This window comes from Ictidomys tridecemlineatus, chromosome 4 (genome assembly GCF_052094955.1).
Source record: "Ictidomys tridecemlineatus isolate mIctTri1 chromosome 4, mIctTri1.hap1, whole genome shotgun sequence".
NCBI classification, from domain to species: Eukaryota; Metazoa; Chordata; class Mammalia; order Rodentia; family Sciuridae; genus Ictidomys; species Ictidomys tridecemlineatus.
The window spans coordinates 188,598,522-188,879,589 of NC_135480.1; the positions used below are offsets into that span (position 1 = coordinate 188,598,522).

General features: G+C 37.1%; 4 protein-coding genes and 1 pseudogene across 11 annotated transcripts; 2 read left to right on the forward strand and 3 right to left on the reverse strand.

The window, feature by feature from the left end:
• Window positions 1-29,743: 29,743 nt before the first annotated feature.
• On the forward strand, window positions 29,744-30,793 carry LOC101969212 (replication factor C subunit 5 pseudogene; annotated as a pseudogene).
• Window positions 30,794-53,453: 22,660 nt separating this feature from the next.
• On the reverse strand, window positions 53,454-67,172 carry Or2k2 (olfactory receptor family 2 subfamily K member 2). The gene has a single exon (XM_078047949.1). The coding sequence runs from the start codon at window positions 55,761-55,763 to the stop codon at window positions 54,825-54,827; it is 939 nt and encodes a 312-aa protein (XP_077904075.1). The 5' UTR covers window positions 55,764-67,172; the 3' UTR covers window positions 53,454-54,824.
• A 2,924-nt stretch (window positions 67,173-70,096) lies between these two features.
• On the reverse strand, window positions 70,097-182,204 carry Ecpas (Ecm29 proteasome adaptor and scaffold). 7 transcript variants are annotated; one of them, XM_078047944.1, is made up of 50 exons: window positions 181,828-182,204; window positions 173,874-173,977; window positions 148,074-148,204; window positions 140,634-140,750; window positions 138,985-139,103; window positions 137,791-137,940; window positions 134,469-134,637; window positions 131,336-131,475; window positions 129,670-129,751; window positions 127,037-127,156; window positions 120,637-120,722; window positions 120,079-120,157; window positions 117,945-117,994; window positions 116,757-116,823; window positions 116,542-116,664; window positions 114,218-114,321; window positions 111,980-112,103; window positions 110,361-110,441; window positions 109,048-109,273; window positions 108,548-108,639; window positions 106,569-106,703; window positions 105,607-105,769; window positions 104,921-105,093; window positions 103,581-103,682; window positions 100,683-100,806; window positions 98,043-98,188; window positions 97,610-97,664; window positions 95,588-95,702; window positions 94,945-95,013; window positions 93,341-93,458; window positions 92,905-93,072; window positions 90,791-90,870; window positions 89,906-90,011; window positions 88,697-88,744; window positions 87,774-87,895; window positions 86,115-86,265; window positions 83,885-83,950; window positions 82,362-82,451; window positions 81,039-81,105; window positions 80,389-80,480; window positions 80,244-80,310; window positions 79,826-80,017; window positions 78,808-79,016; window positions 77,940-77,983; window positions 77,655-77,847; window positions 76,557-76,695; window positions 74,296-74,401; window positions 74,020-74,108; window positions 71,687-71,758; window positions 70,097-70,378 (listed from the first exon to the last, which is right to left on the reverse strand). In XM_078047944.1, the coding sequence occupies exons 2-50, from the start codon at window positions 173,893-173,895 to the stop codon at window positions 70,239-70,241; spliced, it is 5,523 nt and encodes a 1,840-aa protein (XP_077904070.1). In that variant the 5' UTR covers window positions 173,896-173,977; window positions 181,828-182,204; the 3' UTR covers window positions 70,097-70,238. The 7 variants fall into 7 exon arrangements, with proteins under 7 accessions (XP_077904070.1, XP_077904069.1, XP_077904071.1 ...); XM_078047943.1 differs by lacking the exon at window positions 181,828-182,204 and adding an exon at window positions 181,212-181,590; XM_078047945.1 differs by lacking the exon at window positions 181,828-182,204 and adding an exon at window positions 180,742-180,758.
• A 23,200-nt stretch (window positions 182,205-205,404) lies between these two features.
• On the forward strand, window positions 205,405-222,550 carry Znf483 (zinc finger protein 483). 2 transcript variants are annotated; one of them, XM_021729371.3, is made up of 6 exons: window positions 205,405-205,510; window positions 207,487-208,051; window positions 210,168-210,253; window positions 212,499-212,625; window positions 213,012-213,122; window positions 216,156-222,550. In XM_021729371.3, exons 2-6 carry the CDS (start codon window positions 207,640-207,642, stop codon window positions 217,697-217,699), a joined length of 2,280 nt encoding a protein of 759 aa, XP_021585046.3. In that variant the 5' UTR covers window positions 205,405-205,510; window positions 207,487-207,639; the 3' UTR covers window positions 217,700-222,550. The 2 variants fall into 2 exon arrangements, with proteins under 2 accessions (XP_021585046.3, XP_077904077.1); XM_078047951.1 differs by having other exon boundaries at window positions 213,012-213,107.
• Window positions 222,551-225,772: 3,222 nt separating this feature from the next.
• Ptgr1 (prostaglandin reductase 1) lies at window positions 225,773-257,017 on the reverse strand. Its single transcript, XM_078047952.1, has 10 exons — window positions 256,836-257,017; window positions 254,675-254,790; window positions 253,138-253,183; window positions 251,804-251,860; window positions 247,349-247,516; window positions 243,020-243,137; window positions 238,226-238,381; window positions 235,697-235,805; window positions 231,710-231,828; window positions 225,773-227,120 (listed from the first exon to the last, which is right to left on the reverse strand). The coding sequence occupies exons 2-10, from the start codon at window positions 254,778-254,780 to the stop codon at window positions 227,010-227,012; spliced, it is 990 nt and encodes a 329-aa protein (XP_077904078.1). The 5' UTR covers window positions 254,781-254,790; window positions 256,836-257,017; the 3' UTR covers window positions 225,773-227,009.
• Between the last annotated feature and the right edge of the window lie 24,051 nt (window positions 257,018-281,068).

Genomic DNA, 281,068 nt, shown 5'->3' on the forward strand with positions numbered 1-281,068 from the left:
AGATAACCTTGAAAGTAAAGGGACTATGAGAGATTGGGACAGATGCCAGAGGAGGGGGGATTGGCAGTGAGTAAGAGGAAATAGTGGGGCAGAATCAAAGCTTTATAGGCATATATGGAAATGTCACCATGAATACCATTAATTTATGAAATTAATATGTGTTAATAGAATAATTTTAAAAAGGAAATAGAGATCTTTAAATTTATTATAATTCTATCTTTAAAGAGAACATGCATTTAATTCTTATGTCTCTTCTTTCTTTTTAAAGTTTATTATAAAATTGTATTCTATGCATGTATGATTATGTCAAAATGATCCCCATTATTATATATAACCATAATGCACTAATAAAAATATTTTTTAAGTTTACCATTAACAATTTTTCATATGCTTTACAGTCTTCATGATTTTTCACTGGCTTTGTAATATTCCACTAAATGAATATAGTCGCAAGCCATACATGGGCTGTGTGTGGACTATTGTGCATAGGAGCCAAATGAGGGGATAGGTCTGGCATTTCGAACTCCCTGTAGCACCCCCTCCGAGATTGATCGCCTCATGCAGGTGAACCTCCCTCTCTAGCTCTGCCTATATAATCCCACACAGCACTGAGATGGGTGTGACCTGCAAAGATGTCAGTCAATCTGCTGACCACAGGACAAGAAGCAAGACTCCGCCTTTGAAACCTTATCCCTGCCTTTGATGTCCCCATTATAAAATAACCCAAACTCAGGCTCATATTCTCTTTCTGGCTCTCTTTCCAGCATGGAAGCCTGACCCTTAAGGTCAAAGAGTTGTCCTGTTCCCTTTTCTGGATACTACTTTCTGTGTTGTGTGATTTTTCGCCAGTGCCTTCTTAGTTAAATGTTCAGCCAGCCCATTTAAACCCAGTTTGTCTCGTCTGCATGGGTTGCAGTCCAGAGAATATAATGAGGTTGGTTGAACTATCTTTAAAATTTAAACACAAGCTGATTCCAGTATCATAAGGAGCATGTACCATCAATAGCCTTTTTCTGACTCAAGCATTCTAATTGCTAGAAAGGCATGAACATTGAATCAAAGCAAATAAATAATTCTGATTCTTCATAAAGGTATATAATCAAATCAGCTTTTCTAATTTGATTTTTCCATGCAAAACTGTATTCTCACCAAAAACATTATCATCTTTATTACTCCCTCCTAAAATTTTGGAGATTGTTTTTTAAGAATTTCAAATTCCAGTTTATTATTTTTCATCTCTCGTTATTTTATTAAATAGAAAATGGTTTCTTTTTTTTTTTTTTTGTGGTGCTGGGGATTGTACGCAGGGCCTTGTGCACGTGAGGCAAGCACTCTACCAACTGAGCTGTATCCCCAGCCCAAAAATGGTTTCTTATTGTTTCCTTTTTCTTAAATTCGAACACAGATTTTTTTCCACATTGATTTCACTTTACTAACTTTCTAAATTATCTTTTTATTCTCTTTGTGCAGTAAAATTCTGTTTAACTAATATCCTCTCTAATAATTTTTCAGAAGTTTACCTAACTCTGAAAACAATTTCAGACTTTGTGCGTAAGTAGAAAAGGAATCATAGACATGGATCATAAAGGAATATAAAATGATATCTGTATAAACAATGTACAAAACAAATTACTCTTTTTTATAAAGTTAAACTGTTTTATTGTGCAAGGGGTTTTCATCATGTGTAAAATCAATTACTAACTTTTACTAATATCATACATGCTATTTCTGAACAATATGGAAAAGTATGTAAAAAAATCAAAAAAAATATGTAAGAACCTGAATGTATACATATAAAACTACAATTTGTGAATTTAAAACATGCATAATGATAGTAGCCACTAAAGGAACAACTACTAGGTTCCAGAAACTTTATTTAAAATAGTTCTTATCCTTATAACAAAGCAAATTTTATGTATAAGGAAATTAAGACTCAAAGTCACACTATTAGTGTGCAACAGTTCTAATACTGACTGGTATGATTTCAAGGTCATGGTCCTCCTTCACCATTGGGTTATACAACTTAATACAAGAGTTAAAAGGTCATAAAACCCATATTTCCTTTTCAATATTTATATTCAAATTTTATGTTGTCTGATGAATAACTTTTATGGACTTCTTTTCTTTGGGAAGAAAAGGTATGTGCAGTAAAAGGAGATTATGATAAGATAAACATCATGGAAATACTAAGACCTTGGAATTGCAAATTTTATCTCTACCCACTAAAGTGTGTCCTAGATATCTCTGTTTCAACCAAAACAAGTAGAAATTCACTTTTCAGATCAAGAACACTCACCAGAGCTTATTAGGATGAGATTTTCCTCCCAATGGGAAAAGAAAAGATTTGCTTAAAGACTTCAGGATTCACCAGTTACAGCATAACTTATCTTTCCTTTCTCAATATTGACATTTTATCCTTTTGTGAGACATTATGTATTCTAGAGCAAACATACAAAAAACATAAGCATTCTCTACAATTGGAAGATGACTTTTCTAGCTTGAAGAAAAATCCCATGGAATTACTATTGTGCAATGGATGTTTCCCCGAGTCAGGAGCATCTGCCATAAAGTCACATTTCAATACTTCATCTCCCAATAAAACATGTCTTTTACTCTGCCTTCTTTAACACACCTCTATCACCTCCAAGATAGTCCACCAATCCCAGAGTTGTCTGTTCAGTTCAAAGCTCCATTCTGGTTAAAAGTACCTCTTTTTTTTTTTCTTTTAAGATTTTTTAGTTGTCAACGGATCTTTATTTTATTTATTTATATGTGGTGCTGAGACTCCAACCCAGTGCCTCATGCATGACAGGCAAGCACCCACTGAGCCACATCCAAGTCCCACAAGCTTCCCAGATGGCTCCATTCTCTATTGCCACTAGGGCTGATGCTGCCACAGGGAGTCACTGTTGAAACCAAGGTGGTTTGGTCACTTGCACGTGATCGAGCTTGTTTCCTGCCAGATTTGTGGCAAAACTGGCCCACCTCTTCATCAAAGCCTTGCCACCTATCAGCTTTGTAATAACTGTGACCATTGCCAGGAACTAGCCCCTCAGTTGAGGGTTTTCTGCCAAGAGGAACAGGCCTCACCTGAATTTACTTACCCAACTAGTAGAGATGCCAAAATTCAAAGGTAAACAACATATGTCGGTAGATTGTCAGAATCTGGATGTCATTAACCAAATAACTTATCAATGGCTCGGTCACTGACTTCACTAAAATAAAACTCCAGGGGGGAAAGAAAAATGGAAGAAGAAATACAGCTACATGCTGTACTATCTTGGTCTTTACTGCTTGGGCTCACAGGCTCCTGAACCCCCCAACCAATAGCCCAGACACAAGTCTGAGTTATTTTGACCTCATACACAGCCACAAGCAATCTTTTTCTCCACGATACACTCAGTACCGAGATGAGTGGATCCAAGGGTATTTTATATCTCAGCATCTGCTCCCTAAGATTTATACTCTGGCCTTCTTCCCGGACTCCCCCATAGCTGAGAACAGAGTACCACACTTCTCTTTCTCAAGTGTTCTTAAGGTCTGTCCCCTTTTTCCATCTTTTTATGCAAGTAGCAATTTTTTTTGGGGGGGGGGGGGGCAGGAAAAATTCAACCATATTATCATTGAAAAGATCCCTTTCAGAATCATTTTGTTTCAAATGAAATTAATGTGGTGAGTTGGGAATCTAGCGAAGAGTAGATAAATTTATATTGACTGAAGCTCATCCTTGAGAATAGGTTTAAGGGTCTAGGATGTAATGAGAAAAACATTCCATGAGATGTAACAATTTTGAAATTGTACAAGAAGACAATCAAAACTGTGTATTAAATGTGTATTAAAGTTAACACACTTAAACCACCGCATTGTATAAACATTCTGGCCACTGCACACAGTAAGAGCCTGAATGAGTTTATTACTCTCACTTATTAAAGATAAAGAACTCTTCAATGAATTGTCCCTCACACTAAAAACTGAGGTCTCCAAAACAAAAATAAAAAGCATTTGTGCCCCCAAAATGGGGACCTGGAACACATAAACCCTAGAAAGTGACCGTCAAATGACAATGATTATTTTACTCCCTCAGTAAATAATGCATAAAAGTTAGAAATTTTGGTGACATATTAATGAAAGTCAGCCTGGATAACTTTAGTTGGGTACTGGAAATTGTTCCTTGTATTGCCAACAAAACCAGATGGAAAGTATCATTTCAAAGAAAGAGGTAATGAAACTTCCCTTGAAGAAATTGCATAAGAAAAATGTTAATACTCGATAACAGATTAAGCTTTACGAGCACACATCATGTGACATTTAAATGTGAAGGGAAAAAAACCCACAAAGAAAAGACGTAACAGTAAGCAGCTAACTCCATTCCTACTGTGTATCAGTGCTGACATCCCAAGAATGCCAGCTTCTCACCTACCCACCATCTGGTAATCAGGTCTCTCGTGACATCACCTGTTACAAGGAGAGAATGTTCTGGCCACATGCCTTATCTGCAGTTTATTCACCCAAGTAGTATAGTACTCAAGACTAAAAGATAAGCAGTATATGTAGGCAGACTGAGAATCTGGACATCGAGAACTAAATAACTTACCAATTGCATAATCACTGGCTTCATTAAAATAAAACTCCAGTGACAAGAAGATTCTTCTCATGACTCAAGGGTGAGGGAAATTTTCTCATTCCAGTAAATGAATTACTGACAAATATCTACAGCTGTTGTATTGCCATCATTGAGACAAAATTTGGCAGTTCAATTCAAGTGGATAAGCTATCATTAATCATTAAAAATAAATAGTCTAAACAAACCCATCATTGTGTAGCATTTTCAGATACGTAGGATAACATGTTACCAAGGTTCAAAAGTCGTTAAACAGCCAGGTGCAATGGCACACACCTATAATCCCAGTGGCTGGGGAGGCTGAGACAGGAGGATCATGAGGTCAAAGCCAGCCTCAGCAACAGCAATGTGCTAAGCAATTCAGTGAGACCTTGTCTCTAAATAAAATACAAAATAGTGCTGGGGATGTGGCTCAGTGGTTGAGTGCCCCTGGGTTCAACCCCCAGTATCCAAAAAAAAAAAAAAAGCACCTCATCACTTGTCCCCCAGGAACACAGTTTCTTATTATTTTCCTTATTTCCCACTAACAGTAATACCTCTGACTCTGTTCTTCCAGTGCGTTCTTAATCTGCCAACATCATTTCCAGCACTGACAGCCATAGTATATGGTTGTGTGTGGTTTGTTTAAAAACATTGTAACTCTAGACTATAATATTGGGAAAACTAATCTGATTTTACTTCTACATGTTTATATGGCCTTGAGTGAACAACAGCATTTTCTGCATTTTGATTTCTCTATTGTTAAAGTGAATAGATAACTTTAAGATCCCCCAGCTATCATATTTTTATTCTAAAACTCACAGCAGATAGCAGTATCAATGGATTTCCAGCTTTTAAAGTATTTTCACTACATGCAACATTGAATTTGGCCTTTATGTACCCTTAAGGTAGATATAACTAGACCCACTTCAAAACAAGGAAAATGGAATAAGCATTTAATGTTCACACTACCTGTTGGTAGCAGGAGTCTCCTGAGCCCTAATCCAGTACTTTTCCCATTGCATTGTGCTGCTCTATGATAGACTGGCAAGATGAATGGCAGCACCCAATGGGCATGCTAAAAGGACAAGGATAATTAGGGCTGTGGCTAAACAGCACATTTTCAGTCTGCTGACTGCCATTTACTGGCCTTTTTCTTGGTGAACATCTGAATGAGCTATGCTAGGAGAATTCTGAAGATGCATAGGAAAGATGAGAAGTTTAAGAGTGGGAACAAAAAAAGGAAGAGAGATCACCACTGCCCTATGTGGTGAAATTTTAGGGAAAAAAGATTCCTATAGGACTTTTAGGAAGTTTGTTCTAAGTCATTCCTTGAAACCCCTTCCCCCTTCTCCACCAAAAAGCAACAGTTAAAGAAGAAAAAAAATCCATATTGTCTTCTAATTTTTTGTGCTAGACTGGTGTTTGCTTTGATTTTTCAGATGTATGGATTTCTCATATGTGTTCCAACATTTGGTTTACAATACAAAGAAGAACACTTTTCCATTGTCACCATTACCATGGAAACCAAATTAAACAAAACAAGAAGTAGATCTATCTCTCTCTCTCCCCCCCTCCTCTCTCTCTGTCTCTCTCTCTCAGCAAAAGTATTTTTGGTGACCTGAAATATGTAATACTGTACTTACATTTTACTGAAGGAAACAGCAAATTGTAAGCCCACTGACTACCCAATACACCTGGAAGAAATTATTTGACATAGAGGGTGAGAAATAAAAGAGGAGGATGTGAAAATGCCCTTCCATCTGACCCCAAGTAAGCGCTGAGCCTGCAGGGTACTGAAACTGGCGGCCACTATCCAGATGTTCAGGATTCATCTGAAGTGTGAGAAAACTCCGAGTCCTAAAAAATAAGTCAGCGTAAATTCAAGGCAAGGATTTTCATTTTCTGACCTAAATAAGTCTATTTCAACCCCAAAATGTCTTCCAAAAGACAGCGTTTTCCATTCTGAGGAACTTTAAACGATGGAAGGCTGAAAAATCCAATGCAAGATATCTGCAAGTCAGTACAGCTTTTCCTTTCATACTGAGATGAGAAAAAAGACATTACAAACTTACAAAGTTTGTAAAATACTGGCTTAAGAAGAAACACAGCTAACTTATTTTCAGATCAATTTAAAGGAATATATTTGGTATTTCTTGTATTTCACAGTTTTAATCTGTTTTCCAAACCCTCTCAAAGAATTTGCCATGCAGAAAGGAAATATCATTCAGATAATTTGTTTAGCAGATGAATGAATATCTTTTAAAGAGACAAAGAAAGTCACTGTATAATGACAAAGGAATCACTTCAACAGGAGGAAGCAATTATATATATATATATATATATATATATGTGTGTGTGTGTGTGTGTATATGTGTGTGTGTGTGTATGTGTGTATTTCAAAAATGGAGTGCCAATTATATAAAGCAAGCATTATTAGATCTAAATGGAGAGGTAGAATCTAATACAATCATTGGTGACTTCAACACTGTGCTTCTGTTGATGGAAAGCTCAGGGAAAAAAAAAATCACCAAACATCAGAGGTAAACTATAATCTAGTTTACAAATGGACCTAAGAGACAATTACAGGACATTTTATCCAACTGCTAAAGAATACACATTCTTCTCATCAGCACATGAGATATTCCCAATGCTAAACCATATGTCAGTTCACAAAACAAGTCTCCAAAAATTTTTTTAAAAATTGAAATTTCAGCATGTGTTTTCTCCGACCACATGGAATAAAACTAGAAATCAACAAGAGGGAACTTGAGAAATATACAAATACATGGAATTCATATAACATTCTCTTAAGTGACCAATGAGGAAATCAAAAGGGAAATAAAAATTTTTTGAAACAAATACGAGTACAAATACAATGTGTTAAAATCTATGATAGACCATAAAAATGGTACTTAAAAGGTAGTGTATCACAGTAAGTGCCCACATCAAAAGTAGAAATATTTCAAATAAAGGACCTAATAATGCACTGAAGGAATGAGGAAAGGAAGAATATATCAAACCCAGAATTGTAGGAAATAAATAAGAAAAATAAGTAAGAAAAATCAGAGGTAACCTATAAATAAATTAGATTTTTAAAACAAAAATCCCCCCCCAAAAAAAATACCCACAATGAAATTAAGGGTTGCTTTTTGAAAAGATAAACAAAATTGACAATTCTCTAGCTAGACTAGCCACGAAAAAAAAGATATGACACAGATAAATAAAATTGTAGAAGAAAAAGAAGATACTAGAACTGGTACTACAGAAATACAAAGGATCATTAGGGACTACTATGGACAGCTATATGCTAACAAATTGGAAAACCTGGAAGAAATAGATAATTTCTAACATACTTAGCCTGCCAAAATTGATCCATGGATGAGTATACTGAAAATCTGAACAAACCAATAAAAAGTAATAAGATTGAATCTTTAATTTAAAAAAAAATCTCCCATCAAAGAGAAGCCTTGGATCTGATGACTTCACTGCTGAATTTTTCCAAAGCCTCAAAGAAGAATTAATATCAATGTTTCTCAATTCCAGAGTATTGAAAGGGAAGGAATCTTTCTTAACTCATTCTATGAGGCTAGAATCACTCTGATACCAAAACCTGACGAGAAACACAATGACAACAAAAACAATATTCCTAACGAATATTCCTAACGAATATAGATATAAAAATTTCTCAACAAAATGTGGGCAAATCAAATCCAGCAACACATAAATGGATTATATAGCATGATCAAGTGATATTTATTCCAGGTATACAAAGATGGTTCAATATATGCAAATCAACAAATGTAATCCATCATATCAACAGAATAATAAAAATCATATGATCCTTCTCAATAGACACAGAAAAAGCATTTGATAAAATTCAACATTCCTTCCTGATTTTAAAAAAATCCTCAAAAACTTAGGCATGCAGGGAGTGTACGTCAATGCAGTAAGGGCTATGTATCCCAAATCCACATCCTGCGTCATACTGAATGTAGAAAGTCTGAAATAATTTCCTCGAGGTTCAGGAACAAGAAAAGAATATCCACTGTTGAGAGCCATCCGTGGACTATGAGTAAACCAAATCAGCATGGAAGCCAATTGAATTGAAAAATCTGGTAATGGGGAACTTCCAGAGGTAATCCTATTGGTAAGAGTGCCCAGATACATGTGAGTCCTATTCAACTCCACCGTATCCCATACATCACCAGAAATGAGATGACCTGCTGTAGCCACACAACCTGATATGGGTGTAGCCCACCAAGATGCCAATCAACATTTTGTCTGCAAGACACCATGAAGCAAGACTCTTATCCTGGAAAACTTATCCCTGCCTTTGATGTTAAATAAAACCACTGGAGCCATTTTTTAGTTGTTCATCTCCAGCATCCATGTGGGCTGAATCTATCAGGTACCCTGCTTTTAAAACCTATTCCTTGACTCTATCTTTTATTTCTTCACTAATTATTTCAGACTCTGTTTTCTTGGGTGGCTTATTCTCTCCTGAGCAGGAAGAATTACCCTGGTGAGGCGCTCACCACCTCATGACAGTCCACTTTCTCCACTCTTGTTCAATAGCATATTAGAAGTCTTAGCCATAACAATAAGGCCAGAGAGAAAAATAAAGGGCAATCCAAAAGGAAATGAGGAATTCAAATTATCCCTGTTTGCAGATGACATCGTTTTATATATACAAAAACCTAAGATTCCACCACAAACTATTAGAATTAATAAATGAGTTCAGTAAGGTTGAGGATTTAAAAAAAAATCAACATACAAAAACAAGTATCATTTTTTATGTGAAAACAACAAAATTTTTGAGAAAGAAATCAAGAAAGCAATCCCAGATATTCAAGATGGCAGATTAGAGAGGAAGACTGCATTTTCCAGTTGCTCTGTGGCTCAGGATTCAAGCACCAGGAATACTGCTTTCCAGCAAGGTGGGTGACATAGGGAACTCACTGAATTCAATATTAGTAAGAGACTCTTGGAGACTCAAAAACCCAGCTGATCTGAACAAAGGACAAGAAAGTATACATTGAAGCCAAACCAATGGCACCAGTGGCACCGGTTCACCACAGAAGGGAGAGGTAATCCAAACAGAAATTCAATGGACAAATTTGGCATGGAAAAACCTGTAGAAAAGCAGCCTGAACTTAGCTGAATCAGAAATTGCATTTCAAGCTGATTTTGAAGGGTGCTATGTTTCTTAGCTGGCAAGTGGAGAGCTGAGGTGGGAGCCATCTAGTAGAAGGCACCCTGCAGTTTACTGGGAGATCATAACAAATATTTCCACACTGTACCAGCAAGTGTCTATCATGTGATCTAGTGTGTACCCAGCAGAACATGATTTAAATGGGTACAGACAAAATTGTACCCAAGGGGATTCAAGTCAGAGATATAAAGAGGAATACAACTCCTTCTGAGTCTGGTGGATCCCATGACCAGGTGAAGAGGGTGAGGGAACTCAACAGGTGGGCATGATTACACTTGGGGACTGAGCCTGGGAAGGTGATATTCATGAGTGGTGGAGTGTACAAGGCTTATGGAGGGTTAGCTGGCCCATCCTGTGAATAGAATTTTTCTGGGACCCTGAGATCTAGATACCCAGCATCTGCCTAAACCTAGAGTTATATTGACCTAATATCCAACAAAATCCCAAGGGTCTTTTTTTTTACCACCTTGATACTGGGGATTGAACCCAGGGGTGTTTTACCACCAAGTTACATCCATCCCTTTTTAAATGACTTTGTTTTAAGACAGGCTCTCACTAAGTTGCTGAGGCTGGCCTCAAACTTGCAATACAGCTGCCTCATCCTCCCAAGTCACTGTGATTATAGGCATGTGCCACCATGCCCAACTCAAAGGTCTGATCAGAGGTACACGCTGCAGCTGGAACTTCCCATTTAGAACACTGCGTCAGTCCTGTCCTGGGAGTTCACTGGTTGAGTGTGTCCAGACAAATCTCCAAATCAATACTACTTCCATTATGTCTACCTAGTATCCTGAGAAGGGAAGCTGAAAGCTATTTTAACCAGGTTCATTTTCATGCCACTCCAGCTGGCAGCATGGTGAGAGCAATACTCAAAAAAGAAGGGTTTAATGACCCCCAACCCTTGCTCTATGGGGTACATAGTCCAAGAAGAAATGGAGAGAAATGGTATGTGGAATAGACAGTGAACATCCATCCTTGTTGACAATTTTGACTACCTCAGCAGAGATGATTCTTTGACTTTTCAATAAGAATATTTTTCCTTTGTGTGTGTGAGTGTGTGTGTGTGTGTGTGTGTGTGAGAGAGAGAGAGAGAGAGAGAGAGAGAGAGAGAGAGAGAGACAGAGAGAGAGAGACAGAGAGACAGAGAGAGACAGAGAGATTTAAATATACATTTTTAATTTTATCTTTTATATCTGTTATTTTTTCTTGTTTTGTCTTTTGAGGATTAGGGCTTTTGTTTGTTTCTTTTGTTTTTTGTTGTTTTTGTTCATGTTTCTCTTATTACTGTTTCATTCCTCCCTCTAAAACCTAAACTCTCTTACTCTCTCTTTATTCATCTTGTTTCTTTTTTCTCCTCTTTATTTATAACCATCACTTGCTACATCTCTTCTACTTTCTCTCTATTCTCATTTTGAAGATTCAAAACTTTCTTACCTTCCTATTCCACTTTTTTCTCTTAATGAACTATATTTTACTTACATTTATTTTGGTGTAAATATAAGAATATTTAACTACATATTTATGTGTATTTATCTTTTAGAATTATTTAATTTATATGATTTAATTCATGTTGTTGAAGTTATTAGTACTGTGGGTGTCATAACTGACATCTGCTGTTTATTTTAATGTTAAATCTAGTTTATGACTATTCAGTGTTGTTACTGTAGAAAATTGATGGCTCTGCCATTCCTATTTTATGGTAATTAGTATTGTAAATGTCATAGTAGGCACTGGGTATTTATTTTAATGCTGTTTATTGCTTGCTGCTAATGTTTGTGTCCCCTTTTTCTGTGAGGTGAGAGGACTATGCTGGGGTGCCATAAGTTCACAGGGTGAGTCTCTGCTGATGATCTATACCCACAACCCTGCCAAGAGGCAACACACCTTACTCTAATTCAAACTAACCATGTTCAAACTTCAAAATACAAATATAAAGTACAAAATACAAAATACAAAAAGAATAGAAGAGAACGATCCCAAACCAACATCCAGACCCCAAGGAGAAATGTGTAAGAGGGCCCTCAGATCCTACTCAAAGACATCTTCTCCTACAACAAAAACAGAGAAATAACACAAAGGACTGTGTACATTGCATCTATAAAGGGTCTCAATCTAGATTGCTCCCATTCCTTTAAGAATATACAGAACTGTTAAGTCTAGAAGATCAATCACAGAGAGCGAAACCCACATACCCTGCTGTAAACAACACAACTGCCGAACTTATAAGAAAGATCCCAGTTTTGTGAGTCCTTCTCAGTCTTTGACACAATACATACCATATCAAAATACAATAATCATAACTGAACAACTAGCAGGGAAACTATACTAGGAAACCCACTTGGAAATATATTAAGTAACTCACAAAAACCTGGTATCTCAGACACATCTCCAAGAGAAGGCTGTGCCTCAAAAAGACCCAGACATAAAAGCAAAAGAAATTTTCTAACAAATGAACAAAACCCAACAGAAGAATACAAGAAATATGAAAAAACAAGGTTTCATGAACCCCAGTAAAATTCATAATTCACCAGCAACTAACTCTAAACTATTGAAATGGATATCATAAAAAGAATTCAAAAGATAATTATGAAAATGATCAATAAACCTCAAGAGAACACATAAAAACATCTAAATGAATTGAGGAAGTCAATATTGGATTTAAAAGTTAAAATTCAATAAGAAAATAAGATATTAAAAAGAAATCAAACAAATCTTATAAATGAAAGGCATAATAAGTCAAATAAAATAATAATAATAATACAATAGACCATGAAGAAAAGAGAATCTCAGAGCTGGAAGACAATGTGGCCAGTCTTGAACATTCAGACAGTATTAAAGAAAATAAATAATTATGATCAGAATATTTAAGAACTCTGGGACAACATTAAGACCAATTTTTTTTGTACTATGGATTGAACTCAGGGGCACTCAACCACTGAGCCATATCCCTAGCCCTATTTTGTATTTTATCTAAAGACAGGGTCTCACTGAGTTGCTTAGCACCTTGCTTTCTGTTGAGGCTGGCTTTGAACACATGATCCTCATACCTCAGCCCCCCAAGCCACTGGGAATACAGGTTTGCACCACCATACCCAGCTTAAGAGACCAAATTTAAGAATCACTGGAACCAAAGAGCATCATGAGATGCAGGATAATGAAATGGATAGCCTCTTCAGGGAAACAACAACAGAAAACTTTCCAAACCTTGGGAATGAGATGGCCATCCAGATACAGTAGGCATTAAGATCACAAATTGACAAGATCAAAAAAGAATTTCTCCATGACACATAATAGTTTAAATGCCTAACAAACACAACAAGGATAGAACTGTAAAGGCCTCAAGAGAAAAATGTCAGAATACATTTAGGGACAAGTCAATTAGAATCACTTCTGATTTCTCAGTACAAACTATAAAATCCAGGAGGACTTGAAATCAACTTGTATCATATGCAGCAAAACTATCCTTTAGAATTTAAGAAATAAAAACCATTCGAGGTAAATGGAAACTAAAAGAATTCATGGTTGCTAAGCCAGCACTATAGAAAATGTGTACAGAAATACTACACACAAAAGAACTCAAAAACAAACTCCAGAGCTCAGAAATGGATACATTTCATTTAAAGAGTAGCTGAGCAAATAATAAGACCAAATTAATATTAGAAATAAATCAAAATGGCAGCAATTCATAAACATCTCTCTATAATAACATTGTATGTGAATGGTTTCAACTCTCCAATTGAAAGACACAAACCAGCAGGGTGGATTCTAAAACAACACCTAACTTTGTATTGTTTGCAGCAGCTTCATCTTACAGGCCAAGAAAGCCACAGGCTAAAAGTGAAAGGGTAGAAAATAATAATTCATGCTAATGGATCCAGAAAACAAGACTATATAGTCTCATTCTGACAAAGCAGACTTCAAGCCAAAACTAGAAGAGACAAAGAAGGTCACTTCTTTGGAAATGCAACAATCCAGAAAGAATATATAATGTACAATACATTTATGCCCCAAACACTGATGCACCTACTTACATAAAGCAGACACAGCCTGACTTAAAGACTCAGATAGAACTGCAGTACAATATACTGGGGGATTTCAACATATCTTTTTCACTAATAAATAAGTCATCCAGACATAAGCTCAGTAAAAACTCTTTAGGACTAAAAAATTTTAGAGATTACTGAAATTAACAGATATCTATAGAATATTTCCTCCAATAAAAGCCAAATTTGCTTTCTTCTCAGATGCTCATGGGACCTTCTCCAAAATAGACCAAATTACAGTCCACAAAACAACACATAACAAAATTTTTAAAATTTAATATAATTCTTATTAGATCATACATCTTATCAGATCATACTGGGATAAAATTAGAAACCAACAATAAAAACTACAGCAATTATATAATCCCATTGATATTGAATAATACACCTTCAAATTCATTTTATATGATGAATAGCTGATAGAAAAAAAATTAGGGGAGAAATTCAAAAGTTATTAGAAACAAATAAGAATAATGATACAACATACCGGAACCTCTGGGACATTATGAATGTGATTCTAAGAAAAATTCTACAGCTATGAGTGTATAAATAAAAAAATAAGAAATATCCCAAATAAATAGCCTAAGACCCTAGAAAAACAAGAACAATTCCAAAATCAATAGAAGGCAGAAAATAATTAAGATCAGAGCCAAAATCAGTGAAATAAACAATATAAAAAGACAAAAAAAATCAATATAGTAAAGAATTTGTTCTTTGAAAAGATAAACAAAATTGATAAACCCTTATCCAAAGTAACCACAGAAAAAAAGGGAGAAGACCTAAATTAATAAAATTAGAGATGATAAAGAATATATTATCACAGAAATCAGGAAGAGCATTAGGGACTATTTTGAAAATCTATACTCCAACAAATTAGAAAATCTAGGGGGAAAAAAAGATACATTTATAGACACATATGGCCTGTCAAAATTGAACCCAGAGGATATAGAAAACCTAGATAGACCAATAACTAGCAAGGAATTTGAAGCAGTCATAAAAAGCCTTCCAACAAAGAAAAGCCTAGTACCAGATAGATTCTCAGATAAATTCTACCAGATCTTTAAAGAAGAACTAATGCTAATGTTCCTCAAATTATTTCATATAAGAGAAAGGGGTAGAACACTTCCAATTCAGTCTATAAATCCAGTATCAGACTGAAGCCAAAATCAGACACATCAAGAAAAGGAAACTTTCAGAACAACATTCCTGATGAACATGGATGAAAAATCCTTGATAAAATATTAGCAAATCATATTCAACAATATATAAAGATTGTATATCATGACCAAATTAGTTTCATTCCAGGGATGCAAGGGTGATTTAATATATATGAATGATTAAATGTAATTCACCACATAAATATAATTAAAGACAAAAATCACATAGTTATCTCAATGTAAAGCCTTCAAAATTTCAGCACCCATGTATGATAGAAATACTAAAAAAAAAAAAGAATATGAAATTGCCTTAACATTGGAAAGGCTATATAGGACAAATCTAAAACCACCATTGTACTTAATGAGGAAAACCTAAAAGCACCTACTCTAAAATCTAGAATAAGACAAAGACATCCACCTTCACAACTACTATTCTAGCCAGAGCAATTAGGCAAGAGAAATTTTAGCCAGAGCAATTTGGCAAGAGAAGGAAATAAAAAGGATAAAAATAGGAAAGGAAGAAGTCAAATTATCCCTGTTTGCAGAGGATATAATCCTATACTTTGAATATCCAAAAAGTTCCACCAGAAACTGCTAGAGTTAAGAAAAAAATCCATCAAAGTAACAAGATATAAAATCTAGATAAAAATCAATAGTTTGTCTATACATCAATAATGAATCTGCTGAGAAAGAAATCAGGAAAACAATTCCATTCATGATACTCTAAAATAAAATATCTCAAAATAAATCTAACCAAAGAAGTGAAAGATTTCTATAATGAAAACTGCAGAAAACTGAAGAAAGAAATTGAAAAAGACACCAGAAGATGGAAAGACCTCACATGTTCATGGATAGGCAGAATTAATAATGCTAAAATGGATTTGTTTCCAAAAACAACATACAGATTAAATGCAATTCCCATCAAAATACCAATGATGTTCTTCACAGAATTAGGAAAAAAGACCTAAAATATATTCAAAATAATAAAAGATCCAGAATATTCAAAAATATCCAAAGCAATTCTAAAAGGGAAAAAATCCCACTGGAAGCATTGCAATACCCAACTTCAAACAATGCTATGTAGTAACAAAAACTACATAGTATTGGCATAAAAAACAGACATATAAACCAATGGAACAGAATAGAATACATAGAAAAAAAAACATATAGATACAGTAATTTGAACTTGATAAAGGTGCCAAAAACATTGTAGAAAGATAGCCATTTTAACAATGGTACTGGGAAAATGGGTTGTCCATATGTGGAAGAATTATACAAGATCCTTATCTCTCACCAGAACAAAAGTCAACACAAAATGGATCATAGACCTAGGAATTTGAACAGAAACTTTAAAACTCCTAGGAGAAAATGTAGGGTCAATGATCCAATATATAGGAACTGCAATAAGACTTCTTAAGGTCAGAAGCTAACACCAAGAATTAGTGAGTTGGCATCAGAGTTTTTAAAAAAGACTTTTTTCTTAGACAGAAAGGAAACAATGAAGATTGTAAATAGGGAACCCACAGAATGAGAAAAAATGCTTTTTTCTGGCAGAGAATTATTATCCAGAATATATTAATATGCAGGACTCAAAATTAATAACAAAAAACCCCAAATAACCCAATCAAGAACACTTCCCAAAGAAAAAATACAAATGGCCAACAAATATATGAGAAAATATTCAATACCATTAACAATTAGAGAAATTCAAAGCAAAACTACACTGAGATTTTTATCTCACTCCAGTTAGAATGGCAGCCATCAAGAATATAAACAATAATAAATGCTAAAGAGAATGTTGTGGGGAAGGAAAACTTTAACATTGTAGATGGGGTTAGAAATTAGTAGAATAGAAAACAGGAAGAAAATTCTTCAAAAGACTAGGAATGGAGCCACCATATGACCCAGCTATACCACTCCTCTGTGTTTATCCTAAAGAATTAAATTGATCATTTCATAGAGATAAATGCATACCTGTTTATCGCAGCACAATAGTCAAACTATGGAACCAAGCTAGGTGTCTGTCAATGGATAAATGGATAAAGCAAATGTGGTATTTATGCACAATGGACTTTTATTCAGCCATAAATAAAAATGAAACTATGTCATTTGCAGGAAAATACATGAAACTTGAGAGCATTATGTTAAGTGAAATAAGCCAAACTCAGAAAGTCAAGGGTCATATATTTTCTCTCATATGTGAAAGTTAGAGAAGGAAAAAAAAGTAGGGGTCAGGGTCTCATGAAAATGAAGGGAGATCAGAAAAGCAGAGGAAAGGGACAAGGGGGAGTGAGGATGGAAGGGAAAGGGGAAATAGTAGGGAAAGATATTAACCAAATTATAATTGTTACATCATGTGTATGTACAAATATGTAAAAAAGAATCCCACTATATGTATAATTATAATGTACCAATAGTATAGAAAAAAGAAAATAGCAAAAATATTTTTTAAAGAAGAAGAAAGCAAGCAATCTCATTTATAAAAGTCAAAATAATAATAATAATAAAATATCTAGGAATAAATTTAAACAAGAAAGTAAATGATCTCTATAATTAATAAAATCACTAATAAAAGAAGTTGAAGATGACACATACATGCAAAATGAAAAGACATTCCATGTTCATGAACAGGAAGAATTAATATTGTTAAAATGTTCATCCTATACAAAGCAATCAACATATTTAATGTAATTCCTATCAAAATGCCAATGGCGTACTTCACAAAAACAGCAAAACCACTCCTAAAATTCACATGGAGCCACAAAGAACCTCAAACAGTCAAGGCAATCTTAAGAAAAAAAGAACAAAGCTGGAGCCATTGCAATACCTGATTTCAAAACATACTATAAAGTGACAGTAACCATACAGCATGGTACTTGTGTAAAAACAGACAAATAGACCAATGCAACAGAATAGAGAACCCAGACTGGGCATGGTGGTCCATGCCTGTAATCCCAGTGACTCAGGAGGCTGGGGAAAGAGGATCAGAAGTTCAAGATCAGCCTCAGCAAGCTAGCAAGGACCTCAACTTAGTAAGACCCCATCTCAAAATTAAAAAATAAAAATGGCTAATTATGTAGTTCAGTGATAGAGTGCCCTGGAGTTCAATCCACAGGGCCAAAAAAAAAGAGAGAGAGAGAAAGAAAGAAACAGAAATAAATCCATATTTTTACAATGTACTGGTTTTTGACAAAGGCAGCAAGAACTTACACTAGAGAAAGAAAATCCTCTCCTACAAATGGCAATGAGAAGACAGGAAATCCACATGTAGAGGAAAAAAACTAGATTCCTATCTCTCCAAAAAAATCAACTCAAAATAGATCAAAGACTTAAACATCAGAACCTAAACCTAAGAAACTGCCAGAAGAAAATGCAGGTGAAACACTTCAGGACATTGGTCTGGGAAATAACTTTTTTTATATGGCCCAAAAAGCACAAGCTACAAAACAAAAATTAACAAGTAGGTTAGGTCAAACTAAAATGATTCTCCAAAAAAGAAATAACTGTCAGGATGAAGAGACAACCACAGAATAGGTATTTGCAAACAATTTATCTGACAATGGATTAATTTCCAAAATATATAAGGAACTAAAAAAATAGGAAACAAACAAAAAAATAATCCTATTTAAAAAAATAGGTGAATGACCTGAATAGATGTTTCTCCAAAGAGGATATACAAAGACTCTTGTATATCACTAATTGTCAGGGAAATACAAATCAAAACCACCTAGTTAGAATGGCTATTATCAAAAAGACAGAAAATAGCAAATTAAAAAGGGAACGCTCACATCCTGTCAGTGGCAATATAAATCACAGCTATGGGGGATCCAAGATGGCAGAATAGAGAAGGTACTGTTTCTGGCTGCTCTGTGGAGTTAAACCAAGAAAACAGGCAGCGTTTCCACAAGGTCTCACCTAGACGGAATACAACATCTCAGAGCATACGACAGGACCCCTATATTTTCGCAGAAATCATCAGAGCTGCAACCACCTGCACAGAAACCAGAGCCTCTGTGTTCCAGTAAGATTCCGGACTCCAGACACAAAGCCCGCAGTACTAGCGCACAGGGCTCTCAAGGTACACCAGAGTCACCTAATCAGCTGCGTTCCCACACGGGCCACATGGCTCCAATCTAGCCACAGTACAAAGCCATCTGAGCTCCCCCCACCTTACTGGACACCCCAGCACTGGTAGCAGAGTGAGTCCATCTTGGAAAACCTCTCTCACCATTTTTTGGTGGGCATGGCTATCAGCACCAGCACAGACCTCTGTTGGAACAGGCACAAATGTTTTGGGATCTCAAAGAAGACATATACAACAAATACAGGCAGTGAAAGATCATTTTGACAATGAGCTACATAAACAAATCCAAGAAGAAAAGATCAGCTCAACAAGGAGATAGGGGTTATACAAAAAAACCAAATAGAAATTCTTGAAATGAAAGAAATAATAAACCAAATTAAAAACTCAAACGAGAGCATTACCAATAGTGTAGACCACATAGAAGACAGGACATCAGACAGTGAAGATAAAGTATATCATCTTGAAAAGAAGAAAACAGCACAGTGAAAATGATAAGAAACCACAGGCAGATGCACAAAAGTTAACTCAAAATGGATCAAGGAGCTTGATATTAAATCAGAGACACGGCATCTGATAGAAGAAAAAGTTGGTTATGATCTACATACTGTGGGATCGGGCCCCAAATTCCTCAATAGGACACCCATAGCGCAAGAGTTAACAACTAGAATCAACAAATGGGACTTACTCAAACTAAAAAGTTTTTTCTCAGCAAAATAAACAATAAGAGAGATAAACAGGGAGCCTACATCCTGGGAACAAATCTTTAATCCACACACTTCAGATAGAGCCCTAATAACCAGAATATACAAAGAACTCAAAAAATTAGACAATAAGATAACAAATAACCCAATCAATAAATGGGCCAAGGACCTGAACAGACACTTCTCAGAGGAGGACATACAATCAATCAATAAGTACATGAAAAAATGCTCACCATCGCTAGCAGTCAGAGAAATGCAAATCAAAACTACCCTAAGATACCATCTCACTCCAGTAAGATTGGCAGCCATTAGGAAGTCAAACAACAATAAGTGCTGGAGAGGATGCGGGGAAAAGGGCACTCTTGTTCATTGCTGGTGGGACTGCAAATTGGTGCAGCCAATTTGGAAAGCAGTATGGAGATTTCTTGGAAAGCTGGGAATGGAACAACCATTTGACCCAGCTATTCCCCTTCTCGGTCTATTCCCCAAAGACCTAATAAGAGCATGCTACAGGGACACTGCTACATCGATGTTCATAGCAGCACAATTCACGATAGCAAGATTGTGGAACCAACCTAGATGCCCTTCAATAGATGAATGGATAAAAAAAATGTGGCATTTATACACAATGGAGTATTACTCTGCATTTAAAAATGACAAAATCATAGAATTTGGAGGGAAATGGATGGCATTAGAGCAGATTATGCTAAGTGAAGCTAGTCAATCGTTAAAAAACAAATACCAAATGACCCCTTTGATATAAGGGGAGTAAACAAGGACAGGGTAGGGACGAAGAGCTTGAGAAGAAGATTTACATTAAACAGGGATGAGAGGTGGGAGGGAAAGGGAGTGAGAAGGGAAATCGCATGAAAATGGAAGGCGATCCTCAGGGTTATACAAAATGATATATAAGAGGAAAGGAGGGGTAAGACAAGATAATACAAATGGAAGAAATGATTTACAGTGGAAGGGGTAGAGAGAGAAAAGGGGAGGGGAGGGGAGGGGAGGGGAGGGGGGATAGTAGAGAATAGGACTGACAGCAGAATACATCAGACACTAGAAAGGCAATATGTCAATCAATGGAAGGGTAACTGATGTGATACAGCAATCTGTATACGGGGTAAAGTTGGGAGTTCATAACCCGCTTGAATCAAACTGTGAAATATGATGTATTAAGAACTGTGTAATGTTTTGAACAACCAACAATAAAAAAAGACAAAAATTAAAAAAAAAAAAAGAAAAGAAACCACAGGCAGAACATCCAATAAATGTTTTTGGGATAGAGGAAGGAATAGAGGTCCAAACCAAAGAAATGAGCAATCTGTTCAATGAAATAATACCAGAAAACTTTCCAAACTTAAAGAATGAAACAGAAATACATATCCAAGAAGCCTACAGGATTCCAAATGTGCAAAATCACAACAGATCTACACCAAGACACATTATAATGAAAATGCCCAACATACTGAATAAGGAGAGAATTTTTTAAAACCAGAAGAGAAAGGAATTAGATTACATATAGGGGCAAACCAATTAGGATAATAGCAGATTTTTCAACACAGAAGCTGAAAGCTAGAAGATCCTGGAAGAACATATTTAAAGCTCTGAAAGATAATGGGTGTCAACCAAGAATCTTGTATCCAGCAAAATTAAGATTCAAATTTGAAGATGAAATAAAAACCTTCCATGATAAACAAAAGTTAAAAGAATTTATAGCTAAAAAACCAGCACTACAAAACATCCTGGGCAAGATATTTCATGAAGAAGAAATGAAAAACAACAATGGAAACCAGCAGTGGGAGGTAGCACACTAAAGGAAAAACTAATCAAAGAGGAAAACCAAGTCAAGTTAAATAACAAAAATAAACAAATATGGCTGAAAATACAAATCATATCTCAATAGTAACCCTAAATATTAATGGCTTAAACTCACCTATCAAAAGACAAAGGCTAGCAGATTGGATTAAAAAAATATCCAACAATATGCTGCCTACAGGAGTCTCACCTGTTAGGAAAAGACATACACAGACTAAAGGTGAAAGGTTGGGGGAAATCATACCATTCACATGGACTACAGAAGCAAGCAGGGGTGTCCATACTCATATCAAATAAAGTAGATTTCAAGCCAAAGTTAATCAAAAGGGATAAAGATGGACATTACATACTGCTCAAGGGAACAATATATCAACAAGACATAATAATCATAAATATATATGCCCAAAACAATTGTATAGCTATGTTCATCAAACAAACTCTTCTCAAATTCAAGAGTCAAATTGACCACAACACAATAATCATAGGTGACTTTAACAATCCTCTCACCACTGGATAAATCTTCCAAATAAAAGTTGAATAAAAAAACTATAGAGCTCAATAACACAATTAATAACTTAGACTTAACTGACATATATAGAATATTTCAACCAGCATCAAGTGGATATACTTTCTTCTCAGCAGCACATGGATCCTTCTCTAAAATAGACCATATACTATGCCACAAAACAACTCTTAGCAAATACAAAAAAGTAGAGATGCTACCATGTATTTTTTTTTTAAGAGAGAGTGAGAGGAGGGAGAGAGAGAGAGAATTTCCAACATTTTTTATTTCTTAGTTCTCGGCGGACACAACATTTTTGTTGGTATGTGGTGCTGGGGGATCGAACCCGGGCCGCACGCATGCCAGGCGAGCGCGCTACCGCTTGAACCACATCCCCAGCCCCGCTACCATTTATTTTATCAGATCATAATGGAATGAAATTGGAAATCAACAACAAAATAAAAAATAAAAATTTATGCATCACATGGAGACTGAACAATATGCTACTGAATGAACAATGGATTACAGAAGACATCAAGGAGGATATTTAAAAATTCTTAGAGGTAAATGAGAACACAGACACAAGATATCAAATTCTCTGTGATACTATGAAAGCATTACTAAGAGGAAATTCATTGCATAGAGTTCATTCCTTAAAAAAAGAAAAAAGTCAACAAATAAATGACCTCACACTATATCTCAAAGCCCTAGAAAAAAAAGAACAAATCATCAGCAAAAGCAGTAGAAGGCAAGAAGTAATTAAAATTAGAGCAGAAATCAATGAAATTGAAACAAAAGAAACAGTTGAAAAAAATTGACAAAACTAAAAGTTGGTTCTTTGAAAAAATAAATAAAATTGATAGACCCTTAGCCATGCTAATGAAGAGAAGGAGAGAGAGAACTCAAATTACCAGCATATGTTATGAAAAAGGCAATATCACAACAGACACTACAGAAATACAGAAGATAATTAGAAATTATTTTGAAACCTTATACTCCAATAAAATAGAAGACATTGAAGGCATTGACAAATTCCTTAAGTCATATGATCTGCCCAGATTGAGTCAGGAAGATATACACAACTTAACAGACCATTATTCAGTGAGGAAATAGAAGAAGCCATCAAAAGATTACCAACGAAGGAAAGCTCAGGACCGGATGGATCTACAGCTGAGTTCTACAAGACCTTTAAAGAAGAACTAATACAAATAATCTTCAATTTATTTCAGGAAATAGAAAAAGAAGGAGCACTTCCAAACTCATTCTATGAGGCCAATATCACCCTGATTCCAAAACCAGACAAAGACACTTCAAAGAAAGAAAACTTCAGACCAATATTTCTAATTAACATAGATGCAAAAATTCTCAATAAAATTCTGGCAAATCAAATACAAAAACATATCAAAAAAATTGTGCACCATGATCAAGTGGGATTTATCCCAGGGATGCAAGTCTGGTTCAACATATGGAAATCAATAAATGTAATTCATCACATCAATAGACTTAAAGATAAGAATTATATGATCATCTCGATAGATGCAGAAAAAAAGCCTTTGACAAAATACAGCACCCTTTTATGTTCAAAACACTAGAAAAACTAGGGATAACAGAAACATATCTCAACATGTAAAGGCTAAGCCTCAGGCCAACATCATTCAAACAGAAAATAATTGAAGGCATTCCCTCTGAAATCTGGACAAGACGGGGATGACCTCTTTCACCACTTCTATTCAACATTGTTCTTGAAACACTGGCAAGAGCAATTAGACAGGAAAAAGAAATTAAAGGGATATGTATAGGAAAAGAAGAACTTAAATTAGCTCTATTTGCTGACAATATGATTCTATACCTATTAGACCCAAAAAACTCCACCAGAAAACTTCTAGAACTAGTGAATGAATTCAGCAAAGTAGCAGGATATAAAATAAACACCTATAATTCAAAGGCATTTCTGTATATCATTGACAAATCCTCTGAGAAGGAAAAGAGAAAAATTACCCCATTCACAACATCCTCAAAAAAAAAAAATAAGATACTTGGGAATCAACTGAACAAAAGAGGTGAAAGATCTATACAATGAAAACTATAGAACCCTAAAGAGAGAAATCAAAGAAGACCTTAGAAGATGAAAGTATCTACCTTGCTCTTGGATAGGCAGCATTAATATTATCAATAACCATACTACCAAAAGCACTATACAGATTTAATGCAATTCCAATCAAAATACCAATAGCATTCCTCATAGAAATAGAAAAAGCAATCATGAAATTCATCTGGAAAAATAAGATACTCATAATAGCTAAAGCAATCCTAAGCAGGAAGTGTGAAGCAGGTGGTATCACTATTCCAGATCTTAAACGATACTATAGAGCAATAGTAACAAAAACAGCATGGTATTGGCACCAAAACAGGCTGGTAGACCAATGGTACAGAAAAGAGGACACAGAAACTAACCCACAAAATTACAATTATCTTATATTAGACAAAGGTGCCAAAAACATGCACTGGAGAGAAGATAGCATCTTCAACAAATGGTACTGGGAAAACTGGAAATCCATATGCAACAAAATGAAATTAAACCCCTATCTCTCACCATGCACAAAACTTAACTCAAAATGGATCAAGGACCTAGGAATTAAACCAGAGACTCAGCATCTAATAGAAGAAAAAGTAGGCCCTAATCTTCATCATGTGGGATTAGGTCCCAGCTTCCTTAATAAGACTCCCATAGTGCAAGAACCAAAACCAAGAATCAATAAATGGGATGGAATCAAACTAAAAAGTTTCTTTTCAGCAAAAAAAAAAAAATAATCTTTGAGGTGAACAGAGAACCTATATCCTGGGAGCAAATTTTTACCTCTCACATATCAGATAGAACACTAATCTCTAGGGTATATAAAGAACTTAAAAAGCTAAACAACAAAAAAAAAAACAAATAACCCAATCAACAAATGGGCTAAAGACCTGAACAGACTCTTCTCAGAAGAGGATATAAATCAATCAATAAATATATGAAAAAATGCTCCTCATCTCTAGCAATCAGAGAAATGCAAATCAAAACCACTCTAAGACATCATCTCACTCCAGTCAGAATGGCAGCTATTAAGAATACAAACAACAATAAGTGTTGGCAAGGATGTGGGGAAAAAGGTACACTCATACATTTCTGTGCAGCCAATTTGGAAAGCAGTATGGAGATTCCTTGGAAAACTAAGTATGGAACCACCATTTGACCCAGCTATTCCTTTCCTTGGACTATATCCAAAGGACTTAAAAACAGCATACTACAAGGACACAGCCACATCAAAGTTTATAGCAGCATAATTCACAATAATTAAACTGTGGAGCCAAACTAGATGTCCTTCAGTGGATGAATGAATAAAAAAAAATGTTGTATATATACACAATGGAATTTTACTCAGCATTAAAAAAGAACAAAACCATGGCATTTGCAGGTAAATGAATGGTGTTGGAGAAGATAATGCTAAGTGAAGTTAGCCAATCCCAAAAGAACAAATGCTGAATGTTTTCTCTGATATAAGGAGGTTGACTCATAGTGGGAAGGAGGGAGAACATGGGAGGAATAGATGAATTCTAGATAGGGAAGAGGGGTGGGAGGGAAAAGGAGCGGGCAGAGGATTAGCAAGGATGGTGGAATGTGATGGACATCATTATCCAAAGTACATGTATGAAGACTTGAATTGGGTGTCAACTTACTTTATATATAAACAAAGATACAAAAATTGTGGTATATATGTGTATTAAGAATTGTAATGCAAAAAAAAAAAGAATAGCATTACCTTAGATTAGGTAGAGGAAGTGAAAGGAGGGGAAGGCACAGGATGTGGGGATAAGAAAGATAGTAGAATGAACAGACATTATTATTGAATGTATGTATGTGATTCTACAATATGTATACTCAGAAAAATGAGAAATTATATCTCATCTATGTATGATAATTCAAAGTATATAAGTGCAATCTACTGTCATGTATAAGTAACTAAAACAAATTTTTAAAATTTAAAAAATAAATCACAGCCATTATGAAAAACAGTTTGGAGTTTCCTTAAAAAGCTAGAAACAGAACTACCATGTATCATCCAGCAATCCCACTATTAGGTGTATATAGCCAAAGGACCTGAAGTTGGTAAGTCAAAGAGACACCAGCATGTCCACATTTATTGTAGTACCGTTCACAATAGTTAAGATGTAGAACAATCCAGGTACCTGCCAGTAAATAAACGGATGCAGAAAATGTGGTAATATACACAATGGAATTTTACTGTCAAAAAAATAAATTCTGTCATTTGCAGCAATATGGATGGAACTGGAGGACATTATTCTAAGTGAAATAAGTCAGTCACAGGAAGACAAATACTGCATGTTCTTCCTAATATGTAGAAGTCCAAATGTTGAATAGAATAGTGGTCACCAGATCCCAGAAAGCGGGCAATAGAGAGAGGATGGTTAATAGGTACAGGAGTACAATAGGGTAAGAGAAATCACTTCTAATATCCTATAGCATACTGGAATAACTACAGTTGACTAACTAATTAAATATTTCAAAATAGCTAGTAGAACAGATTTTGAATGTTCTCAATACAAGAAATGATAAATGTCTAAGATGATAGTCAGTTAACCTGATATGATCATAATAAATTGAATACAAAATTGAAATGTCACACTGTACTTTGTAAATAAAATTACTACACATCAATCAAAATAAAAATATATTTTAAAAAATGTTTTTCACTTCTTCACCTTGAGAAATTCCTTAAAAAAACAAAAGCACATTCTAGGGAGTAAATTCCATGATGTGGTGACAGTGAAGCAGAATCACATATTTTTTTTCTGGGCGTGAAGGATAGTATTTAGAAAACATTCTGATTCGGTTCAGTGTAGTTACAGAGGAAGTCATGAGATCTGCACAGGAGGGAGACAGAGCAGGTACTTTAAATGTACTACCTAATCACTATAATCTCAAGAGGAAGGTGTCATTATTCTCATTTTAAGGAAAAATAAACTGAATCTCTGAAGGTTAAGTAAAATGTCTAAGGTCACTCAACTCTTAAGTAATGGAGTACTCTTTGCACTCCGACAATTAGTCTCCTGTGTTTTGAACACAATGCTGCCTTTTCACTTTACCATAACATCTCACCAGCAAAATGAGCTTAATGCTCAGCAAGGTACAGATGTACAGATTTCCTCAGAATATGCCTCATATTCCTTTGCATTAGAAAATACTCAGTAGTTATTGGAAGGGAGACGTGGACTTGGTGCTTCAATTACCTGCTGGATTCATATCTCATTTTGAGCTATTAGGAAAAGTGGATGTGATGTATATGTCATAGATTTGGGAAAGATCAAGGAAACAAAAGTGAATGGCACTGCTCTTTTCCCACCTGAATTCTGTAGGCACGGAGAGAGAGACAAAGAAATGAGCAGATTGGAGCCAAAATGCCTCCTTTATTTCTACCAAAAGGTAAGTGGAGGGCCATAGCTTTAGGTTTTGGTTTAGACAGGAGGGTTTGCCTGTATAATATGTACCCCAGAATTAGGGTTGTGTACCACAGGCCAACTGGGCAACCTTGGGCCTATCTCCACTGGGGTTTGTGTCTGTTAATGTACAGCAGAGAGGAGCCAACCAGTATGTGAGCTTCCATCAGGAAGTTTGTTCCTACAAAAAGAGAGTGAATAAAGCACTGAGATTCACAGGCCCAGTTCCTTCTCAAATCTCAAATCAGAGTATTTACTCTACCCCTGACTGTGTGAAAAGGTTCTGAAGAAAGAATCTAAGAGGAGCATGTAGCGGGGGGAATTTCCCTTATGAAAACCAGGAATAAGGAAAATGCATTATCTCCCCATTGTGGTTTAGATATGAGTTGCCCCCCTCAAAAGTTCACATGTGAGACAATGCAAGGATTTTCAGAAATAAAATAATTAGATTATGATGGGTGTAACCTAATTGGTGGATCAATCCACTGATAATGGATTAACTGGTCAGTAACCGTAGGCAGGTAGGACATGGCTAGAGGAGGTAGGTCACTACGGGTGTGGACTTGGGGTTTATATTTTGTCCTTGGAGAGCAGAGCTCTGCTTCTTGGTTGTCATGTCCTGAGCTGCTTTCTTCCACTATACCCTCCCATTACGACGTGCTGCCTCACCTTAGGCCCTATGGTGAGTCGACCATGGAGTCGACTGAACCTCTGGAACGTGAACCAAACAAACTTTTCTTCCTCTAGGTTGTTCTTGTTGGGCATTTTAGTCACAGAGATAAGCACTCCCTAAGAAGTTTCGTTGTCTAATCTCATGACACTTGCTGACAAGGCCTGGGTAAAGGAGACCCTAATGAACCAAACCTGGAAAAGAGTGTCCTTTAACCAAAGCTGCATTCAAGCACCCAGACCTAGAAGGTGAGCAGGGGAGTGGATCAGGAAACCAAAGAGGAGCAGAGAGCTGTTCACCAAAACAGAGGATGACCAGGAATAGTATCTAGTGCTTGGGTGTGAAAGTCAGAGAAATGGGAACAGGAGTCAAGCAATAGCAGTAATAAGAAAACACCTGAAACCAGAGCCATTGCCTGTGCCTGGGTTTTATAAGCCCACAGCAGCATGCTACATTAAAAAAGGTCCCTAAAATCATAAATCCAAAAATGGCTGGATTTCATTAAACCTCTAGGGCTGCTCTTTCCACAGATGTGACAACACAGTTGTTTATGTACCAAATCAGTGACTCTCAAATGACATCTTTTGAAGGAGTTGCTGGCCTGTTACAGAATCAGTCAGAATAATTACTAAAAGTACAAATTCCTAGATCCTACCCCTAGATAACTGACTCAGGAGTAGGTCTACACTGGAGCCCACAAGTCTGTTCTTAACAACCTCCCCAGGCAATTCTTAAGTGCAGCCACAGTTTGGGTACCTTGTTCTAGCTGGTACCATATCAGGAAAGGCCACTAAAAATCATAAAGGAGTGGTTAAGATTTTGTCTGGGCTTTGCAGCAGGGTGTAAACCATTCCAGACCAGGAGGTTCCTCTGGGCACCTGAGCTACCTCTGGAGACGGGACAGGGTTCTCTCCTGATATGGAGGGCTCCTCACCTTGAGGCAGACTCATTTTCATTGTAATGATGCAGCAGGAGACAGAGGGGCTGGCTGGCCTCATAGCCTTCCCAGCACTTCTTCAACAGGGAGCAAATGTTTCACAGAGGAAGCCCATGTCTCCTAGTATTTTGATCGTTTTTTATTCCAGTACCTCACTTGCTTCTGGCTGTGAGCATTGGGATACATCAAGATAGGGGCCAGGGTTCCAGGAACAGCCCCCTCATTCCATGTCCCTCAGTCATTCCCTGCTACCTGACCATGGTGTATCTCAGAGTTTATAAACTATCTACAGATAAGTGGTGTCCCAACACATATGGTATACATGTGTATGCACATATACATAGTCTAAAAATTTTATGTCAAAGTACTCATTCCTTTAAAAAATGCAGTGCTTTGAACAGAAAGGAAAGGCTTTTAAACAAAAATGTGGGAGGGTCTGGGGAGTCCGGTCACAGCTGGAGGCCTGAAAGTGTTGGGGGGATACAACGATGAGGACGACTACGACAACGGCGGCCCCGGTCACCTGAGCCTCCCAGCCATGGAGGTCTCAGCGCTCAGGCAGCAGCAGCAGCAGCAGCAGCAGCTTGTGGCGGCTAAGATCAGGAACCTGTCCTGGGTTGAAAAATACCAGCCACAGACACTGAATGATCTCATTTCTCATCAGGACATTCTGAGTACCATTCAGAAATTCATCGGTGAAGACCGACTGCCACACCTGCTTCTTTACGGCCCTCCAGGGACAGGAAAGACGTCCACCATCCTAGCCTGTGCTAAACAGCTGTGCAAAGACAAAGAATCTGGCTCCATGGTCCTGGAGCTGAATGCTTCAGATAGATAGATAGAGGAATAGATATTGTTCGGGGGGCCAATCCGGGGCTATGCCAGCACAAGGACAATATTTAAAAAAGGGTTTAAGCTAGTGATCTTGGATGAAGCTGAGGCCATGATGCAGGATGCCCAGAATGCCTTGAGAAGAGTGATTGAGAAATTCACTGAAAATACCAGATTTTGCCTCATTGTAACTATCTGTCCAAGATCATCCCCACCTTACAGTCTCGGCGTACAAGGTTCCGGTTTGGTCCCCTGACACCTGAACTCATGGTTCTCCGCCTGGAACATGTCATAGAAGAAGAGAAAGTCAATATAAGTGAAGATGAGATGAAAGCACTTGTGACTCAGCGGAGATATGCAAAGGGCTCTAAATATTTTGCAGAGCACCAATATGGCCTTCGGGAAGGTGACAGAGGAGACTGTATACACCTGCACAGGGCACCCGCTCAAGTCTGATATCGCCAACATTCTGGACTGGATGTTGAATCAGGACTTCACTACAGCCTACAGAAATAACATGGAGTTGAAAACTCTGAAGGGTTTGGTGTTGCATGACATCCTGACCGAGATTCACTTATTTGTTCACAGAGTGGACTTTCCATTGTCAGTTCGAATACATTTATTGACCAAAATGGCAGACATGGAGTACAGGCTTTCTGTTGGCACCAGTGAGAAGATTCAGCTGAGCTCCCTCATTGATGCCTTTCAGGTTACCCAAGACCTGATTGTGGCAGAGGCCTAGGTGCTCCAAACCCATCTCCACATCTCAGGCCCATCACTGACTGGAGAACAGAGGACTCAGTTATAGGTGTGGCTGTGGGATGAAGCCAGTCTGCCCAGGTCTTGGAAAACTCTGGTCCAGGAGTTTACGGGCAGATATTTAAAAAGTACTCTCTGGTTGTTTGAAACACCAACATAGAAAACAATTTTAACATATACCTATCTTATCACACTGATTTTTACTTTTTTAGTATTTTTACCCTTTAGTGCTTGGATAACAGGAAATTGGCCTACCCCATTTGGGTCTGTAACATGAGGTTTTTCAAATCTATTGTGGTCTGAATGTCTTTCAACTCAAGGAAATCACCTCCCAAGTTTATCAACCTAGTATTTGGCATTGTCTACTTCATAAACAGGTGCTAGTGACTTTCTGGCCCCAACTGTTCTATTCTTATAAAACAGTGAATACTTTAAAAACTCATCTTTTTGTTTCCCCTCTTGCAGTAGAATTTGTAGCAGGTCTCAGGAAATAGGAAAAAACTTGAAGTTTTAAATACAGATCTAGTCTCTGAATCATGCCATCCTAGGCCATTGCTTACACTTGCTTCATACTGGGAGGGCCTGTCAGATGAAGCCCAACCCGAAACCTGGACCTGCTCAAAGGTCTGACCCTACAGTACAGTGGTCTCTTTTACGGTTTTGCTTTAAAGCAAGGCTAAAGCAGCTAGCTTGGTGCTCACCACAAGAGATGCTGCTTCTTAGCCAGCATTAGAAATGCTGACTTATCTGTAATATTACTGAATAAACTTTCTTTTAGGCTGTTCCTTAAAAAAAATGTGATTATACAAGTTAATAGCATGTGGTTAGCTATGTAAGAGAATAAGAAGTTATTACCTATAAGATAAAATATAAAGAAAAAAGAAAACAGAGAAGGAAGAGAAGTATCATTTGCTTTTTACTTCAACAAAGTAAACTGATCCTAGCAGAAGTTAGTTACAAGAGCCAAACAGGAAATAAGCTTCCCAAAAGTATGCCTCATCTACCATGTGTTCAAACCCCGGGCCAACATTCATCCTAGTCCCTCACCCAAATTTTAACAATATATTTTTAATCCACTCGATCCCCATCAAATAATGAGCCTGCTGGTATGGAAACTTCCTTTCTCAGTGGAACTGAATGTCAGCTTAAGTCTTCCAACTTGAGGTTTCAGTCCCCTTGCTGTCTGCCGTCCCCTCACTGTGGACATCCTCAAGGGGACAATCTCGAGTCTCCTACTCTCCTCCCAGCCATCAGCCCCCGTGTATCCCCTTAATGAAAATGATCAACATCCTTGTGTGTTCAGTAGAGGAAAGGTCGTGTTTTAGACACTGTCACCAAAGGGAATAGAAACAGAAGGAGCTAAAACGTTACCACCCTCTCACTCTCAGAGCTGAGATACAAGTCATATTTCCTTTTCCTGAAGCGCTTCTTCACAGTAGCTAGCTAATTTTCGTTAAAAGTAATTTACATTTGTTTCCTCTTATTAGTTAAGTTGGCCCTCCTTTAAGTCCTTTTAGGCAATTTTTATCCATTGTTTTTTCTCTTGGGACCTATTTCCTTCAGTTTTCATACCTTTTATTATTCTAATATCCTGAAATAGTGAAGTTTCCAAAAGTGGCTAAATGACTAGCTCCTTCCTCCAAGTGAATGCTAATGCAGAAGCCTGAGTAAGGAGTTTGGGGAGCTCCTCTGTTCTCATAAGTGAGAGAAGCAGAGTTGGGTGTATGCTCAAAAGGACCAATGGAGGCTTCCCAAAAGGACCTTTCCTAAAATCCAGGGATCTGTAAACTACATTTTGAAAACACTTCTGCTAAAAAAAAAAAAATCAAATTGTTTAAATGCCAGATAAAAAGATGATTTCTACTCTGATTTGTAATGACACCATGCCTGAATAGATCTAAATTTTCAAAATTAAATAAACAATGAGTAAAACAATATAGAATTAATGAAAAACTACTGCAACCTAGAAAGGAGCTAAACATAGGGCATGAAAACCGAGAGGAAAAGTGGATTCTAAAAAATAACATAGAAGAATCAGAATAATATTATGGTAACTAGTTACCTTGTAGTCCCAAACATATAAGAAGATATGACCTTTGTAAAACAGAGACAGGAAGCTTCAATGAGGCATATGGTTAAATGAGATTATACAGGAACTAGCTGAAATAAGGAAAAAAGTACAACAGAAGTCAATACACCATAACCAGATTTGAATCTTCATTGGGCTGAGGATGTATCGCAGCAGTAAAGCATACATTTAACACAAACAAGACTCAGTTCAATCCTCAGCACCACAAACATAATAATAAAAATTTTTTAATTTCTGTTGAAAGAAGTAAATAGTAGTAACATTGTATAAAACTAGAATAATGACATTGAAAACAAATTTAAGAAGTCATCTCTGCACTGAGAGGAAATGAGTACATAAATTTTAACAGGAAAAAAAAACATTTTTGAGAACAAGGAATAAATTTTCAACCTAAGTATTATTATAGTTTTTCAAAGAAAAAAGTCAGAAATATTAGGACTCAAAAACAGTGCAAATTGTTTTTCAAATAAAAAAGAAACTGGAGAATGAATTTTTTTGGAACAAAAATGAAATGGGAGTCCTGAACTATAAATAAACAAGGTTCACCATGTTCCAGGAAAACTTACTGAAATAGAGACCATTCCTAGACATGAAAGCGCAAACTATTTTAATTATGTGAATAAAGAAAAATATTCCAAAATGTAAGAAGAAGAAAAATTTACCTAGAAAGGAAAAATTTCAAGCTTGCCTCTATCTTTATCACATGCATAAATTCCAGAAAAAAAAAAGTGGAGTTCTATCTGTAAGAGTTTGAGGGGAAAACAATAAGGAACCAAAATTATAAACTGAATCAATTGTTTTTTCACAAACAAGCAATAGGAAAAATTTCTCTTGAAAGGATACAGCAAGAATGCCTCAGATACACCCTTTGTAGAAATGTCCTGAACTACATTCTACAGCTAACATGGTTGAAAGAGAAGTCAAGAAGGCAGCAAATATGAAAAATCACATTCAATTGTTGCAAATATAATTTTAAATTTTCCCTTAATGCAAGCATAAAGTTTTTATTGGTGGTAAGTTAATGGACGAAAAACCATGACTGACCCTCTTCATGAAAATTACTAAAAATACCAGAAAATGAATTTTTGAAAACTTATCTTAAAAATGGTAAGAAATAGACAATCCTCAGAAAACAAAAACTAAAGAGGAAAAAAAAAAAAAACACCTAAAGAGATAAGTAGAGAACTAAACCCAGCTGTGTCTTGAGGCATTTTCTGAATCTGTGTATCCTTAGGCTTCTGTTTCTGCAGGCTCACAGGTTCCAAAGGACAGATGACACGTCTCGTGAAAGTCTGCCCAGAGAACAAATATATTCCCAAAGTGCTACACGACATGAGAGTAAGATGAACAGAACCAAACTCACCTCCCACACCCAGGGGACAGCAGCGAAAGTTGCCCATATGAAACCTCAGAGATGAGTTAAAGAGGGTAAAGAATCCACTCCACAAACTGGCCTCCACAGGAGTCTGAAATTTTCACTAATGGGATGATACAACAAACCTAAAATTGAGGACTTTAAGTTTTCCCAGTGGTTTTTTGTTGAGGGCCACAGCAAAGTCAGGATGATGCATGGCATTTTTGCCAGAACAGAGTGGTTGAGAGGTGACCCAGCAAGCCATTGAGATGATGATAGTTATGTTAAGCTGTGTATTCAATTATATATTAGACCCCTGCTGTCCACCACAGCCTGCTACTTTGGAGTTCTTGCACCGGGATTCCTGGGGAGTTCGCAGTTGGTTGGGAAAGTGCTGGAGGAGGGATTTCTGGGGGAGGGATTTCTGGTTGGTGTGTGGTGTGTCCTGGGAGAAGGCCAAGTACGTGGCATTTGAGGGAGTGCGGAGAATAAAGGAGTTCCTGTTTTGAACCTACAAGGCTGTGTGGCAGCTAGGTTATTTTGTGCCCAGCCAGACTGTGGCAGGTTTTCAAGACCCTAAGGTCCTGGGAGAAGGAACATGTTAAGTCTTTTTTAGAATGAGCCAAACCTAAGCAGATCTCAAAGAATTCCTACCAGAATTCAATCCAAGAACTATGAGCAGCTTACAGTAAAATCATCATCATCATCATCATCATCATCATCATTATCATCATCATCATAAGGAAATAAATAAATCAATAAATCACAAGGAAAAAAGTTACCATAAGAGAAAGTGCAATAACAAAAAAAAAAAGAACAGCAAAGTCTAGATACTAGAAATATTAAGCACACCATCTGAAAAAGCATGTTAGTTTAAATTTTCCAAAGAAATAAAGCATTTAAATTTGATTAAAAAACAAAAAAAAAAATTTAAATAAGATTTGAAAAAGAGTCAAATAGAGCTCTGAGGAGCAAATTAAAATCACAGCAATGAAGCAAATGCCATGAAGGAGTTGAAAATGACACACAGATGGAGGTCTTAGCAAAATGCTGTGTAGTTACAAAGAATTAACTTGGTGTGCTTCTTAGAGGGACAGAAAGATGGAAAACACGAAAGAGAAGCTAAGGCACAGAAGATAGAGTCTAAAACGTGTAGTTGGAATTTCAGAAGGAGGGGAAAAACAGAATGGGGAGGAGGTGAATTCGAATAAATAACGACAAGTAATTTCTCAGAACTGGATAGAAGGAACCAATGTACAATTCCAGTGAATCCCAATTGGGATACATAATAATAAACCATAACTAGATTCATCATAATTAACCATCAGAACACTAAAAAACCAGGGGAGAGTTTTCAAACAGAAGCCAGAGGGAAAAGACAAATTAGTGTCAACGGAGTGACAATGTTAAATAATGTCTAATTGCAAAAACAGAAGACAGAAACAGTAAGATAATATATTCAATATGGTGAGAGAGAATCATTCATTCTAGCATAATATATGGAGTGAAAAAAGATTTCAATGGGCTGAAAGTGTAACTCTGTGACAGAGTACTTATTTAGCATGTGCAAAGCCCTGGGCTTGAAATCTAGCATTGAAGAAAAAAAAAAAGAAAGAAAGAAAGAAAATTGAGAATTTGCCTCCAGTGGATCTTCAATAAAGAAAATTCTAAAACAGATTTGACTAACAGAAATACATAAGTTGGGGCTAAGGTTGTGGCTCAGTGGTAGAGCGCTTGCCTAGCATATGTGAGGCACTGGGTTTGATTCTCACCACTGTTACATATAAATAAACAAAATAAAGGTCCATAGACACCTAAAAAGTATTTAAAAAAGAAATAATATAAGTGATATGTAAATTTAAATGTTCTAGTAGCCTTATTTTTAAAGCAAAAGAACCCAGATAAAATAATGTTAATAATTTTCTATTTAATCCAGTATATCCAAAATCTGATCATTTCAACATGTAATCAAATAAAAATCATTAATGAGATTTTTTTTGTACACAGTCTTTGAAACCCAGTATGTACTTTACCCTTGCAGTAGACATCAATTCGTGCTCCATATCCATATGACTAGTGGTTACTGTGATGTTCATTATTCTGCTAAAGAATATCAGTGAAAGGATGGCAGGTGGAAGGACTGAGATACAGAAAGGGATAATGCAAAAACAAGTAGCAAATACATGGATAAACCTGAGGAGCTAAAGGAACATTGACTGTACAAAATAATAATGTTTTTGTTAGAAACTGGAAGTTATGGCAAGTTTTAATTGGGTTTTTTTAAAATAAGATTGTAGCAAAAATATTACATAAGGAAATTGTGTGCTTACTACATTAAGAGGCACCCAACATCTATTAAATGATGGCAAGACTGGGTCAAGGTGAAACAAGGAGATGCTTCAATCACAAAGTTCAGTTTTTCCTGCTTTTTGCCAAAAAAAAAAAAAAATCTATGGTTTTTTGTGATACTTTGGCAGAAGAAACAAGTATGAAGTCTCTTAGACTGTGTTTGAGAAATAATAATATTTCCTGAAGTATAGCCCTAAGGAATATCTGATCAGAATTATTTGCATATTAATAATTCTTTTCCAAAGAAACTAAAACCAGGCACTGTGACTCATACCTATAATCCCAGCTATTCCAGAGGCTGAGGCAGGAATTATTGAACCCAGAAGTTTGAGGCCAACCTGGACCAAAAAAAGAAAAGAAAATGCATCAGAATCACTCCATGAAATTTTTTTAATTATTGAAAAGAATTCAGGGCTGGGGATGTGGCTCAAGCAGTAGCGCGCTCGTCTGGCATGTGTGGGGCCAGGGTTCGATCCTCAGCACCACATACAAACAAAGATGTTGTGTGGGCCGAAAACTAAAAAATAAATATTAAAATATTTAAAAAAAGAAAAGAATTCAATCAGAATTAATCAATAATCCCCATAGCAAACAGCTATTGCTACTGAACCCAGATCTCCTTGGAAGTTCTGTCATTTCTTTGCAGCCACCCCACCCCACCCCACCCCAAGCTTTCTGTGCTTCTGCAGCATGTGCCCACACCTATGACTATCTTCGTAAGACCACTGTCAGCCTTAGAAGTACGTCTGCCCACATGTACAGTGAGTTGTAAATATCTGAGACTTTAAAACCCATGGGTAGCTCTCAGTCAATGACTGATTTATGAAAGCCCAACTCCCTTGCCTTAAATTGGGACAAACTCCAAGCTATAATTTAAGATCTACAATTCTGTATGGTACATCTGAGGCTATAAATTTGCCTGAAATTGAACCCTAGCTTGGATGTTTCCCTCACTGATGTGCATCTCTTATTCTCTTACTTCTCTCTCTGGAAAGCAGTTCCCTAATATCATTTGCATATCAAGCTTCAATCTAGTGTCTGCCTCTGGAGAACTAACACAAGAAAATCCCTGACTTTGAATGCCACTCTACTTCCAGAATGAGTATGACACACAATTCTACATGCTCATGTGCAAAACTAAATATGCACAAGAATCTTGCCTATTTTCATTTGAAGTCATTTGGTTTTATTAGTTATAAACAATAAATAATTCATGGTGAATCCACAGTGGATCCACGCATAGCGTATACCAGTGAGAGTACAATACTGTACACAGCCCCGTGTTGATTCACACTATTGAAAACTCAGCTGTGCATCACTTTTCTAGATGTGTAAAACTTCTATGATTCTTGAATACAAGCAAATCCATCCCCCTTTCTGAAGACTGACTGTGGCACTTATTGTTTCAGAGACAATGAGTCTAGTGTTTGGTACTCAGACTGCGTGTTTCAAAGGGAGTCTTTGTCTACTTAACACACACACACACAAAAAAAAAAATTAGACTCTATATTTATTGGAAAAAGAGCAGTCCAGCAGCCTTCTCTGAAAGAAACCAGCCCTGGAAGTCTTAAGTTACAACTGTTAAATCAATCTGTAGGTAGCTGCTTACAGTTCAAGCCAGAGACTGCTGAGAAGGACTTAGGAAAAAAAAACAGAAAAGAGAACCAGCCCTCACCCTTCTTTAAGCATTTTTAATCAGTGGAAAACTCTTTTTACAATTATGTAAATGCTTTTCAAGCACATTTCCGCAATAACTTTTTATAAACCGCTTTCTCCAATGACACTATTTAAATATTTAGGAATACAATACGTGATGATTTGAGGCTCTGGAGACACGTGGTTGGGTTGCACTGTGCTTGTTTTTAAGAAGTATTTTGGAAATTATTTACTGATGTCCCTCATTGTCCTTTAGAGGAGACATATATACACATACAGCCACACATATGTCAATAATGTAAACAAGGTCATTAATAAAACATTTCTCTAACTTTATTTTAAGAGTGTAAATTTGTGCTATTGGGCAGGGCTAGATATGCCTATCATGTATGACAGCTCTATTCAGGAATGCTAAAAATTGACCAAGCAAATGGAATATTCCTATGGCCAATGCCAGAGTACCTCACAGAAGTTCTTCCTGAAGTGAAATTGTCTTAAAAAAAAAAAAAAAAAACAATTTGGAGAAGGAATAGTTGCTTTAGGTGCATCCATTATAGGCATACAATTAATGTGCTAATTAAAGTCACCCATCCAGCAAGGCCCAAAGTATAAATGAGCTGGACTGTGTTCTTTAATATAATCCACTTCTAAATCTATATGTATCTCCCCGAATCATTTTGGAAATATTTTATTATTTCATTAAAGTAAAAGAAAATAATCCCAGAAGGCAAAAAAAAATTTAATTCAGTGTTCTAAAAACTAAATGCATCAAAATACACAGGAATTCAGTATGTAGCAAATTCTGTCTCAAAATAAAATAATAAAATAAGGGACTGGGTACAGCTCAGTGACAAAATGCTTGCCTAGCACATGTGAATCACTGGATTCAATCCCCAGTAAATTTTTTTTTAATTATTTTTAATTAAGTCTTCTCTTTTCACTATTTTGAAATATACATAATTAACTATATTATTGTTAATTGTTAATGCAAGGTAATTGATCACCAGAACTCATTTCTCCTGTCTCATTGAAATTTTGTATCTTTTGGCCAGTATCTTTCCTTTGCCTGTCTACCTTCATGTCTACAGTCTCTGGAAATGATTTCCAAGACATCAGCATTTTTAAATTCTACATATAAGTGAGATCATGCAGTATTGTCTCTCTGTGCTTGGTTTATTTCATTTAGCAAAATATCCTCCAGATTCATCCATGTTGTTGCAAATGACAGAACTCGCTGCTTTTTTAAGACTTAATAGTGTCCCATTGTGTATTTTGTCATATTTTTCAATCCATCCCTCTGATGATGGACACTAAGCTTGATTCCATGTCTTGACCATTGTGAATGTTACAATGAACATGGGAGCACAGATGTCTCAACACACAGATTTCAATTCCTTTAGATGTGTACCCTGATGTGAGATTTGTGGATTATATGGTAATTCTATTTTTTAGTTTTTTTGAGGGAATTCTATACTGTTTTCTAAAATAATTGTGCCTTATATAAATATAGGCTGCACTTCTTTTATTGAATTCATTCCTTTGACCCAAAGTCATTCACAAAACTGATTAAAATACTCAGGTGGTGGCTGGGGGTACAGCTCAGTTGTACAGCACTGCTCAGCATGCATGGAGTCCTACATTCAGTCCCTAGCATTGATGCTGTGGCATGCATAAGGCTCTGGCATGCTCCATGTATTATAAATAACTCAGCTTTATTCTAGCTTTTGGACAGTAGATATGTTTTCCCTTTGATACAATTCTGCAAGAAATGTGCTTCCCTCTTTTTAGTATTTGTATGTGTGATTATTATCCAGGATGATGTGGGGACACAAAACAAGGCAGTCATTTCTATTACTGTTTCTATGACATCATTACTGGTCTTAGCTTGGATGCAAAAGGGAGCACACCAGATTCCATTTAATATTTTGCCACTCTGTTATTGTACTTTAATGCATCACTTAATCTGCAGAAAGCTACAATAGCAAAGGCAATAAAGAATGAGAGCACCAAATACATTGCCCAAGACAGCCCAAGTACCAGCAATCCATGGGGCTGGGATGCAAACTGCAGTGTATTTGCTCCCCAGTGAAGAGTGAATGTCAAGTCAACAAGAATCACAACTAGTTGTGCACACACAACAACTACATGAACAATGTGTGTTTTTAATAAATACTTTTCAATACATCATTCCTAAAATATTTGTAAAATAATATAATTGTACTAAGGGTAGGTGGAGATAAAAACAATCTTAGGTCTGATTCTATTAATACAAAAGATAAAAAACTCAATGTAAGAATCTTTGGAGGTTCAGCTTAAACAAGATTGAAATAAGTTTAAGTGCCACATTAGCTTTACCATGAGAAAACTCAAATTATCCTAATCTGTTTTTTAAACTGCAATGGTATATCAAGATACCACTCAAATATTTGTGGTTTATTCTATCCCAAACTGGCATTGAAATTCTCTGTTGAATGGATTTGGATTTTTACATCTACTTTTTAGTATCTGGTTTAAAAAAGGACTCTCCATCACAGCAGGCACCAAACTTGAGAGAAGTAACAGGAAGGACTTGGAACATGTATTCTTCCTCAGTCCCAAAAGAGTTGCTGTTCTAGCAAGACTCGGGTCAGAGGGTTGGGCACTGCTGGGGCAGGTCACATGGCTGATCTGGGATGAACTTGTTTTGTGAAGAAACAGATTAATTGTAGCTATGAAGCTGTTGTTCCTGTAACTTTTTAGCAGTAGTTAAATCCATTCCAAACTGACAAGCAACAGAAAAGAACATTCTGAATCAACTGCAGATGAATGGAGTTTTCCCCTGCCTCCTTGGGAATATTATGAGCATCTCACAAAAGGGGTCATATCCTGTTTCTTTCTCTTGTTGCTACAACTGTGGTTTGTATATTGGCTGTATCACTAATGTGAATTTATAACCCAAAAATGCAAAAAGAAAAAAACATCAGCACTCCTTCACAAATATGCATTTTTCTTTCCCCAACTTTCAACAAGCACTGTTTTAAGTCATCCTTATGTTTTTCTGCAGTGGAAGCCAATCCACACGTCTTTTTCATATCCTACTGTTAGCACAGAAGGTGAAATACTGACATAAATGAAGGGAGTTGCAAATTCAGCATTAATACAAAAGAGGCAAAAACACTTAGGAAGGTTTTTTCTGACTCAACAGTGCCCCCTAGTGTGACTACAAAAATTAGAATGAGCACAAGATCCAAAATAAATCAGGTAGGAAAAAAGTAAAGTAGAAGACATTAAAACATTTAACTTTTTTTTTTTAGTTGTTGATGGATCTTTATTTTTATTTATATATGATGCTGAGAATTGAACCCAGTGCCTCATATTCAAGGCAAGCACTCTACCACTGAGCCACAACCCCAGCCCACATTTAACTTTTTAAACTATCAAGATTTATCTTTTCAAGTCAACCTATCTAACAAAATATATTTTACATATGTGTGTGTGAATTTGTGTGTGTATATGTGTGTGTATCTTACCAATAATAAAAGGGCGTTCTAAAAGATCAGATGCAAGTGGAAGGAAACGATGTCAAGACATGGACGATAATACAAATATGCTTTTTGAAAGAAAGGAAGAGAGAAAGGGGAGGAAGAAATTTGAATCTTACTGCCTCTAGGTCTGGAGGCAATAACTTGGGTAGTATGGCATTGTTCTCTGAGTCAATACCCAATTCTGTTATTCTCATAAGATCAAGTCTCACCAAAGTTTTCCTTGATCACCTACTAAAATTTATTACCTCTGGCCACCAGTGCAGTTCAGTTTTCTATTCAATAAATGATACTTTTGTTCCTCCAATGCATGAAAGTGGAAATTATTTTCTTTACTTAACTGATCATAGCTCTTTCCAGAAGTTTTTGATCTCTGAGAATTTACAGTATTGGAGAGAAGGAGAAGGAGGAGGAGGAGGAGGAGGAGGAGGAGGAGGAGGAGGAGGAGGAGAAGTAGGAGTAGTAGTAATGCTATGAACCCAAGAAGGTACTCGGCCAACCCAAAGGTATTACCTAATGATCTAGAGTATGTCATTAAAAGAATTTCCTTTGCTGGACCCAATGCACAGGACATCCCCCATGCATTTTTGTTCTCCCATCTTCATTCTACTCTTGTTTCACCAAAAATTTATGTAGACTTCTTATCCCCTCTTTTTTGAATTCTCTTAATCTCAATACCCACTTCACTGTTTTGAAGAACTCTTAGGTTGGTACTCTTCTGCTTTAAGTCGCATTGTGACTCCTATGTGAAAGATCAACAGAACCTAAATTATGTGAGAAGAGAAATCTAGGCCTGATAGAATAAGGGAAACCCTCTTAATTTCATATGTGCTGCAAATTAATATCAAAACCCAACTGAAAGTGACTAAGAGTCCATTGTATACAACTCTACTTAAATTAGTATTTAATAAATTATATATGCATCTCTTCCCATTTGGATATCTTTAAAATTCTTAAGATTCCTTCCATATACTGCTTCAGAAATATATTTAGATTAATTCAACCACATTACTATGTGCAATATTCCATTTTTCAAATGGGTGTGGTAGCAGAACCATTCTGTATTGATAAAACAAATTCCTACATGTGTAAGCACATACTATCACAAAACCACAAGGCAAAAGGCTGAACTTCTGCATGTTTCAAATCAACACAAAAGTCTTATAAAAGTCTGTTTGGGGCTAGGATTGTGCTCAGCAGTAGAGCACTCCCCTAGCATGGAAGGGACCCGGGTTCAAACCAAATAAAAATTAAAACGGCATTGTGTTGTGTCTATCTACACCTAAAATAAAAATAAAATATTGAAAAAAAAATTCTGTATGTTCTAAGTAAATAAGGCTTTTTAAAACTGTTGTGTTTTCGGGACTGTCTTTAGTAAAAGCATCATGACTGAGAATTAACACTTTGTTTTGGTTCCACTTAAGTAAATATATATGCAGCAATTCTGAACAGAAAGAACAAAGTTGATAAAGAATAGCAAATATCATCCAAACAAAATGAAAAGACAAATAGATCAATAGGACAAAATTCATTCCTTGGCTATTGAGCAAAATGAACTTACTTCTAGAAAAGAAACAGTGTGCAGAGTCATACAAAGCCATATTAAAACTGTGACATATTCTCACAATGGAATACCAGCCAGCCATTTAAGATGATGTAGGTCTATACTGATTCAAGTGGGGAGAATTCTATCACGTGAAAAGGCAAAAAATATTTGTACATAAAGCATTTTTATATTGTTTATATGTTTCCTACTCCTGAGTGAGTGTTCTCAGGTGGATAAACTCTCCCTTTCTTGACCTTACATTCTAGAAGTTCTTTTGTCTAATCCCATGTTTTCTCCCAGCTTCTGATGGAATGTGCCAACTAGATGCGCAGATCTTTGAAGACATGTTTTTTTCCAAACTTTTAGGTCCCACACATCTCCAGTGGGGTAATACTGTAATTTAATCCTAATTGTAGTTTTGTGAAGGGAAGTGGGGGCAGACCTTGATGGGGCATAAGTGTCATTAAGAAGGAGAGGACCTTGCAATATCTGAAAGCAAGAAGGGATGTTATCCCTTATTAGGGGGACCACTTCTGCAAGCTCAAAGGGCTTAGGGAAATCCAGAGATGCAAGACTTTGTGGAGGCATCAAATCAGTGTCCCCATCCCAGGTATCAGGGTCCCATTCTTTCTCAACCTTGTCCTTGCAGACCTCCCTTGGTTTAGATCACAATATAATTCTCTACCCTGGACCTTTGCTTTCTCTGCCTTGCAGCTATAGGAGATGAGTATAAGATACAAGTAGACCTTCTGGCTTTCGCAATTAGTTTGTAATTTCTAATTACTCTTTCTTAACTAACACCTGTCAGACTGGATTAATCTCATCTAATGGCCTCAATATAACTGAATAACCTCTTCAAATCCCTATTTTCAAATACAGTCAATCACATTCTAAGATATTAGGAGTTAGGATATTGATATATAAATTTGGGGAGGATAAAATTCAGCCTATACCAGCAGGTGATTCTCAAACACAGTAAAGTTTGAGAATTAGAAAAGTATAACACCAGAAAGGTCTACAGAGATGTGTACCAAACTGATCATTTATTACTAACAAAGATCCAAATAGTAAATGCAGTTACTGCTGGTCCACAGACCACATTTTGAACAGCACTGCTATTGGCATATGGTATAGCAAAGGGATATTTACTATTACCTGGTACGTATAACTTTATGCAAATATATACTGTTGGCATTAACTCAGGGGATGAGGCTGGATGGGGTTTATACAGGACTATTTCTAATGTGCAGTTCAAAGAATAGAAAAGTGAAATCATATTTTTTCAAAAATAGAGTTCTTGGAAAACATTTGTGTAAAACATGTTGGAGCTCTTGTGTATCGGTGCCCTTCTTATGGTAGAATGCTTTCTCCAGATGTAGATTCCATTCAGTGCCAGCTTTTGCTGGTAGCTGAAAGACAACAAATGATAAGGGAAATAGGAAAGGAAATAGAAAAAGATCTTTATTAAATTCTTTTAGAAGTATAGCTAGCAGGCAATCTCATATTGAAAATAGCCTCTTGTGGACCAGGACTGCATAGAATAATTATTAATGTAGGTGGTACATTCCATCTAAACTTAGCAGATATGGTGGACATAGTTCTGACTCATGCAGAGTTACATGAGACCACCCCTGACTTGTCCTGGGCACTGTGCTACTATTGGTATAACGTTGGGGAATCCTTCTTCCCTTGCAATGAGGTAAGGAACAGGACAAAGATACAAGGAAATGCTACCTCAGCTAATCTATGTGCCTATTAGTGGCAAAGAAATGGGAGATGAGGGAAGGAGATGGAGTCACACTGGCAAGTGCTTCTTTGCTCAGGAAGCAGTAAAATGCTTGGAGCCCACACCTAGCTCACCATATCTCACTCCAGGTGCCCCCGTGCCTTCTGAAAAGACCTTCCTATAGCCTTCTGGAGAGGCAACCACTTGGCTTAGCTCTCCAAATAGTGCAAGAGCAGGCCCTTGTTAACTAAATACACTGAATTAAATCAGTCATGATTTTCCTTTTCTGAAGCACTCAGTTCTTCAATATGACACTATTCCCACTACACCAAGTACTAGTCACAGACCAATTATTACTGTCTGGAGGGAACTGGGTTTCTGGCAAGTTTCATTATAGTTTAAGATCCCGAGAAGCACTGCTGCCCTGGAAATGCACAAAGGTTAAATAAGACACCATGGGGCTGTGCCCCATGGGTAGGCAAGATTGCAAGCTTGCAAAGTCACAATTGAGACTTATTAGTAAAAAAAACTTCTCTTCCCAGAAAGTTTTCTAAGGGGAATTTTAAATAGAAGTGCAATTGATTTCTCCTTTTAAGTGGCAGTGAAATATTGAGACATAAATGTGGCTCCAAGTACTAATAAAGGGTTCTAGGAAATTACTCACAGGTTTAAGAAATCCACTTTTGATTTTTTTTTTTTTTGTATCTCAAATACTATGAAGTTTCATAAGACAGAAAAGTGATTTAAAACAATATTTCTATTGAAAACTATACATTTTGCTCCACAATTATGTTCCTCCAAATGTGACCCTTGGAGGACCTGCATGAGATTCACCCAGAGTACTTGTACCAGTACAGCTTTCAGGTCCCAGCCCAAATGGACTGAAACATGATCACTGAGAATGAGGCCCAGGAGTCTTCATGTGTAACAAATTCCACATGTCATTGTTATCTACACTAAGGCAGAAAATAAATGTCTGGACTCCTACAATCCACAAAAAATAGTGTGGATTTTGCAATCCCTTCTACGCAGTGATGATTTCTGCCATTCTCAGAGCAGAACTGTTATGCCTTTGGAATAAACTTACCACTCTTCCCAAATAGGCAGTGCTCTCCTTTTTTTTCCTCCATCACTGCCCCAATCCCTAAATCAGTTCAATATCTTGTGCTCTTACAGCTTCCAATTTCCAATTTTTCCATATCCTCATCAACGCTTATTTCCCACTTGTTAATTATGGCCATCCCAATGGGTATGAAGTGGTACCTTGTTGTGGTTTTGAGTTGTATTTCTCTAATAATGTGAGTAACTTTTCATACACTTATTGGCGGTGTATATAGCTTCTTTGAAAATACCTATTATTTTACCCAACTGTTAAGCTGAATTTTTTTGTTATAGAACTATTTATATATTCTATATATTAGACTTTAATTAGATTTATTTAATTAAAATCTAATATAGAGGATACTATCAAGAAGTGGGGGAAAAAAGAAGTCCACAGAATAGAACTACATAGGATTGGCAAGATTAAGCTGTGGACTTCCATTCTTTGGGCTGTCTTGATAATGTCTTTGATGATCAAATTTTAAATTTTCGATTGCGTCCAATTTAACTATTTTTTTCTCTATTGTTGCTTGGGTTTTTGGTGTCATATCTAACAGCATTGTCATATCCAATATCTTATTTAACCCTCTGTTTCTTCTAAGTTTTCTAATTTTACTCTTACATTTAATTCCTTGATCCATTTTGAGTTTATTTTTACATATGATATGAAGTAAGGATCCAACTTCATTCTTTTGCATGTGGATATTCTGTTGTCCCACCGTTATTTGCTGAAGAGACTATTCTTTACCCTCACTGAATGCTCTTGGCACCTGTGTGTGGGAGGGGAAGCAATTGACAATAGATGTATGGATTTATTTCTGGACTCTCTCAATTTTATCCCTTTGCTTTACATGTCCATCCCTATACTACTACCATAATGATTTGGAGTTTTGTTTTTGTGTTTTGGTGCATTATAACTATGCATAATAGGAGATTTGTTGTTAAATATTCATACTTGTACATAACATAATTTGGTCAATTTCATTTCCCAATACCTCTTCTTTCCTTCTCCTCTACACTACCGGTATCCCTTCTATTTTTCTAAGATTTCCCCCTCCCTCTTTTTTTTTCCTCTTTTTTCTAATTTCCCCATGAGAGAAAACATATGACTAGAGACTTTCTGAAATTGTTTTATTTTGCTTAACATAATACTCTAAGGTCTATCCATTTTTCTACAAATAACATAATATCTTTTTCCTTTATGATTGAATAGAACTCCACTGTACCACAATGTTCTAATTACTGTACCTCTGTAGCAGGTATGGAAATCAGGAAATATGAGTCCTCCAACTTTGCTCTTCTTTAAGATTTTTTTCTTTTTTGTTATTTAGTGTCCCTTAGAATTTGATATAGAAAACAATCCTTTGGGATTTTGATATGAATTACACTGGATCTGTAGATCACTTTGGAAAATATTATTTTAGTAATAATGAGTCTTCCAATACAAAAATGCAGAATATCTTTCCATTTAATTAGGTCTTCTTTGATTTCAACAGTTTAATTTGTAGTGTATAAGTCTTGCAACTTTGCAACTGCTAGGACAAATTTATTCCTAAGTATTTTATTCTTTTTGATGCTATCTTACATGGAATTTTTTTTTTTTAAACTGGGAATTGAATTCAGGAATACTTTACCACTGAACTACATTCCCACCCCTTTTTAGTTTTTATTTTATATAAGATCTTGCTAAACTGCTTAGGTCTCCTTTTCTGAAAATTGTTTACAGTTAGTATATAGAAATATTACTAGCTTTTGTGCATTAAACTTGCATCCCATAACTTCACTGAATTCATTTATTAGCTCTCTTTTCTTTTTCTTGGGTTGTTTTCATTTGTTTGTTTGGTTTGGTTTGGTTTGGTTTAGGATTTTCTTTTTATCTATGAACACAGATAATTTATTTCTTCTTTTCCAATTTGAATCATACAAACTATCAAATATAACTCAAGAAGAAACAGAAAATCTGTACTGACCTGTAACTATAAATATATATATTTATACATATTTAAAAAATCAAAATTTTTTTAAAAAACTAACTTCCCAAAAAGGAAAATCCCAGGGTCCAGTGGCTCCACTAGTGTATTCTACCAAGTATTATAAAAATCAACACCAATCGTCTAAATAGAAGGGGAGAGAACACTCCCCAATTCATTTTTTGAGGTCTTATTTCCCTGATACCAAGACCAAAGAAATCACAAGGAAGCTATAAACTGATATCCCGGTATCTATTCGATAGAACAGAATTAGGAGATAAATTTAAGCCTAGAGTAAGATGGTGAAGGTATACTACTGATCCTGCCAAGTGAAAGCAGGTGGCTTATTTTTCTCATATTATTGAGATAAAAAGAAAAAAGCAGTCACCCACTAGATGTGTCATGCTTGCCTTGAGGAAATGCATATTGTGCAACTGAGTTGAGCTAAATCCATCATTTTTTTCATGAGTTGCCTTTTTTTTTCTTGAAAGAACAACTGGCAGATAAGTTTTAGCTTTTCAGACAAATATTTTTCTTTTAATCTTGTTTCCTCTATTGTTTGAATTGGTTAATTTCTGTTGCTCTATCTTCAAGTTCACTGATTTTTCTTCTGTAATCTACATTCCATGATTGAATCCATCAAGTACATTTTATCATTTTCAGTTATAAATTTTCTATTTCTTTCATAACTTACCTTATATTTTGATATTGATCCTCTATCTTTTTATTCATTTCAAGAATGCTTGTCCCTACTATTTGGAGGATAATTATAATACCTGTGTTAGAGTCTTTAATTATTCCAAAATCTTTGTCACTTTGGGGTTGGTATTTGTTGTCTTTTCCCTTGAAAGGTGTTGAAATTTTCTTATTTCCTCATATGATGAGTGATTTGGGGTTGCATTCTAGACATTTTTGATATTACTCTGGGTCTTATTTATAGCCAATGAAAAATTATGTGTTTGTGTGAGAACAAACAATTGACTTAATAGGTTCTGATCACAAGCTTCTACCCATCTTATATAAGCCATGGTTTCACTGTCTCCTAAGTTTTCAAAAACTTTGCAGTGTTTTTCAAATCTTCCCTGCATACAGGCTTCTAGTGACATATTTGGAACTTAAACATGACCTACTCCATAGAGTCCATATCAGATCCATGCATGTACAGCTTGAGGATATCCCAGAAGTTCATATACAACTTTATAGGATTATTTTCTTGAGCCTCTTCCTCTCCATGGTGTCTCTTCCACTTTCCACCACCCAAAAGCTCCCCTACTTGGATTCCTAGCAAAAAGCTAATACTTTATTCCTTGTTTGGCAGTGCTCATCTCATAATTAATTCCAGGCTAGCGTATCCAACAAACTCCTTGATATTTCCACAGTGTATCTCAAAATCATGAAAAAAAAATTCAATATGTGTACAATACAAATCATGATTTACACTTCATCCCAAATGGGGTCCTCTTTGAGGATTCCCAGTGCCAGTTAATGACACCATCAGCTTTGTCTATAACAAACAGAAACCTAGGAGTCATCTTTACTCTCTCACTATCTATATCCAGTCCTGTAGACCTTGCCTCTTCAACTGTTAATATTAATTTTAAAAAAGCTTTCAAATCTATCTACTACCATTTTTCCCACTGCCACCATGCTAGTCTAGACTTCCAACTCACCTGAACCACTACGGATCTCTCTCATTGGCTCACCATGTGTCAAATCCCACCTTCCATAATCAACTCCTACCTTCATAATCAATTCTTTCAATCAAGGAAAGCCAGTGAACTTTTCTATCAAAACACGTGTTAGAAATCTGCTCAAGCTGTTTCACTAGCTATTCCATGTGCTTACTGTCTTAGAAGATTTATGTGGCTTGGTCTTATCCTACCCCAACAGGCTCATCACCTGCTCCTCTTCCTTCTTTTTCTCATGCCTCTAGCACATTGGCCTTCTTTTGGTTCCACATGCCAAAAGAAGTTCCTCTGCCCCTTTTCCAGGGAGATTCCACCCCTCCCCACATCATCTTCTCTTCCTCTGTATTTCAGTCCAGTGATTACTTTCTAGTTCAATGGTGCCTTATCAAAAGAGAGGGGGGTTTGTGTAACCCAAGTCAGTCCATGGGTTTCTGTACATGTTGAGCTCACTTATCCATGAATAACACATCTCCTTTCTCATATATCCATTGAAATAATTTTTTAAATTTCTTTCCACAATTTTTGCTGGTGTACCATGGTTGTACAAAATGATGGGATTTCTTACATGCACACAATATGACAATTTAGTCAATATCACTCCCCAGCATCTCTCCCCTCCCTCCTCCCCTAGGCCCTTTCCTCCACTGATCTCCCTTTGATTTTCATGAGAACCCTGTACCTCTCTTTTCCTTTTTCTCTCTAGCTCACACATATGAGAGAAAACGTGACCACCTTCTGAGTTTGACTTGCTTCACTTAATGGTCTCTAGTTCCATTCATTTTCCTGCAAATGATATAATTTCATTTTTCTTTATGGGTGATTTATGTATCTATACCACATTTTTTAATCCATTCATCTGTTGATGAGCACCTAGGCTGGTTCTATAATTTGGCCATTGTGAGTTGTACTACTATAAACATGGGTACACATGTATCACTATAGTATAATGACTTTAATTCTTTAGAATGAATACCAAGCCATGGTGTAGCTGGGTTGTATGGTGCCTCCATGCCTAGTCTTTTAAGGAACCTCTATATTGATTTCCATAGTGGTTGTACAAATTTATAATCCCACAAACAGTATAAAATGTTCCTTTTTCTTCACATCCCCTCCAATATTTATTATTGTTTGTATTCTTGATAACTGCCATTCTGACTGGCGTGAGGTGAAATCTCAGTGTAGTTTTCAATTTGCATTTCATGTTGAACATTTTTCATATATTTGATGGCTGGCTGTAATCTTTTGAGAAGTGTCTGTTGAATTCATTTGTCCATTTATTAATTGGGTTATTTGTTTTTGTTTTTCAGTGTTTGGGTTTTTTTTTTTTTTAGTTCTTTATATATTCTAGATATAAATCCTCTATCAGAAGAGTAGCTAACAAAGATTTTCTCCCATTCTGTAGGTTCTCTCCACATTCCTAATTGTTTTTTTTTTAATATTTACTTTTTAGTAAATATTAGGTGGACACAATATCTTTATTTATTTTTATGTGGTGCTGAGGATCGAACCCAATGTCTCACACATGATAGGCGAGCACCACAACTCAGTCCTAGTTGTTTTCTTTGCTGTGCAGAAGCTTTTTAATTTGATGCCATCTCATTTATTAACTCTTGGCATTATTTCCTGAGCTTTAGGGGCCCTATTGAGAAGATCATTGCCTGTATCTAAATGCTGGAGTGCTGATCTACATTTTCTTCCAGGAGTTGCACAGTTTCTGGTCTAATTCCTAAGTCTTTGATCCATTTTGAGTTGACTTTTGTGCAGGGTGAGAAATAGGGTCTAGTTTCATTCTTCTACATATGGATAACCAGTTTTCCCAGCATCATTTGTTTAAAAGACTGTCTTTTCTCCAATGTATGTTTTTAGCACCTTTATCAAGGATCGGATGCCTGTAGAAGTGTGTTTGTCTCTGTGCCTTCTATTCTGTACTGCTGGTCTGTGTGTCTTTGTTTATTCCATGAAGTTTTGGGCACTATACCTCTACAGGTATTGCAATGACTCCACGTTGCTTTTTTGGCTTAGAATTGCTTTGGTTATTTTGGTATTCTGGGTTTTAATTCTTCCAAAGGAATTTTAGGACTGTTATTCCTAGTTCTGTGAAGAATATCATTAGGGTTTTGTTTTGTTTTGTTTTGTTTGAGGTGCTGGGGATTGAACCCAGAGCCTTGTGCATGTGAGGCAAAAAAGCTCACTGAGTAGTGAGCGAAATACCACCAAAAAAGTAAACCCAAAAATTGTTACTGCATTACAAATTGTGATAAATTGTCTTAGTAAAAGAAGCAAGAGAGAAGAGAATGCAGTCATGGAACCAAGAGAATTGAGGTGTGCCTGAAGCAAAGGATATAAATGGTGAGTTATCAATCTATGAAAGTTCTTTCATGTGATCATAAGGACTTTAAGTACCAGGACAATAAAAAACTGCTAAGAGATTTAGGCAGAGAAATGACGTGATCAGATTTTTCTAAAGCATAAAACTGATCATATAATCATATAGGAATCAACTCACTGTCAGAGATAGTCATGCTTTCTCTGTTGAATATATTCCCCTCTCTTAATAATACCTGAAAAGGATCCCTTAGGTGAGCCCCTGTACAAGTGCAACTGTAATTAGTATTGGTTGAGATGGAACCTAATCCAAATGAAGTAATGCAGAGTTTACCAATAATTAGCTTTATGATTATACATAATATATAAATGCTTTTATATTTACATACATTTATTTGTTATTCACAGAAACTTTATGAAACATAGTTGTAACTATTATCTTAGCTAAGAGCTGCTGGGAAAATATCTGCCCAGGTTCCCACCTGGGTCCTCTTCTGACATCAGAGTCATTTCCAATCTGGTTTTTTTGTTTGTTTGTTTTTTGTGCTGTTCTGGTTCATATACCAATCTGAAACACTTGGTTCATGTCAGTTTTCTCAGTTCTTTGTAGCAAAACAGACAGATGATGGCAGAGGTGTCCAGCCCCTGAATCCCCACATTTACTCTCCAGGTAAAGATTTCAGCTGTTTCTACAGCTCTGGCTATCCCCATTTATATCTGGCACCACACATAACAAATTTCAAAGTGAATTCTACTCTAACATAAAATTCAACTCCAATCTAATAAAACCCTAGTACAAAATTCAACTTCATGATACTGAAATTGCTAGGGAATGATTGTGGCAGTTGGATTGGGAAGATCAGGGTATCTAAAGAGAAAATAGTTACTTTAAGGATAAATGCTTCCTTGTCAGCTCTCTTATTATTCCAAAACTATCATTCAGGGCTTATTTCCATCCCCTACTATCAAACATCTGTTGAGAACAACATCTGGCATTAAATTTGTCCCCTTACTCCATCTCCAGAATTTTGTTGTGATGATTTCAACCCTCTTTCCATGTGGGCTATGCCTCTGTGAACACATAACAGAAGTTCTAGAGCTAAGGGAATGGACACAGGGTTAAACAATCCAAAACTCAACATCCAATACTAAGACTTTTTAAGCCTTTCATATTTTGAAATGTATCAAGTTGTACGTTTCTCCATTCAAAACCTTCCTCCCTTCTCTGCTCTACAGTGGGTGGCAGGCAACTGAGAAAGCACAATGGAGGTAGAAAGAATGAAAGGAAGAGTAAAACAAGAAAGAATAAAGAGAGAAATGAGAACAAATTCTATTTATTTATTTGTTTGTTTGTTTGTTTGTTTATTTATTTATTTTTGGAATAAGAGCTTTTTGCCAGAAACAAAGTAGGTCATCTCATAACCATTATCAGAATTTCTTGGGGCTCTATTATAACTGCAGATTATTGGGGAACCATCCTAGAGCTACTAAATCAGAATATCTGGCACTAGGGCTCCAAATCTGCATTTTAAACAAGCAATATTTTTATACAAATGAAAGATTTAAAACAGTTAATTTAAATATTATCTTGGCGATATTTTATATTTATAAAGCAAATATATCTCACTTCCCTGGTTTATTTTTCTCATAATTTTCACAGTAGTTCTTGCTTCTCGTTAAAGTGATTATTTTAAGCTAACAAATGTATTAATTTACCAAACGACTGCTATAAATACAAAAGGTACAAAATTCCAGGAATCCTTATCCTGTGAAGTCAATTATTCTATGAAGAAAAAATACAAACATGAATGAAAAATACCTGATTCATATATGAGAGGAATAGTGTTGTAGAAATACATACAGTTTGCACAAATATGCTTAGAAAAAGATGAACAGCAGCCAGGAGTGGAGGCACACACCTGTAAACCCAGCAGCTCAGGAGACTGAAGCAGGAGGATCATGAGTTCAAAGCCAGCCTCAGCAACTTAATGAGGCACTAAGCAACTCAGTGAGACCCTGTCTCTAAATAAAATACAAAAAAGGGCTGGGGATATGGCTTAGTGGTTGAGTGCTCCTGAGTTCAATCCCCAGAACCAAAAAAAAAAATCAAGAAAAAGGTGAACAGAAGGCATAAATGACTGCCTTGCTCAGGAAGATAGGGAGTTTTAATCAGGAGTTTTGAATAACAAAGGTAGTTAGGGAGCTACTACCATGTAGATCTGATCAAGAAGTCAGAAGGATATTGTCCTCTCAGTTCTGCAGCTGTGTGATGCTAAGCCTTTTAATTTTTCTTTGATGTTTTTCTCACTTCCATAACCAACACCAATCTTTATTGTTCATTCTTTTGAAAGGATTCAAGCAACGTATACAAGTTTCTTCAGCACTAACATTCACTGGCTCCACATTTATCCAAGTTTCTTTCCAGAGCAAACATTTGATAGCTCAAACTTCACAGCCATGAAATGCCAGATAGGAAATATTCATAAATGCAAATTGGAACCTCCTCTAGTCCGTTAGCAATTCCTTTGTGTACATATACTCCGCAGGAAATCATAAAGCTAAGGTTCAAGGCAGAGCTCTAAGTAATCACTTATTCTAGACACATAATCAATTATGTGTCAAGAATTTCTCCAGTGAATTCTGCCAGGGGCATATCCTTGGTAAAACAAAGGCATCCAATCAGAAAAGTTCATGTTTGATGCGATAATATCTTGCCCAGCAATTTTTTCATAGCATTTTTTACTTCCTTGTTTCTTAAGCTATAAATTATGGGGTTTAACATAGGAGTAAGCACTCCATAAAGCAATGAGATGATTTTGTCTATTTCTTGTGAGTTTGATGAAGAAGGTTTTAGGTACATGGATAGGGCAGCCCCATAATATAAGATCACCACAGTCAAATGTGCACCACAAGTAGAAAATGTTTTGTGTCTCCCCTCTGCTGAGTTGATTCTCAGAATAGTAGAGAGGATGAAGACATACGAGATGCAAATTAAGAGCATTGGAATGGGCAGGAGGAGAATGCTGACCACCAGCATGATCATGTCCATGAGCAGTGAACTTGTGCAAGCTAACTTGAGCACTGCCAGGATTTCACAAGTGAAGTGGTCAATGAGATTCCCACAGAGAGGTGTCTGCAGGGCAAAAGTGGTTTCCAGCAGGGCAGTCAGACAGCCCGTCCCCCAGGAAATGGTGGCCAACTGCACACAGACCTGCCTGTTCATGATGATGGGGTATCTCAGTGGGTTGCAAATGGCCACATAACGGTCAAAAGCCATCACAGCCAGAAGCACACACTCTGTGGAGCCCATGGCAAGGGACAGATACATTTGTACAGCACATCCTGAAAAGATAATGGTTTTTCGGGATGACAGCAAGTTCACCAGCAATGTAGGAATAGATGCAGATGTGTAACAAATATCCATGAAAGAGAGATTTCCAAGGAACAAGTACATAGGGGTTTGAAGCTGTGAATCCAGGATAGTGATTAAAATAAGAATGCTATTACCCAGGAGGGTAATCAGATACATTACAAGGCTGAAGATGAAGAGAACAATCTCTAACCTTGGGTATTTGGAAAATCCTTCCAGGAAAAAAAAGCTCCAAAAGGTGAAATTTTCTCCTTGCATTTCCTTTCTTTCACCTGTAGTTATTCTAGTATAATTCTCTTCCTTTCATCTGAGGACATAAATAAATTAATAAAGTATAATGTTTGTTTATTTATGAAAGCACTCTCAAACTTATTTTCACTATTTCAAACACAATGTTCACAAGAAGTCACAGAATAGCATATGTATTAATCAAGGGGGGAAGCAGGTTTGATATACATAAAAGTTGATTTTTCCACAATAAAACTTAGAAAACAATGAATCTGAAAACAAGAATAAATTTAATATTTTAATTTCAGCTCATAATCCTATCCTTAGCACAGTAGGCTTTCAATAAAGACTTAAAAGTGATGAATGAGAAAAAATATAAATGGACATTGAATAAATTATTGAGTACAAGTTAGAAAAGTAAGCCAGATAAGTGAAGGAAAGAAAGCTCATAATGTACAATAAAAACCAATAATGACCTTCTCTGGAATAAGAGAATGAATGTTAAAATAAATAAATTACTGGATTTTAAACCAACACCTACCTAGTTCTGGGTCTAAACGAATTTTGTCCAGCTGAGAACTTGGGATATCTGTATACTGTTTCAGAAAGGATGATGCTGCTTAATACACTGTGATTATGTCTAAGAGACAGTTTATAAATCACATTAAAATAGCCCACCTCGGGCTGGGGTTGTGGTTCAGAGATAGAGCGCTCGCCTACCATGCGTGAGGCACTGGGTTCGATCCTCAGCACCAATAAAAATAAAATAAAGATATTGTATCCACCTATAACTAAAAAATCAATATTAAAAAAATAGCCCACGCATTTAAACACTAATATCCATATATAGTTTATTCATTATTGACCCCATATCCTCATAATTGTGTAAAATCAATAATGCATTTCTTTCAAAATTATTGACTGCCACCATCACTAAAAATATCAAAGAAATTATCTAGAAATTATATCCAGGTAATACCCTTATTATTCACCAAGACCCATGAATATCCAGCAAATGCAGAAAACATATTCCCTTAGAAAAATTAGCATTTCTTGGAAAATAGGATTTAAGCTCCCATAGTTTAATTAAGACACTTCAGGGGTTTGTGGGTTTTTTACATGTCATATTACAAACAAAAAATTATTAAAAACTTACCTTGCTTTGCACATATATTGCTTGTTATCAACATCATACTGTTTCCTTCTCTGCTGATTCTCTCCATTCTATTTTCAAATACATGTTCTTAAAAACAACCTCCATGGTCACAATAGCCAAGCCCACTGCCATCCTCTTTTTGCTCTTTCATAGATGAGTCAGTCCCTCAATCATATGGTTTATGTTACAATATTTCAGTATTCACTTTATCACCACTGGCATTCTTTCCTTATTTCTCAATTTCATTCTTCTCCTAGTTCTCCATGTTTAAAATGTTGGCATAAATACAAACATTGTGACAATCTTATTTTACTACTTCACTTAAAATACTGCTTTGATATATTTTATAAAGTTAGCTGTGTACAAGGAAGAATGAATGCATCCATGTTAAAAAATGTTATTGGGTAAAATCAATAATGCATTTCTTTCAAAATTATTGACTACCACCATCACTAAAAATATCAAAGGGTAGCAACTGAAATACTACGTAAATTTAAATCATTTGTTTTTGGGGAATACACGTTGTCCCTGAACAATTTAAAGTTCAGCAGCTGTAATATACAGAGATTTGAAGCTTCAGATCCTTCAGGGATAATGTCCTAAAGATCCAATTATATAAAAGTTTTAGAGAGTCAGACAAAAAGCAAACCACACTTCTACCTAAATATGTGCAAGAAACTCCTAAAAAGCAGGTTTTCTGGGCTAGGGTTGTGGCTCAGAAATAGAGCACTCGCCTAGCATGCATGAGGCACTGGATTTGATCCTCAGCACCACATAAAGTAAAATAAAAACATTGTATCCACCCATAACTAAAAAATAAATGTTAAAATAGAGCAGGTTTTCTATTCTCCCTTTCCCCCAATCACTAGCTATATCAAGATTTTTTTTTAATGATTACAGTTTAGAATATCTAACTGAAATACAGGGGGAAATGTCCCTGCAATTCTAAGATATAAGATTTTCCATTTATGAAATTACTTCTTAGTTTTCAGAAATTAAAAATGTTTATTCTTTTAAGCTACAAATAAATCACTTAATGTCTCAATAAGTGATCAAAAATTTTATTCAAAAGACCCAACAATGTACTGCCTTCAAGAGACTCATCTTATAGGAAAAGAAGTCCACAGACTGAAGCTGAAAGGTTGGGAAAATACATACCACTCACATGAAATGTGGAAACAAGCAGGGGTTTCCATCCTCATATCAGATAAAGTAGACTTCAAGCCAAAGTTAATCAAAAGGGATAAAGAAAGACATTTCATACTGCTTAAGGGAACCATACATCAACAAGACATAACAATTATAAATATATATGCCCCAAACAATGGAACATCTACATTCATCAAACTCTTCTCAAGTTCAAGAGTCAAATAGATTACGACACAATAATTCTGGGTGACTTTAACACACCTCTTTCACCACTGGATAGATCTTCCAAACAAAAGCTAAACAAAGAAACTATAGAACTCAATAATACAATCAGTAACTTAGACTTAACAGACATCCTTATATCCATCAATGAGTGAATACACTTTCTTCTCAGCAGCACATGGATCCTTCTCTAAAATAGACCATTTATGCCCTTCAATAGATGAATGGATAAAAAAAAATGTGGCATTTATACATAATGGAATACTACTCAGCACTAAAAAATGACAAAATCATGGCATTTGCAGGGAAATGGATGGCACTAGAGCAGATTATGCTAAGTGAAGCTAGCTAATCCCTAAAAAACAAATGCCAAATGTCATCTTTGATATAAGGAGAGCAACTAAGAACAGAGCAGGGAGGAAGAGCAGGAAGAAAAGATTAACATTAAACAGAGACATGAGATGGGAGGGAAAGGGAGAGAGAAGGGAAATTGCATGGTAAAGGAAGGAGACCCTCATTGTTATACAAAATTACATATAAGAGGAAATGAGGGGAAAAGGGAAAAAAAACAAGAGAGAGAAGTGAATTACAGTAGATGGGGTAGGCAGAGAAGGTGGGAGGGGAAGGGAGGGGAGGGGAGGGGAGGGGGGATAGTAGAGGATAGGAAAGGCAGCAGAATACAACAGACACTAGTAAGGCAGTATGTAAAAAAGCGGATGTATAACCGATGTGAATCTGCAATATGTATACGGGGTAAAAATGGAAGTTCATAATCTGTGTGAATCAAATGTATGAAATACATCAAGAGCTTTGTAATGTTTTGAACAGCTAATAATAAAAAAAATTAAAAATAAATAAATAAATAAGTAAAATGGACCATTTATTATTCCACGAAGCAACTCTTAGCAAATACATAAATGTAAATATACCACCCTGCATTCTATCAAATCATAATGGAATGAAATTAGAAATCAATGATGAAATAAAAAATAAAAGCTACTCCAACACCTGGAGACTAAATAGTACGCTATTGAGTGAACAATGGGTTGCAAAAGACATCAAAGAGGAGATTAAAAAATTCTTAGAGGTAAATGAAAACACTGATACAACATCAAAATCTCTGGGACACTATGAAGGCAGTATTAAGAGGAAAGTTCATTGCATGGAGTTCATTCCTCAAAAGAAGAAAAAGTCAACAAATAAATGACCTAACATTACTTCTCAACACCCCAGAAAAAGAAGAACAAATCAACACCAAAAGAAGTAGAACACAGGAAATAATTAAAATCAGAACTGAAACCAATTAAATTGAAATAAAAGGAACAATTTTTTTAAATGACAAAACAAAAAGTTGGTTCTTTGAAAAAATAAGTAAAATTGATAAACCCTTAGCTATGCTAACAAAGAGAGGGAGAACAAAAACTCAAATTACTAACATCCATGATGAAAAAGGAAATATCACGATGGACACTACAGAAATACAGAAGATAATTAAAAATTATTTTGAAAATCTGTACTCCAATAAAATAGAAAATACCAAAGGCATCAACAAATTTCTAGAGACATGATTTGCCCAAACTGAATCAATGATATACACAAGTTAAACAGATCAATTTCAAGCAATGAAATAGAAGATACCATCAGAAGCCTATCAATCAAGAAAAGCCCAGGACTGGATGGACACACAGCTGAGTTCTAAAAGAACTTCAAAGAAGAACTAATACTAATACTCCTCAAATTATTTCATGAAATAGAAAAATGAGGGGACACTCCTAAACTCATTCTATGAAGCCAATATCACCCTGATTCCAAAACCAGACAAAGATACATCAAAGAAAGAAAACTTCAGAGCAATATCTCTAATGACCATAGGTGTAAAAATTATCAATAAAATTCTGGTAAATCAAATTAAAAAACATATCTAAAAGATAGTGCACCACCATCAAGTGGGGTTCATCCCAGGGATGCAAGGTTGGTTCAACATATGGAAATCAATAAATGTAATTTATCACATCAATAGACTTAAAGATAACAACCATATGATCATCTCAATAGATGCAGGAAAAAGCACTGACAGAATACAGAACCATTTCATGTTCAAAACACTAGAAAAATTAAACAGGAACATATCTCAACATTGTAAAAGCTATCTATCTTAAGCCCCAGGCCAATGTCATTTTAAACGGAGAAGAATTGAAAGCATTCCCTCTAAAAACTAGAACAAGACAAGGATGCCCTCTTTCACAACTTCTATTTAACATAGTCCTTGAAACTCCAGCCAGAAGAATTAGACAGATGAAAGAAATTAAAGGGATATAGATAGGAAAAGAAGGACTTAAACAATCACAATTTGCTGATGACATGATTCTCTACCTAGAGGATCCAAAAAATTCCACTAGAAAACTTCTAGAACTAATAAATTAAACCAGCAAAGTAGCAAGATATAAAATCAACACCCATAATTCAAAGGCATTTTGGTACATGAGTGACAAATTCTCTGAAAGATAAACTAGGAAAACTAACCCATTTACAATAGACTCAGGAAAAAATAAATAAATACTTGGGAACCGACCTAACAAAAGAAGTGAAAGACTTCTACAATGAAAACTACAGAACAATCAAGAAAGAAATTAGACCTTAGAAGATGGAAAGATCTCCCTTGTTCTTGGATAGGCAGAATTAATATTGTCAAAATGGCCTTAATACCAAAAGCACTATACAGATTTAATGCAATTCCAACCAAAATCCCAATGACATTCCTCATAGAAATAGAAAAAGCAATCATGAAATTCATTTGGAAAAATAAGAGACCCAGAATAGCCAAAGCAATCCTTAGCAAGAAGACTGAAGCAGATGGCATCACTACACCAGAACTTAAAGTATACTGCAGAGCTATAGTAACAAAAACAGCATGGTACTAACACCAAAACAGACTTATAGATCAATGGTGTAGAATAGAGAACACAGAGACAAACCAACATAAATACAATTATCTCGTATTAGACAAAGGCACCAAAAACATATATTGGAGAAAAGATAGCCTCTTAAACAAATGGTGCTGGGAAAACTGGAAATAGCTATGCAGCAAAATAAAATTAAGCCCCTATCTCTCACCATACACAAAACTCAACTCAAAGTGGATCAAGGATCTGAGAATTAAACCAGAGACCCCGCACCTAATAGAAAAATAAGTAGGCCTTAATCTCCATCATATCGGTTTAGACCCCAACTTTCTTAATAAGATTCCTAAAGTGCAAGAAATAAAATCAGGAATCAATAAATGGGATGGATTCAAACTAAAAAGCTTCTTTTCAGCAATTGAAACAATCAGTGAGGTGAATAGAGAGCCTACTAATTGGGAACAAATTCTTACCACATACATGTCAGAGCACTAATCTCTAGGATATATAAAGCACTCAAAAAACCTTAACACCAAAAAATAAATAAATAAATAAACTAATCAATAAATGGGCCAAGGAACTGAACAAACACTTCTCAGAAGAGGATATACAATCAATTAAAAAACATGAAAAAAATGTTCAACATCTCTAGCAATTAGAGAAATGCAAATCAAAACTACTCTAGGAAGATTCCATCTCATTGCAGTCAGAATGGCAGCTATTAAGAATACAAACAACAAAAAGTGTTGGTGAGGATGTGGGGGGAAAGGCACTCTCATACATTGCTGGTGGGACTGCAAATCGGTTCAGCCAATCTGGAAATCAGTATGAAGATTCCTTGGAAAACTTGAAATGGAACCACCATTTGACCCAGTTATCCCACTCAATTTATACCCACAGGACTTAAAAACAGCATACTACATTGGTGCAGCCACATCAATATTTATAGCAGCTCAATTCAAATAGCTAAATTACAGAACCAACTTAGATGCCCATCAGTAGAATGGATAAAGAAAATGTGGTATATCTACACAATGGAATATTACTCAGCATTAAGAGAGAATAAAATCATGGCATTTGCAGGTAAATGGATGGAGTTGGAGAATATAATGTTAAGTGAAGTAAGCCAATCCCAAAAACCCAAATGTGGAATGTTTTCTCTGATATGAGGATGCTGATCTATAATGGGGATGTGGGGGAGAGCATGGGAGGAATGGAGGAACTTTAGATAGGGCAAAGGGGAGGGAGAGGAAGGGTAGGGACATGGAGGTAGGGAAAACGTTAGAATGAGATGTACATCATTACCCTAAGTAAATGTATGAAGAAATGCATGGTGTGAAAACACTTTGTGTACAATGAGAAATGAAAATTGTGCTCTATATATGTACTATGAAGTGAAATGCATTCTGCTGTCACATATAACAAATTATAATAAATAATTTTTTAAAAAAATTTATTCAATATACAGATATTGAGAGGACTATAAGGCAATGAAACCTCAGAAGCAATGGGTACACGTAAAACCCAGATCTCAGTTTCTCAATACTATTCCCAACTAGAAGGAATTATATTTCCTCAGAAAAATAGCTGATACAAGAACTGGAGCAGGACAAGATTAACTTAGAGCATTTTATCCTACTGGAAAGCAAGAGGTATGCAAAAACTGACAGGAATATATAAAAAAGTCACAGATGCCCCCGCAATAATGCTTCCATTGCCAAATCTGGGGCAGATTATTTTGAGCATCAAAATAAAAATAAAATAATGGCTTATATTTCACAAATATAGAGTTCAATATGATATAAAAATGAATAAGAATGGACAGCTGTTAGCCACAGGATACCAAAAATACACAAGAATGTTAATCAGAAAATAATCACAATTAAAGGTTATTATAGCAATAGACTATCATAGGTAAACAGTTGTAGATATCATAGTCATTTTAAGTCAAAGTTAGATGAAGAACAGAATATTTACAAAAATTATCTAATAATTTCAAAGATAAAATGATGACTTTATAGTGGGGAGAACTGGAAGATAATCACTTCGACATCTCCAGTATTGGTACAAGTTGATTCCATGTGCCTTCTGTCATTTCTGTGGTATTCCTATCAAAAATAAATCACCTGACTACTCATGAGTGAAAACAAGAAAAACCTAAGTTTAGGGATATTCTGTAAAATAATCCAACTATACTTTTCAAAAAATAACAAGATGGGGGGAAAAATTTAAAAGACCAAGGAGAAGTTCCAGAGTAAATGACATTAGAGAGACATGACAACTAAAGCCAATGAATGACCCAGCATCAACCAGATTGGTAGACCAGAGAAAATGAACTAAGGAGAAAATAATTAGCTATTAGTGGGATAATAGACAAAATTTAAATATGGTCATCAGATTACATATTGATACTGTATCAGTGTTGTATTTCCTGATCTTGATAACTGGACAGTGGGTTTGTAAAGGAATATCCTGTGCATGGAAAATATATATTGAAGTATTTAGTATTAGTATTACTTCCCCCATCTTAACTCTCAGATAATTCATTAAAAATGTTTTAAGTTCACTCTAGTTATGGTTAGGGAGGTGTACTTATTACCTACCACATTCTTTTTGCAAGTCATTCAGTTCCCATATTTCCTGTGTCCTTATGACAGTTCATTTACTGGATTACTGAGGGTACATGGATGCTCCATATAGAGGACCACTGGGAAAACATGGTTATAACACATGAAGCAGCATTTTTTTTCCTTCATAAGAGAAAAAGTAACCACCACCAGATTAAATGATACAGGAATTTAAGTTTTAAATTAAGTGATGGAAAGATATTTTAGGGATAATGGGTCACAGTGGCCCACAAGATGACCTTGAAATAGATTTGTCTGATTGTAAAACACAGGAAACCTCAGAGTTAATGGTTCCATATTTTAATAATATCAATCTTTATTTTCCTAAAGCTTTGTGGTTACATCTCATTCACCACTAGGCAACAAGGCTATCAGAATTTAACAAGAACTAACAATAAGACAAAAATTTGAAAGAATCAACAAAAAGCTCCTGGAACTAATAAACAATTATAATTTCAGTATGCAAGGTTAATACACATAGTCAATTGCTCTCCTATATATCAGCAATTGAAATGTAATTTGAAATTAAAAATAATACCATTTACATTAACATCCCCAAAATAAAATATTTAGGCATAAATGTAACAATATATTTACATACATACACATATATACAAATTGTATGAGGAAAAACTACAAAATCTGATGAACAAAATCAAATAAATGAATAAATGGTGACCTATTCCATGTTCTTAGACGATGGGAAAACAGTCTGTCAAGTTATCAGTTCCCAACTTGATCTGTAGATTTGAAACAATCTCAGTTAAAGGCCCAGGAAAAAGGGGCTGGGGTTGTGGCTCAGCGGTAGAACGCTTGCCCAGCACATGTGAGGTGCTGGGTTCAATCCTTAGCACCACCTAAAAAATAAATTGTGTCCAACTACAACTAAAAAAAAAAAAAAAAAAAAAAATCACACTTAAAAAAAAAAGGTCCAGGAAGTTATTTTGTGAATAGCAACAAACATTCTGAAATTCATTTGCAGAACACCATAGCCATTTTGGAAGATAGTTTGGCAGTTTTTTTTTACAAAACTAAATATACTAAAAAATTAAAAAAACAAAAAAAGCTAAATATATTCTTACCATACAATCTTTTCATGGCTCTGTAGCCTGTCTCTTTTCTGAGCACTGAATAATGTTCCATTGTATTGCTATAGTACTCTCTATCATTTACCTACCAAAGAACATCTTGGTTGTTTTTAAGTTTGGGCAATTATTAATAAAGTTGCCATAAACATCTATGTGCAGATTTTATATGTACATTAATTTTCAATTCATTTGGGTAAATACCTATAAGTGCACTCACTCATATGGTAAGGACATGTTAGTTTTACATGTTTTTGTAACCAAATATTCTCAAATTCTACTTCCTATATAGTGGAATAACTTCCCAGGAGACTAATCTATGTATAACAATTATAAACACTCAAAAAAAAAAAAATTCTCTTAAGACTCTGGAGAGTCCACAAAGCCAAACAATTCTGTAGAGTCAACATGGAAGGGGCCAGCATAGGGTGTTTCCTGGTGTTAGTGCTTTCTACACACAGGCAATGCATGGCACAGAACAGCAGAAGTTCCCATGGAGAACCAATATCCTTTGGGCCTGAGGAAGGCAGAGCAAAGGACAAAGTGGGAGGAAAATTCTGGAAAGAAAAGAGGCTGAGAAGTGTTTGTGTGTGGAAAATGTACAAGTCTCTGGCTGAATTCTGAACCACCATGTTCAGATGGCAAACAGCTAAGCTAAGAAAAAGCACCTAAATGGAGATTTGAGCTATCATCCAAAAGTGTGACAGTTTTTAGTTCAAGTTTAACCATATTTATTGTCTGCTAAAAGAAAAGTAACTTGGCCAAGCACAGTGGCCCACACCTGTAATTTCAGGGACTGAAGACTGAGGCAAGAGGTCAAAAGTTCAAGGTCAGCCTCAGCAAGTTAGTGAGGCCCTCAGCAACTTAACAAGAACCTGTCTCAAAAAATGAAAAGGGTTGTGGATGTGGCTCTGTGGCTAATTACCCCTGGGTTCTATCCCCAGCCCCAAAAAGAGAAAAGAAAATTAACTCTTTGGAGGAATAGAGTCCAGAGTCCCCACAACATAACATTCTAAATGTCTAGGATTCAATCCCCAAATATTAGATACCTAAAGGAACAGTGTGGCTGGGGAGAGGCAGAGTCAATCAAAAAAGATCAAGCCAAAGATGACCCAGATAAGTAAATATCAGACAAGAACTTACATTGTTTTTTTAAATATGAATAAGCCTAGAAATAATATATGTATGACTAAATAGAAATTTTAAAACTGAAAAATAACAATATCTGCAATTTTTGTATAATTTTTGACTGAGATTTGCAGAATAACAAGTGATCTAACCATCTTAATTGGAGTTTCATAAAGATAGGAGGGAAGAGAAAGGCACAGAAAAAAATATTTGAGTAGAAATGCACCAAAAAAAAAAAAAAACCAAAACCTGGTAAAATGCATAACTAAAAACAAACAAAAAAACAACAATAACAAAAAGCTAAGCAAAACTTAAATAGAACAAGTACAACTCGGCCCATCATATGACCAAAGTGCTGAAATTCAAAACTAGAAGAAATCATGAAAGCAAACAGGAAAATTACATACTGCATTCAGGGAAACAATCTGAATGGCCACCAATACCACCCTGGAAACCTTGTGCGCTAAAAGGTGGGCTCTTTGCAGTACTGAAATAAAATACAATTTTAAGAAAAATATTGTTTCGATTAATATTCAGAAAATATTTTGTACTTTAAGATTGTTCTGAAATCAAAAGTAGCATAATAAAATTACATACCTAAACATAAATAAGCAAAATTGGCTTTAAATTGCTCTTTTCAGAGAAATATCCAAACAAAAATGGTGATCTTATTGCTTTTTCACTGCCCTTCAGATTTTTTAATAAAGGCTCAATCAATGTGCAAGAGACATGATTTTAAAAGGTAGAAAAACTTTCCATTCTATATTTGTTTGAAAGGCTTGGTAATCTATAAGCTTTGCAAAATGACTTCCCACATTAAAAACTATATTATAAGAAATCAACTTGGAGCCTGCTTAAAAGAAATAAGAAAAGCATGAGGGAACAGTTTTCACTATAGGATGTGCCTGTCCTCCTGACATTTTATGTACATAGTCATGTATATTCACTTTGGTCAAAAGAAGAACTGCCTGTCATTTCTATATGTTCATGAAATTTTTATCCGAAAATCAAATCTTCTAATGACAAATTTCCTTCCAAGTACCTGACAGCAGTTGTTGAGAGCGTCTTGGTTGTTTTTGCTTTGCCTTGGAGCCCCCAGACATGTCAGTCAGCAATTTCTACTTTTTAGAGTTAGCTCAGAATGTGGCAGGCAATAAAGCCTTAAAAAAAAAAAAAAAAAAAAGTATAGCTAGTCAATGCCTTGACAGATAAACTATTTTCCTAGAGAAATGGTAAAAAATTAATGCAGTACTTCAAAAGAACAAGCTATGCAGCTTTTATTTACCATTTAATGTCTTCTTAGCATGGGACAGATTTTCCTTTCAAAGAAGGCTTATTACATGCTTTGCTAGCCAAGTACATATTGCGGAGGATTCTGTGAAGACGTCGCATACAAAATACAAAAATCTGTCACATATACATCCATTTAACAACAGCTTATACATTACAGTGAGTGCCAATATCAAAATAATTCCCTGGACTTAACAAGCAGCATGAATATATTGTGGCACTAGAACCAAGATACATCCCACAAAGGACCCATGTTCAGAAGTGCAACTGTTAGTAGAGCAGACAACTGAGACCGTATCTTTGTTTCTTTTTTCTTTTTCATAATACATAAGTGAAAAAAGGGCAACATAACAGGAATTTGGTGGAAGTCTTGTGAACGGAGATTTGTCACAGGAAGACCCTCTGGGAACTATAAATTGAATATAAACATTCAAATTGCTCTTTATCACCCAAAATACAACTGTATACCACTTTCATGGTTATTTCCAGTTGCCACAGTCCCGGAATCTCCCCTCTCACATATCAATAAATTTGTGAAGCTATAGATAATGCACTAATGTCAGGAATAAGGAATTCAGTAAGAGAGCCTACAAACTGGTTGTTTGTATGACAAGAAGCTCTGAACTTATAGAGAGAAAAATAATCAAAATCCATTCCAGATAGCTTTAAATAATGAAGACTGATGAAAGAGGTGTGCATGGGAACTTTAGCCATTTGTTCATCATCATCAACATTCTGTACTTACAGACTCAGTTATTGACCTGTTTAAATAAATGTGTGTACACCAAACATAAGCTGCACTGTGAGAAAATAATTTATCATGAGTAGATGTGTAAATGGTTTGGCTGGTCAAGATGAAGGCATTAAGTATATAAATTAGAAATGTGCTTAGAAAGCTAAAAGAAATGTAACTCAAAAGCACTAAGTTTTGGCAGACAGAGTGGGGGTTGAGGTGATATCAGCACCATTCTCAGCACCAAGGGAAATTCCCAATATTAAATAACCAAAAAGCTTTAAAAGCACAAAATTTGATGAGGTTTCAACACCTGCTACAGACCATTTGCACAGATCTTGCCCTTCTTTAAATTATTACTTTCTGAACATCCCTGACCTGCACTACCCTCTTGACAAGGAAGCATATCCTCCATACTGTAAGTGAAAGTCAGAGGGCATTTAGTGGAGGGGAAATGCTGATCTGGAAAATACCAAGTCCTATGAATCACAGCTTTCTGAAGAACATCCAAGCAAGTTATTCTCAAATGGAAGTCTACAAAAGGTTCTGTAAAATTCACAACTACATTTCAGTATCAGCAAAGAGTAATAAACACTGAAAATTTTTATTTGTAAATCCTTTTCCTAATCAGAAGTAATCCCAAACATAACACATTCAGATAAATTTAGGTACTATCCATGGCAGTGTTTTTCAAACTATGAGTAGTAACCCAGTTGAGTGGGTCTGAAGAATTTACAACAGAGAGAAATCAAAGTGTGTCACACATAGTGACTATGTATTATTTCACAAAAGATTTATTTCAGTTAAAGATTTTATATTCAGACATAGATACATACACACACACACACACACACACACACACACACACACACACACACACATTCTGTTCTGGATCATGAAGTAGAAGTTATTTTTATTATGAGTCACAACCAAAACAGTATGAAATGCACAGTGGTCAATGGAGACAACCAATACTAATAAATATAGAGTTTCCACCAAAAATAATAAACGTGGAGATTCCTGGTGTTGATGCAATAAGAGAACAGTACTGCATGTAAATCAATCTTGTGCCGTGGAATCCAAGGCAAGCTAAAGAGTCCTTAGCTAACCATAAACATGTAGGTTAAAATTACCCTATACTCTTAAGCAGGGGTGTGAGCAGCAGAAGGAAGGAAAGAAATTCTGTCTACAATTATCTACTTGGAGTGATATGCTATTTTAAGAAAATGCATTAAAAAGAGGTAATTTCATGATGGTTAATTAATAGGCTCTCCTTCTACCCTACAAAGTCAGACTATTAGCATAAAAATGAGTAAAAAATTTTAAGTTGTCATTACAATTTTGAGATTACAAATGGTCTAAATCAAGGCAGTCTGCGATTTTTTGTTTTGGGTTTTGCAAAATATGCAACCACAGATACAGACAGAGGAACAATCTTGTCTTCTACTTTAATCTGTCTGTAAAAGGACTTTGATTAGAATCACATGGAGCCCAAACTTGTGCTCTCAACCTGTAAAGATGCTAAACAATCACTTTCTAAAAATTTAACCGTTGAACACATGAAATGTTGAGCTTTTGACTTTGAAGAACCCAATGATAAAGAGTCAATCAAGGACTATTGTCAGTCACCCTCAATCTACTTCATCTTTGGAATTTCTGGGGTAGGCCATGGTTAGCAATGCTTTTGGCGTCCGGCTGTAAAAGAGTGTAGTGGGCAGGATGTTTAACACCTGATCTGCCCTTGGCACAGGGCTCAGAAAGTAATTTATATCACCTCCAATCCTATTTCCTCAGGTCTAAAAGAAGAGGTTAAAGTGATTTATAGGAAACCATCCTGAAATAACTTTAGCTTGGATAGCTAAGATTTTTGTCCAGCTTGCTCTGCAACTCTCTGTAATAGCTTTAATTTTTTATAATAGCTTTAATTCTTTTAACAACTATTTCTTCCCGTCTCATTTACAATCAACCACCTCGCAAACACCCAAGGTTCCTTTAAGCTCAGCCCACGTTTTAATAAAAAAAAAAAAAAAAAAAAAAAGAGTCAAGTTAAAATAAAGCTAATAAGGAACAAACTTTAAGGCTTTTTTTTTTTTTATTTCAGCCAAGGAATGATGCATGCTACAGATTAATCTTTACTCTTCCCCACTTGGTTTTTTAAAGAATACCACCATTTCAACCCCCAATAAACATGGCACTTGTTTCTTCCCCTTCTCATTTATTCCAGATTTTCAAGTGTTTTCTTAAGTAATGATGCTTTCTCCTGCAGTTCAGGTCTGCTATCTGTCTCCATAGTAGCTAAAGACTCAATCAGGAGCACTCTGCATTCAGATGTCAAACTTTCCCACTGTTTAGATTCTGTATGGAAAAAGAAAAAAAGAGAAAGAAACCAAAGAACTCTTACAGAACAAGCAAGAAAAAAAAAAAACTGAAACTCTTTTCTTCCACATATCCTATACCCAAAATAAATACAAAGCAAGCCCTTGAAGTACATAATAATCATAGGTTCAATGGGTAGCTCAAAACCCAAGTACTGAGAGTAGCCTGACAGCTACTCAGAGTGTCTCACCCCTCTTTCCCAGTAGCATTGAAGCAAAGTGAAAGGAACTGTACCACAACAAAGTGGGAAGAAGGAAGCACTGAGGAAGGCAGAGTGTCAAGATACACTCAGTGGAAAAAAATCCTTAATTGCAAAGTTGGCTTAAGCAGAAACTTTATGACTCATTTCTTTAAAGAAAGTTAACAGAACTATATACATTCTGAAATTGTAGAAAATAAGAAAGTATACCAAGTCTTAAATTGTATTTTTAAGGTTCTGCCACTTTCTAGCAATGTGGCATCAAGCAAGTTATTAATAACCATTTAGCCTCAGTTTCCTCGTCTAGAATATATTAGCACCTCTCTGGCAAACTGAGAATTCAGTAATCTAAGTGCCTAGCTCTTTTATTTCAACAAGGAAAAAAGGGACTTTGTGATGTTTACCATTAACTGCTAAGCAAAGATAGAAAAACAAACAGCAAATCCACAAGGCTGTGGAGAAAACTGTTCCATCTTCTGCATTCTTAACCATGGGGTAAAAACAATAAAAAATAGAGGAAAACCAAAACAGGCTTCCTTTTGAAATCAGCAACAAAAACAAAACTGGAGAAAATGCTGGCCATTTTTTTTTTCCTACCACTGATGCAATAGACCATTAGAAGAAACTTGTTTCTGAATAAAGTTTTTTAAAAAGAAAGAAAATGAGGAAAAAGAAATATGACTTTTAAAAAAGTGCTATTATCAAATCTGATGACTCAAGTGGGTAAGTGTAAAATGTTTTCAATCTTCTTTCCAGTGGTGTCACTCTGCTTATTTATATGTATTCAATTAAGTCTACTATGCCATTGTCAAACACTTCCGTAATTAACCAAGATTAAATCATAATTAATGATGGAAACAGAAACTTTATTACTCTGGGATAAATACAACTTAATAATACATGAGAAGTATATAGAAGTATCAAACCCTTAAATTGAATAATTTTAGCTTTGTATATTCTACTTGATATGCACATATATTAATTTGTATTTTAGAGTATAAGCAAAAACAAAACAAAACATTTCTAAATTATGTGCCATAAAGGGTCTGGGTTTGCTGGTCCTCCAACCAGAACTATCAAAAACTCACCTTCAAGTTTTTTAAGCAGTAATTCTATCACAGATAAAGCTTCTGTTCTCACAGATGAGTAGGTCTTATTTTCTAAGAAGAAAATCACACAGTTCATATGTATGCCTTCAAGACAGAACTTCTAAGATTACAGTCACTGAAAGATGTTCAGAACTTGTAACTTCATAGAAAGCTACAACTTTTGTTGTTCTTGTTTGTTTTTGTTTTTTCTAAGTGAGCTTCCCCTTGCTAATTACTATCAAATACTTGAAATGTGCTACATATCCACATTCCTCACTTTGGGGAACAGAGGGGACTATCAGCCAAATATACCAATCACTACAACATGGTAATAAAGAACTCATTTTAGAAGTGGGAAATCAAAAGACACTATCTCAAATATAGCATCTTCACATCATAGCTAAGAAAGGTCTTCAGGTTTCCACGATCCTCCTCCTTTTACCAAAGAACATTATACAACCCAATGTTTAGACCAACTCAGGGACACCTGAAACCCTACAAAGACAAAGTTGTTAGCTGTCAATTCATTAACCATAATAGCATGCTAACTCCAAGAGGTGCAACTAAATTATGCCTTGTTGGTATCTACTCTTAGATATGGCATCTAGTTCACAGTGAAATTATATACCAAAAAATTAATACAAAACCAAGCCCAAGGTAGGGAAAGAAGTGCTACAAAAAATGATGGTGGGGCTGGGGATGTGGCTCAAGTGGTAGCGTGCTTGCCTATCATGCGTAGGGCAGTGGGTTCGATTCTCAGCACCACATAAAAACAAAATAAAAATGTTGTGTCCACCTGAAACTAAAAAATAAATATTTTTTTTAAAAAAAAGATGGTGACTTGCCAAGAGGATGTAAGAGGTCAGCTTGAAGGGGCTTCCATTGGAGAAATGGGACAATTTAAGTAATAAATTACTTAAGAAAAATAATTAACTCATTGGGAGGTGGGGGGATTGAAGGAATCCATAAATCAATACCAGTCAATAAACAAACAGATAGGGAGAAGAAAAAATTTTCTTACAAAAGAATACTGGCTACCAAATGGCAAATGTGGAAAGTGCTCGAGTTGAAAAATCATAAAAAATTGGTTCAAGGAAGAATTATGAATTCATGCCATATAGAGAAGACATTTTGAAGAGGAGAAATTTGCACAGTCTTAATAGTGTCTTCTCAAAGACTGCTTGCTAGATGCAGTTTTAAAGGAGATTATTTAAATGGTCTTAAAAGTTATGTTCCCACAGGCTGCTAATTAGACAGAACAGAAAAAAATAGAAAGTATACAGTACAGAGAATCACTAATACCTTGGCAAGGTAATCAAAATCAATGTCACAAATGGATGTAAACACACTGTGTGCCTCTTGATGCAAGGAAAAACAGTATGACCTATGTACTATCCCAACTGGAAATTCATAAGCCAGATCTAATCATGAGGAAACATCAAAGAACAAATTACAAACATTCCATTTTTCAAAAACAGGAGTGAGAACCAGGTGTGGTGGGACACAACTACCTTCAGCAGCTTGAGAGGCTGAGGCAGGAGAATCCCTAGTTCAAAGCCAGCCTCAGAAATTTTGCAAGACCCTGTCTCAAAATAAAACATAAAAATGGGCTGGGGGTTGCAGCTTAGTGGTTAAGTGCCCCTTGGTTCAATCCCTGGTAACAGAATGGGGGTGCGTATGTGGTTATTCTTCAAAACTGTCAAAGGCTGAAGAAGTATTCCAGATTAAAAGAGACTAAAAATGTATAACAACTAAAGCAGTAAATTTTCCTTGACTGAATTCTTTAATGAAAACAATTCTGAGGAAATCCTATAAATAAAATTACTGAAAAAAAAGAGAATATGAATGGTAAAAATTTGATAACACTACATCTGTGTCATTATCTAAGTTTAATAACTATACTATTGTTATATAAAAGAATGCACAGTGAAAATGTAAAAATAAAGAGATGTAATATAAGCAATAATATACTTCAAATATTTCAGAAAAAGGACCAAATATGTAGAAAGCCAAAAGATAAAGGCAATAGGACAAAATGAGCAAAAGTGGACACCGTAAGTGAACTACTTGTTGCAATTGTTCTGTAAGTTTAAAATCATTTCCAAGTTAAAAAAAAAAAAAATTAAATACTTGCCACAAAGGTCTAATCTAGGTGCTAAAATTCTACTATAATTCTAGATTAAAATATCCAGTTTAGGTGGAGTATAATAAGTAGGACAGTTCGGCCATTGTTCCAGAAATTTAGTTCCCACAACAAGATAGGGAATATTGAAAGATCAGTTCCTTAGCTTTAAAATCAGCATTTCTTATCAATTTTGGGTTACTACACTCACCTAAAGAATAAGTGATAGATTTACAAGTTTCCTGGAGAATTTCAGCCAAAGCTGCAGGATCTGCATGTTCTTTTTCCAAAAGCATTAACCTACACAAATCAGAAAGCAAAACACAAATGCTACTAAGAAACATTCTCAAACCATCCTGGCACAACAATTTCTACCTGCATGTTATAATTTGTACTATATCACTTCAGCTACTAGTTTGAAAATTTGTAACAATTCTATTGATTATATACAGAATGCTAGTGGGGGGAGGGAGATAAAGCAAATTACCCCTGAAAAAAAGCATTCATTGACTGAAGAACTCCCAGCTGCACTTTCCATGTGCTGAGTTTTAGCCGTTCACACATCATTTTGCACAGCTCCTGACGATAACAACCTGAGAAAAATAAAATGTAGGACAGAGCAGAAGAAAGTGTGAAGGAGTGACAGAACAAATGAGGAACAGATAGAGAAGAGGACAGTGAAAGAGGGTAGAGAGACAAGAAGAATAAAGCAGAGGAGGGAAACAATAAATGCCTTTAATTAAAGTCATGAAATCACCACCACCACCCAAAAAACAAAACCTTCAGCATGACTTTGTGTTTAATTTTCAAACAATTTCCTTAATCAGGACCTCTCTTCTCCCAACAAAATTATATCTATTTCCATAAATGTTTGCTTTCAAGGCATATCATCCTCTACAGAACTAAGGAGCATTTTAACCATATTTCCTTTCCCTTTAAACTCCCTAAATAACACTAATAAAGAAAGCTAAGTTCTGGAGCCTCCCACACTCTTATAAGCTTCTGCAACCCATATGTTTACCAAGAATCAAGTGCTTGGTCACAAACCTGCTGTCCCAATTGCTACTGTTGTTGTAATTACATAATTAATGTTACACTACCTGATGAATCAGGGGTATAACACTCAGCAAAGGAGCCATTTTTTTAAATGCTATAGGATTTAGTAGAAGAAATGTAAAAATAAGGGAGGGTGGTAAAAATCTAGAATTCTGCACTACGTTTGCTTCTTAATTGTAATTTTCTTCTCTTAATTGTAATTTTCTTCTCTATTTTTAAAGAAACAAAAGGTAGGCTGGGGATGTGGCTCAGTGGTAGAGCGCTCGCCCCACACATGCGAAACCCTGGGTGTGATCCTCAGCATCACATACAAAAAAATAAAAATAAACAAGTGAAATAAAGGTGTTGTGACCCACCACAACTAAAAAGTAAATATCTTTTTTAAAAAAAGAATTACAGGCAGAAATTACAGGTGACAACATTCTGAGTAAGATATATGTGAAACTTCAATGTATAACAGTTAAACTCTATAGGAATGGCCTTGGCTCTCTGGTCAAACAAATGTACATTTCTACTTCTAAGTTAAAATGAACTGTTTTGTTTTTATGTCATCTTTTTTATGTAATTCCCTACTTTTTTAGCTTCAGGCAAAAGTTAATAGTCCGAATGGTGAGAAATAAGAGGACTTCCACTAAAATCCATACACTGCACCAAGAGATAATACCACTCACAAATCTGTACAGTGTCTTTTGGAAAATTCTTCTGATACATCACAAGTATATTTTATACAAAATATACAAATAGAAGTCCACACAAAGCACAAAACCCTTAAGTCTGATTTTAGATAAACAAATCATGAATAATCCACAATACATTTCATAATACTCAAGAATATTGAGATATCCAGAGGGACACAGTATGGAACCCAGAACAAGCAAACTTAAAAGAGTGGCATCAGCCCACATTGAAGGACCTGTCAAAGGACTTAAAACTAACTGCACTCTGATTCAACAATCCTTTAAAAGTACCTGTCCAATTATGAAAAATCTCTCAGTCATGAGTTTCTCAGTGAAACATTTGTCACTTGCTTAGTGAAGATATAGCAGCAAGGCCATTAATTTTGAGACAAAGAGATACTAATAAATTTTTCTGGATTCCTCAGAATAGATAATCAAATAACAGAATAATTCCTATAATCAAGCCAACCACATAAAAATTATCATGGTTGTTATGAACTATGTCCACCAAAATTCCTATGTTGATGTCCTAACCACCTCCAGCCTTAGAACACAACTGAATCAGCAAACAGTCTTTAAAAGGGTCATACTGGTGGGCCCTATTCTAATATGGCTTGAGAGAACAAGAGATTAAGATACAGTGTACAGAGGGAAGTCCACATGAAGACCCAGGAAGAAGACATCCTGATACAAGCCAAAAAGAAAGGCCTCAAAAGAAATCAACCCTGCTGACACCTTGATTTTAAATTTTTACCCTCCAGTTTTGTGAGAAAATAAATTTCTACTGTTTCAGCTCTCTAGCTTGTGAAACTTTCTTACAGTAGCTCTAATAAAGCAATATAATCATCATGAGGTTATTTGATGATAATGTAATAAAATTTATATTACATAATTCTCACTATTATCTAATTATTCAATCAGATTCTATAATAATTATTAATTTGCCATACAGAAAATCTATGCTCTTGTAACCTCAGGTTATAGCACTTCTTCAAATGCAGGTTCTGGTGCTTACGTTGGGTCTCCTCATTCCGAGGCCAGGCTTTGCCCAGGCTCTCAAAGGCACCCAGCAAAGACTCCAGCTGCAGTTCTCTTTCCTTCTCATTCTCATCTTCTGTTTTGGTCATCCGGACCCCCATGCTTTCAAGTGAGTTCTAGGATATATCAAAGAACAGAAAAGCAAAATTTATTATTTCATTTTTAAAGTTAGAGAAACACTATCAAAGCAATTAAATAAATTACCAAAGTAGAAGACACTGACCAAGAATTAAATGCTAAATTCTCTACCAATAGTTTACCTATTTATAATGAGAATTTTTAATAGAAATAATATTTCTCTAATCTGGGAAGTACTTTAAATAAAAAGTGGGGAAAACACAATATATGTTATGTTTTGCGTACGACCTTAAAAAGACCTGCATTAGAATTAGAATTAACAATGGAAGAAACTTGGTAATGATATACACCCAAATTCTTTCTTAATAAACCAGGAATAGACCAGAAGTAACTGGTACAGCTAACTGGTGATATAATCAATTTAAATCAAAAGTCTCCAAATCCATATACTACTGTTATATATGTAACGGAAATTATTTAAACAGTCTTATTATGGAAACAAAATGAATACAAATTGGCAAAATAAGAAACAAGAAAAGCTATTTAAAATATTTCATGCTTCAAATAAGTAAACTATATTCCTCTTTCTTTTTAGTGTCCAACCTCTAAAAAAATGTACTTCATTTTCCAAATGAAACCAGTCTTTATTTTATTTATTTATTTTCTTATTTATTTATTTTTATGTGGTGCTGAGGACCGAATCGAGTGCCTCACACGTGCTGGGCAAGTGTTCTACCACTGAGTACCACCCCATCCAAAAATCAGTCTTCTTTTACTAGAATTACCCAGTATATTGCAGAGGCATGACACATGGGCTTATATTTCACTCTAGTGAAATATAAAATATAAAGAACCAGAGTCCCTGAAGACTTCTCGCCTATCATATGAAAGACAAACTTTAATAAAACATGCAATCAGGAAACAGAAATATATTTTTTAGCTTTTTTTTCTTTTAAGTACAGACCAGACCTAATAGAACATAGGTAACTGTCATTACCTTCTTGATGAGAGGTATGACAATGTCAGAAAACTCCTGGAATCTGTCTTCTTTGGTGGCCTTCAAAACATCAGCTGCACAGCTGATTGCTACGATTTTGTATTTAAGATTTTCTCTGCAACACTCCTTCAGAACAGCTTGAAGAATTTCATTTGTGCTGGGTTGATTGGGCACAGACTTTTCCAACTCTGCACTATAGGATCCACAAAAAAGCATCAAAACAGTTAATAAAGGTTACAACTTTCAGGTTCAGTTTAAGAAATGACATCTTAATAGAACATTTACCTGCAAGCTGTCACCACACAGGCAATGGCTTTCAATAGTTCTTCCTAAGGAAATGCAAGATGAGGGAATAACTATTAAGCCCACAAATGTCACACTCTCTATACCATGATGACAATTACCTCAGGAATAGTGGATAATTATGACAACAAAAATTAACAACATTCATCTTATCTTCAATGTGCTTTGTTGTTACAGGCACATACACCAAGTTTTACTCCAAACCATGAATACAGGATAATGATCTTAATCTCCATTTCATAAAGGCCTGAGAACATATTTGCCCAAGATCACACAGCAAAAGTATCAACCACAGAATCACGATTACAACTGATACCCAGTATAATACTATTTCCACAATACTGCCTTGGCCACTACTGACCTTTACAAAATAAAGGAGACCATTACATGTTGCCACAGTCTCATGTTCTCCACTGAATACTCACTGTATGTCCCTTGTGTAAAAAAGAACAGTTTCTAATCACAGACCTCACATGAGCAACTACAGCCCCAGGATTAGAAGCAGCTTGCCTTGGTACTCAACTTTACACAAGCCCAATCCTGACTTGTTTATGGGATCAACAGTTACAAATTGATGACACGTGATTTAAGAGATAACTTGGATAATCAAATATGCAAGATCTATTAATCTCTGCATTCAAGGACATGAGGGTCACATTTTGAGATGAATAGCATATAGTTAAAACCAGGTGAAGTTTACCCAAAGCCTCCTACTGACTAAGAAATCAGCTTCACAAAAACAATACATTTAAAGTCACACAAAACCAGACTCTTATTTTTATAGAAAATGAAATATTAAGTCATAGTTTTTTTAGGATATTTTAAATTTAACTAAGAATGTTTTCTTTACCTTTCCTGCCCATGTTCTTCCAGCCAGGCCTTGCAACAATGCACTCAGTATCATTCCCAGATATGGAGGTACTAGAGAGCTGGTCTGTTTTGCAATTGATGCCATGGCAATGGCACCCTGGGCTTTCATCTTCCAAGACTGAGACTGCAATGCCTTCTGGGTAATGGTAATCAATTCCTGCAGGTACAATCGGATGCCTCCAAAGGACCCTGGGTTTAAAATGCAGTTAAAATACTTCTTAAGTGACAGGAAATATTAACCAATTTCTCTTTTTTTAAGTCTGAAGAAAGTCAGTGGCCATCAGTCTAAAGCAATGATTGTCAAACTGTTAAAGCACACCACTCTCAAAGGGAGGAACAGTGGGTGGTGTGGCTTATTTTTATAAGAGTAAGGACTACATGAACTTGGATATGTTTCCAGGAAGATGTAGTGCAATTGATCCATCATACATTAATGTGTGTCAGAGTGAAAAAACACCTCTGAGAAACACTACTCCAAAATAATACTGAGCGACATAAAAATCACCGTTACACTTTATTTTATTTTATTTTTTTTTAACTTTGGTACCAGGAATTGAATCTAGGGGCATTCGACCACTGAGCCACATCTCCAGCCCTTTTTTGTATTTTATTTAGAGACAGGGGCTCATTGAGTTGTTTAGGGCCTTGCTAAGTTGCTGAGGCTGGCTTTGAACTCACAATCCTCCTTCCTCAGCTTCCTCAGCTGCTGAGATTACAGGCGTGCACCAACCATTATACTCTTGACTAAAATAAGTGGAGCCCTACTTTGCTTGGGCAGTTTGTATTCTCACATGGGCAGCCACAAGTCAAAGAGAAAAGCTCCAAATGCCAACATTGTGTACTTAGAAATTTGGATTGACTAAAAATTAAATGAGATACATATTGTTAAAGTTCTAGGAAAGAAATTATAGAGGAGTTTATGAATAAACAATGTCAGTAAAAAGAATTCCAGTTATAGTTTATAGAAAGCAGGTTTAATTTAAAGGCAGTGTACTAACCAGGTACATTTTCCTGCCACACTTCAGTCCATAAATTACATTCTTCTTTTTCAGATTTCTCTTCATCAGCAATTTCATGCATGCCTAGAAATGCCAAGGGCAAAACTTCTTTGGCATGGTTCTTTAATACATCAGGGCTGTATCGTCCAATCGCATGAATAGTCAAAGCACAAGAAATCTTATAGATGGGTTCTGAAGAGAAGAAGAAACCAAAATTTTATAATAATTATTGGTTTTCAGGATAACTAATCTAAATATACTATTGCTCAATTTGTACCATAGCAAAACAAACAAGTAAAATGAATTAGAAATGTTTCTAACAAAATACATTATGTCAGAGAACAATTCACTGTTACTTTACATGTATTACTTTATTACGTTACCGTCTAAATTAAAATTGACATGAAACAGAAGGTACCTTCTTTCTCCATGTACCAGCCACTGAGCTTTTGCAGCAGTTTTTCAGTGCTGCTATCTCGTGAGGTCTAAAAAAGAAACAATTCTAGTCATTTCTCTATAATTATCAAAGAGTTTTATTTAACTAAATCAGAAATTCAACTCACCCGAACTAAATGGCCCATGGCAAATGCACAAGATTTCTGAATTACACTATTTCGATCTGTCAGGCCACTAAGCAAAGCACTCATAAGTTTACCTACCAGAAATAAAAGAAAAAATCTGATACTTGGTTAATCAAATGGTCTACTCTATTCCAAGACAAAAATAAATAAATAACCTTATAATTAATAGCTGGTTTACTCCATAATAGTTTAGATCTCTTGAATGTTATATTTGTACTGTTTTGCCTTCTGTCTCCTGATAGTAAATTAAAAGTTAACCACTGTCTAGAATATTGTGGGGAAAGTTGCAAAAATGAGAGATGGAGACATAAAAGTTCATGAGATCCACATCTTACCTAGAAGCCAGTATAAGAAGAAAAATGCTGATATAAAATTAGTTCTGTATGATAAACAAGTCCTACTGAATGACAAGATACTCTTACCTCCTTATACCACTAAGAAACAACAATCAAACACTCCTAGGACAGTAAAAACTTGCTAAACACTGCAAACCTCGAGACAAAGAGATTTGGAGAGTAGGAAAAAAGCACACAGCATATTAAACATGTTTAAATATTTTTCCATTTAAAACTTTGTCTCATAAGATATACAACCGTGCAAAAATTTCCACAAACATGGTAAAACAAACTCACCTGAGTAAGGTGTTAGGTCCTGCGGACACTGAGTTGTTAAAGACACGATGACACTGGCACAGCCTCCCTTTAGAGTTACAAAAAAAGCAAAGGTCTAAGTGTGATGATCACATTGTTTAGTCTATCAAACAATATGGTTTTGGTACCAAAGGTTTAAGTATATGAAACACATGAAGCCTAATAGACCCTCCAGAATTCAGTCTAGAAAAAGGAAAACTTATTTTGAACTAGTAATGAAGAGATATTTGTTTTTTGAAGACCTCCAACAAGATCAGTGGCCTTGGGCACTGTGAATTAAAAAAAAAAAAAAAAGATACAATCTTGTAGGAAAACAACACAAGCAATCACTTACTCTTATGCTAGCATTTCCTTTTCTAAAAATTTAACCAAAGGAAATAGTTTTCAATGTATCCAAAGATACTCATCACAGCACTTTAGTATTTTTTTAAAAACCTAAAAATCAATCAATGTTCCTCATTGGATTAAAATAAACAGTTTTATCTCCATACAATAGAGTATTATATGATCATTACTGAAGATACATGCACAGAAAATATACTCAGTTTAAACAATTTTCTCTGTGCATTAAAATTATAAACAATTTTTTAAACTTCTTTCTGATTTATAAATGTTAAAAATTTTAAATAAATACCAATTTTGCCTTGAGAAAAAAAAAACTGAGTCATTTGTTTCAAAAAGGAGGTGGGGATTTTGGTTGAAATAATGAGACACTATAGGTTCATCATTTGTAATGGCATGCCTACCCCAACCCCTCCCACCCGGGTGCATATTATGGAGTGGGAAAGACTATGCCAGCATGGAGCAGGGAATATATGGGAACCCTGTATGTTCTGCTTAATTTTATTGTGAAACTAAACTGCCCTATTTTTAAAAAGTAAAAGAAAAAGCCTACCAAAAAAGTAGGGGATTATCCTTGTATAATCTTGAAAAGAGGACATTTTTCCACCCAAAACCTGCAGACCCCTCTACGAAATATTCTTATACCCTAAAACAATCACTTCCTGACAAATGGATGTGCGTCACCATTAAGTGATAATAAAGGAGAACCAAGAGCATGTACCCAGGGAACACAAATGAATCCACCAAAAAGAAGATATTAGTTCCTACATCAGGCACATGTTATATTTCCAAATCAATTACAAGTTTTAAGCTATTCGTGTAACCATAGAAACAAAATGTTCAATGTATAATAATATTAGGTTATATAGAGATGCAAATTTCAAACATGATGGTTATTATATTTTTCTATCTCAAAACTAATGAAGATGTATACTTCCTCTTGTGAAAAATACATTTACTTACCTTAGTTCCAAGACCTACACCACTTCTGATCAGTTCACATAATCTAGGAACTAGCTCACCCAGCACCGACACATCAAGATATTGCAGGCACTTTTGGAAAAGAATAAATATGAAGGCAAACCTTAGCAAATAATTAAAGTCAATACTACATCTTAAATTAAAAACTGCTCGGGTCAAATATGTACCCACTGGATTTGATATGAATTGGAAAAATCACTGGTTTGATTTTGCTCTGATTTCAATATTTAAACCACCATTGCACTACAAACAGAAAAAATATCTACCAGTAGTTCAACATTAAAAACAGAACAAAACAAAAACAATGAAAAACATCAATTTATTAAAGGAGAAAATAAAGATAACCCAGAACAAAAGACCTCTCTGGACCTACTTTCTCTTTATTAATTCATGTTTACTGTAAAAAGTCCTATGTTAAAACTGACCTCTTTGTGGGCATACCTTCCCATCCCTAGTAAGTCAGTTTCTTAGATAAATTCCTCTCTAGTTCAGTATACTATATTTTTTAAAATGCATCCACATATTCTATTATTAATGAACATATTCATATGGTGCTTGCTAACTACTCCCATTTCTTTAAGCTTTATATTCCCTCAGTAAACCAACTAAGACATAATATCCTTAGACTAAATTTTGGTATTATTCCCCCTGTAGGCACTAAAAATTTCTATTCTCCTTGTCCAGCAGCTCTGTGATCTGCTTAGTAAACCAATTTCCAGTAGCTCACAAGCTCTTAGTTAAGCATTACAGGGAATTCTTGGGTAGAGATGACTCTATCGAAACTCAAGGAACTTTAAAACTCAGAACCGCAAAATGCCAAGAAGCTCTTAGCCAAAAATTCCTTCCTATGACTTAAACAACATACATAACTGTTCAGTTCCCTTCAACTACCTTCTGTGCTGCCTACTTCATTAAATACCTATAAGCTGATAATTTCTTGGTCCTTCCCAAAGACAACTCTTGGGGTGGGATGGGGGGGTGGATTCTAAATCTTTTTAAAATAGGTAGATAGATCCAGATTATATTATCTCTTAATAGGTTATTCTCCCTTGTATCATAAATTTGGACTATTTAGTTCTAGTTTTAGGAAAACATTTACTTAATTTAGTAACAGAATAAGAAAATAAGAATATTTTTAAAACCCTCAAATGTATACATTTTTAATATATCATTCAAAATTTTAAAATATAAAATATTAAAAAAAAAACTAGGACTGGGGTTATGGCTCAGTGGTAGAGCGCATGCCTAGCACATGTGAGACCCTGGGTTCGATCCTCAGCACCATAAATAAATAAATAGATAGATAGATAAATAAATAATAAATAAATGTGTTGTGTCCAACTACAACTAAAACATAAATTAAAAAAGAAAAAGAAACAACTAAAGTCACAATAGCTAACTGATCTATTCCTTCAATTCATTTCATTTAATACAGGGTGAATACTTTGAAGAAATTACACTTGAAGAGAAGCAAACTAACTTTCTCATCATATTTAGACACTTACCATGTTGATTGTTTCCATCATGGGAGATGATTTGGCAGCACTGAGTCGAGCACTATCCATAGCAGCCTGAAGAACACAAATTTAAGTCCCTCAGGACATTCAATTAATTAGGAATAAGCCACACAGACACCAATAAAAGGGTTGTACTTCTGAACTAAAGAGCTTTTTTAAAATAATTGGTAATAAAGCCAAGCATAAGTCTAATTTCTATTGACCCTCACTCAACACTTTAGCTGTAACATCTCATTAAAGGTGAGAAATCCAGACAAGTAAGAAATTAACTGCAGTTAGAAATTAACACAAGCGGGCTGGGGATGTGGCTCAAGCGGTAACGCACTCGCCTGGCATGCGCGGGGCGCTGGGTTCCATCCTCAGCACCATATAAAATAAAATAAAGATGTTGTGTCTGCCAAAAACTGAAAAATAAATGTTAAAAGTTCTCTCTCTCTCTCAAAAAAAAAAAAAAAAAAAAAAACAAGCCACCTAGCTTTTTGAGACTCAGGTTCTCCATTCACTAAATAAAGTAACAGACTAAATTTCTACTAAACGTTTTCAAAAGTTGTGTCTAAGTGATATATATATATATATATATTTTATATTTAGTTCTTTTAACATTATGATGAACTTCATAACTGCAATGGTATTTTGATCTAAACTATGCTGCAAAAGAGGTTATTACTATTCAGACAAAAATAAATGGAAATGCAAAGCAAAGAGAAGTGATTTGCCTAGGGTTGCAAGGTTTGAATCAGAATTTATACTCCTAATTTTCAAAACATTCTATGGGAATATAGAAAGGGTAAGTCTATTGCTAAAAGAAGCAAGAATGATGAATGGACAAGACAGAGCAGTAAAAGAGGCAAAGGGGAAAAAAATAAGTTGGTAGAACAATTTAGAGAAATTAAAAGTCAAATGGTAAAATGAAAGAAAACTGACATTGCATATGACAGCACCATAATGGTACTAATAAACAAAGATAAATGTAAAATAAACCACCAAGTAGCTAAATAGGCATGGAATGGAAACACATCACAGAAGAAATGGTTAATACAAAATAGAAAGATAATGGGCAGCATTTGTTTTTGTTTTTAAAAAAGTACAAAACAGTACAATGAGATTCTTGCTTATCAGACTGATGTTGTTCAATGTTGGCAAAGGCTCAGATAAAAAGCAACATGCATAACTTGTGATGGTGCAAAACCTCTCCCACAAAAATTCAAACTCACCTCACTGTAAAATACTATGCATGCATTAAAGGAATGAAAAAAATCTATATATAGACATTATGTATTATTCTGTTTTTAAAAAATGAGTTGTAAAACAATATACATAGTCTGATTCTCTATTTTTAAAAATGATAATCTTTAAATTATCTGTGGTTTGGTTGCCCATGACAAAAAAGAATTTGAAAGAGATTGATCAAATTATATTATGGGGGCTGGGGCTGGGGCTCAGCGGTAGCACACTTGCCTGGCATGTGTGAGGGACTAGGTTCATTTCTCAGCATTGCATATAAATAAATTAAATTAAATAAATAAAAGTATAGCAGCAACTAAAAAATATTTTAAAACAGTTATATTATGTGCATGTATGAATATGGCACAATGAATACCACTATATAACTATAATGCATAAATAAAAAACAAAAAGTTTTTAAATAAAATAAAGAATTTGAAAAAAGGCACAGGAAACACTTAATAGTGGAGACTCCTAGGGGATTACTTGCTAGGCTTATGTGTTGTTTTAATTTTGCTCCACAGAATATGTTTAATCTACAATTTTAACAAATGACTCTGATCAAAGGTAAGGCAATCCCAGCATATATGAACAACAGAACAATCTTCAACTACAACAAAGTCTTTCTTCACTTGTAGCACAGGGGATGGTCCATAGAAGAACTCTGAAGGTAGAAACCCAACACATAAAATAACAAGCATGCCAAAAAAAAAAAAAAAAACTGTATTAAATTTATATTAATGCATTTTTTAAGAAGAAGGTGTCAGTTTTTATTAGATACATAATGTACATGAGCCAGATTCGCCATCCCCTCAAGAAAATAATAAAACACTGCATGTGCATATGGTCACAGGAACTGAGTGGCAATGTGATGAAAATATCATGAAGTCATGAAGTCTATCTAAAGACACTGGAAGTATTACTGAGACCCTCAGTACCTTAATAGGGCTTTTCCTTCATAATACTTACCAATAGACTTGTGCAACAAACTCACCTTTTCTTGGTCTGTAGCCCGAAGGCTCAAATAATTGAGAACTTGGGGCTCCAATACACTTAAGGATTCCAGCAGAGCAGGGATGAGTTTGGGTGCATGTGGTTTCAACATGGCTCCTGCACTTTTGCTGATCTTCACAAGGGTGTTAATGCTGTAAGACACACAGAATACAACTCCTGAGTAATTTTACCAAAAGTAATAACCCTACAGATCTAATCATGAGGATGTTCTGCAGTTCACTGCATTTAGGCATATACTTACATGGTTACAGAGCATGGTCCTGGCAATTATTTTTTTTATTTTGGCAGTAGGGAGGGTGCTGGGGATTGAACCCAGGACCTTCATCCCTTGGCACTTTCTTTTTAATTTCTTATTACAGAAACTTTCAAATACATATGAAAAGAAAGAGAATCATAAATGAAATTCCTTGTATTCCTCCCTTGTCCAACAGTTAGCAATAATTGGCCAATTCTGTTTCATTTATAACTCTTCCACATATTCAGGCACCATTTTTCTCCAGCCACTGTATTATTTCAAAGCATATCCTATAATTAAACTTCAGTATGTATCTCTAATAATCAAGACTTTTTACCATAATCATAATGCCATTTTCACACTTTCAAAATATTAATAACTGGGCTGGGGGTGTGGCTCAATCGGTAGCGCGCTCGCCTGGGTTCGATCCTCAGCACCACATACAAATAAAATACAGATTTGTGTCCACTGAAAACTAAAATAAATAAATAAATAAATATTTTAAAAATATATTAATAACTGGATGAGGATGTAGCTCAGTAGTAGAATGCTTGTCTAATATGTATGAGGCCCAGGGTCCAATCCCTAGTACCAGAAGAAGTGTGTGTGTGTAAACAACTTTTTCTTATCATCTCACATTCAAATTTCCCTGATTATTTCACAAATATATTTAAAAGTTGATTTGTTGAAATAGGAATCCAGAATTCATCCATTATAATTGACTGCATTCCTTCAATCTTTTTGAAGAATTCCCTCCTTCCTCCTTTTCTTAATTTGTCCTCACTAATTATATTCCATTTGTATCATTTAACATGTTTCTCTGTACAGATCTACAGGTTAAATTGAGTTCAGGTTCAATTATTTGGGGGAGGGGGGACGACTATAGTAATCTTTCATAGGATGCATTGTTAAGTGGCCTACCTATCAAATTTTGTGGGATGCACATAATGTCTTTTTATGGTTTTAACAGTGATCAGTGGATTCAGGTTTGATTAGCTTTAACCATCACAAAATTCCCTATTAGCCTTCCACCTAGTGGATACAGAAGCCACTAATGATCACTGTAAAGATTATTTTACTGAGAACAGAAAAATAGTAGCATTACTAAGTGTTATAACCAACTGGCAAGCTCTTGAGGACCTGAATATTTAGAAAATGTGTACTGGCTGGGGCCAGCAACAACAAAATAACACAACTTAGAATGCAAGCCAAAAACAAGGTCCCCTGAGAATGTTACCCTGAAAATATATGACTCACAATTTTTCTTAAATGTTTGAGTTACCTCAATAGATTCTTCTCAATCTATTTCTTTATATTTTCAAGACATTCACAGAAACAATTCCTACTGAATGGCTAGGAAATAAGTAAGGAATCAATTCATTCACTTATTCTATTGATCCATACCTCAGGGCTCGAACTTCTGTCACAGGACTCATCATTCCTTTGTCCAGAAGGCAAGGCAGAAGGACAGCAATGGTTCTCTGGCCAGCTGCTCCTTTGGCAGGGTCACACATTTTCACACAAACCTCACATACAAAGAGTACGGACATTAGTGAAACTGACCTCTAAGCCAATAAAGCATTCATATGACAAAATGACTTTTATTTCACTCTTAGTAAAAGAATAAATAAGTCTACACTCTCACATTATATGGAGAGACAGAGGAATGAGTATTGGTATTGAGTCTTAGGTCCAATAACTAAGTCAGAAAATTTAGCAAGCCATTTTACTCTCTAAATATGTGAAATGGGGAACAAAAGAGTTGAAAATAAAATGAGAAAATGAATTTAAAAAACACTTCAAAGAAGGTTTAAAGTATCATCATCACCATCGAATTAACAATTTTCAGTGATAGGATAATATGCCAATAAGGAGCACAAATCTGAAATGTGAAACACCTGGATTTAAGATCCAGTTTTACCACTGCAAAGTTTATGCAATTTGATGTAAAAGTCCCTGATAAATCACAAAATCAATTTCAAGTGGCAGACTATTTAGTTTCAAAAAGCTTTCAAATATCATAAATACGAAAGATGATAAAAGACAGATGTTGCTTGATCTAAGACAACAATGTGTTCTTCAGGGTGCAAGTCACACCTTATGTAAAGGCCTACAGATGCTCACCATTTAGAGATCAAAGGGATGTTGTTTAAGATATTAGTACTCTTATGTATTGCTTTCTCATCCATTATAAAAACAGTGAACTAAAAAGTAAAGCCAATTACCCAGCAACTAAATGAGATCTCATGTGACAAAAAATAAAGTATTGTCAAAGTCATACAAAACCCTGCCCTATTCCATCCCCACAGGGATATGAGAGCTCTCACCTTGCTCAGAGTTTTCAGAGCTAATTCAGCTGCTTTTCGTACAGACTCCTAAAAAAAGGAAAAGTTGGCATCAGACAACTTAGAGAATTCATTCTTAACTACCCTACAATAAACAATTAACTGCCTCAAACCCTACAGAGATTAGTAAAAAGTCTCTACTTTCAATATCATTAAAATATACATACATCTCATAAACACACACATACACACACACACACACACACACACACACACACACACAATTCTACTATACTCAACAAGGAACATATGCCATATTACTATTTTTAAAAATTGGGTATGACCTATTTTGACCTTACAAAAAAATTAGTCACTAAGTCTAACAATTCAGAAATTAAATGTATCATAAAAATAAATACATAAAGATCTTTGTGAGGATTCTAAAAGATTAAAAAATTTCTAATGAATAAGGCAAAAAGACAAGCCTGAAGTGCCTAAATATATCAAAGTATCCAAAATTTAGATTAGCCCAATGCTATAGTCTGGATACTGAGTGATCCCCAAAGGTCTATTTATCAAAGACATGGTCCCTAGATGGTACTATTAGGAGATGGTAAAACCTTGGAGAGGTGGGGCCTAATCAGAGGTCCTTTGGTCATAAGGGGTATGCCCTTGAAGGAGACTGTAAGACTTTGGTCTCTTGATCCTTCTCTTTGCTTCCTTGCTACGAAGTGAATAGTTTTACTTTACCACATACTACTGTTCCTATGTGCTGCCTCAGCACAGACTCAAAACAATGGGGCTCATCAATCACAAATTGGAAAACCTCTTCTATTTGTAAATTATTTTGGGCATTTGTTATAGTGATATGAAGGTGACTAAGATGCCCAAGAAAAATTCAGAGAAACTTTTCATTAATCACTTTATTTGGGAATGACTAACCCAATTTACGAAACTGACCAAAGTAGAATTATTATGAATTATTTCAAAACAATTATTTGTCCCTAATATAAAAGCATGATCGATCTCTATTGAAAAAGTTAGTCACCATTTTTCTTTTTGTAAGTCAATTCAATTTAGATCTAAAGATATCACCCTTACAACTTCAGAGACAAATGAAGGCTAAAATTATGATAAGAAACTGTGGGGTTTTTTTAAAAACTGGATATAGAATTTCAAAATATATAACATATTTTTACAATTCCATATTAAGCTATTCAACAAATAAATGCAGATTTATTTCTATAATACCTTGATATCATCTTGTACTCTAAAAAGTGTTTCCCAAATTTCTGGAAGTTTATCAATGATGTCATCTAGGGGTCTTCCTCTCAATAAATCATTCAAAGCTAAACAGCTGAAAACAAGAACAAAAACAAAAAAATTGATTGCAAATTTGATCAAAAGGGCTGGTGTTTTGGCTCAGTGGTAGAGTGCTTGCCTCACATGTGTGAGGCACTGTGTTTGATTCTCAGCACCACATATAAATAAAGGAATAAAACAAAGGTCCATCAACAACTAAAAAAAAATTAATTTGATCAAGAAAACTCAATATGTTACTATGAAACATTCATATAGATTCCAGATCATAACTATCCTTTCTTAGTACCTCAAATATATCACATATATTTGGCCTTTACAATCATCAAACATTTGTTTCCCACAACTATAAGACACTGCCTTTGATACAATATGCCATGTTTTACTCACCATTGTGCCCTCAGCACCTAATACGTTGTCAAGCACATAGCAAATACTGAATGAATATAAAATGCATAGATAAATACATGCTACCATACAAAGTCATCAAAGTATATCAAAGTATATCTTTAATTTCTTCTTTTTTCCCCCCAGGGCCAAGGACCAAACACAAGGTCTTGTGCATGCTAGGCAAGCACACTGCCATTGAGCTAAATCCCCAATCCATTCTTTAATTTAATATTTATATAAACTAACATAGGAAAACTATTGATAAGAATTTAAAATAAACTAAAGAAAAGTAACTACATAAGCAAACCAGAAATAAGCTTTCAAGTAGTTTTATTTTATTCCTTCTTCACAAAGTAAAAAACTTGGAAATTAAAAGGAAAAAAATTTCATTTGTATTTGACTATTCTTATATTTCAAAAATGATACCTGGATTCTCGAACTCGCCACATATTGCTAGTAAGATTCTTAACCAAATCTTGAAGAATTTCCTTCAAATACTTATCCACCTAATGAATGCAAAAAGATAATGTTAAAAATATAAAATCCATCAACAATCAAATTATTCACTTCTCAACCATACTGGCACATTTTCTGTATTAAACAGCCTACATGTCTCCCCAGGCATCTCGGCCTACACATCTCTCCCCACTTTGGTTGCTGTAAGCTATCAGAGTGATCATTCTGAAATGCAAAGCTGAAAGTCCAATCACCTGGGCATGCTTACAAAGCTTCTGTGACTCATTTAGCTTCAAAAGTATCTGTTCTCTCTTATCTCCATTCCTTGGCACATACTTCCTTTACCTATAAACTCCTATTCATCCCTCAAACTCCAATTAGCCACCAATCAGAAAAGACTGTCCTAAGGACTCTCCTCTGTGAACCCATGACAACTTCTTAAAATGCATCATATCAGACCATCCAGTCCACTACACCGAGGACCTCAAGAGCAGGGATGATATCTCATCTCTGTATCTCCAGTACCTTGCATAGCATCTGTTTCATGAAGAAGTACTGTGATCGTTCATGATGAAAGATGAATTTCATATTTTAAGCCTCTGTTCTGATATACATTTAACAACTTTGTAATAATGACAAATTGACAGTAGAGTCGGGGTTTATGCCAATAAATCCAAAGACTCCTATAACTTGTAGCTTTTCCACTTTTAATCTTGTAGGTAGAAGAGTTATGTTATGCTCACTTATACATCAGAAAACAAGAGAGATAAATAACTCATTAACATTGAACAAATGATAGCTTCCTATGTCCCCTCCTCTATCTAACATAGGTAATCTCATCACAATTGAAGCTTCACCTTTCACCCACTCAGAAATGATGATCACCTCTCAAGATCCTAGGCCTATGGCCTGAATTCAGACCTACAAGGCCCCTGGCCTATTAGGTTTTGGCTGACCCAGAGGTACCACATACTCTCTTAGAGCAAATAAAACTCACTGAGCCTTCAAAGCTGTACCCTCAAGTACCTTCCGCTATGAACAGGAATACATTCAACCTAGTATCAGATGGAAGAGGAAAGGGCCACATCATGTGCAGGCACTTATATAAAGCATTGTAGGGATCGTGGTATTTATACAAAGTGAATTGCAAAGCCATGATGCAATCTGCCTTTTTTAAAAAATCTACTACTAATCTGCTACTAAGCTGATCATTAAAAAAGGAAGGTAAAGAAAAAGAGGAGGATAATGGTGACCTAGTCATCAGGATAGAATTAGGGAAAGAAGAAGAGTGGAGTCAAGGAAGACTTTGAAAGCATCATCAACAGAAATTGCTACTGAATTCATTTGGGAAGTAGGGGTAAGATACAGACAAAAATCAAGAATGATACCAAGTTTCCTGGTTTGGATAAGTATATAAACAGTGAGGAGAATATAAGAAGGTGGTTATATTTTTTTTTCAGTCCTGTTCTGGATAAGTTAATGATATTGAAACAAGAGCCAAGTGAAGGTCTCAAGCAGGCAATCAGAAACACATATCTGGAGCACAGGCCACATCTGGGCCAGTACAGGACTGGAAACCATCACAATTAAGATAACTTTGATAAGCCATGGAATGGTACAGAGAAAGCTGAGAAAATAAGAGATGGTACTCAGACATATCCTGAGAAATTCTAATATCTAATTGTACAAACAACCAGTTGATAAAAAATCATGAGAGAAAAACAATACATGGTAATTGCTTGTTTCCCTGTCTGTCTCCCCAGGAAAGGGAACTCCTTGAAGGTCACACTATAACTCATTCTCCACAGCATCAACATACAATATTCCATTTGTTTGAATACACTACCATTTCCTTAACCATCCTCCAGCAGACACTTAGGTTTCTTCTATTTTTGAGATTTTAATAACTGCTGTTGTAAGCACCTTTGATATTGTGAAAGAAGGAAGAAAGCAATAATTGAAAGAAAGCTTATTTATTAAAACAAATAAGTAGTTAGGTAGAAAGTAGAAAGAAATATGGGTACTTTGGGACCTCAGACAAGCTACAGCATTTTCCTAACACATGAGAGTTCACAAATACTTGCCATTGATTTATCAGTGACCAATGCATTCCAAATACTTGTCATGGCCTGTCGAATGCCAAGGTTGGGATCAAACTGATAACGATAAAGACGAGGAACTAGTTGAGGCAGAAAAGGAGCCAGCTGTTCTCCGGCTCTTGTAGCAATTACATTAAAACCAAAAGCAGCACCCTAAAAGTAATAAGATAAAGTGGCTCAGACATACCTATTGCAATTATTAGCATTAAATATATGGGAATAATAAAATCTCCCTCCCAAACTTAATCTTAAAGAGAGCCTGATTTATTGGGTCTTCCTTACCAATCAGTAATAGTAGCCATGTGGTAGTAAGGCTCTCAGACACAGATTTTACAAAGTCAATCAACTGCTACTGCCTGCCAACATAACATGCTTGGTTTTAGAAGTAAAAAAGAAAAACTGCCCAGTGATAGCAACTTACCTTCCTTGAGTTCCACATTGCATGATGGTTGGCCAGATTCATAAATTTATACACCAGATCTGGCTGACTAAGATCACTTGCCAGAGAACAAAGCTCCTTGTAAGTAGAAAGGCCCTGGCTTAGAAACAAACAAACCAAAGGAAGTATTCAATAATACATTTCTCTACCTCTGGTCTAATATAAACTACATCAATAATTACTAGGGTACATTAAAATTACACTTCCACTCAATTTCTCATACTGAATTATCTCATCACCATGGAAAAAAAAAGTTGGTTGAGAATACAAAAAGTCACCTACTTCAATTATCAACAATTCCTAAGCCCCTCTATATTGCTGCTGGTAAATAACCTAAATGTATCCACAACTCCCAGGTGGAGCTCTAACCGCCTTAGGGGGCAACTCAATAACTCCTCATTATATGGTACATAAATCTCTCTTATAATCATACATCATTTAAAGATATTTGTTTCCCATAAGTCTTTTTAAAGTTAGACCACTCTAATCCTGATTCTTTGTGGAGTCTTTCCTCTAAGCCAATAATATTTGCTCAAATAGCTGATCATTTTGTGTTATCTTGTGAAAAGTGAGCAATTTTTTAAAGAACTCAGAAGAGGTCTATCTGGAGAGCAAGTAGAATAAGAACAACTTTGGGAGCTCAGGATATAGCTCAGTGGTAGAGCACTTGCCTAGTAATTGCAAGGCCCTGCGTTCAATCTTTAGCACTATAAAAATCACAATTTTTGATGTGAAAACGGTGAGCTACAGGAGAACATAGGACAGAATTAACAGCCTGCAGCTTTTGCCTATCAAAGAGACCACAGCAAGGCAAACTGACAAGTTACACCCATTTACCCAACAATTCTTAGAGCAAAAGTAAAAATATAATCACGGTGGAATAGTGATAAAATAAAAAGGTAAAGCTCAAGAAATTAATTGAAATGCTAAACTGATGAACTCTAAAATATCAGGTTGCCCCACTAAAGGTGTACTAGAAGCCAAGCTATGCTGCCATGTCCTCACTCAGGACTGAACTACCTGAGAGCTGAAAGCACTTGGCTTAGTCAGTCTCCCAAACTGCCCTCAGAGCTCCGGGTCAAGGTCTCCCATTGAGCAACCCACCATCAATAGCTAGTCACTGAAGAAGTATAAAGGCCTAAAGAGGGAACATAAGGATGTAGGCTTTGTGTCTCAAAGCAGGAAAAATGAAGGGCCATCCCATTCCAGCAGAAAGCTCCTCTGACTTTCAGTATCCACTGCGGTAATGAAAACAATTCAGACCTTTCCACTGCTGTTGGCCTTATCCTGCTTGCTTGTTCCCACTAAGGAATGCCCCAATTAACCTGCAGCATACAAATCTCCATCTCAGAGTCTATTGCCAGCAAATCTAATATAAAAGAGTAGGCTTTCCCTTACAAATTTTCTTTTTTCCACCAACAAACAACATTTCTGTAAGAGGATAGAAGCTTCCTCACTGCTAGGCTTACCAAACTGGAAAGAAAGGGATGGAAGGGAAAAAAGGGAAGGAAAGGGAAGGGAGGGAGGAGGGAAGAAGGAAAAAAATTAATTCTACACTAAATCATCAATGGATATGTCATACTTACCCATCCGGTGTTTTGCCAAGGGTTCCCCCTTGAAACACAACCGTCTCTCCAGAAACTTCATGTTTAGCTCTACACCAAAATAAGAATTTAAATCAGTCTCAAACTTTCCATACCAGCATTCAACTAAAGACATGTTTCATTTGCAAACTGGTAAAATTGAACTTCCTATCAAGTGCCTACTATACTCAAGATGTAAAAGTCAACTACTCTTTTCCATTAAGCTGAGGATATTGTAAAACCAAATTTAAAATGAACAAATTAACATATGTAAGTGACAGCCCATACAAAGTTACACTGAATTAAACGTGGTCACACATTTAAAAGCAACTTTGCCACAAGAAAAGCAACATAAAGGACAACCAATAGTAAGACTGACTTCCTCCTATATACCTCACGGATCAGACTACAAATGATGTACACACTTCTTCACATCTTAATTTTCATTTAGCCATCAGTAATTACAGAATTTTTCTAATCCAATGCTTTAATTGTGCTGGGACAATTCAAACTTCAAAGTCTGACTAACTGGCATATTTCTAAAGTAAACAGTGTATAATGAGATAATTTTTATTTCATAGCATATTCTCTCTGTAAGTACACACACTTGCTATGTTCAAATGTGAAATGTTCAAGCTCACCATACCTTTTGCCAGTCATAAGTGTTTCAACAAGCAAAGACACCAATTCCTGTTGATCTTGTTCACTGCCTAGTTCATAAACCAACCCAAGGCCTTTGGAGGCAACATCTTGGCTAAGTTCTACCAAAACAAAAAAAAAAAGAATAAAATTTATAATATTCTTAAAAATTCTGACTACTTGAATTTAAAATAGAATACTATTCAGCATTAAAAGAGAATAAAATATGACATTTGCAGGTAAACAGATGAAGTTGGAGAATATCACGATAAGTGAAGTAAGCCAATCCCCAAAAAACCAAAAAGCCAAATGTTCTCTCTGATAAGTGAATGTTGATCCAAAATGCGGCGAGGGGGCATGGGAAGAATGAAGGAACTTTGGATTGGGCAAAGGGAGGGAGTAGAGGGCAGCTGGCATGTGGGTAGGAAAGATGGTGGAATGAGAAGGACATCAATACCCTAGGTATATGTATGATTGCACAAATGGTGTGACTCTATATAGTGTACAACTCAAGAGTTGAAAAATTGTGTTCCATCTATGTACAATGAAACAAAATGCATTCTGCTGTCATGTGGAACAAATAAAAAACTTTTTTAAAAAGTTGCCCTTTTGAAGTAAAGCATCTAATAAGAAGAGAATAAAATGCTTCCAATTTTTTTAAAAAAATGGTATCGAGCACAAATGCCAGTAATCCCAGCTATTCGGGAGGCTAATGCAGGAAGATGGCAAGTTTGAGACCAGCATAGGCAACTAAGAAAGACTCCATCTGAAAATGAAAAACAAAAAAAAACTGGGGATGGGCTGGAGTGCTCAGCAGTAGAGCACCTCCCTAGCATGTGCAGGGCCCTGGGTTTGGTCCTCAGCACCACATACAGGTATTGTGTCTAACTATAAATAAATAGAACTGGAGATGTAGTTCAGTGGTAAAATACCTCTAGGTTCAATCCCCAGAACAAAAACTAAAAAATCCAAAAATAAAGATAAGATAGGAAGGGCCTGAGGAGGGCTGGGGATGTGGCTCAAGGGGTAGTGCGCTCGCCTGGCATGCGAGCGGCCCAGGTTTGATCCTCAGCACCACATACAAACAAAGATGTTGTGTTCACCGAAAATTTTAAAAAAAATAAATATTAAAAAAAAATTTTTTAAAAAGGGCCTGAGGATGTAGTTCAGTGAGAGAGCACCACAAAAAAAAAAAAAAAAAAAAAAGACAAGGGAGTGGGTCAAAGTTTTTAATTAAAAAAAAAAATAAACACAGAATCAATCAGCCTATAATACTGAAAATCTCAGTGGACATGGCACATGAGTCACTGTAATGAGAATTACATCACAGAAAATCCAACTCACAAATCAAGACAGTATAGATAGACCTATTACCACAGGGTACATAGTATCAAAATATCATTGTAAGTTGTACACAAAAGAGATTTTAAAAAGCCTCACAGAATACCTACATTCAATTTTTAAACTGAAAGGTCAATACAAGATTGTATGATTTTAAAAGTTATAAAACAAATCAACTATTTATTTGCATAATGCATTACCTCTCCTAGCCTCAATCAGAGAGGAAAGGTAATAAGAAATAGAAGAAAATACTTAGTACAGGTACTAATATTAAAGAAGGCCACAGCTCCATTTTTAAGTACAAAGCTGAAGAACATGTTCTAAAAACATGTTTAAAAGTTGCATTATCTTGAATTCAAAATAGAATATTACTCAGCATTAAAAGAGAATAAAATTATGGCATTTGCAGGTAAATAGATGAAGCTGGAGAATATCATGCTAAGTGAAGTAAGTGATTTTTAAAAATGAAATAAGGATTTTAATTTCCTGTACCCTAATCAGAAATTCAGGGTTTTTTTCTTAGTCATAAATATAATTATTACCCTTAAAACTAAATTTAATTTTATTTTGTTTTTGAGCTATATAAAATAGTTCAAAAAGTTCTTTTATGTTCATTAATCCAAACTTTTTGAAATATAAAATACAAGTTTAATGAAGTTTAAAAATAAAATATTTACTGACAACCTACCATCATTTTCTGACAGAACTGAAACAAATGCACTCTGAATTTCTTTAAGATGAGACTGAAAGAAGAAAAAAGGCATTAGAACACTGTAACTCTACCTCTTTGGGAGAGTTAAAAACTTGGTCTTAAGAATACAAGAACCCTGACGATCAAGGTAGTCACAAACCCTGGTGCACCCTCATCTTCATAGATGTACAAATTACCTAAAGTTGTGTCACTCACAGGTAGTCTAATACTGAGCCTCTCCCATCCTTAGTACTTCTGACCTTATACCTTCAAGTATCATCTTCCAATCAGTATCTACCAACCACCATCCTTCCTTAATGCACAGCTTATTTTAAAAATCCCTGCTATTACCCTCACCTTCATACACTTTCCTTCTGACCTTTCATTCTTAAATACTGTGGTTTCCAACAGAGCTGGAGGCAAGGCTTACCTTCACTTCCTTATGGGTACTAAGCTTCCTCACAAGGGAAAGGAGCCAGATACAGGCTGCTTGCCTCACATGTGGGTTGGGGCTGATGATGTGTTTATTTAAAATCACATCCAACACCCAGGGGACTACGTCATTCACTTTGGCGCCTAAGGAAAAACAAAGAAAGTTAATGATTAAAAAAACTAAATATATTTTCCTGAGAAAATTCAATTGAAACCAATAATTACTCAATATAATAATTTCATAATCAATTAAAATTCAAATGACTGAAAGTGTAATTTCTGAAGAAATCAATAATTATTCACTTTAAAACCTAAGATAAGCTTAAATACCCTTTCAAAGAAATTCAGATAACTTTAATTCCCTAGAATGAAAAATTATCCCACCCTCTCCAGTCTCAGAAATTTTACTTTTCTACTAGATCTTTCTTAACTTCCATTTAAAAACAAATAAGCGAAACTCTTTTGACTTCACTTTACTTCTCCAGCTACCATGCATTTATCTCTTTTCCTTCACTACTTCTGGGCTTCTCAACATCAACACTGCTAACATTTCTGGCTGGGTAATTCTTTGTTGTGGAGATCTGTCCTGTGCACTGTAGGATACCTTGCCTCTACCCATTAGAGATTAGTAGCACCCATCTTCCCCAGTACCCAGACATTAGCAAAATCTCACTCCTCCTGTTAAGAAATCACTGCTTTACATCAAACCGTTCAACATCACCCCAGATACATGCATGACCGCATATATGGTGTAACTCTACATCATATACCACCAGAGAAATGAAAAGCTATGCTCCATTTGTGTACAATAAACCAAAATACATTCCATTATCACATATAACCAATTAGAACAAATTTTAAAAAAGAAAAAACACATTCAAAACAGTTCCATACTCATGATCAAACTTTTCCTTCCTCTTAATTATTAAACCTACTCCAAATCAGCCATTTACCTTTTCTTTGCCAAAGAAATTACTCATAAAAGTCACCAATTATCTTCCTGCTGCTTGCTAAGTCCAATAATCACTTTTCAATTTTTATCTTTTTTTTTTTCCATTTTCATCTTAATTGACCTGTCAGCAGTATAGAGACAACTGATTCCCTTACTTACCTGCAACTTCTCACCCCATTTCAGGGTCTCTCACTGACCACATTAAACTAGTTCTGAAAGTCATATGAAATCCCTTCTTTTACTTTCCCATAACTACAATGTAGCCAGCTACTATAGTTCTATCTGGGCACTACAATCACCAAGTAAGCAGCCCGTACTAGAGTCCCACAGCATGCCAAGGACTAGGCCCTAACTTGCTTCTCAAATGCTCTTCTTTCCATTCACAGCAAGATTACTGACTGTAACAAACAATACAGATATTGGGGCAAGTAGCATTCAGCTGAGAATAACAGAATATTCATGACCAAATTTCAGGGTAACAGATTCATAGGCACCACTTCTCCACAATATGTTATATTTTCCTTTCCCTGAAAACATAAAGACAAGGGAACTAAATGTGGATTTAGTGAACAATTTGAGATTCTTCTGCATGAATAGAAAGCCAAGCAGGATCCAATCTTCCAAAAAGTTTGAGACAACATATGGAAGTTCAAAAGTATAAAAATCAACATAGAAACCTCTCTATTATTCTTTTCCTTAAGTCACTATGTGAAAATCCATGGACTTACAAAATATGCCTCTTACGGCAAAGCCACTGTTCAGTATGAACCCTCAGTTCTGTCAGACCTCTGATATCACCTCTCACATGCAACCTAGGAATTTCCACTTCACATTTGATTACCTCCTTGTTAACAATGGTCGCTTCCTTGAGTAACTTCTTTCTCTTTTACAAATTTCTCATTGCTTTATCTCATGTGCACTCAAAGATAAACCTCAGAGAAATGCCTTTAATTCAGCTTCTGTCAATCCACAGTTGTCCTAACTATAATGCAAGCTAAAAGTGTTTTTCTATTTCCCTTAAATTTCTTTATGGTAGCTAATACAATAATAGGTAACAAAGTAATGCAGTGTGTTAAGTGCAATACCTAAATTAATGTCTCATAACACAATATTAATTCACAACAGAATAATTACCATGAGAACATTATATTTTAATTTCTAACTAAGAAAATAAAATCTAAACACTTTGTTTTAAGGATTAAAATAGAAATTCTGGTTCAAATATTGAAATAGATTTTCAATTTCAAATTCAAGACAAACCACAGATATTTTAAATCTTAAATCTATAATATATGGTCAGAAACCATACAATGCCCCCCACCCCTAATGTGCAATCACTAAGAGTCAGTGCACCTTTAGGGCTAGCAAGACACTGAAGCTTTATTATGTAACAAAGAATTTAAGGGATACATCACTTGGAAACTGCTACATCTCAAACTCTGAAACTGGCTAAATACACTAATCCTAACGAAAATAGCAGAAGTTTGAAGGAATTCACTGATAACTCCCTGTCCTGTTTGCCAAAGGCCTTTTAGAAGTTCATGATTTATCTTTTCTTCTATCAACTATTTTCCTTAATTGAACGACATTAGTACAGCATGTATAAGTACAAGAAACTGAGTTCATAATTTATTTGGTTCCAGTGTGATACAGAAAACATAAATCAATTAGTTGAATATTTGGTACCAGAAGGAGGAATATATTCTTCTTCAGTCACTAGCCAGGCATCTCGGGCAGCCACAGAACTAGTTCCTATTGCAGCACTGGTAATGGCTTCACCAATAGTGAACTGAAGTTCTATCTGCTTGGCCTGCAAAGAGGGAAGCAAAAGCCATGAATGAAAGAGAATATGTGCATCTATTGTTATAAAAAAAGCTGCTTAATCCTTTGTTTCTCTGCATGCTTTGTTTTCACTCTTTTGCCAGGCTTAACTCAGTGATTATAAAGCAAGGTAGAATGAGGGGTGGAGAATGACTTGAAGACCTTTTTCCAGGTCCATGCTACACTCCTCACCTTCAGCAAAAAATGACTAAGCAGTGATTTTTTAATCTTTGTATGCAGGATATAGTTCACCTAGGAGGACAAGGTGTCCTGTCCACTGGCTTGGAAGCCACACTGACTTCAATACAACTTATAGTTATCTCACCAGCTACATACCCTTTATCTAAATTTTCCCGAGCTTCAACATAATACTATTACTTACCTCATCAGGCCATAAGGACTATATGAGGTTACTGTACATAAAGTTTCTTTTATACAGTATGCCTGACTACAGTAATTATACAATAAATAGTAGCTATTATAATTAACTAGTAATTATTTAAACTTATTAACTCTTCATACTTTTAATATCAAATAATTCAAAAAAAATGATAAACCAAGTGTAAAATGTTCAAATTTAGCAAATCTAGATAAAAGATATACAGAAGTCCTTCACACTATTCTTATAACTTCAGTGTTAAGTCTGAAATTGCTTCAAATGTAAAGCATTAAAAATTCTCCTAGTATGTATTCAACTGTTTAAAAATCTGATTTAGAAATTTTAACATGCTTCACAAGTATGAATCACTGATACAACATGGAGTTGGACCTGTCTTGGTTCCCTCTGGCACTGTTCTGTTTACTGTGACTTGGAAGAAGTCTAAGAAAAAGAGAAATAAGAAGGGAAAGAAGTACAGACAGCCTGTGAGGGGCATGAGCATAGTGACTCCACAAAGAATACAAACAACATCCCTAGGCTAGCCATTCCTAGGCTTCATCAACAAAAAGTTCTAGTAGTGATGAGACATCAAGTGTTACACACCACAAGCTTCCTAGTTGAAGGGAAATGAATTTAAAGGCTTTTGCCCTGCAGCTTTGCTGGCCAAAAGCCTCTCTTGGCAACTTCAAACTAAGAAAAGGTATTTCAACACAGGATCTTTACTAGGGATCTATTTTATGTGCTATTGTTACATATTTTCAATTGTGAATGATACAGTTGGCATCGAAAACAAAAAGTCCCATAACTACATTTATGAATGATACAAGATCCTGCCTTTAGTTTGAACATTCCAGAAATAGAGGGTTAATAGATTAAAATAAAGCAAGCATGTGGGAGTTCACTATATAATGATATTACTTTTGTTTAAAATCTTCCACAATGAAAAGTTAAAATACACAAAAAAAATTTCAAACTTTATCCTGATTGATTATCAAGATATTCTGCTTCTCTGATTCAAGCTTTTTCGTTCATTCTTAAATTTCCCCACGCTTCTAGTTTTTCATATATTTTGTATTTCTAAACTCTTAAAATAATGGCATCAAATGAAAGGCATCCAAAGAAGCTTTCATTTGTTCAAACAAAACTAGAACATATTTTATAGGGGAAAAGATGAAAAATCAGACATCATCAGTTTCTCTCCAAGTGGCTACAATGTCTCTGGCATCCAGAAAGAACCTGATACAGATAAAATTCACTTTAAAAATACTGTATGGGCCAGGCACAGCAGTAGTCTGTAACCCCAGCTACTCCGGAGGCTGATGCAAGAGGATCCCAAATTCAAGTCCAGATTGGGTAGATTATTGAGATCCTGTCTCAAAATAAAAACTATTAAAAAGGCTGGAGGTGTGCCTCAGAGATACCCTAGGTTCAATCCCCAGTACAGGAAACAAAACAACCCAAAAGCCTGAATTTTAATACTGGCTTTCACATTCAGCTGCCTTAGTCCCTAAACTCAAGCCTGATCTCTCCTGCCTCAAATTCTCCAAGGGCCAGGACAACCCCCCTTCCAAAAAGCCTCCCCAATCCTCCTGACAAAATTATACTCTCCTTTGTGGTTCACATAATTACTTGTTTTACCACTATCTATAAGGTTCTACCAATATTATCACATGGCTAGGTCCTTGTGTTATAACAAAGTACAAAACAGACTCTTCCTTCAGTCTAGTACACAATTAAAAACTGTGATAAATGAATGCTATGAAGAAAAAGAATGGGAGTCATGATCACACAAATAACTAAAGAATCTACTCTAGCTTGAAGGGTCAGGAAAGGCTTTTCAAGGAGCATAGCAATAACTTGAGAAGGAAAATGAATACAGCACTTTCAAAAATTAGAGCAAAGAGGCCAGTATACAAAAATGTGAATGAATGTCAAGAACCAGTGCTAGATTACACAGAGGCCAGATCAGACAATGTTCAGATGCTTACCACAATGTATAGTATTCACTATTTAAAGATTCCACTACCCTGGGCATCTAATGGACAGAAACTAAATCACCACACTTGAAAGAAACTGGAATTACGAGCACCCACTTCCCACAGCTAGCTGGCTGACTGAGTAGGTTTCCCCTTCTACCTTTAATGCTCTCTTGTTCACTCAGAAATTATAAGGAAAGGCCTTTCCCATGTAAATGATTTAGTTAGAACTATGCCTGCAAAGTGATGAGCCTAAAGCTAGCAGCCAAAAGTCAGTGTGAGGTAAATAAATGAATAAAGTTTAATTAAAAGTCACACGCACACACACAGACAAAATCTCATAGCATGCAAAATTTCAACTAAAATATGCCTTTTGTTTGACTAATAATCAGAGAGTAATATAAATACCTCCACGGAATCCATCAGACCTTGCAAGAGGAGTTTCTGATGAGGAAAATCCCCATCCCCAACTGGAAAATAGCCCAATGTTTGAATTGCTCGTTCTTTCATCTGGAAGAAAACAGAATTTTTCTTTTAGACAAAGTATACAACAGCTTTATCCCAGAACAGTGTTTCCAAAATGAAATGACAGGAAGAGCAGTCTGTCAAACTAACATACCCATGCCTACATTTTTCTAAAAGCATACAATTTTACAGTTATCTCTGTAAGACAGTAAAGGCAGAAAGACATAAAACTGAGTCCATAGTAGATCCATAGCTCTGTTAGAGGAAGATGGCCTTTAAACCATCAGGGTTAGAAATACGGGTTCTGGGACACAGACAAAATCACATCTCAACCATTTCTTTCAGTAGCCTTTATAGGTAGGTATGTGACCTCTCTGTGGCTCTCATTCATATTATCTCATGAACTATTATGCCTACTGCACTGAACTTTTTGGAGGATTCAGTTTTAATGCATGGTAAGTGTGTCGCACATTCCCTGGCACATCACAGGGCTCAAAAATAGCTGGTAATGATTGGTTAATAATAGCTAATAAAAACTATATTGTATTATCTCAGAAAGTTTTAAACAGAAGCTAGACCAGAAGTAAGATTATCACTGTTAAACCTGTTGTAAACTAATTTTTCTCCTCATAAAATCATCTTTAAAACTGATGTATTTTGATCACAAATAAGTCTATGAAAATTCTACCCAAACCTAAAAACCTACAAATGTCCTCTTCCTTCAGATTATTCACACTGCTTACTAATGACCAGGCTTCTTTTTATTTTAATATTGTTATTAGTTATTGATGGACATTTATTTATTTGTTTGTTTATATGTGGTGCTGAGAATCAAACTCAGGGCCTCACACATGCTAGGCAAGTGCTCGGCCACTGAGCCACAACCCCAGCCCCAAGACCAGGCTTCTTAAAACCAAATTATAGAAGGTAAAGACTTAGATCTGTTATAAAAGTACAAAATCATAAAACTAACAACATTTTATTATCTACCTCATACATAGCCAAAGATTTCCATATGAATTTAATATTTTATTGAATTTTAACAGTTAAGGGCCTAAAATGGACTAACAGGGAGGGTCAAGTGATGCACATACTACACTCGTACACAAACCACCTCTAACTTACAAGCATATAGTAAACTTTCTTCATTAACTTTATCATTCTTTGAGCAAATCCTTCCCTCAGCTACAATGCCATGTATCTCAGTATAATTTAATTTTATTCACTTAGCTATCTTTAAATGGAAGAATTCCAGAAGGGAAGGAAAATAGAAAGAGACTTGCCTTATTTGTTTCTTTACTGGAAGGAATTCTATTTAGTAAACTTTCTATAAGATGTAATTTGGTAAAGCCAGATCCCTCGTTGCGGATTGGGAGTGGACCATTTCTGCCAATTTCACCCAAAGCTGTACAGGCAGCAATTGCCAAGAGGGGTGATGTACTATCCAAAAACGAGCCTGTAAGCACATTTGACAAAACAGAAAATAGTCTAGTACTTATCTTTGTGATCCAAAACAATCAGCAATGTATTAAAGATTTTTTTTGAAAGATAGCAAAATCCACAATATCTTCTAATTGATCATTTGTAAACATTTACTTGGTAATGGTAAGTGGGTATAGCAAATTTTTTGAATGTTTAAATTTTTTCCCATAAAAGAACCACCCCTGTCATATGTAGGGAAGCTGTGCCTTTAAATTATAATACTATACAAAGAAATTAAAAAGCTTTATTAAAATTTAACTTTGGGCTGGGGATGTGGCTCAAGCGGTAGCGCGCTCGCCTGGCATGCGTGCGGCCCGGGTTCGATCCTCAGCATCACATACCAACAAAGATGTTGTGTCCGCCGAGAACTAAAAAATAAATATTAAAAAATTCTCTCTCTCTCCTCTCTCACTCTCTCTTAAAAAAAAAAATTTTTTTAACTTAATTCAAAAATAGCAACAGTCAAGTCAGCACAGACGTTAATGACCTATTGTTTCTGTAGCGCTCTGAATGAGCTCCTCTTGCTCAGGCAGCAAATCCTCATTTGTCTCCAGGTCTTGTTGCTCTGCCATTCTCATCTTCTTTTTAGCCAAGTATCTTCCCACTGTGAATCCCAAGGCAAGCAAGGATCCATGCTGTATCTCAGGGCTCTACATTTAACAACACAATAGCATATGTCTGTCTCTTTCTCACACATGAAAGAATATACTAAAATAACTGTATTTATTACAATCGTGTCTCTGATAAAACTACTGTTTATGACCAAAAAGTAAAATGATCACTTGGATCCACTAGTTATCAATGAATCAAACTAAGGAACAAGAGAAACCTTGAGTTTCTAACAGAGAATGCTGAGAAGTTAAACTGAGTGTTGATTCACTTCAAGTTTTAGATAACACTAATTTCACACACACTCCAACTCTGGGTACAGTGACAGCCTTAACATGCTTCTATAGTATTCATGCTTTCTTCTGGCTTCCACCACTTGTGTAGTTGCAATATCATAATTTTCAAGAATAACTTCTCCCCATTACCAACAAAACACAATAAGCAGATCTTATTTCTAATTGTTAAAACCTCTAAGCACAAGGTAGTAAAGAAACTTTTTGAAAGCAATTTGTTTTTTCATAAGCACAGTGGTAAGTGACAGGAAAAGTAGAAGAAAAAGGAGCTAATATTTCTGAGTACCAGGGAGCACTAAGGATTCTCATGTATTTAGCCACCAGTCTTCATGACAACTGAAACCATGCTTTTCAGACATAGCACTCATATCTATTTACTGAACTGACTGTATCAATATATTATCTCACTTAACGTTTACAATCATAAAAACAAGGAATTTTTAAGTTTATTTTACAGATGGGAACATAGAAACTAAAAGAAGGTTAGATACTTTAATAAAATCCTACCACCTGTCATAAAAAAATGAAGACAAAACTGAAAACATACATGATTGTCTTTTGTAGTCTTTATAAGTTGTTCTATCATTGATTTCAACTCATTTCCCGATACAGTTGATACAACCACAGAATAAAACAATGCTGCCAATTCACGCATTTCTTCTTTACTGCTATTCATCAAACTCTGAAAAGTATAGAAAAATAGGTACATGATATATAATCATCTTCCTCCTGACAACATCAGACATTTAAACTAAAAAGAATAAATGATATATTTTAATGTTCAATCTCATGGTATTCAGGAAAATAATAATAAGCTATTATTTTAAAACAAAATGAAAATTAAACATATACCAAAACCTTAGGCACATTTTCATCAAAGATACAAAAGTTCAAAACATGGGCTAGTATTGTGGCTCAGTGGTAAAGCGCTCGCCTATTGCATGTGGGACCCTGGGTCGATCCTCAGTACCACATAAAAATAAAATGGAGATATTGTGTCCAATTACAAATAGAAAATAAATATATATTTTTTTAAAAAAAGTTCAAAACAGGTAAATAAACACACAGATATCTAGAACAGAAGTCAGCAAATGTTTTCTGTAAAGGACTAAATGGGCTTTGTGGGTCACATGGTCACTGTTGGAAGTACTCCATTCTGTCACTGCAATGCAAAAGCTGCCACATAAAACAAATAAATAGGAACTTTATGGACAACACAGTTCACTCATAATGAAATGTTATTTGTCCTTTGACTTTTTTTCAAACTTTAAAGTATAAAAATCATTCTTAGCTTGCAGACCATTAAAAAAACACAGGAGACAGGCCATAATCACCCATGGACCATAGTTCAATGATCCCTTATCTAAAAGATCAAAACTCAAAAACTACAGGGTCATTTTTGAAACGAGAAAATCTTCACAAAGAATAAAAAACCTTTTTAAATTATAATCAGTCTCATGAGACCAAATTTTCCAGAGAAATGCAAATTTCACATTTCTTGGCACACTACATTCGTATTTTCACACTTAAAAGATATAATCTATATATTTCTACCAAATTCAAGCTATATTTTTCAAAATGCATTTCATAGCACATAAGGTATATTAAACTAGATGAAGCTTACTTGTACTTTTTTAAAAACTTATCATTATTTGCCTGAAATTTAAATTTAACTAAGCATTCTTACACTTTTATTTGCTAAACCTGGTATTCCTTTTGATATGATTATAGGATAAGAACACTCTAATATATGGCTGGAAGGAGCTAAATTGCTATCACCCACATTAAGGGTGTAGCATTACCTATCAAAATTACAAAAACATGTGTCCTCTGACCCAGCAAATCTACCTCTGGAGAATCCAAAAAACATACTTCTTTATATGCAAAATGGTATAAAGGTAGCAGAATGAAGGACTCTAAATCATCATCAGTAAGGATTCAGAATAAATCATACAATTAAAAATGATGAGGGTATTAAAATAAAGAGATGCTCTCTCCAGTTATAGAGGAACAGCTCCAAGTTTTACTTTTAAGGGAAGACATAAAACCATTTGAGTAATATACCACCTTTTGTGTAAAATAAAGGAAAAAAATAAAAATACATTTTGGGTATGTAAATGCATAAGTAAATTATGTATACAAAAATAAGTGAGGTCCCATGTCTGACTACCAGAGGCAAGAGAGGAAATGGGGCGGAGGGCTCTTAAGTAGGCTGTTATATATTTTTAATTTAAACTACACAAACCCATTCCTTATTTAAAAAGACAAAAAAAAAAAACCTTTCAAAAAGAAAAAGAATTATTTTTTAACTGATATGACTCTCAAATTCATTTCCCATTCTCACTCAGATTAGTCGATGAGATATACTTACTACATGTTTTCTATTAATTGATTCATAACGGGTAATTTTCAAAATGAACTAAAAGCAGAAAAGGTCAGAATAACACTAGTAGAAAGAAGAAGAAATCATGAGATAAAAGTCTAAAATATCCAGACTCAAAGAGGAGTATAATGAACAGGACATACCTTTATCCATTCTGTTTTGTCTACAAACTTGGTAGCCAATTTTTCTGGATATACTGACACAGCTTCCAACAGACAGTACATGACCGGCAAACCTATAGAAGAATTCAGAACCCTTTTAACGTTTGAGAAAAGAAATGAATATGGAGGATCACCTTATATCTCTGAAGTGTGAGGTTATTGCTCAAATATAAATTCCCTCAGTCTATAAAAACAAAAAAAAATGTATAATCTAAATGTAGTACATGATTCAATGCAGCAAATTTACAGGTTAGCCATTTATCAAAAAGGGATGCCCTGCTCTTCACATAAACTCCCATAACTCTACTGTTAGCATTTCTTTCTGAAAAGAAAACTGTATCAAGGATAAATCAGATAAGTTTAGAATAAAAGCACAGACAAATGCCTTGTTACATAATTTTACTATAAATTCTTAACTTAGTTTAAAATTGGATTTTTGCTTAAGTGCTTTAACATCTTTCTTTGGCATAACCACTGCCTACCTCCAACACCTGCTAACAGCTGCTGAAGCAGGCCAATGTAGATCTGAACGGGGTTGGTTTCTCCACTTTTATTAGATGATGATGAGGCTGTCACCTGGCTGCTTGACATTAAAGTCCGTATGTAGCGTCCAATGGCTGGAGCATGATCTTGCATATCAGCCAAACTCTGAGAGGTAGGCACCACCCCTGCACTGTGAGCCAAACACATGCGCAAGTACAGGACTATCTAAAACCAGAAAGAGAGGAATCCAGATAAACTTCACTGTGACAGAGTATTCTTCAGAGTGACAATTTCCAGTTTTGAATCCTCCACCCTGTTTCATAAAGCTTTCTCAACCCTTATAGAAGCCAAAAACATAACTGATGTTTACTAAATTACTATAATAGAATAAAATTTATATATCAAGCTTTTACAAATTCAAGAGGTATTTCTTTGATGGAATTAAAATGTAAGCTGAGCTCAGTAATGCATGCCTGTAATCCCAGCATCTCCAAAGGATGAGGCAAGAGGATCATGAGTTCAAAGCCAGCCTCAGCAAAAGTAAGGTGCTATTATGCAACTCAGTGGATCCTGTCTCTAAATAAAATACAAAAATGTGGCTGGGGATGTAGATGTTGCTCAGTGTTCAAGTGCCACTAAGTTCAATCCCAGGAAGCCATGGGGGGCAGGGAGTAAACTCAATTTTTTTGTTGGGGGGGCGGGGTGGTTCTGGGGATTGAACCCAGGGCTTTGGATATGCTAAAATATATGCTCTACCTCTGAGCTACACTCCCACCTCTCTTTTCACTAGACTCTAAACAAGATTACTTTTTATAATTTAATTAGTACAAATCAATAATCTGAAACATAGAATTTCCCTTAATAGATATTATAAATTAATCCTCTTCACCCTTTAAACCTAGAAAACCCTAACAATCTCAACAATATCTCAGCTTTAAAACTCAAAATTTTACTTGCCACACAGCCCAATAGTAAGCAATGCAGAACATCCAGTTCTTTCACAGAAATAATCTCCCGATGGGCTAGAGACATGGCTTTGTAGTAGAGCACCTGCCTGACGTGTGCGAGGCCCAGGCTTCAATCCCCAGCATCAAAGAAAACAAAAGTAAATAAAATAAACCTGAGATAACCATAAATTAAAACAATACCAATTACCTAATAATGTTTTTTCAGGATTTTTGTTTTGTTTTGTTTTAAATAAATTTCCTGATAAAGAACAATAATGCTACAATATCACAGATACCATTTTGGGAGTGAAGCTACCTTTTAGAATCTATAAAGGAAGCCAAACAGAAGTATATCAAAGTCCTACCTCTCCAAATGCTGCTGGATTAAATGGAAGGACAGTAGTCCCGGTCATGTATTTGACTGGAGTTTTCATTCGATGGGAAGCCTAATAAAAATAAACATAAAACAAACAATTACGGAAGAATGGAGCACATATGACTTTCCTCAATTCAAAATAACATTTCTAGCCACTTTACTGTCCAAAGTTTGCAACTTTTCAGAGTCAAAACCTTTCCTATTAATCCAGCTGACTGTGTATGTACCTCACATCCCTAAATGGCAGATGTGATGCCTTTTCCCCATACATTTTACTGGCATATCTAAAAATAAACCTACTCCAGATATCTACTGACACAGTCACCCAAAGCCACTGAATGCTAGTTACATTCATTAAGATGGATGTAGGAGAAAAACAGAAGCATAGGGCATCTTCAGGATACAAATATGACTGTTAAGAAAAACAGAATAATACTGATCTCCAATTCCCTCAAGGTGCCCACCTAGCAAAAAGTGAGGACCACCAGTCAAGGTAAAAAACAGTTAGGTATCCTCCAACATACTGAAAGAAACACTGATATAAAAAGTGGGATAGTCAGGGGTATGGATTCTTACTGGCAATACTCAGATCCACCAGCAGAAAACACCCTGCAAAAGCAGAGATTTGTACAATCAGATGGATAATCGTGGTGAGAAACACCTGAACTGCTTCCTGAGGATTCCTAAATAGTGCTATTAACAATAAAAAGGAGGGCTGGGGTTGTGGCTCAGTGGTAGAATGCTTGCCTAGCACATTCAAGGCCCTGGGTTCAATCCTCAGCACCACATAAAAATAAATAAAACAAAGGTATTGTGTCCAACAACAACTAAAAAATAAATATCAAAAATATTTTTAAAAAATAAAAAAGAGTACCAGGCACAGTGAGGAATGTCTATAATCACAGCTACACAGGAGGCTAAAACAGGAGGAACAAAAGTTCAAGGCCAGTCTAGGCAACTTAGTAATAATATCCTATCTCAAAATAAAAGGGCTGGGGATGTAGCTTAATTCCCAGCACCACTATCATTCAATCAATAAATGAAATTAAAAGGAGGGGCTGGGGAGCTGGGGATGTGGCTTAAGTGCTAACGCGCTCACCTAGCATGCGCAGGGCGCTGGGTTCAATCCTCAGCACCACATAGAAATAAAATAAAGATGTTGTGTCCACCGAAAACTAAAAAATAAATATTAAAAAAATTCTTTAAAAAAAAAAAAGGAGGGGCTGGGGGTGCAGTTCAGTGATAGCGCATTTATCTAGCATGCACAAGCCTTTGGACTTATCCCCTGCACTGCAAAAAATAAAAGTAAAAAGGAAATATATTTTTAAGCATATCATATCAAGGGAAAAAATGTAAACATAGTTAAAAATGTTGACAATCATGAAAGGAATTAAAAGTCATTTTCTTTAGGTAAAACAGATCAATTAAATTTAAGAATTATATTTTTCTCCTCACTTTGTATCTCCCTCCTACATTGTAAATATTAATACTGCTAAAAACTACTATAGTTGACCATGGTGGTTACATTTTTCACTTTAAAAAAAACTTTTTTTTAAATTTTCATCCATTACATGTCTCAAGCTAATTACCTGCATCTTAGCACCATACCTTTTCTTGGATATAATATACCATTTCTGGGAAAGAAGGCATCTGCTTAGAAGCACCTTCTTTTTTGTTTCTACCAGGAAGACATCTTAATACTCGTTGTGCTTCTCCATGAACTTCTTCTCGTCTTTCAAAAAGACAAATAAGAATAAAAATAAATTGCATCAACCAGAAAGTAATCATTTGAAGAATGAAAACAAGAATTTAATCTGGCAGCTAGAATTCTGAGCAAATGTATTAAATATATTCTTGGCTATGTAAACAAAGAGACAATAAAATGTAAGAAGTTAAGTTTTTGGAAATTTCATGAAATTTGAAGAATCATCTGGTTTGTATCTTTGATTTTTAACTCACAGAAATAAATAAGATAGGTTTTGCAATCCATTATGTAAGCATCTATGTGTGTGCTTTATCCTTATTAGAGGTAAATCATAAACGACAACATGTTAAAATTCAGTGATTGTCCAATGTTCTTTATGCTCCAATAAGTTTTACACTTCTGTGCAGTCCAGCTATAATTCTGTATAATGATAAATGATAAGTGACAATATTTAAAAATGTAAAACCCAACTAATTTCAGACCACCCTACTAGACTACGACCTCAGCAACAGTTATATTCAGATACCACAGAAAGGTCATTTTAAGTCTATAACCAACTCTAAGTTGAGTGTAGTTTTCCTAACAATACCTTACAAAGGAAAAAAAAAAAGAAAGACTTAATAAATAAAGCCTCAAGTTGCCAGAAGATTTTCATTTGACTGGAACAATTTTAACTAAAGAAAGAAAACTGTAGAATTACTTATGCTTTGGTTTTGTAAATAAAAGTTATTTTCAACCCTTATAGATAAGGTTAACATTGTATATAAATAGTGACTTTAACATGATTTACTTACTACCTCAGTTCCCAGGCCCTGGAACCCTCTGGCCTCTAGCTAGGAAACTATAGTAGCAAAGTGAGAAACAGTAGACCACCAGAACCAAGATTAACAATCCTAAACCACTTTAGCCAAATTAAATGCAAATGAGTGAGAAACAGCCACCCAGAAATCAAAGTCAGAATCTGTCAATTCCTATAATAGGTAAAATATCAAACAAAAAAAAAAAAATCAGAGCAATTTATAGGGAAAGGGCATCAAGGACATACCAGATATTCTGTTCAGCCAACCAGAATAATCAAATAATGAAAACTGTTATCAAGGAATTTCCCATTTTTAAAAAATAGAACATAAACGTTTTATTGGAAAGGGTATTCAAATAATCAAAGGATGCAAAATTTTATTTAAAATCACTCATCAGCAAAAATGGCTTTTCGTTACAAGAATCTCATTGAAGACACAAAAATTTTAAGTACTGCATGTAATAATAGTTTAGTATTATAAAATATATTGGGAATGCTTCATGAATTTCAAAATGTCACAGACAATAAAAACATAATAGATTTGAAAAGAGTTGTTTTTTGGCTCAGGGGTCAAGTGCCCTGAGTTCAATTTCTGGTACCAAAAAAAAAAAAAAAGAAAAGAAAAAAAGAGTTGTTTTAATACACACATACACACATATACACACACACACACACACACACACACACACACACACACACCTATTTTATATGCATATGGTTTTTAAAGGCAGGTCTCAATTTCAGAAACATTTAAACAAATGAAAAATATATCATATTCTCTAGAAATATAATCATTATAATTCATTAATACAAAACCCAGTATACATACCTCATTTTAAAACTTTTAGGATATTAGATACAAAATACTTCATCAATATATCAAAATATGTATATCAAACTATCGCTGGCATTAACCCTTTTTTCTCTTTTTATAGGGCCTGATTTTAGACATATATTATATATAGTTTAATTTGCTTTATCTGAATCTGACAATTTTTATAAGTGTTTTCTATGTTATCTATCATTTATTACAGATATACATGTAATCTATATACAGTATACAGATATACATATAATCTATACGTGTAATTCTATTTACTGAATTATAGAATTCAATATTGTAAGTATATACGTATATGACTACAGGTCATAGCAATTACAGAATTTAATATCTATAAATACACAATATATAACTATAGGTCATATCAAGGGCCATACTTTTAACTGTTTAATAAATTGTTTCTAAATTTCATAGGCCAAAATATTAAACAACACAAATTTTGGTAATTTTCAAATACATTTAAAATGAACACAAATTGAAATAACACCTTTTGAAACTTACGGATCTCCTGCAGCTAGTAGGAGCAAGTATCTGGAAGGTATATGATCTGAGGGAAACACTGTGCTGGCAAATTTCACAGCCACTTGTCGAACTTGAACTTCAGGCTATTGGACACATAAAAACACAGAGACACCCACCCACCAACCAAAAAAAACAAAAGAATTAAATTATCAGCATCTCATTCTAGTTATGATAAATCATGTTAATTATAAACAATTCAAAATTTAAATAGACATAAAATCAAAACAAATTATTTGTTCAAGCTCTCTTTTTGGGGGTGAGGAGGTCAGGGGTTGCCCAGAATGAAGCCAGAGCCTCACCCATACTAAGTACAACCCCTATCAACCCTGTTCAATATCTTTATGTTTTTTAAAAGTCTTTGGAACAGTAGCATTACCTAAAGAGTACTTTTAGGAGATAATGTCATCTGCCATGTAATGCAGAAGAGATCCACAAAAACAATAACTAGAGAATCTACTCTGTACTTGCACATATTCAGCCCAAATCTTGGAACCAGGGTCATTGTGACAGTTTCCAGGCAATATCTCTACCTCCCTAACTCTCACACAAGTGAAATTCAGGTGTTTTGTAAAAAATATCAACAGAAATTACTGGGAATCCCTAAAAATTTGAAGCAAATACCTGAAACATTCCAAATTAGCTCTAAATTTAACACTGACACCAGAGCAAAGATTCAATTACATGAATATATTAACTTATATTAATAATTTATGAATATAAAGTTCAACCAGAAAAGCAGTTTCAGCACCTGCTGATCCTGAAGCTTTACCCTCATTTATCATCCCCTAAGATCTTTCTGTAGCCACGAAGGTAAGTGAGATAAAGTAGATATTAATCAACACATACTTCCCATCCATTCTGCTATTCTTGCTAGTTTAGTGATTCTTGAGCTACACTTAAGATCAATAATATTAAAGACTAGTCTAAATTGTATGATTTAGCCTAGAGTTTGGATGCTTTAAATGCAGCCTTTAGAAATTAATTTGAGCTTAGTAATACCACTACATGATTTGATCTGCATGAACCAAACCATCATCTACAAGCATGATACAAGTATACTTGTATACTTGTTTTAAGATTCTACTCCAATAAGTTTCCACATAAGCCTAAAAATCACTGTCTGTGATATATGACCATGAACCATGTGAATTGGACGCCAGAAGTATTTGACAGTGGTACTCTATATGGTAAGATTTCTGAACATACATAAGGGCAAAATTTAATCCTATCGTGTTTCAACAGAAAACAGATACCTTTGGAATCTTCAGAATTCCCTCATCAAGAAAGTGTTAAATTATGTCAAACTCAATTCAGTAGGAAGCATTTTATATTAATCTCAGCAATAATTTTTGGCAATATTCCCTTTTCCAATGTCTCCTTTCTATTGGTACAAATGGAGGACAAAGAACTCACTAAAGCAGATATATAATATTTAATTTTATACTGTGTATTAACATTATACTAATGTGTACGTAAAGCTATAGATACTCCAAATTCTCCTATGAACTCCCACTTTTTTTGGTTGCAGGGGGAGGTGGGGTACCAGGGATTGAACTCAGGAGCATTCGGCCACTGAGCCACATCCGCAGCCCAATTTTGTATTTCATTTAGACAGGGTCTCACTGAGTTGCTTAGCACCTCACTTTTCCTGAGGCTGGCTTTGAACTCGCATCCTCTTGCCTCAGCTTCCCAAGCCACTGGGATTACAGGCATGCAGCACTGTACCTGGTTTGAACTCCCACTTTGGCCAGAAAAAAATAGGACTAGAAGGAAGAACATGGATGGTGGTACTGGATTACTTCCTGATGACTACTTTTGACATAAGCATCTTGTTTTTCTTTCCTTCTGCTTTTCTCTCAAATACAACATGATCTCGCTCATATGTAAAATCTAAAAAAGCTGATCTCATAGAAGTTGAAAGTAAAGCAGCAGTTACCAGACAGGCAAAGTAGAGGACATAGAGGATGGGGAAAGGTTGGTCTACAGGTGCTAAGTTACAGTTAGAAGAAATAAGCTCTGGTGTTCTATTGCATAGCAGGGTGATTATAGATCATGATAACTTACTGTATATTTCAGAAAAGCTAAAAGAAAGGATTTTTCATTTTTTACCACAAAGAAAAGAGATAGATGTTTGAAAAGACAGAAATGCTTACCCTGATTCGAATATCACAATATATACATGTATTGAAACGTGACATATCCCATAAATAAATATGTATAATTTTTGTATCCACTTAAAAACAAGTTTTTTTAATGTAAATTGTGTATGCTACCAGCCATTGTCATTCAAAAGTTGGACCTACCTTTATTAAGTAAGAAGCCACAAGTGCCTCCATCAGAGTTCGCTGTGCTCCTTCCAAAGAACTATATGCCCCAACCATCATAGATAATGCTTCTTGTATGGCAAGCCGTGTCTCAGGCTCTTCCTGTAAGGATGATAAAAATAGTGTTTCCCTCCCTTTTGACTTCCAAGTGTGCATCTAAGCAGAAAGTATAAACTTACCATCTGTTTCCCTACCTTACATAGAGCTTCAAAAAGCTGCTGCACAAGAGCTATATCCTTAGTGAATAAATGGGGCATTCGACTGTAAGAAAATATAACGATATCATTATGATCATAATTTCATGAGATGAAAGAGAAAATGAAACTACACACAAATTTTCGTAAACTCATATTTTCATCTCTGAACACAGTGTCAGCATAATTAGATTATTTCCCCCAAGAACCCAATATTTTTACAAGTAAATATTTAATTCTTCAACTATCTAATACAAGCAACCCTTGATTAATATGTATTTTTTTCTAGATAGTCCCTCTATAAATTCCATGCATTCAGTTAACATTTCTGATTTTAACATGAAAAAAAGAGGTAAGACAAAATTATATTTTAAACTAAAGGTTAAGGTCATGCCAACAGACAAGGGACAAGATTTGTGAAATCCCTGTGCTGCATAAGTAGATCTGGGGTTGTTTTTGGTCTGAACCCCAAAGCTCAATATCAACTCTACAGCAGCAGATATAGATCTATGCATGGAGCCAAAGCATCATATGGTACCACGCAGGACACTTGATCTTTATGTCCTTCCTTTGAAATATAGGGAAGGAAAATAAAACCAGGAGGAATTGAAATGAAGAATCATACAGAAAAGAAAATAAATCTATCTTTGAAAACAGGGCTATTTAGAATAACAATATAGGGCTGGGGATGTGGCTCAAGCAGTAGTGCACTCGCCTGGCATCCTCAGCACCACATACAAATAAAGTCGTTGTGTCGCCGAAAAATAAATATTAAAAATTCCCTCTCTCTTTAAAAAAAAATAAATAAATAACAATATAAACACAAAAAAAGAATCACTAGACAAAAATGACCATAGGGATTTTAGAATTTAGTGGTTAGTAGCAATAAGAACACTTAAGGTCAATCAAAAGTCTGTAAGGGACAAAAATTCTAACCCATTATCATGCAATTCAGTTCAAAATCCCATTGGAAGAATACATTTTTATGGTAATATATCTTCAAATGTAAATTTAAATGTCTTACATCTTCTTTCTTCTACAAAAGGAAGAGTTTTCTAAACAACTAATGGCCATTAAAATACATTTCCTTTCAGAATCACAACAAATTTATTCAGCATTCATTATTAAATGCCAGTTTTTTCTCAGTTTACCAACAGGATATCTCCCACTGAAAAAGACTTTACTCACCTGGAGAGTTTTCCAACAGCTGAATATGCCATTGACAGTAGTTTAGGGTCCTTAAAATTAAAAAAAAAAAAAAAAAGAAAAAAAGAAAGAAAGAAAAGGAAAAGAAAAGAAAAAAAAGAAAAAAGAAAAGAAAAAACAGACAAAACAAAGTAAACAGCAAAACCTTTTCGCTGCAATTACATGCATTATTTTACTTCTTGCTAAATCTAGATCTCACTCTAACTACATGATAATAGCATCTGAACAACAACAAAAAAGGTTCAAACCCAGCATCCATCACAGTATAAAAAGGAAAAACAAAAAAACAGCAACGAAAACAAACAAACGACAATTTGAAAAAAAAAAAAAAGAAAACCCTTTCTTCCCAACCTATTCCAAAAGTAAAATGCAGTGATCATCTATAGAAGGTTTCTCTTAGCTGGTGCTAAGTGCAGGATATTTTCAACACCATGCATCCTGCAAACACCAAAATCCATCTTCAACACACTAGGAAAACAGCTTAACTTATTAGAACATTCATCACTAATATCACTAATATAAGTAAGATCCTCCCTTTCTCACCAGATTGCAGTAAGCTATAGTGTGATTTTCTAAAAATCTGCACTACAATGAAGAGCTTCCTCTTATATCTTCTACCACAGAAAATTAAGAGGGTCAGAGTCATCAAGTAAATTGGTGAAGTTCCCTCCTGAAAATTCCGACACAATTTTATGAAAACCAGAAGTTTAAATGATTACTCTAAATAGTAACAAATTTCTGTAAGGTGAAATTTATACATTTAACTTAGGATTCACCCTTCCACATCTGAAGAGCCACTCAAGAATACATATGTCAAGAAGGCTTGCAGATGTCACCTGGAAGTAGGAGGACTAGATTCTCATGGTTTATCTGGACTCTCTAAACTATTTTGAAATATATAATTCTCTCCGAAAGCCCCAAAGCATTTTTATTTCTACCAACCACTTCAAAGCATCCGATTATCTACCCATAAATTAATGTAAAGTTTCCTTAGACCTTAAAAACCATACAGGGATTTTTCAGTAGGAGAAAAAGCTAGAAGTCAGGCACAGCTGCATGACAAGTGAACAGTTTTCCATCAATAATATTTGTTAATATTGCTTCACTGTGCTGAAAAATTTATGTGTTGACTCATTTTATCTTTACAATAATCCAGTGGGGTAATACTATTATTTGAATTTTTCTCATAAAGGACAGTGGTCCTGGGGCTGGGGATTTGGCTCAAGCGGTAGCGCGCTCGCCTGGCATGCGTGCGGCCCGGGTTCGATCCTCAGCACCACATACCAACAAAGATGTTGTGTCCACCAAGAACTAAAAAATAAATGTTAAAAAAAAATTCTCTCTCTCTCTCACTCTCTCTCCCCTCTCTCACTCTCTCTTTAAAAAAAAAAAGGACAGTGGTCCTAAGAATTTAAGTAATTCACTAAAGAACAAAACTAAAATTCAATTCTAATTTTCAATAGCAAGATCTTGATCTCACTCTACTACTGCAAACATGCATTCATATTTAGGTAAGACTGAAGAAATACAGGCTAACTAGAGTTCTTGAAACCTTACCTTTTTTTTAGCAAATTCTCCTGAAATAGTGGAGATGGTAAGAGAAACAGAGAAATATAGCAGGAAAAACAAGATTCAAAAATCTAATCCGAGGTATCCTCATCCCACTTAGCTTAAGGAATCAAAAATTTACTGAATGCATGTTTTGATAGAATTTCAAATCAATAAACTCTCAGCCCCTAAAAATTAACTCTTCCCTAGTGAAAGTAGAAAAGCCAAATACTTCCATATGGAAATAAATCATAAAATTAACAAACTAACCCTTTTCATTTTTGCATGGTACACAGAAGTAGCATAAAATGAATTTAATTTAAAAATATCTTATTTAAAGAAGTGGTATGAACCCTCAAGACTTGTATCAATTTTAGCACTTAGTTCTTTAAAAAACTAAAAAGCAGAAAATGGCAATAGTTTCTGAAATTTCACTACTTCAAGTAAAAATGTTAAGAAACAATGAATAATAGATAGCAAATCTTAACTCTATAAACAAACTAGAAAGATTTACCATAGAAAATCCTTTATAAAATAAAATGTAAAATTTCAAAATTAAGGCACTTACTTCTTTATATTCATTGATTAGTTTAGTGAGGCCATTCAAAAGCATTGGACCTAATGGCTTAATCTTGATTTCTGGACAGCTTTTGAAAAAACACACATACACAAAGAGAGATATGAATTGCATATCTTTTCAGATGATTACTTAAAATAATTAGAGACAAGTGAAATAAATAAAATTATCTATTAAAATCTGAAAATTCTTAAATTAAACAAATTATTTCTTTCTAGTTAAGATGGGTTTTAAAAAAAAGTACACTTAAGTCATTTGATCATTCCAGCAGTTAAAAACTTTACAATTAAAATAGTTCAAGCCAGGCATGGCGACACATGCCTGTAATCTCAGCATCTCAGGAATCTGAGGCAGGAAGATTGCAAGTTCAAAGCCAGCCCCAGCAACTTAGCAAGGCCCTAAGATTCTAAATAAAATTAAAAAGGGCTGGGGATGTGGCTCAGTCGTTAAGCGTCCCTGAGTTCAATCCCAGGTCCCAGATAGATAGATAGATAGATAGATAGATAGATAGATAGATAGATAGATAGATTGATTGATCAAAGAACTTACGTTATACAAATGTGATGTACAAATTGCAGGGATAATGTTCTTAACTTTGAATTTGTATTTGTACCAAAAAGTCCATCATATACCACCTATGTAAAAGGGACAAAGTCAAGGACATCAATTAAAAAAAATAAAAATTTACTATTTTCAAACAGTCAGAATGCACTATTAGACATTTTATGTCTTGTTCTTCAATATTAATGCAGTTCTTAACTTAATATAAACACTATTAGCTGACCAATTTAGCCAATTAGAAGTTCTTTTAATAGCTTGTGATGAAACAAAGAGAGACTTAAGGTTGATCTCAGAAGTCTGCAAAACATGTAGGTCTACCATTAAGAAACAATTCTGAGCTCGCACTGCAGAAGTTACCACTCCCACCATTCCACACAACATAGGGAACACTAGCAGACAAGATCATTTGGGGAGAATTAGGTTTCTTAATTACATCTAGTCATTCAAAACAAATTATAATAAAACTTCACAGAAAACATTTTATAAGTCTTTGGTCAGGAAATAGGTGTCTAAAATGCCAAAGGAAAAAGAAACAAAGAGAGAGAGAGAAAGAGAAAAAGAAAGATAAATAGATAGATGAGTTCTTGAGCCCCAAGGAAAAGACTGCTCCCTATGGATTAAGACCTCTGAAACCCAAAATAAATTTTTGCTCCTCTACAATTGTTCTCATAGGGTCTTTTAGTTGCAAAAGCAAAAAAAGCTGGCTAAAACAAATTCATACTTTTTGTAGGAAAGATTATTCTTACACATAAAATACCCCTGTTCCTAAAACTACCAATGCCCACCTTATTTAACAATAATGTGGGCTCCAGGGCTAGGATGTAGCTCAGTAGCAAAGTGACTGCCTTGCATTCCCAAAGCCCTGGTTTTGATCCCTACTTCCAAAATAATGATGATGATGATGATGGCGGCAGCGGCTACAGATCTGCACTGAGTATCTGGGTCTATAAATTACTAGGTACCTACACAGTTTGGTTTTTGGTTTTTTGTTGTTTTTGTTTGTTTGTTTGTTTTGTTTTGTTTTTAAGCAAGCACTGCTATCAAGGCACTCAGTTTTATTGAGGAGTTAAGACTACACCAAAAATGATACAGAGGGCTGGGGTTGTGGCTCAGTGGTAGAGCACTCACCTTGCACATTCGAGACCCTGGGTTCAATCCTCAGCATCAAATATAAATAAGTGAAAAAAAGGTATTGTGTCCAACTACAACTAAAAAATTACTATTTTTTTTAAATGATAAGAGATGTTGAACATTTTTTCATATATTTGTTGATCGAATGTATATCTTCTTCAGAAGTGTCTGTTCAGCTCCTTAGCCTGTTGAGCCACAGCCAAAGCGGGCCCCAGCAAACTTCCAGCTGCCAGCTGATTGGCTCCTCTGCGGTGATGCTCATTGGGCTGTTTCCCCGACCTTTCAGACCACGGAACTGCTTATTGGGGGACTCTTTTGGCTCCGCCTACGCGACCCAGCCAATCGGCCTCAAGAGCGGGAGGAGTGGGGGGGTTGAGAGGCTCTCCAGAAGCAGTTGGGCTCTGAGTGTGGTGTAGCATGTGTGTTCTAAAAATAAAGTTCGTATCTACTTGACAAGTGGCTGGTGAACTGTGCCCAGCCAGACTGCTGCATTAGCCCGTTTATTGATTGGGTTAGTTTGTTACTTGGTATTAAGTTTTTTAAGTTCTTTATATATCCTGGAAATTAGTGCTCTGATGTGAGTGTGGCAAACATTTGCTCCCAAAATATAGGCTCTCTCTTCAACTCATTGTTTGTTTCTTTTGCTGAGAAGAAGCTTTTTAGTTTGAATCTATCCCATTTATTAATTCTTGATCTTATTTCTTGCACTTTAAGACTCCCGTTAAGCAAGTTGGATCCTAATCCTATGTGATGAAGATCTGGGCTTACTTTTTTCTCTATTAGGCGCAGGCTCTCTGATCTAATTCCTAGGTCCTTGATCCATTTTGAATTGAGTTTTGCACATGGTGAGAGATAGGAGTTTAGTTTCATTTTGTTGCATACCGATTTTATACATTCGATCAACAAATACATAAAAAAATGTTCAACATCTCTATTAGTTAGAGAAATGCAAATCAAAACCACTCTAAGATTTCATCTCACGCCAGTCAGAATGGCAGTTATTAAGAATACAGACAACAATAAATATTAGCAAGGATGTGAAGAAAAAGGCACATTCACTGCTGGTGGGACTGCAAATTGGTGTAACGAATCTGGAAAGCAGTATGGAGATTCCTTAGAAAACTTGGAATGGAACCATCATTTAACCCAGCTATCCCACTCCTTGGTCTATACCCAAAGGATTCAAAATCAGCATACTACAGTAACATAGCCACATCAATGTTTATAGCAGCTCAATTCACAATAGCTAAACTGTGGAAGCAACCTAGATGCCATTCAATAGATGAATGGATAAAGAAAATGTGGTATATATGCAAAAAGGAATAAAATCATGGCATGTGGAGATAAATGAATGGTGGTAGAGAATATCATGCGAAGCAAAGTAAGCCAATCCCAAAAACCAAAGGCAAATGTCTCTGATAAGTGGATTCTGATCCATAATAAGGCAGTGTGTGGGGAAAATAAAGGAACTTTGATGGGGCAAAGGGGAGGAAGGGGTGGGGAAGGGGTACAGGGGTAAGAAAGATGGTGGGATGAGATGGACATCATTACCCTAGGTGCACATATGACTGCACACATAATGAGACACTACATAGAAATGTAAAGTTGTACAGCAATTGTGTACAATTAATCAAAATGCATTCTGCCGTCATACATACCTAATTTTGAAAAAAAAAACAACTGACTGGGACATTCCAGAAAACTACTGCTCTATGTTTGAAATTTAGCACCAACTCTTATGAAATAAAGGTCTCTCTTTTATACACACACACACACACACACACACACAAAATGAAAGAAGACAAATATAAACAGAGATACAAAAATTTTTTAAGAACAATCTGATAATGTCATGTTATATAGATAATAAAAGCAAAGGGGTTAATTGGAACATTAACATTCTGCGGGGAAAAAATAAAATTTAAATTGCACACAAGTGAAGAATTGTGGTTGGTGCTGTCATGTGTTCAAAATCAACATGAGGTAACACATGCCTACTTAAAAGTGTATCAGGAAAGAGGAGATTCCTCTGAATGTCATCTTGGAGGATTCTCTGATTAGAAATGAAAATATAAGAAAATGGAGAACATTAATGAGCAACAAACAATGATTTTTGTCTGTGGAATGCTTGATGTTAGCTATACTTATTTTCAAAACATATAAAAATAAGTAGAAATAAAGTATAAACTTACAGAAAGATGAATATTTTGTCCCAAAATCCTAGCAGCTTACACTGTAATATATTGTTACTGCAACCATATTTTCTGAACCAAAATTATCAAGGCACTGCCTGGGAAATAGTGCTTGGAAACTGCAATCTAAGAAGTTCTGTGGCAATTTTATGGTTATGGAGACACAGAAGAGTATATCTGAAATTAGCAAATATTAAAGTACCTTCTGCTAGGCATAAGTCTGTGCCCACTATGCACAGAAAGGACAAGAGAGTGCTCAGCTTGGAAATGAATGGAAGGAGAGGCAGACGGGAGGTGGCACACTTGAGCAAACACTGAAATATGAGTAGATGTTTACCAGGCTAAAAGGGCAAAGGCAGCCTCTATGCCAGGCAGAGGAAGCATCCTGAGTGGAAACAGAGCCACGAAAACAGCAGATTTAAGGAGCTAGCATCTTTTATTGGAGCATAAGGTGCAAGGCAAAGGGTGGCAAGATATGAGACCAGAAGAGAAATAACTTCTAACCTTTCCATTTACTGAGAATTTAATAACTGAATGAGTATTAGCCTCTGTGTTCTAAACTTTCCATCAATCCTCACAACACTGCTCTGAGGTAGGTATTATTACAAATTAAAATGTGTTGGGAAAACTGGATATCCACGTGCAAAAGAATGAAGCCAGACGCTTTCTTAACATCGCATACAAAAACCAAATGCATCAAAGATGTAACTGTAAGACCTAAAACTACAAAACTCAGAAGAAAATACAAAACTTCACAGCAATGATGTTTTGAATATAACACTAAAGGCAGGCAAGAACAACAAAAATAACAAACTGAACTACACAAAAATTTAAACTTACATGCATCCAAAGAAAATACCAAAAGAAAACAAAAAGGGCAACTCACAGAATGGATAAAAATAATTCCAAATAATATATCAGATATGGGATTAATATCCAGAGTTATTAAAAGAACTCCAAAAGTGAACAACAACAACAAAAAAAAAAAACTTCAAAAATAGACTTGGGAGGCTGAGGTAAAAAAATAAGTTGAGCACAGGGATGAGGACAATTTTGGCAACATAACAAGACCTTGTCTCAAAATCAAAAGAAAAAAAAAAATGACGAAAGAAGACCACATACACACACACACACACACACACACAACCAAAAAGTACATGAAAACTACAAAGAAATACCATCTCATACACATATGAAGGATACTATCCAAAAACTAGAATATAAGTGTTGAAGAGCATATGAAGAAATTGAAACCCTTGTGTACTGAAGGTGGAAATGTAAAATGGTACAGCCAATGTGGAAAATAGTATGGCAATTCCTCAAAAAATGAAAACTACCATATAATCCAGCAATATCATTATTGGGTGTACAGGCAAAACAATTTGAAACAAGGTTACAAAGAGATATTTGTACATTAATGTTCATGGCAGCATAATTCATGAAAGTTAAAATATGGAGGCAACCCAAGTGTCCATTGACCAGTAAATGGGATATTCAGCCTCAACAAGGAAGATTTTGTGTGTGTGTGGTACTGGGGACTGAACCCAGGGCCTGGGTCTTGTATATGCAAGGCAAGCACTCTACCAACTGAGCTATATCCCCAGCCCTACAAGAAAGGAATTCTTGATACATGTTACAACATGGATTAACCTTAAGGACATTATGCTAGTAAAATAAGCTAATCACGAAAAGACAAATACTGTATGATTTCACTTATAAAAGGTACCTAGAGCAATCAATTCATAGAGACAAAAAGCAGAACGGTAGTTGCCAGAGGCTACAGGGTAATTAGAATGAGGGGTTACTATTTAATGAGCAGAGTTTCTGTATTGTAAGATGACGAATTATAGAGATGGGCAGTGATGATTATACAACATTACAAATGTATTTAATATCACTGAACTATATACTTAAAATGATCAAGATGGTAAAATTTGTGTGTATTTTATCACAATTAAAAAATTTTTTAAAAAAGCAAATAATTAGAATAGAAAAAATATAACACAAACTATCTCCAATGTTGAGTTGGTCATGATTTGAATAAAAGGCAAGGTCTTTTTTTTTTTTTAAAGAGAGAGTGAGAGAGGAGAGGGAGAGAGGGGGAGAGGGAGGGAGGGAGGGAGAGGGAGGGGGAGGGGGAGAGAGAGAGAGAGAGAGATAGAGAGAGAGAGATAGAGAGAGAGAGAGAGAGAGAGAGAGAGAGAGAGAGAGAGAGAATTTTCAATATTTATTTTTTAGTTCTTGGCGGACACAACATCTTTGTTTGTATGTGGTGCTGAGGATCGAACCTGGGCCGCACGCAAGCCAGGCGAGCACGCTACCGCTTGAGCCACATCCCCAGCCCAAGGTCTTTTTTTTTTTATTTTTTTAGTTATGGGTGGACACAATATCTTTATTTTATTTTTATGTGGCACTGAGGATCAAACCTAGTGCCTCACGCATGGTAGGTGAGTGCTCCACCTCTGAGCACAACCCCAGCCCCAAAGCAAGGTCTTTTGTAAATGAACCTGCAAACTTCACCAACAAGGATTTCCAATTGCAAAGATAACTCTGGTGATAACAGAAAAAACTGACAATGAACCAAACTAAAGTGAAGAGGATAGAAGAATTCTGCAATAACCAAAAAAAGAAGAGTCTGTATTCATTTTAGCATTAGGTATAGAGGAAAGATGAAAACATTAGGAAGACAAAATCAGGAGGAATTGGCCATTGCCTTCATGTAGGCTTCAGGTAAGGATGATAAAGTTCATTCACTTTAGTGACTTGAATTTCTGATGGTACCATTTTTGGAGAAAACACACACACACACACACACAGAGACATACACACACACTGTTTGAAGAGGAATGTCACCATACATTTAGGATGAATGGAAACCATATGTAGAATATATACTTTGAAGTTTTTAAAAAATCATTTCTATAGCTAAGTTTAAGATAGGAAAAAAAGATAGAGTCTCATTAATCTTTTTTATATATCAACGTACCTCTTGAATATCCCTTAACAGAGTTCTTTCTCTAATTAAAAAGACCTGAGGACATTTTGCTCTGAAAGAAATAAATTACCTGAATGTTAGCTGGGAAAGTTTCAGCAGCTTGTCTAGAGCGAAGGAGATGAGGGACAATCTTTAACTTGACTCTAGTACTAACTGGGTCCCTTTTCAGCTCTGGCTTCAGAACTGCTCCCTGTAAGAAATATGTATAATTATAAGTCAGCATTTCAAAATCATTTATCATCTTATACTAACGACTCAAAAAAAAGTGTTATTTCCATCAGTATAACCTGTCAGCATTTACTATATATTAAAACCGAAAATTTTTTAAAATGTTTATTTACTCAGAAACATTAATGAACTCATTATATATTTTCTTAAAAAACTTTTTTAAGAAAAATAGCTATTTTATCAAAAACACTACACCAAAGGAGTAGCACTGTTTACACTTTTTGCAAACATCTTCAACAGCCATTTTACTAGAAGAGAAATGGATTCTTATGTATTCTTCTGCACTTAGTCTGCTGTGATAGGTTATTTTAGTTGAAGTATATAATAAGATCCAGCTTGCATGAATATAATGAGAAATGTGGGGATTATTTTAACCTCTTCAGGTAATTATGGATATTTTTTGACACTGTACCAAAACTTGATAAATAAAACTTAGCTCTAGGGGTAGGATTCTGGCTCAGTGGTAGAGTGCTCACCTTGCACATGTGAGGCACTGGGTTTGATCCTCAGCACAACATAAAAATAAATAAATTAAATAAAGATATTGTGTACATCTACAACTAAAATATATATTTTTTTTAATTTTTTTAAAGTTAGCTTTAATTTGGAGCTCAAGCCAAATCAGTGAGCTTTTACATATCATAAATTACATGGTCTATCTTGCACTTTGAATAACTCCCTTACATCTGTATATTTTTCTAACAGCATTGGTTATCTGGAATATACTGACTCACTGAGTTAAGCTAATGTTTCATCATATGACACACACTCAAAAAATCAGATGTTCATATTACACCAATTTCATCAGGAAAAAGCCCCAAGTATTGATAAGCTAAGTCATTGTGGTGAGTTCAAGTTTCCCATAATTCTAATTTTTCCTTGAAAGCTCAATTTTTATCATTCCCCAAAAATCATTTGCCTTCCTTGAAGGGACTTCATTTTTTTTTTTTTCCTTTTAGAGAAAATATCTGCCAAATACCTATCTCAATAACTATAGAAGCAAAACAATTTCTACTGCTTCATCAGGATATTCTTAAGTAAAACTGAGTTTTATTCTCTCTCTCCTTTCCTTTTTTTTTAACCATCAGTGTTTACCAGTGAAGATCAGAATGGCTGCTAGTGTTGTTTGGTTACATGGTATTCCTTTGATTTATGGGAGGATCCCAGCACATACATCCATCATTTGTATCATCACACACAAAAAAATATAGCAAACGATCTCTTGTCTTTGAAAACCCCTAAAAATCCCTGTGACCCCAAAAGTCCATGGTACACTCTGAGAACCAGTAATCTAATCTTCCTACATAAGGAACATGATGCCCAGAGAAGTTCTATGATGAGCTACTTTACCCAACATGTCACATGCAGCCATTCAGGGCTGGAACTCAGGGGTCTCAATTCATAGTTCTGCTGCACCAGATTCAATTTAATCTAAATAGAGCTAACATGATTTTTAAAACGACTAGCTATGGTTTAAAAAGCAAGAAAGTAAAGCCGAGTGTGATGGTGCACACCTGAATTCCCAGCAACTCGGAGTCTGAGGCAGGAGGATCGCGAATTCAAAGCCGGCCTCAGCAAAAGCAAGGTGCTAAGCAACTCAGTGAGACCCTGTCTCTAAATAAAATACAAAATAGGGCTGGGAATGTGGCTCAGTGGTCGAAGTAAGAAAGCAAACAAATCAACCTTGTATGTCTAGGTTTGGATTTGCAACACTTTTAAACGTGGTATAAACTTATGTCATTAAGCTAAAATCTTACCTTAAAACTGCAGAAGAACCCATCTTTTGTTCTAGATTCTAGGCCAGGGGTGAGCAAGCACATAAGCCAAATCTGGCACATCATTTATTTTGATAATTGCCTATGACTCAAGAATCACTTTTATGTTTTAAATAGTTTTTTTAAAAAAGCATAAAGTTTTATAATACATGAATACTATATGATATTCAAATGTCAGTATCCAAGTGTTTTATTGGAACACAACCATGCTCATTCAGTTACATGTATCAGACTGCTTCTTTCATGTTACAAGAGGTAAGTAGCCTTATGTAAGGTCTGCAAAGTAACAGAAAAAGTTTGCTGATCCCTAAACTAGACAATGCATCATGATTATTGATATGTCTACATTAAAAACACCAGATGGGGCTGGGGCTGTGGCTCAGTGGTAGAGTGTTCATCTAGCATGTGTGAGGCACTGGGTCCGATCCTCAGCACCACATAAAAATAAACAAACAAAATAAAAATTAAAAATAAACAAAATAAAGGTGTCCATCTACAACTAAAAAATATATATTAAAAAAAAAAAAAAAAACACCAGATCTTAAACTAAGTTACTAGGAGATTTCACCTAGACTAGGATGGCTTAAACTAGTATTTAATATAGATTTAGCTTAAACCAAAGTAACTAGAAGAAAACACAAAGAAATCATGTCAACAAAATGCTTTTTATGTTGATGGGAGAATAAATCAATCAACCTACCTCTTTTGTCTTCAGTGGTATATCTCCAAGGTATACCTTGTACATTTTATTAATGATGGCAGGATTATTCCAGTCAATTAAGCTATGAAAGGTTTTGATATAAGGTATTAAAATTATTTTTCTTCCCATTTCAATAATTTTTTAAAAACTATAACCCCAACACTTGTTACCAAAGGAAAATGTTACAAACATACAAATAAAATGACAATCAACACTGTAGAAGAGAGGAAATGGAGAGACTCTCTTATCAAAGATAGCTTAGAAGAAATATAGATCACTTATCCCACCTTCATTCAACAGATTATTGCATTTAATAGCCCAATCTGGTACCACACAAGAAGAGTAGAGTGTATTCTTGTAGATTACCTCTTAAAAGCCAATGTCATAGAGCAGCTCAACCTAGAAGACTATGCACTACACTTGTTCAAAAGCCCTGGGACAAGGAAAAAATTCTTTTCTGTTTAACTACAGAAAAGAATCAAAAAAATCAAAAGTGAAAAAAAAAATTTCCCATTGAAGTCACACCCTGGGAAGCTTGTAAGCCACCATATTTCTCTAATATTGCATCATTTGATTCCCAGCACTCCTTTCTCCCTTACCTATCAGTACACATTTGCAGCTTCAGCACCTAACTCTACAGAGCAATCATGTTGCCGTTTGTCATGAAGACTTATTCCTACCTGTGCTCCACAAAAACATGAATTATGATGTATGAAGATTACCACCACCACCCCTATTCCACAGCAGACTTCACCCAATCATTTAAAAAAATCTAGCAATAGTGCAAATCTTCCTCTCACTTGCCTGGGTCAAGTTTTACCACACCATCTTCTCTCTACCTTCTCACATTGGTTTTGCCTTATTTGCCTTATTTTATTTACCTTATTGGTATACCTTATTTGTGCAAACACAATTTATTATGCTGCTTCAACTACTTTTCTGATCCACCTCTTATTTCACAATTTATCAATCTGCTTCTTCTCAGCTATTCACAATCTACTATTAGCAAAGATGTTCTACAATTCTAGCTTAGGCATGATTCACCTACATCTTTTCTCAGCTAACTGCTACTAATTAATCCTTGAGCCCGACCATTATTTCCCTTCTATAATATTTCAGATTTAAACATTTTTTTACAAAACAAAGAAACACTTGGTAATAGTTAACCAATGAGGATAATTTTCACAATTCCTTTTATTCTGTCTTGATTTTATTTCTTATACCAAAAATTTCCTACTAGTCTAGTTACTTTTTGTATCTGCTCCTGTGTAAATTAGGATCTATTCAGCAACTCTTTTCATGAACATTATTTTCAATGTATAGCCATAATATACATGTTCTTTATTAAAAATAACCCAACTGTTAAACCAGAAAACAGAAAAAAAAAAATCACTTCTTGCATCTAACATGTCTTAAAATTCCTTTTGATCTTAACCTAGCTAAAAGTCCTATTTCATGACATTCCTAACCTACTCCAGCTTAAATTCTATCTCTAAACAGCTTTCTTTTTTGTCTTACTCAGAATTCTGCTCTTCAATAAACTTTACTTAATAGTAAACTTCATAATATCCTAAATTAAATACTGCATTCCTTAACAACTTAAAAGAACAAATATGTGTAAAATTTTTTGAAATTTGGTCCTTTCAATTTTGAAAAGTTTAGTTACCTTTGCTTGCTTTTCAATTCGAGGTCTGCCGCTGTTGCCACACTGTGACGTGTGTCACTAGAAGCAACCACCAGGTGGAGAACAGCTTCAAGTTCAGGCACCTGTTCAGCTTCTATGAATTTCACAATGCCCAATTTGCACTGTAGATAAATGAAGGGAAGAAGAAATCGTGGTCAGGGAAACAAATTACACCCACTAAAAACAATGTTTAACTATCAGTGTGGTCACAAACCAAGGATTAATAGTAACAATAGTAGGAGCTCCTATTTAGGTTTATAATGTGCCAGGGACTGTACTAAATCATATATATTCATGATTTCATTTAACCCTCCCAATCTATGAGATAGATGCTACTCTATATACTTTTCAGGTAAGAAAACTGAGGCAAGACAAAAGAGATCAAGACACACAGTAATGAAGGCAAGATTCAAATCAAAGTCTATTTGACTACAAAACTATTATGATACACAGCTTCACTTGAGGTTATGCAGCCTCCCTAGAATGATGAAGCTTTAAAGTCCACTTCTGGGGCCTCCAGGTAAGAGGGTAGTACATTAAGAATAAAGCGCTCCATGAATTTTTATAATAGTTCAAAGAGTACTAAACAACTCACATTCTATAGAACTCCACTCTACTGTTAACATACAAATTTTGTCCTCTATATTTTTAGATACTAAAAACCCAGACAGTATTCAATCAAATTGAATGACTGAAATGAAACACAGACTAAAGAAAGGAACTGCTTAGAACTACATGCAATGTGAAGGAGCTATAAATTTCACTACAAAATAACTCCAGGATTAAAATGCATGAAAAGTAAAACTTCATCTTCATTTTTTTTTAAGATGGATAGCATGCCTTTATTTTATTCATTTATCTTTATGTGGTGCTGAAGGTCAAATCCAGTGCCTCACATGCGCTAGGCAAGCACTCTGCCACTAAGTCATATCCCTTCATTTTTAAAAAAATAATTACATAATAGCTCATATATAAGTGATTGGGATTGGTAAATTTACACTTATTAAACAAGAAAAGCTACATTTAAAATGATGTAAAAAAAATCATAAAATGATGCCTTCACTCCTCTACTAAACACAACTTATAACAAGAGCTAAAAAAGACTCATTTTACATAAGTCATTAAAAAAAATCTATGAAAGTTGAGTACACAAAAATATAAAAACGTGTTTAAGAAAACTGAAAATGACACAGATGTACATGAATGGGAGACTAGTTAAAAAATATTACATGTAATTACATTCTATAGAAATATTCAAAAGGATGGACTTTTTTTTAACCTGAACACCATAAAATGATAAAAGAAAACTATAAATATTATGTGAATGGTGAGTAAACATGTATTGTGTAAAACTATTTATATACAAACACAGAGAACAAGCTGTAGATGAATGACAAACTAGGGTGGCAAGATTTCAAATAATTTTTAACTTTCCTTTATACATTTTTTTTTCCTTTTTGCTATGGAAAAAGCAAATCCGGAGGATTAAAAAAAGGGAAGAAGGACCCAGAGTCCTATGCATGCTAGGTATTCCACCACTGAGCAACATCCCAAACCTATATGATTTTTTACTCATTAGACTTCTAACTTTAAAATTACAAAAATAATAGCTGGTAGGTTGCAAGAGGGGATTGTTTTGTTGTGGTACTTGGAATTGAACCCAGGGGCACTTTACCACTTAGCTACATCCATACCCCTTTTCAGTTTTTATTTTGAGACAGTGTCTTGCTAAATTGTTGAGGCTGGCCTCGAACTTGAGATCCTCCTGCCTCAACTTCCTGGGTCTCTGGGATTACAGGCCCATGCCACTGCACCCAGCTTAAAAGCTGTTTTATTTAGAAAAAACAAAAGGTATTTAAAAATTAGAAGAAAATATTAAAACTATTTCAACAGTAGGATGTGAAATTGACAAAAATGCATTTACAAAAGCTCTTTTAATTCTTAATGACCAGCATTAAGATTACAAGTGAACATTAAAAACTACTCTCCAGAATTTGTAGTTGTAACGCCTAGACATAGATTCGAAGCCTAGTAACACAAGTGAGACCTTAGTGAATCTCAAAAACTTATTGCCTTTTAGAATTGGAAATAATAATTTCTATAACTCATTGGGTTGCTGTGAGGATTAAATGAGATAATGTATTCAAAGTAGTATAGTGCCTGTCACATATCATACTAGTAAAGTGTAGCTTCTGTTACTATTTACCTTACATGGGGGTTTAAGGATACAAAAAAAAAAAACAAAGAAAAAAAAGAGAGATGTGTATAAAACATAAAGTAAATCTAATCAATTATAATCCTCACTGAATGAAACATTCTATGAATTTGCTAGTTTCAAGAACGCCCCACTTGCCTCTTTTTCCCTCTCCTGGGAACACTGTTTTGATAAATGGTCACTTACATTCCCAAAAAGAAAAGGATCAAATCATTGAGACTGCCATGGAGAAATAAAGGAAGGATTAGAAGACTAACCCATGTTGCTTGAATTCCAAAATAATTACATACTGATCTCATCTGTTCTTCCCTGAGGTGCCTGATGACACAGACACAGTGAGGCACCTTCTCTGTAGAGCACCAGTCATTTTTAAAAGCTGCTCAGAGAACATCTGTGTCCTGTTTAAATCCAGAATAAAATTCTTAATGCCAATTTTTAAATTCCCAGGAAGAAATATAAAAGGGAGTCATGCTTTTCCCCCACATTGTCACTTGTGAAGCACAGGAGTTCCTCACTTTACACAAAATGTACATCCTAAAAAGCTGAATAAGATAAGATAAACTGCACTTTAACTGCACCAAAGGAGCTAGATAATTATTAAGCCTATAATTATAAACTAAAGTGACAGAAATTAAGTATACTCAATTTATAAATAGGCTGTGCTTGATTCTTGAAATATGTGAACAATGTAAGAAAAATTTAAAAGCATTTCCCACTCCTCCCTTTCCCAGGCTTTAACAAATAACTGACATGATGAAAAGAACACATTACACAATTGCTCCTTTCAAACATATTTCATTAGAGAGCCTGAATATACTGGAATTATGTCACACATGCTTCCATGAACTTCATAGGGGCAAGTGTACAAGGTCAAGTCCCATGATGAGCAGTGTGTGATACCTGCTCCAACTGTTCAGGTGTCCATGGGTTATCACCAATAACTCGTTTAGCTGCATAAAAGCTCATTCCTGGGGGAGGCTGTGGAATTCCAGAACCTCCCCCACTGTTTGAAGAAGAACCCTGTGCTGAAGATGAATTTTGGCGACTCTGGGATTCATTTAACACATATCTGGAAAGGAAATAAAACTTTAATGCTCTATAAAAACACATGCATTTGTGTGTGTATATATATATATATATATACATCTATCCACATATATGACATTCAATCATATACTGTCCTCCCATGTTTCTAGAAGAATAAACATCTGAAATAAAAAATTTATCATACTTTTATTGGTATCTAAGAAAAGGTATCTACATTTTCAGCAAATTAACAAGAAGAGTACTTCATTCAACCTGATTATAAATTAACTACAGCAGTTATCAACAATAAAAATATTTTGCTCACTCTTAATCTATTATTGTTCTGTGAGTCACTATGGATTCAAGCCTTTTGAGATTTTAGTTGACAAATAGAGACACAGGTTTCTTGGTGGTGGGCAGAGGCCAAATAGAGAGTAATTTTACACACACATTTCTCATTTCTGCTAAGTTGTAAATTCACCTTTCAATTCTCCCTGAATGATTTATATACCTACAAAAAACTCCAAACCCCTACTATATAATCACCTAAGACTCCAAAAGCAAAAAAAAAAAAAAGAAAGAAAAAGAAAGCAGGTGGTTCAAGGAGGAAAAATCATTTAAAAAATATACTTGTCCATTATATGTTTAAAGCATTTTACATGTTCTTAATATTAATTTATCATCCTATTTCTTTCTAGTTTATAAAGAGTAGAAATAAATTCTGATAAATTCATTTTGATCCAATTAAACGAGTATTCCTCAAGTACAACATAAAATATTGGTATAAATATTAATTCAAGTCCTTCAACTCTAAATTACTTCACATTACTTATAGGACATATTCACTTCAATTCCTAAATTCATCTACTTTTTAAATCTACTAGGGAATCACTTTAGTATTTTATATATATGAGGCAAGTTCTCATCAGTAAGAAAATGTGAGGAATCACTAGCTTTGATAAATCATGTTCCTAACTTATATTTGGATTTCAAGGTTTATATACCAAAGCCATCATCATCTGTCAATTCTGGATGCCTCCTTATTGAACAAATACAAAAGGAGGCTTTCGTTTATTTCTAGGTCCTAGCAAGACTTGTGGCATTAAGTAAATCAATCAGTAAGTACTGAACATATAACACTCTGCAAATCATCAAATTCTAAGCACAAGCCTGAGGAATAGAAAAAGGGACAAGACTGAGTCCCTGCCATATAGAACAAGACAAGACAATGACAACACAACATGTTGAAGAGCATTTATCATATATATTATCATTTATTTATCACATATCATTTATCATATATATTATCAGACACAAAGAAACCACAGAGAAATGATATGACAGAAATTGAGAGAATAAACATGGAGTGTTTGAAGACCCAGAAAAATCAAGCTAACAAAGTAAAGGAGCAAAAGAAGACAAAATTGAAGAGGAAAGGAATCAGACAGAATCTCTGGATTGAGGGACCCATGATATGCAGCCATGCCAAGCTTACCACATATAATACTTGTGATGAGGTAAGAATCATGATAGCAATTAGGGGACTGCAAATCAAAACTACATGAAATTTCATCTAACTCCAGTCAAAGTGACAATTATCAAGACTACAAGTAATAATAAATCTTGGCAAGAAAGTGTAGAAAAAGATTCATTCACGCACTGTTGGTGGGACTGCAAATTAGTGCAACCACTCAGGAAAGCAGTATGGAAAGTCCTCAAAAAACTCAGAACGGAAACTATGCGATTCAGTATACATACAAAGGATTTAAAATCATCATACTACATTGACATAGCCACATCAATGTTCACAGCAGCACAATTCACAACAGTCAAGCTATTAGAACCAACCTAGGTGCCCTTAAAAGATAAATGGGAAAAAAAAAGTGATACACACACACAAACACACACACACAGGGGAGTATTAACCATAAAGAAAATATGACATTTACTAGGAAATGACCAGAACTGGAAGACTAGCATGCTAGGTGAAATAAGCCAGTCCCAAAAAGCCAAAGGTTAAATATTTTCTATGATATGTGTAAGGTATCAGAGAATAAGGGAGGGGGAGAGTGAGAGAATCTCTCATCAACAGAGGAAAAATCAGTAAATGAAGGCAAGAAAGGAAGAAAAAGAGAACAGTGGAATGAATCTGACAAAAATTTCATATGTACATACATGAATACAGCACAATGAAACCAACATCAAGTATATCCAAGATACTAATTTAAAAAAAAATGTGTTTGTGTGTGTGTGTGTGTGTATTTAATAAATTGTGGAAAGATCAGTAGAGGGCGATGAGCAAGGGGGAGGGAGTGCAAGGGTAAAGACTGGGGACTGAATTAGAGCAAATTTTATTCCATGCTTTTGTGATTATGTCAAAATATATCCTAATGTAATATGTAACTAAAAAGAATCAATTTAAAAATTAATTTAAAAAGAATTCACAATTTCTACAAGGCAGAGGGGCAAGGAGCAATAACAAAATAGACAAGCTAGCAACAGCCCACAACCTGATACCAGGTCAGGATCAAAAGTCAGGTTAAAAAAAAAAAAAAAAAACTTAAATACAAAACAGCTTCCATTCTACTAAATACTAAAAATATAATAACAACACAAAGTGGTCATATAGGTAGGTAGTTAATGTTATGGGGAAACAAAACTAATGCACTTCTATCTGCTTCTATCTTCTAACTTCTATCAGTGTAGAGAGGTTTTAAGAAGAGTGGCTGACAAGAAAGAAACTGTGACAAGAAATGAAAAAAGCCAAAACAAAATGATAGCAGTGAAAATGGTTCTACAATATTAAGGAGTAAGGAGGTATTATGGAACTGATACTGTAGCAAGAAGGAAAAGAAAAGATGAAGATGATTTATAATTCTATATTAAGATGGCTAGAAAAATCATCATAGCACCAAAATAACATAAAAAGTAGAAAGATTTTTATGGGGAAAATGCAATTTTAGCTTGAACATTTTGAATCTGAAATCACGACAGCAGCTCAGCATTCATAAGGTCAATAAGTAGTGGAGTTAGAGTTTATAAAAGGTTGGGACAAGAGCAAAAAAAAAAAATCTGATATGTATCAATTTACAAGTGAGAGCTGGATCACTTAAAACAGCACTTAATTTCCACATGTTAAATGGAATCAAGAATGGGCTGCTTAGTTGCTTAGTTTCATTATTATTTTTTAACTCACCCATAAGGCATCAGAAGGACATCTAGCATGAAGTCCAAAAGCAACTGCACAGTCTTTGGTTTCTCAGCAAGATTAAACGGAGAAGCTGATTTTGATGATTCAACAGGGTATTTCATGTGAAAAAGGGTTGGTATTAAAAGATGCATTAAGCTGAAAAAACAATTATATTTATTGCAACTACTTAAAAAATAAGGTTGTAATACAAGCAAATAACAGATGAAACAAAAATCACATGACAGAAATTGGTGGTTGCAGCTAGAGTCACTCATTTTCAACATACTAATGTATAAAGTCCTAATCTAGGAACTGGCCTTGATTTCTTTCTTACTGAAAACTCAGTACACTGAGTGGTAACTGGTATTTCGCCAATTTGGCTCAGCGCTAAAGCATGTGGAAAGAATGTACATAAAGTAATTGTAATGTTAATACATGAAATTATCAGAACAGAATTTACATTAAATCTTAGATAAAGCTTAATTACAACACATTCTTTCAATAAAGTTTTTATTGAAATATTGAATATGCTCATAAATTATTCCTGGGTTCAATTTCCAACACTGTCAAAAGTATGAAAACAAATAAATAAATGTGAACTTAAAATTGTTATTGTTGCAATGGTGGGGACTGAATCCAGGACTCTGTGCATGACAGGCAAGCACTCTACCACTGAGCCATGACTCCAGCCCCCTCCTTTCTTTTTTTGGTACCAGAAATTTAACCCAGTGGGGGCTTAACCATTGAGCCACAGACTTATTCCTTTTTATTTTTTGAGACAGGGTCTCGCTAAGTTGCATTAGGGCCCTGCTAAGTTGCTGAGGCTGGCCTTGAACTTGTGATCCTCCTGCCTCAGCCTTCCAAGTCGCTAGGATTACAAGTATGCACCACTGTGCCTGGCAAGATAAAAATGTTTTGATGAGAAGGATTTTTAACTCTAATTTTTACCATCACATAAAATTAACTGCTTAAAAACAACTGACAAAAATATATTAGTCCTGCACATTTTTTCAATGTTCACATTAAGAAATTTTATAATAGTAAAACAATAACTGTAAGGTACCACAGAAAATGCAACTATTCGTCAGCTGAAAGAGCTCAAGCTTGCCATTTGCCGAGTGAAACCAAATATGAACCTATATTTAAAAAGCTGTTATTAATTCTTATAGGTGGGAAATAAAATAACTGAGGAAATCATACCTATCCTGCTGTGGCTGAGGCTTCCCCTCCATGGCAGTAAGAAGCGTAGGGGCCAATTCACATTGCTTTTCCACTGGTAGGCGAGGATAGCCCATCTTCACATAAATTATAGTAAAATTCTAATGCAAGAAGAGAAAAGCAAGTGAGAGTGAAGACAATATGATTTCAACAAAAACACATGCTGAAAGAGAGTTATGGGTTTACAAAAAAAAAAAAAAAAACCACAAACTTTAATCATCCTTTCTCCAGATTTATTAAAGCTTGACCAACTACTATACCTGAGGAGAAATTTCAATCCAATGTATTCAAACTGCTCACCTTAAGGTGGGCTTCATGTGAGGAAGATGACTTAATCTAAGCCACTCATGCATGTAATTACTTATCACTAAGAAGAAAAACTACAATCATTTAACCTAACTAAACCTACATACATACATTAGCATCAGATCTCCCAGTTTGTTGCATTAATTCTTATAAGCTAGGAGAACATGTGTTAACAAATCCCAGGCTATAATTCCCAAATGGTCAATTTCTACAATGTTAGGATACTACAGCACTCCATGGTTCCTCACTCCAATAACTTCACAATGGATGATCAACCAGGGGAAGAGGAGGGCAGGTTTTTATCTCTATAATCCATGCAAAAGCCATATTTGAAGCAAATTCCTAGATACATATCTATATTTACACATAAAGATTTGCTTTTATAAAGGTTCTTCATTAAAATGAACAAGCTTTAAATACCTTCTTATTTGACAGGTTTATTGACACAGTGTTTCCATTTGCTTAAAGAAAGGGACATATGTAATGGAATGATATGTCCACAACAGGCACAGGCAAGATGTCTAGACCATTAAGTGGCTCCGAAAGTTCTGCAACTCCTGATGTCAGATTAAGATTCAATGGAGTACCATGATGTTTAAATAATGTATACACTGTATGTTTATATCAGATTAAATATATCTATGTCCTCAAACATTTACTATTTCTTTATAGTGAAACCTTCAAAATCCTCTCTTCTACCCTTTTCAAATGCACAGTACATTACTGATGTCAACAGGCATGCTAGTGCAACAAGCACAACAGAACTTCTTCTGCTCTAACTGAAATTTTTTTTTAAAGCGAGAGAGAGAGAAGAGAGAATTTTTTAATATTTATTTTTTATTTTTCGGCAGACACATCTTTTGTTTGTATGTGGTACTGAGAATCGAACCCGGGCCACACGCATGCCAAGCGAGCGCGCTACCGCTTGAGCCACATCCCCAGCCCTCCAACTGAAATTTTGTACCCAGTGATCCATCACTTCCCCTTCCCTCTTCCCCACCTACTCTCCCAGCCTCTAGTAACCATTATTCTACCCTCAATAAAATCAACTTTTTTAGATTCTATATGTGAAATCATTCTTTTATGTATCAATATACCTGACAAGTCATTTCACCAACAATTCTTTGCCCCAAGCAAATGGTCATTACCTTGTTCCTGCCATTTCTTTTAAAGCAGTATTTCCTTTGGATCAGCACTCAGTGTGTCATTTAAAGAAAAATATCCCATATTTTACTTAGAAGTGGCCTACAGTAAAATTCTAAGCTTGCCAATATACTGGTGACATATGATAAATATTATGAAAGAAAACTCCAAACAGCACTCACTGTGACAAAGGAAACTGCAGCAGGGTCCTGGTATTGAACCAGTAGTGTCTCCACTGGGAGCTGTATTTTGGGGCGGCTTTTTATACGCTTATTCAGATGGACCAGCAGTTCCATTACCTAAAATAGAGACAGAGGAACTGAAGTTATTGATCATATCTTAAAAACAAATACATTTCTCAGATATTATTTTAGTAAACAGTAGCTACTTTGTTCTTTTAAGGGATATTAACTTGACATCCCAGAAAGGGAGTCAAGACACCAGTTTTGCAACATGCCTTGATATTACAAAAAGAGAAATTTAAGATCTAGATTGTACTGGTCTGCCTGATCAAGGAGCACTTCAGGGAGGAAGTGATAGGAAAACTGAGTCCTAAAGATTAGAAGAATCCCAAGCAGACAATCAGTTACAAGAAGGTACAGAAGATGAAAAGAACATGGCACATCACATCTGACTGAGGCAAGAGTGGTAAGAATTCATAAGAGCAGGATCTGGATTACAGAGGGAGTCTGACAAAATACTAAAGCATTTTTACTATATTTTGATTATCAACTAACACAACATTTTAAGTAAGAAATAACAAGTTTCTTCTCTTTTACATGGAGAAGAGAGCAGAAATAGGATTTGACACATCAATAATTCCTGTGGGAGGAAAGAAAGGTACTGAGACACTGATGACAATTGGCCTTAGATCTCACTTGAATGAAGGGATTATGTGCTAAGAGAGGTAAAACACTGGGCACTGAGAAATAATATATTTTTTAAAAGCCTCACCAAAGACTCAAGTTTAAGATAACTATTCTGGAAGGTCAGGTCCACACTATTCTCTATCATTTCTGAAATTTGTGCCCTATTCTCAAAGCAAGCATGAATGAAAGCTGTAGGATGTTCACAAGTGACAACAAAAGTTCAAAGAAATCTAGAGCAATAATAAAGCAAGTAAATATGTATAAAAATAAAAACAAACATATAATCAATGCTTATTAAAAGAATGATAAAAATCATATTAGCTAACATTTATCAAGTTGTTTTTCTAATGCATTCTGCACTTGTGCATACTACTATATAGTCCTTTAAGATCTCACAACAACCAATGAAGTGGTATTATCATTCCTATCTTAGAGATGAAGCTTCAGGGAAGTAAATTTACTTGTACAAGGATACTAAACCAGGGAGTGGCACAATCAAGATATGATTCCAGGGTCCAATTTCTAAACTTTTTCAAACATTGATATTTGAGCACGAGTTAAGCTACAGTATAAGACATGATGATAACATACAGGAACTTTGAAACTTGAATTGCTATTCACACTTCATCCAAACTTACCACCTGTATACAAGAGAAATCAGGAGGGATAAGGCTAAAGGAAAACTCCCTCTTCTAACCTTCTAATTTAGACTGATTCCTAAAAGGACTCTATGGAAAATTATTACTGATGGTGACAATCATGTCCATAATTATACTTTCTTTTTTATGATAAACTTATTTGGAATTTTAAATAGATTAATTACTTAATTTTCTTCTAGCAATATTATCACTTTAAATATTGATGAATTTCCTAAATTTGCTTATACATTGTCTGGAATCATCTATAAAACTCAGAAAAATTGAGAAACCAGCTGAACTAATTCTTTACCTGTCCAAATAGAGAACAGTTAAACTCTGTCAGTAAACTTACATAATTGCTAGGTCTAGGGTATACAGTGTTTTGACCTTATTTAATCATTTTTCCTTATTATTCATTCAGTTTGATGGTTAATATAAACTTAACTGAATTATATACCTAAAATACAAAATAAACACATCTATATAAACACCAGCCCTGTAACTCTTTACTCCTCCAAGTCACTAGGTCCTCCTCCTTAAGGTATCACTTCCCTGAATTCTATAATCACTTTCAATTTTGCAAAAATGGAATCTATTATGGTTTGTTTATAAGATGTCTCCTCAAAAGCTCCTGTTAATGCAGGAATACTTAGAGGTGAAATGATCAGATTGTGAGAGCTATAACCTAATCAGTTCATGCTAATTTGAGTGGACTAACTAGGTGGTTAATGTAGGCTGGTGGATATGGCTAGAGGAGATGGGATACTGGGGCAAGTCCCGGAAAGGTTCATCTTCCCTAAGGCCCCTTCCCCACTCCCCTCTCTCTTCTTCCTGACTCCCTCATGAGCTGAGCAGCTTTCCTCTGCTGGGCCTTTCCACCATGATGAGCTGTTTCACCCTGGACCCAGAGGAAAGGAGACAACTATTTATGGACTGGCACCCCAAGTAAACCTCCCCTCCTTTAAGTTGTTCTTTTCAAGTATTTGTCACAGCAAAAGATGAGTGGAACAAAATCATTGTAAGATGAACTTCTTGTCTGGATTTTTTTTTCTCTCTACATTATATTTGAGAGTCATCCACATTGTTGCTCATAGTAGTTCACTTTCATTGCTCTAATACGAAAATACTACTATTTATAGTTTCCTCTATCGTAAAAATTCAATTATTTCCAGGTTTAGGCTATTGTGAATAATGCTGATATGAACATTCCCAGACACATACTTTTGATGCATATATATATACACATATTTTTGTTGTATATAAACACAAAAAAACCTTTAGTCATGGAGTATGCACATGCTCAGCTTCAGTACACATTCCCAAAGTTTTCCAAAGTAAATTCACTATTTCATACTCCTACCAATAGTATATAAGAGTTCCAGTTGTTCCATATCCTTGCCAACAATGGGTATGATCAGGCTTTAATTTTTAGCTATTCTGATGAGTGTGAATATACAAAGCTAACCGTACAGTAGAATTCTAAATAAAAATGTTTCTTTAATAGGAAATGTACACTAATACTATATTAATAGAAAGAGAAAACTTTTATTTCTCTTTTACCCAATTTATCCACAAATTACCAGTTACCTTGCATAATATCCTGGTTAAGTCTAACATGCAAAATGAAATTAATACTATAGACCTAAAATTTCACAACTGAAAAGTCAATAAACTACAGTAAAATTAATTCTACTTTCATCAATTAAAAGACATTATGTTCGATATCTATATCCTTTGTTTATTAATAACAATATAATAATAAGCACACAGGCTGGGGTTACAGCTCAGTGGTACAGCACTTGCCTTACACGCATGAGGCATTGGGTTTGATCCTCAACACTACATAAAATAAATAAAGATATTGGGTCCACCTACAACTAAAAAAATTTTTTCATAATAATAATAAGCACACCAAATATTACACTGGTTCTGTAATTTATAAAAGGTATTATTATCAGTACATGACTGCACATACTCTAAAAATCTGACCAAATAGTTACACTTGAAAATAAGAACAGGAGGGGCTGGGGATGTGGCTCAAGCGGTAGCGCGCTCGCCTGGCATGCGTGTGGCCTGGGTTCGATCCTCAACACCACATACAAACAAAGATGTTGTGTCCGCCGAAAACTAAAAAATAAATATGAAAAATTCTCTCTCTCTCTCTCTCTCTTTAAAAAAAAAGAAAATAAGAACAGGAAAATATGCATCAAGATACTACCATCAGGCTGGGGCTGTAGCCCAATTGTAAAGCATTTGCCTCCCATGTGTGAAGCACAGGGTTTGACCCTGACACCACATAAAAATAAAGATAGCGTATGTTCATCTACAACTAAAAGTATATTAAAAAAAAAAAAGAGACTACCATCTACAATCAAAACAATGTGCAAGAATAATTATATTACTGCTTTTACAGTCATTCTTTTATCCTCTACTTACATCATTCATTGGCCTTTTATGTACTGAATTTTCATACATAAGCTAAAGAATAAACATGTTTAACCATTGCATAGAAGCATTATCTGGCAGAAACCAGTTTAATTCTGAAATTATCTCATATTTATAAAGTTCATTGTTAGTCATGTGCCAAGGCAAATTACTTATCCTCTCTAAGTCATTTTTTTAATCTATAAAACAGGAATAATAAGAATGCCTAAACTATATAATTTATTTTGTTAAAACAAACTGAGATAATAGCTACATAAACATCCACTAGTTTAAGCTATAAATATTAATTTCGGGTTCATTTTTTCCCATTTGTAGAACTCCGGTGATAATATTTCACAGGCTATTGTGAAGATTAAAGGAAAATATGTCAGAGTCTAGCATCATGCATGAAATATAACAGGTACTTCAGCTATTAGATTGCACTTCCAGTATTTTTTACTTGTGGATGGACCTTTATTGATTTGTGTGGTGCTGAGGATTGAACCAAGTGCCTCACACATGCTAGGCAAGAGCTCTACCACTGAGCCACAACCCCAGCTCCAGAAGTTTTCAAGCCCTTCTTCTAACAACAAAAAAAAAAAAACATACAATAGACTATAATTACTAATAAAGATGTTAAACTTTTGCATCAAAATTTATCAAGCCAATGGTGGAATGAGATGGATATCACTGCACTAGGTACATGTATGACTGCACATATGGTACAACTCTACATTGTGTACTGAGAAATGAACAGTTGTGTTTCATTTGTGTACAATGAATCAAAATGCATTCTGCTGTCATGTATAACTAATTAAAACAAATTTTTTAAAATTCATCAAGCCAAAATTATCAAAACTAGGGGCTGGGGTTGTGGCTCAGTGGTAGAGCGCTTGCCTAGCATGTGTGAGGCACTGGGTTCGATTCTCAGCACCACATAAAAAAATAAATAAAGGGCCACCAACAACTAATTAAAAAAAATTATCAAAACTAAGAGGAAAATCAGAAAAACAGTTTAGCAGCAATAGGAAGTTATAATTCAGTAACTACTAATTTACAACCAGTCTCCAAGACAGGTTCTCAAGCATAAAAGCACAATGTTACTGATGAGAAGCCTTACGACATTCTGAGCTCCATATTCCACAAACTGGAATATTCTTTTTGACTTATGAAGAATGCTTCTTATGAACATTAGAATACACTTCAAACTGGGAGCATAGCTCTGTGATGCAGCCCATGCTTAGCCTATATTAAGGTCCTGGGTTTTATCCCCAGCACTAGGTGAAAAACAAAAATTTAAAAGACCATAACTTTTTGCACACTAGGCTCCAAAATAAATTTTACATCCAATGTTTAAAAATTTAAAACAATGCTCTTGAGGGAAAGGAGAGGTACTGGGCAATGAAATTGACCAAATTATGTTATATGCATGTACAAATGAATCCCACTATTATGTATAATTACAGTGCACCAAATTTTTAACTTTAAAAAATAAAACAATGTTCTTATAAATTAATAATTAAGTCAAAACAAAACAACCAAATACTGCACATCAATATAATTACAGCGATCAAAGATAAATTCATAAGCTGAGGTAGTTGTTGGTTTTGAGTTTTTTAAAAAATATTTTATAATTCATGAAAAAAATATTTGGTGGCCAGCCTTACAGGTTACAGCCCCGGGTTCATATTCTGATTCAATCACTCATTATCTGACCTTAAGTGGTCTATTATCATTTCAAACCAGAGCTTCATATGTAAAATGTATAAAATACCAACCTCACAAAGTCCTTAGCACTTTTCCTGACACATAATAATCATCAGTATATTATTAAATAATCTCATGAGAAAACAAATAATTTGAATAAAAATTTAAAATATCTTAAAAAGGGAGAAAAATCAACCTAAATGTTGCGTTTCTTTTTAAAAATAACCATAAGATTAAAACTTTGATAATATTAATCAATAAAATTGGAAATAAGAATGGAATTTCTCCACTTGGAAGAAAGTTAATAGGATAAACAGTACTATAGAAATGAATGATACACAATCTCATATAGATGCATTAGTGATGGATGATTTTCCATAAAAAGACACAATATAATGAAAAAAAATCCTAGGTAAATGATTTTAAAACTACTGAAAATACTTGGCCTGGACTAATGCAAAAGTTCCCTGCTTAGTAATTCTTCTGGACTCCACTCTTAGTCTCCGCTCCAAGCTTCCTTCAACATCCAGGGTGACTGCATCACTACCATTAACACCCTTTCAAATCAGGGCTTCCTAGAATCCTGGTTCCCTCTATTGCTCTTCCATGTCCACCAGGGGCACCACTGTGGCCTTCCGTAATTCCATAAAGGTATCACACTAGTTTTGAACCCCTGCATGGAGCATATCTGTCTTTAATGGTCCTCCCATCTCTCAGCCTGGCTAATTTCTACACACCAAAAGGCCACCCCTCCATTCCACACTCATTCTAAATCATGTCCCCAAATACATTCTTTTATTTAATCCTTTATTTTTCCATCTTAGCATGTATTACTAACTGATTTTTTTGCTAGTGGTCTCCCCAACTAGGGGTTTCTTTCACTCACCAACATACCCCTTACTCCTGACATGAAGACGACTGACACTCAGTAAAAGAGACTGAAAAAACTAAGTAAACAGACATCAAGTTGGGCCTTTAGACCTTGCTATCCTGAGGGTAGGAAAGTCATAGAAGGATTTTAAATAGGAAAGTAATATGACAAAATAAATACCCCTCTATCTCAGCGAAGAATATGATTAATAGAAGGCATGTCAAATATGTAACAAGAATATCCATTCTTTCCTGCAGACATAATAGACATTCTTTTTTTTTTTTAAAGAGAGAGAGAGAGAGAGAGAATTTTTTATTTATTGTTTTTTTTTTAGTTTTCGGTGGACACAACATCTTTGTTTGTATATGGTGCTGAGGATCGAACCCGGGTCACATGCATGCCAGGCGAGCGTGCTACCGCTTGAGCCACATCCCCAGCTCCATAATAGACATTCTTAATGATACTCTTTCCCCCACAGAACCTAAATCATGCCTCAGAATCCTCAGGAAAGAACTCCAAGAAGTCACTGCCAACCACTTAAAATGTCCTAAGGGATGAAACCTAATGATAATTCAAAGACTGGAAGGCCTATTATAAATATAGCAGAATAATCCTAATGAAATATTATATAAATCAAAAGGGGAAAATGTTCATTATAGAAGTTGGTTTTAAAATATTGATGTCAGTTATCTAGCTTTTTGAAATAGTATTTTCATAATCTTAAACTGGAACTACATAATAATTTTTGCTTTTAAAATTTTATTTGCTTACCTTTAATTAAGGTTATATTCTCTGTCATCCAAATGATTAGAATATTTTTGTCCCCTTTCACACTAGAATTAAGGGCATGAATATCAGACCATGCCTCTTTACAGACCAGAAAAATTATCAATTAAATTACCTACCACAATTGTACAGCTGGTGCTAACCACAGCTGTGCTAAGCACACAAATTACTTTTGAATCATGAAAGCTGGTTCTAAACTTACTTTCCATTTTGAAAAGCCATTAGGATCACAAACTTGGATTTCAACAAAGGGCATGGAAAACTCACTTCATAATACATGATCATTTATTCACTATTTAATTCCCCCAACTGTCCCAACATGCTTACCTTTTTCCGTACTCCTTCTTGGGTACTGGACAATTTGAGCAAAACAGGAGGAAGAAATTTAGATATAATATTCTGTAATTGTTCATCTGTTTCAGCATGGCCAAGTCGTAAAAAGACCCGTTCAAGCTGATCTATAATATAAAGAGAAAAAAAGAGAACTTGGCAAATCAAATACAACCAAACTATTTTTATACTTTAATCCTTTTTTCTGTACTATGGAACCTTTGGTCAGAAATTAATCAAAGCTTGGCTTGTATACAGATGATTATGACACAGCTACAAAACAACATTAAAAGGATCTCTCAGCTAACTGTGCTCTTACAACTGTCCTGTTCATTTATCTCCAGAAAGGAGAAAAACAAAGCTAGGAATAACTAAATTCTCTTCTACACACAGATATTCAGTCTTTCTTAAGGAAAGGATACAGGATTTTTGAAGGAATCTTCTAGACCTGGCTAGCCAAGCAAGGCAGAAAACTTTAATCAGATGTCAGGGACAACAGATCTTTGGTAAAACCATCTTACTGATTAAATTTCTCCAAAGATAGAATCAGTGCCCATTACTATGTTAGGGTTACTAAACTAGAAAGTGAGAAAAGGTTTTCCTCAAAAAAGCCACTGTGAGAAACATGTCAGGTTAGACCATGGGGATGTGCTCAGTAAAACCCAGACTGTGGGATAAACTTCAGAGCAAGTAACCCTGTTTCTTCAAACCAGTGTACCACAGAGGTAGGTACACTGGTTTGAAGAAAAAGGGTAGGTAGGTAGATGGGGGCGAGTGGAACCTATATAAATGACTAGATATTTGACTGTAAGAAATAACAATAAAACTTATAGGTTTTCCTAACATGCTTGAGGGCCTAGGTTAATTCCTCAGCACTGAAAGCATGGAGGGGTGGGGATTAGGTACTATAATGGTATTGTGGTTATGTTAGTTTTTTTAAAAGCTTCTTACAAAAATCCTCAATAGTAATTGGAGTACCTTCTAGGGGGCTGGAAATGTTCTATATCTTGATCTGATATTTTTATAATTTAAAAATTATAATTATGAAAGGTGGTCAAGTTCTATGTTTACATATTTTCTACTGTATCTACTATAATCTAAGACTATATTTAGCTGTACACAGTGGTGCACATCTATAGTTCCATATACAGAGACAGCCATCTCAAAAAAAAAAAAAGAAGAAGTGTGTAAAGAAATTCTATTTTCAAGAGATAAAAACAGATGAAATATTTACAGATGAACTAATACAGTGACTGGGATTTACTTCAAATAATGGCGGGGGTCGTCAATGGAGAGAGATGTCATGTAAATGAAAGCAAAACTAACCACTCATTGATAATTGTTCAATTGTTCAAGATAGATTTTTCATAATTTTCTAAAGGAAAAGAGAGGAGGGGAAAAGAGAGAGAAGAAGAAAAGAGGAAGAGGAGGAAAGGAAGAAAAGAAGGGAGGGAGGAATGGAGGGAGGGAAGGAGGGAGGAATTGGGTACTGAAAAGGCAATCACCAATAACATCCCAGTAACAACAAGCAATTCCAGCATCACCTTGTTTTTAAACACCATTTTGCAATAAAAAGAACCAGAATTCTTAGGGGTAATGAATGATTCTAAGACTTGGGACAAGGAAAAAAAAAAAAAAAGATGAGCCCAAAGTATCTTGTAGAGTCAGAAATGACATAAACATGTGAAGAGACACAGGAACCAACTTCTAAAAGCTCCTAATGGCCAAAGTTGGATCAACAGGAGGAATAAAATAAGTAAAACAGCATTGGATTAAAAGCCAAATTAGAAATTTGCATAGTTCCATACTGATATAAACAAGTGATTAAATATTAAATAAATTAGGGGAAAAAAATCTTATAGAAGAATTCAAAATAATTCATGCGGCTACTTCTCCCCATGGAAGGTAAAACTTAACTCTACCTCTTCTTTCCCCATGGAGAATACAATATTTAGTCACTACTTCTATAGAACAGAAATGGGAAAATGTTAACTTCACAGTGGAAAAACCTGAAAAATACTATCTGAACTGAGTGAAGAGGGTTAACACCATCAGTGACATCAGATGGACACCATATATACATAATATAATGTGTGACAAGAAAGGAACTTCATCTCTCCAGTATTCATTCTAAAAACCCATAATCCCAGTCTAATCTTGAGTAAAACAGAAAACTCCAAATTAGGAGACATTCTATAGGATACTCAGCCAGTATTCCTCAAGACTTTTAAGATCATGCAAAACAAGAAAAGACTAAGAAACTGTTCTAAGTCAGAGAAAACTGAAGACATGATAACTGAATGGTGCTTAGAATCGGATCCTGGGGGAAAAAAAAAGAGGACATTAATGGGAAAACCATTGAAATCCAAACAAAGTCTCAAGTTTAAGAAATTACAATAAAGGAATAAAAGCACAAGAAAGAAAAGGAAGAAAGGTAGGTAGACTCTGAGATTACCAAACCAAATAATTCTATTTGATAAATGCTGAATTCTAGGAATGGTGAATTCATCCCACAGAAAAACTGCAGATAAACAGTACCTGCCTTACGGCTTTACAGTTCTTAGGCAGTGGAAACTGACAACAGATTTGAGCTACATGAATTACAGAATTGTTTTTTGGACAAAGACTGAATGTTAAATTCTTTATAACAAACTGACATACAGAATCTGTACCAAAGTTTAAAAAAAAAAAAATAGGAAGATCTAGTTCCCTTCATTTTTCATACAGTTGTTTTGGTACTTCCAAAGTATCCCCAGTCCAGTACCTAACACTTGCTACTCTCCCTCACAAGAAAGTTAAATATAACAACCTAACTGCAATAAAATTATTTGTGATTGAGCTGTGACAATGGGAAGAAAGGACACCAAACATCAAGTGGAGGTCCTCCTGAAATAGGCTGAGTACACCTGAGAAGAGTTAAAGCTTTCCACCACCTATAAGGAGGATCAATATAAGTTAGATCATCACTAGAGACACATCTGTACTTTAAATAAGATAGTCAAGGGCCAAGGACACTGCTCAGTGGTATAGCGCTTGGCCTAGCATGCTCAGGCCCTGGGTTCAATTTCCAATATTGGAGGGAATAGGAGAAAACATAATCAATCATGTCCAAACATGAAAAGGAAGAAATCTCAAAATAGCAATCATACCCAACTATTAAATTTTCAATCTATCAAAGTTAGCAAAATGAAGAACATAGGCTTAGTGCTAGTATGGTCCCAGAATCTTGTTTCAGAGGCTTAAAAGGAACATGAATCCTGAACTCCTTTAGCTTCAGCTTTTAATATAGCCTCATGGGGGGGGGGGCAGTGAGGGGGGATATTAGGCCTATGGTTTTAATATATTCCCTAAAGTTTACATATTGGAAACTTGACACCCAATGCAATAGTGTTGGGAGATGAGGTCTCTAAAAAAGTAATTCAGTCTTGAGGACTCTGCCCTCAAGAAGAGATTAATGTTGTTATCTCACTAGTAGTAATTTATCCCAAGAACAAGTCATAAAAGCAGTCCCTCTCTCTTAACAATCTTGATCTCATGTGCTCTTCCCCTTTCATCCTTCCACTGTAGAATGATGCAGCACAAAGATCCTTACCAGCTACAGGACCCTCAACCTTGGACTTCCCAGCTTTCAGAACCGTAAGAAAATTTATTTTCATTATAAATTACCCAGTCTTAGGCATTCTGTTACAGTAATAAAACAACAAAGACAGACCTCAAAAGGACTCTGTTCAGAAACAAGAAAGGGATGGAACCAAAAGTTCTGAAGATACAAAGAAAATATAAAACTCACATCCATCTTCCTTAAGGGCTCAGTTTTTAGTTGTAGAAACAGATATTATCCAGTTCATTACAAAAGGAACTGAGATATGACAACACTTCAGAGACAGGAGAAATTTTCACCTTATCCACACTTCTGCTATGTCTACTTAAACTTGTATTAATTTTCTTTTCTTTAATATTTATTTTTTAGTTTTAGGTTGACATAATATCTTTATTCTTTATTTATGTGGTGCTGAGGATCGAACCCAGTGCCTTATGCATACTAGGTGAGCACTCTATCACTGAGCCACAATCCCAGCCCCAAACTCATATTAATTTTCACTTAAGAAAAAATTAGAGACATTACTATGTCCTCAAATAATGACTGTTAAATGTGGGAATATATGAAGTATTATTTTTTCCTATTCCCATCCTAACATCATACTAACCTGAAAACTGGAATGTGACACTATTTCATAGTTTGCCTTTTTCTCTTTTAATTAAGAAAATCCTTTATCTGAGACCTTTAGAACAATACATCTCATAACATTTCAGATTTTTAGAAAGATATTTAGTACACATGATGTACATAATACATTTTATTCTATATACAATATAGTTCAAATCAACCTTTAGTCTAAGGAATGAGAAAAACTCAACTAGCCCTCTACTTGTGTTATTACAAACTTTACAGTACTACAAACAACACTCCAAAGAGCATCTTTATCCATATATTATCTGTCTGGTTATATGGGCTTCTACAAGCTAAAATCCTAGAAATGGAACTGCTGGATCAAAGAATAGGAGTGTCAAAAGGTTAACAGGTTATAGAAAAATGTCCTTCATAAAAGCTGAGATAATTATGTCACCAACAGTACACTTTCCCTATACCTTTACAAAGATTATAATTTATCAATCTTAGCTGAATATGACAGATGGTAAAAGATCACACTGGTTTTGCTTTTTTTTTTTTTTAACTAAGGTAAAGTATCTTTTCAAGTATTCAGAGTCACTTGAAATGACTTCTTTAACAAATTACTCATTATTCCTTTTAGTTGTTGATTTGTTTTTGTTTTGTAGTACTAGGGATCAAATCCAGAGCCTCAAGCATTCTATCTCTGAGTTACATCTCCAGTCTTTTAGTTGTTGATTTAAGCCTTTAAATATTAGTAAAAACAAAAAACTCCCCCTTTCTTCCATATGTTACAAGCGCTCTTTCATAGTTTACTTTCCGACTCTAAAGCACTTTTTTTTCTTTTCCATATCTAAGTTTTTTAAGTACAGTTAAATGTACCATTCCTTCACTCCATGGCTTCTGAGATCCTCATAGTGTTTAGAATAGTTTTTCCACTTCAAATTTATTTAAAAAAAAAATACACAATAAAGAAAAAAATTAACATAGCAGGCTTGAGATTGCTACCTACAAAAAGGCCTGCTTGCCAAAGCTGGCCCTTGGCTGACATCTGGAAAGTTGGATTTCAGGAGGGCTCTCAGCATTCTCAGAAGGTAAAAGTGGCTCGCCGTGCCTAAACTGTTTGTACAAACAACATGTTTTATGCTGAACAATAGTTTTTCTTCTGGAAGAAATTCTGGTATATTTTAGGCTGAAGGCACCAACATGACTCAATCCAAATACAAACCTTGGTATATTATATATATGTAGTATATATGATATAATTCAAATGAAACGTCTTTAATGAGTATTGCTGGTAGACAAATGGAGTCTTCTAAACTTCAATCTAAAAATCCTTGCCTAGAGGCTGAGGTTGTGGCTCAGAGGCAGACCATTCACCTAGCACTTGTGCTAGGCCTTGGGTTCAATCCTCAGCACCACAAAATAAATAAATAGATAGATAGATAGATAAATAAAGGTGTTGTGTCCACTATAACTAAAAAATAAAATAAATAGATACATAGATAGATAAGCCTTGCCTGTACCAAGCAAACGTCTACCATGACTTTGCTTTCCACAGAGCAGTTACACTAAGCATAATGCGCCTTGCACATCCCTGTTTGTCTCATTCAGACAACCTTTATGAAAACATAGTAAAATATACAAATTCAAAGGTCAAAAAACAACATTAGAAAAAGCTCAATACTATGAATAAAGAGCCAACAAGACAAATAACCAAGTGCAATTCAAGCTTCCTCTTTCTCTTTGTCTCTGCTCATCTAAATTCTCTGTTCCTTCAAGGCCCAGCAGTCTCCTTTCACTGTGAAGTGCTAACTGCCCTATCTAGGTCACTCTTTCATTCACTGAAGTATATACTGAAACCTTACTGTATGCCAGAGATTGGAGGTCAAGGGTATAAAGAGTGAAGAAGAAAGAAGTAATGATATTGTCCAGGTTAAAGCACATGTACATAGAAAGTGATAGAAGGCCTAAGACAGATTGCTCCAGAACAACAACAGCATTTTAGAACAGAGGGAGAAGAGTCTGAACAGAGGAATGATGGATACCGCTCCTCAGAATTTATCCAAAAGAACTACATATGGCATATTTTAAAGGTGTTTATCCGAAAGAATTATAGTCAGCATATTTTAAAGATAATGCATACCCACAATAATTGCAACACAATTCACAATAGTCTCACAACAGCCAAGTTACAAAATCAGCCTAAGAATCTGTTAACAATGAACAGATATAGAAATGTGGCATATATACACAATGAAGAATTATTCAGCTATGAAGAACAATAAAATTATGTCATTTGCAGGAAAATAGATGAAACTTGAAATCATCACCTTAAGTGAAATAAGTCAGATGCAGAAGAACAATTATTTTCTCTCATATGTAGAAGTTAGAAAAAAAAAGATGATAAAATTAAATTCTTTAAAATTTTTTTAAAAAGAGAGATCGTCATAAATATAGAAGAGATACCACTGTTAGGAAGGAATCAAGGGAAAGTAAGGGGAAGTACTGAGGAGTGAAATTAATCATATTGTGTGTTATGGTTTAGATATGAGATGTCCCCCAGAAGCTGTTAATGCAGGAATACTGAAAGGCAAAATGATTGGATTATGAGTCCAATAATCTAATCAGCCCATCCTAGTTTGAATGGACTGAGTGTAACCACAGAGAGGTGGGGCATGACTAAAGAATACAGGTCCCTGGGGGATGCTCTTCCCTGTGACCATTCCCCTGCCTCCTTCTCCCTGCTTTCTGAACCCCACCATGAGCTGAGCAGCTTGTCAGCAGGACCCTTCCCCACTGATTCGCTGCCTCACCTTAGACCCAGAGCAATGGACTTAGTCATCTACGGACTGAGACCTTTGAAACCATGGCAGTTCCACTGAAGGGGTAGGAGCAAAAGTAGACTGTACAATGTGGAGGAATGGGTGGAAAATTTTAAAAAATGTGGGGGACACGGTGGCAAAATTTAACTTATGAAAAAATGAGGGAAGAAATAGTTATTCTTTATTGTATCAGAGATTTGAGCAAGTTTAAATGGCAACAGGGTAGGGGGGAAGCCACTGTAAAGAGGAAAACTGAAGAGGGGAGAAAATCACTAGACTGGGACCCTGAGAATAAGGAAAGAATTAGGATCAAGCACAAGGTTTGAAGAATTACCTTAGGTAGGAGGAAGAGCATCTCACCATTATAATAGGAAGGAATAAGGAGAACCGTTGTTATTTAATAAACTCAGTGTTTAATTAACTGGTGTTATTTAATAAACTTATACATTTCATCAAAGTACCAGAAGAATTTCTTTCTGATGGCTTCTCCTGCTGCTGTAAACTAGAAGGCAATATCTTCTGCTGAGATTTGGAGGGCAGAGGAAAGTCAGAGGTGTGACAAAAGTAGAGGGGCTTGCAATAGGGTGAAGAAAAGAAAGCCAGGTATGGTGGTGCATGCCTATAATCCCAGCAGCTTTGCAGGCCATGGTAGGAGGATCGTGAGTTCAAAGCCAGCCTCAGGAACTTAAGTAGGCCCTGAGTAACTCAGCAAGACCCTGTCTCTAAATAAAATATAAAAAAGGTCTGGGGATGTAGCTCCATGGTTAAGCACCCCTAGGTTCAATCCCCAGTACAAAAAGAGAGAGAGAAGAGAAGAGAAGAAAACCTCTGGCAAAATACAACTACCACATGAAGAAAGTGTGAAGGACACAATTGAGGTTAGTGAATATCAATTTACCGCAGCACTAGTCAACACAAACAAATCAGGAAAAGCCTACCCTTTCTTGCCCCTACCCCCTACTGAATTAAAAAATTCAAACATTTAAAGGTTTTCCAAATAGTCATTACAAATGTAACTTATGAAAATAACCTTTATTTCATATCAACCACTTAAAAAAAACTTGTCATAAAAGTATCTAGATTTTGTGCATACACATACATAATTAAAAACACATTAAAATTTTTTTCCATTTTTTTTTAATTTTGTGGGGTTTCTTTGTAGTTACAGATGGACAGAATGTCTTTATTTTATTCATTTATTTTCATGTGGTGCTTAGGATCGAACCCAGGGCCTCACGCCTGCTAGGCAACCACTCTACCGCTGAGCTACAGCCCCAGCCCACACTTTAAAATTTTTTAAATATCTCCTTTCCATATATTATGGAAGCAGTTTTAAATGGGCAAGTATTTATAAATTATATAATTATTACTAATATAATATTCTGAAAGCCCAACTAATGACTCCGTCAGATACATTACTTACTGGTTTTATTAGACTAAACCTAAGATTAACTACCTCATCTACAAAGAATAACACAAGACTGTTTCACAAGGAGATTGTGAAGATGAATTATACATGCGAAACATTATATAATACTATGTATAACTATCATACTATATGTGTAATTTTTACGTTATCATGTAATAAACAATCTGGGTGACTCTGTCCCTGAACCTGAAAGATAATGCTAAACTAACCCTGTGTAATTTCCCCAGTGACTGGAATGCCTTTGTTACTCAACCATGGGACCCTCTACCCTACCTGATGACTGATGCTGAGATAACTCATGAGGTGGGAGGTATCCAGATAATTTATACTAACATATAATTCAAAATAGGGTTTGATCTCCCTGATTATCCCAGAAAAACTAGCCATATGATTAGAAGATTGCAGCTTTATTAACTCAGGTGGTAGTGGGGGGCTGACAGTTGCTGGAAATTGCATCACATGACCAATGACTCAATCAATAATGTCTGGTCAATTAAAAACCCTGGACACCAAAAATCATGACCTTCCCTGATCAGCAATACTCTTGTTTGGAACAGGATAAAGATGTAATATTGTCACACATTAATGTGCTGGGAAAGTTACATGGAACAAACGCTTCCTATCTGGAATCCTCCCAGACCTTGCCCTACCTATCTCTCCTTTAGGCTGACTTTAACTCATAATCTTTTACTATAACAGTGTAATCATAGCCATAGGGCTTTCCTGAATTCTAGTCACTCTAGCAAATTAATGAACCTGAGGAAGTCCCTGGTGACCTCTTAAGTTTATAGCCAGCTGGTCAGAAGTGAAGGTGGCCCTGGGATCACCTGAACTTGTAGAACGTATTTGCTGTGAGCATCTTGTGGAGGACAAGATGCTTAATCTTGTCTTAATCTGCTACATGACTACTTTGAGTAGTTATATATCAACAAAATGTTTTATATAATGTATACATACTATATGTGGTTATTATACACTATTCCTTGAATTTTACTTCTCTTTTAAGTAAAGCTAACTACTACTACAAAACTTAAAACTTAGAAGTCTACCAAATATTTCAGAACACATTCTATCAGCTGGAAGCAAAACATGAATGATTAGTAGAATCTCACTGACAATAGGAATACTATGCTGGGTATGTTAATATCCCCATTTGCTGCCCATAAAGGAAAAGTGAACCAGGCCAGACAGCTAAAATCCCATGTGACACAAGAGCTCATGGGATAGAAACATAACTTTTGTACAAAGTCAAAATTACATGACTTATTGCTTCCAAAGACAGACAACAATGATACAACTTGCAATTATAAATCTTGCCTTAAAAATCAGATGGGTCGGGGCTGGAGCTGGGGCTCAGAGGTAGAGCACTCCCCTAGCATGCGTGAGGTCCTGGGTTCCATCCTGAGTACCACACAAAAATAAGTAAATAAAATAAGGGTGTTGTCAATGGAGTACTACGCAGCACTAAAAAATGACAAAATCATGGAATTTGCAGGGAAATGGATGGCATTAGAGCAGATTATGCTAAGTGAAGCTAGCCAATCCCTAAAAAACAAATGCCAAATGTCTTCTTTGATATAATGAGAGCAACCAAGAACAGAGCAGGAAGGAAGAGCAGGAGGAAAAGATTAACATTAAACAAAGACGAGTGGGGGGAGAGAAAGGGAGAGAGAAGGGAAAACATATGGAAATGGTAGGAGACCCTCAATGTTACACAAAATTACATAGAAGAGGAGGTGAGGGGAAAGGGGGGGGAAACAAGGGAGAGAATTGAACAACAGCAGATGAAGTAGAGAGGGATGATGGGTGGGGAGGGGAAGGGGGATAGGAAAGGTAGCAGAATACAACAGTCACTTATATGCCATTAGGTAAAAATGTGAGTGTGTAACCGATGTCTGCAATCTTTGTAATGTTTTGAATAACCAATAAAAAAAAAGAGAGAGAGACAGAGACAGAAAACGCAACTGTGCATGGGAATTCATATTTATTCTTGAAGTTTTTATAAGCCTAAAATCATGTCAAAATAAAAATATCTTAAATATGTATTAAAAAAATAAGGGTGTTGTGTCCAACTACAGCTAAAAAATAAATATTAAAAAAAATCAGATGAGTCATTTTAAATTACCACAAATATTATATGCATTATCTAAAAATTTACCCAGAAAGAAAAATATCTGGACCTCATGAATTCATTGGTGAAAATTCCATTATTTAGTGTAGGGGGAATCACCTCCCTCTGTTGTTTTAAGAGGCCAGAATTACCCTAGCACCAAATAAGAGTATTCCAAGAAAGTAAATATATTACATTTCACATGAACATAGAGGTAAATAAAATATCATCGAGGGCTGGGGGATGTGGCTCAAGTGGTAGCGCGCTCGCCTGGCATGCGTGCGGCCCGGGTTCGATCCTCAGCACCACATACAAACAAAGATGTTGTGTCCGCCGAAAACTAAAAAATAAATATTAAAATTCTTTCTCTCCTCCCTCCCTCCCTCCTTCTCTCTCTGTTTAAAAAAAAAAATCATCGAAGTCAATAAATATATAAAGTAGTTAATCAAATACAGTGATATATAAAAAAGATAATACATCCTGTCAAAAATGGGAATGACCTCAAGAATGCAAAGTTGGCTTAATGTGTAAAACCAATGTAATTAACCACATTAACAAAATGAAGATAAACCATCATGTAATTATCAACATATACAATTAGGGCATTTACACTGAATACATGGGAATAAACTATTCGTGTTGAACAGGCTAGGAAGAAAAGAGAACTTCCTTAATCTGATAAAGAATTTTTACAAAAACTTACAGCAACCATACTTAGTGGCAAAGTAACAAACACCTTTCCCTTGAGTTTAAAAACAAGAATGAAACCATGGCAGTGCCAGTGAAGAGGTAGGGGCAAAAGTAGACTACAATGTGGAAGAATGGGTGGAAAATTAAAAAGGATGTGGGAGATTAAACCATTTACTTTCTATTAACTATTAACAATTCTATTCAGATTTGTCTTGAAAATTTTATTCAGAGCAGCACGAAAAATAAGATGTATTAAGATTGAAAAGGAAGAAATATATTCATTATTTGTAGATGACACAGACATTAAAAATACATATGAATTACTAGACTAAAAATACACAAATAAATTCCTTTTTCTCTATGCCAGCAACAAATCATCAAAAATAAAATTTGAAAACGCCTATTTCAATGATATCAAAACAAATTAAATATCTAGAAATTAATCTAGGGAAGGATGTGCAAGCCTTCTACACAGAAAACTAAAATACACAGCTGTGAGACATTAAGAAAAACTTTTTAAAAAGTTTATACCATATTCATGGATCAGAAACTCAGTATAAGTTAAGGACTCCTAAGATTTTTTACAAAAATCTGAAATCTGAAACACTACACAATCCAAAACTTTTTTTGAGCATTGACCTGATGTTACAAGCAGAAATTCCACACTGGACCTAACTTGACAAATCACAGCAAAACACAGGTGCACAAAACATATAAAATTACCCTCAGGCTATTGTATATATTATAGTTTAGACATGAGGTATCCCCAAAAAAACTAAGTATGTTAAGCGGGAATGTTAAGAGGTGAAATTACGGGCTGGGGATGTGGCTCTAGCGGTAAGGGTGCTGGGAGCTGGGTTCGATCCTCAGCACCACATAAAAATAATTTTAAAAATAAAGATGTTGTGTCCACCGAAAACTAAAAAATAAATATTAAAAAATTCTCTCTCTTCTCTCTCTTTAAAAAAAAAAAAAGAGGTGAAATTATTGGATTATGAGAACTGTAACCAAGTTGTCCATCCTAGTTTGAATGGACTGACTGGGTGGTAACTGTAGGCCAGTGGGGCATGGCTGGAGGAGGAGGTCACTGAGGACTGCCCTGAAAGGATTCATCTTCCCTATGGTCCGTTTTTCTCTTTCTTTCTCCCTTAATCTCTCCTCTTCCTGGTAGCCATAAAATGAGCAGCTTTCCTCACCTGGACCCTTAGCCCATGATGCTCTACCTCACCTTGGGCCCACAGCAATAAATGCAATCATCTATGGATTGAGACCTCTAAAACAGTGAGTCCTAAATGAACTTTTCCTCCTCTAAGTTGTTCTAATTATATTTTGATTAGAGCAACAAAAAGCTAACACAAAACTGGTACTGAGAGTGAGGTCACTGCTGCAACTAGCCTGATCATGAGATTCACAAGCCTTTAGAGCTGATATGAAAGAGGAATTTGAAAAAATTCAAATCTGCAGATTGCAGGCTAGAAAAGCCTTAAAAGTTTATAGCTTACTGGGCAATTCTGGTAGGAGCTCAGAAGAATAGACTGCCAAAAGGAATGCAGACTGTGCTCAGGAGGTTTCAAAGTGAAATGAGGACTCTACTGGGAATTGGACTAGAGAGGCCACTTGTGTTATATTCTGGAAAAGAATTTGTCTACATTTTGCCCATGTCCTGAATCTGTGTGAGGCTACATTTAAAGGTGAAAGACTAATTAATCTGGCAGAGGAAATTCAAGGTAGCACAACAGTCAGTCAGTAGCATGGATATTGCTACCAGTTTTTATCCAGGTTACTGAGAGTATCCAGAGCAAAAGCAGAGCTGAAGGATTTTAAAAACTTGCAGTTTGACCAGAAAAGTGCATGTAAACACATGACCAAGGAAGACCAATTGTGAATGAGATTATAGTCACTAAAGAGAATACTCTGCACAAGACAACAGGAAAAATGGCCTGAAGACATCCCAGGAATGTGCAAGACCACACCCATGCAGGCTCAAGGATATAAAAGGGGAAATTCCTTTGAGGAGAGATCATGGGGGTGTCCTACTTCCACAGGGGGGCCTGAGAAAAAGTTTCATAAGGCTCAATCGCCCAGGCACCCAGAGACCTCTATAGCCATGACTCCAGGGAGCCCAACCAGTGCATAAGCTGACAGAAAACCCTGGCATCATCTACATAGTGCTGGCTCTGCAGAAACGCATGATTCAAATTAAGGGATCCTGGAAGCTTCAAAGAAAGGCCTGCAAAACCAAATGAAGTGTAGCAGGGCCAAAATCCCTGCCCCTGAATGTGTGATGTATGAAGCTGTAAAGGTAGAGCCAAATCTGTAATGGAGACCCCATTAATTTAAAAAGATGCCAGTACATGGACTGTCTGCCAAGAAAAATTAATGGCTACAGAGAGAGCCAGGTGAAAAGATAGTCCATCTAAACTGCAACCAGGAAAGCTAACAGGGTGAGTCCCTTGTATCACAGCCATGTGTTCTAGATGCTGTACCAGGAATTACAAATGAAGTTGTAGAACCCGTTTGTCAGGTTGGATTTTGGTCTTTTTTGGCACCATCCTTTCTTTCCTCTCCTTCAGCTTCCTGGCTGCCATGAAGTGAGCAGCTTTCCTCCTGAGCATCCTTCGGCAGTGATATTCTGCCTTATCTTGGGCCCAGAGCAACAGACTCACCCATCTACGCACTGAGACCTCTGAAATCATGAGTCCTAAATAAATTTTTCCTCCTCCAAGTTGTTCTGGTCAGGTATTTTGGTCACAGCAATGAAAGGCTGACATATATGAATGAAATGACATATATGAATGAAAAGCTATACAGTTATATGAGGTACACAAAAGACATAAATGAATTTTGTGGTTAAGACTTGGGTCCCATCCCCAATTTACCTCATTATATATGTGCAAATATTATAAAATAAGAAGCCCAAAATAATTCTGGTATCAACAATTTTCGATATAGGTTACTGAACTTGTGTTGGAAAGATGTCAGTTTTCCCCAAAATGACCTACGGACTATACAATAACAATCCAATAGACACTCTCAGGAATAAGGCAAAACTGATTCTACAATTTATGCAAATGGCCAAAATTTGCCAAGATGATCTTAAAGGAAAAAAAAAAAGGTAGAAGAAAATGTGCCAAGATTTGCCAAGATGATCCTAAAAAGGAAAAACAGTTTAGATGGCCAGATTTCAAGACTCACTAAAAGCTACAATAATTAAAAGTATGGCATAGTGCAATAGCAAACAAACAAGTTAAACAAAATAAAAATTCTTAAAAGATAAATACAGGTTGTCTGATTTATAAGAGAACTGCCATTGCAATGCAGTAAGTAAGTGATGGTCTTTTCAATAAGTGGTTGTAGATCAACTGTATTGCAAAATGGGGAAATAAAACTTAATCCCTGTCATCAGATGTAAAAGAAAATCAAATCCTGATGGATCATAAATCTAAATATGAGTGGCTAGGGGTATAGGTCACTGGTAGAACATGTACTTAGCATGCACAGGCACTTTGTCCAATCCCCAGCAACAAAAAATAAATAAATATCTAAATGGAAAAAGTAAAACAATGAAATTCCTAGAAGGGAAAAAAAGAAAAAAGAGAATATTATTATTACCATAGGAAAAGAGACCTAAAACCAAAAAGCTAGCTGGTAAATAAGTCTGGGGAATATAAATTACAAAACCCCAGTCTCTCACAGTACAGTTTATAAATGTGTATTTGGAACAGCCCTGAAGAAAACTACCATAATCTGATGAAGCATTTCTGTATAAAACCTATACCAAATATATGCATGCAAAACTGGAACAAAACAAAAATGTATACTACCAGCACTTCTAAGTAAACTGAACTAAAGGGTTCAAGAAAATAAAACATGAAAAAAAAAGGTCATATTAAAAACAATTTCATAGATTATAGGAGACGGGGAACAGAAAATAAGAAAGTTATCATGTTCCATGTAAGATCAAAATACAGAAATCACAGACTGGGGCTGGGGCACAGTGGTAGAGCACTTGCCTGGCCCAAGTGAGACACTAGGTTCAATCCTCAGCACCACATAAAAATAAAATAAAGGTATTGTGTCCACCTACAATTAAAAAAAAATACATATTTAAAGAAAAATACAGAAATCAACTGAGATTCATCAGACCAAAGGATCAGAAAGTAGTTTTTTTAAATGAGTGATTTCACTATGTTCACATGAATACAAAACCAGTGTAACTCCATATCTCATACAACCACAAAAATAGGAAGTTATACCCCCTGTATGTATATCAAAATACATCCCACTGTAATGTATAACTAAAAAGAACAAATAAAAAAAATGTTTAAATGAGTGATTTAAGCCAGGCATGGTGGTGCATGTATATAATCACAGCATCTCAGGAGACTGATGTAGAAGGACTCCAAGTTTGAAGCTAGCCTTGGCAATTTAGCAAAACCCTGTATCAAAATAAAAATTAAAAAGAATGTATAAAAATAAAAAAGAATGAAGCTCAGCAGTAAAACACTCCTGGATTCAATCATAGCACTACAAAATTAAATAAATTTAAATATTTAAAAATAAAATTTAGTAATTTAGCCAGATGTAATTCAAACTATAATCCCAGCTACTTGGAAGGTTGAGGCAGGAGGACAGCCAAAGGAATGTAGCTCAGAGACTGAATGCTTGCCTAGCATGTGCAAGGCCCTGAGACCCATCACCAGTACTGCAAAAAAAAAAAAAAAAGAAGGAGAAAAAGGAGGAGGAAGTGGAGGAGTATGGTGTTAATTTACAACAACAATACAACAATAAAAACTGTATCTAGAAATAAATTAATAAAATATATCAAAGTCCTTTATAGAGAAAATTATAATCTAAACTGTAACTCATAAGAGAAGACCAGAATAAATAGAGAATAATAATATCCATGAATTTCTGTATCAGACAGAATAGGTTGGATCATTTTGTGATAATAATGCCAAAATCCACACGGCTTAAAGAAACAATATTAGTTGCTGACACTATTCATCAACCATAGGTAAAAGAAGGGTTCTGCTAAGTAGTCAGCTGACAGAACCAATCCCATCTCCAACACTGCTGGCTGGTGCCATAATCCCAATCTCTCTGCCCAAATCACTGGTTAAACTAATCACATGCCCCAGCTCCATTCCAACCAAAAGGCCTCCAGGCACTAAATTTTATTTTGCACTCAGAAGAGAAAACCAAAAATATCTGGTAAATAGCATTAATACTGACAAATAAAATCAATATTGCAAAGTGAGCAGCTCCCCCGCAAACACACTCTATAGACAACAGAGTTCATGAAACCTAAAGAACTGATTATAAAATTCATGTGGAATATGAATGGAACATGGGGCTATTAAAGAGTCAAGAATAACTGATAGGGGCTGGGGATGTGGCTCAAGCGGTAGCGCGCTCGTCTGGCATGCGTGCGGCGCGGGTTCGATCCTCAGCACCACATACCAACAAGGATGTTGTGTCCGCCGAGAACTAAAAAAATAAATATTAAAAATTCTCTCTCTCTATCACCCTCTCTCACTCTCTCTTTATAAATAAATAAAATCATCTTTAAAAAAAAAAAAAAAGAATAACTGATAATTTTTAACAAAAGTAAATGGCCTGACTAGATTTCAAGACTTATTAAAACTATACTAATTAAGACTGTGCAACAAGACTCAGTAGTGCACACCTGTGATCCCAACTACTCAGAGACTGAGGCAAGAAGATCACAAGTTTGAGGCCAGCCTGGGCAACAGCAAGAACCTATCTTAAAAAAAAAGAAAGAAAAAAAAACTGAAAAGGGTTAGGGATGCTACACAGTGGCAGGACACTTGCCTAGCATGAATGAAGCCCTTAAATTTGCCCTGGGATACAATTTTAAGACTGTGCTGATGAAAATACAGAAATGGACAAACCTATAGGCTAAAATAGAGAACATGGAAAGAGAACTAGAAATGCATGAAACTTGAGACTGGCAAAAATTACATGAAGAATCAGAGCAAAGGGGCTAGGGGGTGTAGCTCAGTGGTAGAGCACATACTTATTAGCATGCAGGAGGACTTAGGTTCAAACCCCAGCAACATCTAAAACAAACAAACAAACAAAAATTAGAGAAAAAAGAGATCATTCAATGACATGGAAAAAAATACCAAATACCCAAAAAATCACTTGCAAGTAAATTAAGGACATGAGTATAAAAGCAAGACTTTAAAGTTTTTCCAAGAAAAGTGAAAAGGGAAAATTAAAACTCAACACACACAAACTCAAGCACAAAGCATGAAACAGGAATATATTAAGATTAAAAATATAAAAGACTACACAAAGCAAACAAATAAGCATAAATATCTACAATGTCTTTTTTTAATATTTATTTTTTAGCTGGACACAATATCTTTATTTTATTTATTTATTTTTATGTGGTGCTGAGGATCAAACCCAGGGCCTCACACAAGCACTCTGCTGCTGAGCCACAACCCCAGACCTCTACAATGTCTTTTAACTAAGAAATTGAATATAGAGAACTACAACTGAAAAAAAAATAATGCAATTTTCTAAGTGGACAAAAAAATACAAATAGGCAATTCAGAGAAAAGACCCAAATATCAAATAATATGCAAAAGGATGTTCCATGACACTAGTCACATATACGCAATTTTTTTGGGGGGTGGGGTGGTACAGGGATTGAACCCAGAGGCACTTAACCACTGAGCCACATCCTCAGCCCACTTTATTGTGTATGTTGGTATGTTGGAACAGGATCTCAATAAGTTGCTTAGGGCCTTGTTAAGTTGCTGAGGCTGGCCTCAAACTTGCCGTCCTCCCGTCTCAGCCTGTCTGGTCTCTGGAATTACAGGTGTGTACCACCATACCCAGCCTATGCACAATTAATACAATAGTGACCTACTATTTTGCATGCCTGACAACAAAAAAAATAAAGTTTCCAAATTTAACAGTATCAACTGTTTGGTAAAGACTTGAAATAAACCAAGAGGAATTCTGGTTTTCCCAAAGGTAGGGGAATACACACTGATATGATCACTTCTCTAATAAAGTCATCTTCAGTAAAGTTGGAGACACACATGCACTTCAACTTTGCAGGTCTACTAATCAATAGCCCATCTACAAACTATTGAGTAAAGAGTTCTTTAGTTCTTCTTCCTTCAGAAACTCTTACTAGGATAAGAAATGTTAAATTTACAGTAATACTTATATTCTGATGAAAGTTCCTTAATCTCAAGAAATATTTCCTCAGACCATACTTTGTGTAGCACTGTTCTGGAAAATAATTTTTTCCTAAAAAGAGATAAAGTTAGGACACACGAATGAAACTGTTCATAGCCACCTGGTTAGTAAAAGCAAAAATACAAAAACAATCTAAACATCAGTCAACTGAAGAACAAATAAAGAAACTGTGGCACTGTCATACAACAGAGGAAATAAATAGGAGTTTCATTTCACATGGGTCAATTGGACTATTTCTGAAAAATATAAGATAAAACAAAGCAAGTTGCAGAAAAATGTGCACATTTTTAGTTAAATGACACGTAGGTTTTTATGCTTATTCTTTTGCTTTATAGTCTTTTATATTTTTAATTTTAATATATTCCTGTTTTATGCTTTGTGCTTGAGTTTGTGTGTGGGTTGAGTTTTAATTTTCCCTTTTCACTTTTCTTGGAAAAGCTTTAAGTATGACTTCAAGCTTTTAATCTGACTTCTTGGCCTTTTGTCTAAGATCAACTGAAGAAAGATATGTACAATATGGACCCACTTATGCAAAGTTTCTAAATTTTACATATATGGCATATGATATAAACATCACAGGATGACAACCTCTAAGTGGAAGGGAAAAAAGGAGAAGTAAAATGAGATGGCAAGAAGTGGTACAGGAAGTCTGAACTCTCTTTAATGTTATTTTTTAAAATGAAAGAAAATTACTTTCACTGCAAGGAAAAATTAAAGATCTGAAGCTAATTAAAAAAAATTGTAAAGACTTGACAATAATAGGTCAAGTCTTACATCTGTCAATAATAAGTCCTCAGAAAGGGCTGCAATAACGACTCAAGGACTCAGTAGCAGAGAGCATTTGCCTAACATGATCAGTGTATGGGCTCAATCGATAAGCACTACAAAAAAAAAAAAAATAGTCTTCACAAGATTGTTCCTTATTATTTCTCTTCTTACTTTAAATATTTCATTATTTTTAAAAGAACACACATACATCTATTGTGATTTGGATATGAAATGTACCCAAAAAGCTCCTGTGTTAATGCAGGAACATTTAGAGATAAACTGATTGGACTGTGAGAACTGTAACCTAATCAGTCCATCCTAATTTGAATGGACTAAGTCAGGTAACAATAAACAGGTGGGGTGTGGCTGGAGGAAGTAGATCACTGGGGGCATGCCCTGGAAGGGTCATCTTTCTTGTAGACCCTTCCCCCTCACTCTGCTTCAGTGGCTGCCATGAGTGGAGCAGCACTCTTCTATTACACCCTTCCACCATGTTCTGCCTCATCTTGGGCCCAGAGCAATGAGCCTAGCTGACCATGGACTAAATTCTAGAATCTGGGCCAAAATAAACTTTTCCTCCTCTAAATTGTTCTTGTCAGGTATTTTTCTCCTTACATTTTCATGTACTCTTCAAATATTCTTCAGTAAAAATACATTTATTTTTTTATTTGAAAAAAAATACACAAATTGTTTTTAAAGAATTCATGTTTCAAGTATAAGAAAAAAATGCTTTAATTCCAAAATATTCAAACTTGAAAGAAACCTTGCAGTATATAGATGAACAAAAACAGGAATATTTGATCTCAAAGGAAAATATTAAAACCCTGAGAATCTTAACTCACAGGATAAAAAAAACAATTTCCAGTTTAGCTCATGTCAACTATTATATTTATCAGGGAAAAAACTGTTAAGAATGTAAATATATTCATTTACTTTCCTTTAAATAATTCTCTAATTCATATTATTCATCTGTCTTTAGTTTCTTTAAAGAAGGAGTCCAACAACACAGGAGGCTGAAGCAGGAAGATGGAAAGTTCAAAGCCAGCCTCAATAACTTAGTGAGGCCCTAACCAACTTAGCAAGACTCTGCCTTACAACAAAAACTTTTAAAAAAGGGCTGAAAATGTGGCTCTGTGGTTAAGCGCCCCTGGGTTCAACTCTGCATAGCAAAAAAAAAAAAAAAAAAAGACAAAGAAGGAATCTTCTCTCCTCCTACCTCTAAGATAGAAATCATCAGTTTAAGGATTTGGGGCTGGGTTCAATCCCTAGTACCACCAAAAAAAAGAAAACTTAAAGATTTCATGCCCCTGCTACACACCTTTAGCCACCAGTATTTCTGAAAACGTTAAATTATTCATGAGAAATAAAAACTACCCACACAAATCACTCACTTTTCAGAACTCTCCAAAACATACAACTCTTGACTTCTGAGTTAAAGAGGAAAAGCTATTTTCCTACTGGACTTGAATTACAATTACTGCTTTTTCATTTACATCATTACATCAAAATATATGTAAGGACCTAGGGATGTGGCTTACTGGTATATCACTTGCCTAGCATGTGTGAGGCCCAGGCTCAATCCCTGGCAAAAAAATAAAAACTACAATAAATAAGGATAGAGTCTCAGTGTAAGCTGAAATTGACAGGAAAGGTAAAAATACCTAGACCATTGCCCATTACATCATAAATTAACTAATAACCTTAAAACTACAGGATATTTTTTAAATTATCTGCCCAGTAACCATAGAATTATACTAGACATAACAGAATATTTCACAAAGAAGTATCTTCCTAATACTATTTACCCTCTTCCGATTCGTACATTTGAATCAAATGGCCTTTTATGCAAAAAAAAAAAAAAAAAAAAAAATTCTTTTAGATGCTGGGGATCAAACCCAGGGCCTTGTGCATGCCAGGTCACATGGCCTTTTGAGTCTCAGAAAAACTTGGTGTGGTACAGATACTGTGTGCATTTATAAAGGGAAAATTGAGTTTCATGATCTCACTTGTCAAAGGTCACCAAACTAATAAGACACAGAACCAGAAGTTGAACCCAAAGAAATCTTTATCCTCCAACTACACACTAGAACCCAATACTGTTCTCTAAAATACTATCTACTGAAGCAGGTAATATCAGCTCTAGTTTACATTCGGGAAAATAAAGCCTAGAAAAAAATATTCAACATTTCAAAGCTAGTAAGTGGCAGTCCACCTACAAACCCAAACCTCCTTCTAATATACTAAATTTACAGCACAGCCTAAGAGAGAAAATAGAGAAGATACTAAATCTAATTAGACTTTGAACCCTGACCACAGCCAATGTGTGAGGGGTGGATCACTAATGAAATTCATCTTTTCTTCAAGCATTCAGAATTGGGACCAGAAATGCCAAGCTTCCTCTGAGTGGATCTGTAAAAGCAAGCTAGAAGATATGACATGGGCATCTGCAGCCTACCCCATGAAGCAAAAAAAAAAAAAAAAAAACAGAGAAAGCTAATCTGAAGAAAGAATAACATGGAAGCCCAGAGAGAAGCTAGAAGAAAATCTGAATAGCTTCTAGTCCCTAGTTCCAAAGACCTCTGGAAGGCCCCTCTTGGTTCCATAAGACTTTCTGATTCCTTGTAAGTGCCCATTTTTTGCTTAAGCCAGTTTCAACTGCATTCAAATATAAAAGGAAGGTCTTCACCAAGAAAACAAAGATATATTTCCATGAGAGACCACTTAAAAATAATAATAATAAGCAGCTCCCTTATGCCTAGGATGAATATCAGATCAGAGAGGGAATCCATCCCAAGCATAGGTCAATCTAGCTCCAAGGAACCTTCTTCTCAACTATGCCTCTAAACACTCTCAAAAAAACAATCCAAATCCTAAGAGCTTCATAAGTATGCCATAAATTCTCCCAGCCCAATTATTTTGACCAAACAAGTCACTCAAAAGGAAATATTCTCCCAACTGTTCCAGATCATCCCTGCATTACCACGCATCCAAATCTGTCCAGCTTGAGGTCCAGCTTAAATACCACATGCTACACACACACACACACACACACACACACACACACCTCCCATCCTGACCCTGAAGACTTCCACAACCCTTTTCAATACCTCTTCTAGCAATTACCTTTTGCTGTATAATATGTAACTGTCCAATCTTCCCCTCTCTAGACTATTTGAGGTGTGATTTGAATTTGACTCTGACTGCCTACTCATTTGTTTCCATGTTTCCTCCAGCTCAAGTTGAGAAACTGTGACTTAATTTCTTTTATCCCAGCACTTAACTCAGTTTCTTGCAGAGAATAGTTGCTGATAACTGCTGAATGTTTAAAGTATTAACTCCTCATGCACTACAAAGGCTATTTAGAAGTCTGTAGTCTAACATCTGTAGTACAGGAAAGGAGGGAACTACTAGTAATTTTTAAATTAGAATCACTTGGAAAAGGGACTGTATCTTATATTTTTTTTTAAGAGAGAGAGAGACAGAGAGAGGGAGTTTTTTTAATATTTATTTTTCAGTTATTGGTGGACACAATATCTTTATTCTATTTGTATGTGATGCTGAGGATCGAACCTAGCGCCCGCACAACCCAGGCAAGCGTGCTATCGCTTGAGTCACATCTCCAGCCCGGGACTATATCTTTTTAATATTATGACAAGTGTTTAGAAGTTGTAAAAATTTAAAAAGTGAGATTCCTGAAGATCTGATTATGTGGCAGAATGGTTCTGCTCCAAATCAACAGGAGTGCAACAGTTACTACAGAGAGGGAAAAAAAAAAAAGAAAAGAGGGCTGGAGATGTAGCTCAGTAGAAGAGCACCTGCCTGGTATGAGCAGCTCTGGGTTTGATCTGAAGGAAAGAAAAAAGGAGAGAAAAGAAAGGAAAAGGGTGAAAAGGAGAAGAGAAGAGAGGTTAAGGAAGAGGGGAGGGGGGGAAACTAGTTAAATCATAGAAGATCAAGTGCTTCTAAAACAATGCCTCTCCCTATGACTTCATCACATCTTCAAGAGTGTACTCTTGGAATGCTTGGGTTAGCTGCATTTCCAGAAATGGGAGTCCAAACGTTAAATATGGGAACTGAATTATATGAAAACTGGAAGTGACAGGCTGGGGATCGAGGAAGAGAATGAGCAACTCTGAACTTTGATGATCCCTGTAATTAGGAGTTTGAGACTACAATTACGAAGAATAAGAGAGCTCTGCCTCTGCATCTAGACTTTGTGGATAATTCTCAATGTTTTCTAGTAGATAATTCTATGAGTTATAAATCTAACCAGGTACTAGCCCTTAAAGTCCACTTCATCTTTTGATTTCTAAATGTCATTTCAAATCACTAAATATCACTCTAATACTTGACAAAATCCAAATGAAGCCAGCAAGATGTTTCTTTAGAAATTAATGGCTATCCAAGCACGGTGATACACACCTGTAATCCCAGTGACTCAGAAGGCTGAGGCAGGAAGATCACAAGTTTGAGGCCAACCTCGGCATCTCAGTGAGGCCCTACTTCGCTGGGGATGTAAATCTGTGTATACTATTTCTGGGTTCAATCTCAGAAGGAAGGAAGAAAGGAAAGAAGGGAGGAAGGCAGGGAGGGAAGGGGTAGGAAGACTAGAAATATGAAATCTGAGCTCTAATCCTATGATTTTAAGTATAGGCTTGTTTCTATCTCTATCCCATATTTTAAGGAACTCAATTAAATGCAAATGTCCTTAAAAGGAGAATGTTAAGTTATCCAGTATTAACCACCAATATAATGTGTTGCAAGTGGGGAGAAGATTCATTCCCGGAAAGAGACAATCCATCCAAGTTCCTATGGGAGTTGCCTCCGTGAACCCAGGGCAGCCCAATGGGTAGCAAGAAAACCTTCACAGATAATTAAGTCCTAGACAGAAGGTCTCTGCTAATGCAGTTTGTGCCAGTAACCCTGAAACCCTTCTCTCCGAAATTAAGGTAATCAGATCATTTTCATGTCCCCTAGTCTGCACCATCATAAGGCAAAGGCAGATGTTCCTATCAGGACACCCCTGCATCCAAATACACTTGTGTTTAGGCCCTTTAAGCAAGAAAACGAAAAGAGAAGTCTTGCTTTCCCTAACAGAAGTCCTAGCCTGTGAATGATCAACAAGGCTACCCCTCCCGCTGCTAGCACCAAGCCTCCATCCTGTTTCTACCCTCACCACTCTACCCCCCTCATACACACACTGAGGAAGAGAAGGAAGTCCTAGGGGTAGCTTGGCAAGGTTGGGCTGGGTGATAAAACAAGTAATCCACATCCTAAATGTCATGAATAAGTGCCAGACTTCTAACACACCCTTTGAAGTCCACAAACTCTCATCTCCAAGGAGGCCCTCTCCCCCAGAGCCAGGAGGTGGCAGACAGATACACAAATTAGAAATCAGATGTAATCAGGTGATGAGCAAAAGGATTACTTTAGCTTATGAAAGCCAGTTTGTGGGAAGCAATGTATTCTACATAAGAGTAGGATAGTAAAAATCTACCCAAAGCAGTTAATTACTTTAAATGCTCATTTGGATGGTAAACTGTAGAATGTTCCTGATTTCTGTACTATTTAAATCCCAGCATTTGTGGTATGACCTGCTTGTCTTCAGTATATCATAAAGGCCTTAAAACATCTCTCACAGGCCCAAAAGCTGTAAGAGCTCAAGGATCTAGGAAGGAATAAACAACACTCTCATTGCTCTTCTGAACAATTTCTTCCAAACCCTCCAATTTTCCATTTCTCAAATAACAGAAAAAAGTCAAATTTTATTCTGAAGTTGAACTCTGATTATAAAATATATCATCCCTCAAAACTCTACATAAATGAATTAAGACACCATAAGCCATAATTAACATTATACCTACCAAAAAGTAGTAGAATATACTAAGGGAAAGTAGCTAAAACTCTAAGAATTAAATTAGAAGATAGCAACAAAAAGCACTTTTGGATTGAAGTTTCAAAATCCCAAGAAGTCACTGGATATTGAATCCTAATATCAGAGAATTACAATCAGAATTTTCAGGGTTTCAAAGGACATTCTATACCATCTAAGAGTAAAAGTCACACCATATTCTTGAACTAACTCAGAGTGAAGAAGAACTAAGTGGCTTTTTTTTTTAATCACAGTGCACCTTGAAAATAGCAGAATCAGGAATATCCAATTACCATGATAATGCTTCCTTCAATACCTCTTTTCATAAATAAAACAATTAACTCCACAAGTATGTTCCTAGAGCATGTGAAATCTTTTTGTGTGGCAGATAATGTTATTTGTAAACTAGCACCCATTATCTTTCCCCTGTGCACACTGCTAAGCACCATCTTCAAATTTTTCGTTTTTCTTCTTTCTTGCTCTTTTTTTTGAAAGTTTATCATCAGAGAGAATAGAGGCTTCAGGCATATACAAACTAATATGAACTTCACTGATTCTCTCAGGATAGCCAGAAAATAGGGCAAGGGAAAAACCTAAGATCTTGGGGGGAAAATGCCACCTGATAATCGATGCATTTTTAAATGCTGCTACAAAAAAATGCACACATCCTCAGGAACTAATTCTACTAACCTCTACAATCAATGTGATACATGGTTTATCCAATCTTGACAAAAATCCTCTGGATCACCAATGGTATGTTCATCCACTCGTACATACGCAATTGTATAAAGAATCTATTATTTAGAACACCAAAAAAAAAATACAATTAAAAGATTTATACGCATAGCTATCATTTTTTTTAAATAAGCACTTTTCATTTTTTGCTAAAATCTTTAATGCCCTGTTTTGAAAATTCAGAATGAAAAGTAAAAAATAATGTGATTACCAAGTTTGGGAAAGAATAAAGAATATGTCCATAAGCAGAATTTACTGAGAAAATGCTAATGCTTAAAAAAATACAATGATAATTATTCACTGAAGACTAAAAAAAACTCTAATACCAATACAACATATTTTGTCATATATGTGTATATATCATAAACATATTAAAACCTTACATTAAAATTTTAAAAGTGTTAGTATGTACACATTATTAGGACATTACAACTGAAAACATAAATGATTAATAGTCATAATCTTAGTAACCTATAACTCACCACCCAGCACTCCTTCCTCATCTCCTTCCCTGGCTTTTCTCACCCTAAATGTATATGGCCCACAAACAGCTGTTCTCTGATCGATTCATCCACTCCTATGATTCCATCATCATTTCCACACTCTCCCAAGCCTCAGAACCAAGTTCCCACACGTCTGCAATCTATGGACCAAATACTATGCCAAGTTCTTATCATGAATTCTCTCTTCCCATTCTTATAATACTGTGTGACTGGTTTTGTTTTTATCCCATTTTACAGATGAGAAAACCAAAGCCCAGAAATTAACAATTATGTGTTCAAGGACACGTTAACCAAAAAAATAGCAGAGCCAGAATTCAAAACCAGCTCTGACTCAGATTCCAGAGGCTTTAGTCTCAAACAGTCTCCCTAAACAACTCAACATGAGTGCCGCAATATTTCATTTATTGAACAAATATTTGTTGAACACAAATCTGTTCTCACTTTTATTTCCAATTCCCTAAATCTGCCTAAAAGTTATACTTTCTTCTATTCTTCCATTGTACAGTCTCTTAATTTAGACTCCTGGATTCATCTCTAATGCATTCCTCTCTGTAATAACCTCATCTACTCTGGCCCATAGTAAATTTCTTTTCTTTGGCCACTGCCATGCCCTCCTATTCAGTCCTGTGGCTCTTGGTCTCTGAATCCTTATGATCAGTGTTACTCCACTGGCAGCTGTTAACCTTATAAAGCAAATCTACACATTTTATACCCCTACTTATGGGCCTTTGATAGTTCTCTACTGTCTGCAGAACAAAGTCTAAACTTGTTGTGCTAGAATTCATACAACACCTTAGTCCCAAACTATCTTCCCCAGCATCATCTGCTATTGCCCCCCCCCACACCAAAAATATTAAAAGTAATTTATAGAGAGTTTAATTGTTTACACTAATCCTAATAACACTATGTGTGTTTCTTGTTATCCCAATTTTATGAGAAAGAAACTGAGACCCAGGAAGGTAAGGTAATTTGCTCAAGATCCCAAATCAAAAAAGCAGCATGGGCCTCATCTCAGACTCTGATGTTTATCTCCTTTCTTACTTCTTCTCATAGTGATAATATCTCCATTCCCTTCCTATCAGACTTACTTAGCTTTTTCTGAAAACACACAATCCTTTCCACCTCCATGTCTCAGTTCAAGCCATTGTTGCTTTACCCTAGAATGTTATAAGCATTCCTTGAAGTTTCCAAGGATCTATGTTGAGTATTTTTTTATATCATGCTTCATATTAGCTATTTATGCTGACATAGAAATGTCTCTAACATAAGCCCTCTGAGACAGGATCATAAATTATTTACTCAATTTTAAAATTCTGCTTACTAAATTGGAAAATGTGCAGGTAAAAAAATGCTACAAAAGATGGCAAGCATTGAGGACAGAGAGATGGCCAGGGCTTAAAGGAAAGATCAGCAACTGGATCAAACCATCTGAGCACATTGGCAGTGTCTACAATTTTAACATCTACTGAACAAAGTCAGAGTCCTGGTGCCAACAATTCTTATTGACACTGACCTTTTTTAAATACCACAGTTTACTAAAAGCATAATTCAAAATAGAACAGGGTAGAAGTGAAAAAAAATGGAATGAAAATTGATTAAAAGATAAAAATACCATTTTCATTTTCCATCTTAACCTACTGTTTGGTTAAGTAAACAAAATGTAAAGGTGCCTTTCCACACGGATCAGCTCAGTTGCATGTATGGCTATCATTAAAGGGATCATCTCTTTGGAGCTTTTTGAATAGGCCCACAGAATCACATTCAGCTACACACACAGTTCCTAAATCTCATCCTCTAAAAGAGTCACTGGGATTCCTGGCATTGGTAGAGGCTCTCTCAGAAGATATTTTACATGTTGATTATCTGACCAATTTGTGAGACTCAAGTTTCCCCTGGCTATGCCAAATGGTCAAATTTAATAGTATATGCTTTAAGATTACAGGCTGTTGCTCTTTCATGAGTTGTCTTTATCCCACAAAGATCAGATTATAAGGATACCTTATAATTATAAAGCCCAGAATATGAAACCAGTAAGCAGCTAGGTGAAAAGTCTCAAATACTTCCTTCCTTCTGTCAGGAACCTCTGACCAGTGCTGAAATGTAACTATAATGTCAACTTTTCCATGAACTGACAGAGGAATACACTAGAAGAAAAACTAGCCACCTGCCCTGCATGAATTTTATTTGATTTGCAAATATGACTCCAAAACTAAAGAAAATTATAGAAAGATATTTTTTTTTGGGGGGGGGGTAACCAGGGATTGAACTCGGGGGCACTCAACCACTGAGCCACATCCCCAACCCTACTTTGTATTTTTATTTAGAGACAAGGTCTCAATGAATTGCTTAGCACCTCGCTGTTGCTGAGGCCAGCTTTGAACTTGAGATCCTCCTAACTCAGCCTCCCGAGCCACTGGGATTACAGGCATGTGCCACCATACCAGGCCAGATAGATCTTAAGTAAGTTACAAACTAGATCTCAGAACTACCTTTAACAGTCTGAACTAATTATTCTCTTTTTGGCATATTTTATCCAAAAATTTAGTATGTTCTGTTCAACAAACATCAAAACACTGGCATATTTTATATAAGAGATTCCTTCTAGATACCAGCAAGTCATTAAAAAAAAAATCTATCCAGATCTTGTTATAAACTGTATATTCTTCCTTGCAGAAAGATTAATATAATGGTAGAGCACAATTAACATTAATTTTGGAATGACAGAATTCAAGTGACAGAGTTCACTTGAATTCAAAGACAGAGTTCAAGTCCTGACAGTATAATGAGGAAAGCTCCATCACCGAGTCAATAACAGAATTAGGGTTGTTATGAGAGTTCAATCAGTAAATAGGTACAAAGCAATCAGAATACATGGTAAACCCTCAAGAAAAAATAGTTATACTATTTTCTATCGTAATTATCTGATTTAAAGTGAAGATTACATGGGATTTGCAACAAGGTCATAAATTCTAACAAGACTCAACCCAAGATTATCCTGCCTACCTACCTTTTGGCAACTTTTATTTGTTCAATGATACTACCAAAAAAATTTAATACAACTAAATTAATTAGAAAAACCCAATAATCAATTCCTCTTCTCAGAAGCTCCACAAAATATGGTGGCAGATATAACTGAAAGGAGCTGTAGAACGAAAAAAAAAAAGTATGGTGGCAGATACAACTGAAAGGAGCTAATGCCCCTGAATTGTATACCTAGAAATGACGAATTTTATATTAGATGCATTTTTCCAAAATTTAAAAAAAAAAAAGTAAAAGCAAAAAAAAAAATTTAATGAAAAAACTGGAACAAAAATGGACAGATCTGGGGTTGGGGATTTAGCCCAGTGGCAGAGCGCTTGCCTAGCATTTTGCGTAAGGCCCTGGGTTCGGTCCTCAGCCCTGTAAAAAACAATAACTAAAAAAAAAACAATTACTAAAAAAAAATGGACAGATCTAATAGAGCTGGTCAACTGTCAAAAGTAGAATCTAGATGGTAAGTATATGAATATGCACTTTCAATTTTTCTCTTTGAAGAGTTTCACAAAAAAATATTACATGAAGAAAACAATGCTGGCACCCAAAGGTTTGCTTCTATTATCATCTACTAGTCAGAAACAATAGCAACTTGAGTGCAGTGGCATACACCTGTTGTCTCAGCACTTAAGAGGTTGAGGTGGGGAATCATTTGAGCCCAGGATTTGAAGACTAGCCTGGGAATACATCAATGTCCCACCTCAAAAATAAATAAATAAAAATAATAGCAGATTTTCAGATAATTGCCTCCTTTTCTGGGGAATTTTAAGAAGCACCTTTTATCAGTCATATCCCCTTTTATTATAGCCATCCTGAAAATAAAAACACTTGAAATTTCTTAATCAGTGTGTGTGTGTGTGTGTGTGTATGTGTGTGTATCTACATATTTACATACACACACGTATATATGGCCCCAAGTTAGTTAGTCCAAGGTACCAATTGCCAAGTATTTAATCTCTCCTGAAGAAATGCAGAAACCAAGTCAAAAGAGATTTCTGTGCCCAATTATTGACCAAACAAAACAGTGGAAAGGCTAGAATTTCAACACTAGGGAATCAACCCAGGGCTTCCCACATGCTAAACCAAGCACTCTACCAAGAGATACATCCCAACCCTTTTTTTTTTTTTTCTTCTTTTTCCCCCCCCTTTAATTTGAAACAGGTTCTTACAAAATTGCTCTAGTTGGCCTTGAACTTCCTATCCTACTGCCTTGATCTCACAAGTGTCTGGGATTACAGGCAAATTTGAGACTAAAAGCAAGTTATACCACACCAGGCCAAAGGCTAGAACTAGATTATCTGTTCCTAACTTTTTCATTAGATGCTAAAGCCATTAAATCCCTTAATCAGAAGTACTACCAGCATCTTGATAGGTACCCAATATATGGGAGCAAACTGAGAATATACTGAATTTATGCTGAATAAATACCTCTGAAACTTTAAAATGATATCCAATTCTTCCTCTCATTTTGTTTCCGATTCCTACTGGTAATTGAGATTTTAACATATTTCATGCTCACAACAAAAACAGCATGTGGTACCCCAATTTTTTTTTTTTAATCAGACCACCTCACATCCATTAAGATGATTCTACTGAGAATACAGAAAATAACAAATATTGGCCAGGATGTGAAGAAATTGGAATCCTTATGCAGTACTAAGGGGATTGTAAAATGTTGTAGTCACTATGAAAAACAGTATGACAAGGCTAGGGGATGTAGCTCAGAGTCAAGAGGTTGCCTAGCATGACAATGCCCTGGATTCAATCCCCAGCACCTCAAAAAGGAAAACAAAACAAAACAAAACAAAAACAAACCAGTATGGTGACAATTCCACTTCTGGGCATATACCAGGAAGAACTGAAAGCTAAGTCTCAAAGAGATATTTGTACACCCATGTTCACAGCAGCAATATTCATAATAGCTAAAATTTGGAAACAACCCCAAATGTTCCTAGAGATGAGTGGATAAGAAAATGTGGTGTATACATAAGGGAATATTATTCAACCTTTAAAAGGCAATTTGGACACATGCTACAACGTGGATGAATCTTGAAAAAAAATCACAAAAAGACAAATACTATATGATACCATTTAGATGAGGTAATTAGAGAAGTCAAAGAAAGATAGAAAATAGGATGGTGGATGCCAGAGGTTAGGGGAAGAAGGGAATGGGGAGGTGCTGTTTAATGAGTACAGAATTCAGTTTTGCAAATGCAAAGAGTCCTGAAGATGGATGGTGGTGATGGTTGCACAACATGAATGCACTTAATACCACTGAACTGTACACTTAAAAAATGGTTAAGATGTTAAATTTTGTTTTATGTATTTTACCACAATAAAAATAAAATCAGAGAAGAGAACTGATCTCCTCAGAAAGCCTGGCGATGCTCCCTAGGGACTGATTTCACATGCCACCAACTCCTGTGGCTATTAAACCATGTCAACCTCTAACCACCTCATGAGACCTTGTCTCCTCACACTCTCCATCCTGTCCAGGGCCACACCAAGTGTTAATTTCAGCTCAAAAAACCAACAGTACTCCTGTTCCACCAGTTTTGTGTCAAAGCAGCAAGGAACTTAATCTCTGTAAACCTGCCTCCTCTTTAAAACAAGGATAATTCCCACCTACCTGCCTCACAAGGTTGTTATGAGGGTAAAAGTGAGATCATGTATATAAAAGTAGCTTTAAACTGCCAAGCACCAAAGAAACACAAATTAAGTTTATAACTACCTTCATATGGAAATCCAGAAGGAGCTTTTAACAACATAAGCTTCACAAATACCAGCTTGCAACACCTCGCCCATGCTTCCATTTAAAACCCACATCATCTCCAAATGACACCTTTGTTTTTGTTATAAACTGAAGGGCAGCATGGGAAGGGGGGCAAATAACCTAAAGCATTTTAACTAACCGACCACCAAAAACGCAATCAAAAATTACCCTACTTGTCCTATGAAAGTTGAATATTTATGACCAGCATAGGCCTGCAACACCCAGGGACTACACTTCCCACAAAGCACTGAGGCGAACCGGGGCAGCAGACGGGCGACCTGGGATTCAGGGTGACCACCCCTCTCCGAAAGCAAGCACCAAGGTCCCCTGGAAAACTGCAACGCTTAGGGTCGAGTATGCTCTGGTTCTCCTTTATGACAGCGCTGTCACCCCGTGGTTTCTCCTGTGACTAGCAGAGCGACCCTCTAGGCCCTTCTGCCCTCCCGGCTCCTACTAAGGGTCACCGCCTCTCCGTGACCTTTCGACTGATTTCTAGTGTGTCACAGAAAGGCACCTTCTCCCCCTCCTGGAAGCTCCATTTCCAGAACTCGCCCAACAGTCAAGACCGGGGAGGAGTAGAGGCATGGCAGGGTCAGACTGGACCGTCCGGCGCTGCCCAGCACCCTGGGGCTGCGGCCGCCGGCCACCTCGGGCACCGCGGGCAGGGGGCCGGGCTCCCCCGACACGCGGGCCGGGGCGGATCTCGGGCAGGGGTGGCTCCGCCCGGGGCTCTGGTTTCAATTTCGCAACGTGACGGTGCAAACCTGAGGCCTACAAACGCCGGCGGCGGCGTCCCGCGCCCCGCCCGCCCGCCAGGCCCGAGCGCCCCAGCCCCCCGCACGCCACCGCCGCCGTCCGCCTGCACCGCCCGGCCCGGCGCCCCGCGAGCGCGCCCCAGCCCTCTGGCCGGGTGCCGGCCGCCGCCCCCCGGCCTGCGCGGCACCGGTTCGGGCTCGCAGCCGCAGGCTCGGCCGTGGCACTTACTCAGCTCATCCTGGGAGGCGGAGGCCGCGGCCGCAGCCATGTTGCGCCGGGGAGGGATTGAGGGAGGGGCGGAAGGGGGAGGGCGCGGACGGGCGGCGCGGGGGGCTCGCGGCTCCCGGTGCGGCAGGGGCGAGGAGCCGCCTGCGGTCACTCGCGCCGGCCGCGCTGCGCCCACGAGGCCCGCCCGCCGCCGTCTGCGTCCTCCGCGCTGCGAGCGTCGCTCTCGCCGCCCCCCGCGAGCTCGCGATTCGGGCGCTCCCGCAGCTTCGCCCTTCTGCGGAGCCGCCGCCGCCGCCGCCGCCTGTGCGGCCGACTCCCCGCGCGCCTGGCCCGCGCGGCGGCTCTGCTGCTCCGCGCCGCGCTCGCCCGACTCACGCCGGTTTTATATTTAGAAAGAGCTGAGCCATCCTCCCAGCGGCCCCCCCGCTGGGCCCCTCGCGCGCCCGCCCGCCCTCGCTCGCTCGCTCGCGGCTCGTCCAGCCCACCTGCCGCCGCCCGCCCCGCCGGCGCTCCCCACGCGGACCCGGCACGCGGCGGGCGGCCGGGCCTAGCCGCTCCGCCATCGCGGAACAGCCTACCGCGACCCCAGCGCTGGCCGGACGCGTGGGCCTCTGACCTGAGTCCGAGCCGGTCTCCATGCCTGGGGTAGTGCGGAGGGCGCCTCAAGGAGGTGGCGGCCAAGGAGCGCGGTGTCCCGCTGGCCGGGCCCGTGAAGCCGCGCGCTTCAGTCGGTGAGCTGAGCCGGGCTGCCCCTGCCGGGGGAGATCCTCGAGGCGGGGCCGAAGCTCGGGTTTTAAAGGTCTGTTGCTGTCACGTTGGCGGGGCCCGACCTGAAGAAACACGCCTGTCCAGAGGAAGAGACGTGGACTCGGGAAAGTAGAGCCGGGTTCGGAGTCGGCGGGAGGAAGCCCCGCCCTGCGCCTCCCGCCGAACTTCTCAGGCCCGGCGCTGACTCAGGCCCGGGCGAGCCCCGGCGCCGCGAACGGCCCGCGCAGGCCGCAGGGAGGTGTAGGTTGCAGATGCCCTTAGGGACCAGGGCTGCGGAATGAAGGAAATTCGCTAAGTTACGTGTTCCGGAGGAACTGTATACGCTTATAGGAGCCATTAAATTTTTGTTTATACGTTCTTGGCAACCTGAATGACTTATTTTTGATATCGATTAACTTTTTTCCTTCAGTTTGTCCATGAGGTCATGCACAATGGAAAATGTAATCCCATGCACTTGCAAAATGGAATTCGAATTCAGGGACTGCATAATTGCTGTACTTAAGTGATGGGTACTGTCATAACAAATTAGGTCCAAGATCAGATACTGGGTTTTTTTGTTTTTTAATAAGAGTAAGAAATCAAGATCCTAAATGAATTGGAATAGCATTTACTCCTAAAATGGAAATCTCCAAATCCCTGAAAAATGTCTTGAAAATTTAATATGTCATTCCAGATGTAACAAAGTGCAAGATACTTACACAACACTAAAGATATACTCATTTCCTGTGTTGTTTTTATGGCAAAAATTTACATTATCTTTGTAAACAATACAAAGACTAGGAATATCATAAAATTAAAAATGAAAAGAGTCCTTCATCCCAGCCCCACCATCACCGAAGATAAATATATGAAAAATAGTTAAGTGAGCATCCTACAAGAACTTGTTTATGCAAACATTATGTGCAGTCCAATTTACAACTTTGATGGGGCCTGGATTCCATATCAGTTTTCCCCATATCCCATAAACATTTTCACTGTTAATTTTAAAACTACAATACTGAACTCTGTGCATGGACCCAACCCTATAATCCCAGTGACTCAGGAGACGAGGGAGGAGGACTGCAAGTTTACTGCAAGTCAACCTCAGCAATGTAGCAAGAGCCTAAGCAATTTGGTGAGACCCTGTCACAATTTTTTTAAAAAGGATTGAGAATGTGGCTCAGTGAAAAATTCCCTTTTTTAATGCTTCTGATCACTACTGTTTAAAGCTCTAAAGTTTATTAGAGTTGCTTCTCACTTCAAACTTATTATATCTTAGTTTTCCCATTAAATAGCTCCATGGTCATATGAAGTGTTTTGGCACTGAATAACCGTCTATCTAGAATTCAACTTTCAAAAACAGACAAGGGCTGGGGGCAGCTCAATGGAAGCCTAACACGCGAGAGGTGCTGGCTTTGATCCCCAACACTAAGGAAAAAAAGCAAAAACAGATGAGAAATTGGGATAAGAGGCAAATGGGGACCAGAAAAAAAGGCCACTGAGAAACTGAAATAAGATATCTTGAAGTCTTATTTAGTTAGGTCTTGCCAGATACAGTGGTGCACATCTGTAATCCCAGTGACTCTGAAGGCTGAGGCAGGAGAATGGTAAATTCAAGGCCAGCCTCAGCAACTTAGACAGCCCCTGTTTCAAAATAATAAGTAAAAAGGCCTACGGATGAGATTCCGTGGTTGAGGGTCCCGATAGTAAAAAAGAAAATAATAAAGTCAGTTGGATGCAATGGTGCACCCCTCTACTCCGGATGCTGAAGGGAAAGGATCACAAATTCAAGGTCAACATGGACAAATTAGGCCCTTTCTCAAAATTTTTAGAATGTCAAGGGACTGGGCATATAGTTCAGGGGAGAGCACTCACCTAGTATATGCAAGATCCTGGGTTCAAACTAGCAAGAAAGAAGGAAGGAAGAAAAGAAAGAAGTAAAATTATATCTTATTATATCAGCATCAAAAAACCAAGCCAGACAGCCACATGCCTGATGCTTGTAGTCCCTGCTACTCAGAAGGTGGAGGTAAAAGGATTTTTTGAACCCAGAAGTTCCAGGTCAGCATGGATGACATACAGGACCCTGTCTCTTAAAAAAAAAAAAAAAATTAAAAAGTATGCTGAGTTAGATCCCCAGCACTACAAAAAAGAAAAGAAGAAAATATGGAGTATATTTTAACAAGCTTTTCATCTACAGTGGTTAAAAATAAGCAATTTTAGCTGCCTAAAAGGATCAGTCGTCAATTTTCTAGAAAATTAAATTATCCCAATTGACCGAATTATCCATTCCCAAAGAGTTCCAGAGCAGCCAAAATTCCGTATAAATAAGTCTCATATGTTATTTGTTTTGTTTACTGAAAAATCCAGAGACTAGTTCCAACTTGCCCACGTAGTTCACACTTAGGATCTTCATCTCTTCTTTTCAGTTTTTTTTTTTTTTTTTTTTTTGAGGTGCTAGGGATGGTAGAGTGCAAGGCAAGCACTCTACCAACTGAGCTATATCCCCAGTTCCCTCATTAATTTATTAAAGACATATTTCACTATACATAAAACCCCAGCACACCTCAAGACACTTCGATTTTTAAAATCACACTCAGAAACATCTATTTATGGTCTCTAATCATGATAGAAAATCCTTGTATTGTTTGACTCTAATTCCTGTGAATTTTGACTATATTTTATTTTTTTAATACCTTTATTTTCTTTATTTGATGCTGAGGATCGAACCTAGCACCTCGCACACGCTAGGCAAGCGCTCTCTACAGCTGAGCCACAACCCCAGCCCCTTGACTATATTTTAGATCCGCATCATCTTCAGTGTTTTTCTTCTTTTCTTCTTTTTGTTTTCTGGTCCATGTGTCCTCTCCTAAGTATTACTTGTTCCAATTTTCATCTCAACTCCAGAGATGGCACTGAATTCTTTCCAGAGCACTTTCAAGTACTTTGCAGTATGTTTCTGTCTTTCAGACATTGCCAATCAATTCCCAATCTTGGGCAAAATTCAGTTTATTTTTCCTCTCAAATATCATTGGAAAAGAGGCAGAAAGCCTACCTGGTCCAACATAAAATGAAATCATGCATGTTAGAAAATGAAATAGTATAGTCTTCCCTCTTTCAAAGATTTATCCCTATACCTGAATATCCTTTCTCCTCTGATTTCCTTTAGACAGTGACTTTAAAATTTCTTGTTCACCTAATTCCAAGAGTTTTGATAAATAATACAACCTATTCTTGCATTTATAGATTGGCATTTAAAATTTTCCTCATGACTTGAAAATTTTTGACAACAAATTCTGTTCTAAATATTATCTTTTTACAATCAAGGCTCTTTTAGCTGGGTGAGATAGCACATGCCTGTAATCCCAGTGACGCTGGAGGCTAAGGCAGCAGGATTTCAAGTTCAAAGCCAGCCTCAGCAAAAGTGAGGTGCTGAGGAACTAAGTGAGACCCTGTCTCTAAATAAAATACAAAACAAGGCTGGGGATGTGGCTCAGTGGTCAAGTGTCCCTGAGTTTGGGTACGAGGTGGTACTAAAAAAAAAAAAAAGAAAGAAAACCTTGACAAATTAGCAAAACCCTATCTCCAAAAATAAAAAAACTTGGAATATAGCTCAGCAGTAAAATGCCCCTGGGTTTAATACCCAGCACTGCAAAACTATTAAAAAAATAAATAAGGGCTGGAGATGTGGCTCAAGCGGTAGCGTGCTCGCCTGGCATGCGTGCGGCCCGGATTCGATCCTCAGCACCACATACCAGCAAGGATGTTGTGTCCGCCGAAAACTAAAAAAAAAAATAAATAAATAAATATTAAAAATTCTTTCTCTCTCTCTCTCCTCTCTCACTCTCTCTTTAAAAAAATAAATAAATAAATGAAGGCCCTTTTGTCACTTTTAAAAATGTTATCTTACATGTAGTAATTTTCTAAAATAAGATATTCTTTTGGGCTGGGGATGTAGCACAGAGGTAGAGCACTTGCCTAACATGATCAAAGCCCTGGGTTTGATCCCTGACATTCAAAAAAAAGAAAAGAAAGAAAGAAAAAGAAAAAGATTGACTTGACACCCACCATCATCTCTTTAAAAAAAATACATGAACAAGTACTTAATGGTCAGAAATTTTACATAATTGAATTTTCTCTTTGAACGTGTATTTCAATTTGACTTCTCCTAATTTGTACTAATGCAATGTAATTGTTGATATTGTTATTGTTTGGGTTGGGTTGAGTTGAGTTGGATTTGTTTTCTTAGTGCTAAGGATCAATCCCAAGGTTCACACATGCTGAACATATGCTCTACCACTGAACTACACCCATAGTCCTAAAACAAAATAGTTTTAACCTTAAAAGTTTTATTGTTCAATTTCTTATCACTTTATCCATGAAAAGCATATATATAAATTAAAATATTTAAAAATGTTTCCATGACCATTTAAAAAATTATTTTGGATTGAGTAATCATAATTAATAGTATATAATTTGTCAAAAAATATATATATATTACGGCAATCCTTTTTTAGGCTTCAATCTATTACAGACTAATGTGTTTTATATTACAAATTTTAAGAGTTATTAAACATAAATTTTTATTGGCCCTCAGCATGGTCATGTACCTATTAATCCTAGTGTTATGCTCGAATTAGGGACCCCCAAAAGACCACCAGAGACCAAGATTGATGTAAGCAGCAAAGAGATGTTTATTGCGAGCTAGTTCTGTCCTCTGCACACACACAGCAACTGGTGATGCTGAGAGGCCCCCCGCCCCCCCAGCCCAGGGTTTGCAGCAGTTTTATACACTCTTTGGGGAAGGCAGAGACTTCACATACATCATAGCATCTCTTAGCAAATCATCACACACCGCGGGAAAATCAAACAACTCTAAAACATGATTAGCACATTCACTGGCTGGAACAAGTTGGGCAGGGGTGATTGGTTACTACAAGAGGGGGATTCGTTTGAACTGATTGGTTTAGGCCACAAGGGGAGTACGTGCTGAACTACCTGGTTTCCCAACATGTTATCAACCACCATAAACTACTGGGAGGGTCTTCTGGCATCCCAAGTATTTTCCCTGTCTCATGCTGATTGGTGGCTGCTGGGGGGTTGCTATGGGTCCCCACCTAGCCTGACTGAATCAGGGACACCTGGCGCAGCAGATCTCTCCTGGTATTTGTAGATAAACAACTCAGCAGGTGGGTATATGCCTAGGAGTGTTCTGGGGGTCTTTCCAAGGACAAGGGTCACGTCCCCTTCCTTGGACAGGCTTTGCTCTGAGGTAGAGGCTGGTTTCTCACTAGCTAGTAAGAAGGCTGAGGTAGGAGGATCACAAGTTCAAGACCAGCCTGAGACCCTATTTCAAAATAAAAAATAGGAAGGGCTAGAGATGTAGCTCAGTGATAGAGTTCCTTTAAATTCAATCCCCAGTTCTACAAACAAACAAAACAAAAAATGTGTTCGCAATGCACCTCTTAATGAAAAAGAGAGCCACACACACACACAAAAAAATGGCTAGTCATAGTCATTCCTTATAACCTAAACTGGTATTTTAAATCATAGCAAATCATACCCCTCTGATGGTAGTCTTGGAATTTTCACTGTAGGGGCAATGAAACTTAGAGGAGAAATGACTGGGAGATATTGCTTAATTTGGAAAGGTAAAAGAAGACCATTGTGAAATAGGACACATTATTGTTAAAGGTGATCTTAGGCAAATTAATTTGAAGAAAGGCTATGAATAAACTAGACATTGTTTGTCCTAATATTTTCCATGCCCACAGATCCTAAGAAAATCTTCATATATTCCCAGGAAATTCTGTACAATTCAGAATTGAGTATCTTCCATACTTGTTCTTCTGATTCTGTTCTGTCCCATTCTCTCCTTAAAAAAAATAACCTACCTAATTCTTTTGCATCCATTCTCCTAATCATGCCGCACCTTTATTTTTTCTTCAATCCACTGGACCTCCTGAAAGTAATCACCTGCAGATCAACTCACTGCAAACTCTGGTGGACGCTTACTAATTACCACTATACTTTAGATTGAAATCTTCTTCAAAGGCTCATGTGTTAAGGGCTCCCTACCCACCTAAACTATTAGGAAGTGACAGAACCTTTATGATGTGGGCCCTAGTGGGTAATCTTCAAGTCACTGGGAGCATGCCCTGAAGAGAATAGTGGGAATCCATCCCTTTTCTCTCCCCCTCCCTTCCATGAAGTAAGCAGATAGCTCTACCACATACTCCCCACTATGATATGTTGCCTCACCACAGGGCCAACCAATCATGGACTGAAACCTCTAAAACTGTGAACCAAAAGTAAACCTTTCCTCTTTTCAAGTTTATGCGACCTGGGCTGGAGATGTGGCTCAAGCGGTAGCGCGCTCGCCTGGCATGCGTGCGGCCAGGGTTCGATCCTCAGCACCACATACAAACGAAGATGTTGTGTCTACCGAATACTAATAAATATTGGAATTCTTATTTAAAAAAAAAAAAGTTTATGCAACCTAAGGTATTTGTTACAGTAATGGAAAACTTACTAACATAATTACCTTCTCTGCTTTCTCTTTCTCTACCACTTCTTTCAAATAAGTATTTCCTGGAGCTGGGGGGGGGGATATTTAGCTAGTGGTAGAATGTGAAGAAATGAGATCCCATGTTTAATCCCTAGCCCCAAAGGAAAAAAAAAATGTTTATGTCTCTGAATTTCAAGCACAAATTCCTCTACTTATTCTTTCTTTGCAATCTTTAACCCCCTCCCCCCTTTGATTACTAAATGATTTAAATTTCTTTCTCCAGTTAACTCTTCTGGACATCTTTATTTAGATGTTCTATTTGTACTTCATACTCAATTTGTTCCCAACTGAACTTTTTTTTTTTTTCAAGTCTGTTTCCTGTATCCCTCAGATTGTGTAAAATCAGCATCAAGTGGATCAAGCCAGAGATCTGGGAGTAGCATATAATTCCATCTGCTCCTTCACCTTTAATCCCTGTCCACAGATAGTCACTGAGTACTATCAAGGTTTCTCTGGTTCCAACCACAAAAACCAGTTCACATAAGATTTGCAAAAGATTAATGGAGGGGGCTGGGGGCGTTAGCGCGCTCGCCTGGCATGCGTGCGGCCCGGGTTCGATCCTCAGCAGCACCACATACCAACAAAGATGTTGTGTCCGCTGAGAACTAAGAAAAAATAAATAAATGTTAAAATTCTCTCTCTCTCTCTCTCTCTCTCTCTGTCCCCCCCCTCTCTCACTCTCTCTTTAAAAAAAAAAAAAAAAAAGATTAATGGAGCACTTCACAGAAACAAAGGAAAACTAAACAACTAAGTTTCTTGAAGAGCTAGGCAGCCCTCAGGTCTCCACCTAAGAATTTGCAAGACCAATCTTCAGAGAACTAGGAGCAGGTAATTCAGCAGCAGCCTTGTACTTCCATATGCAATGGAATAAAATACAACTTCCAATTTTTAATTCAGCCCTGGTTAAAATTAAACCATAGCTTCTAAGGATATTGAAGGAGAATTCCATAAGCTCATTGGTATAAATCTTTATGCATTCAAGGGACTCTGCTGCTCCCCACTTTCCTCAAGGACAAAAGAAAGAATGAGAAAACTTCCATTCTGATGACTATAGAAGCACAATGAAAAAGAGATTGTTTCAAAGGTCTGCTTGCTGTAGCTTCTTTAATGCTTAATAAGGAGCAAAAGAGAACAGTGTTAAGTAGTTGGCCTTTCTCATTCATGCTATGATGAATTCAGCAGGCTTCACTGGTATACATTGTGTGAGTTCTTTTGTCAGAATAAGAGTATTTAACTGATAATTCTCATCCCTGTTAATACCAGTTCACCTGATACAATTGATTTCTTCAAAAGAGTCAGGATTGGGGGCTGGGGATGTGGCTCAAGTGGTAGAGTGCTCCCCTGGCATGCATGCGGTCCAGGTTCCATCCTCAGCACCACATACAAATAAAGATGTCGTGTCCGCCAAAAACTAAAAAATAAATATTAACATTCTCTCTCTCTCTAAAAAAAAAAAAATCACTAGTTTACAACAATGAACTTTTAAAAAAAAAAAAAAGAGTCAGGATTGAAGGTAGAGTTGACTGATTTAGTTTGGATCTCATGTCCACCCTGTGAAGTGGAGTTGGAACTATTAACACAAAAAGCGGAATGAGAAAGTTGAACAATTAGGCAAACCATAACAAGCCACGTCTCACTAGTCTAAACAGCAAATATTCATTCTGCATATTATGTCACTTCTTCCCTATGTCTTGCCATAGTCCACCTTCTTTAAGACATCTTTTGGTTAAAAAAAAGTTCTCAGTCCCCCTTGCATTCTGGCTTCTGCCTTTTTTTTTTTTTTTTAACTTCACCCTAATGAGGATCACTACTATTTCTCTCTCTCTCTCTCTCTCTTTTTTTTTTTTGTTTTAAAGAGAGAGAATTTTTTTTTAATATTTATTTTTAGTTTTCAGCGGACACAACATCTTTGTCTGTATGTGGTGCTGAGGATGGAACCCAGGCCTCACGCATGCCAGGCGAGCGCGCTACCGCTTGAGCCACATCCCCAGCCCTGGATAGTATTCTTTCCAAAATATCTAACCTGAATCTAATTGTAAGGAGACAATAAGGCAATCAATTTACAGGACATTCCACAAGACAATTAGGTTGACTCTTTAAAATGTCAGTGTCAGCTGGGCACAGTGTTACACACCTGTCATCCCAGCTACTTGGGAGGCTAGGGCAGGAGGATCACAAGTTTGAGGACAACCTTCTTAACTTAGCAAGACCCTGTCTCAAAATATAAAAAGAGCTGATGTAGATCAATGGTAGAACACTCCTGAGTCTAATCCCCATACTGCTAAATGAACAAATTAATGAGGAATAAATAAGTAAAATGTCAGTGTCATAAAAGTTAAAAAAAAAAAAAGTCGGGCTGGGTTTGGGGCTCAGCAGTAGAGTGTTCTTCTAGCACTTGGGAGACCCTGGTTTAATTCTCAGCACCACATAAAACTAAATAGATAAATAATACAAAGATATTGGGTCCAAGTACAACTAAAAAATAAAATATTTTAAAAAATAAATAAGTAAAAGTTGTCTATTGGGGGATGTTAGGTACAACAACCAAACCTTTGACTGAGTATTGGCTCAGCAGAGGATGGTGAAAAAACTCTGTAAAGACCTTTTTGGGTAAACTGAAGAAATTTAAATGAGGTTATAATGTATGGTAATATTATGTCCATTTAAAATGTCATAGTTGTGATAATGACAATTTCATTATGTAGAAAAAAGAACTTCCCAGACAATACAAGCTGAAATGCTTAGAGGGTAAATATAATTGTGTCAACAACTTACTTTTAACTGATTCAAACAAAACAAAAATCGGGTGTAGGATATTTGAGTATTCCTTGTACTATTCTTTTTACTGTTCTGCAGGATTGGAATTTTCAAAATTACGAACATTTTATTTCAAAAATCAAAAGTTTGTTTACCAACACACTCAACACTTGCAATTAGAAGACTTACTTCCAAGGAATTATCATGAAATCATTTAATTACTAATGGCTCAGCTTTCTGTCGCTGTGACAAAACTGAGCAAGGATCTTCAACGTGGAAAGGTTTATTTAGGTTCATGGTTTCCGAGGTTTCAGTCCATGGCCACTGGGACCTGTGGCCTTTGGGCCTGTGGTAAGGCAGGACATTATGGTGGGGAGCATACGCCAAAGAAGGCTGCTCGCCTCCTGGAGGCTGGGAAGCTAAAGACAGAGGATGGGGTGGGCGTCCCAATACCTCCTTCAGGGGCACAGCCAGCGACCTAAGTTCCTCCTAGGAGGCACCACTTCCTAAAGTTTCTGCCACTTCTGGACATCGCCACAGGCTGGTGATCAAGCTTTTAGTAGGTAACCTCTGGGCTATTTAAAATCCAAACCATCACAAGTAGGTTGCATTTGTTTCCCTCTGTATCTATTGATTTGGTTAGGTGACCAATCCATATTGATAAGTAGCCATTAAAAATAGTCAATGAGGTAGACTCCTGGACATAATTAAGTCACAATAGGGTAAACTTATAGAAAAATCCATATGGCACTTGTTTACCCTATTACCTCAATTTAATACATAAGTAGACTTCAGTAGCACAGCAATGCATCAGGGTTATAGATACAAAAATATTTTGGAGATGCTTTATTTCTGAGGAATCCAAAAAATCTGTGTCTGCTGACATAAACAAAAGAATAAAAGTGGTGAAGGTGCCTTAGAATAAGAACAGGGATACAAAAGAGAGAGATTATCAGTAAAGGCAAAAGCCAGGTTATAAAGTACATTGGAACACACCCAGCTGAGGTCAAGCAAAGGTGGACATTTCTAAACCAGCAAGGACATCAGTTATGACTAGGTAAGGTCAACCCCCTTAGAAAATCACGTGGCTTCATTGAAGCCTGCCCTTGTGTCTTGACCTCACATGATTAGGGCTCAACCAGAAGACTTTAGGGGAAGACTTGCATCTAACTGGAGCACGGGAACTGATTCCTAGACCATGTGGCAGCCAAGGACACTCTTGGAAAGCAGGGGCAGCAAGAGCTCCCAGCAATGTTTCCTGGGAGTCCAGGGCCTCAAAGAATTCATTCCAAAGCCAACCCAGAGAGAGGCACTGAGCCTCTGCCCAGATCAGCTTTGGAACTAGATTGGACTAATATCTATGCAAACAATACTATTTTTCTTCTCTTTCTCCTTCTCTTTTTTTTTTTTTTTTTTTTTTTTTTGTGGTGCTGGGGATGGAATTCAGGGCCTTGCACAAGCTGGTTCTAGACAAGTGCTCTCCCACTGAGCTACACCCCCATGCCCAACAACACTATTGCTATTACCTCCCAGAGGAATGTGCCGGGGAACTCAGATTGAATTTGCCCCAGGCTAAGAACTACCTTTCTCTCATCATCCTCAGGACTCTGACCTCACAAAAGGAGCTGTGATATTTCTATTCAGGTACTATACACTCCATGCTTGTGTGCATTTCTTCCAGGCCATGACAACCTCTTACAACTGCCCTCGAAAATAAGGTCCCAAGAACCTGTTTAGTAGTTCCAAACTCCCCAACAAGCTCACAGTGTCATAGAACCAGCTGTTGTTAAACTAAATTCTGCCTCAGGTTATTTGCTTACCTAGAGTCCCTACCTAAGTAATCACAACCCGCCTTGGTCCATAAACAAGCCAACACCCTAACTAAGAAGTATACTTTTGTACCATGCTGCTGAGTCTCAGCCAATCACAGCAGTAAAGAGCCAGCCCATCACAGGTTGCCACCTGATCAGATCATGCCCAGAGAAGATAAATGCAGAGCCATCCCCATGAAGCTGTTTCTGTAACTCACTTCAATTTCTGGACCATAAATACTGCTCCCACATTGTGGAGTTCTTTGAACTTCTTGTTCTGAGTGCTGCCCAATTCACAAATTGTTCTTTGCTCAAATAAATTCTGTCAATTTGCCTAACGTTTTTCTTTGAACACTGCCCTCACTTCCTTCCTTGTCCGATAATGTTTTTCCCTAGGCAGCCCTCCCCAGTATAAACTGCTGAATCACATCTCTGCTTCTCACTGATATTCCCCTCAGCTGAATTCTTCCTCTCCATCCTAAATACTGAGCATCTTGGATGTCCATATCCGCGTGGAGCCATCCCATACTTTGGATTCTCTTTTCCTTGAAAGTTTCTTCTACACGCCTCTTAAATTTCACTCCATTGCTGTGATCTGCTCCTAATGGTTCACCCTAGAGTTGGCCTCCACCTTCCCACCTTTTACCCTACCCATCAACCTGCCATTCTAACTTCTACTTAGTTATTCCAATAATTTATTATTATTCTAAAGTCAGGTTCATTGAGGTACAAAATTCTTAAGCTCTAACTAGGTTTCATTGATGCACAATAAACTGCATGATTAAAGAGTAGTACAATCTGATGAGTTTCCACGTGTGTGTACACCCAGGAAACCATCACACAAAAATATAATGAACATATCTGTCATCTCCAAAACTTTCTTCCTTCTGTACCCTCATGTCTCTCTTCACAGGAAATCACTGGTCTGCTTTTTGTCACTGTAGGTTAGTTTCTATTTTCTCAGAATGAATTTTTGGTACTTTTTGTTTTTGTTGCTGCTGGGGGTTGAACCCAGGTCTTCATGCACACTAAACATGCACTCTAACACTGATTGACACCCACAGCCTATATTTTCTCAAATGTTTAATAAATGGAATAATACCCTGTGCCTTTTTTTTCCAATTTTATTTTAGTTATAGTTAGGCACAATACCTTTATTTTATTTGTTTATTTTTATGTGGCTCTGAGGATAGAACCCAGTGCCTTGCACGCGCTAGGTGAACGCTCTACCGCTGAGCCACAACCCCAGCCCCAACACCCTGTGAATTTTTGTTTTGTCTTGTTTTGTTTTTGGTACCAGGGTTTGAACCCAGGAGCCTTTAACCACTGAGGAACATCCCCAGCCCTTTTTATATTTTAATTTGAGACAGGTCTCACTAAGTTGCTTAGGTCCTCACTAAGTTCCTGAGGCTGGCTTTGAACTCGTGAGCCTCCTACCTCAGTCTCCCAAGCCACTGGGATTATGTATGCACCACCACACCTAGCCATAGAACATATTTCTAAATTAAAATATATATATATATATTTTGAGATGGAGGTCGCCCTGTGTTCCCCAGTCTTGCTTTGAACTCCTGGGATCTAGAGATCTTCCTGCCTCAGTCTCTCAAGTAGCTGGGAGTACAGGCACCTGCTCCAATACTCATCATTTTTTACTTCCATTACTGGAATCTAAAATTCTGCTACTTGCTACTCAACCAAATCTTGGAAGATAGAGGTTGGTGAGAGAAAAACAGATTTATTTAAAGTTCTGATACAAATAGTGGATGATTTTTCTGTCTCATCTTTGGGGGGCCCAGGGTCCTCTTTTATAAGACAGGTACTCTAAGACAAAAAGGCAAGAAATATGCATATGTAGATTTAGCAATGGCTGCGCTAGCCAGAAAATATACTTTAAAAATATATTTTTACTTGTAGATGGATACAATATCTTTATTTTATTTATTTATATATATATGTGGTGCTGAGGACTGAACCCAGTGCCTCACATGTGGAAGGCAAGTGCTCTACCTCTGAGCTACAATCTCATCCCCAGAAAATATATTATGATTCCAGTTTTTCAACACTTGCTGGCACCTGCCCAGGCTTTGGGGCCATTCCCTCAGTTTACATCCTCAGTAGGAGGACACTCATTTGCAGAAATACAATTTTTTAAGGACATTGGGGAGATTCAGGCTTTTAATTTCACAGGAGCTCTGTCACACTTTGAGATTTTTGCCCACGTTGTGGCATGTATTAATGGGGCATTCCTTTTCTTTGCTGAGTAGTGTCACTATCGTTTAGGCATTTCCCAGTTTCTAGACTTCAGAGATAATTCCAGGCTTTAAATGTTACAAATAATGCTGTGAATAGTTATATACAAGTCTATGTGTGAAAATATGTGGATTTGTTTTCTATCGCTCTAATAAAATACCTGGGTACTTAAAAGAGATTTGTTTGAATCACAATTCTGGATGTTAAAATTCTAAGATCCGGCAGTGTCATCTGTTCAGCCTCTAATGAAGTTCGCTGGGCTGTGTCACAACGTGGTGGAGAAACAGAAAGGGAAATGACAACTTTCAGATGGGGGCACATGTGTGGGATGGGGCTTCACTTTCTAATGACCCACAATCTTGGGAATTAATTCATTCCATGAGACCAGCATTCTTTCTTCTGATGGCAGTGCCTGCAGTGACCTAATCCCCACCCTCCACTAGCCACTGCCTCCCACCCTGCCTCATGCCTCACTGGGGACCAAGCTTCTAGCACTTGAAACTTTGAGGGATGAACGACATTGAAACCATAGCAATATGCTTTCATTCCCATTGAGGTATACTTCACCTGTGATCACATTCATAGTGTACAATTCTATTTGACAAATGTGTGCAGCATGCAATGTGACAGGTAAATATAATCATACAACCACCACTACAATCAAACTGTAAAGTATCTCCATTGCCCAGGAAGAGTTCCCTCAAGCACTTCCCTCTCCCAGTCAGTGACTCCTATAGAAACATTTCTGTCTGGATATCTCTGTCTTTTTAGAATGTCATAATAATGGAATCATATGGGAAGCACCTTTTTGTGGCTGGCTTCTCTCACTTAGCATTCTGCTTTTGAGATTCAGTCCCTGTCACATCCACAGCCCAGTTGTGCCAGGGCATTGGGAAAGGTTGCCAAGAGACCAAAGAAAACTCCTGGAGTTGGCTTATAAGAAATTAAACTTTACTGAGAAATGCTTATGGAGAAGGTCCAGTGGCAATAGGCTGAACAGAGAGCACCTCCATCCTGCACCAGACTTTGCCACACAGTGCCTCCTGACATTGACATAGTATTTCGGCCAGCGGCAGCCAGCTGGATGAATGACATGTATCCTTTCCACAGTGCCTTCCGTTCTCTGTCACTTGTCATAGAGAGAGAGGTGTTTTTTTTTTGTTTTTTGTTTTTTGTTTTTTTTATGTTAGGCTGCAGAAGTAGTGACATCATCAGCATTAGCTTGCTTAGTTTGCTTGTATGACCAGCATCCCAAGGAACAATTGTCCCTGCAAACATGCAAGAAAGTAGCTTTCTATAAATAACACTAACTTGCCCTAGTTCCAGGCATGCATAAGAGAAATCCAGTGTCCTTCATGTTAATATGTATCTGGACATTCACTGTTCCCTTAAATTGGTTAGGTTGTTTTTCTCCTCCTCCTCCTCCTCCTCCTCCTCCTCCTCCTCCTCCTCCTCCTCCTCCTCCTCCTCCTCCTCCTCCTCTTCCCTTTCTTTGTGTGTATTGAAGATTGTATCAATCTTTGTGAGATTGAATCCACAGATGCTCTACCACAGAGCTACATTCCTAGTCCTTTTTAATTTTTTTTTTTTCAAATTTTGAAACAGGATCTTGCTAAATTGCTAAAGCTGGTCTCTAACTTGTTATTCTCCTGCCTCAACCTCCCAAGTAATTGTGATCACAAGCATGTGCCACTGCACTAGGCTTGGCTAGGTTTTTGGGAACAAAAAGGGGACATTCAGGGACATGGTGTCTTACTGTCTCCCCCTTTTAAAAGAAGATAATACAGCCAGGTATGGTGTTTTGCACACCTGTAATCCCAGCAACTTGGGAGGGTGAGGCAGGAGGATGGAAAATTCAAAGCCAGCCTCAACAATTTAGTGAGGCCCTAAAAAACTCAGTAAGCCCCCTGTCTCAAAATAAAAAATAAAAGGGCTGGGGATATGGCTCAGTGTTAAGAGCTCCTGTGTTTAACCCCTGGTACCAAAACAAAAACAAAAAACCCCACACAAGACAGCTATATATAGTTTTTCATTGTATGAATGTAAGACAATTTGTCTGTTCCAGTGCTAACATTTGGAATATTTTTAGTTTTTGCAATTATTAATAAAACAGACACAAATATTTCATGTGGTCTTTTTGTGGGTGTTTATATATATCATGAATAAATTATACTAGGAGTGGGACTGCTGGGTCATACAGTAAGTATATGTTTAACTTTGTAACCACATTGGTTATTAAGTTTTAACTTCTCTTATCCTTTGATCTCTCTACTCTCTTCTTTTATATTAGCTACACTTAATTCATCTTCCTTATTAAAACTGGATTCCAACAGTCATCATTTTAAACACATTTTGCTCATGTCTCAAATGTCGATTGTCCTCCTGTCAAATTCATCCTACAAAACCCCAACTCCTGGCTCAATACAAAAATCCTCCTCTCCTTGCCTATTTTGGAACTACTTTGCATATGTTGAGGAAAACCAATCAATGCATAAGTAGATGTGACATACATTGGTGGCATTTAACCTCAAATGGGCCCTTAACAGAGTGGAAAAACCTTTTTTTTTTTTTTTTCTAATCAGTTCACATTGCCCCAGAAGCTATCTCAAATGTAATCTACTCTTATCAAGCTTCGTCACCCACCCTTACTTCCTTGCTGCGGAAATCTCTGTAGCTGATCTTTCAGACAGTATCGGTTTCATCTCTTTTTGCATCTAGACCCTTCCTTGTCTCTTTTCTTCTGTGACAATGAACAGAGGACCTTGCCTCTGACTTTTGGAGGCCAATCCCTCTAATTGTGCTTCCTCCTAGTGTCTCAGAGTCTTTACAAAAGTGCCTTTGTTCCATATTCTCACCTCTTTTCTCTCTAGAGGATTCTTACAATCCCTTCCTAGCTGCCTTGCTATTTTTTCTTCTTTCTTTCTGGTTGCATAACACCCCCTGTGGCTCTCTGCACAGCTGTGCAGGAGGACTTTTTGTTTTTTCTTTTCCAAAGATGGTCAGCTCATGGCCTCTAATTGGCTCGAAGATACTTGCAGTTCCAGCTAAGCCAGGCAAGTGAGGAAGAACTTGGTGTCCTTAAAGCAGCCCAGGACGGTATTCCTCAGAAGCCTCCAGACTCAGAAGCCCAAGATCCCAAGGAGATATCTCAAAAGCTGCCTGAGATGGGAGAAGCCAGGGATCCAATCAGGAGTGCCTCTCTTTCATTTGCATTATTTCTATTAGACAGACTTTAGCATTTAAACAAGAATGGCACGCTGACATTTATAACTCCTACCCTGGACTCTTGAGTGGAGTCCTAGCCTGCTCTCTTCCCTATAGAAATGGGGGAAGATATGCTCTCTTCTGCTAAAAGCAGAAGCACAGAGTTGGTCAGCTGTCAATTTACCACTTTGGCAAAACCTCTTCCCTGTATTTTTATTTATTTGTTTATTTATTTATTTTTTTTTTGCAAAATAGGAGGTGGGGAATATGGTAAGGACCTGTCTGATCAGTTTCTTTAAAGCACAGTGATTCTAGAAGGAAGGCAGGAAATTCTCCTTCACACACACTAATATGCATATGTACTTTCTCTCCACCTGGAGGAACAGATTCTGAGCTAAGGGCTATGAAAACAGGAAACTAATATAAATAACAGGTCATAGGAGAACACTATGCAGAAAAAAAAAAAGACTGATTTACAACAACATTCAAAAATATTGAAAAAACGGGGCTGGAATTGTGGCTCAGTGGCAGAGTGCTTGCCTCCTACCTGTGAGGCACTGGGTTCGATCCTCAGCACCACTTAAAAATAAATAAACAAATTAAAGATATTGTGTCCAAGTATAACTAAAAAAGATATTTTAAAAAACTGAAAAAAAAAACAGGCATCATGTTGAATGTAAGAAACTGTACACACAGAGTATACACTGACTCTAGTTGTAATTAGATTCAAGGGTATAAAAAAAATTATACCACTGTTACAAGTCAGAATAGTTGTACCCTATTTTAGGTGACTAAAAGGGAAGATAAGTAGGAATTCTGGGATGCTGCTCATACATGGATGTATCCAGTTTTAGACATAAGGCTAAACCACCTCCACTCAATTCTCCCTCCCTTTCTCTCTCTTTGTAGTGCCAGGGATCAAACCCAGGGCTTCACACATGCTAGGCTTAACCATGCCCCGGCCCACCACCACTGCATTCTGTTGACTCAGGTAAGTTATAAAGGTCACCCTAGTTTAAAGGGGAAGGAAATTGATACCTCCTCTCAAAAAAGGATATCAACATTACATTGTAGGAATACTCTATGGGGTAGGAGATATAAATTGGTGTGGCCATTTTTTTTTTTTTTTTTTTTGTATCACTGATTGAACCCAGGGACTCTTAACCACTAAGCCACATCCCCAGCGCTTCTAATTTTTTTTTTTTTTTTTTTTTTGAGACAGTGTCTCACTAAGTTGGTTAGGGCCTCCTTAAGTTGCTGAGGCTGGCTTTGAACTTGCAATCTTCCTGCCTCAGCCTGCTGCGCTGCTGGAATTATAGGCATGTGCCACTGCACCTGTCTTGATGTGGCTGTCTTTACAAAATGTAATCTACCACATAATGTATTATTTTTTAGCTTTTCTTTGTTCCTATTCATGAATGGTTACGATAAATCTCCAAATTCTAATATTAATATTTTTTTGGTACTGGGGATTGAACTCATTAACCACTGAGCCATATCTCCATCCCTTTTCAAAATATTTTATTTTGAAACAAGGGCTCACTAAGTTGAGGAGGCTGGCTTTGAACTTGCAATCCTCCTGTTTCAGCCTCCCAATCCACTGGTATTACAGGCATGAGCAGCTCTAACAACTACTATCTCTTGATAATACTATGACAATGATAGTGTCTTCCATTATCATTTAAACTATCTTTATATCATATCACCATTGCCTACTTGGTTTATTGCAATAATCTAACAAAATCAGTGTTTTTTTTTTAACCTTTAATGTTATATCTTTCCAATTATTCTTCATACTAAAGAACAGTTAAAAAACTAAACACACAGCCTACACAATTATTCCTAAGTATGCTAATCCTGGATTGAAGATTCCACCAGACTGCTTATAAGGCAAGCAATTGATTTGCAGTTTTCTATTTCTTTTCTGATGCACAATCCATCATTCTTTACCATGACAGTTGCTTTTAAACAGAAGTTATAGTTTGGCTACCAGTTCTCCAAAGATGTCATTCCAGGTAATTTGTTCCTGTGTGGAATGTCATTTAGGTAATGGAATATTTCCACAAGTTACAATGTTTCTCAGAGTGTGGCCAGAGGATCACCTGCAACAGATTGGAGGGCAGAGGGCTGGAAGGTCCCAAAAAGCTGTTTTCAAGTAAAGAACACCTTGAGATTCTAAGATACACTAACATTTGAGAACCATTAGTTCAAGTGTCTTTCCCAGTTAAAACAGTTGACATTTCATCTGATGGTCTTTAACTTCTGACATTCCACCTTCAGCCACCCCTGGGGAAGATAATAACCATTCACACTTGGGATAGGGATAGCCACTGCTGCTGCTGCTGCTGCTTCTTTTTAACATTCTTTTAACACATTTTATTGTTTTTCACAAATTAGGGAAAATATTCATTTATCAGTAATAGAAAAATCCTTACTTTAAAAAACAAGTGAAAAAGCACCAAAGAATTTGGCAACAACTCTGATGAATTCCAGTGTTAGTAATTTACAGTTCTTTTAAACTACATTGTAATTTAGTATTGAAAGCTTTCATAAAGAATACCAAATCCAGTAACTCCTGAAATGACCCATAAGAAGCTTTGACACTACTCCTTTAATTCTTCCTCTGTTCATACTTATATACTGATTTATTTCACAAATCTTCTCTTACAACTAAATGGACTGAGATTAAATATATAATACTATCTTTTTTGAAATAATAGGCATAGGGCACAAAAAAGCTTTGAGTGTTGACTTCCCCCAAAATTGTTAGCTGAAGCTAATATAATCCACTTAAGTCAATAAGCTGTGATAAGCTGGGTGCAATTAACCTTTAAATAATGTAACCCTTTGAAGATTTTAATTACTCTTATTTGCTAGAACAAAGTGGGATTATTTTGGATGTCATGGTAAAGTGCTTGTTAAAGGGAAAAAAAGCCTACATTTAACTTTACTTTAGTGGTATAATCAGTAATTGTCCTGATATCTAGGCTTTATAGCTTGTAACAAAAAACAAATTAAAGGCATAATTTCAGCATTCTATAGTTGCTTTGAATTTTGAGAATAGTGGGGCATGGTGGCATACACCTGTAATTCCCAGTGGCTCGGGAAGCTGAGGCAGGGGAATCGCAGGTTCAAAGCCAGCCTTAGCAAAAGCGAGGCTCTAAGCAACTCAGTGAGACTCTGTCTCTAAATAAAATACAAAATAAAGCTGGTCATGTGTCAGTGGTCAAGTGCCCCTGAGTTCAATCCCTGGTACCAATAATAAATAAATAAATAAACAAGCTTCTTTGAAAAATAAAGAAGTTTTGAAACTTTTAGAAGTACATAAACTTTTTTCAGACCTTTAAGTCAGTTATTATACCAAACTGTGAGCAAATAGCATGTGAGTTACTTAAAAGTGTTAATATAATCCCAAAGTACTCAAAGGTATCTTGGTAATTTAGAAGAGATATTCATCCCACCTGAGTTTAAACTCAAATCTAGTAAAGAGGGTGTGGTGGGTCAACTAAATTAAGGAATCTTTGATTTCTTTTTGTGATAAAAAAAAGTGACAAGAGAAATTTTATGTGAAAGTGAAGCCAGATTTAAAGATAGGTAGTTAGTGTAGTTAGATAAAATGGAGACCATTATCAAGAATGGAGTCCAGGAAACCAGAGCAGCACCTGGGGAAAAGAACCCATCTTAAGGAACTGTTAATGAAGTAGCTCCCAGCAAACAGGGAGGTGCTAATCAAAAACCACCCCAGGTCCTTCCTGCCCAGGTTACTCCTTCAGCCCACTATCTCCCACCTTTTGGCCTTCCCACCTGGATTCTATCACCGCAGGATAAAGGGAGACAAAGGACATGAATATGGGAAGACTGAAAGAAGACCTTAGCTATAAAAAATGGAAGACCTCACCCTTCCACAGATTCCACCTTTTGGGTCCCCTTCTTCCTCTGGGGAGAAGTCTTTTCTGCTATCCTTTAATAAAGCCTTCTATTTTCCACTCTACACTTGCCTCGGCGTGCTTCTTTGGTGTTATACTTCAGCATTCAGGGAAGCAAGGACTCATCACCAGTAAACAGCAGTAACAAAAGTTTTAGCCATCAAAAAGTACTACTACCTACTCATGCACAAAACTGCCTCCCAAGAGTTATCCAAGATCCCTTGCATAAAAAAAAAAAAAAAGGAGTAAAATGGAAGATAGCACAATCCTGTCAAATTGGACAAATGAAGTATGACTTTTCGTGTGGCTCTACAGAATGTCTATATATTCAATTTTCCCCAATCAGTGTTCCTGTTTCAGAAGGGAGTCTTGCTCCTGCTGGTTTTTATTAAACTGGTGTGAATGACAAAGTCAGATGCTTCTATTGTGGCCTGACACTGGATAACTGGAAACAAGGAGACAATCCTATTGAAAAGTGTAAACAGCTATATTCTAGCTATAGCTTTATTCAGAATCTGGTTTCAGCTAGTCTGCAATCCACCTCTAAGAATACCTCTCCAATGAGGAACAATTTTGAACATTCATTATCGCCTAGTTTGGAACATAGTGGCTTATTCCATGATTCTTATTCCAGCCTTTCACCAAATCCTCTAAATTCTAGATCTGTTGAAGACTTCTCTCCTTTGCTGACTAACCCCTACAGTTACCCAATGAGTACTGAAGAAGCCAGATTTCTTACTTATAATGCGTGGCTGTCAACATTTTTGTTGCCATTGGAATTGGTGAGAGCTGGCTTTTTCTGCATAGGACAGGGTAGCATGCTTTGCCTGTGGTGGGAAGCTAAGTAACTGGGAACCAAAGGACGATGCTATGTCAGAACACAGGAGATATTTCCCCAAGTGTCCATTTTTGGAAAATTCTCTAGAAATGCTGAGGTTTAGTATTTCAAATCAGCATGCAGACACACGCAGCTTGAATGAGAACGTTTATGTGCTCATGATCTGGTGTTCCAGTTCAGCCTGAGCAGCTTGCAAGTGCTGGTTTTTGTTAAGCGGATCACAATGATGATGTCAAATTCTTTTGTTGTGATGGTGGCTTGACATGCTGGGAATGGAGATGATCCATGGGGACACAGAGCTCACCAACTGTTAACTCTTCTACATTTGCTAAACATTATCTATACTTTGTTTCTACTTCCTGCAGTTTCGTGTTGTCTTTCTTCCTAACTCTGCATATCTCTTTATTATACCTGGTCAACTGATGGTATTTTCTCCATAAACTTAACCATAAAATTTCCACAGCACACACTTTCTACATTTCATTTAAAAATTTAAATAAACTGATCTTCATTTAAGAACAATTCAGATAGGGTATCAGTCATGTTGTAATTTATAGATGAATCAATTTATCAAAAGACAGCATTTTGTTATCATGAATGCCTAACAATACATTACCAATAGAATTACTGTCTACACAGAATGTACCAGAATTTACTACCTTTCTTTCTGAAAACTCAATATTTTAAAATATGGTTCAGACACAAAATCAAACTCCATGAAATTCAAATTTTATCCCTTTATAATGCTTTGTACTCTCCATAATGAGATTCACATCTGCAGGGGGAAAAAATGAGTAGGGGGGAACTCTTGAGGGCTGTACATCACAGTACTGGGGCTGAAAGCACCTCAGCAGGGCAGCTGCTAGGAGGCCTCCTCAGGCCAGGGAAGCAAAAGCATCTCAATGAACCAGAGTCGGGTTGCAACCAGTCATCCTCTTCTTGACTGAAGGGCAACCCTATTTCCTCCATCACCTTGCTGTCTGTGAGATAAACACAGTAGCTCATTTAGTTGAGCCTGCTCTGATGGTTTAAAGTGTGCCTTGAAGATTTGCTCTGCTCCCTCAATCTGGAATACTTTCTTTCCCAACTCTGTCCCTCCAAGAATCGTCTAGTTATGAGAACCCTCCAAGCAATCCTTCTGAAATTTGTTCATGCAAATGCCCAGCCATCTATTCAACAAATGATTTATTGAGTACCTACTATGTGCCAAGTTCTGTTCCAGGCCTGGAAATAAAACATGGAACAAACCAGATAAAAATCCTTATCCTTGTGGAATTAATATTCTGGTGTAGAAGATAGACAATAAGTAATTAAGAAGAAAATCATGGTATGTTAGAAGGGGAAACAGGAGTGGGGTGGAACTCCAATTTCACTAACTGCAGTGGTGGCAGAGCTCACTGAGATCAGTGGGTAGAAGTTGGAGGGCGGGCCATGTGGCTACGTGTGCCCAGCAGACCAGAGTGATGGGGAGGAAGTCATCATGTCTGGAGCAGGAAAGTGGAGGAAGTGGTCAAACAGGTTATGAGTGGCCAGATTCCCTCAGGCCTTGTAGTGAAATGGGAAGCGTTTGCAGTGGTTTAAGCAAAGGAGGAACATCATTCGTTTGATGTTTTTGAAACATCTGCCTGACCGTGGTGAGGACAGAATGGACAGGAAATGTCAAATCAATAAGCTATCACAACAATAATCCAGGCAAGGCATGATGGTGTTTTGTTTTGGATCAATGATGGCAGGTGTAGAAGTCAGATTAACATTTAATTTAGTTTACTGATGTATCAAGTGCATCGGTGATACACTTCTGCAGTGTTTTTTTTTTTTTTTCTTTTTTTTTCACATTGGATCTCAGGGAATGGTGGTTACCAAGGAAGGTGAGGGAAGATTTGAGGTTGCCAAGGAGACAGAGCCGCATAGATTTGAAAACCTGAGAGGCTTCTAGGCCTCCAAGCCTCTGGCGCAGCAATAATTCTGCAGCTAAGCCCCCCACCCGCTGCCCACTAACCATGCGCAACAGGGCAGGTGGGAGCCTATGGAAGGAGCAGGACTTTTGGAAAGTGGAACAGACGCACTCCGGGAGTCGTAGTTCAGAACCGCTGCGCAGGCGCAGTGGCTTCCGCGGGCTTGCGCGCGCAGCCGCTGCGGGACGAGCTTCTGGAAGCTCATTGCGGTGGCGTTGGAGCTGGCTGCGGATGCTGGTGCAGGTACTGGTTGTCCTGGATCCCTAGTTCGGGAGCTGCGATGAGTCGCCGGCTCCGAGCGCGCACCTGGGGGCAGGGTGGGGACTGAGAGCAGCCAGCGGACCTGGCTGTGCACTGCGGCGGCTGCTCCAGCCGCGGGAGTCGGGCGCTGCCCCGCAGGACAGAGCCACCCGCTTCTCTCCATCCCTCCCTGCCCCCAGGGGTTCGAAACCTTTGCAGTCTTGTATTTTGGGCGGGATAATTCTTTGTGGGTGTGTGTGGGTGTGTGTCCGTTTTGCCAGCATCCCTGGCTTTATCCCCTAGATACCAGTTAAAGCATCCTTCCTCTCGGGTCCAGATCACTAAAAATGTTTTCAGGTGTTGCCAAATGACCCTTTTGGGGCAAAATCGTCTCTCCCTTTCTTCCCCCTGGTTGAGAATCTTTGCCTGCGTCACATTTTCACTGAGCCTCTATTGTAACTCCAGGGAGACGGAGTGGAGAATGTGTAAGTCCCAGGTGCCCTGCAGGGCGCCAGTGGTAGATAAGTGGGCGTCTAGTATTTAGCAAAGTGATATTATGTGTGCTGCGTTCGGTGCTCAGAGATGAGTACAGTATTGGGTACGCAAGATTATTATTTGTATAATAATTGCTGTAAGAGACGCCCATCTTCTCCGTTGCCCCGCAGTGGTTCATCTTAGGTTGTGTTGTTATTTCCTGAACCCTTGGGAGAGTGGGTCCCCCGCCTGACCAGTCCTCACAATGCTCATTCCCAGCTCATTGTAGATGCTCAGTCACTTGTAGAATGAATGAATGCATGCAACACAGCAGGCTGTGTGCATTTGGGGATCAAAGAGAGTTTCACACAAGAGGTGACAGGAGGTGAAAGGAGTCAGTTTTTATTTATTTATTTATTTATTTTGTATTGTTGGTCGTTCAAAACATTACATAGTTCTTAATAAATCATATTTCACAGTTTGATTCAAGTGGGTTATGAACTCCCAATTATACCCCGTATACAGATTGCAGAATCACATCAGTTACCCTTCCATTGATTTACATATTGCCATTCTAGTGTCTGATGTATTCTGCTGTTTGTCCTATTCTCTACTATCCCCCCTCCTCTCCCCTCCCCTCCCCTCCCCTCCAAGAGTCAGTTTTTAAAGAAAGAATTAAAGTTTGATAGGAGCCTTGAAGGAGGCAGCAGTCCAAGGAGAGGGAATAGCCATCTTGCAAAGAATAGGAGAGTATAGACTGGGGAATGGGGGGATATTTCTTTATGGCTGCACTGTCAATCTGCTAGCTAGAGCTTGAGAGATGAGGTCAGCCAGGCATGTTTCTTGATGGTTGTGCACACCCCTCTGCATTGAAATTATATCTGAAACGGCTGGCCAGTGCATTGAACTTTATCTGAAACAGCTGGCCAGTAAGGAAGTACAAACAGGGGAGTGACAGGATCAACTTTTGTGTGTTAGAAAAAAATCCCTTGAGACTAGATTGAAGAAACCTGTTCTTAGGCAGTTTCAGTGCAATAGAATGGAAAGGGTCTTAACAAATAAAGTTGCCAGAACTTGGCTATTAATGGATGTGAAGAGTAAGGAGGAAGAGAGAGTTGGTAGTCAAATATGAGATCAGACTTCTGAGTTGGGCAACTGGTGGGAAATGTATGGCTGTCTACTGAGAGATGGCAGGAGTAGTTAAGTAGATTTGTGACATCATCCCCTTGGAATAGGGAGCCTTTTCTGATAAATTTTGTTTGTGAGGAGTTTTATGAAGTCTGAATTTGCTGCTTCCTGGGAGGAAATCTTTAATTATCCTTAAGTAACTCCTGAGCATTTGACCTATAAAGGAAATTGTCCTTTTAATAGAATACTTGGGCAGGGCTATTCTAGGCCTCTGAGATTATATGTATGACTATATGTATTTGAACCAAACCAATGTGTTCAGGATTAACAACAATTTATTTCATTTTTTTTCCATGTCTTATGTTTGTTCTTGGCAGTTTCTGCAAGACTGTAAACTGGATCCCTGGAGTCCTTGATGTTTTGCTGTGTATAGTGCCTGTTAGTGGACTGTGCTGATACTTCAATAGTCTAAAGGGACCGGATTCCTGCTTGTGATTCACAAAGTGCAAGCTGTAGTCACCCTGAACAAGATGACAGCCATCTCCCCAGATCCTGTGACGGTGGCCTCAAGTGAACACAACAAAGTCCCAGGAGCAGAAACTCCTGAGGACCAAAAAGCTATCTCAAAAGGAAACACAGCTGACCCAGAGTCTTTCAGACAGAAATTCAGGTGGTTTTGTTACTCAGAAGAGGCTGGACCCAGGAAATCCCTGACTCAACTCTGGGAGCTCTGCCTTCAGTGGCTGAGACCTGACATTCACACAAAAGAACAGATTTTAGAGCTCTTAGTATTTGAGCAGTTTCTGGCCGTTTTGCCTGGGGAGATCAGGATTTGGGTAAAGTCACAACATCCTGAGAGTAGTGAGGAGATGGTGGCCCTGATAGAAGATTTGACCCAAACACTTGAAGAGAAGGATGGTGAGATACTTGAAGAAAAGGAAGGTGAGATTTATAGATGGAGGAAGAAAGTGGGGGGATTTCAAGTTATGAAAGTAAACTCCTCAAAGGAAGCAAAAAGAATTAGAACCATATAATCAAAGATGAGAGATTAACATCAGGAAACTTTTGTACCTTAGAGAATGTGGGCAATCAATTCTTCCTGCAGTGTCCTTCCCTTAGAAGCCCTAATTTTGGAAAAACACTATGTTGCAATAACAGACAAATCAGAGAGAAGTCAGGAAACCCCCATTTTGAACACATCAGTTATCCATGTAACAACAGATTAAGTCTATGGTGGTAAACATTGTTTCCTTATGTATTCTAGAACTCATGGTGGAATAAATTCTGTCACTGTAGCATGGCACTTCTCCAAATTAGGGCTTCTGTGTAGAGGCTTCTGGAAACAAAGAATTGACTGTTGGCATCCTGTGAGGAAGAACAATTTTCTTAAATTACAACCCTCTTTTGATTTTGATTCCATAATTCTAATTTTTAATTTTTTTCTAATTGTCTAGTTGGTAAAGCTGCCAGAAAAAATCTTTTCACAAGAAATGTGATTTGAAAAAAATACTTCAAATGTGAAAAAGGCACCTGAAGTCAATTTCAGACATTTAGTTCCTGTGAGTTTAGTTTCCTCATTTCAGTCTGCAGGAATCTGCTGGGTTTCCCAAAGATGGAGTCAGTTCTTGGGACCAGCTGATGCCTTCCCTCAGTAAACAGCTTTGGGTGACCCTGGAGCCATGCCTTGTGCTCAGACTAGAAAGTAAACACATTAATAAGAAAAAAGGAAAATGCCCTTTACCTTAATACATCTTTTAATTTAAAACTATTCAAAGACTCATTATTGTGTAAATTAAATATTTTGAAGCTGAGGGTTTGTGCAAGAAAGGAAACCAGTTTTGGGGAAATTAGGAATTGAAAGGATTTGGGGTTAAGATAGGGAAGAAAGCCTGGGTTCTTATGGGGTACTATAAGAACCTGTCTCACTATTCTTTGTTGAAAGAATGGGAAAAATTTCATGCCTTTTTTTCCTGAAAGAATTGAAACCAAGAGTAATATTTTGAGATATATTTATGAGTTTTCATCCACAGTCCCTGGCTCACAGTTCCTATAACCTTGTCATTTCCTAAGTGACTGGCACAGTAAGTATCTTTTGTTAAAGTATTTATTTATCCTTTTCTCCTGGATTCCTGAAACTTGTTCCCCAAACAACTGCAGAGCTCCCAAGGTAAAATGCAGTCTTTTTGTTATTTATAACAAGCACCTTTCAGTCACATCTGAGTTTGTCAAGGAAGTGATTTTTGGAAAGTCCCTAATTAACCATCACCCTGGGAGGCTGGTTGCCATGGGAACCAACTTGTTCTGGAGGGGGAGGGCTGGAATTTGGGGCATCCTGGAGAGTTGCTGAAGATTGAGCCATTCTGCCTGCAACTGGTGATTTTATCATGCTGGTATGATGTAGCCACCTGAAAAACCCAAAAGGACTGGGTTCTAAGCCTCTAGCAAGCTGAATATGTGGGCATTCCTAGGGGGTGGTACACCTGAAGAGGGCATAGAAATTTGGGCACATCCAGGCCTTTGGCTCCTTTTAGAGACTATGAGCCTTTTCTTAGTGCTTTATTCTAAGCAGCTCTTCTCTCTGGCTGTTCATTTATATCCTTTGTAATATCGTAAGTAGTAAACAGGTAAAAATAAAAGTATTTCCCTGAGTCCTGTGAGCCATTCTAACAAGGAGGTGGTTGGGGGAAATCTGATTTATAACTATTGGTCAGAACTTCCAGAGGCTAAAGCTAGCATCTGAAATGGGGGACAGTGTTGTGGGACTGAGTCCTCAACCTGTGGAATCTGGTGCTCTCTCCGGGTAGATGGTGTCAGATTGAATTGGATTAAAGGACACTGAGCTAATGTCCACTGGAGTATGCATGGCAGAATTGTGTGGTTTGTGTGGGGGACCCTCCTCTCAGACACACACATCTGGGATCACAGAGGAGTCTGGGTTGTATGTAGGAGAAACAGACTTGTATCCCCCCCCCATCATCCTCCCACCCTAGGGAATACAAAAAAAATGTTTAGTCTGAAGAATCCACTAGAAAGACCAGGTGTTTTTCCCCCTTCTTAGATCCAGTTGCTCAAGATTCTGCTCTTTGCCAAGAGGAAAACTCAGAAGATACAATGGTTGCAGTTCTTTCAAATACTGAATCATGTGTAAGTTTCCTTTCCCTGGTTTTCATTCTTAAGTGAATACTGAACTGGACTCCTTAGTGATAAAGATAATTCATGCCAAAAAAAAGAAAAAGAAAAAGAAAAAACAAACAAGGAACTTAAAGTTTATTTTCCACATTTTATTTGAGTTCACAGATTGTGTTACAAGTTGGACTAAACAAAAACATTTGGGGCTGGGATTATGGCTCAGTGGTAGAGTGCTCACCCAGCATGTGCAAGGCCCTGAGCCACATGAAAATAAATAAATACATAATTTAAAAAAGGTATTGTGTCTAACTACAACTAAAAAATAAATATTTCAAAACAAAAACAAAAAATTTACTAACATTCAACAGTTAATCCTGTAGAAAATTAGTCAGGGGGAAATAAGAGCTGTATTTCCTTTATATGATCAAGAGGATCTTCAGCTGAGTAGTGTTGGAATCTTCACAATATCAATAAAAGATAAGGAATTGCTGCTGAGTGCAGTGGTACATCCTCTAATCCCAGCTACTCATGAAGCTGAGGCAGGAGGATCACAAATTCAAGGTTAGCCTTGACAACTTATCAAGATGCTGTCTCAAAAATTAATTCAGGAGTCTTAAGGTAGGAGGATTACAAGTTCAAAACCAACCTTAGCAACTTAGGGAGATCTTGTCTCAAAATTAAAAAAAAAAAAAAAAAAAAGGCTGGGGATGTTGCTTAGCATGCTCAAAACACTGGATTCAGTCCCCATTACCAAAAAGAAAAGACATCATTGCCATTAGCCAGTGTTTTCTGAACACTCTAGCCAATGCAGCAAGCATTGGTATTAAAGAGGCAAATGTCGCAGACATTGTCTATTTTCAAAACCTCAACAAAAGCAACTGAAAAAGTACTGAAACGTCGGAATATCTGGGAAAATAGTTGGTTACAAATCAATAAGTTTCCTATAAAGTAGTAATCACCAGTTAGGGGAAAAAATACCTATTTTTTTTTTTTTTTTTTTTAGTACTGAGTATTGAACCCAGAGGGGCTTAACCACTGAGCCACATCCCCAGTCCTTTTTATTTTAAAACAGTCTTGCTAAGTTGCTTAGGGCCTTGCTAAGTTACTGAGGCTGACTTTGAACTTGTGATCTTCATGCCTCAGTCGTCTTGTGCTCTTCATGCCTCAGACCACCATACTGGGTGGTGGGGGATTTTATTCACAAGAATGAATTAACAGTGCTGTATCAGGCCAGCGTTTACTCCAAAAACTATGTCTTTTTTCCAATTCCTGCAACTTGTGAATCTTCCTTCCTTTGGAGGGAGATCTTTGCAGGTGTGATTAAATTAAGGTTTTAAAATGTCTATCCTTGATTATATGAGTAGGCTCTGAATGCATTGTAAGTTCCCCCAATAGAGTTTAAGAGAGATTGAGTGTCCTAGGAAGAGATGATGATATAAAGAGGGAGGTGATTTCAATGGATAGTGCCACAAGCCAAGGAATGCTGACATCACCAAAAGCTAGAAGAAACAAGGAACAAGTTCTCCCCTAGATCCTCTCGAGAGTGCAGTTCTACCAACACAGTGAGCTCTGATTTCTGGCTGCAGCTTTGTGAGAGAATACATTTCTGTTGTTCAAAGCAACCAAAGCCATGGTAATTGGTTACATGGTATTACATCAGCAGGAAGCTAATGCAATAATAGGCAGACACTCTGTTATACTGCCTCTCAAAAAGTCATGCAGAGGATGCTACAGAAAGTGAATTTAAAGAGTCGGTCTTCTTGTTTATAAATGTGGAGCTATTACAAGTTCGAGTACAGATTAAATACAGATTCTGTAAGAGGATATAGAAAATAGTTATTGCATATAACTGGAAGTTAAAATTTGGAATACAATTGCTAATGATATTATTATGTATTTAATTCCTACCTGTAGTTAGCTTATATTAATTCTGCATATTTGGGGTTTGGTAATGTAAATCATACCCTTTACTCAGTTTTCCTTTTACTCGTAGGAATCAATATGTTAGAATTAACTTGACCAATAGAGAATTCTTATACAGCATTGACAACAGAGACTGGATGGGAGAGACAGGGGTTATGCAATACCCTGTTCTTTATCACTTGTATTAGTCACATAATAGCTACTCCATAGTTACTTTGAAATTTTTAAAAACTTGAATACTGTCAAAGCCATTTATTTATATGCTAACCACTTCTCTGAATCCTTAGGGTCTGGCTGGAAATAATACAATGCAAAATGACTATGTTTGGTGTTTTAGGAAACCATAACATTCAAGGATGTGACTGTGAATTTTTCCAGAGGAGAATGGAAGAAGCTGGAGCCCTCTCAGAAGGAGCTATATAAGGAAGTGCTACTAGAGAACTTAAGGAACCTAGAATTTCTGGGTAATGACATCCTCTTTATGATCTAGCATCTAAGCTGGGTATCTTTTTGTCCCCTGTTATAGAAAGATAAATACTGTACTCACGTAAATATTTTAACTTTGTTTTGACTGAGCACTCAGGGATTAAATGACTAATCCTAAAAATGGATCAGAAAACTGTACTTTTCTGCAAAATTACCTCCAAAAGTTCTTTGCTTCATTAAGTTGGAAGTGTGCAGTTTCATTTTGTTATCAGTGCTCTCCCTTCCTTCATTTTCTCCTTGAATTCTAATATTGATGTCTATTTCATTTCATCTTTCCTAGAGAACCAGAGGCTTAAGTTTGAATGTTGGGACATCTTTGTTGTAGGCATGAGCAGTCATTTACCATTCTTTTCTCTATGAGCAGGCTCTTCAGTTTCCCAGTTAGATGTGATTTCCCAGCTAAAGTGGATTGAATTGCCAAGGGTGCTGGCCAAAGAAATCTCAAAAGACTCCAGACCTGGTGAGTTGGTGAAAGGTAGGTCAGAACCTTGAATGCAGTTGCTTACCAAGTCAGTTGGGAAGAGCCTTTGTAACGTTGGGCAGCCTGTATGCTAAAACATAAGGATGTGGAAGAGAGCCCTGCCCCATTTGGAATGTTCTTTTTAGTTTGAGAGACTGTTGGTTTTGGTCCTTTGAGATGTAGATGCCAAGAATGATTTGCCATGCAAGAGATTTATTTTGGAAAATTCCAGTGAAAACAAATGGGAAGGGAGCTGGAAGAAGCCAGAGAGCTATTACAGCATGATGTAAGTTTAACCTCTATGAATGAGGCGGGGAAGGGGGAAAGATTGGGGAGGAAGAATCTTGAACTGAAGAGTGGAAGGCCAAAGAGGAGTCCTATGTCTCACAGAAATGGGCCTAACTATCCAATTGTTGGGGAATAGCCTGTGGGCAAGTGGTCTTGCTGTGAGTACAGTGGTGGATCACGGTATCAGTAAGGACTGTAAGATAGTCTCCTCACAGGAAGAGCTCTGAGAGGCATATCTTTATAATACTGAAAAGATGTGATCTGGAGTGTAGCTTACCAACAGAGTACTTGCCTAGCATGTTCAAGGCCTTGGATTTGATCCCCAGCACTGCAAAAAAAAAAAAAAAAAAGAAAAAGAAAAAAAAGTGTTAGTAATGTGATAAATGCTATAATAATGGCTCATACAAGGAGCTATGTGAATGTAGATAGTTCTGGACCTACAGTGGCTTGTCTAGTGACTTTTGAGTTTTTTTTTTTTTTTTTTTGCTACCTGGGCTCAAACCCAGGGATGCTTAATCATTGAGCCACATCCCTGGCCCTTTTTATTTTTTTATTTTGAGACAGGGTTTCCCTAAGTTGCTTAGGGCCTCACTAAGTTGCTGAGGCTGACCTTGTGCTTGTGATCCCAGGTCACAGGGATTACAATTAGTCATTGACTTTATGATGGTACAGAAATGATACACACTCAGTAGCAACCCTACTTCATATTCTAAATTTATCTTTTCCCTGACTAGCAATATTTGGTTTAGTACTCTTGCAACACTGGGCAGCTATAGTGAGCTTCAGCTTTCCATCAGCCAAGGAGTCATGCAGGGAAACAACTGATGGTTCAGTGCGTACTGCTGAGCTGTGATGTTCAGTAGGTCAGGTGTATGAAGTGCCTGTTCACCTTATGATATTTCCAGCTTATAATGGGACATAACCCTATTTTAAGTCAAGGAGCATTAGTCTAAAGGATCAAGGACTTAGCATTTGAAGTTGAGTCTTGAAGGAGACATAGGAATTCATCCTGTAGACAGCATGTTCAAGGGAAAAAAATGTACATATACATGTTAAACATATAGTGACATGTAGGTCTTTAAAAATTTTTTTTAGGAGTGGATGGACACAATACCTTTATTTTATTTATTTTTATGTGGTGTTGAGGATCAAACACAGTGCCTCACACATGTCAGGCAAGTGCTCTACTGCTGAGCCACAACTCCAGTGCTAGGTTTTTATTTGGGAAACATTCATGTTACCACTGGTTGTGTTTAAGGGATTAGCTCTTTTTCCTTTATCATTCCCTGTATCTTCCTAAAATTTACTGATTTTTCATTAAAAAATGTTTAAAAATCATACATATCAATACTTTCATTTATTTTAAGAAAACCAGTAATCCTTTTTAAAAAAAATTTTTTTTGTAGTTGTAGATGGACAGCATACCTTTATTTTATTTGTTTATTTTTATGTGGTGCTGAGGATTGAACCCAGTGCCTCACACATCAAGGCAAACACTCTGCCACTGAGCTATAGCCCCAACCCCCCAAAACAGTAATCTTTCTCATACTATTTCATCTCCTAGACCATAAACTTTTTTTTTTTTGGTACTGGGGATTGAATTCAGGGCACTTGACCACTGAGCCAAATCCCCAGCCCTATTGGGATTTTATTTTATTTAGAGACAGCGTCTCACTGAGTTGCTTAGCTCCTTGATTTTGCTGAGGCTAGCTTTCAACTCATGATCTTCCTGCCTCAGCCTCCTGAGCTACTGGGATTATAGAGGGGCCCCACCATGCCCTGCTTAGACCATATACATTTAATTTTATTTTATTAGTATGAGGGGTTGAATCTGGGAGCGCTATACCACTGACCTACCTTTCCAACCCTTTTTAAAATTTTTGTTTTGAGACAGGATCTCATCAGGTTGTCAAGGCTTGAACTTGCAGTCCTCCTGCCTCAGCCCTCTAGCTCTTGAGATTGCAGGTGTGCGCCACTAAGCCCAACTTCTAGGTAGTAGGAAGTTTTAAGGCCAAAAGAATAGGATTGAAAGTGCTGTAGTGTATGAGGGACAGGAAATGGATGCCTGATTAGAGCATCCTAAAGTTGATAAGGCCAAGTTGTTGTAACCTTTAAAGAGTCTAGCATATGTGATACTGCTTATCTGTGATGTGATCAACATTTTCTATAAAATTAGTGCTGTTTGTCTGCTTTGAGAAGTCTACGGTTTAGGGATCAAAAGCATGAATCTTGATGTCAGACTGAAATTTTTGGCTTTACCACTTATAATATATGTGACCTTCGGCAAGCTGTTTATGCTTTATGTAACCAGTTGTCACACTCATGAAATGGGGATATGAGTAGGACCTACTTCACTGGGGGGTTATGAAGATTAAGTAAAATAATACAGATAAAGTGTTCAGTATGGCACCTGGTACTTGGTAAGTAGGCAACAAATGTTTGTGTTATCATTGTTTGAAAAGAGAGAAGTTTGGATGTAGGGAGGATAGGTTTAAGCCTGTTAGAAAAATTAAAAATAAGGGTAAGAACTTGCATCTCTAACTATGTCACACCACCTTTTCATCTTCCTCAGTATTTGTCCTAACCCTTGTTTTCATCTTGCTTTGCTGAATTGCCTTTCTGCTTCCTGTTTTATAAACCTCCATTTGAGAATTATCCAAGCCAGATTCCTTATCATTACTGTCTATGTTCCTATTTTAGTCCCAAATACAGTAGCTTTCTTTATTGCAAACAGAAATATTCTACTGTGATCTCTTTTAGAGAGTGAGCCTAGGGGTGAGTTGGAGCCCTCTGTTCAAAAGCACGATGTGCTTATTGAAGGATCAACTTCAGAGGAAATAATAGAAAGATGCTTCAAGGATGATGGTTGTGGCTTGACTGCAGAATTAAGGAAGCGTTATGGCAGATCTGATGAGGGTCATGGCAAACGACATTCAAAAGGAACACATAAGAAAGCTCATCAGCGAGGCAGTAAAGGTGAAGACTTTGACTCAGAGAGGAGCCCTGGTGCAAAGCACTTCAAACGAACTTCTGACTTGATGAAACATGTGAGAGCCTACTTAAGGAAGAAGTCGCGGAGGTATAATGAATCCAAGAAACCCTTCAGTTTTCATTCCGATCTTGTTCTGAACCGTAAAGAACATTCTTCAGAGAAGTCACAGAAAGGTGGAGAAGGTGGGAAGAGCCTAAGTCATTCTTCATCTCTTAGTGAACATCACAAACGTCAGAAAACGCACTTGGGAGATAAGGCCAAGTGCAGTAAATGTGGGGTGTCCTTTGCCAAAAGCTTATCCCGTACTGAGAGAGAAAAGATGATGTGTGAAAAATGTCAGAAGAAGTTACGACAAGATACAACCTTAAATAAAGATGAGGGACCTGAGACCGGGAAAAAAACTCATAAATGTAGTAAATGTGGGAAAACCTTTAGCTGTAATGCCTCACTCACCAAACATAGAAAGCACGCTGGAGAGAAATCCTTTATGTGTAGTGAATGTGAAGAAGTTTTCGGTGATAGTTCATCGCTCAAACGGCGTCGCAATAGAGAAAAGCCCTTCAAGTGTGATGATTGTGGAAAATGTTTCAGCCTGAGCACTCACCTCATTAAACATCAGCGAATTCATACTGGAGAAAAACCCTTCATATGTAAAGACTGTGGGAGACCCTTTAGTGAGAGTTCTTCTCTTGCTCAACATCAGCGAACTCATACTGGAGAAAAACCCTATAAATGTGACGATTGTGGGAAATCCTTCAGTCATAGCTCTTCCCTTTCCAAACATCAGAGAATTCACACTGGAGAGAAACCCTATACATGTGAAGACTGTGGAAAATCCTTTAGACAGAATTCTTGCCTTACTCGACATCAGAGAATTCACACTGGAGAGAAGCCGTATTTGTGTAAGGATTGTGGAATGACTTTTAGCCATTTTACATCTGTCATTTATCATCAAAGACTTCATTCAGGAGAAAAACCCTACAAATGTACCGAATGTGAGAAAGCCTTTCCTACTCATTCCCTCCTCAGTCGTCATCTGAGAATTCATACTGGTGTGAAACCTTACAAATGTAGCGAATGTGAGAAAACCTTCAGTCAGAGTTCATCTCTTAATGAACATTACAGAGTTCACACTGGAGAGAAACCCTACGAATGTGACTTTTGTGGAGCAACCTTTAGTCGGAGTTCAGTCCTCGTAGAACACGTAAAAATTCACACTGGCAATAGAGAATATGAATGCAACAAATGTGATAAAATATTTAAAAGTAATTCAAGTCTTATCAGACATCGGTTATTTCACTCTGCAGAGTAATTCTGGGAATATAGTAAGGCAGGAGAAATTCAGTCCAAAATGTCCCCTTATCATCTCCTTACATATACACCTGGAATTTAAATTACCATAACATTTATGAGTAACTGCAACTTGAATGGGTTGGCAGCTAAGAAGAATGTGCATCCTCATTCATTCCTCTTACCAAGAATGTCAACTGCTGGTTGGTAAAGTTATGTGGAAAGACAAGAAGGTATGTGATGTGAAATGCTTCTAAAAAGCCAAAATTATATTTGAAAAGTTCTTTCCTTTAGTGTATTTCTCTTTCTTTGGCTCTTCTTTCACTGCCACGTAGCATTATGGAAAGAGAACTTGACTGGATTCAGATTACTTGGGTATGTCCCCATTTGCCAACCAACTCACCATATAACCTTGCACAAATAACTTGACCCTTCTGAAGTTTAGTTTCTTTGCACATAGAATGCAGGGATGGGGCTATTGATTTCTAAGTTTCATTTTGTTTCTATGATATTCTCTAATGCTATGGAAATCATTTAAACATTTTTCGTCCATTAGAATGTTTTCATTTGCTTAGTAGAAAACTACCGTGTTGCAGGATACTGGACGTATGGTAATGTGATATACTTTTTGAATACTTGATGCAGGAATCCCTAGAATGTGATAAATAGGAACAGATCAGGGAAGCTCAAATAAGTTTGCCTTCAGGGAATGTTCTAATCATACAAATCACCACAATCTTTTTCTTTTGAGTATTGGCTAAGGGGGTTGAGAATATAAGAATTTGCACCTGAGCCAATTGAGCCATGCATCATAGGAAGATAGATTGAGGGTGATAGAAAAGACACATGCTGAAAATAGCTATTCTGGATGGATTTTTTTTTATTTTTTGCAAAATAGAAGTGTATATTTTTAAAAAACTTTGTAGCAAGCACAGCTTCCTGTAATTACAGTGTAAGCATTCTGTATAGCAAAGGTCACAATCAGATTGGGTCAGAGTGGGCCCTTGGATGTGTTTTTGGTGTGTGTGTGTGTGTGTGTGTGTGTGTACTTATCACTATTTTAAAATTAGGGAATTCCATGTTAATACTATCATACTGCGCCCTTATTTCTGTGGAACACTCAGCTGGTTCTGAGTAGCAGCTGCCACCTTGAGATGGATAACATATTCTCGTTTATCAAGTTATTTCATGTATATAACCTGACTTTTCCTCTGTAGGAATTTGATATTTTGATCGCATACCATCTGGAAAATACATAGACTGAAACCCCATTGATAGCTAGTACGATTCAGGAAAAGAATGTAGAATTGATAAGAATAATTGCTCGGTTATATTTTCTGTTGTGTGTGAGAGTAGTCCTTGAAGGAACGGAATATACGGGTATTGATGGATATTCTTTAAAAATTTCATCGAGGAGTCTGAATAATAATTTCTAACTGAAAAAGGAACTAAAGATCCTGAGTGTGTTAGGTTTGGGTGTCAGGTCACTGGGTTCTAGAGAATCCCCACGACTGAAGAGTGGTACAGAAATGAGTTCCTAAGGTTGAAATTTGAAGCAGCTCCTGTAAAAAGAGAACTTGAACCATAAAACTCCGCGCTTGTGGAAATAAAGAGATCCTTAATGCTGATGTGAGACTCAGGAACGTTTGCTGTAATGTAACATGTTTGGTTTGAAATGCTACCTCTGGATGTAGGGTTTTCGGTTTCTTCTGGTGCCTCCTTCATCCCCCCACCCTCAAAGCCTGCAGTTCAGAGTCTGCTGTGTGACAGCTTGATCTGCACAGTTACCGCTGACCAGATGCACTCTAGCATGGAAGGAATGTCACCTAAGGATCATCCACATTGGTGTAAGTTTTTTTTTTTTAATTCTCATAAGATATAATGTATGGGAAGAATTAAGAGGAATATGTAAAACTCTTAAAGTTGTTTTAGGATGTTTCATAACCGGTTAGACCCACCCAATTTGCATAAGAGGATGTTTTATCCCGGTGTCAGTTGGGAATCTAGAGCACAAACTTTGTTTTCCAACTTTTTAAGGTATAAATTATATATAATAATAATAATAATAATAAAAGCAAAACCACACACACAGTTTAAGTGTGCAGTTCAGAGAGTTTTAGTAAATTTACTGAGTGTGCAGCCATTGCCATAACCCGCTTTTAGAACATCACCTTAATCAGATCCCTTAGATTTTTTCTATCTCCCCTTCCTACCCCTACTCCCAGGCAGCACTAGTTGATCTACCTTCTGTCTGTGGAGTTGCCTTTTCTGGATTTCTTTGTGGTTTTAATTTGCCTTTGCCTGATAACTGATTATGTTGATTTATCTTTCATGTGCTCTTTAGCCATTCATATAAGTCTTCTTTGGTAAAATGCCTACTCAACCTCTTTAAAAATTGAGTTGTTGTTAATTGAGTTACAATAGATCCTTTACCTGGATACAAGTTCTTTGTACAGTACAGCTTTGTAAATATTGGGTAGCTACTGAGGGAAACCATAGACCCTTCTGCACAATATTTATCAGTAACTAAGTATGTATAATTGCCTGAATGACGTTCAGTCTGGCCCATCACCCATGTACTTAAATCCATCATTGGAATAATCAGATCAAGAGCTTTTCAACTGCTCACTCCTCATAGAATTGATTTTATTAAGCTTTATTTAGAATTTTTGTTCTTGTTTACATTGATGAGTGTTAAAGTTAGCCCTGTGACAAATTTTATTTTACAGTGAAGCTCGTGCTTTTAAAAATATTTCCCAGTAACGAGTTTCTTTTGAAGAAATTTCTTTTAAGTCACAGGACAAGACAAGATTTCTTTGTATGAATTCTTTTTCTTTCTGGGGATAGGGCCCAGGGACTCATACACGGTGAACAGACACTACCACTGAGCCATATCCCCACCCTTGAATTCACTCTTATTTTACCTATTTTACAATTCTTCTTTAATGTAATAAAATATACATAATGTAAAATTAGCTGTTGGGGTTCTTTTTGTGTTGTGTAATTCAGTAGCATTAATTATATTAACATGTTCGTAAAATCATCACTGTTTATCTCCAGGACTTTTCCATCATCCCAAACTGAAATTCTGTACTCATTAAACCATAACTCATCATTTCCCCTCCATGCTCATTGTGACCACTATTCTAATTTGTCTACATATTTGAATTTTAGACACTTCACATAACTGAGCTCATATAACATCTGTTCTTTTGTGTCCGTCTTATTTCACTTTGCATAATATTTGGTAAACATTCCTTTTGTTTCAAGGAAATGTTGAATTGGATTTTCTAGTTCAGGAAATCTTTATAAAATTCTTTTATAAGTCATCCAGATAACAGTGATAAAGAACCCAAGATCACGTATTATTTTATGCTTTTTTGGTTCCATAACTAGCAGTGAGTATTCCATAACATTTGTACATATGCATATGTCCTGAAGAATTTTAGTGACTGTATCCATATCTCATCTTGGAATCTACTTCAGAAAACTGAACAAGAATATCTTCAATATGAATTGTACACTGGAATAAAGCAACAAGAGGTTATTTTGCTTTTAAATTCTGATGTATCTGGTCTTTGACTTAGCATAGCTAGAATTCCATCTTCACAGTACAAATTAATCTCTTGTTGAAATTCCTTGACTGATGGAAATTGATCAAAAATATCTGTCATGAATTTGAGATTTTAGGCAATGAATTGACATTTCTTTGTAAATTTGGATGTTCTTTGAAAACAGAATATACTCAAAGTTTTCCTTGAGCAGTGTCTTATATCACACAATTCCTCTGAAACTAAAACTTGAAAATTTTCAAATTTTGAATCAATTGATCTTTGATATTATTAGAAAAATATGCCTATATACTCTGTTAGCAAAATATAATTTGCTCATGTATATTCTATGAACAAAATTGTTAAATGGTACAATCAAAAAATTACAGGGTTTGTTTTTTTTCTATCAGGGTTTTTGTGTGTGTGTGTGTTTTAAGAGGTCTTAAAATTTTCTAAATGAATTGTCATACATAAAATAATCTCTTTTTTGTGGCAGTGCTGGAGTTAAATGTAGGGCCTTGTGCATGCTAGACAAGTGCTCTGCCACTGAGCTACACCTCCAGCCTGACTCTAAATCTAACTTTCTTTTTTTGTGTGTGGTCATGTAAGAATTAAGCTGTTTTAATAGTGTGCTGTGTTTACAAACAGTCTGCTAAAATTTTTTTAAATTGTTTTGTTAGAAATTTAATTCTCATTTCTTATGACTAATTTTGTGAATTATTTTTTGACTCATTTGTTAAAAAATTAGTAATTCTTAATGATTGTCTTCAGTGTTACCTTTTATGTTATCTTCAACACTTGAATTCAACAGCCTTTTCTTTTCATTTTGCTGTAAATTGCAATCGGTGTTGATCTTTGAATATGCACTATACTCTCCTAGTCCCGTTTTTGCTGGTTGTAGTACTAGCTTCTGTATCTGCACTGAATTTTGCCTCAATGATATGCCTTGTTTAAAATTTAAATATTTTCCATATATTTTTGCCTAGAAAATAATTATAATAGCAAATGTCTCAATTTAATGATTATGATTTACGTGCAAAACACTGTAACTTGTGCTGTCTGCATAGGTACATTCTAACTTGTGCTACCTGCATAAAATATCCAAGTAAACCCACCATAATATTCCATCCGTGCATAGAAAAAAGTCATCTGAACTGAATTAGTCATTTGATACTGACTAGATTGGTGATATGTTTGTACGTAACACTAAAAACAATGCACGTTCTATACAAGTGTTAGAAGACCAGTGTCCTATGCGATGCAGTGGTTAAAGTGAATTATAGTTCTGTCAAGACAATAAAGTTGTGTTTAATGAAAAAATATTTCCCTGTGCTTCTGTTTTGAATTCTGTTTTGCTACTGGGGATCACACCTAGAGGCACTTAGCCACTGAGCTACATTCCCAACCCTTTTTATTTTTTGAGATGGGTCCTTGCTAAGTTGCTGAGGCTGACTCTTTTTTTGGGGGTGGGGAGGGAATGTACCAGGGATTGAACTCAGAGGCATTCAACTACTGAGCCACATCTCCAGCCCCTTGTTTTTTTGTTTGTTTGTTTTGTTTTGTTTTGTATTTTATTTAGAGACCGTGTCTTAGTAAGTTGCTTAGCACCTCACTGTTGCTGAGGCTGGCTTTGAACTTGTAGTCCTCCTGTCTTAGCCTCTTGCTGTTTTAAAGCTTTTGGTATGTGCCAAAAGCTTTAAAACAGCATTCTTAGTTTTTAATGATTGCATTAAAAACTAAGAATTGCATTCTTAGTTTTTAATGATCTCAAGTGGCCACCATATTGAACTGTACAGAATTAAAGAAAGCAGTGCTAGTTACAGGTAAGCTGGTTCCAACAAATGCTAGTTACAACAAATCACAGAAGCTTAAGGCAATAAAATTTTATTTTCCAGGTTCTGTTGCTTTCCGACATTTTGTAGCCATGCCGTTTAGGACACATGACTTCCAAGGTCCCAGAGGCAAGGAAGGGGAGAATTGGTACATGGTATAGTGTGTTTAAGCACTGGCCTAAAAAGAGCTTAGATCCATGGGTCACCACTGGGTTCCAAGGGCACTGCAGAGAACTCCCTGGAGCTTCTCAGAATATTTTAATGTTTAGTGATAGCACATCTCTTACTGATAGAGACAACATCAACTACTACTACTGTGTTGTTGGAACTAACCAGCAGTTGGAATTGGTAGGTATTTCTTTTGGCCTAGGGCATTGTGGAAAAAAAATTATATGACCCCGAGGATAATGTAACCAAGAAGTTTGGGAACATTGGAGTCAGAAATAATTTATATTCTCATCTTTTGGCCAGAAATCAGTCACATGATCCTAGCGTAACTCGAAGGAAGGCGGGGAAATAGTCTTAACCTGAGCACATGGATTATTTCTACCTCAGTCTCTTAATTATCATTCCTTTTCATTCTTCCCACATGCAGTACATACTTCCTCAAGGAGACAATCCAAAGTCAGATGAGATCAGTGTTTCCAATTCAGAGTCCAGAGTCTGAATTATAGAAGCTTTTTAGTTTCATTCACCTAGGTTTTGCTGTTGAGACCCTAATTGTCAGTGCCTGCTAATTTTTCTTGAAGTAATATAATTTCTTCAGCAGGATGTATATTTTGTCTAGAGAAATGTCTTCTAATCAGCCCAGGGCATATAACCCTGGCTACCATTATTCTGGAGCAGGCAGAAGCAAGCTGTGTGGCAGGATGGGATAGAGGCTTCCATTTCATCTCTTTCTAGTCTTCTATCTCATTTATACCCTTCTGCAGACCTGGGGTCTCCCAGTTAATAGCTTTTCTAGTTCTGTTTGGTGAAATATAATACTTTCTTGTGGGAGGATTATCACCTGACCAAACAAGGTAGGGGGCTCAAACTCCTCTTTCTGTGATTTTTAAGTGCTTTTAGCCTCTGATTTCTTTCCCATTTCAAGAGAACCTGATGTCTCCACATCCTAAATCCTCAGATTTCATCAGTAACACATTAGAAGACAGTACCCCTATTTTGGAGCTCAAATTTTCCATGATTTGTCTAGTGGGAATTTGAATTTTTTTTGACATGACCTCCTCATTCCTTGAATATTTCCTTACTTTCTGGTTTAAGAAGTTCGTCTTGGTGATTTTTTTTTTTTTAACACTGGGGATTGGCCCCAGAGCCTTGAGCATGCTAGGCAAGTGCCTCACACTGAGCCTCACCCCACCCATCTTGTATCTTCCCTCCCCCAGCCCTAGAATAAGCCACTTCTCCAAGGAGCTTTAGTTCTGTTTTGTAGAGAATGGTATGTAAAAGCCATATTCTGAGATTTTGGTGTTCGCATCACTATTGGGATGTCACTATTAAAACCACTTAGTGGACAGAATTAAGGAATATATGTGTGTATACGTACGTACATTTGTATGCAGTATGTATATACTATATACAACTTGGTAACAACCATAATTTGTCTCATGCATTGAGACTCATGAGTTCACACTAATACTTCCAATTCTTTCCATGTTTGTAACCCTTTTCTGGCATAAACTGGCTTACGTTGCACTTCCTTCCTTGATCAAACCTTCTACATGTTGGTCTTGTATCACCAACCTTCCACCTCTCATGTAAATACTCCTTCATTCCACTCAAGCTCTGACATCCTGCACCTGGTCACCACTCTTGCTTCCCCTTGAGGATGTTCTTCTTTCCCTCTGCTCCACCAGCCCCTGGTGAGCCCATTGCCACCCAGAAGCTCCTCTTGGGCTCTGACCCCCATACCAGGCTATCCCATGCATGAGCAACTCTTTAACCTCCTTGGGATCCAACTGCCTGTCACTCACTCCCACGTGGATACTGTCCTCACCTCATTTGGGATCATATACCCCATGCCAGGCCACCCCTCCACATCAGCATCCTGCTTATTCTGCCTGAACTCTTATGGCCCTTGTGATGCAGTTGCCAGGCATGATATTCTCCTTGCTCTGCCTGCACTCCACACACCAGGCAGCCCTCCTGTGCAAATGGGGCCATGACACTAATGAACTCTTCACTCGATTTGGATGTTTTTTTTTTTTTTTTTTTTGGAGGGGAGGGTATTGGGTATTGAACTCAAGGGCACTTAACCACTGAGCCACATCCCCAGCCCTTTGTATTTTGAGAAAGGGTCTGGCTAAATTGCTCAGGCTGGCTTTCAACTTGCAATCCTTCTGCCATGTGCTCACTAGGAATGACAGGCATGTGTTACTGCCCCTGGTTCCTCTGGACTTTGATACATGATGTTGGGGAGTTCTACTGTGACTCAGATGCTATATCCATTTTGTTTGGGCTCCAATCCCCCACCAGTCTACAACACACCACCCAATACTTCCCATCCCCTTTCTGCTCCCTGGTGTATACACATACACAACACTGAGCTTTGACTGTCCATGTCAGGAAGCCAGGCTCCGTGCATGAGCTCACCCTGCTCTGGGTCATGGAGTTCCCCTACTCCAAACCCTAAGAGGCAGTTGCCTTGTTCAGTCCCACTGATAACTTTAGGATTGAACAGACTGGTAAAAGAAGGACACACAAAAAAGCAAGGGACTTTTATTTTTTAATTGTATTTGTGAGTAAGTTTGTAAGGTTCAGAGTTCAAAAAGTACCAAATGTTATCATTCCAAAGATTTCTCGTATCCCTCTATTTTCCATACTCAGTTTTCTTCTTTGAAAACAGACCATTATTGGTAGTTTATTATATCCATCCAGTTTTTATACAGAGTTTTTGCCTCATTCTTTGTACAATTTTATTTAACTTAATGATGACAGAATTGATCAACAAATTGACATCCTTCTGATATTGAATCTTCCTGTCCAAAAGCACGTTACTTTTTCCATATATTCAAATCATTTGTGTTCCTCAGAATTTTAAAAGCCATTTTCCATATAAATCTTGCAAAAAAATTTTAAAGGTCTATAAGTATTCCTAGGTGCTATCTTTTTTGCACCTGTTGTGAATGAAGAGATTTGCTTTTCTTGGTTCATATGAGACTTTTGTTATAATCAATAGGGTTAGAGATCTCATTACTTCAGGTTCACCATTTTCTGGAAGGAGGTAACTATCCTCAATTTAAAAACAAAGAATCGGAAGTTCAAGGCCACAGAGGGAGTAAACTTTTAGACTCTGCTTTGGTTTGGATGAGTGCCCCCTAAGGCCCATGTGTTAAAAGCTTTATCATGACTGGCACTATTAGGAGTGGATTCTTTAAGAGAGAGGACTTAGTGGGAGGACATTAGGTCACTGGGAATATGCCTTTGAAGAGGATATTGGGTCTTGGCTCCTTTCTGTCCTTCTCTTTGTTTCCTGGCTGCCATGAGATGAGCAGCTTCTCCCACCTGTTTCCCTGATGATGTACTGCCTCACCAATTGGGCCCAAAGTAGTGGGGCCAATAGACCATGGACTGAAACCTCCAAAATAGTGAACCAAAATAAACCTTTCCTTCTTTTAAGGTGATTATTCAGGCATTTTGTCACAGTAATGGAAAGCTAACAAACAGACTTCAAAGTCATAATTTTTTGGCTATAACCCAGGAGGAGCAGTAGTAGGTAGTCAGTTGGTGATTGGTTGTTCTTAACTATGAAAATTTCATTCTCTATCACTAATTATAAATCATTTAAATGCATTTTATTAGGTAGGTCAAAGTGATTAGTTATTCTTAGATAATCAAGGCTAATTTTTAGACAATTAAGATAATTTAGATAGTTAAGGCTAATTTTTACTGAATGGTGAAAAACTAATCATTTAAATTGTCCAGTGGTGGCTCCTGTGTCATTTTTCTCTCATGCTTTCACTATGGATTTCCCCAAATTCTCTCCTTTCAGCAATCCCATAAATGCAGAGGGCATGTTGTCGAATCCTTCAATAATGTGTTCATGATACTGGATTTTACCCTGTATCAAAACAACAAATGTAATATGTTGGTTTCTGAAGCAAATGATACTCTCATCCTCACAAGAACTTTATCAAGTATATCATGGGGACCTGGAAGAAATGAAATGGAGGCCCTGTTTTCTGTGAACTTAAAGTCAATTTGGGAGCAAGATCCACTTACCTGGTATGCACAAGAGGTGACAAAAGTACACCAAAGAAGCATTTAGAAGTCAGGGTCATCAGTGTAACAACTGGAGCAATGTCACAGGCAATATTAAGCATTCTCTATGTAGATTGTTTAGAAAAGTTTAATAACGTCATGATCTCAGGAGAGGAGGAAGTAGATGGAGACAGGAGTACCCTTGTCAGGTCCTACTGTCTTAGTCACCTCTAGTGGCCAGAGGATGCAGATTCATCACCTTTGTTTGGCCCTTGCTGAGGCGGGGCCTATTCAGGAAATGTAAACACCACGGCAGAACAATCATTTGTCTCCCCTTTAAGACCAGGCTCATTCAGTTTGTGCTTAACATTATTTAGGAGTGTTAGTGAAGGGGTTTTTAAATTTCTTCTTCTAGTACAAGGCACATAGTCTACTAAGTGGAACTAATTTATATTTTCAAGATTTTTTTAGAAAGGGATCTTAGGTAGAGGTCTGAGTGACCTGAACCATTTCCCCCTAATGTATTGTACTGATGGCTGAGCACCTTTGTGAATTTATGGACAAAAGTATTTGCTTGACGTCACTAAGAAAGTGAGGAAGCTGGAATTTTTTGATTGGTTCTTTTTAGTCATACATAAGATTACGATTCATTTTGACATGATTATAAGAGGATGGAATAGAATTTGTCAATACTTCCCCTTTCCCTACCCTCCTCCCTCCCCATTTCCTTCCCTCTACTCTTTGTATTTACTTATAGTTTTTTTTTTTAAGTTAATGCCTTGTAGATATACATAATGGTGAGGTTCACTGTGGTATATTCCTATATGTACATAGGAAAGCGAGGTCAGAGTCATTCCAGTGTTGGGAAGCTAGAATCTGAACCCCTGACTCGAAAGCCCAAGGTCAGTCCTGCTCTTAAAGGAGACAGAGAAGCTGGATAGGATGGAAAGCTAGAATCCAGTTTAAAGATTAAAAATGAAGAATGAATACTGTTACGAACTGATGGACTGAGTTGTGCCCCCTGCCCCAAATTCTCTGCTAAAATCCTAATCCCCAATACCAAGAATGTGACTCTTAGAAAAATAGGGCCTTTAAGAAGAAATTAAGATATATTGAGGTCATATGGGTAGTCCCTAACCCAAGAGGACCAGTGTCATAAGTCATTAGGACACAGATACACACAGACTTATGTGAGGTTTCGGGGAGAGGCCTCTGAAGAAATAACCTTGCTGACACATTGGTCTCAGACTTCCAGCCACAGGACTGTGAGAAAATACATTTTTGTTGTTCAAGCCACTCAGTCTGTGGTATTTTGTTATGGTAGTCCTAGAAAATTAATATACATATTGATGTAAAATGTTAACAATAGGAGAAATAAAGGTATAGGATACAGGGCATATCTCTCTACTATCTTCCTTTTATTTTCTATGAATCTAAAACTGTTCTAAAATAAAAAGTATATTTGAAACAATAGAAGATAAGGGGCTGAGGATATAGCTCAGTGGTAGCGTGCACAAGGCCCTGGGTTCAATTCCCAGCACCACAAATAAAAGTGGGGGAGAATTAAAAAGAAATTAAGCTGACCCATTAAATAACTTAAAATGCAAATATCATCAGTTTCACTCTGTTGGAAGGAAGTATCAGGGACACCAGCACAGTGGTTTCTTGTTGTCAACTGTGACCACAGAGGAACTAGATTCAGTTTCACCAACAAGGATAAAGAAGCTGCACACTGGAAACCAGAAAATGATTCGGCTCTTAGCCCTCTGGAGAGAACCCCACCCAGCACTCCAGGTGTGAGACTCGGAAGATCAACAAGCTCCAGTGGCTGCCAGAGGAGCAATCTATTTCTTTGAACCAGGAAATGATCGCAGGCCAGGAATTAGGAAGCATTGTATCACTTTTCCTCTCAAACACCAGAATAATGCATCTTGGTCCTTCTGATTTCTGTTGATTCAAACTCCACATGGTAAGCTGGGAAAACGGTCACAGCACAAGACAAAGGGAGTAGCTTTTTCCTCTGGATGGAAAGGCATGGCTGTAAGAAGGCTTTTTCCAATCCAGGACCGGGAGAGCCATGGCCCATGGATATGCCCCTCTAACATTTATTCATTCAAACAACATGTGTCTAACGCCTACATCCATTTCCCTGTTAGTGCCCACGTTGACTTAGATGCTGTTCTGGGTGCTGGGGATACACCAGGAGACAAAATGCATGAACACCGCTCTTCCTTGTGGAGACTGTAGTCTCTTGGAAGGGAGATAGGCAATACATATAAATCAAGGAGTGAATTATACTATTTATTAAACTGTGATGATTTCTGTGGATGATATGATAAGGAGTATTAGAAAAAATGGAGGTTGGAACTTAAGGTCATTTTAACGTACATATTCACTGATGTAACATTAATAAATGGTGAAATGGCCAGATGTTGCACTTAGCTGTGTTTTATAAATGTACAACATTCACAACATAGACCAATATACAACATTTCCATCGTCCAGGAAAGTTCCTTTGTGTTCTCTTCTGGTTAATTTCCATTCCCATGGGCAACTAGGGTTCTGATTTTTACCACTTAATGTTCATGTAAAGGAGATAATACAGTGTTTCTTGTCTGGATTTTATAATAGATTCAATCAAGTTACTGCATGTCTGTTCTTTTTATGAAAGGACAGTATCACGTTGTATGTATTTTTTACAATTTGATTTATCTATTCTTCTGTTGATAGCCATTTCTAGTCTTCATCCTTTTTCATTATAGCTGCTATTGTCATTTTTGCCACCCCCATAAGATCATTTTCAAAGTTGGCTTATTCATTCTAATGTTCTATAGCATATTGTGATTCACTACAATTAATTGTATATTTCAAAATAGCTACCAGAAAAGATTTTGAATGTTCCAATCAAAGAAATGATAAATGTTTGATGTACTGGATATCCCAGTTACCCTGATATAATCCTTATATACTGCATATATGTATTGAAATACTAGACTATACCTCCTAAATGTGTAAAATTATATGTCAAAGTTTTTTTTTTCTTTAATTTAAAAATTGCCTCATCCACAGGGTACCATTTAAAAAATACACAAAGGAGAGGAGAAAATTAAGCAAACAGTTATGGAGGATGGGGGAGGAGTTGGGAGAGCGAGCAAGGGGACGAACACTAAGAAATGAAACTAGAGAGGCATCAGGAGCCAACTGTGTACAGCCTTGTAGGTTATTACAAGCACTTTGGATTTACTCTAAGCGAAAGGGGGAACCTTGCAGGGTTTTGAGCATAAGAATCACAATCTGATTTATGCTTTAGAAGATTACTCTAGCTGCTGTGTTGAGAATTACCGATAGGGATGCAAAAGCGGGAGATCAGCTAGGGGCTGCTTCAAACATCCAGGTTAGACAGGGTGGTAGTCTGCACCAGGGTGGTAGCAGAGGATGTGGAAGAAGTGGTCAAATTCTGCACATCTTTTGAAGACTGGGCCACCAGAATCTACTGACAGATTATAGATATGGGTATGAGAGAAAGAAAGAAATCAAAGATGATTTCAAGATTTTAGGATGGAGCAACCAGGAAGATAGAAGTGCCATAATTGAGGTGGTAAAGTCTGAATGTGGAGCAGGTCAAGTAGGAAAGATTAAAACTTCATTTTTGACATGGTAACTTGGAGATGTTACTAGGCATCCAGGTACAGCAGTTGAGCAGCTGGATATACCAGTTTGGACTTCACAGGAGAAATCAGGATGGAGATAGAAATTTGGGGGCTGTCAGCATACTGTCCGTATTTAAAACCACAAGCCTGGATGAGCTAACTAAGGGATAGACAGAGTGTGGGTAAGAGGGAAAGAGACCCAGTGACCATGCCCTGGACATTAATTATTATTAATATTATTAATCTAGAAAGTAGGAGCTAGAAGAGAAATCTGAGGAAGACGAATCAGTGGGGGCAAAATCAGAGATAAGGGAAACCAGGAAAGAAAGCACATCAATGAGAGAGATCACTGTCAAATCTTGGCCATTGCCAAGCAATGCTAAGAATCGGCCGCTGGATCTCCCAGGGTGAGGGACATCAGCGACCTTGATGAAAGTAATTTTGGTGGAATTGTGGCCAAGCAAAAGCCTGATATGTGGATTCAAGTGACAATGGAAAGAAAGGAGATGTCTGCATGAGGGTAGACAACACTTGCAGGTAGGTATTTTGTTATCAAAGGGGGAAACAGTGACATGAACCTGTATTTGCAGGAGAAATAAAATTTAAAGAGGGTTGTTTCATATTCCTTTTCAGGATGGGAAAAGCAAGGTTTGTATTTGAAAAACAATGATCCAAAAGACAGGAAGTAACAAGGAGTGCAACAGAGAAAGGGACCAATTGCTAGGTGGATGGTCTTGAGTGGCAAAAAGCCAATGGAATCTAGCGTACAATGCAAGTGAGTGGCTCTGGATTCCCTTACCTCAGAGGTCCATGTCATCAAGTCTTTCAGAGCCTTCTGGCGGACATCTCCTTGCCAGCGGGTGACGATGAACCCTTCCATGCGGAGTTGTTGATAGATAACAGCTTCTGGGGGTGGGCCTGAAAGAGGAGGGCACATTTAAGCAATAGGGTCTACATGTTGCTCTCCAGGGTGGGAACACAAGCCATCAAAGTCACTTGTCACTGTTTCCCCTTCATTCTCTCTGCCCCTTTCTGATACATGGGGCTGCTGACGATCAACATGTCTTCTGTCGTAAGTTTAGAACAATGGCCCCAGAGACTCCCATATCCAAAACCCCAGAACCTGTGAATATATTACTTTATGTGGCAAAGAGGATTTTGTAGATGTGATTACATTAAGAATCTTGAGATCCGGAGACTATTCTAGATCATACCACCATCTCAATAAAAATCACACGTATTCTTGTGAGGGAAAGAGAGGCCCAAGAAAATTGGTCAGGAAAAAATAAATGATGATGGAAACAGGGATATGAGATAGAGGTAGAGGTAGAGAGAGAGGGAGAGAAGGAGGGAAATATAGTTTGGAACTGTAGATCTGGAGTGTTTCAAAAGTGTGTTTCTTTCTTTTGTAAGGGGTGTTGGACCCAGGGGCACTTAACCACTGGGCTACATCTCTACTCCTTTTTATTTTGAGACCGGGTTTCTCTAAGTTGCTTAGGGTCTCGTTAAGTTGCTGAGACTGGTCTCTAACTTGTAATGCTCCTGCCTCAGCCTTCTAGGTCACTGGGATTACAGATGTGTACACCCCACATGACAAGTATTTGTATTTCTAACAAATTCCCGGGAGCTAGTTAAGCTGCCGGTCCTGGGTCCACGCTTTGAAAACCATTAGCCTAGAAAGAGCACAAAGTCCTCCTACAGCCTGTAAAGAAGGAACCGTTCTTCTGTAAGAGAGAAAGGATTGTTTTGGTTGCTTGGTTCATTTTCCCAGGAATCCTGTTTCCAGAAATTGAGAGAATGATACCTGGGCAAAGTCTTACAAATTCTAAGAAGTCAGATGAAGATGCCTAGGGAATATCAGAACCAGAAAACAAGAGACAAGTGGTGGAATCTTTCCTCAACACCCTAGATAGTTGGTGTCACGCAAGCCTAAGGTCCCTACTCACTACTTTGAGAAAAGTAGCATCAGCAAAAAAATGGAGCTTTGTTTTGAATCAACAGAAACTGATGCATGATGAGCAATACTTCCACATGCTAGATTGGATGAAAACCAGAAAGAATTGAATTAGAGGCAGAAAGAATGCTTCTGCAGATGATCCACATCAACCATATTTCTTTTTGAGTTAAACACTGGAACCTGTATTTCTTTCTTTCTTTTTTTAGTTGTAAATGAATACAATACCTTTATTTTTATTTATTTATTTTTATGTGTTGCTGAGGATTGAACCCAGTACCTCACATGAGCCAGACAAGTGTGCTACCACTGAGTTACAAACCCCAGCCCCAGAAACCTGAATTTCTATTTTTTTTTTTTTTGTAGTCGTAGATGGACAGAATGTCTTTATTTACTTTCATGTGGTGTTAAGATTGAACCCAGTGCCTCATACATTGCTAGGCTAGTGCTCTATCAATGAGCTGTAGCCCCAGTTCCTATATTTTTAATCTCGGAAATACTGTTGCTGGCCTAGTTCATCCTGATGGGAACTAGTTTATTTTTTGAGATTAAAAAAAAAAGCAAATGTGGGGGCTGGGGATGTGGCTCAAGCAGTAGCGCACTCGCCTGGCATGCGTGAAGCCCGGGTTCGATCCTCAGCACCACATACAAACAAAGATGTTGTGTCCACCAAAAACTAAAAAATAAAATAAAAAAAAGCAAATGTGGCAGTAAGGTTTAGTGGAAATAATTACTTGGCCCTGAGCTATTCTACTAATGGAATATGTTGGAATTTCTACAGATCCGAGGCAAGGCAGAATCCCAACTGGTTAAAATAGAATGGACAGTCAGTTAACATCTCCCAGATCTACCTGAGTAGTTGAACTTCCAAAGACTAATTGCTAAAAAGACCAGGTCAAGGGGCTAGGATTGTGGCTTATCGGTAGAGTGTTTGCCTAGCATGTGCGAGGCCCTGGGTTTGATCCTCCGCACCATATAAAAATAAACAAAATAAAGGTATTGTGTCCAACTACAACTGAAAAACAATTTTTTTTTTAAAAAAGACCAGTTCAAGTTACTTAAACCTAATTAGATGTGTCTAAGCAAAAGCATCGTAGAACTCTGCTCAGTTAGCAGGCAGATGATTTCTCATGATTCTAGCTCATCGATTAGAAAAATAAAGGTAGAATACAACAGTTACTAATAGGGCATTATGTAAAAATGTAGATGTGTAACAGATGTGATTCTGCAATCTGTATTTGGGGTAAAAATGGGAGTTCATAACCAACTTGAATCTAATGTATGAAACATGATATGTCAAGAGCTTTGTAATGTTTTGAACAACCAATAAAAAAAATAATAAAAAAAAAGAAAAGAAAAATAAAGGTGAAAAAAAAGTTCCTAACAATAAAGTTGCCAAGTGAATCTGGAATTTCCTTCTTAGAGAAGCTAGTTTCTCTTATTTTTTTACAGCCCAAGAGAGAATCTGTAAGTTGCCCCTTCCACTCTCAGCCACCCTCTTCATGCAGTTGTGTTGTTAATTAGTGAGACTATAAAACTTCATTCCCATTAGTGAAGCCCATCATAGAATGAGTGAACCATTTATGGTTGTCTAGAACTTGACTGTAGTCTAGAAGACTCATTTTTATTCGTTTTTTCTCCTTTTTGGGGGACCACAGTAAATCTGTAATATTGATAACAGCACAGAACCATTGTAGCAGAAAGGATTTTGTTGCTTGCTATATGAGGAGCTCAGAAGACTAGTCTGTTTTATGTCTGCTGCTAATAGGATTTAAGGAGTCTCTAACTGTCTTGGCCATTCATCTTCCCATCTGAGATATGAGGCCTATACAAGACCTTTCATAGGACTGGGAAAGATGAATACAGTTTTCTGTTGATACTGCTGTTGAACCTTTGTGAGTGTGGCGGGGGAGGGAAGACCAGTACAAGACAGTGGAGAATGGGGGATGCCGGGCACAGCAGGGCAGTGGAGAAACAAAACACACAATGGAGCATTGCTAGGGAAATGCAACTGTCAGACTGGTCAGGCCAACTGTCTTGCTACTGGGAAGCACTGCCTGAGACTATAGGACCGATAGCCTTGAGCAGTGTCAAGTCACCCTCCACCACCGCACACCTCCACCACCTAGTCATCTAATACCACGGAGAGCCAAAGTGTTCTAAGTTAAATCATGGCTGTCTTTTTACAAATTGGCAGAAAGTGATAGGTAAAAAACTAGAACTTGTTATAAGTGTTTCTTCTGTGCTCTTGTTATTTTTCTTTCTTTTTTAAAAAAAATATTTTTTAGTTGTAGGTGGACACAATACCTTTATTTAGTTATTTTTATGTGGTGCTGAGGATCGAACCCAGGCACTCGAACGTGCGAGGCTAGTGTTCTACCGCTGAGCCACAACCCCAGCCCCCCCCCCCCCCCCCGCTGTTAATTTTTCATATTGAAATCTAATATAAGTCAGGTGTGGTGGTGCACACCTCTAAAATCAGCTGCTTAGAAGGCCGAGGTAGGAGGATTTAAAGTCTGAGGCCTGCTGTGAGAACTTAGCAAGATCCTGTCTCAAAATAAAAAATAAAAAACAAGCTGAGGGAGAAATAAAGGGGCTGGGGTGTATCTCACTTGTAAAGTGTCCTTGGTTTCAAGTGCTACAAAATAAATAAGTAAATCTAAGCTGATTTAGCAGAAAATATATGAGATCATATATTTTACTTTAATAAATGCTATGTTCTTAAATTTCATCCATACTATCAGGAAGTCATTCTCACATTTTGATGACCTTCTCATATCTATGAAGCCTCCCCAAGCTTCCTAGCCTGTGATCACCGCATGAGCTCATTACCTGGGGGAGGCAGACCAGTCCGGTTGTATGTGGAGATGGCCCCACAGATGGCAATTCTTCCAAAAGTCTTCATCTGGGGTATGACAACGTTTGAAAACTCTCCACCTACCTAAACAGATAGGAGAAACAAAGCACACCTTAAATAATCTAAGCATTAGAATTAGGAGAAATCATTAAGTCACAATTGCTATTTCATATTGTTTTAGCAGAAACAAAGTATATTAAATTATCACAACAGTGAAGAAAATTACAATTGAAAAAGACATTAGAAATGGACATTTCTATTTGACTCTAGAAATACACCTTATAATAAAATGAATTTTAATGTATTAAATATTGGGATTCCCTCATCAGTCCAATAGTCTTATTGCTCTACAATCTGAAAGTATTGAAAAATATTCAAAAGACATAGGAAGAACAAAGTTGAAGATTCACACTTTCTGATTTCAAAACTTCCTGCAAAGCTAAATTAATCAAGATGGCTTGAAAAATAGAAATAAAGATCAGTGGGACTGAATTGGAAGTACCAAAAATAAACCCTGCATTTATGATGAATTGATTTCCTATACAAATGCCAAAACAATTCAGTGGAGGTCAAAAGAATCCTTTTTTCCCCTTCTTTAGGAAAGGAATGAAATTGAACCTCTTTCTTATACCATGCGCAAACTAACTTAAAATACTGACCTGAATGTAAGAACTCAAACTATGGGATTCATAGAAGAAAACACAGGAATAAATCTTGATGACCCCGAGTAAGGCAAAACCTTCTTAGACATGACACCAAAAGCTCAAACAACAACAACAACAACAACAACAAAATTTTTAAATTAGACTTCATCAAGATGTCAAACTTTTGTGCTTTAAAGGATACTATCTAGACCATGAAGATAACTCACAGAATGGGGAAAAATATTTGCAAACTACATGCAGTTGATCCTCATTATTAGTGGATTCCATATTTATGAAGTGCACTATGTCCTAAAATTTGTAACTTTCAAAATCAAAACTCAGAGCTTTCCCTGGTCATTTGCAGTCATGCACAGAGCAGGGAAGAAGACACAGATGTCCCTGGTAGATGCTGAACCAGGAAGGTTCAACTCTTGCATAGAGATTCAAGGGAGGGGGCACAGCAGTGTAGTTGAAGAAGCTCTCGGGGGAGCTGGGTAGGGTATGAATGCCAACTTTGGGAATAATAGGTGCAGCAGCCAAGGCAAGTTACTTAACACTTCTGAACCTCTTTTTCTCTTTTGTAAAGAAAATAGAAGCTGGGGCTGGGGTTGTGGTTCAGTGGTAGAGCACTTGCCTAGCATGTGTGAGGCACTAGGTTCGATTTCAGCACCACATATAAATAAATGAATAAAATAAAGGTCCATCAACAACTAAGACATATTTTTAAAAAAAAGAAAAAGAAAAGCAAACAGAAGCTACTAGGGAGAGGCATCTTTAAAATTTAACTTATTTGAGAAATTTAATTTATGTGAGAAATATACATATAGGTACGTATTTCTTCTAAGAGCAATGGTTTAATGTTCCTGTGATCAGCTGAATCTGATAAGAGATTTATAACCAGATACATAAAGAACTCCTATAACCCTTGAAATAATCCACTGATTGGACAGGCAAAGTATTTGAACACACATTTCTCCAAAGAAGATACACAAATGTAGAGGAAAAGATCTTCAATATCATTAGCCATAGAGGAAATGTAAATCGGAACACAAGGAAATATCACTTCAAACACAGATGGTTATAATAAGACAATGGACCAGTTTTGGTAAAGGTATGGAGAAAATGTAGCCCTCACAGATTGCTGGTGGGGAAATGGAAGATAGTGTAGCCACTTTGTGAAATAGTCTGGCAGTCTCTCAAAATGTTCATCATGAAGCTAGCATGTGACCTAGCAGTTCTACTCATAGGTGAATACCCCAGAGAAATGAAAACATGTTCACACTAAAACATGTCCATGAATGTCCTCAGCAATCTCATACATGTTAGCCAAAAACTATAAAAAAATCATACGTGTATTGATTGATGAATGTGGTAGATCCATATAGTGAAATATTATTCAGCCATAAAAGGAAAGAGTTATTAATAAATGCTACAATATAAATGAAAGTTGAAAATATTTTGCTAAGTGAACGAAGCCAGTCCCAAAAGATTACTTTCTAAGGGGAAACAAAGGGGTGACTGCTGGTGAGTGTTTCTTATCTAAAACTGTAATGATGGTTGTATTTTGTGACTGTATTAAAAATGGTTGAATCCTATAATTTTTTTGTGTGTGTAGTGGTGGGGCTTGAACTGGGGACCTCACATATGCTGGGCAAGTGCTCCACCACTGAGAAACATGCCAAGCCTAGAATTTTATATTTTAAATGAATGAATTATATTTGAATTATTGAATTATATCTCAATAAAGCTATTTTTAAAAGAGGCACAGGTACTTTCTTCATACAGTCTATATAGAAACTAGTATATTCCTTTATATAATGCCTTATTAATAAATTAAATATTAAATCAGTTTACACTTACATTATCAAAATAGCAATCATAACCATCAGGAGATGCTTTTTTCAATGTTTCTTCCAAAGATTTTACTGTCTTGTAGTTAAAGGCAACATCAAATCCAACCTTTTTAAGAAAGGCAATCTTTTCATCAGACCCTGCTGCTCCAACGACCTTGCAGCCCTAAATGGAGAGAAAAAATAAGAGCCATTCATGAGCCAGAAGCATGGACCAACTCCACGTTCCTGGTCTAGCATGGTCAAGTTCCCCAAGAACACACCTCCTACATGAGGAACACCATGATGGAACAACAGACCTCATGAGTGAAACTGGAAGGAGCCCACAACCCCACTTCAGCTTGCCTTCTGTTTACTTGGTTTGAAGTTTGTTTCAAACTGCTTCTTTTTTTCTTAAATTTTTAAAAATTTATATATAACAGCAGAATGCATTACAACTCTTATTACACATATAGAGCTCAATTTTTCATACCTCTGGTTGTATACATAGTATATTCACACCAATTCGTATCCTCATATATGTACTTTGGATAATAATGATCATCACATTCAACCATCATTAATTACCCCACCCCCCCTCCTTTTTGGTCCCACCCCTTTACCCTATCTAGAGTTGGTGTATTCCTCCCATGCTCCCCCTCCCTATCCCACTATGAATCAGCTTCCTTATATCAAAGAAAACATTTGGCATTTGATTTTTGGGATTGGCTAACTCCACTTAGCATTATCTTCTCTAACCTGCAAATGCCATGATTTTATTCTCTTTTGTTGCTGAGTAATATTCGTGTGTGTGTGTGTGTGTGTGTGTATGCCACATTTGTTTTATCCATTCATCTACTGAAGGGCATCTAGGTTGGTCCCACAAATTAGCTATTGTGAATTGTGCTGCTAAAAACATTGATGTGGCTGTGTCCCTGTAGTATGCTGTTTTTAAATCCTTTGGGTATAGTCCTAGAATAGCTGGGTCAAATGGTGGTTCCATTCCCAATTTTCTAAGAAATCTCCATACTGCTTTCCATATTGGCTGCACCAATTGGCAGTCCCACCAGCAATGTAGGAGTGTGCCTTTTCCCCACATCCTCACCAACAATTATTGTTGTTGGTATGCATAATAGCTGCCATTCTGACTGGAGTGAGATGAAATCTTAGAGTGGTTTTGATTTGCATTTCTCTAATTGCTTGTGATGATGAACATTTTTTAATGTGTTTGTTGATTGATTGTACATCATCTTCTGAGAAGTGTCTGTTCATGTCCTTGGCCCATTTATTGATTGGGTTATTTGTTTTTTCAAAAAATTTCAAAAAATTTTTTGCTACCTGTATTTGCTCTCTTATCTCATTGTTGGAGCTTGTATTTGCTCATTTGGATCATTCTTTAATTCACAGATCATTTTAATTATGAACCTTCTGAACTTCTTCTCCAACATTTCATCAACTTTGCTGTCCATGGGTTCTGTTACTATAGAGTTCTGGTTTGTTTGGGGCATTTTCCTCCCTTGTTTTTTCATATTGTCTATGTGTCTTCCTTTCTTGCAGTGTGGATCTGAGAGTTTCTTCCCTATATTCTTGTAGTACTCGTACAGATTGCCTGTACCTCACCTTGATGTTGGGCTTCCAGACCCTGCTGGTGTCCCTCAATAGATACTACTGCATCCTGGATCTGGGACCTGCATCAGTTGGAGTGGGTAGATCTAGGCCACTGTTGTTGACCTTCCATGGTAGTCTGCTGGTCAGAGAAGGCAACCCTGCACAAGAGGCTAGGCTCTGGTGAGTATCTGTCCCGCCGGGAAAGGGGTGGATCCGGCCTGCTGTGTGCCTGAGCCCTGAAGAGGCTGGTATGAGTGTATCTGGGCTGCTGGGCTTTCAACCTGCTTCTTTAACAACCTATTCATTTGACTTCCTGAGTTCTCCATTTTGAGGCTTCTCTTTCCTTGCAATGATGTGTAAGTTATTTCTTGGGGCAACTTCAACTCTGGCTCATATGATGGGCAGCTCTCTAGGTAGTGCCCCCTTAGTCCTTAATTTGGTCCAAAATACTGGGCTAGATGCTGCTTCATCATAGACGAACTGGAGAGCATTCCAGAAAGCACTCTCAGAATGAGAGCTATGAGGTGAAGGGGTCATGTCTTTGGGATCTAATCCAAGCAAAATTAGATGTCATAACCAACACATTTGAATAATATAGAATTTTAAAAACTGAATTATTTTATATATATTAGTTATAGAGGGCACAATATCTTTATTTTGTTTACTTATTTTTATGTGGTGCTAAGGATTGATCCTGGGTCTCACACATGCAAGGAGAGTGCTCTACCGTTGAGACACAACCCCAGCCCTAATAATATGGAATTTTTAAATTAGATTGTTGCTGGGTGCAATGGTGTACACCTATAATCCCAGGGGCTTGGGAGGCTAAAGCATGAGGATGTGACTTCGAAGCTAGTCTCAGAAAATTGGTGAGGCTTTAAGCAACTCAGTGAGACCCTGTCTCTAAATAAAACATTAAAAAAAAAAAAGGGCTGGGGATGTGGCTCAGTGGTCAAGCTCCCTTGGATTCAATCCCTGGTTCCACATACCCCCCCTCCCAAATTTTGTAGATAAAATTAGACTGTTGAAAACAAAATGTAGAATACGGGAGTAGAATATACTACATTAGAAGTTCATAGACATATAGGTTTGGTTTTTTTTGTTTTTTTTTTTTTTAAAGAGAGAGTGAGAGAGGAAAGAGAGAGAGAGAATTTTTTAATATTTATTTTTTAGTTCTCGGCAGACACAACATCTTTGTTGGTATGTGGTGCTGAGGATCGAACCCAGGCCGCACGCATTCCAGGCGAGCGCGCTACCGCTTGAGCCACATCTCCAGCCCAAGGTTTGGTTTTTGTATAGAAAATATGCATATAGACACTAGCAGAATTTAAATAAAACAGATTTTTTTTTTTCCATTGGTACTGGGAATTGAGCCCAGGGTTACTCTACCACTGAGTTATATCCCCAATCCTTTTCATTTATTTATTTAGTTAGTTTTGTACCTCATGTATGTTAGGCAAGCACTCTACCATTGAGCTATATCTCCAGCCCAACATTCCAGTTTTGACAATTTGTATGAGTGGCTTAAATTTACCTGTTAATACACTGAGACTTTTAGATGGGGTAAAAAGATAAAATTACATAAAATGAACAGAAGAGTTGAATATAAATGCATAAGGTTAAATACAAATCCTATCAAACTTCTGGAATAAAAATTCCATGTATTGGGCTGGGGATGTGGCTCAAGTGGTAGCGCGCTCGCCTGGCATGCGTGCGGCCCGGGTTCGATTCTCAGCACCACATACCAACAAAGATGTTGTGTCCGCCAATAACTAAAAAATAAATATTACAATTCTCTCTCTCTCTTTCTCTCTCTCCCTCTCTCACTCTCTCTTTAAAAAAAAAATTCCATGTATTTTTAATAAAACACCTGAAATTTGAAGTATTGGAAATACTCCTTATTTATTTTGTAAGTCCAACATAAACCAAGTCTGGCTAGACACTCTTCAGTTTGGGGTGGGAGTGGGGAACAACAAAACTTTAAACTCACCTGTAAATACAGATGTGAAAATTCTCTTTAAAATATTATTGAATCAGAGCTGGGGTGTAGCTCAGTGGTAGAACATGTGCTTAGCATGCGCAAGGCCCTAGGTTCAACCCCCAGCACCAAAACCAAAAAAATTATCAAGTCAACTCCAAAAGTGTAAATCTATAACATACCATATTAAATAAAACTTATTCTGTAAATACTAGAATGGTTGCATGTTAGAAAATAAAACTCAGTGACTGCAAAATGAATGGGATAAATGCTGAAATGGCATTCATAAAATTCAACCTCTATTCCTATTTAATTACTTCTTTAAATAAATAATTTCTGCCACCTCTAAGGCAGCCTTATATTTGTATTCCAAACCCCCATCAGTACTGAAGACCAGCCCTCATCCTTGCCTGTTGGGTGTAGCCCTGAGCTCATCAGCCTTCCATTCACCTCAGCCCCTAGGAACTAGGTTCTGAGTCCTACATCCCAACCTTTGGCAAAGCTAGATTAACTAAACTAGATCAGCTTGGAATATTTTCAATATTGACCAGGTCCAGTCTGCCTATTGCCCTGTACACCCACCATCAGATTGGATCCCTTGAGCAGAGACCTGCCAAAATAAGAGGCAACATTTCTGTGCCCTGAGTGCCTTCCAGGAGTTAGTTCCCAGGACAGAGCCCCACTGCTCTGTGCTCACTGCCCGTTTCTTGCTGGTGCAACACTTTGTAATGGAGCCACATGTGGGCAATGATTCTTGTTTTGGCTGATCTATTTTGTATTTTACTTAGAGACAGGGTCTTAATGAGTTGCTTAATGCCTTGCTTTTCCTGAGGCTGGTTTTGAACTCCTCCTTCTTAGCCTCCTGAGTTTCTGGGATTACAGGCGTGCTCTATCATGCCTGGCTTCAAGCTCCTCTATTGCACAATGCAGTAATGAATAAAGGAGGTTAAGTTGTGGCAAAAGAATGTCTTGTAAAAAAAAAAAATAATTAGTGCTTACAAAATCCCACTCCAACTGGAGGCCACTCCTGACTTATACCTGAATGTTACCAAATATCATTCAGTTTATCTTTGCTACATGTTTTCCTCATCTCCCCTACTTCCCAATCTCTAACTTCCAAGCAAGATCCACTGACTTGATTGTAAACTGCTCGAGGCTAGGGAAGATCTCTGTGTTCACACTGCATTCCCAATGTGCTCTGCGGGTTTTGACTAAATGTTGCTGGAGGAAGACACTTACCTTGAGCTTAGCTATCTGCCCCACAACAGAGCCCACTGCTCCTGCCGCTGCATTAACCATCACTGTTTCTCCACCTTTCACACCACAGATGTCAAGCAGGCCAAAGTAGGCAGTTAGGCTAAGGAAAGAAAACAGGATATGTGAGTAGATTTGTTCCTCTTTTATATAAACCTTGAAGGACTTCTTAGCAGCCCAGTGTCATGGGGCCCAGTCAAAGTAAGAAATACAGGAAATGGGGCTGGGGATGTGGCTCAGGCGGTAGCCCGCTTGCCTGGCATGCGTGCGGCCCGGGTTCGATCCCCAGCACCACATACCAACAAAGATGTTGTGTCCGCCGAGAACTAAAAAATAAAATATTAAAATTTCTCTCTCTCTCTCTCTCTCCCCTCTCTCACTCTCTCTAAAAAAAAAAAAAAAAAAAAAAAAGAAATACAGGAAATGACGATTGGTCTACCTTCTTCTCTAGTCCCAGATAAGAATTCAGATGATTTGAAATAGGAAGGGAATAGAGAATTGGCTGGGATGGGGCTTCATCACATCCATGTTCAGGTCAAATCTCAGGGATGAAGAAAGACTTAAACTTTGGGGCTCCAAGAATGGAGAACTCATGCCTTGTCTCCATGTAAGTCCTAGGGAGATGGTGAGCTTCACAGAGCAAGCCTCAGAGTTAACAGTGCCTTGGCTGCAGGGTGGATGCTATGCTGTGATAGGCATGAGAGGCTCAGAGGCAGCATCCTGAGTTTCTGATAGCTCCAGAGAGGTACAGAAGAACATCTGAATTTTCCCATGTGCCCTGAAGTGGTATGTGAGGTTAGCTTGCCAAGAAAGAACCACTGGGCCTACAGAGATGCAGTGTAGACAGTCACGGTGGGGACTGGGTGAAGACACTACCATACCCCAGTGGCTTGAAACTTGGAAGGGGGTGGAATGGAAGACATTGAGAGGGAACAGCATAAGACCGACACCGATTAAGATGGAGACGTTGTCCCCATTCTGCCAGCAAGAACTCACCGAACGTTTTCTTTTACTAAACCGGCCCAAATAAGGGCCTGAGAAAGAAATGAAGTTCAGTCATAGATAAATTTTTATGATGTATTTCTGAATCCTTAAGTTTTGTGCCAAAGATCAATATGTATTATAGTGACAGTTAAGGGACCTGCAAAATTTCAGACAAATTCATCTGACGTGATTTCTGTGTAAAACAGAACCTACATGTGAATGTGAGCATGACATTGTTTTATTCAGCCTCTGTTTATATTTGGGGCCCATGACAGTTGGGCCCTAAGGGGAAGACAGTGACAGACACAAGTAATATCTTTTTCTGAGGATTCAAATACAGTCATGAGTTATATAATGATATTTTGGTCAAGGACAGACTGCATGTTCAGTAGTGGTCCATAAAATTATATGACACTGTGATGAGGGCCACAACCAAGTTAAGATGGCGCCTGGCAGTATGCTAGGAGGAGTGGTTTCTGAGCCAATGCCAATGAGCCATTAAGATGATGAGGATTCCTTAATGACTGACTGCTGTATCTAGATGATGTCAATTAAGTTAAGCTGTGTGTAATTAGTTGGGTATATGTACCTCTGCTGTCCCACAGAGAAGCGGCTCCTGCTACCTTGGGTGCCCACTACTTTGAGTTCTCAGTTCCTGCTGAGTTCACTCGCAATAAAGTAGTTCCAGATTCAACCTTCAAGTTGCTTGTCAGCTCTCGGTTATTTAACCCAGCTGGACTAAGGCAACATTGTAGCTATTTTAGTTTGTGTAAATATAATCTAGGATGTTCACCTAATGATGAAATCAACTAATGAACTCATGGCACCCAACATCTGTCCTCCCTGAATCCACCTCCTTGGGATTTCTGGTCAGCTTGTATATTGACCTAAGATATACAAGGCCTTTTCCAAACTAATTTCTTTTAAAAATAAAATGGAGATAAGATGGAGACATCAAAAAAAAAAAAAAAAAAAAGAAATTCTCGGGTAGGTCAAAGGTGAACTTTGGACTAAGGAGGACTTCATAGAAACAGTGGCTTGGAGAATAAATCACTGTTTGTATCTTACATGTTCTTCAAAGGCCCATGTTTTAGGCTTATTCCCCAGTTGGCAAGCACTGTTAAGATATGGCAGAGGCTTTAGGAAGTGGGGCCTTGAGATAGGTCTTTAGGTCATTGGGGATATGCTTTGAAGGGGTCAGTGGAATGCTGGTCTCTTCCTCTTTCTCTCTCTGACTAACTGGCCAACAGGAGAATGGTTTTGTTCTACCTTGCACTCCTGCCGTTATGTGCTGTCTCCTCACAGGCCCCAAAGCAACTGGCCAATCTATCATGGACTGGGACCTCTAAAATGATGAGCGAAAATCAACCTTTTCTTTTTATAAGTTAGTTATCTTAGGCATTTTGTTATAGTGATAGAAAGCCGACTAACAAATGGAGATATGATGGAATAGGCAGGTGTAAAGAAATCCTAGGGAGAAAATCAAGGTACACTATGGCTAAGACTGGACAACAACAATCTAGAGAGTAAAACATATGAGGTCTTTCAACTAAATGGAAGGGAATGACACAATAGTTTAGGGGGGAGAGGATATTAAATCTGGAGTGTGGACAGTTGAAATACACTGATTTCAAAATTTAACATGATTTATAATTTTTAGCAATGGTCCAAGCATTCTTAAAAAATTGACCTATCTCATTGGAGTGATCCACCATGGCGGGTAGTCTCAACAAATAGGTGGTATGTTGCTAGAGAATGCTTAGAAACAGGCATGATGTAACTTCTCCCCTCAATCATTGAGAACCACTGGCATAAAGTTGATTGATGGGAGTAAAAGTGCATTCCCTTAGAGGCTTAGAAGAGATGAATAAGAAATACATACCGATTCTCTTTTGGGAGTCAAGAACTCCTAATAGCTTTCAACTAACTTTCTTCCCGGCTGAGTCATGGGAGACTTGCTCCCAAGTTCCCTCAGGTCTACCTTCACCTCTGCTCTCCTCCACCTGACTCACAGCGCAGAGAGAAGGATGGGTGAGATGACAAGGTAGGAGGAAGAGCTGTCACCAGCGCAGAGTGAAGGAAGGGCAGGCAGAAAAAACCAGGATGCGCTCTAATTCTGGTTAATGTCCACTAATTGAAGGTGAGAAGGAATTGAGTCACCTCTGATTTCACAATGTCTTTTGGCACTGGTGACTCCGAGTTCAAATTCTGACTGGAATATGAACTTGGGGTTTATGGAAGTTGTTTTTATAACAGACTGATCATTTAGGGGTCTATATTTCTATTTCATTCTTTAGAAGCTCTTCAAAGAAGGGAATAAGGAGTGGAGAAAGGAGGAAAAAGGAAAAGACCACACTACTTAGAGAAAAGAAAGAAATGAATTTCAGGCTGGCAAAGTTTTGGGAACTCTAAAGGCAATAATGGCCTTGTTTCTCCAGGGCATAAAAGGAAATTTGAGGTTTCAAAGTTCAGCTGGGAACTGAAGTGTAGACCCAGGAGTCTTCCTAAGAGATATGGCCATCAGCATATTTTAAACCTCTTCCAGGCGGAGTCACTGAACAATACTGTGATTCCTCTCAACTAAGAAAACTTCAGATCCTCTTCTACCCCAGGAAACAGATGTATAGAGAGAGAGGTGAGGAGGAAGCAGAGCCAGTACAGAAAGGCCACACTGGCTGAAATCCCTCTCCCTTTACAAACTCTGAAGGAAAGGCAGAGATGAGCGGCTGGGAGCAGCTGGTTCCTTTGTGTCTCCCTTGTGCTGGCCACTGGTGGGGATCATGTGCCATGTCACTTCTTATGGTGCTTCCTCTATACCTGGGAGTCTGATTCCTGTCTCCTTTCTTCAGCATCAAGGCTAATTCTAGACCACCTTTTCCTTCTCTTTATTTATTAATTTGTACTTGATGAGTGAAAATTGTATATATATTATAATGTACAATGGGTTGTTTTGAAAAAAAATATGTATATATGAATGGCTCAATCAAGCTAATTAACATATACATTACTTCACATAGTAAGATTATTTTAAATCTACCTTCTTAGCAATTTTCAGGTATACAATATATTGTTAACTATAGGCACCATGTTGTACATCTCTTGAAATTCCTGTCTAACTGAAATTTTATATCTTTTGACAAGCATTTCCTCAGTTCCCTAGCCCTCAGCTCCTGCTAATCACCATTCTCCTCTCTGCTCTGAGTTCAACTTTTTTGATTCTAGGCCTATAATGCTTCATGTCTGTTCTTGTGGACCAAGTTCTGGACCAACCAATTTGGAAAACCCGAGGGTCAGGCATTCAAACAAATGAAATATTCTCATGAAACTCACCCTGGCATACCTACTGTCCCCAGAGCCAAAGACAGTGGAAGTGAATCTGGCCAGTCTGTAGGCAGCTTTTCTAGTCCTTTCCCATCAGAAATGGAGTGCGTTGCCCAGCCCAAATAAGCCCGTACAAGAGTTCCTTTGGGGAATGCTGAGTTTTTACTTTCCACAACTCTGAAAGGTAAAGCACATCAAGACATGTGACACCTCTTCCCTTTTGTAGGGGCTGGGATGCTGTGACGTTAGTGTTGTTAGTGTTCAGGAATGGGCCCGAGGATGACCTCCATGAGTGGTATCCTGTCACCTCTCCAGTTACCCCTAGTCATCATCTCACGGCGTCCCTCAGAGAGAAGTCCATCCTTGCCTCACCTACTTCTCTCTTTTTTAAGCAAGAAGTCTCCTTCCTTGGCTCCAGGTGGCCTGGACAGCAGCCTCTTCTCTTCAGGGCCTGGCCTCTACCTTTTTTGCCTGCCTTTCTCCTGAATCGCTAACACCTCCCCCTCCACCGCCTTTGCTTCAGCATGTGCGCAGGCTCATTCTGCCACCTCTTAAGCTCCTTCTCATGGTCCCACCTTCCTCCTTCTAGTTGCTTTTGAAGCTAATCCTTCTCACTTCCCATTTTCTTAATAACCTGCCTTCTGTCACCACTGTTCCATGAAGGTCTCAACAACCTCCCAATTCCAAAATCCAGTGGCCATGCTTTAATCACTACCCCATTTTATCTTTGTACTCCATTCAACACTGAGGCTCACCATGAAGGCTTCCCATGGGTTTGCAGGACACTGACTGCTCCTAGCTATTCCTGACTCCCTCTCTGAGCTGCCCCATTTCCATCTCAGTTCTTTTATTTTTTTTCCCCACTCTCACTATTCTTTACTAGCTTCCCCCAGATCATAAGATTATATCACACATTTTGTTCTAGAAAATGTAAAACAGGTAAGATAAAAATATCAGTTATAATCCACAAAGGTAATTGCTAATATCTTTGTGTATTTTATGGAAATGTTAATGATATCCTTTAAGATGTATATTATACATATTTACACAACTTAAGTAAATATTTTTTGGTACTCGGGATTGAACCAAGGCTTTGTTTTTGCTTTTGTTCTTTACTACTGTGCTATATCCCCAGCCCTTTTTATTTCTTGAGACAGGGTCTTACTAATTGCTTAGGGCCTCTCTAAATTTCTAAGGCTGGCCTTGGACTTGCAATCCTCCTGCTTCAGCCTCCCGAGTTGCTGAGATTACAACAGGTGTGTGTCACTGTGCTCATATGAAGTAACGTTTGTAACCAAATTTAACTATCAACACTATATTGGTCTATGTAATTTTTGATTTTCTCCATGTCATTAAGAATCCTTAAAAAACTATAACAAGCAGCAGGCACAGTGGTGTATGCCTGTAATCCCATGACTTGGGAGGCTAAGGAGGACTGCAACTTAGGGAGACTCTGTCTCAAAATAAAAAGGGATAAGGGTGTAGCTCAGTGGTAAAGTACTTTTGGGTTTAATCCCCCCACAAAAAAATTATAATGAATTTAATTATTCATTATTTTATTCCCAGTACCTTCCTAATATAAATTACATTTTAATTAATACTGATAAATATGAATTTACTTTTTCCTTAGACAACATTTTTACAAGTAAAATTACAAGGTCAAAGAGTATGAAAACATTTGTAACTCTTGATGCATATTGACAGTTTTTTTTCTAGAAGGTTGTGCCAACTTCTAGACTGATAATGTATCATCATCCATTAATGGATATTACCCAATGAGTGAAAGTATCATCACATCATCTCCATTACTGAGTATTATGATTTTAAAGGTCTCTGCCAATTCAGTAAACACAATACACATTCATTCTGTGATTATTATCAAGAAATGTATAAAACCTATGGGAAGCCAGGTGCAGTGCCATGCGCCTGTAATCCCAGGAGGATTGTAAGTTTGAGGTCTTTCTCAGCAACTTAATGAGGCCCTAAGCAACTTAGTGAGACCTTTTTCAAAAATAAAATAAAATAAAAGGGCAGGGGGATGTGGCTCAGTGGTGAAGTATCTCTGGGTTCAATCCCTGCTACCTACCCCCAAGACTCCCCAAAAAAATCTGTGGGAAGAACCCTGGTAATGGAATATAAGACAAAATGGATAAATGGAAAAGCATACCCTGTACTTGGAGAGAAAGACTATAAAAATATCAGTTTCTGGGGCTGGGATGTGGCTCAAGTGGTAGCCTGGCATGCGTGCGGCCCGGGTTCGATCCTCAGCACCACATACCAACAAAGATGTTGTGTCCGCCGAGAACTAAAAAATAAATATTAAAAAAATTCTCTCTCTCTCTCTCTCTCTCTCTCTCTCTCTCTCTCTCTCTCACTCTCTCTTAAAAAAAAATATCAGCTTCTTCTCAATCTACAAGGTCATTAAAATATCAATAAAAAACCAAATAAGATTTGAACAAATAGATTATGCCAATCCACTAGTCATGAAGACACAAACACCTCACTCCTATGCCAACATAAAAAGTAAATGACTAGCAAATTTGAGTGTAAAATTAAACTAAAAATATAGAAGAAAACTTGAATAAATATTTTAACCCTTTTGGAGGTAAAAAAGTTTTCTAAGCATAAGATGCAATCAAAAGGCCATAATTGCAAATATTTAAAAGTTTTAAATTATGATTGGATACTGTAGAAAGATAAAGAGACCCAAATATTTGCAACACTAATGCCTTTGACATACGAAAAAAAAAGAAAAAACTGCAAATCAATAAAACAGAGGAAGAGTCCTAAAAGAAAATAGCAAAGGACATAAATAATTCAGAGAAGAAAACTGATAATTAATTTACAAAATGAAGGTCAACATCACTAGTAATGAAAGAAATACAAACTACACATGAAGTATCAACAAATTCATCTCAGAATGTCAACACCAATGGAAAGGGCTGGGGGTAAATCTCAATGGTGGAGTGCTTGCCTAGCATGCACAAGGTCCTGGGTTCAATTCCCAGTGCAGCACATCAGCCCCAAAGCACAACACAACAAAACCAAGATGGAAAAGAATGGGAATATGTGTGGACTGGGATTGTAGCTCAGTGGCAGAACACTTGCATACATGTGTGTAGCACTGGGTTCAATCCTTAGCATCACATATAAACAAACAAAATAAAAGCATGCTGTTCACCTACAATTGCAAAAAAAAAAAAAATATTGAAAGAATTTCCTTAAAAAAAAAAAAAAAGGATTGGCATACGTGTAAGGAAAGAGGTTCTTTAAAACTACTGGGTGGTGAGAGTGAATAGTCAACCCTCCCCATGCCAGTACTGGGATTGAACCCAGAACCTTGTGTATGCTAGATAACAGTTCTTCCACTGATCTACATCCCCAGCCCTTTGTATTCTATTTTGAAATCGGGTCTCCGTAAATTGCCTAAATTGGCCTTAGTCTTGCAATCTTCCTGCCTCAGCAACCTCAGAAGCTGGGATTACAAGTGTGTAAGATCATATCCAGGCTCATATTATTATTATTTTTTTGGTGGGGGGAGGTGGGTGATTACCAGGGATTGAAACCAGGAGCACTCGGTCACAGAGCCACATCTCCAGTCCTTTTTGTATTTTATTTAGAGACCAGGTCTCACTGAGTTGCTTAGGGCCTCACTAAGTTACTGAGGCTGACTTTAAACTGGTGATCCTCCTGTCTCAGCCTCCTGAGCCCCTGGGATTACAGGCCTGCGTCACCGTGCCTGGCCCATACTATCTTTTTGAAGGGCAAATTGTGGTGAACTTTTCAAATTAAAAATATGCATCTCCTTTGAGCTAGAATTTATACCACTGAGAATTTAATGCAAAGCCTTCTTCTCCAAGTGGACAAAGAATACACAGATACATACATGCTCCCTGAAGAATTATTTGTAGTAGGAAAAAAAAAAAACAGTTGTATCAGTAGCAGATTTGTTAAATGTCAGAGTATAATGGAATAATTTGCAACTTTTAATAAAGGTAGATTATATATTTACATACTGTTAACAAAAGATATCTATGACATATTAAATGAGAAAAAAGCAATTTGTTGAATGGCATATATTCCCACTTAAAACTATATAAAACTATGTGCACTAAACAATTTTTGAAATAACAATCCATTAACAACAACTGACTTTACCGTTCAGTTTCAAGATTAAATTTTTGGTTTATTTGAGTTTTTACAATAATCATGAATTGGATGAATACATTTGTTTAAGAAAGTAATTAAAAGTAAGGATGGCAGAGTGAGGCAAGATTGACAATTTCACATCTTCCCTCCCTCTTGGTTAGTCAGGAAGTGGGCAGAATCTCCCAAGGGGCTTTTCAAATCAAAAAGTGAATGAACTACACAGGCTCAAGTAGGAGCAATGAACAGAGACAGGACCCAGCAAGAGGTCAGGAAGAAGTGTATTTCCCAAGCACTGGGACAAATGAAAATAATTACCTGGCCACTTGCTCCCCCATCATTAAATCACCTTCCTTCAATTTTCTGGATGCTATTCTGAAAAAAATAAAATTCCATTCTTAGTTTTAAGAGCATGGGGGGAAAACCGTCTTGAATTTCAAGCCAAATGAACAAACCATTGGGGAAGTATGTACAGAAATCAAACCCAGATACACAAGGGTGGCACAATCAGGTGAAATGGTTAGGGGCAGTCCTGTTTCGTGACCCCTAAGATGCACTCTGGCAATAGCTTCCTATGACTGGACAGGGGAGTCTTACCATCGTGTTGAATTGGAGGTGAGTTCCTATCAATAACTTTAAAAATATACCTAAAATACTAGCGAAACAACAACAACAACAAGATGCTAGTTAACATTTTTAAACTGAATTTTAGGGGCTGGGGTTGTGGCTCAATGATAGAGCACTTGCCTAACGTGTGAGGCCCTGGTTCGATCCTTAGCACCAAATATAAATAAACAAAGTTAAAAATCCATTGACAACTAAAAAAACCAAACCAAACAAACAAACAAACAAAAAAAACCACTGCATTTTACACTTCAGATTTGAATCTTTATCAATGAACTCTGAATTTATTTATTTATTTATCTTTTTGGTACTGGAGATTGAACCCAGGAGTGCTTCACCACTGAGCTACACCCTTTTCATTTTTTTATTTTGAGATAGGGTTTCACTAAGTTGCTGAGGCTGGCCTCAAATTTGTGATTCTCCTGCCTCAGTCTCCTGAGTTTCTGGGATTATAGGTGTGCACCACCATGCTCAGCATGAAAAAAATATTTAAAAGAAGGATGAATATATTACTTACTTTGGCAAAAATTACTGAGGTATTTGTTGCCTGGAAGGCTTTTTATTCCCCCAACCCCGAGTTATTTACTAGTATATAAATTTAAGTCAATTACAGATTACCTAAATTAAAAGAACACAGGCTAATGGAAGGCAAGAATATCCGTCTTTAGTCTCAGCAACTTCTGTCCAAATTATTTACCACAAATAAATGGGTGAATTGGGGCTTAGCTTCTTTTTTTTCATTTCCCACCACCCCAGAAGCAATTCTGGTGAACAATAAAAGGCAAATTGTGCAGAGCAGAGAGAAGATGGTTGTAAAAGAAAGTAACTATGTTAATCTCTCATTACGCTTCTCAGAAGAGCATCTGTGAATCCACCATTGATACAATACTGGGAGAAACGCAGAAATGACAGTGTTTTGAATCGAATTAAAAATATGCATCTCCTTTGAGCATTTTAAAAGGTGCATTGCAGTAATTCAGAATAGGGTCCATCACACAACATAAGAATTTTGAGGAGGAAGATAATACCTCATGTAAGGATCCACGGAGAGGAACAAGGCTTCAAGCAGGACCTCTACAAAATATAAGTATTCCACAGGCAGTTAGAAACGCAAGGCTTGGTGCCTGTGCCATTTTGGGTATTCTAAATAAATGCAGATAATCTTTTTGCTTCGGGGTCCATTCCCCACCCCCTCCCCTGGGCTGGGGATCAGATTCTGAGCTTTCTACATGCTAGGCAAGTACTCTACCACCGATCTACACCCCAGCCCCTCATCTGTGCTTTCTATAGAAGAGACAAGAAGGGCTCTCATGTTTGGCCCAGCCTAGCTGATGATGATGGTAATGGTGACAATGACAATGATGATGGTGACGATGTGGTTATTTATCAGCACTCACTCCTTGCTTTACGTGGATTATTTCATTTGATATTCTCAACTATTGTTTCCATTTTATTTGAAGTTAAGTAATTTGCCCAGGGCCCCATCTGTAACCACTCAGTCCCATCAGGAATTCTATTTCCTGGGACTGAGAAAGTAGGGGAGAGTACTTGGGTAATGCCCTGGGTTTGATCATGCTCACATGGGATTTCATTACCTGTCCTAATTATCATGAAAGCATGTGTATTTTGCTGAAATGACCCTCATTCACGTATTTTCTGGAAATCTGCATCTGAGTCTCAACCATCACGACTTAACTGGGATAAATAACTTTCTCATGCTACTTGACTGCATCCTCTTTTCTCAAAAATTTACCCACTCACAAACGCCCCTTAGGGCCATCTTCTTAATCCATGCTCTGTCGTCATCAGGCTCACCAGGACACAGAGGACATTTTCCTCATGGTCCTGTCAGAGCCAGGAAGAGCAATGAACCCAAGAATGAGTTTCAATGATCAAAAAAAAGCAGAGGATCCTCCATTATGACATGGAGGTTATGTGAGACCTTGAGAGGTCTTCATATGTAAGACCCTGAAAGGCCAGTGTGGCAGACTGCAAAATGGCTACAAATACCTCCTACTCTTTTGTGCCGGCCTTCTGGCCACTCCTCCCATCAGGAAATCTATTTCCAGGGACTGAGAAGGTAGCTTAGTGGTAGAGTACTTGTGTAATGCCCTGGGTTTGATCTCCAGCACTAAATGAAAACATAAAAATGAAAAAGAACTATATTTCCCCTTGAATATGGTCTTGGCTATCTAACTTGCTTTGACCAATGGGTTATTAGAAACCAAGATAAAAGTAGAGGCTTGAAAAGCAACTGCATGTTGGAATTTGTCAACTCCAGCTGCTCTAATTCCAGGAGACCACTGAGATAGAGAACAGACTAGCGTACTAGAAAGGCCTCATAGAGGAGACATGAGGCCTGCACCCCAGCAGAAAGCCTGCTAACCATCAAACATGTGAGTGAGAGGCCAACAGAATCACTCACCTTAACTCAACCCAAACTGCCAACCCTCAGAATTGTGAATTAATCAATAACTGTTACTTCAAGTCCCCAAGGTTTGGGGTAGTTTGTTATGCAGCAAAGGCTAACCGATACAATTTTGAGATCTTAGGAGTCTGACTTACCTCCATTTTTTAAGGGTGGGAGTTCAGCAGTCTTCAACTCAAAGTCACTATTAGTAGGGCTGCCACTGAAGTGCTTCTTCAGGGTCCACCTCTTAGCAAGAACCATCCTGAAGCTCCTAGAACAAAGTAAATATGGTCAGCTCCCTTGAAGTAACTGGATTCTTACATTCTCTAGTCACACTGCACTGAGGCCAGATAGCACAGCTACACATACTACTTCTCATATTATCAGGTAACGTCAGCCACTTTTATTTAGTACTTACTGCTTCTGGTGCTGTGCTAAGCACTTTGCATACATGATATCATTTTATCCCCAGAACTTCCCTATAAGATAGGCATTGTTATCATTGCCAATATACAGATACTTAAAGAAACTCTCGGGGCTGGGGATGTGGCTCAAGCGGTAGCGCGCTCGCCTGGCATGTATGCGGTCCGGGTTCGATCCTCAGCACCACATACCAACAAAGATGTTGTGTCCGCTGAGAACTAAAAAAAAAATAAATATTAAATATTCTCTCTCTCTCTCTCTCCTCTCTCTCACTCTCTCTTTGAAAAAAAAAGAAACGTTCAAAGAAAGGAAAAATAATAACTGTCGTGGCAAGTTTTCCCAGGCATCACTAGGCTGAATTCCTCCAGGACAGTGACCCTCTGCTCGGCGTGAAAATACTTCCAGTTTCTTACCAGGAAAAGAATCAAACACAAAACCAAATTCATTCACTTCTTTCAGCTGGACAGTGCCATCATCTCAAGGCAGTCCCAGGGACGCCTGCGTGCCACTGGGTGGCGCCGATGTTACGCCCCATTTTCAGGAGCGAATTTTCTCTAGTTTTGGTTCCAAGGGGGAAATCAGGATTTGAGTTTAAACTTGCCTCCACCCCAAAACAAGAGATGATTAATCCTGCTCTGAGCTCTGGACTTTGGGCACCGAACTGGGCTGCATCACGTGGGAACCACGCCTTCCCCACCAGTGACAACTAGACAAGCCTGCAGGATTGGTGATCTTCCTCTGTTTCCTGGCCAGGACCCCGGAATGGGGGCACTGTAGCCTGGAGGGGACACGTCTGCATTACAGAGAAAGCGCCGAGGCCCTCCCAGTCCAAGCCCAGCTCTTCCGTCTTTTTGAGCAAATTAATACTATTTGTCAGTTAATAATTTTATACTTTGATGGGGTACAGCGTGATTTTTTTTTTTTTTTTTGGTTCTGAAACCTGGGATGCTGTGTTTTGATATGTGTAATACAATGTAGAGTGATTGGATCAAGTTGATTAACATATCCATCACCTTATTTACCTAACATTTTTATAGTGAAACATTTAAAATTTACTTACTGATTTCGAAATATACACTATTTTTTTTTTTTTTTTTAGTTTTGATAGACCTTTATCTATTTATATGTGATGCTGAGAATCGAACCCAGCCTCACATGTCAGGCAAGTGCACTACCGCTGAGCCCCAACCCCAGCCCTCGAAATAGACATTATTCTGACTACTGTCACCCTTCCGTGCAGCCGATCTCAAAACTTACTCTCGTATCTGGCCCTTTGTGACCTTTCACTAATAACTCATTCCCGCCCCAAGCCACTCCCAGACTCTAGTAACCAACTTTCTCAATCCTTCTGAGTCTCCCGAGTTTTTATTTGTTTATTTTAAATTCCAGTTTCTTGCCTTTCTTTACAAAAGGGCAATTGCTGGTGATTCTGAGCTCGCCACAAGCCTCGAAAGCGCCCCCTGAAAGAGCCTGGCCGCAGAAGCCAGCGCCCTCGGAGGGAAGGGGGCTGGTGCGGTGCGCGGCGTGCGGCGCAGACACCTCGCTGCAGGCTCCGATCCTGCTGCGTCCGGTTCACTCCTTCCCCGGGTTCGCAGTTCAGCAAGTTTCTTGGCGGCCCCTTTCCAGTTCGTATGGCTATGGGGTGCAAAGGAAATGCAGCCAGACTTTGCCCCTTCCTCCAGCACTCGTCCCGAACACCCCAAGAACCTGCCTGGACCTGAGGCATTGGGACCTCCGGGTCCCCATTTCCCCTTCAGCGCTTGGAGAGGAAAGGGTAAGCGCAAACCCTCCTCAACAGGCGGGTTTCTGCAGGGAAAAAGAGGGATTGGAGGACCTGGAGGAGGAGAGGGAGAAGTGGGAGAAAAGAAAAGAGAATGTGGGATGTCTACTTACAAGATCTCGCAGACTCCACTTGCTGGGGAAGAGAAGGCGCAGCGGAGAGCTGACTTTAAGGCGGTAGCCAGGAAGGTGGGGCTTCTCCCGGGAGGAGCTATTTCTGGAAGCCTGAGACCTCTGACCGCCAGAGAATCACTGGAGGGAACTCTGGAACTGAGGAATGTGCGTGTGTGTGTGTGTGTGTGTGTGTGTGTGTGTGTGTGTGTGTGTGCGCTGGCTTCCAATAGTAGCAGCCCAACTGGAGCCTTACTCCCGCGAAAAGAAGCCGGGTGAGAGAGACGCCGTGTGCCTGGTGAACACCTACTCAGCTTTCAAGAAAAGGATTACCTCATCTGTGTAACCCTTCCAGAGAGAAATGAGCTTCTCTGCCTTTGAAGCGCCCCCTGTACACACCCATCACACTACTGCAACTGTAAGCACTTGACTTGGCCTTTCCCTGCCTCTGCGAGGAGAGGCCGTCTAAGGCAGCGGTTGGGCAGAGTCAAGTCGCTGATCTTAAGAGTGCTCTTCTTGGAAGCCTGTGCCAGCTACTTACTAGTGGTGCAGCTTTGAGCACCCATCTGCAAGATGGCAGGGGTTGAGGGAGGTGGGGAATAGTGCTTACCCCCAGAGTAACTTTGAAAATTACATACCTTATAGCTGGGGGGTGTAACTCATTGGTAGGGGGCTTACCTAACATGCATGAGGCCCTGGATTAGATCCCTAAGCGATAAAGGAGGTAGGTGTTAAGAAAATTAAATGACTCGGGAGGTTGAGGTTGGAAGATCACAAGTTCCAGAACAGCTTCACCAACTTAGAGAGACTCTGAACCAGAATAAAAAATAAAATAAAAAGGCCTGGAGATGCTGCTCAGTGGTAAAGTGCCCCTGGATTCAATCCCCAATACCAAAAAACAAAATAAATACCCCCCAAAATACAAAAGAAAATTAAATGTCTTTATGAAAGAATAAAATGAGTCAAATATCAAGTGCTTAGATTAGTACAGGAGTGTGATTAATATTCGGTGATCTCTAGATCCCAGTAACAGTCTTCTGAGTTCTTCATAGGTGGTAAGGAAGTCCCAGACAACTCACACCATATCCAATTACATACTGTCAAACCCTCACCCAGTCTTTGTGAATCAATTACATGACTGACATGGATTATACATAATATAAAATTAGGATCTTTCTAAAGATGGTACTTTACCCCTTTTTTTTCTGATTTAATATCATGGACATCTCTCTAAATAAACAGATATAGATGTAGCTCATTACTTAAATAACTGTCAGGTAATATTCCATAAAAGAGTTTCTTTTAACTGAAGCTCACATCAGGAGTGAGGATGTTGTTTTTACCTTTTGCCAATCCAGTAAGTACAAATTAGTTTATGCCCTGGATTACCTAAACCAATCAAGTGTCCTTGAGCATAGGATTGCTCTTTTCTCCTTACCAGGATTTCAATTAACAAGGTGCTAAATGAAAGATTTAGCGCTCCAAGAGACTGAATTCCCTATTTTCTATGTAAGATAGCAGTAAGAGGTTTTCAGATGTTAGCTGTACAGCTTTGTCAGTTTCACAGTAAAAGTGGTTTGTTGAATGCAAAAGCTTTTCAATAGAAGAGTTGAAAGAAACCTAGGTGTTTCCGAGAGTGTATTTTGGTTTGATAGGGCTGCTGTAACAAAATACCATAGACTGGGTGGCTTAAACAACAGAAATTTACCTACACACTGATCTTGGAGGCTGGAGTCCAAGATCAGTGTGTAGGTTTGGTTTCTTTTGAAGTCTCTTTCCTTGGCTTATTGATGGTCACCTTCTCTCTGTGTCCTCTCATGGCCTTTTCTCTGTATTTGTGCATCTCTCGTGTCTCTCTTCTAATGAGGACACAGTTGGATTATAGTCCAACCTAAAGACCTCAGTTTAATTTAATCACCCTTTTGAAGGTCCAATTTTAAATATAGTTGTATGGATTAAGACTCACTTATATGAGCTCACTTAACCTTAATTGCCTCTTTAAAACCCTGTCTTCAAATATGGTTGCATTTGAGGTACAGGGTTTGGGACTTTGACATATCAATTTTCTGTGGTGGAAGGAGAGGACACACAATTCAGCCTATAACCCAGTGTATGGTTAAACTATGGTGGGTGCATTCTGTGGGTTACAATACAACAATCAGAAACACTGGTTTGATGTATATAAAGCACCTTGCATAGATCCTAAAAGCAAATTCTGCAGTAGAAAAGAAACAGAATGAGGTCTGTTAATTGTAGTGTATGCCCATCTTAAATAAGAACATGTAAAAAAAAAAGAAAAGAAAAAGAAAAAAGAAACTACACACACGTTAAACATATCACCATAATTGCAGATAGTAAGAAGCGAAGACTAAGGAATAGTGATTTTTTAAATAATGCACGTAAATTACAGAGAGGGAAAGAATTCAGCAGACCGGTAATAGTAATGTGCCATAAACTCATTGATGAGTATGAGGAACTCAACCCTCTGCCCCCATGGTCCAAAATCAAATATGTTTGCCCCTAAATCCTGGACAAAATCAAATATGAACAGTGAAGAAACCACAGCACCCCTCCCTCACTTTCTTAGCAGGCTAGACAAAGATTTGGCCACGGTAAAGCTCCTTGGACACAAGACAACCTGCCTCCCTCTTTCTCTGACATTTGGCCCAAGTGGTAACATCCAATTGCAACATGTTCTTTCCCATTTGGGGCTTTCTTTATTCTCTAACAAATATTGTGAAGTAACCAAAGTATTTTTTAGAAGTTATTTTTTAATTTTTTGTAGTTGTAGATGGACCGAATGCATTTATTTTATTTACTTTTATGTGGTGCTAAGGATTGAACCCAGTGCCTCACACATACTATGCAAGTGCTCTGCCACTGAGCCCCAGCCCCAACCCTCCAATGTATGTTTAATTGTGGGAGACCAACCTTACATGTGACTGAGTTATACTCCCTGACTGGGTACTGAGGCGCTCAGTCACAGAAATGGGTGTGTCTTGCTACAGCCCCATGGGTGAAGCTATGCTCACCTGTTCCTTTGTAATATAACCCCTTGCCCTGTTTAGGATAGAATCTTCCATGGAAGTGCCTTGTGTGTGTCCCCTCCTCTTACTGTGCCCTTGGGTGTGGCCTACCCAGGTTTCAGTCAACCTGCTGACAGTGGACATCATGAAGATAGACTCAGCCCCCTGAAACCTGACCCCTTGCCTCATTTGAATAGCTTCCCTCAATAAAAGGGGTCAGCGAGTGTGCTCTCTCTCTCTCTCTCTTTCTCTCTCTTTCTGCGGACCCTTAAGGTCAGAGGAGCGACCCCAAAGAAAAAGGTATTTGTGTCTCTTGTGTGGTTATTTCGTGCAGCCCAGTTAGCCCAGTTTAACTGGAGTGACCCCTGAGCCTTTTAGTCGTGAGAACAGAAACCCTGCATTTAATAGCAAAGAGCCAGATAGAAAGGTCTCGTGTTTTGTGGACCATGCTGTTTGTCTGTTCACTATTCATTCTCCCTTTTGTCTGTACTACACAGTAGCCCATGTTTGTTTAGCACAGCAGTGTGCCCAGTTAAAGAACTCTACTTTCCTGTCTTCTTTGTAGCTGAGGTTGTAGCACAGTTCTAATAAGACATAAGCAGAAACGTAATAAATAGGGTGAAGCTTCTAGGAAGGTAATTGTTTTCCTGATTAAAACAAAAAGGGAGAATTGTACTGCAAACATGCATCTTTCTACTTTTGTCCTTCTCCCTGCCCTCACCAAGGTGCTGTCTTGGTGGTGGAACAAACTTCTTGTGTCCATGGAGAAGAAAGCCACCCACTGGAGATGACACTAGAGAAAGTAAAAAGTCACCTGGTTCAATGAACAGTTGTGCCAGCCTTGAACTTCCTACTTTGGATTTATTGTTCCAGAAAGAAGAACAAAGTGCTTTTTAAACCATGTGGTTTTGGTTTCTAGAACCATATACTGTAGGTCTGATCCAGAAAAGGAATGGGTGGAACCTGTGCCACCATGTTTTCCTGGTGAGAATTTATCAAGTTCATCTTTCCTCTAGATGAAAGAAGAACTATCTGGCAATTGATCAAGAAGCCACCTCTGCCTGTGAGGAGGGAATTTTCAAAACTTGCCTGGCACGTAGAAGTGGATTTTAGGGAAACAACTGCAGACCTCTAGCCCCATGACATTGTTAAACAGGATCAGTGTAAAGATTGTGTTATGGTTCAGATATGCAGTGTCTCCCCGCCCACCAAACTGGGTGCTGAGGCTCTTAATTACGAGACAATTAAGAATGATCAAAGGTGAAATGATTAGGTTATGAGAATGATAACAGAATCTGTGGATTCATTCGATTGGATAGATTAACTGGGTGGTAACTCTAGGCAGGTAGAGTATGTCTAGGGGAAACAGGTCACTAGGGGTGTCACTTTGTGGTTTATATTTTGTCCCTGGTGAGCAGAGCTCTCTCTGTTTCCTGGCTGTCATGTCCTGAGCTGCTTTCCTCTGCCATACCCTTCTGCCATGATGGCTTGCCTCAGCTTGGGCCCAGAGCTATACAGCCAGCCAACCATGTTCTGGACCTCTGAAACCAGAGCCAAAATAAACTTTTCCTCTTCTAAGTTGTTCTTATTAAGTCTTTTGGATACAGAGACTAACACAGATTTTGACATGGGATATATAGTACTGGCAAGTAGTAAGACCCTCAAATATCATTTTTTTCTTCTCCACTTTCACAACTTGTTTTTTTTTTAACATTTAAAAATACACTTATTAAATACCTATTGCGAATAAAACATGTTTCAAGTATATCAGATAATCACAACACTTCTGCTTCTTGGTATTGAAAGAACTAATAAAACTGCAGGTGTGAAAAGCCTTTGCAAAGTAAGAATTATTCCTGACATTTTATTTGTCAGGAATATGTGCCTGCTTGACATGAAATGGAAGGTATAGATAAGATCTGACCAAACAGGTCAAACAGGATCTCTCTACCAATAATTTTGACTCATTATAGCAGCTAGTCAACTCATGATGATCAGGCAAAGTCATGGCTGGTATGTACTCATACACAGAGTCACAAGATAGAACAAAGGATCAAGGGAAAAGATTGCCTTTGCTTTGCTCTGAGAAACCTTATATAGGCTTCCTCAAATATGTGTCTACTTAACATGAAATGGAAGGTATAGTTAAGATCTGGCCACACCAGGTCAAACAGGATCTCTCTGTCAATCATTTTGACTCATTGTTGCAGCTAGCCAACTCATGGTGATTAGGCAAAGTCATAGCTGATATATACTTAAACACAGAGTCACAGTATAGAACAAAGGATCAAGGGAAAAGATTGCTTTTGCTTTGCTCTGAGAAACCTTATTCAATTCAGTTTTCTGACCTTAAGCTTCAAAGAACTCTGATCTAGCTCTCTGAGGGAACAATTCACTTAGTAAAATCATGGAAATAATAAAATAATTATTTGCATCAAATGTCTGGTAGGAATTCCTCATGGACTTCTATGACAATGCATTTAAAAACTAGACAAAGTAGGCTCGGTGGCACATGCTTGTAATCCCAGTGAGAGGCCAGCCTCAACAACTTAGAGAGGCCCTAACCAACTTAGTGAGACCCTGTCTCAAAATAAAAGAGGCTGGGGATGTATCTCAGTGGTTAAGGACTGGGTTCAATTCCTGGTACAAAACAACAAACAAAATAAATAAAACAAAACAAAAAAACAACCTAGACGGATGTGTCCCCTTTTTGCCTCTTTACAACATCCATTTTACTGGCCTAGTGAGATAGTTGTGATTTGTAATCTCAACCCCACTAGTGACTAGCTCTGTGATCTTGTTATTTTGGTTTTTTTGTTTGTTTTGTTTTTAATATGTTTTAGCTGCAGATGGACACAATACCTTTATTTTATTTGTTTATTTTTATGTGGTACTGAGGATCAAACCCAGTGCCTCATGCATGCTAGGCGAGTACTCTACCACTGAGCCACAATCCCAGCCCTCTGTGATCTTGTGTAAGCTAAGTGGGGCTGTGATTGGAAACCTAGTTAGTCTGCTCCAACACCCTGCATTTTTCTCTGTTCCATTCTACCTCTCAATACAGGTGAGGGAGATGCCTCTTATAGGTAAGACAAACTTAGGGAAGGTCATAAATGTGGGATTTCTGTGCGTTACTCTCAGGAATGTGATTTCTGACATGCAAATATGCTGAAGTCTCCGAATGTCACTGTCATCCTGATTTTCCCTCCAGTCCCTCCTCCCACCCTCTTGTCCACTTGGCGAGTGTCTGATGTATGACACTAGTGTCTGAATGCCAACTTCTGTTCCAGGGCATCTTTTTCCTCATGATTTCCTGGGCTTGGGTTAGGGCATAGAGAGTACAAGAGGAACCTAAACCATCTTTTTCTGTCAGTAAGCAAGCAAGTGTGCAAAATAAGTATACAAAACATGATGGGAACAAAAAAAGAATGGGGTCATGTCAAAAAGACCCAAAAGCCACCCTATAGGAACTTCTATTGGCCAAATCTGAAACAATTTGAACATTAAAATAAAAAATGAAATGAACATATCAGCACCCACATAATTATCAATAACAGTTGATGTTAACTTATATAATAAATTACCATGGGTTCATAAATGCAGAGAAAAGGAAAAGATCTTCCTGACAGTTGAATGCCAACTACTGAAGGTAGGTAGAATGACTGAATTAGAATGTCACCATTTTGCAATCATTTTATTAATAATTGATTCAGGCAATTATGGAGGCTGAAATTAATACATAAAAGTTTGATAAGGAACAGGATATTTTCATAGTAGATATTTGCAAGTATCTTATCATAGATTATTAAAGGAGGAAAAGGTCACTGTACAGTGAAAAACTTTGGCAGACAAGTGAGTAAGGCCAATATTGCCAATAATAAGATAAGTAGATATTATCTCTACTTTCTTATATTATGCCTGGAGAAGAACACTGCATCAGTTCTGTGATATCCTGATGGAAATGCATAACCTGCGTTGAAACATGAAGAAATAACAGAAATATTTAAATTGAGGGATTTTCTACAAATTAACTAGCTTGTAATATAATCTTTTAAAGTGTCGAGATCATGGAATTCAAAGAAAGACTGAGGAACTATTCTAGATCAAAGGAGGCAAAAGAGACATAGCAGACAGATGGTGCTGAATGAGATTGCAGAAGGTGAAAGGATAATCATACAGACGTAATTGAAATAACAGGTGAAATCTAAATATGAACTATACATTAGAGCAGGATTTGACAAACTATGGCCTTCAGGTAAAATCCAACTTATTGCCTATTTTTATATATCCTGCAAGGTAAAATGGGGTTTTTATTTTTTAAAAAAACTTGTTGTAAAAACCATGAAATTTACCACCTGCACCATGTTTAAGTTTATTGTTTAGTAGTAAGTGGGTTCACATTGTTTTGTAACATCTCTAGAAATTTTTCATCTTAACTTTCGAAACTCTGTGCCCACCAGAACAACTCCTACTTTCACCCTCCTCCAGTCCCCGGCAACCACAATTTAACTTTTCTTTCTGAGTCTGATTACTTTAGATACATCTTATAAGTGGAATCATGCAGTATTTGTTCATGACTGGATTCTTTCACTAAGCATAATGTCCTCAAAGTTCATCCATATCATGATATTTGATAGGATTTTGTTCATTTCAGAGGCTATATAATTTTCTATTGTATATATACACTGCGTTTTCCATATCTATTTATCCATCCAGGGACATTTTGGTTGGGAGACTGAATGATATGGTAGTTCATCAATTTTAATTTTTTGAGGAATCTCCATGCTTCTTTTCCACAAGGACTGTACCATTTTACATTTTATCAACAGTGCACAATGGTTCCAGTTCTCCTTGCAAACACTTACTAGTTCCTGACAGTGATCATGGTAATGGGTCGGAGATAATACCTCCTGAAAGTTTTGATTTTCACTACCTAATGATAGTGATCTTGAACATCTTTCAGATGCTTTTTGGTCATTTGTATATTTTCTTTGGAGAAGAGTCTAGTCAACTCCTTTGTGCATTTAAGAAAAAATATGGGCTGGGGATATAGCTCAGTTGGTAGAGTGCTTGCTTGGCATGCACAAGACCCTGGGTTCAAACCCCAGCACCACCAAAAAAAAAAAAAAAGAAAAAATATTTTTAGTTGTAGTTGGACACAATACCTTTATTTTATTTATTTATTTTTATGTGGTACTGAGGATCAAACCCAGTGCCTTGCATGTGCTAGGCAAATGCTCTACCACTGAGCCACAACCCTAGCCAAATCTTTTGCCCATTTTTAATTAGAATTGGGAAGATACTGGTCACAGGACAGAAAAATCTCATTTAGGAAGAATAAGTTCAAGAGATCTATTTTACATAATGGTGAACACAATTAATAAAAACATGTCATTAAAATTGCTGAGAGTGGGGGCTGGGGCTGTAACTCAGTGGTCAAGTGCTTGCCTCGAATATGTGAAGCACTGGATTCGATCCTCAGCACCACATAAAAATAAATAAAGATACTGTGTGTTCATCTACAACTAACTAAATAAATATTTTTAAAAATTGCTGAGAGTGAATTTTAAGTGTTTTTATTACACACAAACAAATGTTAAATATATGCAGAACTTCATTTCCATCCTCTTAGGCTCTCAGCTGAGTCCAAGAATTAAATTTACATAAACTAGAGTAACAGGAGAGAAGCAGACCAGCTTATTTAATGCAAGTTTTATATAGGAGTCTCAATATGGAAACAAAGACCCAAAGAAGCAAAGTCAATTATATACTGAATTGGACAGAGAACAGTAAGTTATGACGAAGCAACTGAATTTCGTGAGCAACTACATTCACAAGGTCCGTGGAATTCTCTTGATCTTGAATTTTCATTCTTGAGTATAAAGATGTTGTATCTTTCATATGGGAATTTCATCTCCTCTTAAGAAATACCAGGAAGATGAGAGTGATCATCTTGCATCTGCTATCTTTTAATTTAAATAATCAATGTGCTAGAATGACATAGTCATCCCTCATAGGTAATGTGTGTTAAGTAGTTTGATTTAGCCCTTCCACAATGTATACATAAGTCAAAACAAATGTTGTATTTCATAAATATATATGTATATGTAAGTGTATATATATTACATATTGTTGATTAAAATAAAATAAAAAATATAACCATGCAATGTCATTGTGATTAAGTATTTGCTCAATGAAATTAAGGTAAACTTAAATTAGGAGCCTCCTTGCAATTCTAATCAAGTTCAGTTAAAATATCTTTGAAACAGCCTCTGACTTGGCAATTTCCTTTTTCAATTTTTTTTTTTGTAGTTGTAGATGGACAGCATGTTATTTATATACTGAACTGGATTTTTGTATGCAGTGCTAAGAATTGAACTTCACACATGGTAGGCAAGTGCTCTACCATTGAGCCACAGCCACAGCCACAGCCCATGACTTGGCAGTTTTCTATGAAAGAAATTCATTTAGGGAATGAATCAGGAGTCAGGTTAAGCATTTTTTTTTTAAACAATTCACCTTTGCCTTCTCAATTTGTTTATTTTAAAATATGAGTATATGAAAATAATATTGAGTTTTCTTATCAAAGACCTTGGAAAGACTAATAGGTATTTGTATATGAGGTAAAAAGGGCAAAAAAACCAAACTTGAATTCTGGCCTACCCTTTTACTTGCTGTGTACCTCTGGGTAAAGTCACTAAGAGAAGATGAGAGAATTTGGAACTCCCTATTTTAGAAGAAAAAAGTAAGGGAAGAATGGAGATAATGGGTCTGTGTTACATGCTGGAACCCTTCCCATGATCCCTTAATCACACAAAAATTATAAACAAAATTTCTAAATATTGGGATGAATCGGGTTTTTTTTGGGTAAAGGGGCTAAATATATAACAATGTAGACGGAGACAAGCCCATAAGTCACAGATATTGTGGGTGGACTTTGGACGACCGGGGAACAAAAAAAAAATTAAGTTTAATGCCAGGTTAATCAGATCTCTGAAAGGCAGAAGAGGCTCCCACCACTGACTCTGGATTGTATTTGGGTTTTATTTGCCAAGTGGAGACATTGTTTAGATACTAGTTTGTAGTTATGCTGAACTGGCAAAGGGGAGCCATTCTTCAATTAGGGTCTTTTCACTTTGGTTTTGTGAGTTATGTGGGAGGAGCAAAGGAGAAATTACTGCCAGCAATTACTCAGAGTTGTCCCCGTTTTCTGAGGGGATTATGTTCCACATCCTTTAGTGGATGCTTGAAACCACAAATAAACCCTATATATACTACGTTTTTTTCTTACATGTACACACTTATAATAAAGTTTAGCTTAAAATTAGATACAGCAATAGGGCTGGGGCTGTAGCTCAGTGGCAAAGTGCTTGCCTAGCATGCATGAGGCACTGGATCCGATGCTCAGCACCACATAAAAAAATTTTTTTTTGAATTTTTTTAATATTTATTTTTTTTTAGTTCTCGGTGGACACAACATCTTTGTTGGTATGTGGTGCTGAGGATTGAACCCGGGCCGCACGCATGCCAGACGAGCGCGCTACCGCCTGAGCCACATTCCCAGGCCACCACATAAAAATTAACAAATAAAATAAAGGCATTCTGTCCATCTACAACTACAAAAAAAATTAGACACAGCAAGAAATGAAAAATAATAAGAAATAATAAAAGAACAATTATACAATATAATTGCTTTGGGATCATTACTAAGTAGAATAAAGGTTATTTGAACACAAGCATGATTACACTACAATAATTCATCTTATAACCAAAACAGCTGATGATGGCTAATGGGCAGGTAGTGTATATAGCCTGGATACAATGGGAAAAGGGGTGATTCATGTCTTGGGCAGGGTTGAGTAGGTGCCACAAGATTTCATCATGCTACTCAAAACAGTGTGCAATTGAACACTTATGAATGGTTTATTTCTGGAATTTTCCACTTAAAAGTTTTGAGCTGTGGTTGACGGTGGTATCTGAAACACAGACAGCAAAACTATAGATAAGGGTGGGGGTCCTGTTGTTCCTGGATTTCTGTCTAGAAGATTGAGGGAGTTTCAGAGAGAGCTTTTTAGCAACTCTCAGGGAAGTCCTAATATCTTCATTCAAAATAATTTCAAAATGATATGAGGGGTTGAGAAATTGTAGGAAAAGATTGCTTTGTATAAAAGAGAGTCAACTATCACAAATAACAGCAAGTGGTTTGTGGTCAAAGGAAAAAACAAGTGCTGGATGTTGGTTATCTGTATATTTCTTTAGCCTGGACTCTTGGCCTCATGCTTGAGTTATAGCACAGGGGACACTAACAAAGAAAAAAGTGAAAACTTAAATAAGTGGTATCACTAAACTCTCTGTAATGTACTGAGCAGCCTTGCTACTGTCACGAGCGGTTACTATGACTCATTCTGAGGCACTGTTAGATTCCATCAAATCTATTTTATTGATGCTCATTGAACTTTAGATACACATGCTAAGTCCTGAGCATTCACTTGTGACATGTCTTAAGTCCAGGTTTCTGAACTCCATCTGAGCCGGAGGAGTCTGGCACAAGGAGGACAACAGCGATGGAGGTCTTGGTCTCTCTATCCACATCCTGTTAGTCTCCCCAACCTCCAAAAAGCTAGGTTTTTAAGTCATAGTTCAGTTGTGTTTGCAGCTGATAATTGGGTGAGCTCTGGGGTCTACACCCAGGTGTAGACTCTTATGTCACTAACTTAAATCTATTTAAGTTCTGTGGTTTATCTAAGTTTTGCAGTTTACACTACATCATGGACATAATGCTTATAGTCTTTATCTAACACACACACTCATTAATATAATTCACAGTCAATAATCCTATATTTTTCTGGTAATCATATTAGCTACTAAGCAGCTTCAACATGGATGGCAGATGGCACTGTCAACTTTGACCATATTAGACACACTGAGATTAATTGACCTAACTACATGTATTAAGAATGTCCAAGATTACTGCCATGTTTGGAGGGCTACTAGAAGGATTCCCAAGATTTAGTATACTGTTTCATATCAAAGATTTATTACAGCAATGTAGTAAGGAGGGAAAAGAATCAGGAAGAGTCTGGAGACACCCATAGGTGAGTATACCTAAGCTCTCTTCCCATGAGGGATGATGCAGTGGCACCCCCTTTCTCCACAGAAAAGTCTTAACTGGGTTTCTCCAGAAATCTCCACCATGGCTGATTTTAGGACTGTCAGCAAAAGAGTCTCTATAAAAGAGTTCAATGTAGATAAACTTCCTATTTTCGTGTCGCCCTGTTTTACTTGGCCACCGGCTGGGAAGAAATCAGCACTCCAGGTGCTGGACACCCACTTCCTAGTTTTTCACAATCATGTGTCCAGTGTAGTAGTCTGTAGAAATGTGTAAACAAGGACTCTGGCCTGGAGCTGGCTTCGCAGAGATGTCTACATTTCTGATAAGAGAAGTTACAATTGGGCTCCACGGTAACAGCTGGCAGGGGGAGGAAAGAAAGGGGAGAAGAAGCTCTCCCCTTCTCAGGTGCTGTCCTTGAAGGGTTAACTTGCCCAGGACAGTGATGGAAAAAGCTGCTTTTATGTGGGCTGGGGATGTGGCTCAAGCTGTAACGCGCTCACCTGGCATACTCGGGGTACTGGGTTTGATCCTCAGCACCACATAAAAAATAAAGATGCTGTGTCCACCAAAAACTAAAAAATAAATATTAAAAAATTCTCTCTCTCTCTTTAAAAAAGAAAGAAAGAAAGAAAGAAAAAGCTGCTTTTATGTGAACTTCTGCACCCCTTCCCTTACATGCTGGGTATAAAGTTCTGAAACTACCTGAACTTAGGGTTCAGGGAATTGATTATAGCAAAAGCTGCCCTCTGAACCTGGCTACAGCTGAATAAAACTGTTCCCTGCTATATTTGGTGCCTTGCCTCATCTGTCTCTACAACAGTGACACAGCACATTCTTCCCTCTGCAATAAGAATGTGTCCCCTCAACAATAAGTACTGAGGAAGAACTTGAACTGCAGGTTAGATGTGTTAGCTCATATTTTGGCTTAGAAAGTCAAGGGGAATGAGAATCAGATTACGTGGAATTTAGAGGTGGTACTCTATGGAACATAGGTCAGAAGCTCTGTCACTGGTGCTTAAATGTAGACATTTCTGAGGAAGGTTTCATCAGGGTAGAAACTGCTGAGGAAGCATGAGTTGAGCCTCTCACCCTCCCCAACCATCCATGAATTAATCACATGAAGTACAACATATTCTGGCCCCATCTACTTTGTTGATCTCAGAATATTCAGAAAATGGTAAAAATCACATGGTGAGTTATAATCATCTCATGTTCTTGTCCTGATGTTCTTCAAGTTTAGTTTTTCTGTAGAGTTTCAGAAAGAGAAAGAGTCATTTTTAGATTTGGGTTTGAACCAGATGGCTTCTCATTTTGAGAGCAAAGGGGGTGGCAGGGAGAAAAATCCACAAAGTTTTAAGACTATCTGTGTAAAAGGAACAAATAGGGAAGTTAGATATAGGATTGTTTTCAATATGTCCTCTTTCTTGCTATCTAATGCCTCAAAAAACTTGAAGTTAATCTTGTAAATTTAACATGTGTTCTTAGATTTTTCTTTTCACATCTTTCAAGAAAGACTAATTCAGTTTCTTTCTTCCTATTATATAGAAAACCAAGAATTTTGTGTTGTGTTCAAAATGATTAAACCATGAGTTCAATTTTGTTCCATTTTGTTTTTATGTTTCAAACAGGAATACCTAGACTCACAGTCAGACACCTTTTCTGTCTGGCAAGTGATCTTAAACAATTTATGTACTGGTTGCTTAAACATAACCAAACAGGCCATGGTCAGAGATGATCACATGCCACAGTCTGGCTGGGCACAAAATAACCAAGCCGCCACGAGGCACTTGTAGGTTCAAACAGGAACTACTTTATTGCCCGAACTCTCACCGGCACTCCACTCGCGCTCCCCGGAACTCTCTCAGCCCTCAACTGGGGGGGGAACTCTGCGAGAACTCAACGGGAACTTAACAGGAACTCCGTGAGAACTCAAAAGTGTGGGGGGGAGGCGGGGCAACAGGAGCCGCCCTGTTGCCGGACAGCAGGGGTCTATATACAACTAAATACACAGCCTATTTCAATCCAGCATCATCCAGTCACAGCAATTATACACAGCTGAACTTAATTATCATCATCTTAATGGCTTGCTGGCATCACCTCTCAACCACTCCTTCTCGCGAAATGCTAGGCGCCATCCCAACTTGGCGGTGGCTCTCAATAATCACAAAGTTTGTGCACAAATTCAATTTCCTATGACAAAAATAGCTGATAATTGGGAGTGAAAAAAATCAGTTTTCCTTGTGATGGTTTGGCTATGAGGTGTCCCCAAAGCTCCTGTATTAACACAGGAATGTGAAATGATTGAATTGTGAGAGCTGTAATCCATCCCACTTTGAATGGGTTGACAGGGTAGTAGCTGTAGGCAGGCGTGCATGGTGTGGCTGGAAAAGGTGGCTCTCTGGGGTGTGTCCCGGAAGGGTGCACTTCCCTATGGCCCTCTCCTCCCCATTTCCTGATACCAGCCTTGAGCTGAGCTGCTTTCCTCTGCTGGGTCTTACTCCATGGTATCCTGCCTCACCTTGGGCCCAGAGCAGTAGAGTCAGTATGGAATGAGATCTTGAAACCGTGAGCCCCAAACAAACTTTTTCTCCTTTAAATTGTTCTTATTTGGTATTTTGGTTACAGTGATGCAAAATATAACTAAAGCACCTTTAACAAGTATAATTCCCCTTATTAATTATAAGTAGTCTTGGGGTTGCAACATCACTAACTTTACTAAGCAAATATTTACAAAGCACGTTAGTTATAAATAAGAGATAGAGCAGGTGTGAATTTAAACTAGACAAGTTTTTTTCTTTCCTTGGAGAGTCTAGAGATTCTTTGTCATTGATGTTTCTAAAATCCTGAAATAGAATCAATTCTCATATTAGTAAACCTCTGCATTCATAAGTCACATGGGCATGTATGCTGGCACTTCAATCCAACCAAAGCCAAAGTACCCTCAATACCGAGAACTGGTCACATTTGCAGCATCAGTATTTGTAGAAGTATGGTGACAGTGATACCTGCAATAGGCATGGGGGTATGGCTAAGCCTCTTGGTCAATTCCTTCAGAAACACTAGAATGAGGAGGAGAATACTTCAGCGAGTAGACAAGCTGGTGACAGAATACCTTACTCGTCACAAAAAATTTCAGGTTGCTAGAGGCCCTGTGGAGCAGATATGGACCATTCAAGAAATGTTATTATTATTATTATTATTATTATTATTATTATTATTATTATTATTATTATTATTTTGTGAACCTCATTTGAAACTCTAGGTTGGTGTGGCCTGGGTAACATATATACAGCACCAGAATGAATGTCTTTGTGCATACCTCCTTTTCCATGTTTGGAATTTTTTTCTTATGGTAGAAAAGTGTTGGGCCAAGAGTATGAGTAATTTCTGGGAATTGAAACAATGCTTGAGCTCCTCAAGTACAGGTATTACAATCACCACATTACTTTGCAGTTATCCCAATTATTAATTTATGCAATCCCAAGGAAAGTGTGAACTGTCCTCTTTCACCCATTTTGCTAAAATTGGCTATTGCAAATTTTACAATCTTTGCTAATTTTGTCAGGTAAATATCACTTGAGGCTAGGGCTGGGGATGTGGCTCAAGCGGTAGCGCGCTCGCCTGGCATGCGTGCGGCCCGGGTTCGATCCTCAGCACCACATACCAACAAAGATGTTGTGTCCGCCACGAACTAAAAAATAAATATTAAAAATTCTCTCTCTCTCCTCTCTCACTCTCTCTTTAAAAAAAATTAAAAAAAATCACTTGAGGCTAATATTTGCATTCATAGGATTACTAGCCAAATTAAGCATCTCCTTTTCTGTCAACTGGTTTGATTTCTTTTTCTGAGAATGCCTATTGAAGATTGTTTGGTTTAAATTTTTTTTTAAATTAGCTATACATAAGTATAGAATGCATTATGCACTACATAAGTAGAATGCATTTATGCACTTTGATATATCATACATAGATGGGATATAATTTCTCAATTTTTGTAAGTGTACATGTGCAGAATCATATTGGTCATGCAGTCACATATATACATACATTAATAATGTCTGTTTCATTCTACTATCTTTCCTATCCTCACATCCCCTCCCCTTTCCTCTCATCACTTCCCTCTACCTAATCTAAAGTAATGCTATTCTTTCCTAGCATCCCCTGCCTTATTGTGAATTAGCTTCTGCATATTAGAGAAAACATTTGGCCCTCGGTTCTGTGGGACTGGCCTCCTTCACCCAGCATGATATTGTCAAACTCCAATCATTCACTGGCAAATGGTATAACCTCACTCCAAAGCTGAGAAATACTCCACCGAACATATACACCACATTTTCTTTATCTATTCATCTATTGAGAAACACCTAGCTTGGTCCCATAATCTAGCTATTGTGAATTGAGCTATAAACATTGATGTGGCTGGGTACTATAGCATGCTGACTTCAAGTCCTTTGGGTATAAACCAAGGAGTGGGATAGCTGGGTCAAATGGTGATTCCATTCCCAATTTTCTGAGGAATCTCCATATTGCTTTCCATAGTGGTTGCACCAATTTGCAGTCTTACCATCAATGTGTAAGTGTACCTTTTCCCACATCCTCACCAACATTTATTGTTGCCAGTATTATTATTTTTTAAATATTAATTTTAGTTTTTGGCAGACACAACATCTTTGTTTGTATGTGGTGCTGAGGATTGAACCCGGGCCGCATGCATGCCAGCCAGGCGAGCACGCTACCGCTTGAGCCACATCCCCAGCCCCTTGCCTGTATTCTTGATGATTGCCATTCTGACTGGAGTGAGATGAAATCTTGGAGTAGTTTTGACTTGCATTTCTCTAATTGCTAGAGCTGTTGAATACTTTTTCATATATTTGTTGATCAATTGTATTTCTTTTTCTGCAAAGTGTCTGTTCAGTTCCTTAGCCCATTTATTGTTATTGTTGTTTTTTTTTTTTTTGTGTGTGTGTGTGTGTGTTTTGAGTTCTTTATATATCCTAGAGATGAATACTTTATTGGAGGTGCACGTGGTAAATATTTTCTCTCAGGCTGTAGGCTCTCTCCTCACATTATTGTTTCCTTTACTGAGAAGAAGCTTTTAAATTTGAATCCATTCCATTTACTGACTCTTGATTTTACTTCTTGTGCTTTACGAGTCTTGTTAAGGAAGTCAGATCCTAGCTGAAATGGTGAAGATTTGGACCTATTTTTTCTTCTGTTAGCCACAGGGTCTTTGTTCTAGTGCCTAAGTCTTTGATCCACTTTGAGTTGATTTTTGTGGAGGATGAGAGAAAAAGAGGTTTCATTTTATTTTGCTCCATATGGATTTCCAGTTTTGCCAGCACCATTTGTTGAGTAGGCTATCTTTTCTCCCGTGAATGTTTTTGGCACCCTTGTCTACTATGAGATAACCGTATTTATGTGGGTTTGTCTCTGTGTCCTCTATTCTGTATCATTGGTCTACAAGTCTATTTTGGTGCCAATATCATGCCATTTTTGTTACTATAGCTCTATAGTATAGTTTTAAGGTCTGGCATTGTGATGCCTCCTGCTTCACTTTTCTTGCTAAGGATTGCTTTAGCTATTCTAGGTCTCTTATTTTTCCAAATAAATTTTGGGATTGCTTTTTATATTTCTATGAAGAATGTCATTGGGAGTTTAGTAGGAATTGCATTAAATCTGTATAACACTTTTGGTAGTATAACCATTTTGACAATATTAATTCTGCCTATCCAGGAGCATTGGAGATCTTTCCATCTTCTGAGGTTTTCTTCAATTTCTTTCATTAGTGTTCTGTAGTTTTCATTATAGAGGTCTTTCACCTCTTTTGTTAGATTGATTCCCGGGTATTTTATTTGTTTTGAGGCTATTGTGAATGGAATAGTTGTCCTAATTTATCCTTTAGTGGATTCATCACTGATATATAGAAATGCATTTGATTTATGAGTGTTGATTTTATTACCGCTACTTTGATGAATTCATTTATTAGTTCTAGAAGTTTTCTGGTGGAATTTTTTGGATCTTCTAGGTATAGAATCATGTCATCAGTAAATAGTGATTGTTTGAGTTCTTCTTTACCTATTTGTATCCCTTTAATTTCTTTCTTTTGTCTAATTGCTCTGGCTAGAGTTTCAAGGATGATATTGAATAGAAGTGGTGAAAGAGGATTATTCCAGTTTTTAGAGGGAATGCTTTCAATTTTTCTCCATTTAGAATGATGCTGGCCTTAGGTTTATCATATATAGCTTTTACAATGTTGAGGTATGTTCCTATTATCCCTAGTTTTTCTAGTGTTTCGAACATGAAGGTATGCTGTATTTTGTCAAATGCTTTTTCTGCATCTATTGAGATGATCATATGATTCTTGTTTTTAAGTCTATTAATATGATGTATTACATTTATTGATTTCTGTATGTTGAACCAACTGCCCTGGGACGAATCCCACTTGATCCTGGTGCATTATATTTTAAATATGTTTTTGTATGTGATTTGCCAGAATTTTATTTATTTATTCATCAGGGATATTGGTCTGAATTTTTCTTTCCTTGATATGTCTTTGTCTAGTTTTGTATCAGATGATATTAGCCTCATAGAATGAGTTTGGAGGTGTTTCTTCCTTTTCTATTTCATGGAATACTTTGAGGAGTATTGGTGTTAATTATTCTTTGAAAGTCTTTTAGAATTTGGCTGAGGATCCATCTGGTCCTGGGCTTTTCTTGGTTAGTAGGCTTTTGATTGCATTTTCCATTTAATTACTTGAAATTGATCTGTTTAAATCATGTATGACCTCCTCATTCAGTTTGGGTAGGTCATATGTCTTTAGAAATTTGTTGATTTCTTTGATATTTTCTATTTCATCAGAGTATAAATTTTCAGAATAGTTTCTAATTATCTTCTATATTTTAGACATGTCCCTTGTGACATTTCCTTCTTCATCTTGTATTTTAGAAATTTGAGTTTTCTCTATTTTTCTCTTCATTAGCATGGCCAAGGGTTTATCTATTTAATTTATTTTTTTCAAAGACCCAACTTTTTGCTTTGCAAATTTTTTCAATTGTTTCTTTTGTTTCAATTTCATTTATTTCAGCTCTGATTTTAATTATTTCCTGTCTTCAACTGATTTTGCTGTTGTTCTTCTTTTTCTAGGGCTTTGAGATATAGTGTTAGGCCATTTATTTGTTGACTTTTCTTCTTCTTCTTCTTTTTTTTTTTTTTGGTGGTGCTGGGGATTGCATGCAAGGCAAACACTCTACCAACTGAGCTACATCCCCAGCCCCTTTTTCTTCTTTTAATGAATGCACCCAATTCAACCAACCTTTATCTTAGTACTGCCTTCATAGTGTCCCAGAGATTTTGATATGTTGTATCAGTGTTCTCATTTACCTCTAATTTTTTTTATTTCATCTACTATCCATTCATCATTCAATTGTGTATTATTTGGTCTCCATTTGTTTACAGTAGCTTCTATTTTTTATTTTATCATTGATTTTTTAAATGTTTTTATTAAGTAACTGCCTGACACAATTGTGTAGCATTTTCTCCCTACAAATTGTTTTTAATATTTATTTATTTATTTTATTTTTTTTAAGAGAGAGTGAGAGAGGAGAGAGAGAGAGAATTTTTAATATTTATTTTTAAGTTCTCGGCGGACACAACATCTTTGTTGGTATGTGGTGCTGAGGATCGAACCTAGGCCGCATGCATGCCAGGCGAGCGTGCTACCGCTTGAGCCACATCCCCAGGCCCTTTATCATTGATTTCTAATTTCATTCCATTGTGGTCTGATAGAATGCAGGGTATTATCTCTGTTTTTCTGTACTTATTAAGAGCTGCTTTGTGGCAAAAGATATGGTCTGTTTTAGAGAAGGAGCTGTGTGCTGCTGAGAAGAAAGTATATTTGCTCATTGATGGATGAAATATTCTCTCTATATATGTTTAGTCTGAATTATTGATTGTATTGTCCAGTTCTATAGTTTCCTTATTTAGTCTTTGTTTGGAAGAGCTGTCCAGTAGTGAGGGAGGTGTGCCAAAATCACGATACAGTATTATTGTATCCTGGTCTATTTGACTCTTGAAATTGAGATGGGTTTGTTTGATATACATGTTGCTCCATTGCTGGGGGCATAAATATTTATAATTATTATGTCCTGCTTATATATACTTCCCTTGAGAAGGATGAAATGTCCTTCTTTGTCTCTTCTGATTAACTTTGGTTTGAAGTCTACTTTTTCTGAAATGAGAATGGAAACTTGTGCTTGATTATGCAATCCCCATGAGTGATAAGTTTTTTCCCATCCTTTCACCTTCAGCTTGTGGACGTCTCTGCCCATTAGGTGAGTGACTTGAAGACAGCCTGTCGTTGGTTCCCGCTCTTTAATCCGATCCGCCAGTCTATGTCCTCCAACAACAAGCCCAGGCCACCAACATTCAAGATTACCACTGAGACATGATCTGCACTCCCCGCCATCTTGATCCCCTCCCTGGTTCCTGATCCCTCCCAGTCCCTAACCTGGTTGAATGTCCCCCCAGTGTAGATCCTCCCTTTGCTGGCCTTCACCTCTTTTTTTCACTTCATCTTCATGGAATATTTTGTTGAGAATGTTCTGTAGTGTAGGCTCTCCAGTTGTGAATTTCTTTAATTTTTGTTTATCATGGAATGTTTCATCCTTAAATCTGAAACTTAATTTTGATGGATATAAAATTCTAGGTTGGCATTCATTTTCTTTCAGGGACCAAAATATACTACCCCAGGACCTCCTAGTTTTGAGGGTCTGGGTTGAGAAATCAATCAAGATCCGAATTGGCTTCCCCTTATTCATAATTTGATTTTTTTCTCTCACAGCCTTCAAGATTTTATCTCTATTCTGTGTGTCAGTCATTCTCATTATAATGTTTCTTGGTGGGGGTCTGCTGCAACTTTGTACATTTGGGGGTCCTGTTAGCCTCTTGTAATTGATTTTCCATTCCATTCTCTAGGTTTGGGAAATTCTCTGCTACCATATTATTGAAAAGATGGTGCACTCCCTTGGCCTGTATCTCTGCTCCTCCATCCACTCCAACAACTCCCAAATTTGATCCTTTCATGCCATCCAACAATTCCTGGATGTTCTTCCCATGGTTTTCCATCATCCTCTCTGCATGTTCAATTCCACTTTCAAAATTACAAATCCTGTCTTCATTGTCTGAGGCTCTGTCCTCTAAGTGGTCCAAATTTATAATTTGGTCCACTGGTTCCTTCATTTTAAGGATTTCTGCTTGTTTTCTTTTCATGATCTTTCTTTATTGAAGTGGTCTTTCACTTCCCATATTCCCTCCTTGACCTCATTCTCTACACCATCCTTTATTTTATATATCCATCTAACTACATACAATCTGAACTTCTTCTAAGACACCTTCTCTACTGTGTTTTCAGAGGCTTCCATTGTTGAAGCATCTTGGTTTGTTTGGGGCGCTTCACTCCCCCATTCTTTCACGCTGTTTGTGTGTTTTCCCTCACAGAAATATGGATCCAAGGCAGGACAAATTCTAATCTGTAGACCCACAGTGTCCCCAAAGGTTTCCAGCACCTCACCTTCACTGGTGAGACCAAAATAAACAGTACCCAGTGTACACAATATACAGCCCTAAAACCAATAGCTCCCACCAAGTTGTCCACGGCTTTCTCGCACTAAACCAAAATGACAAGTTCAATAACTATCTATAGTACAAACAGAATACCTGTCAAAAAGATTTACAATCTCAAATGGTGGACGAGAGAACAAAAGGTAGTGCAGTATACAATATTCATGAGGGAGGAAGAGAGAAGCCAGAAGTAAAAATTCTCAGAAGAGTGGAAGAGGAGCTGATAGAGACCGGCTGTTGGTTGGAGAAAAATTGGAAAGAAAATCCAAGAAAATAGACAAGAGAGAGGAAGAGTATGAACAAAGAGAAACAAAATTAAAGACATAAGAATACAACAAAAATGCAAAATACCATTCATATATTATTGTCCTCCACACAGATGCACAAAAACCACCCTGTTCCAAATATGCTAGAGAGATCAGTGAATCAAAAAATAAAATAAATCTTGCTGGAAAGTCAAACTGTCTCTGTTAGTGTTCAACAGTTTCTCATCCCTGTCACTGACATTGCTCTGTCCAAACCCAGATCAGCCCTCATAAACCCAGTCTCTATCCCACAGATCTGGCTCCAGATACCCCAGGCTGGGCCATGCTGCAGTCTCAAGATCTCAATGCTGCTCCTACTTGCAGAGAGACACACTCATGTGAAGGAGCAACTCCGAGATGCAGCAGCAAGATAAGGGCCACCAGCACTTGCAGCAGAAAGACCCCAGGCTCCTCCAAACCTGTAGACACCCCCACACTGGACCTGCAGGTCCCAGCTGGAGTCCCCAGACAGAGGCTTCTATGCTGGCACCCAGGCCCCAGGCCCTGGCTGGTGTCCTAAAAGAGTGCAGCCATGTGCAACCAAACCGGAGTCTTTCCTGAACCAAGCCGCCAAGCCCCTGTAGCAGAGGTAGTGGAGGTGGTTGTTGGCAGTAGGCTGCATGTCAGCAGCAGCTGCAACTGCAGCTGTGGGGGCAGCGTCACCAGGCGATCTCTGGGAGTCAGCAGCAGTGTCCGTTGCAGGTGCATCTGGGATAGCAGTTTTGGTTTCTTCTTCGGCAGCAGCACCGAGAAAGAAGACCTTCAGGCCATTCCAGTCTGGCAGCGGGGGAATAAGAGGCATCAGCAATGGCGGCAGCGATGTAGGCAGCAGTCAATTCAGATTGTTGTTTTTAAATTTTAAATAGTGTCTTTAAACTTTTTAAATAATTTGAATGATTTTTATATAAAGTACTAATCCTTTATCATATTTTTCTCTATCTGCCTCCAATTAGTTATTTGTTCTTTAATATTGTGGATTTTAATGAATTTTGAAAAATTTAACCATTTCTCAATTTACAAATCCTTCTCTGTATCAAAATGTTTCTTAAGGGTTTACAACTCTTTTTATTTTGGCTTACAGTTTTGTTTTGGTGGCACTGGGGATTGAACCCAGGGCCTTGTGCATGTGAGGCAGGAACTCTGCCAACTGAGCTACATCTCCAGCCCCTTATATCTCTTTTTAAATGTTGACTTTCATTTTGTTTCAGTGGGATACAGTGATTCACACTGAGGCAGAAGCCAGCGCTGCTTTGGTATCATGCTAATTAGTAAATGCTCATCTCCCTATGCTTCCCATGTAAGATCTTACTATATTTAAAAAATGACTGTTTGCTTAATTTCATACTCATTTGGACAAAATGTAAATAGGTGTCAGCCTGCACATTAGAGATCTTTCTTTGAAAATCCTTTTTTCTCCCTTAAAAAGAGTCAACTGTGAGGCTGTAGCTCAGTGGTAGAGTGCTTGCATAGCACATGTGAGGCACTGGGTTCGATTCTCAGCACCATTTATAAATGAATAAATAAAATAAAGCTCCATTGACAACTAAAAGAAAATTTAAAAAAAAATAAGGAGTCAACGGCAAGGGTTTGACTTGATCCTGATAGGAACAGTGTAGAGGAGTGGTTATTGGAACTGTTTTTCAGCATTCCTCTTTTGTTTACACATCCAATCCTATAGATTTGTTTTCTCTTATTAAAGATGCTTTTTTAATATTTATTTTTTAGTTGGATACAATAGTTTTATTTTTTAAATTTTCATGTGGTGCTGAGGATTGAACCCAGGGTCTCCAACATGCTAGGCAAGCACTCTACTGATGAGCCACAACCCCAGCCCAAAGATGTTTGGTTTTTAAGTGTTTCTTTCATGAATTCTGAGGAAGGTTAGGGAAAATATATACCATCATGAATTCTGGAATCCAGATATCTGCAACAGACAGTGCAGGAGTGAGTAGTACCCTCTAGTGGACAATGTTGGAAGGAGCATGGTCTCTGATGGGACCCTTGGTGAGATTCAAGAAAGGTGAGTTGAGTGCTCTCCCAAAATCTCTCCTCATCAGTAATTTTCTTCCCTCTCTAGTGGTCAGTAAGTAAACACCTGGCTTCTTTATCCCAAATGATCTAGCAGGTCCAGGATATAAACCCACTAGGAGTGGGTTGTGTGAGCTGTGTGATTTT

Excerpts from the sequence above, each read along its gene's own strand:
- Or2k2 (XM_078047949.1), bottom strand. The coding sequence starts at position 55,763 with ATGCAAGGAGAAAATTTCACCTTTTGGAGCTTTTTTTTCCTGGAAGGA.
- Ecpas (XM_078047947.1), bottom strand. The coding sequence starts at position 181,251 with ATGGCTGCGGCCGCGGCCTCCGCCTCCCAGGATGAGCTGA. Across the intron at positions 140,751-148,073 it reads AAGAAGGAGTACGGAAAAAG|GTAATGGAACTGCTGGTCCA; the intron begins GTAAGCATGTTG and ends TCTCTATTTTAG. Across the intron at positions 93,459-94,944 it reads CTTGGCAAAACACCGGATGG|CCAGGGCCTTTCTACTTACA; the intron begins GTAAGTATGACA and ends TTTGTTTCTAAG.
- Znf483 (XM_021729371.3), top strand. The coding sequence starts at position 207,640 with ATGACAGCCATCTCCCCAGATCCTGTGACGGTGGCCTCAAGTGAACAC. Across the intron at positions 210,254-212,498 it reads TTTCAAATACTGAATCATGT|GAAACCATAACATTCAAGGA; the intron begins GTAAGTTTCCTT and ends TTGGTGTTTTAG. Across the intron at positions 212,626-213,011 it reads AAGGAACCTAGAATTTCTGG|GCTCTTCAGTTTCCCAGTTA; the intron begins GTAATGACATCC and ends CTCTATGAGCAG.
- Ptgr1 (XM_078047952.1), bottom strand. The coding sequence starts at position 254,780 with ATGGTTCTTGCTAAGAGGTGGACCCTGAAGAAGCACTTCAGTGGCAGC. Across the intron at positions 247,517-251,803 it reads ATGGGGGAGCAAGTGGCCAG|AGTTGTGGAAAGTAAAAACT; the intron begins GTAATTATTTTC and ends TTTACCTTTCAG. Across the intron at positions 238,382-243,019 it reads GGCAGATAGCTAAGCTCAAG|GGCTGCAAGGTCGTTGGAGC; the intron begins GTAAGTGTCTTC and ends CTCTCCATTTAG.